Source organism: Anabrus simplex, chromosome 1 (assembly GCF_040414725.1).
Source record: "Anabrus simplex isolate iqAnaSimp1 chromosome 1, ASM4041472v1, whole genome shotgun sequence".
Lineage (NCBI taxonomy): Eukaryota > Metazoa > Arthropoda > Insecta > Orthoptera > Tettigoniidae > Anabrus > Anabrus simplex.
In genome coordinates, this window is record NC_090265.1 from 660,162,048 (window position 1) to 660,450,405 (window position 288,358).

General features: G+C 39.3%; 2 protein-coding genes across 4 annotated transcripts in view; both read left to right on the forward strand.

Moving 5' to 3' along the window:
- Window positions 1-3,473: 3,473 nt before the first annotated feature.
- On the forward strand, window positions 3,474-205,249 carry Sec24AB (Protein transport protein Sec24AB). Of its 3 annotated transcripts, none has more exons than XM_067135817.2 (20): window positions 3,474-3,542; window positions 4,108-4,191; window positions 25,199-25,384; window positions 38,289-40,003; window positions 44,905-45,000; window positions 53,689-53,804; window positions 55,562-55,664; window positions 61,506-61,632; window positions 75,042-75,151; window positions 86,271-86,502; window positions 90,943-91,100; window positions 99,921-100,146; window positions 106,241-106,394; window positions 109,367-109,542; window positions 143,238-143,348; window positions 152,782-152,957; window positions 166,061-166,198; window positions 173,398-173,595; window positions 187,359-187,462; window positions 203,500-205,249. In XM_067135817.2, exons 2-20 carry the CDS (start codon window positions 4,146-4,148, stop codon window positions 203,609-203,611), a joined length of 4,284 nt encoding a protein of 1,427 aa, XP_066991918.2. In that variant the 5' UTR covers window positions 3,474-3,542; window positions 4,108-4,145; the 3' UTR covers window positions 203,612-205,249. The 3 variants fall into 3 exon arrangements, with proteins under 3 accessions (XP_066991918.2, XP_066991919.2, XP_066991920.2); XM_067135818.2 differs by having other exon boundaries at window positions 3,477-3,546; XM_067135819.2 differs by having other exon boundaries at window positions 3,527-3,542; window positions 4,080-4,191.
- A 53,785-nt stretch (window positions 205,250-259,034) lies between these two features.
- Window positions 259,035-288,358, forward strand: part of LOC136857286 (protein qui-1) — a 2,256,165-nt gene continuing 2,226,841 nt past the window's right edge. Inside the window, exon 1 of the mRNA XM_068225125.1 lies at window positions 259,035-259,132. The gene's annotated coding sequence lies outside the window, so the exon portion shown is untranslated. The remainder of the gene's footprint in view (window positions 259,133-288,358) is intronic.

Sequence of the window (288,358 nt, forward strand, 5' to 3'; positions counted from 1 at the left end):
GAGCAGCAATGGTTTTCCTATTGACTTCTCCCTTATGAGGCTCTTCCTCGCTACCAGCATTCATCGTGGCGGGTTGATCAGTTTTGGGAGGAACTTCCCCAGTTAACAATTGAGTGACCTTGCTAGATAATTCAGACATATTTTCAAGGAGCGTACTAGCTTCCTTCTTCTGGACATCATTCAACTTTAGAGACAACAGATCGTTAACTCTATTTGAAAAATGAAACAGCCTAGCTTGCACACGCTTAATTTGATTAGGAGAAGGATCATTTTCATCAAAAAAACTAACTACAGAAGCTAGCCCAGTAATATTCTCCGTGATCGTGGAAAGAGAGTCGTCAATTTCTTTCTCTCCCAAATTGGGGATGGAAATAGGCAAATCTAGGGACTCTCTAAGCTTGTTTGTGTCTACTGCAACCGTGCCTCCAGACTGTACATTTCTGATAGTTAACTCATAGATCAGCTCCTCCTTGCGCAAATAGTTAAGATGGAGAACATCGCGAGGTCCGGGCATGATGACAGAACAATTTTGAAAAACTCAAAAAAAATTCCAGCAACTGAGAAAATGGTTAGAGTTCGGAATAAAACAATGTTTAACCGTCAAAAAGGGCTAAATTGAGACCCATTCAACCACGCTCTGCTACCACTTGTTACCGTGTTTTAGTGGTAGGTAGAGGTGAAAGAAGGTGCGGGCGTGAACGGGTCTCAAACTACGGAATCAAAGTTAATGTAAAATTTAACAAGGTTATATTTTCTTTTCAAAAACAAAGAAATAACGAGCATGGCAGGTACAAAGTAGCAAGTCCAAAGGGTAGTTACAATATTTACAGGATTTGGGCTTCGCGCCCTGACTTCACAATGCTTGGGCAATCAGCTCAGTTTTACCCCAAACACAAGTTTCAACAGAGGGGCAGAAAACCCCATTCATGCCTAGGAGTCCTTGTTCCAAATTACACTGAAAAGCCTCCACGAGGCATACAACACTCAATTTTCAAAAGAGCCACACGCTCTCACTTTAAGCCTCTCAAAGGCCACACCAAACTCCACCTTCAAGTTGTCCTCACTGGACATAGACACAGGGGTAAAATACCCAACCTACTGAGGTCTATTAAATGAAAAGGGGCAATTACATGACCTCTAAAATAACAATTTGAGAGGAGGCGACCTGCACTCCTAATACACTTGTTTTTAAAACCTAATCTGGCTCTAGGCCACTAATGCAAGGGCTAATCCCATACTACAGGGGTAACTTTAGAAAAGAGCAATTTGTTTTACGTTAACGAAGAATAGGTTGAGAAAATAAGTTCACCTCAAAACAATGTGAGTGGGAGCTCGAGAGGGTTAGCACTCTCTATCCCAATATGCAGCTTTAAAAGAGAATAGATGAAAAGATTGGTTACATTTTAGGAAAAGGTTACATGGTGGAAACGCTTCGAACCCGCTCCGAGAGTTAAACTGCCAACCTAGCAAGAAAAGAAGTTATTAAGAGGCCATTACCTGGTGTTGAACAGCTGGAGAAGAAAGAGGCGCTTCCCGCCCCCTGCTATGTACTTTACACACTGAAAGATGGAACAGAAGTGGCCCGGAGACCCAAAAATCAGCAGTTTAAATACTCTCGCGGAAGGTTCTAGGCGTTTTAGAGAAGAGAACACCCGCCCACAATCACTTTATTGGCTAGGGTACAGAAACATATCCAAGTTGGGGGAAGATACATCGGATTGGTCGGAAATTACTCAAAGAAATTCGGGATTGGATAAATCTAAAACAAGGGGAAAAAGAGGGGTATACAGCCAACTTAAACAATAACAGAAAGAAATTTAACAAGAAACAAACTTTTGAAATAAGAACTTCTCCAAAAAAATAGTTCAACAGTTCAAAAACTCCAAAATTTACAGGTAGAGACATCTTCTGAGAAACTTGAAAATTAATACTGTCCATAAAGTTCAGACTTCCTCCAGCAGAGGAGTTTCAACAGGCGCACATTTTAAATTAGCGGTGTGGAGGTGTACCGCCCGGTACAATAATAATAATAATAATAATAATAATAATAATAATAATAATAATAATAATAATAATAATAATAATAATAATAATAATAATAAACCAAGGGAATTACCATTCACAACTAAAATCCTTCAACCCAGCCGGGAATCAAACCGGTTCTGAATGTATATATTTAGTTGTTTTAGATATATCCGTGAACATCTGCAGATAATTTGTAAACAAAATTATTTTTAACGTACCTGCGATGATGATGATAATGATGACGATTGTTGTTTTAAGGTGCCTAATATTCAGATCATCGGGCCGTCAGTGTATCTATAACTTCCTTTAACCCTAGGAGATGATCCCGTAGGCCTATCTTAAGTACTTTGGCAAGGGAGTCTCCTATTTAAGCATCCTGAAATGACGAATGGTTGTAGCATTCATTACTGTGTCATTGGGATTTACAAACTGGGTGTATCAGTCGGCAGTATGGATGCATGTACTGTGATTATCGATCTGAATAAATTGAGAATAATATACTGTAGGTTAACGGTGCCTCGGGCAAGTGAGGTTCTGCTGTAGACCTACTTAAGGATATTTAGCTGCCCTATGGTAAACACTGTCTGTTTTGTTCCTTCGATGCCCTTTTATGCATTACATTAACGATAAGGCACAGGTGGTTTAAAATAGCAACATTGATGTTAAACGGAATACTGTCAGAGGTCTAGACAAGCAAAAACTTAATGTTCAATTTTGAGACTGACTTTTCTGCAAAGAGCAGTCAGTGAGGTCAGTAATATCTCGCATGTTACAGCATGTAGAATAGAGCGATATTTGCCTATTATGAAGGAACCGTACAGTACTGGATCGTTCCTGTGACGATAGTTATTTACTACTATTAACATTTCAGGAAACATTTATGGCAGGTCTTAGCTTCACTTTGTTTCGTGTCTATTGTTTCTTCTCTTCACTAGAATATCTACGCTGTGCGAAGTATGGTGTTTCTTCTCTTCACTAGAACATCTACGCTGTGCGAAGTATGGCGATTTACGGGAATTCAAGTAAAATAACTGTAGGATTTAAGAAAACTGGAGTAAAATAAATAGACATTTATTTCCAATTATTTTAATCCCAAATCTCTTGTGGAAAAATGCAGTGGATCAAGAACCTTCCCTTCAAGGGAGATCAGTCCTGCGAATTTGAACATGGTCTCCTCTAATAAATTCTAGTTCGGCATCAAGTTTGTAGGTTTATTTTTGGCTGAAAAATAATAGAAACACTTCTCTTATATGCCATATTGTACTGGTATCTCTAGAATGTCCAATAAAAGTCATTCAGTATTATTTACAGAGCCGGCGCTTCTTAGTTGGCATTTGTCGGCATTTGTATAGGCGCCCAATTGCTTCCTAATGCACTATGGGAGCTGCGCCACGTAATGTGTGACGTGTATCGACTTCCGCCGATAACAAGTCAGAATCATATGTGTCGTGATGAGTGGAAACGTGAATTGTGAACTGTACAAAATTTAATTCTACGCCTTGGAATAGAGTTCTTTGGTGTGTACGTAATTTTAAAGAAGTGATACTTTCCTTGTGCATTTTCGGAATCAAGCTACGGAAAAATTATAATGTGAAACTAATAATTAGCCGGTTAATGTGTGAATTGATGTTGGTTTTTGCGAGTTGCTGAAGTTCGGTGTCGCGTAGACCTTTTAAATATTGCTCTAAGTTACTTTAAAACAAACATTCCATATCTGTTGGTTAATTACTATTTCAATGATGTTTATCGTCATTGAGACATAGTGCATCTGAATTCGGGTCAACATATAGGTGACACATTTTACAAGGTCCTTTTATCATTTAGGAGAAATATTGTGTTGTTTTAGGGACAAGAAGTAATTGCAATTACTTAAAAGTAGGCCGATTATAAACATGTGGATGAAAACATCTGTATCACTTTTCTTTTATCGGTTAAATTAATAATTTTTTCTTAATTATTGAAGCTGAAGTAGTAGTCTGACGTTTCTGACATGTTCTCTTATCTTACGTGTTCATTTCAAGTTTTTGTGCTTGTTCATCTTGACCTTCCTTTAGTCATTTCATTGACGTGATTACGTTGCAGTTAACGGAGAAGCATTCCTTCGAAACAATACGAAAAAAATGGCTCAGCCTGCGGGATATTCAAATGACACTCCTCGTACTCCAGGTAAGACAATGATTAACATGGATTGTGGACAGCTAAGTAATTAGTTTCTGTAACACTGTTGCCATATATATTTTCTTTTGACAAAAACATGTTTTTAAATGCCTTTTGCAGCAGAGATTTAGTTCATTTATGACATGCCCCCTTAGGTATGTTCATTTTTAATACATAAGTTAATAGTTACTGCAGAAATTTAGATTTTGGCTGCACATATTTACGAGTTAATTGTGCAGTAGTTGATGAGACTCTTTGCTTATAATTAATGAAAACGTATATCATCATTGTAAAAATCAAGTTTTCTTTTTGTATCAAACCTCTTTTCATTCTGTTGGTTGGTCACCCTACATCGAAATATTATGTAGTGAAGACTGCATATATTATTTAGCCTATAACTTATATGTGAGGCTTGTAAAGTGATTTATGTTGGGTAAAATAAGAATCTTTACTGCAGAATTTGATGATTACCGGTAGTCTGCTAAAAGTTTGACTTGTGTACTTAGTTTTATTATTTTTTAATGTATGGAAATTTTTAAAAATAAAACCATGACAGTGGAACTCGTGTAGGCTGAGAAGAATCACTGTATGACAGGTACAGATGTACTAGATGAAAACTGAGTGATAATAGTTGTACACATATGAGTCTGTGGTGACAATAACCTCAGGGATGGTATAGATCTGCTCCATTTAGGCTACAGTTCTTCCTTTGACAAGACAAGATACTGCATAATACCAGTGTTGAATGTTTTAAGTAGATTAAGTTGGTTCTCGTGTATTTGCATTTGGTTTGCAAGCCCTTTAAATCTAGTGAAGATATCAATATGGAATAGCCCAGAATTGTTTACTTGTTGGCTTCTGTGGTGTTGAGGAAAACTGGTATTTTAAGTCCAAGCTCATTATCAAAGAAGAGTTCATCTGATGAGCCAGAAGCTGGAACTGTTTAGCTTTTTTTTTATTTCTGTCAACAGTATTGTCCAACTTAATTTTCATTTTCATTCAAGGACTCCTTGGAAATAATTCGAAGCAATAGACGGTTATGGAGGCGATTTGTTTTTTCCGAGAGTCTTCAACAGATAGCTGAAAAGCATTATAGGCTAGTGTGTATGTTAAGTTGGGTAGCATCTAGGCCTCTATTGTATATCACAGATGTGCAGTAGGGCATATGAAAATCTACAGCCTGTTTCCAGTCATTCGACCGGGTCAGGATTGGAATGAATAAAGCCCCTGTCTAGTGGCGAGGATAGACATTGTGCCAGCTGCCGAAGCCTGTTGCACTCCTCTGGGGTAATGATTAGTAAATGAAATGAAATGATATTGGAGAGTGTTGCTGGAATGAAATATGACAGGGAAAACCTGAGTATCCGGAGAAAAACCTGTCCCGCCTCTGCTTTTTCCAGCACGAATCTCACATGGAATGACTGGGATTTGAACCACGGAACCCAGCAGTGAGAGGCCAACATGCAGCCACGGAGGCTCTCAGTAGGGCATATAGGGAAATTAAAAGAATAGTAGCGAGTGGTAAATGTTACAGATAGTCCTGAACAAATTACTGTTTATGGACTGCTTTAAGATATCTTCAGCCCTGGAATTTGAAATCTTCGATCAGAAAAAAGGTCATATAAAATATAATGATGTCAAGTCATTATCTTCATTGAAGTCCGGTGAGGTAATAATTCAGGACTTTGTTATTGGCCATGTATGGCAGCAAGTGTTCAGTCACTATTAAAAAGAAATCTCTATGACGAAGCTAGGTCTATTTGGTTTCATAGTATCGTACAGAAGGTTTTATCCATAATCATAAGTTGTTAAATAAAAATACGATAGTTTACAGATTAAAGTGGATAATTAAGTTACGTAGATTTATAAGGAATTGTGTCCACAAGTCATTGTAGAGGCCGTCAGGGCCAGCAGCTTTCGCGATTTTAGCTTTGCATATCGCGTGCTTCACCTCGCACGTTATTGGGTTTGGTTGCAGGTTTGGCTGACTTCCCCTGTGTGTAGTTACACTGGTTGATGGAGTAACAGATTTCTGGTTGAGGATGCTTGTAAAATGATTCTCCTAAGTGTCCATTTGTATTGATCAAACTCTCAAATCAAATCAAACTCTCTTTATTTGCAAATGAGGTGTCTACCTCGGTGGCAAATGGTACACTAAAATACATTATTGTCAAGCACTAAATATTAAATTAACAAGAGAAGAAAATTTTTCCTATAATACAATATTATACAATTTACGCTAACAATGTTTTCTATTAAACACACAGCTCATCCTTAATAAATTTATATTGTTTACAAAATTCTAATTATAATATCTCCTGTACTACTTACAAATATAGTCAACTGATATACAGTATGTGGAATTGCTTCAAATGATACTAATAACCCAAATAACCCAAATTTGTATAGAGGCATTGACTTAGAGAATGTCTTCAAGCTGTTCATGAGAATAATTAGGCAAACTAGGGAGGGAAACTGACCATTTCCTACTGGAACAACAGTATGGATTCAGAAAACGTTGCTTCATACTGCAGAAATTAACAAATTTATTAAGTGAAGTAGAACAGGTGTAAGATTCCGTAGAGAGAATATTATGCAGTATTCATTGATTTCACCAAAGCTTTTGACCTCCTGAACTGAAGAATAGTGATTGAGAAATTGACTCAAATGACTGGAGAAACGAATAACATTACAATCCTGCTGGAAAACATTCTTGCCTATATCATCATTAACATAAATGATGGTATCTCACTAATCACGAGATATGTCAGTTTAGTGGAGTAATGCAGGGAGACCCAATTAGTCTATTACTCTTCAATGTTGCATCAGCAGATGTAGGCCTAACCCAAGTACAGTGAAGCAGTATCACAACACATGTACACCAACGACATGGTACTTTGTTCAACTAGCCTGAGAAACCTACAGGAAGCCGTCAACTAGTTGCAAGTGCGGGCATAAGAAAATAAGCTGCAAAGAAATTAATCCAAAATGGTATTGATCATTTTCAGGAAAGGTAGAAGAACTGCAACAAACTGAGAGAATCTAGTGTGAGAACAAAGATCTAAAACCAAACCCCATGGCAGTACAGCCCTTGAAGGGCCTTGGCCTACCAAGCGACCGCTGCTCAGCCGGAAGGCCTGCAGATTACGAGGTGTCGTGTGGTCAGCACAACAAATTCTCTTGGCCGTTATTCTTGGCTTTCGAGACCGTGGCCGATATCTCACCGTCAGATAGCTCCTCAATTCTAATCACGTAGGCTGAGTAGACCTCGAACCAGCCCTCAGGTCCAGGTAAAAATCCCTGACCGGGCCGGGAATCAAGCCCGGGGCCTCCGGGTAAGAGGCAGGCACGCTACTTCTACACAACGGGACCGCCCGAACAAAGATTGAGGATTAGCTAATTCCTTCAATTACCTTGGGATCACAATGCAAACTGCAGTAAATACCTTCAGAATACACTTGGGGAGAGAGCAGCAGTATGCCAGAGCAATAAGTTATATAAAATTAAAGACCTTCATAGACTCTCTACAAGAGCAGCACTAAAGCAGTTCCTCACTGCAGTCAGCCTTGTTGCTACCTATGGTATTTAAGTTATTTGTGATCTAAGTACTTCAGAGAAAATAAAGCACATGTTATGCGTACCTTTGAATGTGCAATCAAGATTAGTGTATGAGTTTTGTAAAGAGCCATTTTATATTGAGAAGTTAAGACTCTGCCTACTGCTGCCATTTGCTAGGCAAAGTATTCATCTACTTGTAGAAAGGAGGATGAAACGGGAGCATATATGAAGCAAACTATGAGCAACGTCATGTAGCCACAAGGATGGAAGTCAGTGGATTCCATCATAAATGCTGTACGACACAACTATTTCACGAACTGTGTGTGCTCTTTGTGTGAGGAAAAGTTTGATCAAAAAGAAAAAAAGTCAATTAGTACAGCAGAGACTTGTAAACTTTAATATCTTTGCATTTTTGTGCGCATTCCCTTTATTATTCTTGTTGTTGTTGTTGTTGTTATTAGAAGGAATTGTGATAAATGTAAAGAAAGACCACAATCACTTCCTTCCTACTTGTGGTACTGTCCTAGACACAAAGTACAGTAACTGAAAATTTAGGCCTTTCTACCATATATCGAGAAAGTAACTGACAGAATAGGGAGGCTACAGGAGTCCCATGGGTTAAAACCATATACAGGCCGACGAAGAAAATCCAGGAACTGCTTAGGTCTGCCAAAGATAAGTGCCATCCTCTCTCCACAGCAGGTGTCTACAAGATCCTGTGCAGCTGCGGCCAGATATACATAGGCACTACCAAACGCAGCATCGCCACACGACTGAAGGAGCATAACAGACATAGCCGGCTGGGACAGACAGATAGATCATCAGTCGCCGAACACTCGCTGCTAGCAGGCCATGACGTACAGTACAGCAACACCGAAATACTGTCAACTACTGTGTCTTATCACGCCCGGCTTCAGAGGGAAGCCATTGAAATCTTAAAGCACACCAACAGCTTCAAGCATAAGGAGGAATCTGAACAGGTAAACAAAGCCTGGTTTCCAGTCTTGAAAGCTCTAAATCCTGATGGATATGATAGCCGCGGCAGACCAGAAGAAAGCAGCTGCCTGTCTCCGCCAAGGCAGGTCAATGTACATCGGGCTCCCTAACGCTTCAACCATTGGCCGAAGAACAGCCAGTCAGCGACCGCCCCCCACCATGGCGGTCAATAGGCGAGCAGCGTACCGTATCCTGCACTATATAAATAGGTGGAATTACAACAGCTCTTCATTCCACTGAGAGCTTCGCTGCTATCGAGGTCAGTCGGAACACTTGACGATGCCGAGTGCAGTCTTCGGTGAAACGTCGGGACATTTACTCGCTCCTGGACCACGGCCTACAAGCCCGGAAAACGCTGACATGATTTGTAACGCCAGCCGTGAAAGCCTCAATTGCTACATAGATGTGTTAGGGCGTTAATAAACCACAAACAAAAAGGAAATCGCTTATAAAGGAAGTGTTTAATACTTTCTTAAGGATATATGATGATTAAAATTAGTTTTCTCCTGATGAAGGATTTCGGCCCAAACCATTATACATAGGCCTATACCGTAATTTTCCTTGATATGACTCTACCTTGTATGTATTGACTTGAGTTTGGCGAGTTAAATCAAAGTGTTAGTTGATTGTTGACAGCTTTGCCCATCATGATTCTATTTTTTTCCCTTCTGGAATACCATCTGCTCTGCTTTTTGGCAATTCATCTTCATGTTCTGCCTGACTTTCAGATATAGGTCTAATTTACAATGCTTTCTGTTACACTAGATTTTAGGGTTATGTTGCCCTTATACTTACAGTACATTCACATTCTGTGAGGTAGGCTGGCTTCCCTCTGAAGCTGGGCGTGATAAGACACAGTAGTTGACAGTACTTCGGTGTTGCTGTACTGTATGTCATGCCCTGCTAGCAGCAAGTGTTCGGCGACTGATGATCTGTCTGTCTGTCCCAGCCGGCTATGTCTGGCTCACTAAATTGAGTGCAAGATAGCTCAGAAGTTCAGCTTGGAGGACCCTATTTATCTGTTACAGCAGGCTTAATCATTTTCCTGGTTATCTTCGATTTATATGAGAAGCATTTGTAAATAGGCCTACCTTTGTTCGGGTGGAAAAGTAGTTAACTTATTCATGTCAGAACATCTTTATAAATACTGTACTTCTCATGAAATTGTTACATAACAGTACACACATAATTTGGACATTACCGGTAGACCTACAGATGTGGAAGAATGCAATATGAAGTTGTCCGTTTTAAACACAGCGGTTACTAATGTGTGAAATTGGTTACTTTATGGAGTAGGCCTAGGCATATCTTAATCCACTTACACTCTCTGAATGAAGCTCAGCAAGCAACAGTAATCTGGCAGCTAGACTATTCTTGTGGTCTCTTAATTACCTGGCCAGGAATTGAACCTGGGACCCTCTGAACCGAAGGCCTCAGCGCTAACCATTCAACCAAGGAGTCGGACAAGTAAACCTAAATTCTATTATCATCCATTCTGAGAGAGTTACTGATTGGAAGATAGTAAAGTGATCTAGAATGTTGAAAGGATATTCTGGGCAAAATTTCTGGAAAAAGCCTTCTGAAGGGCCAAACTCATTGGTGTTTGAATGAAGTAGTTCAGGAAAAGCTGAGGAATAAGAAGAATGTCTAATCCTTGATAATACAGCTCAGGAAGAAGATAGGAAAATATTTAACATGATTAAGACAGAGGAAAACCGTGCTGAGGCAATGGTAAAGGCAAGAGTTACTGGAGAACTTTACAAAGAGTCTGGAAACAGAGGAAGGATTAAATAGCCTCTAAAGCTAGATACAGAGCATCAGAAGATTTTATGCATGTGAGTCAAGTGAAAGACTCTGAAGGGAGGGAGGGTCTATGGTGCATAGAAGAGATCAATAGATGATGGTCAAGCTATTTCAAGGGGCTCTTAAACAAATATGTTACTCTAGGCCATGGGAATGGAACACAGAACATCAGGAATCAGCAAAGGTGAAGTGGCTGCATGAAAATACTTTGGAGTTTTCTAGCTATATAGAGAGGAGATGATGCCAGATGCCTTGGAGTAGTATACTTGTGCTCATCTATAAGGGGAAAGGTGTCATTCAATAGTGCGGGAAGCACAAAGGGATTAAACTTTTGTCTCATGCTTTGAAAATATAGGAGAATGTGATGGACAAGAGAATCAGAAATCTGTTTCAGTAAAACAGTTTGGTTTCATGTCTGTGAAAGGGCAGCTGATGAAGTAGTGCAGTGAGAAGAACAAATATTTTCACTTGATGTTTATTGACCTCAAGAAAGACGTACATTACTACAATTCCATGACAGGTTTGGAGATGTATGGGGAAGAAAGGAGTGTCTGAGAAGTATGTAAAGATTGTTGAAGACATGTATGAAGGGAGGCCCTCTCAGGTTCAGTCTGGTATGGGAGTTATAAACAGTTATGCTGTCACAGTTGGCCTTCACTAAGGTTCATCATTATGTCCTTACCTCTTTTACTAAGGTTCATCATTAAGGCCGTACCTGTTTAGTACTGTTACACTGCTTTAGAACATGAAGGATCTACCCCCATACTCTTTGACTTTTACTGTCAACTTATATGGAACGGTTGGAGGGACTTGAGCAATGGAGAGGGACTGTGGAAACAGGAGGGCTGAAGATTACCAGGCAGGAAACAGAATACCTTTTGTTTGGAGAAAAGGAAAGGCTTATAAGGTATAACTGCAACGTCAAAAATTGAAATGAGTTAGGGAATTACAGTACCTCAGCTCCTCTATTACGGAGAATGGTAGGCCGAACAGAGAGGTGAACAAAATTCAGGCAGGTTGGAGGAACTGAAGGGCTTTAGGAGTGTAGAACAACAAACCAGTAAGCAGGAGAACAAAAAAAAAAGTTTACAGATCAATGGTACAGCCTACCATAATATATGGTTGTGAAACGTTCTCTATGAAGGAACTTAAAGAAGAAATTTGAGGAGGTGGAGATGAGGATACTATGGTGAGAAGGTACAAGCGGTAGGGTTGTAAATAAAAGGATAAGAATGATTATAGGAGTGACAGAAATAACCAAGAAGGTGCATCGAAGAAGATTGGAGTGTTATGGCCATGTTATGAAGAGAGGGAATGGGAACATAGCCAGGAAAATCCTTCACTTTTTAGTTGAAGAGAGAAGACAATGCAAAAGCTGAATAAGTGGTGGTGAGACTGTCGAGGAGCTTGTTAAAAAGCAAATTTCAATTCTCCCCGTGTTCTGCCTCCTTCCTTAAAAATGAGTTGTGTCGTAGGCCATTTGTAAAATTGGAAGAGAACTTATCTATGGCCTCGGGGGGAGATTTTAAACAGGGTTAATAAATTTATTTTGTACACACCATTCACTATTGGAGTCACCTTGAGTGTGTTGAGTTTGTTTGGAGTTGAAGACTAGTGGTGGTTCAATATGTCTGTGTGAGATTGGAAGAGAAACTGTCATAGTGAAACTTCTAGGTTGGGGGTTCTTGTTACGGAGAGAGGAGGATCTTAGGATGTGGAGTCTATGGTATGACAGACTCTCCCTCCCCCTCTCTCTCCCTCTCTCTCTTGTTCAACCATGAATGACCATACTCACTAATTGCCGTCTGTTTACAAGTCCCGGTTCGTTGGAATTAGCTGAGAGGTCTATAATCCTATTCACAGGCTCGCCTTACTTTCATTTCTCCAAGTCCAGTCACCCTACACACCAGTTGCATGCAAGCAGTTAGATTTGAACACAGGGTTACTTGCCACGCAACACACGATGACTGTCCCTTGGTTCGACTCCAGTAATTCACAGAATCACATGCAGGGAACACCTAAATAGCAACAGTTCAGCAGTGCTAAACAGCAGGACTGTACTCACAAAACGATCATTAGTACTGTTCCAATTACACTTAACGATAACTACTCTGGTCGTCAACTCTGCGATGATCCTCAGTCCACAGAAGTACACAAACACATAGTACTCTCAGGTAGCACACATCCGTACGCTGTTTTCATTCGCTACTCATTCGTCTCTCCGACGCAACAACCACCACCACAATTCCTCATTCAGACCTCAGTGGGACACTAGCGACAGCCAGTACCTCTGTCTCCGTCAGCCCAGCCACCGAACCAACTCAGATTCCAACACCGACTGTAACACTGAGTTCCACAGTGACTCTAATACCGACTCCTTCACGGTTTCCATCACTAACTGTCCGTGGTTAGTCATCCTCGGGTGATGTGTACCAGAATATTCGCGATGTGGCCAGAAATAGAACATTCTTGTTGTGTCTCCCAGAAACTCACAGGTAAGCCAGCCGATGAGAACAATGCAAGGAGAGGCCGGCCCCACCCCACAGATCAGCTGAGAGATCGCCGGTCACCTGACTTGCTAGCCTCTTCCAGGAACTACCAAAAGGGGCTACTACAGGGCTGGCACGTAACATTATATATATTTCATCTCTTCAAAATTACTTTACATATTAACTACCATATCTTAGATCTTCCTCTACTTCAGTTACCTTCTTGACTAAAACCATTAGTGTTGCTTTATACATTACAACTAGAGGATGGATCAACGGGCACTATAAATGGAAAACCGGCATGCAAAAAGGCCCTTAAAAAGTTTAACAGGTGCTTTTATAGGCATTTAAACTGAAAAAGGCACCTGTAAAGACAGTGGAAAAGCCATTAATAGAAAAGTTTATTATTATTATTATAACCCATTTTATCACCTACAATATACAGAAATTTAAACAGTTATTATAAAGTGACTAACAACTTCTGAAAATGTTTGGCACTATAAAATTCTCACAATAGTTTAATAGTACTATTTTACAGTTTATGAATTCTGCAGAAATTGAAAATTTACAATTAGTCAAATCAATCATCATTGATCTGCATTTCACCGAGCTCGATAGCTGCAGTCACTTAAGTGCGGTCAGTATCCAGTATTCAGGAGATAGTAGGTTCGAACCCCACTGTCGGCAGCCCTGAAGATGGTTTTCCGTGGTTTCCCATTTTCACACCAGGCAAATGCTGGGGCTGTACCTTAATTAAGGCCACGGCCGCTTCCTTCCCACTCCTAGCCCCTTCCTATCCCATCGTCGCCATAAGACCTAAAGCAAGACCTAAAGCAACTTGCAAAAAAAAAAAAAAAAAAAAAATTGATCTGCATTTAGGACTGTCACCCAACTGGCAGTTTACCAAGTTTTTCCTTAAATGATTTAAAAAAACTTGGAAATTTATCAAACATTTCCATTGAAAAGTATTCCATTCCCTCTTTTTTCTTCCTGTAAATGAATATTTGCCCCAATTTGTACTCTTGAGTTCCAACTTTATCTTCATACTAGCTGTAATACCCATTGTTGACAGGACACTCACTTAGCATGTGTCCGGCTCCATGGCTAAATGGTTAGCGTGCTGGCCTTTGGTCACAGGGGTCCCGGGTTAGATTCCCTCCAGGGGGGGGGGTATTTTAACCAACATTGGTTAATTTTGCTGGCATGGGGGCTGGATGTCTGTCATCTTCATCATCATTTCATCCTCGTCACGACGCAATAATACGTCGCCTACGGGCGTCAAATCAAAAGACCTGCACCTGGTGAGCCGAACATGTCCTTGGACACTCCCGGCACCAGAAGCCATACGACATTCCATTTTCAATCAGTCATGTGCATAATGACATTTTTACCTCCTCTTTGTATTCCCCAGATTCCGAGGCACATAAGTGGCTATGGCTCTCCCTGCCCGTGGCTTGTAATGTACTCCCTTCCTTACTTTCTGGCCTTTTGGAGTTTCATATTTATTTTGTGTTATTGCTTATCTTGACTTCATCTCTTCCTTCGGATAGGAAAGAAAGCCGTGTGTCTGGTTAATATACTTAAAAAAAAATAATACTGACAGGTATTTCAAATGTTGCCGGAACAGTCTCCATAGCAACTCTCTCTTTATAGTCTATAGAGCTAGTTGCCGGCTCTTGGACGCGTCACTTTCACAGCACTGCCACGGATATTTTTCTTATTTTTTACCTCATTGGAAAAAGATATAGAACAAAAATTCACCAAGTGCTGTTTTCATGTAAAACCAAGCATAAAAGAGATACAAAGTTTTATGCCTTAGGCCCCTTCTAAAGGACACCTTCCTGGTGAAATTTCTTTGCAGTGCTATAGGTAAGATCCTACTCGACCTTATTCTAAAAAAAAATATCACACACACCCCCTTCATCATTCCGTGATGCTGTAACAGACACAGACAGATAAATATTAAATTGAACTCAACATAGGTCATAATAATGTCAGTATTCTTGTCAGAATACAATGTTAACTGACTGGAACGTTGTGGTTAGAAGCAATGGTATCATATGAAATGCGTGATCAAATGCAAAAGACACAATTTCAAATTTTCTTTGAACATTACTATGCTGGCGGTCTAACAATGCCAAGTTGGAGCTGGAATGACCCGGCTACAGACAGTGGGTTCCTATCAATGTCTCATAGTAGGGATCTAGGGATTGAATAGCTGGAATACTATGATGAACCAGTAGTTACTTGAAAATGTATGAACCAGAGGGATGAATGGCAGGGGAGGAGACAAAGCGCATCACAATGTACTATAATCAATTTAATGTTACTGTATATCATTTTTATGGGTTTTTGTTATTGTAGGCCTTCACATTTAGTTTTCTTTCTCTGTGATATTAGGGCATCCAGTATAAAAAGAGTCCTTCCTCCTCTCAGGACTCCTTTTAGTCTAGTGAAATTCGCAGACATCTTAATGGACACTTCATAGACAGAGTGTTCCTTGTATCTTGTTCTGCGCATTTGGTAACTGAAAGTTATACTTCCCTTTGGTCATTTTGATTCATTAATTTCGATTTTTGTTACTAAGTCCATATCAGCGCCGAGTCACGAGAAAGTGGGTAAACAGAATTTAATGAACATCGGTATGTAAAGTCAGAGAATAAAGACCTACAGTCTACGCTATAAATAATTTTACAAATCACAGAATCGAAAGAAAACTAAATGTGAAGGCCTACAGTATAGAAAGCTCATAACATTGATCAACAATAACATTACATTGAGAATTGTTTGTTGTAATGTGCTTTGTGTCTTCTGTTGCCACTCATCTCTGGTAGATAGGATTACTGTTGATTCCGAGTATATTTTTATTTGCTTTACGTCGCACCGACATATATAGGTCTTAAGGCGACGATGGGATAGAACTGTGGAGGGATAGGACTGTGAAGGAAGCGGCCTTGGCCTTAATTAAGGTACATTTCCAGCATTTGCCTGGTGGGAAAGTGAGAAACCTCGGAATACCATCTTCAGCGCTGCCGACTGTGGGGTTCGAATCCACTATCTCCCGGATGTAAGCTCAGAGCTGCGCACCCCTAACCACACGGCCAACTCACCCGGTCATACAGAGTGTAACAGCCTGCCTGAATATTGACGGGAAGTAGCTGGGGAGTTAGATAACTTTCTTCTTTAGGATGCCATTCCTTTGGTTCGTAACTTTTCTGATACTACTGGTATTTAATACACTGGTTCATCATAGCATTCGAACTATTCAATCCCTACTCTGAGGTACTGATTGGAATGAACAGTGTTCATATTTAATGGAATAATGGCAGAGGAGTGTTCACGGCAGTCTGCGGCCTGGTCATTCCAGCTCTGGAACTTTGGACTGTTAGGTTGGCACTGTAGTACTGTTCGTTAAAAGTGATAAAATGTGTTTTTTTTTAAATTTGATTATTTTATTTGATTAAATTGCTTTTAATGGCTACATTCCTACTGACTTTTTTTGTAATGACCTATGTAGACTTCTGTTAGGAAAACCACAAAGTTAGTCTTTCTGAGAATCCCGTTGCAAAGCACGGGTACATCAGCTAGTATTATATATTGCTTAGTTATAATTAGTAGTAGTAGTAGTAGTAAGTGCTGTTAATATTGTTATTATTTGAATGTATTATATCACCTGTAATTGGAGAATCAATAACTCTGTTGATGATAAATAAACAAATCAAATCAAATCTTATTCAAGTTATCTTTCCTTCATGATATTTTTCTCATTTTGATAATACACTCACTGGAGGAAAAAAGCGAAACTACGTATTTCAGACAAAATTTAATGTTAGTCCATTTGAAACCTGGTAAAAATAAAATGTTATGACATTACAATAATATGGCAGTACATTTAAAATTAAATAGCCCATTTTAAAAGTTTCAGCTCAATAATTGAGAAACATTATTGATCATAACAATCACTGCAGTCCATGAACACAGAATTAGAAATGTTGAAACCTGGAGCTCTGTTCAGTTTCATATGCAGTCCATTTGTCTACACGTTTTCAAAACGTTTCTATTGCCTCAGTAACGGGTATTACCACTTCTGGCCACAGTTACAGCTGTGATTCAATCAGACATGTTCAGGATGCAATCTAGAATATTCTCTTATGGTATGAGCTCCCGTTCTGTCTGGAGTGCAGCCTGAAGTTGAGCCACTGTGTCGGGGGGATGACTCTTAGCACGTCTCGTAAGCATATCCCAGACGTGCTCTGTCGGATTTAGGTCAGGACTACGAGCAGGCTGCACCATGCGCTCAATTCCGACTTCATCCAGGTATTCGTGTACACAAACGGCAACGTATAGGAGAGCATTGTCATGCATAAGGCTAAGGGAAGTACATGTTTTTCCAGAATTTCTTCGGTGTAGCAATGGGCCATATGTGACCCACCTTCCTGCTCTGTTCAGGCAGCCAAGGAAATGCCTGCTCAAACCATTACAGAACTGCTACTGAAAGCTATTAAAAAAAAAAAAAAAGGTGGAGAATACCTTTCTCCACATCTCCTCCACACCTTTTTTTGTCCATCTAGGGATCTGTAGCTAAACAGATTAATTTGCAAAATGTAAGTAACTCCGATGATGCGGATGCATCAGATCTGGACCAGTAGCAGGTCTTCTGGAGTAGTGTCCAGCATCATGTAACCTCCTACTCACCGTCCCCTCATTGATATTCACACTTCGTACTTGTTCAAGGTGATTTCTGGCTTGAATCACAGTACTGTGCCAGTCATGCAGAATTTGAAGGTGCAAGAATTGGTCATCCCTTTCAGAAGTTGACCTCTTTGTACCAGATCCTGACCTGTATTATGAGTATGGACTCAGTTCCTGATGATATCTCTGCACGTGAAATTGTTGATGGAACACAGTAAACTCAGCCATATAATGCAAGCTGCGTCCATCCTCTACCATCGCTACTGCTCTGGCAGCATCCTCTGAGCTTAACAGCATCTTCACTTCCGTAAGTGCTGTTTAATACTGAGTAGGTCAGAGAATTCCCTGGAGGTAACAATTATTGTATGGAAACAAAGATTTGTTTTCTTGTTACAGACTGTAATTTTTCAGCTGTGTAACCCTTGGAATGATCTGTTGTCTGTTATTATTGCCTGTTGTCGAGTTCATTCCATTTTGCAATCTATGAGAACATTTCCTAAGATTCAGTACGTAGTAAAAGTTTCATAGGAGAGTATAAGAAGTATTAATTCAAATTTTATCTCAGTTTCTCAAATATCTTGAGGTGTTCATTTTTTTGCTTGTTAGTATAGCATGAAAGTATTGTAAAGTTAAAATATTGGTACATATCTCTTTAGGCTACAACAGGCTTGACAAAATATAACAATGGTCTGTCGAGAAATTGGTTTCATGATTTATCCACTGCTTGTATGTAAGAGAATTACCAGTTTAGTTTTTTTAGCATATTCAGGTATGTGTGAATCATCTGGCTGACACAGAATCTGATATAAAATTAAGAGTTTTTTGCAACACAAGACCATGACAGCAGCTCGGTCCACACAGCGGCCAGGATGTGTATATTGAGCCATTCAAGTCTTTTAATTTATACCTGCTCAGGACTTTTTCAGAGGATGGTGATGTTTTCTTCTTGAAAAAGATAGTATGGTCATCTTTCCCTATTTCTAGGGATTGGTTTTTACACCCTGTCATGGCCTCACCCATGATGTGTCCAATCTTCCCCCGTACAAGGATGTCTTAATATACAGGGTTAAGCGTAATTCGCGCACTCGGGCGTCGCAGCGCGACTCCTCACATGCCAACAATAAAAAAATGTCTCTTACAAAATTTCGTCTTGCAAGTATATCCGGTAGAAAACGGACTTTAAAGAGTAGCAATCTGGCAACACTGTAACCATATGTAGGGTAACTACCGCTGTCAGCACGTCGCCGTCGTGCTGTACAGTTGGTGCAGTGGGTAGAGTTTTTGGTTGGCATGCAGGAGGTCGATGGTTCGATCCTGGGTTGAGGCTCATCTTTTATTTGCTAATTTCCATCTGACATTACCTACTGTGATACAGTAAGACACTGTTTCTAAGGTCACATGTATCCTACATTTACAACATAATAATAATAATAATAATAATACATTGAGATACGTACTAAACAGCATGCGGTTACCAGACTCAACACGCAATGTTGAAAGGCAGAATTATTGGGACCATGGTGATAACACATACAAATTGTAACCCAGTTTGGGCATTATTCGCAGAGCACGTTGCTAGGCCTACGGAAACGTAAGGCCCTAACGAAATGTAATGGACCTGAACGAGGCAAGAATAATAGTTGGTACTAATCTATGGGACCATTGGAGGAGGGTACAAAGAAAACAGGTTTCACATCTAGTAGATGAAGTGGTGCGAATAAATTCACGCCCACGACGTGGAAAGGGCGCCTTTCAAAGCTGACCAATGAAAACGATTGTTCGTCCATTTCTAGGATCGTAGTATGTAAGTGCAAATGGTTTCTAGAGGACCCACTGCATTCGCTGTTGACGATTAAGATGCCAGATACCATACCACCTGGACTACATTTACGAAATAAAAAACATACGCCTCAACCCAGGATCGACCACTCGACCTCCTGCATGCTAACCCAAAACTCTATCCATTGCACCAACTGTACAATACAAGTTATGCCTGCTGACAGAGGTAGTTACCCTACATGTGGTTACAGTGTTGCCAGATTGCTAATCTGCAACGTCGTTTTTCTGCCGGATATACTCGCAAGATGAAATTTTGTAAGAGACATTTTTTTATTGCTGGCATGTGAGGAGTCGCGCTGCGACGCCCGAGTGCGCGAATTACGCTTCACCCTGTATATTTGAGTTATCTTCCTTCAGGCTAGCAACCCGTCGGAAGGACATTTGATTGCTTTCAAGTCTTGCAAAAAGTAAAATGCAAGACCGTAACGGGTCACATGGCCCAATACTTGGAAGGAAGATGATGATGATATTGAGGTTCCACTGACAAACTCTCCACATACAGAAATGGAATAATTGGTATGGCATTGTGATTGTATTTGACAATGTGTAGGATTATATTGGAAAATTCAAAACATTCATTTAAAAGAAAGGCTAAATAGAAAGGTTTCCAAAAAATCAGATGCCATAATAAGGCATTTAGAGGCTTATATTTTAGAAATGGGCTCTTGTAATCTAAAGAGGGGGTTCTAGTCACTTAGAAAGTTACATAAATTGAGTTTGTAATGGACTTCCTGGCTCCTCTTTTCAACCAGGTCATATCTGAGAATAAGCCTTCCCATGTATGGATGACCAGTATGACCATATCAATTTGGAAAAATAAGGGAGTTGTCTGCGACTGTAACAACTATCGCCTATTCGACTTCTATGCCATACTCTGAAGATATTGAAGCAAGCATTGGGACAGTAGGTTCAGAGGTATTGTTACCATATGTGGCTTTATTAGAGGAGAATGTAGTACAATAGATGCAATTCATGCCATACGCTTGATGATGGAAAGGCACCGATGAAAGCAGGAGACTATGCATTTGGCATTTTGGGATCCGGAAAATGCTTAGAGTTCCACTTCAACTCAACTGGCTTTGCCATCTGTTGCCATGGAGTTCCAGAAGTGTTTATGAACCGGGTCCAATTATTCTACCTCAACGTCATAAACATGGTGTGAAGTCCAACCAGGATTTCACCACCTTTCAAACATTACATTCAGCATCCACCGTGGATCAGCACTGTTGCATCTGTACGGATATGGTGACTAATGACATACAGGTACTAACTCTCTGGTCTCTGCAATATGTGGATGATGTGGTGCTCTTGCAGCAGACCCACCTTCACTAGATGCAGAATTGGAAGGACAGGCTGGCTGAAAACGGACTAAGGATCAACAATCAAAAAAGCGATTATTTGGAGTGTGACCCCTAAACCAAGGGCAGCATCAGCATCAACAACCAGGACTTGAAGAAGACCTCACAGTTTAAAAACCTTGGGTCACTGGTAACATCTGACAGTGATGCCACCAACAATATCAAGTAAATGCAGCATAGCTCGAGAAGACGAGAGTTACTGGCGTCCTGTGAGAAGCACATGCCCGAATATCTCAAGGCAAAAGTATATAAGACAGTAGTGTGACTAGCTCTCTACAGATCAGAATGTTGCCCCGTGATGATGAAACAAGGCCAAATCACCTATACCCTGCTCCGATGTACCCTTGGCCTAATATCTTACGATCATGTGACAAAGATTAAGTGTAGGCCTGATTGTAGGGAAAGTGAGAGAGGCAAGGCTCCGATGATATGGTAGTGTTTTGTATCGAAAGTGGGGCTTCATTTCGAACCTGGAGAATGTCGTCCATGTGGAAGACCAATGAAACAGTGGAAGGACTCAATTTCTGTAGTGTACTGGAATTGCACGTTGCTTTTGAACCCATTAATGCACATTAATAAAATATTTGTTTTCTTTTTAAGTACTACATGCTCATCTTGTAAATTGGATTAGTTGAATAAAGTTTTCCACAAAAGCAATTTCGAAGTTCAATCTCATACAAATATTAAGGCTAAATATTTTGTATGTATTGTATCTTTGTGATACAGGAGCAGATGTGTACTCTGACCGCAACGTATTGGTCATGGAATGCCATCTGAAGTTGAAGAAATTGAAGAAAGAAAAGAACGCAAAACGATGGGATCTAGACAAGTTGAAAGAAAAGAGTGTGAGGGATTGTTTCAAGGAACATGTTGCATAAGGGCTAAATGTAAAGGCTGAAGAAAATACAATAGAGGAAGAGTGGATAGTCTTGAAAAATTCAGTAGGGCTGCTGAAGAAATGTTAGGAAGGAAGAAAAGATCAACTAAGAATCAGTGGATAACTCAGCAGATACTAGACCTGATTGATGAACGACGAAAATACAAGAATGCTAGAAATGAAGAGGGCAGAAAAGAATACAGGCGATTAAAGAATGAAGTGGATAGAAAGTGCAAGGTAGCTAAGGAAGAATGGCTGAAGGAGAAGTGCAAGGATGTCGAAGGTTGTATGGTCCTAGGAAAGGTAGATGCTGCATACAGGAAAATTAAGGAAACCTTTGGAGAAAGAAAATCTAGGTGTATGAATATTAAGAGCTCAGATGGAAAGCCACTTTTAGGGAAAGAAGACAAAGTAGGAAGATGGCAGGAACCTATCCAACAGTTGTATCAAGGTAAAGATGTAGATAATTTAGTTCTGGAACATGAAGAGGCTGTTGATGCTGATGAAATGGGAGACCCAATTTTGAGGTCAGAGTTTGACAGAGCTGTGAGTGACCTAAATCGGAACAAGGCACCTGGAATTGATGACATTCCCTCTGAATTACTGACTGCCTTAGGATAAACCAGCATGGCAAGGTTATTCCATTTAGTGTGTAAGATGTACGAGACAGGAGAAGTCCCATCCGATTTTCGGCAGAATGTTGTTATACCTATTTCCAAGAAAGCTGGTGCTGACAGGTGTGGAAACTACCGCACCATTAGTTTAGTATCTCATGCTTGCAAAATTTTAACACGTATTATTTACAGAGGAATGGAAAAACAAGTCGAAGTTGAGTTGGGAGAAGATCAGTTTGGCTTCAGAAGAAATGTAGGAACACGTGAAGCAATCCTGACTTTACGTCTGATCTTAGAGGATCGAATCAAGAAGGACAAGCCCACGTACGTGGCATTCGTAGATCTAGAAAAGGCATTCAATAATGTTGACTCGACCAAGCTATTTAAGATTCTGAAGGTGATTGGGTTCAGATACCGAGAACGAAGAATTATCTACAATCTGTATAAAAATCAGTCTGCAGTGATAAGAATCGAGGGCTTTGAAAAGAAGCAGCAATCCAGAAAGGAGTGAGGCAAGGCTGCAGTTTGTCCCCCCTCCTTTTCAATGTTTACATAGAACAGGCAGTAAAGGAAATCAAAGAGGAATTTGGAAAGGGAATCACAATCCAAGGAGAGGAAATCAAAACCTTGAGATTTGCCGATGATATTGTTATTTTATCTGAGATTGCAGAAGATCTTGAGAAGCTGCTGAATGGTATGGACAAAGTCTTGGGTAAGGAGTAGGCCTACAAGATGAAAATAAGTAAGTCCAAAACAAAAGTAATGGAGTGCAGTCCAACGAAGGCAGGTGATGCACGAAATATTAGATTAGGAAGTCTTAAAGGAAGTGGATGGATATTGTTACTTGGGCAGTAAAATAACTAACGATGGCAGAAGTAAGGAGGTCATAAGATGCAGACTAGCACAAGGAAGGAAGAGCTTTCTTAAAATAAATTTGCTCACTTCAAACATTGATATAGGAATTAGAAAAAGATGTTTTTGAAGACTTTCGTGTGGAGCGTGGCATTGTATGGATGTGAAACATGGACGATAACCAGCTCAGAAAGAATGAGAATAGAAGCTTTTGAAATGTGGTGTTACAGAAGAATGCTGAAGGTGAGATGGATAGATCGAATCATGAATGAAGAGATACTGAGTTGAATTGGTGAGAGGAGATCGATTTGGCTAAATTTGACGAGAAGAAGTGATAGAATGATAGGACACATCTTAAGACGTCCAGGACTTGTTCAGTTGGTTTTTGAAGGAAGTGTAGGTGGTAAGAATGGTAGGGGTAGACCAAGATATGAATATGACAAGCAGATGTAGGGTGCAGTATTTACGTAGAAAGGAAAAGGTTAGCACAGGATAGGGTGGCATGGATAGCTGCATCAAACCAGTCTATGGACTGATGACTCAAACATCATCATCTTTGTGATGCAATCTTCAAACTCATTTTCAAAGACATAAACAGCTACTACTAAATCTATACGTACCTTGTAACCACTATTTTTCAACAGTTGAATTTAGTATTATACGTCTTCATGAATCATTGATCCAATTATAGCCCTCTGAATTACTCTTTAGGAATTCATAGATAAAAGTCCTTGTTATTTTTATCATCTTATTGGACTATTTAAGAATGTAGTTCCTCCACTGTAGATGTTGATTTTTCTCATGCTTACACTCTTGATATTCCAGTAACATAATCTGCTTCTACTTTTTGGAACAGCCTTGCTGCTTTGTTTAGTTATTAACTCTTCATTACTTACTGGTATTTACTCAGGATTAAGAACAAATTCTGTACCGTAAAACATATTTAAAAAATGTTGGTACAGTAAAAGTTATTCCTGGCCATGGTTCTGAAGTTAAACTCATGTTACTTACTGTATTTATTATTTGCTAATGATTTCAGTAAATTTTAGACCCTGTAAGGTCTATGAATGTTAAAGTGGTAGGCTGACTTTGCAGCTTCTTCTTTGAATCTTGGAATTTATGCAGTCAGTATAAAAAACAAAGTTGCTCTGGCAGGATATACCATAGTTTTAACAACAGTAGAGAGATATAGCAATCAGGGTAATGTGAAAGGAATCTGGACAAAGAATTAATCCAGATTCTGAAAGCAGACTTCTTTTGTTGTACTTCTTTAATTTTGGGACCTTCTGCTATTCATGGGATTCAAGAATCCATGGATGTGTTAAAAAGTGCTATCAGATTTGCATGAGTGCTGCCATTATATGTAAGAAAAAACAAAAGATTGAAAACTATCTTCTTTTCTTCCCTAGATTATATTTTTACAATTTGTTTTACGTTGCACTGACACAGATAGATCTTATGGCGACGATGAGTTAGGAAAGGCTTAGGAGTGGGAAGGAAGCAGCCGTGGCCTTAATTAAGGTACAACTCCAGCATTTGCCTGGTGTGAAAATGGGAAACCACAGAAAACCATCTTCAGGGCTGCTGACAGTGAGGTTCGAACCCACTATCTCTCAGATGTAAGTTCACAGCTGCGTGCCCCTAACAGCACAGCCAACTTGCCTGGTATCTTAGATTTATAACTAGGTCTTAGGTATGCAGTTTTCTCATCCAGTATTTAACGAACCTGTTATGGCAAACTTTAATTTTAAAAATTGATTATATTATTTGATTATTATTAAATCATTGTGTGTGATTTTGTTGTTGTGAGATGTGCATGTGTTATTGTATGATGGTGAGGACAACATGAAACCAAGATGATGTATATTTTTATTTGAGCTGCTCTAGCCATGAATTGTATAACATAATTTTAAATTAGTGACTTGCTTGTGATTCTAGGCCTAGAAGATCGTTTAGATAATTCAAGATTGGTTGTAAATGGCCAGCCACCACAGCTGGGCAAGCCTCCCATGTTCACACCTTCAAAGACTGCTAGAGGATCGCTGATTGGTCAACAAATGACTAATTCTACTGGACCAGCAGCATCTAATGGGCCTCCTATGATGCATAATTATAGTACTCCTGGTAAGTGCAGTGCAGTATGGGATATTGCTTTAAAGATCTTGTGGAACTGTACCTATAAAATATGGTAAAACTTTAATGTGAAGTATCCAACATGGCAGCACATGTGTATTTGTGACACGTACTAAATTGTCTAGCAGTGACTGATCCTGTAAGCAAAGATTCATGACAATAATGGGAGGTATATAATAAAGAGCTTCTCACAGGGAGTACACTGGGACTGTTTTAACATGTTAGCTGTGTCTGGAAGGAGACAGATAATTGTATAATTCTAACCCCTTATGCTGTTAAGCAGACTGTTGATTTACTAATCACTCGCACATGCACGCGCGCGCACACAAACACACACACACCCACCCTTGTGTCAAGGACAGTAGAGTACATTCACGGTATCCCCTGCCTGTTGCAAGGGGGCGGGTGCCGTACCTGAGTCTGATAGGCTCCTGCTTTTATCTTTTCTATCTGACCTCCCTTGATCAACTCTTGTTATTTGACAACCCTGATGATAAGTGTGCAAGGCCTAGGGAGTCTTTCATTTTCACACCTTTTGTGGCCCTTTTCTTTTTCTGATACCTTCTTTGAAGAGTCAGATTTCTTCCTTTGTTCCTTCTGATTGATGTTCATAAAAGATGAGTGCCCATTTTTAGATCTTAAAACAGTAATCACTACCACTTCTGCCTCACTTTGCTTGGCACATACATTGAGAAACAGACTTAAATTAATTCTAACCACTTAAGTCTCACACGATTGCACTGGCATCCTATAGATCCTTGTCAAACTTACATCATAAGACACTGTTTATAAAGCCAGCATAATTAAGTATGCCACTGACATTTAACTGATCATTATGCTCAGATATAGAATATGGCCATAATCTTACGGAGGGTTGAATCTAAGATCAGCATCCATTGAAGATCAGTTTTGTTTTAGGAGGGGAAGAGACATGAGGGACACAATACTCTTGTTACGGTTAGTGATGGAGAAATGTCTAAGGAAGGGCAAGGACACTTACATTGCTTTTCTTGCTCTAGAGAAAGCATTTGACAAGGTTGAGTGGTGCTAGTTGTTACAAAAGCTAAATGAAGCACGAGTCAAAGTATGACAGGCAAGTTATCTGGAGCCTCTACCAAGAAGGACTGGCTGTGATAAGGTGTGGCAGACGTGGTCATGAAGCAATCACCAGACAAGTTGTAAGACAGGCATCTGTGCCCTCTCATCACTACTCTTCAATGGCTACATCCAGAAAGCTCTAGATGAGATGAGAGAGAAATTAAGGCAAAGGAGAGGGATTAAAATCCTAGGAGAGAAAATAGATGTGTTCAGGTTTGCAGATGGCATTACTGCAATAGCAGAGAGCGTGGTAGAGTTGAAGACATTGTTGGAAATAATGGACAGGACCTTCTAACTGTATACATGAAAATTAATACGGACAAGAGAAGGATACTCGTAAGTAGGCACCATACCTAAGCTGAAATAACTCTGTATGGGAAACATGTCCTCCTCTGCGAACCATGTGACCCTGCCGCGGTGGGGAGGCTTGCGTGTCCCAATGATGCAGATAGCCGAGCCGCAGGTGCAACCATATCGGATGGGTATCTGTTGAGAGACCAGACTAACGAATGGTTCATCGAAAGGGGGGTAGCAGCCTTTCGGTAGTTGCAAGAGCGGCAGTCTAGATGATTGACTGATACGGCCTTGTAATAATACTCAACATGGCTTAGCTGTGTTGATACTGCTACACGGCTGAAAGCAACGGGAAACTACAGCCGTAACTAACTCCCGAGGACATGCAGCTCTCTCTGTATGAATGATGTACTGATGATGGCTTCTTCCCTGGTAAAATATTCCGGAGGTAAACTAGTCCCCCGTTAAGGATCTCCGGGTGGGGACTACACGAGAGGGGGCGATCATCAGGAAGATGGATACTGACATTCTGCGAGTCGGAGCGTGGAATGTTAGAAGTTTGAATCGTTGTGGTAGGTTAGAGAATCTGAAAAGGGAGATGGATAGGCTAAAGTTAGATGTAGTTGGTATAAGTGAAGTATGTTGGCAGGAAGAACAAGATTTTTGTTCAGGCGACTACCGAATTATCAACACAAAAGCAAACAGGGGAAATGCAGGAGTTGGTTTAATAATGAATAAGAAAATAGGGCAGCGGGTAAGCTACTACGACCAGCATAGTGAAAGAATTATTGTCGTCAAGATAGACACCAAACCAATGCCCACCACAGTAGTGCAGGTCTATCTGCTTACTAGTTCAGCAAATGATGAAATTGAAAGAATATATGAGGAGATAGAAGATTTAATACAATATGTAAAAGGTGACTAGAATCTAATTGTGATGGGAGACTGGAATGCAGTGGTAGGCCAAGGAAGAAAAGGTAGTACAGTAGGAGAATTTGGATTGGGACAAAGAAACGAAAGAGAAAGTCGGCTGGTTGAATTCTGCACTGATCATAATTTAGTCCTTGCCAGTACTTGGTTCAAACACCACAAACGATGGCTGTATACGTGGACGAGACCTGGAGACACTGGAAGGTATCAAATAGACTTCATTATGATTAGGCAGAGATTCAGAAACCAGGTGTTGGATTGCAAAACTTTCCCAGGAGCAGACGTGGACTCTGACCACAACTTGTTGGTCATGAAATGCCATCTGAAGTTGAAGAAATTGAAGAAAGGAAAGAATGCAAAAAGATGGGATCTAGACAAGTTGAAAGAAAAGAGTGTGAGGGATTGTTTCACGGAACATGTTGCACAAGGACTAAATGAAAAGGCTGAAGGAAACACTATAGAGGAAGAGTGGAGAGCCATGAAAAATGAAGTCAGTAGGGCTGCTGAAGAAATGTTAGGAAGGAAGAAAAGATCAACTAAGAATCAGTGGATAACTCAGGAGATACTAGACCTAATTGATGAAAGACGAAAATACAAGAATGCTAGAAATGAAGAGCGCAGAAAAGAATACAGGCGATTAAAGAATGAAGTGGATAGAAAGTGCAAGATAGCTAAGGAAGAATGGCTGAAGGAGAAGTGCAAGGATGTCGAAGGCTGTATGGTCCTGGGAAAGGTAGATGCTGCATAGAGGAAAATCAAGGAAACCTTTGGAGAAAGGAAATCTAGGTGTATAAATATTAAGAGCTCAGATGGAAAGCCACTTCTAGGGAAAGAAGACAAAGCAGAAAGATGGCAGGAGCATATCCAACAGTTGTATCAAGGTAAAGATGTAGATAATTTAGTTCTGGAACATGAAGAGGCTGTTGATGCTGATGAAATGGGAGACCCAATTTTGAGGTCAGAGTTTGACAGAGGTGTGAGTGACCTAAATAGGAACAAGGCATCTGGAATTGATGATATTCCCTCTGAATTACTGACTGCCTTAGGAGAAACCAGCATGGCAAGGTTATTTCATTTAGTGTGCAAGATGTATGAGACAGGAGAAGTCCCATCCGATTTTCAGCAGAATGTTGTTATACCTATTCCCAAGAAAGCCAGTGCTGACAGGTGTGAAAACTACTGCACCATTAGTTTAGTATCTCATGCCTGCAAAATTTTAACGCACATTATTTACAGTAGAACGGAAAAACAAGTCGAAGTTGAGTTGGGAGAAGATCAATTTGGCTTCAGAAGAAATGTAGGAACACGTGAAGCAATCCTGACTTTACGTCTGATCTTAGAGGATCGAATCAAGAAGGACAAGCCCACGTACATGGCATTCGTAGATCTAGAAAAGGCATTCGATAATGTTGATTGGACCAAGCTATTTATGATTCTGAAGATGATAGGGATCAGATACCGAGAACGAAGAATTATCTACAATCTGTATAAAAATCAGTCTGCGGTGATAAGAATCGAGGGCTTTGAAAAAGAAGCAGCAATCCAGAAAGGAGTGAGGCAAGGCTGCAGTTTGTCCCCCCTCCTTTTCAATGTTTACATAGAACAGGCAGTAAAGAAAATCAAAGATAAATTTGAAAGGGGAATCACAGTCCAAGGAGAGGAAATCAAAACCTTGAGATTTGCCGATGATATTGTCATTTTATCTGAGACTGCAGAAGATCTCAAGAAGTTGCTGAATGGTATGAACGAGTCTTGGGTAAGGAGTACAAGATGAAAGTAAATAAGTCCAAAACAAAAGTAATGGAGTGCAGTCGAACGAAGGCAGGTGATGTAGGAAATATTAGATTAGGAAACGAAGTCTTAAAGGAATTAGATGAATATTGTTACTTGGGTAGTAAAATAACTAACGATGGCAGAAGTAAGGAGGACATAAAATGCAGACTAGCACAAGCAAGGAAGAGCTTTCTTAAGAAAATAAATATGCTCACTTCAAACATTGATATCGGAATTAGAAAGATATTTTTGAAGACTTTCATGTAGAGCGTGGCATTGTATAGAAGTGAAACATGGACGATAACTAGCTCAGAAAGAAAGATAATAGAAGCTTTTGAAATGTGGTGTTACAGAAGAATGCTGAAGGTGAGATGGATAGATCGAATCACGAATGAAGAGATACTGAATCGAATTGGTGAGAGAAGATCGATTTGGCTAAATTTGACGAGAAGAAGAGATGGAATGATAGGACACATCTTAAGACACCCAGGACTTGTTCAGTTGGTTTTTGAAGGAAGTGTAGGTGGTAAGAACAGTAGGGGTAGACCAAGGTATGAATATGACAAGCAGATTAGAGCAGATGTAGGATGCAATAGTTACGTAGAAATGAAAAGGTTAGCACATGATAGGTTGGCATGGATAGCTGCATCAAACCATTCTGTGGACTGATGACTCAAACAACAAGAACAACGGGAAACATGTCGTTAATGTTGAAGAATTTACTTAGGAAGCAAAATAACAGCTGATAATAGAAATAAACGATCCAGTTAGCAGAATTAACCGAGCAAGGACAGTCTTCAATAAGCAAGTAAAGCTCTTCATATCTCACATCATCAACTTGAGACTGAGAAAACAACTGATCAAGACATAAGTGTGTGGAGCTTGTTCTGCTACGGAAGTGAGACCTAGGTACCAGGTGTGACAGACAGAAGAAGAATCAAAGCATTGAAGTAATGGTGTTACAGGAGAATGCTGAATATATCCTGGACAGACAGAGTTAGCAACCAAGAAGTACTGAGAAGAATAGGAGAGATACCATGCTTGACACAGTCAAGCAAAAGAAGAAACTTCTGGATTGTACACATAATGAGGCATGGGACTCTACTGGCCACGATCTTGGAGGGTTTTGTAGAGGGAAGAAGTTTTAGAGGTTGATTAGGCTGAATTGCATTGGGCAACTAACTAATAGAGGAGCTGGGCTGCCAATCTTATGTGGAGCTTAAGAGAGTGGTGCGAGTTTGGAGAACTGTTACCAACCTCAGAGTTGACAACCTTAGAAGATATACTATATACACATGTGCAACACATATCTTTCATACTATATACACATGTGCAACACATATCTTTCCAGCCATAATTTTAAGGAGTTTAAGATCGACACTTTAATCACCGAAGATCAGTTTTGTTTTAGGAGGGGGGAAGCATGGTTGACATAATACTGTCGTCGTGGCTAGTGCTGAAGAAACTTTAGTCATATAATGGTGGCTATCATTGCAGGCTGGATTTTTTTTTTAAAAGAAAATGTAAAAGAAGGTTTGAGCGGGAGCCCAGATGACTTTTCTGACTATCCAAGGACTCGAACCAGATAAGGTTTTGTCATATTAATTGTGCCAGTAGCACCAGAATTACATTTGTATTTCAGCATAGAAAAAAGCTTTTAGAAAGGTAAAAGGTTTGTGATAGGTGAGTGACATCATCACTAGCGTCTTCATGAGGCAACCATGATGTGGCGATAATATGCAAGCTTCTTACCCAGAGTTCCAGGGTTTGATTCTTAGCCATCCAAGGACTTTAATTCTGAAGGGAGGGCTGGAATAGAATTCACTGAGTCTCATGAGACCATATCATCGTTGCACCTAGAAAAAACACTGTGATAATGTTTCATAATAATAATAATGTTATTTGCTTTACGTCCCACTAACTACTTTTATGGTTTTTGGAGACGCCGAGCTGCCAGAATTTAGTCCCGCAGGAGTTCTTTTACGTGCCAATAAATCTACCGACACGAGGCTGACGTATTTGAGCACCTTCAAATACCACCGGACTGAGCCAGGATCGAACCTGCCAAGTTGGGCTCAGAAGGTGAGCACCTCAAGTGTCTGAGCCACTCAGTCTGGCGATAATGTTTCAGCTTAGAACTCTAACCAGAAAGGGTCTGTCATCTAAGGTTCAGTATTGCATGAGTTATTTCAAATTTTCGTTGTAAGCGATACATGTGCTACGAATCAGTATTTCTCACCTCAACATCGTTGTATAACGGTATTTCGAGGTGCAACAACAATATGAATGGCACAGGACCCAGTTGCAATAGTCAAGCAATGCAGTCAAGAATATTGCCATGCTAACCCTGTTGCACTTAATTATCTGTAGGCCAATTGGCTAGGCAACAAGTTGTCTTGGCACACCAAGGCCTTTAGATGGTTGTTGTACAAAAGGTTTGTTTTTGGTCATTGGACTTATCAAAAGAAATGAAGAGTGTTGTGCTGTCAAAGCTTAAGTGGCAGAAAGAGAAGCTTTGAGACCTAGGCTGTTGAAGTTCCTGGTATGATGTTATCCTTCTGGCATATTTTGTAACGTATTGGTGGTTCCTTAGTTCTTGTAACTTTTTAACATTTTTTATTGCTAGTGAATTCATACATAGGACTGGTTGTTACTGACAGCAGATGCCGCAGCAGCAGTAGTAGTATTATCGTTGGCTGAAGTGAATGCCTTGTCATTACAGAATATGTCTAGATCTTGGCTCCAATAGCGGTCATTCAAAATAATATTGTGTAGGCCTACATTAAAATAATTTAAAATCACAGGTAAGCTTAATTTTGGCAATACAGTTAAATATGGATGTACCTTCCTTATTTTCTCATTAATTACTACTGATGGTCATGTTGCCAGATCCATGGACTAGGGGTTGTCAGCCTATTTCTGGGGACTGATTTGAGTTCCACTCAGTGTATGTGAGAATGAGAACAATTGAGTAGTTACCTGATGGTGAGATAGTGGCCCTGGTGTAGGAAGATAATGGTTAAAAGAATTCTTCATGCCGACTATGTGTCACCTCGTAATCTCCAGGCCTTTGGGCTGAGCAGCAGTTGCTTGGTAGATAAAGATCCATCAGGGCTGTATTGCCATAGGGCTGTTTGTCTTTTTGGTAGTGATATTCTTTGAAATAGCTTCATAATATAGATGAATGTGAGTGTCTTGTATTTCAATCACCATTATCTGCGTTTGGGGCTGTTGCCCAGGTAGCAGATTCCTTAAGAGTCCTTTACCTAGTCTGTTCTTAAATGATTTCAGAGAAGTAAAATAATCAAACATCTCCCTTCTTTAAATTATTCATATCACTAATTCCTCTTCATCATCATCATCATCATCATCATTATTTCCCATTATCCAGCTGTAGGAGGTTAGGGGCAAATATAGTTTCTCTCCACTTCGGTCTTCCCACCACTCCTTCTTCAACAGTGTGTCCCTGTCTAGGTTTCTTTCTCTAATACTGCGTTGGATTGTTTCCTTCCATCTCAATCTTGGTCATCTGCGGCCTCTCCTTCCTTGAATTTGCATTTCCATCACCTTTTATTGGCATTCATCACTCATTTGCTTTATGTACCCAAACCATTTTAGTCGGCTCTTCTCTATTCTATAATCCATTTTTTCCACTCCATTTTCTTCCCATATTTTCTCATTCCTTATTTTCTCTCTTCTACTCTTCTGTATCATACTCCTCAAGAACTTCATTTCAGTTGCCTGTATTCGATTCTCATCCTTCTTTGTCATTGACCAAGTTTCTGCTCCGTAACTTGTTATGGGTACGTAATACATCTTGTACATAGTATCCTTTGCTTCCATTGGCACATCTTTGTCCCATAACATGTTTCTTACACTATGATAGAACAGCTTCCTGCTTGAATCCTCTTACTAATTTCAGCATCTTGTCGAGCATTCTCCATTAATTCCTCTCCCTCTAAAGGAATATTTGCTGCAATTTGTCCTTTTGAATCCCAACTTTATCTTCATTTTATTATCTTTTCTACTCTTAAAAACCTCTCTCAAGCCTATTCATCTTCTAATGTCATTCCAAGCCATCTCCGTTTCATCACTGACAGCTCGGAATATTCTGCTTAGTTGAGTAGTTTTTCTCCTTACTTCCAAGTCTTCCCAGCCCAAAGTTTGTAGCATTAACACTATTCATTTGTCAGAAATTACCCAGAACAAATCGTGCTGCTTTCTTTTGTATTTTTTCCAGTTCTTGTATCAAGTAATCCTGGTGAGGATCCCTTACACTAGAACCGTACTCTGATTGGGGGTCTTACCAGTGACTTTACATCCTTACTACAACCTCTAAATACCCTCATACTATATGAGCCCTTATTTACAATTTCATTTATGTAATTACCTCAATGAAGATCTTTCCTTATATTAACAACTAGATACTTTCAGTAATCCTCATGAGTTACTGCCATCCCATCAATACAGTAATTAAGACTTGTGAAGACTTCTCCTCTTTGTGAAACTTACAACCTGACCCTGTTAACCATCATACCATTGCTTGTTGTCCATCTCACAACTTTGTCAAGATCTTTGCTCACAATCTTGTAAATTATTTATTACTCCATACAGTATAACATTATCCATAAATAGCCTTATCTGTGATTCCAGTTCCTTACTCGTATCATTTCTATAGGCTATATGTGTGCGTGCATAAGAAAAGGGACCACTTCTTGGTCAACAGTTCACGAAATGGAAGAAACCACTCAAGAGAGTAAAATGTTGAATTTTCGTTTTTGATACCTATGTATTGCTTAGACCGTCATCTACTCACTGCATGAATTTAAAAGCCCTCTGACAATAATCACTGCTAAAACATGAGGTTTATTTAATACTAAGAAAAGGGACCATTTTTCACATCGTAAGTGGGGCTCTACACACTTGCTCACGCTCATAGGTGCGCAAGCGTAAAATATGAGGAGCCGGATATCTCATGATAAATAAACCCTAGCTGGGCACTTTTAATAATAAAGGTAATAGGTTTCATGAACATCCTGTCTGCTTCAAACATTTCCAATACCAGTGCAGTCTTTCAGTGTATTTCATACTGTAGAGAAGTGTGCGATGAATGTGTTAGTACGAAACCCGCCAATGACGACAGCTGCTAAGAGAAAAAATTATGACAGGAAAGAAACTTACACAATTTATTAAATTTATTAAAGACTTCTCAGATAAAATCTATTCCTTTTGATGATCGTAAACATGCAGTCGACTTTATGAATAATTTCAGTGAACAAAATGCACTTGTCATGCCAGGCCGGATCACTACAAAACGAAAAAGTGATCTCATGCTTCTCCCAACCAGCATGTCTAAGAAATAGGTTCATACATTATACTCTGACAGTTGTAAATCATTAGAGTGAATTCCTGTATCACTCTCGTCCTGGTATCCCATCTGGCGTACATTTTGCAGTTACATAGTAGTTCAGAAACCTAAGACTGATCTTTGTATGACTTGTAGAAACAATTAAACTGTAATAGGGAAACTGTCAATTATGGAGGAGGAGGAAAAAAGAAATCTGATGGAGAAGGCTATACAACATCTTAATCATGTCCAAGCAGAGCGGACTGCTTATAAAAACACCATAGACAGTTGTAGACAACTGGAAACTCCATTGTCTCTTGAGCCACATAGCCGTAACACATACAAAGGCACAATACATTATAGTTTTAATTTTGCCCAGCAGGTGCACTTACCATACGATCTGCAACAAGTAGGACCTATTTTCTTTCTTAACGGCTACAAAGTGGGTCTCTTTGGTGTTGCGTGTGAACCACTTAACAAATCTGTTTTGTACATTATTCCAGAAGCTTGTATTGCGGGTAAAGGAATAAATACTGTCTTATCTCTTATACATCACTTCTTGGAAAATTTTTCAGTAGGTGAGGAGCATCTAAAATTCCATGCTGATAACTGTGTTGGGCAAAATAAAAGTATCTTAATGAGATACCTTATGTGGAGATTTATGACAAGAAAGAGCAGCAGTTGGAAAAATTTCATTTTTGTCAGTGGGACACACGAAATTTCAACCTGATTTGTATTTTGGTTGTTTCAAAGAGAGCATTCCGGAAAAATGAAAGTTAAGTTATTGAAGATGTAATTAATGTTGCCCGTAAAAGTTGTCAGGTTTCTAGCTCTATTATTCCTGTCGCTGTTGGCACAGAATCCGGAAATGTAACAATTCCTACTTATGACTGGCAAAACAAGTTCTGTGCTGGAATGAAAAACATTCCACAAATAGCCCAGATACATCACTTTGTGTATATGAAAGAGCACCCTGGTGTAGTGTTGACAAAGAAATCCCTAGTTTCTGACGAAGTACCCTACGCCATCCTTCCAGAAGATCCGCTGCCTTGATTTCAGTGACCTACAAGTCATCAAACCTCAAGGAATTAGCATCGATAGAAAAAAATTAGACCCTTCGTATCAGAAGATAAGAAAGATATACTATGTCCTGCTGTAACACCAATAATTACACCATCATCACCTTCAAAAAGTGTAACGCCTAAGAAAACAAGTAAGGCTCAGAAGAGAAAATAACCAACTCTGAGAAAATTCTCCCCAAGGTCTCGATCCACCTGCAGCTACTGTGGAGAGGCAGGACATCGGACCCAGACGATGAAAGGGCATATAATATGCCCAAAATGCAGGGTTCAGCATGAATAACTGATATTCCTGTCTTATGCTGGCTGTGATTAACAATCATTAAGGTATGTGATAATTTTTGTAAAGTGCAGTAGTGTTGCAATTAGTTGTCTTCAGTGACCTTCTGCAAGTCAGATCTCCACGAAAAAATTAGACCGTAAATAATATCTGTTGGTAATTTTCATTAAAAAATTCTATGTCAGAATACCGGTGAACATGAAAATGTAAATGCCAGCATAACTTTCAAATAGTTTAGAAGTTATTTGTGTCATAGAGCAACCAAATTTTTAAACAGCTTTACTGAAAAGTAATGAAATCTTTTGCCGTAACATTACATGCTAATTTAAGGCCTTAATTTCTTTTGGAGGCATTCGATTCAATTACTTGATATTAGTTACATATTATGGAACACGACAGTACCTTTATCTCAATACCCAACATGTGGTGCCTTTTCATATGCACGCACACATATAAGAAAACAGAGGTGTAGGCTTAATACAAAATACAGAAGGCAGTGATTTAAGAAAAGAAAGGGAACCAACATCTGTCTCTAACTAGTTCACGTGCTAGTAGTAGTCAGCTATATTTGCCTATCTGCCGATAGGCAGCTTAAGAATGCAACTGGAAGTACAAACACACATTTTACTATGCCATGTGTGAAACAGCGTTAGGTTCCATGGTATGTATTACTACGTTTTTGTACAACAGTATTTTTATAAACGTTTGCATTTTTAGGATGCTAGTTAATAAGACTTTTTTTTCAGGGGATAACGTGCATTTAAGTATGGACGGAAGATGGTTAATAGCCTAGTGTTCTTAGAGATCTTTAGCTGAAACCTGAATGGGCAACATATAAGAACTGCCAAATATTTTCTCTGTAACCCAATTTTCTTTTAGATTTACATAGTTGGTGTATTAGAATGGTTTAAACATTTTATGCCAATTTGAATAAATCATTTAACTTCAAGTGCATTGGTTAAATTAATTTTTTCCTATTTTATAACTAATTTCATAGAGTTGAGTAAATGAAGCAAAGTAAGGGCTGGAAATAGTCTACCAGCATTTTAAAATGCAAGATTGATTGATTACAATTTTTGTTAATACATTAAAAAAAATATTTCTTTCACACTTTTGAAGAGAACAGTGTGTCATATAATAACATTTTAGATATTAATCATTATTAAAGTGTTTCTGACTTATATAAATTTCTCTTGACGTATGAATTCTTTTTCCTTTGGTTATACACATTGATATTGGAAATCAAGAAATCTATATTTACTTCTTTTATTCTCTATTTTTTTTTTTTTTTTTTTGCATGGGGAATATAAATTACATAGAACGTCCCTAGGTGTCTTGCTTAGAGATATCATTTTCCTGGTGCTTTTTCCCGCACACTAGCAGCGTCCGCTTCTCATGGCGTGCATTTATAGACCTTGTATCTTTTGGGGTTTTGCTGTGAGAAAGAGGACGCTGAGCAAATTTTTCATAAAACAAAGATTTCATGTATGGCTTTTAGTGCCGGGAGTATCCGAGGATGTGTTCGGCTTGCCTGGTGCAGGTCTTTCTTTTTCTATTTGTCACTCGTGGGCAACCTGTGCATCTGGATGTGGGGGGATGATGATGATGATGTTAGGAGAGGGTGAAACCTTGTTTCTGCACATAGTGTACTCCTATTGAATTACATTGAGCGATCTGCTCGAGGCTTAATGTCCTCATCCAACAGATGAATCAGCTGCGTCATATGCCCTCTCTTCATATGAACATTGTGGAGAGGTTTGGAATTGAATCCAGCCTTTTGGCATGGAATGTTGTGATTATAAATTGTATACCACCACCTCTCTTACCCTGCCGGGCTATGTTCTGATGGTGAAAATGTTTTTCACCAACCAGCTAATCACGCATTAATGATTGTGGCCACCAGGCAGGCTGTTTCCTACAGTTTACCTCTTTTACATGGCAAAAACTCAAAAGATATGTCTGTAGGAGGCATTGTTTATTAATAGTGTAGATGTATTGTGGTTGATCATTGTCTCCTGATTTTTTTGTTTTTTTGCTCAGTGCAACAACTTTCCTTTCCTTATCTCAGCACATAATTAATTTTTTTTTTTGCAGGCAGCTTATCATCTCATTCTTCAAGGAATGCTTCGCCTACTCCACCTGGCCGCCATGGTGGAGTCAGCCAGTCAATGGAGAACTTATCACTTTCAAATCCTGTTTCAAATAATCACTCTTCACAACATGGAAATGCTATGGATATGCCGTTAACTGCTCAGCAACAATCGTCTAACGATGTGTTAGCCAGAAGGACATTATCTCCTCTGTCACCAATGGGAGGTAGTCAAACCCTTTCACAAACTGGTTCTGTTGGCATGAATTCTCAGACTCCATCTAGTTATCAGGGAACTGTTGGCAATCAGTACCTGCATGGAAACAAAAGCAGTGCTGCAATATTAACAAACAGCACAGAACCTTCGAAGCCTGGATCATTTCCTATTAATTCTCACAACCTTCATGAAAACATTCCATCTCAAGGCAGTGGCATCAGTCAACATGACCACAGAGGAGTTCTGCCAACTGTAGATTCTAGAAATAGTGCATCTACTGATAAAACTTCTCTCAACTCAGTTCAGCATTCCCCTTTAAGTTTATCATCTAATATGAGTCAAACATCTCAAGTACACACACAACCATTAGCATCATCTCAGACGTCTGTGAATGGCCCTGCTTCTTCGTATATGCCACACAAAAGCATGTATCCATCTCCACAGCCTGGTGTTTTGCCTCCAGTATCACGAACTAATACTCAGGGAACATTGCCATTAACTCCTGTAAGTCAACAGGGACATTTTACGAATTTAAGAACTTCAGTTCTTCCTCCAAACACTCCAGCTAACACAAAACCCTCACTACCACCAGGAAGCCAATTCGGGCAAAATTCTGGTGTACTTTTGAATTCTGGTAGTGGTAATCCTTCACTGAAGAACCCTGCTGTTCCATTCAGTGGAGCAAACCCAGGTGTAATGAAAGCACCTATTCCATCAATGAGCCAACCACATCAGTTTCGTGGCTCACCTGCAGGAAATGCATGGGGTGTTGGACAACCACCTGTTTCTCAAGCTATGCAGTATCCTGGTATGCCTCCTGGAAGTAGTTCACCTTCAGGGTCAGTTCAGCAGGCTTCATTTGTTGGTTCTGGCTCTACACCGGGTAATTCTTTGGCACAATATCCAGGAATGTCACCTGCAAGTCATTCAGGACAATCTCTTCCAGCACAGTATCCACCAAGTGCCTCAGGACATCCCTCCTCAACCAACAACATACCAGCCCACCCTGGTATGCCACCAACAAGTATAGGTGGATTTAATCAGATTCCAGGTAACCAACAGGTCCATTACCCTGGCCTGCCTACGTCAAGTGCCTCAGGACTTAAACAACCTCCCATCAGCCAGCAAGCCATTGGTCCTAGTCAGCATTCAAGGAGTCAGTTATCTCAGTATCCCAGTATGCCACCATCCAGTTTGGGACAGACTCCGCCTAACAGTCAACCTGCACGATATCCGGGTATGCCACCTCCTCCTGTTGCCACGACTTCTGGGCCTAGTCAGCTACCGCCTTCTAGTCACTCATCACAGATTCCTGGAACATCACAACCAAGTGTTCCATCATCAAGCCAGTCTGCAACAAGTGTAATGGCACCTGTTAGTCAATATCCTGGTATGCCACCTATGCCGGGTCAGGGATATTCACAATCTGGAATGCCACCTGTTTCAAGTTCTGGCTATCAAAGTGGGGATGCTTATTCCTCATCCAGAAGATACCCTCAGCAGGTAAGATTCTCAGTTGTTACTGCATTAGTTTAAATTAAGTCACTCTTATGTTATTATTGTTTATAAATGCTGCCTGATGAAGAAAATGTCTAGGATGCATATCTGGGCAATTCATTGGGACTAGGAACTGGGAAGAGTATCCTGAAAGTTGAAATATCAGGTAGCATTCCATCATTCTGTTGGTGAAGGTTCATGCGTATAATTATCAAATCATCATGACCTCTCAGCTTTCGGTTTCTAACTCAAGACTCGTGGATGCTAAGTCTTCAGAGATAAATTTTTTTTTGATAGTTCTGAAACAAAAACAAAAGAACAAAAATATTGAATATCAACAAATTAAAAATGTCAAATATCCTGTAGAATTGGAAATGTGTATACCGTACTGTTACAATGAGAATGATCAAGATATTGGCATTAAAGAGTGGAGGATCCTTCTGTATATCATTGCTCATGGTAATTAAAGTTGCTGCCTCTGTGAATCATAGAAATTGTGACCAAACTTTGATCCCAGGGGAGGAGTTACTTTTGAAGGGTTAACAAGAATATTGGCTCTCCACTTTGTAATATTGTTGGTATGTTAAAGGTGTTTGATGTGCAATCTACATTCACCTGATAATATTAACTTAACCCCAAAAATCATCCAGTAGATCTTATCAGAAGTGTTTAGACACCTATTTGAAACTGTCCTCTTAACTTTTCCTTCGATATGCTTCTCGGTAATGGTCATGAATATGGGGCCTTTATTGCAGCTCAAACATTGCAGAGGAGACTTACCTACCATGCGAATGTATCTCGGGTAATGGCAGACCATTCTTCCTGCAGTGCTGGAACAGGTATAGTTAATGATGTGAGTAGTTGGGGTCTGGAGCAATGTCTCTGTTCTAGTTCATTCTAGAGGTGTTCTAAGGATTGAGTTCGAAGCTCGATATCTGGAACCTTATTGTTCTCACGAACAGACCCTGCTTTGTGGCAAGAATCACTATCATGTTGTTGAAAAACACAAGTGATCATCTGCAGACAGGTCTTCTTCCATAGGCAACATGTAACTGGTCAAAATTGTCCATATATCTTTCTTCCTTTAATATGCTGTGTAGTGTTACGGAGGACCAAGATCCTTCAGTGTTAAACAGCCCAATATTTTCACCGCAGCTCTCCAAATATCACTGTGGGCACTATACAGTAGAGATGAGCACAAGCTGAGCTCAAGCCCAGGCTAAGTTATTTAGAACATATGTTACAAATTTTTGTTTCACGGTTTTGAGGTGGTTACAAACTCTTCCAAGAATTGACAGAAATATCATTTTCCAATAAGAATGATTCCAGTGTTGGATAAAGCAGAAATTTCTTGTCTTTTATCAAATCCATAACACCATTTTTTTCTCAAATGCCTTTATTTTGTTGTAGCCATCAAGATCAGTTAAATATTTTCCTAACACAGAGATTTAGTTCATTTAATTTAGAAAAAATGTCTGAAAGGTAGGATAATTTTTTTTACTATGTGCTTTACGTCACATTGACACAGATAGGTCTTTTGGTGATGATGGGATAGGAACGAGCTAAGAAGCATCCATGGCGTTAATAAAGGTACAACCCTGGCATTTGCCTGGTGTGAATATGGAAAACCATCTTCAGGGCTGCTGACAGTGGGGTTCGAACCCACTATCTCCCGAATGCAAGCTTACAGCTGCGCGCCCCTAACCACATGGCCAGCTCGCTTGGTAGATAGGATAATGCTAGTCAACAGTGAGTGATGTAAAATCAGAATTATGTTCACTTGAAAATATTAAAACTTATCTGAGAGGGCCAGTACACTGAGCACGGTGCTTGAGGCCTCTTCGTTCAGGAACACTCGGACTCCATTCCTTGTGCTGCTGGTCATTACTACCTGCATAGTCCAGTGCCTGGCCATCTCACCTCACTGATTCCGTCACGCTGATGTTGAGGCATTTCATCTCCTGAATTATGTTATAGATTTCTCCTCCTTGAAACATACTATGGACATTCCAAGTACATATCTTCCTGGCTGATCACAGGATTCTTAGCACTCCTGCCCCATTTAAGGGGCGTCCCTTGTTGGTTCCATGGTTAAAATTTGCAGCCGTGATGATTATCCTGGTAAATATAAAGCATTGGTTTTCCATGGCCTTCTGCATCGCAGCGAAACTTCCTTTCCTCTGCTCCAGCTGTGTGTGTCGCTGTCTGATCCTGGACTCCTTCGGTGCGTGAGGTTCTTTTCGGTCCCGAGCCAGTTCTATTGGAGCTGCTGTCCACCAACAAGGTGGGTTTCATAGGCATTTCTTCCACTGAGGGACTGCCACCTGACACTCAGTGTGGAGTCGCTATCTGCATTTTCTACTCCATTACCATGACTGGATAACCTGTTCCTTCTGCATTATGTGCCTTTGACCAAATCATTGCTGGTTCATCTGCCTTTAGGGGCAATTTCTTACCCCACATACAAGAGTGCCCTGTTCTACTGCAGGGATGGAGTTGGAAGCTTATCCTGGCTTTCTCTCAGCCCCCTCCTTTTCAACTGGCCAACAAACATTGGAGAATAGTTCTCACAAGAGAAAGTAGAGTTAGGGATTTTCCCTTCATTGAGCCTGAGACCAAGTGGCATTACTCAGTGCTCTTGGCCAGAAGATAGGATACATAAAATTTCTCATTGTAAAAATTAAAATTGAGTAAAGTATAATTGGCACAGTCGGTGAATAGAGACAATTCTCGAAGAATGATGGTGACCCCCCCCCACACACACACATCTTCCAACTCCTTGAAGAATGAGGGTGGTGAGAGTGTAAAAGAAAATTCAAGAACACTTCTCTACTCCTCAAAGAATGAAGGTGGTGAGGGGGCCGGGCTGAGTGGCTCTGACGGTTAAGGCGCTGGCCTTCTAACCTCAACTTCGCAGGTTCGATCCTGGCTCAGTCTGGTGGTATTCGAAGGTGCTCAAATACGACAGCCTCGAGTCAGTAGATTTACTGGCACATAAAAGAACTCCTGCGGGACTAAATTCCGGCACCTCGGTGTCTACGAAGACCGTAAAAGTAGTTAGTGGGACGTAAAGCAAATAACATTATTATTATTAAAGAATCAGGGTGGTGAAGAGGTCAAAAATTAAAATATCTTGCTATTGCTCAAAGAGTAAGGGTGATAAGGAGCAAAAACACACACACAAAAAACACATTAAAGAAAACTAGTGACTGAAATGTAGATTTCCTCTAGAAGATTAGAGAGAGAGAGAGAGAGAGTTGACTTCGGGTTAGGAAATTAATCCATAGGATGGCAGTCAAAGTGTTCCAAAGGTGTAGAACATGCTGTTGTTCCTATCAGAAGTCATGTTTACACAAATAAACAGTGTCTTTCTCTTGATCCTATCCTCCCAAGGGTTGACAAAGTTTTTGAAAGCAACACCTGACAGAAAACATTGTTAAGGTAATGTTAGAAACTCCTGAGGCACTCAGTACATGCTTTGAATTTTTTCGTAATTTTCTCTCTGTCGTCATGAAACAGAGACTCCGTTTTCAATTAACATTCATTCAGTCATAGCATAATTTATTTCTCTCCCTTGTTCATATAATTGAAGACATTTCTGTAATGAATGAATGAATGAATGAATGAATGAATGAAAACTATAACCTGTTTTCCAGTCATTGACTGGGTCGGGGATGTAATGAATGAATCATATATAGGCTATTAGTATGATGGGGTCGCCACTGCTAAAGTGATTTAGTAATGACTGATAGATGCGATGAAATGAGAATGGAGAGTGTTGCTGGAATGAAAGATGACAGTGAAAACCAGAGTACCCAGAGAAATCCTGTCCCTCCTCCACTTTGTCCAGCACAAATCTCACATGGAGTGACCGGGATTTGAACCACGGTTTCCAGGGGTGAGAGGCCGACGCGCTGCCGTCTGAGCCACGGAGGCACCCAAGTCTGTAATAATTATAATTTTTAGTTATAGCTTTAAAAATTCTTTAACTGGATGTTTATATTGGTATTTCTACAATCATTTGAAGTAGTTACAAAAATGCAGCATGAAACTGATTTAAGAAATAAGTTTAAAGACCAATTCTACTTATACTTGCCTATATGTCAACTTTGGGAAATGGCTTTTGCAAGAACTAGCAATTCACTGTACATAGATACACAGACCAGTCTAGTGAAGAATCTTTGTGAAAATATTGTATACAGATTTTACTATCGAACCTACCTGTGTCCCATAAGTAGTCCATTAACTGTAGAAGAGTTAATAGTTCGTGAAAAAATTTGAATCAGTGCATGTGCAGTGCATGTACAGTTTCACTGAAAGTAATATCATTCCTTCCTCTTATTGTTACATTATGGAAAGTGATTCAGTAAAGTTTATTAGCAGTTAAATAGCATTAAAAAACTGGTTTCCTTTTTAAGTTTTCTAAGATACTGATATTGGACATGGTTTCATTTTGAAACTTATTTTCTAGTAATGCAAGCTTTCGTGTGTTGTTTACTAACTTAAATGAGGATATTTTGTATTTTTGGACTACTTCTATTATTATTATTATTATTATTATTATTATTATTTATGATTTTAAGTTATGCAGATGTATACTCTTCTAGTGGTTAAGTGTAAGAGAGGACCTTGAGCCCTAACTTTCCACTTCTTGATTTTACATTCTACAGTTCGTTTATTTCCTACCCAGACTTCGCAAGCATATTCTTTGTTGTTCCATTGCATGGGCTAACCTATTGTATTGTTGTGGGTTCAGAACCCACTGGTGTCCGGTTGGCCATTTTTGTTCTGTACTTAACATTTCTTCTACACGCACTAATTGTACATAACACGACCTAATAGGTTGAAAGTCTGTTTCGATGATTTTATGCATGTTTTCCTGGCATGATGTATGAATTCTTTTTCAGCCAGGATATATGATGCAGAGTCAGCCTAGTGTTGATGGATTGTCTGCTCAGATGTCTAACCTGTCTGTGGCTCAGGCTGGATTTAATAAACTGTGGGTAAGTGAAAGTAAAAGATTCTTTACATTGTTGTTGAACTAATGTTTAGGATTTTATTTTCTGGATAATAAAGAATGTTGTAAGTATTGTACCCATGCGGGATGAGCCATCTCGTCATCATGATTTGATATGATTGATAGGATATTGGAATACTGAAATACATATTGGGAAGCGGGTGCTCACTTGAAAAATATTGCCACACCTGCAAGAACATTCAGACGGATCTTGAGCCAGGAAGATTATATGGAAAATAGAAATGAACATTTCCAAACGTGGAAAGCACGGTGAGTTAAGCTGTTTATCTCGGCAGAAATCACTCAAAGTGCCTGCTTCCTTAAATACCAGAGTGGAAAGGGGAGAGAAGTAACTATGTCGCTAATTGTTACGAGGAAAAGAATGCTGATATTCCGGCTCAGTACGAAATGGCACAATGCCACATGTTCTTAGAAATGAGGAAACAAGATTCCCCAGCCTACGGTCATATGTTCTTAAGGTTGGCTACGGGTATATTTAAAAAGTCCGCTTTACTTCTAGGCCAGTGACAAAATTCTGGTGACTTCTCGACCATATCCAGGTGAATCAACTTTGAATTTGTAAATATGAAATCCTCTTATCTTTCCACTTAATAATACATAAAATATTTGAATCACAGAATTTCAGCAGTGCGGATTTTAGAAGATCTTCATCATGATTATTAGCATTAACTTTAATAATTTAAGGTATCAATTTCTAGGAATTGACCGCAGTTGGATTGCTGTTTGCCAGAGCTACACCACGACAATAGCGATGCTAGAAGCCCGCGAAACGTGGAAGACTGAAATCTAGTGATATCTTATCAATACACAATTGATTCTTAATGAAATTACGACGTGTCGGATTAAATGATCAGACCGTTCTGTGGTGAAAATTTGAACATCCAGGTCGGCCTCCATATACATATTTAAGACACCCTCCCCCCCCATCTCGGGGTTGACCTCTGGTGAACCAGAAGAAGAGGGCAGGAAAGTATAAATAAGACGGACCCGACACGTGAACTGAACTGAGCAGAGGGCGGAAGCTATGCCGCTCGGTGCAAAATTATCCGCACTACACTTAAGCTAGTTGCGGTGTATAGCCCGAGTACTTTCAGTTTGTATTGGTTGAAGCAACAGTAATAAGTTCAGTTTGACTGCCATTATGGTTCTCGTAACATAGAAAGATATTGATTAATATCAATTACTGGCAGACACCGGAAGCACTTGTAAAGAAGGCAAGGTGCCTAGCCTGCATTTATAATATTTCAGACCGTGAGACTTCGTAATCTGTGGGGGAAACCGAGTCAGCGTAGTGAACACTAGACGGCCTAGACAATAACAATGTCCGGGAGTGCCGTGTTCGATACTCGCAAAGCACGTCAGGTCGCATTTATGATACTTCGTCGCTTAATATCAATGGTTCCTAGTTCGGGCAGGAACGATAACAAATCAGTTAATGTTTAGATGGTCTTAGGCACCTAGGAGTCAGAGTATGTATATTAGTGAATGAAAATCCACAGCATGTTTCCAGTCATTCGACCGAGTCAGGAATGGAATGAACGAAGCCCCCATCTAGCGGCGAGGATAGGAATTGTGCTGGTTGCCAAAGCCTGTTGCACTCCTCTAGGGCAGTGCTTAATGAGTGACAAACAAAATGAAATAGTAACGGAGAGTGTTGCTGGAATGAAAGATGTCAGGGAAAACCGGAGTACCCGGAGAAAAACTTGTCCCGCCTCCGCTTTGTCCAGCACAAATCTCACATGGAGTGATCGGTATATGAACCACAGAACCCAGTGGTGAGAGGCCGGCGTGCTGCCGCGTCAGCCACGCATTTAAATAGGACCCATAATAATAATAATAATAATATTGTACATCGGTAATAGTAATCATAATATTGATGTTCTGACAATTGTAAACATAATAATACCAACAATAATATTGTACACCAGTAATAGTAATCAGAATGCTGAGGTTTTGCCAATCGTAAAGAAATAATAATGATGATAATAATATTAATAATAATTGTAGCTGCTGTGAATATGATTGGTTTTGACCAACAAGTTAGGCTTTCCTTGTATATATTTAGTTTAACAATAGTGTGATGTATAAGTGCATAGAATTAATTCAGCTCTATGTCCTGAAGGTCAACACCATGTCAGAAGGCGGATGGGAGCCTGAGCCTTTTATCCGTCCAACGCCAAGAAGCTTACAAAACGATGATTACCATAATTTGATTAATTATGTGGGAATGTTATTGCCATAAAATGGGGTAATAGAAATATTAATATGGTTGCTTAACATAACACATGGACCGCTTCTCGAAAAAATATAATCCACGAAATCACTCGTAACAGTGGATATTCCAAAAGAAAAATGAACCAAAAACAACTTTAATTAAAGAGCGAAAAGAGAAAAAGAAATATGCAGTTCTAACTTTTCGAAATAAGCACTTACCAACTGGCTAAAATTTTCAAGAAAAGAACATCAATGTCGCATACAAAACGGATAATAATACTAATAAGATAATTTTCAATTCAGATAATATAGAGAATAAATATATATTTAATAAATCAGGAATTTACAAATTAACATGTAAACAACGATACATAGGACAGTCTGGAAGAAGTTTGGCTATAAGGTACAAAGAACATGTTAATGCAGTCAAACATAAAAGATATTCGGCAATGGGAGAACATATGGTTAAAAGGAATCATAAATTCACAGACATTTCTAATGACATGACATTATTACATTCGGCCAAAAAGGGAAAATTAATAACTATTTTGGAAAGATTAGAAATTTATCTTACACAAAAAAAAAAAAAAATTTTGAATCAAGTTTAAATGAGAGAAGTGCAGAAGATAACCCAATGTATAGACTAGCATATGATCATTTAAGGAACAAAAAGAGGAAAAAAAAAAAAAAAAAAAGAAGAAAACTTGAAGATCTCAAATTTATATAGTATTCTCATTCAGTTCAACAAAATTTTATGTATTGATAATTTTTATAATATTTCATAAGTTTTCTTTACTCATCGATATGGTGTATTAAGACACAATACTACTTTGAATTGTAAAAACAAAAGATTGTTTGTTTTATTCTTTGATCTGACCACTGATGAAGGGAATGGTTGAATTCTTGAAACATGTTTGGTTGAATAAATAATTTTCTTCCATTAACAAGTGTGTTGACAAGGCTGTATCAAATATAACTATTTTAAATATTTCTATACTACATTCAAACTAGTCAATACAGATCATACAATCATTTTAACCAATCATGGTTAAGATTATCTACACTTGATAGCTGCAGACGCTTAAGTGCGGCCAGTGTATTCGGGAGATAGTGGGTTCGAACCCCACTGTCGGCAGTCCTGAAGATGGTTTTCCATGGTTTCCCATTTTCACACCAGGCAAATGCTGGGGCTGTACCTTAATTAAGGCCACGGCCGCTTCCTTCCCACTCCTAGCCCTTTCCTGTCCCATCGTCGCCATAGTACGTATCTGTGTCGGTGCGATGTAAAGCAACTAGCAAAAAAAATATTTACTTATGTATTTATTTATCTATTTATCAATTTATTTACACTGTTTATGCCCACAATGGAGCACCAAAATCAACCTTATATTATTATTATTATTATTATTATTATTATTATTGCCTTTTTGCTGATGACTTTGCGCTGCTATCTAGGAATACTGACACAGCAATAGAACAGCTGAATGTACTAAATCTACAAGCAGAAAAAGCAGGACTACAGATATCTTTAAAAAAAAAAAAAGAACTAAATGTTTAACAAACATCAAGATAGCCCCTCAGTACCTGAAGACAGAACACGGTAAAGTAGAAAGACTTGATAGCTTTAAGTATTTGGGTGAAATAGTGCAATTGAAAACTAATGAAAGAGAAGCAAACAACAGCAGACGGGAAAAGATGGCTGCGGCTTTTTGCAGGACATATCCTGTATACCAGAAGAAAACCATCTTCAGGTGAGCTAAACTAAGGCACTACAATACAGTGATTAAAACAGAATGTTTGTACGCTAGTGAATGCTTCCAAATGACGGAAAGCTGGACTGAGGGAAGCTGAGAAATTCGAAAGATGGATCCTTTGCAAAATAATGGGTCCGAAGATTGTAGACGGACAGTATAGGTTGCGAGGAAGGGAGTTACTTTATCGTGACATTAAAAGGCTAACTGAATCCATGAGAAAACGGAGACTTTAAATTCTATGGGCATTTATTTAGAATGGATGAGAAGATACTAACAAAGGATTTTCACAATACTAGACAGCAGACCTAAAGTGTCGGACAAATGGGGTTCAGGGAGGTAAGAAAGGATCTCAAACATGTGGGACTAAATTCAGAAGACATCTCAAACCAAACAAAGTTTAGGTCAATGATCGACAAATTCCAGGGATTCCATGACAAACCAAAACTTAACCGTGGGTGGACGGAAGAAAGAATACATTCTGCCAGAGAAAGGATGCTAAAGTATGGGTTGTGAAGAACGCTTCCAGAAACACGTAACTGTTACCTGACGTGGTCTCTAATGCTTATTATTATTATTATTATTATTATTATTATTATTATTATTATTATTATTATTATTATTCTCACTGATACAGATAGGTCTTACTGTGACAATGGGATATTAAAGGGCTAGGGGTGGGAAGGAAGTGACCATGGCCTTACATTTGCCTGGTGTGAAAATGGGAACCACAGAAAACAATCTTCAGGGCTGCCGACAGTGGGGTTTGAACCTACTATCTCCTGAAAGCAATCTGACAGCTACATGACCCAAATCATGCAGCCATTTGTTCAGTGTATTATTATCATCTTCATAGTGGTTTAACATGACACTAACTTGGGATTGGTTTTCGGTGGCAATGGGATAGAAAAGGGCTTGGACTGGAAATTTACAGCACCAATATTTGAAAATGTGAAAGTACAGAAAATCATTTTCAGACTGTCATTGGTGGCTTTATTATATCTTATTGAACTTAATTATATGGAAGTGAAAGAATGAAGCTCTGATGTATTGCTCTCTGCTATGAAATTAACATATCATTTTAAATAGAAAAATAGATTCTATTTGTCCAGTTGCAAATTTTACCAAAGGGTGGTGAGATACAAGCTAGGAAATGCATTTTGATAAATTTTGGATTGGTTAGAGCCTTTCCATTGTGTTTTGATAGGGGCATGTTGTGTTATGTTAAAATATAACCATTTGCAAAATAACATTTTACTTTGTGTTTCAATAAAGTTTGATTGTAATCAGTGGAACTTTTATGAATGTATGGTACATTTATGACATATTTTGCTGTTTTAATAAGAAGTGGATAAAGCTACACAGATATACATATAAACATTTGAAGTACGATACATGAATTCATTCACTGCTTTATGGTGGCTTGCAATGCGCATAGAAGGTTTCAATCTGATTGAAAATTTAAAACACGCACTGTCTTGTTGGATTTAAGACATTCTCTACTGTGTACTAATACTGCACTGCAGCCTGTTAAAGAAATTACTGCATAATATCCATCAACAGAAAAGGCTAGAACTTGCACACAGAATCTGTATTGTTCCATTAAAACGGTGCAACCCTTATGTTCATAGCCCATTCATGCACAAACAGGACTCAGCAGAAACAGAACAACCTGCTGATGTACTAGGAGTACGGAAGTTGTTGCAGTGACATAGGTAAGAGGGGTAATGAGCTCATGTTGGCTGCAGAAGGTTAGGAGAAGGAAGAGCAATTAAGTCATGTACTTCTAATATCATATTGGAGAATTGATACTTCTTTGTGGCATCTGAAGACAAATGCTCATTGTCTTAGGGCCGGTTGTACCACCTACTGGTAAAGTAGCACGTAACTTGCACTCCACGTTAAAGGATGTTTCCGTTCGACCACCCCCAGGTAGCGCCATCGGCAGCATAAATCATATTCACCCGGCGCGTAATTTATCGGCCACTTTGAGGGCCCAATAAGACTTTACCTGCCTGGCAAGTTTTGAGAGCTGAACATTATTAGCTGTATTCCTGGTGACATATAACTCAAATTAGCTTAGTATACTGAAAAAAGCATTATACTGTAATAGTAATTGATATTGTATTGCAGGATTTTGAACATTAATGCTTCCTTTGAGTTGCAACAGTCACACCAGCCTCTTGCATTGGTAGCGTGGGGAACACATTTTATACGTCAAGCTTTCGCAAAGAAACTCTAAAAGGATATAAAATCAAAACCTGTTTGGAAATAATTTCAAATGGGATTTAATTTTCTACTTTTTCAGTTTTCAGATACCAGGTTAACTTAAGTGTATGTATCCCAATTACCCCAAACTTCCCCGTAGAGTAATGGCTAACGCGCTCATTTCATAATGCGAGGTTTGCAGGTTTGAGTCTTCATTATGACTAATCTTTTTTATTTTCATTGTTAGCGTTGTATTAATCTGTATGCCTCTTTTCATACGTTCTTTTGTTAATATATTTCGTTGAAATGTTTAATCAATATTATGTCTACTAGGAAAATGCTTTATGTGTGCTACTTACAGAAAGTGATGTTACGATTAATATAGCATACAGGACTGTTGCCCAGGTAGCAGATTCCCTATCAGTTGTTTACGTAGTCGTCTTGTAAATGATTTTGAAGAAATTAGAAACTATTCCATTCCCGAATTCCTTCCTATGAATGGATATTTACCCCGATTAGTTCTTTAACAGTACCTTCCAACTCTATCTTCATAAAGTTAAACATTAGAATAAAATGCGTTATCAATAAATGAAAGCATGTGGAACTAAACGAGGTCACAGAGGTAGTTGCAAATAGAGCATCGTGGAAATACTTAATCAATTCACAGAAGCCTGCAGATAGAATGCTCAAAGGCAATAAGTCCATAAGGAAGATGTGGATGTATACGTATATGGAAGTGTGTAAAAAAGAGTTAAGAACAACGGCAAAGAACGAAAATAAATTTTTAAATGTAAATTAGAAAGACGACGAAAACCTGCATACCTTCTATTACGGAGCGAGCGACTTGACCAATCTACTACAAGAATACGTTCCAAACACGCTGCCTTACATGACAGGTTATAACTGGCGTAAGAAAATGTAATCTCAAGATTTTAATCCCAGTTAGGTATTGATTTTGAAACTCGTAGATTAAAATCCCGGAAGCTTGACATAAATCGTTGTCCATAACTCTTAAGACTCCCTTTATTAGGCTTTTTGGTGATAATCAACAGATGCAAGCACAGGAAAATAAGACAATCGAAATGAGCTTCATACATCTGATGATAGATAGCACCACACTCGAAAGTGAGAAGTCGCTGAAAATCAGTCTGGCCAACTTTGTATATCGGTGTCTAGCTCGGGGTAGCTACCCAGCACTTGCGCGGAGGTGGTTGCACGCAAGGCAAAGTACCAGCTGATTTACACCCCCAGGTAGTTTACCTCCCGGGCAGCTGCCAGTCACTTTACCAGCAGATGGTAGAACCGGCCCTTACATGCCACACATTCTTAAGGGAAGAAATATAATATGTTACTATGAGTCTACGTATAAGAATATGTATGATAGTTGACAAAGATGGTAATAAAAGAATGGAGGAATTAAAGATTAGCTTTGTACCCTGTGGTAGATGGGAGTTAATTATTTGTTAATGTATGACAATTTTTCTAGGTAAGTTTGTATCCAATACAGAGATGCTAATTTAAAAATTAAATGGAAAGATGTTTCCTTTCAATCAGTTAAGGAAAAGTAACCAATCCTGAATGCTGAATGAGGCTATGCTTTGTGCAAATCATTAATTTGCATATGAGATTGCAACATTCAGGAAGTCATTCACAAAATAGATTTCATCAAAGAGTGTGATGAATCCTAGTTTAGTTCATCAAAGCCATTTCATATTCACATACTAAAGTGGCTTGTCACATCAGAGAAATGGTATGGGATGTTCCAGAGCAACTATGGTAATAAAAAAGGCAACACTTTTCAAGGGTTGTTCTTTGGAACTTGTCAAGTCAACATGTTTGTGTGATATGGTCCAGCTTGCCATATTTATTTGCAGGATTGATGTTAGGCTCTACATTACTGAATAACTGGTGGATTTAGTGTTCTTAAAAAACACTATTATGGGGGAGGATATTTTACCAGAGCGGTATTCAGGGACTTTGTCCAAGTGCTGAAGAACATTAAGAAAGAATTTAATTCTGAGCTTGAAGGCATTAAGATAATTGAAAAGAAGTTTCAGATTCTTGTGGTCCCTTGCTAAATAAAAGTTGAAACAATGTGCAAAGCTGTGCAGTTTGAACTTACTAGTCTTCAGTATGACATAAAACTACTAGTATATAAATAATTGTACTCACCTGGCTGCATTTTATAAAAAAAAGTTAAAAAAAATCCTAGCAACACTATCCACAACTGCATAGACAGGCTGTGAAGATAATATGAACCTAGTCTAATTCTGCCTTTAAGTATTTGTATTTACAAATGCCATTTTAATGTCAAGCGTTTGTTTTTATTTGGTATATAAAATGTAATTGCGATGGTTAATTAGACTGTTGAGATGTAGTAATTCTCAACCTGTTTGATTTAAACCATAAGTAAATATGATATTGTTTCAGAGCTGTTCTGGTTGTTGATACTATCACATATGCATTTGTTTTCATTTCAGGGTTTGGAATACTATGATCTCCTTCAGACTCGTAATATTTTACCACCCGAGAAAGTAGACCCACCAAAGGTTACATTGCATCAAGAATTCTTAGATAATGTCAACTGTAGTCCTGAGTAAGTCTCTTATGTATACTGTTCATCATTATCATCATCATCATCATCATCATCATCATCATCATCATCATCATCATCATCATCATCATTCACTACCACTACTTAGCTAGCCAACTGGATGGTGTTAACATATTGGCGCACCTTGTATGGAAACACGATGGTATGCAAAAATAAAAGAATGGATTCTATAGAGTGATAGGTTAGTAAGGAATTCAAAGTAAGACTGCAAAGTTCTTAAGAGCGAGAGAAAAAAAAAAGAATACATGTACTCTGCAAACCTTAGTGGGTTTCTATGCTGAATAAGTACTTTAATAATTACAACTCGCAAATTCATGCTGTACAGTACCGTTCACCGTTACAAGTGCTTTGCTTTTATCTTCTGAGCGTAACGTGATTGTCTGCAACATGGAATGCAGCTAACAATTTTCAGTTCTCAGTTCAAGTAATTGAGATTGATGCTGCTCATAGCATTACCATGCAGTCAAGTAATCAAACAGAAGTAACTTTTTCCTAACATGTGTATTACCTGCTCCTTTACTGGTAGGTTATAAAACCACCCCTTAGTTATTCTGACTTTGTATTAGTCTTAGTATAGTCTTTGGAACTATGGAAAGATTATCCCTACACATCACATTGTACTGTATTCTCTTGGCAGTCAGCCATGAGTCACCAAATTTGTTTCATCAAGTTTTGTTAGTTTTCAGAGGAATTACATCTGATTACCTTGGATATTTGTAGAGAACTGTCTGTACTGAAAAAAATGACCAACTACAGAATATCTGTACATGCATTGGTTAGAGTTGAAGAATCTTCAAAGCCAGTACAAATCTCTCAAGCAGGACCTCGTGCCTTTTGTCAGTCTTTGTTTGAATGTTTGAAGATGTTTGTGATGATCTTATTCCTTTATATTTAGTTACATCACAAAGAGAGAAAATGTGCTCTGTGGTCACTATATATACACTCAGCAGGAGTTTGTGGGGTTCAAAAAAGATGGGGCACAATGTTTTAGGTCTTCTAACAAAATAGTTAATTGAAAACACATCCAATCCCATTTTCATATATATATATATATATATATATATATTTATCTGAAAACACCTTTGTTGTAAAACGTTTGGTTTGTGGCAGATCTTATTCCTTTGTAAGTAATCGTTTCTTATCATTTAGAGTTCTAGTTTTTAAATATCTCAGCTGTTTCATTTTGCTTACTATAACTGACAAATCACACACAAATAACAGGTGAATGTTCACAAAAACCTTTTCTAAAATGCATTGAATAGTGACATGCACCATAACCGCATACTATTGGACATGTCCAATGATGGACCATTATGTTGGTATTATAGATTTGCTCATTCAGGACAGATATTCGGATTCCCTGCGGGAATCAACATCTATGTCAACTAGAATGCGACCATTGCAATGTTGCCAAGTTTCTACCAATATACAAGAAAGGAGCGTAATGCATAAACAATACAAAAAGCATCTTTTAAAGAAAAATAACTTCATAAATACATGTTCTCTTAAATGCTTCATCGATGTTAGGGCACGTGACCATGTGATCTAAGGGTAGAATCATGCCTGCATAGACTTCAGTAAATTTACCCGAGTGACAGAGTGATTTTCACAGTGTAATTCGGCGAGTATGCTCTTAGGCAACCGTCAGAATGTGACTGATGATGAGTAGCTGAATATAACTTTTATATTTAATGTCAAAGTGAGTTTAATTTTATTATAATTGTTGTTTTTTTTTACAGGATTTTTAGATGTACGTTAACAAAAATTCCTGAGAGTAATTCACTACTTCAGAAAGCTCGTCTACCATTAGGAATTCTAATTCATCCCTTCAAGGACCTCAATGTAAGTTCTCGTTAAATTTAAATATTGTTCAGTATTTAAATTTTATAGTAAATATTCATCATTTGTGTGTCATAATGAAAAATATATATCCTCTTGAGTTCTTTTTAGTTAAACCTCTTTAAATCATAAAAAGAGGTAGTATTAGGCAATAAATTTAGCGCACTTATAAGTTAGGAAATTTGTTTGGAAGGGTAATAGGGAGGCACATTCAGGGAAACGGGATGGCCTAGGGAGCGGTGATAAGGGAACAGGGAACTGGAAATCAAGTAGGGATGACATAAAATTGTTAGTGTTGAACTGTAGAAGTATTGTAAGGAAAGGAATTGAATTAAGTAATTTAATAGATAAATATTTACCAGATATTGTAATAGGAGTTGAATCATGGCTGAGAAATGATATAATGGATGCAGAAATTTTCTCATGGCACTGGAGTGTGTATCGTAGAGATAGGATAGGAAGGGTGGGAGGGGGAGTGTTCATTCTGGTGAAAGAAGAATTTGTAAGCTACGAAAAAGTTAAAGATGAGACACATGAAATTCTAGGTGTAAGGCTCATTTCTAAAAATAATAGGCAACTTGATATATTTGGAGTGTACAGATCGGGAAAGGGTAGCACTGACGCGGATTCGGAATTATTTGATAGGATAGTCAGCTACGTAGGAAATGACATGGAAAGAAATGTGATTGTAGCGGGAGATCTGAATTTGCCAGATGTCAATTGGGAAGGAAATGCGAACGACAGGAAGCATGACCAACAAATGGCAAATAAGTTAATATGGGAAGGACAGCTGATTCAGAAAGTGATGGAACCAACCAGAGGGAAAAATATCCTGGATGTGGTGCTGATAAAACCAGATGAGCTCTATAGGGAAACTGAAGTAATAGATGGTATCAGTGATCATGAAGCGGTTTTTGTGGTAGTTAAAAATAAATGTGATAGAAAGGAAGGTCTTAAAAGTAGGACTGTTAGGCAGTACCATATGGCTGATAAAGCAGGCATGAGGCGGTTTCTAAAAAGTAACTATGATCGGTGGAAAACGGTAAATAAAAATGTAAACAGACTCTGTTTGCATTTCAGAGCACAGAGAGAAGGAAATTATTAGGCCTTCTACCACTACTCATATTGTAATATGCATATTTTTTATTTATAGGTACAGTAAAACCTCGTTAATTCGAAGTCGTTGGGACTCAAAAATCGGACTTCGAATTACGTGATTTCGAATTAACCGCTAATTCGCAATTCAGAAGTACCAACCCTTGCCGCGTTACAAAATATTCTAAGGCCCGTTACTGCATGCATTTTACCTTGATTCACAGTTTATACTTTTCAAATGCCATGAAAAAAGAACCATTTCCAAAATGTATCCAAGAAGGTGCATTTACAGTATTCAAATATTACACTCGGATATCTCACTGGTAAACATAACCTCACGCAACGAAAGAAAGAAAAAAAAAAAGCACGATTCAAAGACGAGGAGAAATCTATGCTCGCTCCCATGTGCAAGTTTTTTTAAAAATTGGTTTACTATACTGTATGCATTTTAGATGCCTTGTATTTACACAGAAAGTACCCGATGCCCTTAAAATCGAACTTTCCTATGACTCTATCCTTATACGATTTCCCGCCATAGCACTTCTCTCGTACTTCAGAAATGTAAACACTTGCCGCGTCACGAAGTATTCTAAAGACCCATTAATACGTGCAATCACCTCGATTCACAGTTTAAACCTTTCAAATGCTATGGAAAAAACTATTTCCGAAATGTATCCAACAAGGTGCATTTACAATGTTCAAATAATGCACTTGGATAAATCACTGACAAACATAACCTCACGCAACGAAAGAAAAAAATCGCACAATTTAAAGACGAGGATAAATTATGCCGCTTCCCCTCTGCAAATGCATTATTTTTTGGATTTCTTTACTGTTTGCATTTTTATTATAGATGTTTTGTACTGGCATGGAAAGTGCCGGACGCTCTTAAAACATCGCGTCTTATCAAAGTTTCCTATGACAAGGGAATAAAGTATCTCGCTTCCATGTGCATTGCAACGCACTACTATGACCCCCATCCCTCTATCAATCAATCAATCAATCAATCAATCAATACTGATCTGCATTTAGGGCAGTCGCCCAGGTGGCAGATTCCCTATCTGTTGCTTTCATAGCCTTTTCCGAGATGATTTCAAAGAGATTGGAAATTTATTGAACATCTCCCTTGGCGAGTTATTCCAATCCCTAACTCCCCTTCGTACGATTTCCAGGCTGGCAATTTCTCCTTTAAAACAATAAGACCGTTTGGGCTCGCATTAAAATAAAACAATGCAGTTTCACCTGCAATGTCAATATTGTTCAATGCCTACGAATTTAATATATAAGTAATAATAATTTATTATATTTGCCACGTTTTTTCGTCAACTGTCGGCATCGCAAGTGTTCGCGGATTCTGTTTTCTCGCACACTGCATGTTGCGTGATATTACGGCGTTCCTTAAAAGGTTGAACAAACAAGAATTCCGATTTCATTCAACTTAGCAATCATGAAGCGCACTGTTGACCCACCGAAGTGATTGTAAGTGCGGAAAGCTACCCCTCCACGTTCTGGAACGCGCGTTCTATTATGACGAGGAGCGGATAAATTTCGAGTTGAAATTACTCTGTAACATACTATTGTTTTAAAATGTAAAGGCAGTTTCGAATTAAAAGTCTGAATTTCGGTAATGGGGCCGACATTGTACTTCGAATTACGAATTATCCGTATTTCGAATTAAACGATTGAAATAACATGCAAAACTGTATCTCATGTTTCCGGGAACCAGAGCTTCTTCGAATTAGGCGGGATTATGAATTAACCGATTTCGAATTATCGAGGTTCTACTGTATATCCGAAACCTTAAATTCTTGGCCCGCAGCATGATTACCTTGTTTCTCTGTATTTTGAATTACTTGAATGTTAAAATTTGCCATAAAACTTGGACGCCTATTCATAACTCGCATGTAAGTGAAGTCACGTTTGAAAGCAAATTACGGTATCGTAATATATCTCAGTTGAATGTATACCTTACGTCTCACACTTACCATAAACTGGTATACCGTAATAGCAGCTAGTATCACATTCTTGGATGTAACACTTTCACGGTCTGTTGAATTACTATTTTTCCAAGTTGAACTGTGTTTCATCTAGCTCATTTGGCCATGGAATATCCTTAAGATCCTGAATTACCTATCTGCCTTTCACCAGTCAAGGGGAGCGAGCTACTGAAACTAAGATAAGGAGAGGATTATGGGAGAGGAGGCATGCATGCCGCAGAGTGTACCTTGTAGTATTTATACCGACGTGTAGAAAAACTGATGCAAGATATAATTGGAGATTATTTTTCTCCTTTAGTTCCATATAAAAAATTAGGGTGTGTGCTATTTGCGCTGGTGATATATATGAGAATAAATTTGGTACTACATTTGTCCGACTCACTGGCTGAATGATCATTATTGAGGCATTCGGTTCAGAGGGTCCTGGGTTCGATCTGTGCCTGGGTTGGGGATTTTAATCGCGTGTGATTGATTCATCTGGCTCAGGAACTCGATGTTTGTGTTTGTCCTAACACTTTCATCTTCATATTCAGACAATGCGCTACACTACCAACCACCACAGAAACACGCAATACTAATTACATCCCCCCATATAGGGTTGGTGCCAGGAAGGGCTACCGGCCGGAAAACAGGACGAAATCCATATGTGCAACACAGTTTGCACCTGCGACCCCACAAATGTCCGAAAAGCAGTAGAAGAAGAAGAAATTTGATACTACATTTGTTTCAAATTGCCCTAAATGCTGGTTGTCAGTTTCCTAATACAACATAATAGAACTAATCGTGTTCATCAGCAGTTGTCCCGCCTGATGTCAAGTGCTATGTGGTTCTGTCACGGACCATTTCAGGGTGTAGATTTACACTTTTCATGTCTTTGTGTTGTGTATCAGTCCATTATTACTTAGGTTGTCTCTGGGGTCTCTTTCCAATTATTTCCAGCTTGTAGAGCTCACCTTTGTAATGGTACGGTGCTTCTGCTTACAGCACATGTCCAAATAATTGTAATTGACTTTCACTTTTCTTCTCCTGCATCATTGCACCATTTATGTCTGTCTACATTGGAAACGTAATTCAATCTAGTGATGCCGGCTGAAATTCCCGGAATCTTGATTTCCATGATGCTTACCAGATACTCTGCCTTTTTCATTGTTGGCCTACATTCAGATAGAACATAATTGGATGGACAGTGGCATAATACATTTTCGATTTCAAGTGGTCATTGGGCTGGCGATCACAAGGTACACCTGTCGTCATTTGCCACTTCATCCAGACTGCATTAATCCTGATATTCACCTCTTCAATAAGTTGGCCTTAGTTTTTAAGGATAGATACTTCATTTTTATCACTCTTGGCAGGTCATGTGCTATCAACTTGGATTGTTTTGATTTCTTGTGAGCCTGATGTCATACATTCAGTTAGCTTATTGTTGAGCCATAGCCTACTGTATATTGTGTCAATCATTTCATTATTGTGTTTGGTGTTGGAGGTCAGAGTTGTTTTCATTGGCTTGCATAAAATTGTCATTGTGAAGAAAGGGCCAGGGTATTGGTTCATGATTCGTATACTGTACCTTTGCATCTTGTTGCCAGATTTTTATTTGGATGTTACCTAACATCTTCAGTTAGGACATACAGATCTGCTTCCTCAAAAATTCTGTTATTGGTTAAATCACAGTAAAAAAAAAAATGAAACACCTACTTCATTTCAGCCTGAGAAAGATATTTCTGTAATAATTCAGTCTCCTTTACAGTTGTTACTTTGTAAAATGTCCTCTGCTCCTTGATCTGTAATAGCTTCATGAATTTGAGTTATTTAGAGATCAGATATCTTTAAGTACAAGGGGTATTGTCCAAAATAAAACTGTTATTTTATGACGTTCAGCTCCGTGATATTTTGTATGTCTCACAATGCAAGATAGCAAGTACCCAGTTTTACTCCTAATTGAATTCACACCCCGATATTGTTTACAGATATGTCCAACCCTTGTCCTGTTTCTCTACGGAGTCAGGTATGAAGTGAGATGAATCTTGTATAGAGAGTTTTTATGACTGGGCGTCCTTCCTGATATCTTCATCCTCATCAGTGGAGTTAATGGGATGAAATGAAGTGATATACAGTATGATAGTAGAAAGGGAAAGGGTGGGACCCGGTGCCGGCACATAGCCTACTGCTTTTGAATGGCACCAAGGGGTCTGTTCAAATTTTAACGTCCCCATTCAAAGGACGAATCCTCATCAACACCATGATATGCCCTCACTCCATATGAACACTGTGGAGAGGTTTGGAATTGAATCCAGGCCTTTGGCATGCAATCCAGTGATTAGAAATACCCTGCCGGCCAGCATTCTGATGGTGAACATTTTTTCGATCAACGGGACTCGAATTGGCTAACCACGGTGTCAGACCATCCTAGACTTGATGCCCTAATAATTGAAGCCACCAGGCAAGCATTATATAAAGACAATTATTCTTTACAAATCAATTTCCTGTAGCAATTCACTCTCTTATCACTTGGGTTTTTATTAATATTGCATTAGCATGTGATCAATGTGTACTCCAGTAGTATTAATTACAAGTACAGTATGCAAGGATAAAAACACTCCTGGTGATGTAAACCTTGTACATTTTTGTAGAACTTCATAGATCAAGCAGTTTGTCTTGAAGACTGACTTTAAAAAATCCTGTTGTATATGTCTTCTATATTCTTGCTATATGGCAGGTGTTAAACAAATGTCTGAATATTTATTTTCAGCATTTACCTGTAATCCAGTGCAGTTCCATTGTGCGCTGTCGGGCTTGCCGGACATATATAAATCCTTTTATATATTTTGTGGACCAAAAGCGATGGAAATGCAACCTTTGCTTCAGAGTTAATGAACGTAAGTAAATAGGCTAATTTTAAGGGTGTGAATGCTGGTAAATGAATAAATGCTGTTACTGTTATTGTTTCTTTGTTATTTGAGTTCATTGAATTTTAAATAGAAAATGATTCATCTTCTTTGTTATAAAGAAGATTGGTTTTGAGTGATCATTGATTTAAATGGACACTAAGTATAGCAATGTATGAAAAGCAATTTTTTGTATAATTCTTCGGTTTTTAAATTGATGTTTTTTGCTATATTGCTTTACGTCGCACCGATACAGATAGGTCTTGCGGCGACGATAGGATAGGGAAGGCCTAGGAGTGGGAAGGAAGTGGCCGTGGCCTTAATTAAGGTACAGCCCCAGCATTTGCCTGGTGTGAAAATGGGAAACCACAGAAAACCATCTTCAGGGCTGCCGACAGTGGGATTCGAACCCACTATCTCCCGAATGCAAGCTAACAGCTGCGCGACTCTAACCACACGGCCAACTCGCCCGCTAATTGATGTTTTCACGGCCTAGAATATGTTGCGCTTGTGTCATGTGAAAAAGAGAGAATGCAGGGGAACTTCATTTTTGTTATAATAATAATAATAATAATAATAATAATAATAATAATAATAATAATAATAATAATTGTGGAATATTAGCTGTTCTGATAGGTACTTAGTTTCCTTTGTAATCCAAATATTCTGTCTAAGAAAGATTATACCACTCCTTCCTATGGTAAGTCTGGATTGTTAATGCAGAGATTAAGAATGAATACCAGATAGCTGCTATTTGGAAACAGTGAATCAATTGCATAAATCTAAAAATGTTGCCATAAGTAAGGTTAACTTTCATCAGTTAAAATGGAAACCATTTCAGGTGCTGTACTGGCTTGCATTTTTCTACTTCTCCATCAAGTATTCTAGTAAATACTCTCGAGTAAATACTTCTGGATATTTCTTTGCAGTACAGTATTGCACAAACCTAGAAGACAAGTTATACTTGCTTAGAGAGAACGAGAGAGATAGACAAGAACATGTATGATTGAGTACAAAGGGAAAATATATTAGCTGTTATGGGAGGGATTATAGAATTAGGGTAGGTTATTTCAGGTAGTCAAAGGCATATATGTTGACATTTGGGCTACAGTGAGAATTTATGGTAGACTGAATTCTCAGTTCAGGGTTCAACAATTTGGTAATCTTCGACCTTTGTTGTTCATAATATACGTGGATTATTTGCTAGAAGGTATACCGTATTTACTCGTGTATGAGACCCCGTTGTGTATTAGACTCCTTTTGGCTTTTCGAGACGAAGAAAATGAAAAAAATATATCTCACATACCAGACCCCCAACCTAATTTGTCAGAGAAGAACGATTCACCTTTGAGAGCAGATACAAGCCGTATGCAGCTCTGATGACATCACACAAATTTGTAAATAGTTTCGTCCTACGATCCACGCAATAAAAACGCACGTTGAAGTCATGCGATACATCTGTGTTTCGTAGTTTGAGGTTATCGCACATTGAACCCCACTTTACTTTTTTTTGGCTGTAAAAGTGGGGGGAAAAGGGGATCTAATACGCGAGTAAATACGGTAAAATGGCTGGGAGGAATTCAGTTACATGGAAATCTGAAGCCACATAAAATCAGAAGGAATCTTTAATACTGATGAATACTATATATTCTTGTATTCTATTCTATTGGTGTATTTAATGGCAGATTTTATATTCTGTAATTGTGGGATCCCATATTACGGCCTTGGTACTTCCTCTTGTAAAAGGTACGTTTGGAGATAATCATTATTCTCTGTTGTTGGAAATAATTTCCCTTTTAATACAGCCTTCTTTTTGGTACTATATATATGCATTTCCTATCAAAAGCGTTGTAAGGCAAGTCTATAAATACCATTTATTTGTTTATTTATTCATTATTATTTGTGTCTGTATAAAGTGACAAAGTTAGAGTTCTTGGCCCTCTCTTACACTTGACCACATACAATTTTTAGATTAATGTTGATGTTACCGGGCCAGTTGGCCGTGCAGTTAGGGCTGCGCAGCTGAGAGTTCGTATCTGGGAGATGGTGTGTTCGAACTCAACTGTCAGCAGCCCTGAAATAATTTTCCATGGTTTCCCATTTTCACAGCAGGCAGATGCTGGGGCTGTACCTTAATTAAGGCCACAGCTGTTTTCTTCCTATTCCTGTCCCATCGTCGCCATAAGAGCTATCTGTGTCGGTGTGACGTAAAGCACAAAAAGAATATATATAATGATGCTTTCACGGTCTGTATTTGTGGACATGATATAGACTTTTGGGCTTAATGCTGTGTGAAGAAAACATGGTGCTCCACGTCTTCAGAAGAAAATCTCAACTGTTCACGAGGAAGACTTCTCCAGTAATGAACGTTGAATTTTACTGTTGGTAAAAGAAAGTGGACCAGGCGAGTTGGCCTTGTGGTTAGGGGCACGCAGCTGTGAGCTTGCATCTGGGAGATGGTCTGTTTGAAGCTCACAGTTGGCATCCTGAAGATGGTTTTTGTGTTTTCCTATTTTCACACCAGGCAAATGCTGAGGCTGTACCTTAAGGCCACAGCCGCTTTCTTCCCATTCCTAGGCCTTTCCTATCCCATTGTCACCATAAGACCTATCCGTATTGGTGCAACATAAAGCAAATTGTAAAAAAAAAAAAGAGAGAGAAGTAGTGGTACATTCATTTGTCACCAAATGGCTCACCGTATGCTGGCACAGCTCTGCCATTTCAAGCAGGAGCTGACAGCACTACGAGAAGCTGTAGAAACGTAAAAATCCTACCCTGACGGTGCCAACGGCTCCCGTTTGAAATGCTAGTGCTGTACCAGCGTACGGTGAGCCATGTGATGCCGAATGAACATACCACTATCTTTTACGAATGGTAAAATTCAAGCCTTCATTATTGGGGAAGTCTTCCTTGTGAACAGTCGAGATTTTTTTTTCTGATGACGTGGAGCAAGGTTCTCTGTGAATTGGAGAAAGTTTCACCTTGTTTTCTTGACATAGCATAAGCTCAAAAGTCTATTATAGTAGAACACCCATTTAATTTTTTTATAGGGACCTGATATTTTTAACCTTAAATGGGGGTTTATCTTAAATCAAGGTTTCAGTAGAAAGCACACTTTTTCCAGAGATCTTTGCCTGTATTAACATAAATTGTACTATCATACATTATTTACACAGTGACAGTAATAAAACGAGGAGATATTTATCCTACACACTGTATAATAGTTACAACTTTGTACGGTTTGTGTTGAAGATTACTCTTGTGTTAAACTTTTTCCTTAGAGAATTCAGTAATTTGTTAATTTTGCTGGTCAGTGTAGTTGCACAACTTCTGAAACTTTGTCTCCCTCTACATCTCTTGGTAGGTTAAGAAATTGTTTTCATTGTTATTAAGGAATATGTTCGCTATTATTCCTGATAATGGTGAGCCTTCCTTTGAGAAATTTTTGTCGGTGAATGCTAAAGAGCTTCGGTTTAAGGTTTTTCTTATTACATTATACATGATTTTCTATGAAAGTTGGGAAAAATACCAACCTCTCACAAAAACATTTTCAAATCAGTATTGCCCCCATTTTACCGGGCAACTCAGCCGGTGAGCGAGAGTCCCAGAGGCGGAACGTTCGCTTACAGGCAGTGCAAAAGTTTTTAAGGTCAAGGATAACCTAAGGACTGGCGACAAATGAAAAACACTAAAAATGGGTTTTAACATTTATTTAAAAATAAGCACTTTCCATAAGATATCAAAAATTTCCAAAATCTTGAAATAAAATAATATGTTTCTTCCCAGTCGGTTCCTAGTTCAACGGGATTTCTTCCTCAAAAATTACGTTCTGTAAATATATGAAATAAAATTAGCTTGATTGTTTTAAGAAATTAATCATTTCGTTATTTGAGATAACCCTATCTCAAATTTTTAAAATCTGATTTTTAAATCAATTAATTGAGTCAACAGTAATTTATCATTTACACTTGATTCATTGAATTTCCCTCTTCAATAAAAAAAAAAAAAAAAAAAAAAAAAAAAATATTTCTTCTGATGAAATATTTCTACAATTAATTTAAACTCTAAATTATTTAGCTGAAATAGTTAAGACTCTCATTTAACTTATCATATTTTTAAACTTTGCGTAAATCAACGCAATGTTGTGCACAACTCACAATTCAATATCTTAAATTTTTTGACACGTAAGGTTATTCATTTACATTCAGTGAAATCAATCCATGGACGTGGCCCTTGCCTATCTATTTTTATTTGAAGCAATAGACCCAAATCTATCTTATTTCACTGTAAAAATGCTTAAAGGTTCATAACCGAGTCAAATATACTCGTCTCAAACAACATGGAATCGAAGAAAATTTACGCGCATAGCGTACAAAACAACATGACGAAAAAATCACCATGAAAAATCATAGTCATCAAATATTATCCAATCATCCATCTCACATTCATGCTTAGGCCCACGGCAACATTAATAAATAATTTTAACGAAATCTAGTCCTTGATTTTTATTTTTAAGGCTTATTCGAAATTGGAGAAATTTTCCCGATTACAGTATCAGCTAATGACTACCATTGCGATCATTTGATATGTGATGGTATCAGGATTATCACTTTCACAATGAAATAAAATTCACAACGATGTTCCAGGGAAATTTTAAAATAAAATTCATCACACATAATTCCATAAAATTGCCTACAGCATCGGATAAATAAACATTCGCGTATGCGGTCTATGAGTCACGTCGTCTTTATTATTATTCTCCTACTATCTCAAAAATCTCAATTAATATGTGCTCCGCATGAAGAAACTATGTTCAGAAACATACTCTCTTCCAAAATTGACTCAAATAATGGACTCACAAATAAATACCTATCATCCGATCCATTTCCAAGTCTAAAATATCCAATAACACAGTAAATGCAAATAAGTGAACATTCAAAACACGACCATATCCCAGGCCTACATTTACTCAAATTTGAGCACACATTAACCTCTTATAAGCTCAATATTAATTATACTCATGACCATAAGTTATCCTTTAGACCAGAGTGATGTTAAATTATATTATTATTATTATTATTATTATTATTATTATTATTATTATTAATATGCGCGCGATCACGTCCTCGTAGGCTATAGCTTAATAAATCATAGATGACTCTATCATATCCCGAATCCATAACAGACCACAAAATCATCTGGGATAAATCCTAAAATAATAGAACACGCCAATATTCTGTCCCATTCAACTCAAAAATTATTTTAAATTATTTAATTAATAATTATCGCATGGGTCAAATAATTTTAGCAATCTCCTATGCTTATTCTGGGACAGTGAGAACCTGTCTCGAAGATATTCACTCAAGTAGAACAAATTAATAGGTCCCAAGTACACTCTCATACTCATCTCAAATTCTACCAACACCAAGGAAAGAAGAATGAAATTTCTAACTACGAAGACTAGTAGAAATTATCGCAAATAAATAAACAAGGACTACGATTACAATAATTTTACAAAAGAATGATAGAAAATAATTTAAAATCTTATCTGAAGTGGACATGGTTCTGGACTTGGCGGATGATCAAGGAAATTGGATCAGTCATCCATCTCGAATAATATTCTCCCCTCGGCTGAAGTACGCCTTACATTTTAATAATTCATGGCTGCAGTGAGGGTAGACATGGAACAGCTGCTGACTCCTGTATACTGTTGAGGTTTCATCCTTGGAAAATTTTCTGGGCTGCTTGCAATCTTCCGTCTTCCGTCTTCTGATAAATAGCTGAAACTAATAAATCAGTCTTAATAATAGTTCCAAACACACACACACGATGAGTTAGGATGGAAAAGATTACGTACTTTCTGTTTCTTTATTTCGTAGAATAAATGAAATCTGAACTGCTGTATTTCAGAAATTTTTGCAAACTAAAATTTCCTCAGAAGCAGAAATATTGCCGTACGGTATCAGATAAGTGCTTATAGCTGCTAAAGTCAAGTAGATCGCCTCCAAATGAAATCAAGGAATGACGGCGAATGCAATCAGGGAATACGACGGCGAGAATGTAACAAATTTCCCCAGATGCACAAGTATTTAATATTCTTGAGATGTAGGTGTGTCTTTAAGTCGTATGCTATTGGTTGAAATCTTGCGATCAGGCGAACCTTCCAATTCTATTGGTGAAACATTTTGACATACAAGTCCAGGAAGTATTGATCGCCCTATAGGTGAGCCAGCGTAAGGTTGCACATGACAGCTGCGCACTATGTTGGTCACTCTGCAATGGCGCACGAAGCGATGTTGCCGCCGCAACAACAGCTGATTGCACGACACGTGAGTTTCAAAAACATGGGAGAAATACTTTTAATGTCATCGCAATGATACACAACACACATACAAATGAAATCGGCCGACAAAATCGACCTTTTAACACACCGATTAAATTTACAATAAAATACTTCATCACACGAAATAATACGAGATAAATATACTACGGAGTTCTTATTAACGCGTCGTTAGAAAATACAGAAGAAATCGGCCGACGATAATCTCATTTCAAATACACCAATAAATGTTAGAATAATAGTCTACAGGTACACCAGTGCTAACACAAAAGTAAAATACAGTACATACAATTTACGAAAATTCAGAAATCTTATTTTCATACCTAATTCACACAGGTAGAGGCTCTATACCCTCCAGATCACTGCCATCACTACCGTCGCCTTCGTTGTCGTCTAGACAGATCATCAATTCCTTACAGTCCCTGATGATGCCATGTATTGCCATTGCCGAGTTAATGAATGTTGCGACATAGCTTTCTTCCTCCACAAAGCCGCATCCATTCGAGCAATACCCTTCTGGAGCAGTCCTTCCACTTCAGTAATTGTGAATGACCTGTTATTAGTGCGTACGTAATGTTTTACTTCACCCCATACCGTACCAACTCAATGAGGTTGAAGTGACAGTGGTAGGGCGGCAACCTAATAACCTCGTGCCCTTGGTCCTTCGCTACCTTGTCGGCTAATTTAGTCATACAAATATGCGCTGGGATATTTCTTTACTGCAGCCATTCCACTAACAGCTCTTTACGGGCGCTCGAAGTAGGTGTCTTGTTCATTATTACAGAGTGGTAAGGTGCAATGTCCGTAACAATGACAGAAGGGATTTTTTTGATCTGTAATAATCGTGAACGTGTCTTCGTATTTCATAAGCATGGAAAGAATTATATCCTGTTTCAGGAGTTGGCTTAATTCGTTTTTTTCTCAGAGTGCTGTGAAACAAGTCCCTACTATCAGGCCCGTTTCCGCTACTTCTATGTTCCACAGTCCCTTTTTCCTTCTGTTCTTGGAGACGAACACCTGTTTGAATAACAGTACGCTTTGAAAGCCCTTAATGTTTGACATATGCGTTCCACAACTTGATCAGCTGGAACAGAGAGATGGCTACACAAGCGTACGAATTTCCCCTGCCTCTCGTAAAACTCACTAGTTCTCCGCACTAATTCTAATGCCTGACCATTAAGAGTAACTCCGCGGCGCAAAGGGTTATCACTTCGCGGTTCATGACTATGTTGTCGTTTACGTCACATCGCACTGCATTCGTTAAAATAAAATTTCACGATTATCTCACAAAAAAAAAAAAACTTTCATAAACAAGCGAATCACACCTGACCACGTGCTAGCGGCGACAGACAAAACGGCAACACTTCAATATGGTAGTCAAGCTAGTTATAGATAGCACCACCGTACTACATACATTGCCAACAACAATCAACTGAAAATAGTTCGTATTTATTTTGTGGCTCGCTTAAACGTCATAATATTTTTAAATGGTCATTTTTGTATAAGGAAATAAAATATTATAAGCACTATACGGAATTAAATACGAAGTAACATGAATAAAATGCGTAACTGTATCTCCCATAAAAAGTAGTAGATTGGTGATTCTGACTGACGGGTGACGTTCTTCATTTCATTTCTGTAGTGTTGCCAACATGACTTACAACTGTCAAGTGCAACCTTGTGCCGGCCCACCTATAGACCTGGTAATTCCGTGGTCACGTGTTACACAGCTGGAGTCGAGGACACGGCACAAAAAACCCAAGGGCACTGCTTGCTTGTCGGAAAAAACCCATTTCTGCTGCACGCTCGCGGAGATACTGTAGAGTTGAAATCTCCGTTCTGACTGGCAATTTAATGCACTAGTCCACCCTGATAATAAAATATTCTTCTCAAATAAACCAATTACCAATTTTCAATGGTACAGTATGAAACAGCAATAGTTTTGTTTAAAATTTTTTGCGGATGTTTTCCAATTAGCGACTTACTCATTTGCACATATTTTCTAATTCCAATAGGCTGAACACGCATACTCAGTTTCATTCTTAAAAACAGTAATAGCATTACTCCAGAGGCTTGTGGCAAACATTTCAATTTTCATACTTCATACGTCGTCACCTAACCTAGGTTTACTGCACACGTGTTATGGAAACATATGTCAAGCTCCCTGTAGAATAATGACAACCTTTTCACTCTAAATTTACATGAAATTGTACAAGACGAGAAAGTACATAACCTAACCTCTGAAATTAGTTATGCACACTGCTGTATCTTAAGGAGAAGTATCACATTCTTATTTTATTTCAGTACATAATATTAAAATTAGGCAATCATTTACTTCAGCCTTTATTTCTAAGGAGGTAACAACTGCTGTCATTGCAGTTATTGCAAAAACATGTTCTCTCGATGTGTGTTTACACCAGTCTGAATAGTGAGGAGAGCTCTGGCTCGCTCAAGATTGACTTTCTCACGCGTAGCTAGGAATCGATAGGGAAGATGATCAGTCGCATTCAATATAAATGCTGGAGTACAGTGTATAAATATTGATAACGGATAAAACTTAACTTGCTCGAATATGTCCGTGATAACGTATGAATCAGTAAAAGGGTTCTCATTGTAATAGAAGAATATTGAACAGATTAACCCTTTGAAGGTCACGGCGCAATATATTGCGTGTCGCAATTTGAAGTGATATATCTTCGTAACTGTATGTCTTTGGACAACGATTGAAAAATGGATAACTTCCTACATCTGTTGGCTATATTTTGAAGTCATTAGGTTATTGTTATCACCATGGGGAGCGCTGGAAATGAAATGTTTTTAAGCGGATGTTTTCAGCTGTAGCGAGTCAATTGCAAACAGTTGAACATGGCTGCGCGAAGTTGAGCTGACTTGCTTACAAGCGATGATAGAATTCGTGAAATTCTTATGAATACTGAAAGTAACTGTTCAGTATTTGAAGATAGTGATGAAGACGATGTAGGAGGTATATCTGGAAATAATTCAAGTGGCGAAGACGTAAATGAAAGTGAGGTTGAGGTCTTACAGCCACCACGTCCGAAGCGAACGAACATAAATAAAGCACCTAGTAATCACAGAGTTTGAGAAGACGAGACTATAACTAACCAGTTCACGCCAACCGCTTTAGCTTCAATGGCAGTAAGTCAGGAATTCAGAATGTTTCACTCACGAAAAATTCTTCAGAAATTGATATTTTCAAAAAATTGTTGTCCGCCTCTGTGGTGTAGTAGTTAGTGTGATTAGCTGCCACCCCTAGAGGCCCGGGTTCGATTCCCGGCTCTGCCACTAAATTTGAAAAGTGGTACGAGGGCTGGAACAGGGTCCACTCAGCCTCGGTAGGTCAACTGAGTAGAGGTGGGTTCGATTCCCACCTCAGCCATCCTGGAAGTGGTTTTCCGCGGTTTCCCACTTCTCCTCCAGGCAAATGCCGGGATGGTACCTAACTTAAGACCATGGCGGCTTCCTTTCTTCTTCCCTGCCTATCCTTTCTAATCTTCCCATCCCCCACCAAGGCCCCTGTTCAGCATAGCAGGCGAGGCCTCCTGGGTGAGGTACTGGTCATTCTCCCTAGTTTCATCCCCCGACCCAATGTCTCACGCTCCAGGACACTGCCCTTGAGGTGGTAGAGATGGGTCCGAGGGGAAAATCAACCCTGGAGGGTAAGCAGATTAAGTAAGCAAGTAAAAAATTGTTCCCTGTACCTTGTTTTGAGGATTATCATACTAAAAAACATTACTAAAAATGATGTTTCACAATTTTTGTACTCAAACTAGTTGTTTGATGTCTTGTTAACATACTATGTTAAATTCATTTGTTTCATTAAAATATAATGCCTCCTGAGGGTTGTTTTGCAAACATGTGCAATAACCTAAATTTTGGGGTGTGCAGTGGACTAAGAAACCTGACTCTCAAAGGGTTAATATAGGAATTTTCGAAGGGCATAATAACATGGTAATTAAAAGGGGGGAGTTCTCTTCTACTACACCACAGCGACCGCAGTCGGATATTAATCCGAGTCCAACATCTCACTTTAGCCATAAGTGACTGCGCTCTAAATTCTTCTTCTGCCTTGAATCATACTTAGCAAGCTTATGACGTCTTTTTCATAGCTTCTTCATATCCCATAACCAAAACAAATATAAATAATTATTTGAGGATTTTAAAATTTCCTTAATGCTAAATGCGGGTTTTGCTATATTGTGAATTACGTTAAATCAAATATAAAATTGCTTTGCTCTTATGGAATAATTTTTGGGACTTGAAATTTCTTCCGTTAAATGCAGTTTCATGTTAAATCGAGGTTTCGCAAAATTAGGGTTATCTATACTAATATTATAAAGAGGAAAAATTTGTTTGTAACGAATAGACTCAAAAACTACTAAACTGATTTTAAAAATTACTTCACCTATAGAAAGCTACATTGCCAGTGAGTAACATGGGCTGTATTTTATTTTCAAAACAATTTAAGGTGGGGGGCACGGGTGGGGAGATGTAAAAATAATAGGCTAATATAGGCAAAATATTGAATCTGTCGTATAAGGACGAGACAAAGCTCAATTTAATCCTCTTGACGCAAAGAACAAAACTCGGTAAGCCCTATGGGCCCGAAAACCATGTTTTAAGGCCTTAAAACCAACCGTTCCGGAGATGTTGGCACCACACTACCCCTGCTCTAGGAATCTGATGAAGTAATGAACTCCCGTAACCATGGCAACGTCAGCTCCAGGATTCTACAATAAATTCTACAATAAAGAAATAAATTGTACAATAAATTACAAAAACCTAACATGTTACAGATATGAAAACTGATATTTAGAATCCCCTTTAAAAATTAAAGAACACAAATATTCGTTTTCAGAAAATCCACTTAGGGGGAGGGGGGGTGAAAAGAAGTGAGGAAGGAGTTGAATTATTTATATGAGGATGCATATATCTCAAAAAGTGAAGGTTTTACAGACTTTAAAATTGGTACTTGGAATCTCCTTTAAAAATGAACACAATTTTTTAAAAAAAAATCCACTTAAGCGGGTGAAAAGAGAAAAAAACGGGTGAATTTTTAAAATGAGTATCTTCTTCTTCTATCGCTTTACCCACACCTGTGGGGTTGTGGGTGCGAACTGTGTCGCACATGTGGATTTGATCCTGTTTTATGGCTGGATGCCCTTCCTAACGGCAACCGTATGTGTAGGGATGTAATATTATAAAGACGAAAAATTTGTATATTTGTTTGTAACGGATAGACTCAAAAACTACTGAACCGATTTTAAAAATGACTTCACCTATAGAAAGCTACATTGCCAGTGAGTATTTTATTTTATTTTCAAAACAATCCAGGGGGGGGGGGGGGCGACGGGGAGAGATATAAAAATATTAAAATAATAGGCTTATATAGGCGAAATTGAATTTGTCATACAAGGAAGAGACAAAGCTCATTTTAAGCCCCTTGACGCGAAGAACAAAACTCGGTAAACCCTACAGCAGCTAGATTATGCATGTACGTTTGGGCATAGCTGCCAACCAAAATTGATACACATATGACTTACTATCTGGAAAAAATGAACTGTTGTGTAAGATGCTCGTAGCACTCCTTTGGGTGGGGATGGAAATGGAGTGAAGTATAAAAATAATAGCCCCGGAGATCTCCATAGTACTGCGACCAGCGGTTGCCGACGGGCCTCTGTTTCTTACGTACTGGCTTAGGTTTCAGCATTTTGTGGAGTCTGTTACCTATAGTTTAAACTATTTTCTATCAAATCATGGAGTAGTAGTATCACTGATGTTATTAGTGCCAATACTTTGGTCCACTTTTACGATCATTGTAACCATGAAAACAACCTATATACTGTACACAATTGTCATGATGGTGCGCCCGTGACTTGAAAAAATTTCTCAACATTCATACTTGGATTCATTATATGATGTGCGACATGAGTGAAAAGCCCTGAGAATTATAATTATCGATAATTATAGCAGTTCCTTTTGTTCATCGCGTATTTCCTTGATCATTTGTAATAAAACGAAATGTCGGATCAAACAAATACGTTCAATAATATTTATTTTTGTGGTACTATCTAGCGGAAGTATACTTACACTAAACCTGCAGCTCTGTGAAGGGAGCAGGTATATCTAGGTGGGAATGAAGGAAAAACATGGTAGCAAAAGATCTTAGAGGTCGACGCTAATTAGGAACTAATATTTAGAGGCCCCATGAAGAAAAGAAGAAGAAGAAACATGACAAATCATTTCTACGTAGTTAAGTAAATACACCAGTGATATAAATATCTAATGAAGTCAGTCACACTGATAGTATGAGTAACTAAAGCCAGTTTTTGATAACCCGTACGAAGAACGGGTACTTCTGCTAGTTATTAATAACTTTATTGGCCACATTGGACGACATGATATTGTACACTTTTTCTTTGAAAATTGTACTGTTTGCTTCTTCTTTTCTGCCCAGTACTTCTTCATTCATTCTGATCGCAGTGTTCTTATTTAGTTTGAAATCTCTACAGGCCTTCTATGCATCATTTCAGTTGAAAATTTGTGATTCTTAAGAAGGGTGGTCATTTTATTCTTGTTCTCTGTATATGTAATTTCAAGTCCAACTATTTTGAGATCCTCTTGAATTTCTTTGATCCAATGCCCTCCTGTCTTCTTTTCCAGATTTCTCATCACTAGTTGTCTTAAAATCCTGTTTTATGGTAATCGTAAAATGTGAAAGAAATAAGAGATTCAATTGGGATCATACTGTATATCATGTCTACAATTTTAAGATTTTTGCAGCATTAAAAATTTAAAATATATCACATACAGTTAATAAGATGAGTAAATTAGATTAGGAGTGAAATTACCATTTAACAGTTAGAATGAAATATCAGACATCATTTTTTTCCTCTCTTTAATGTGAATTCTCTCCTTTCCTTTATTGCAGATAACTTGCTGTTCAGTGGCAGATCTTTGGATCTATTCTTCCTTTCTGTATGTTCAGTGTTAATATGATATTAGTAATTGCCATTTGGTAATTGTGCACATTTGATTTCAGTTCCAGAGGAATTTCAATATGATCCTGTGACTAAAACATACGGTGATCCAACTCGGCGGCCAGAAATTAAATCTTCAACGATAGAGTTTATTGCACCTTCAGAATACATGGTATGTTGAGAAATTATCATAAACATTTTATTAGTATGTTACTTCTATTTGTTATGACTATGTTCTTCACATGTGCTGCACCCTAAAATACAGCGAAACTTTGTTAGTGCATTCCTCATTAACACGTTTTCCCTCTTTGCACGTAAATTCAAAGTTGGGATTCTCATCGCATTGAATCTATATAAAAATAATTCACTTATTGCATCACGAATTTTCACTCTTTGTTTTAGTACGATCACATTTTTCCTAGCCCTGAAAATATTATTTGTCATCCCTTGTGAAAGAAACTTGATTTCCAACTCGGGTAATAGCCATAGCCACAATTGCGTGCTTACGGGAAAAGGCTTTGAATTCCTTCACAGGATAAGTTGCACTTTCGGGAAGCAATCCGTTAGCCTCAGGAATGTTCAGTTTTGCTTGCTGGTTAGCTGCGAGATTGCTGAAAAACAGTGAGCCAGTTTGTGCTGTATTTTGCATTCCATTCAGAAGTTAAAAATTTATTTCGTGTTGAGTGGTACAGTGAAGTGTAGCTAACATTTTGTTTTAGAAAGAGTCTGCAATAATACTTCTGAATAATACGTAAAATTTGCATTAGACTATTGAAACAAGACAACTGGCATACTTACTCTATTCATTGTCACTGCCTTCAGTCTCTGGCTATTTTCGGATGCATCATTTTGGTCACCATCCCATACTGCATCATCCTGACTTCTGTCCAACACATTTGCGATGCTTGTCTTCAAGAAACTTTTCACAAGAATGCCTGTTGACAACATAACCCATGCTCGCATAACCTAATCACACATTAGTTCATCTGATGGCCTCTTTATTTTGCCTAATGGCGTCAGGTCATGCTCCCTCCTGCCATCCATTTGGCGTACAGTTTACGTATGTTGTTCTTAAGGGCTTGTGGACGGAAACATCTAAGGGCTGTAGACAATGTGCGAGTCCACCAGGAATTAAGAGATCAGTTTTCATTTCCTGAAAACATTTCTTGTGTCTTCCACTAAGTGTCCGCAGAAACTGTCCCATACTAGCATTGCTGGGCATCGAAGCAATGCCCCTGGCCGTGCTCCCCACACGTACGGACCCTGTCCTGGACAAAAGGTGTATCCATCCATCCTTTCTTTTGAACCCGTACATGAATGCCTTTGGAAAACTTTAGGCACTGTTTTTCTTTTGAAAATAATGTATTGTGGCAATTTTCTTCCGTCTGCGGTTATTGCTAGCATGACAGTGCAATGCTGTTTTTCACACCCAGTTGTATGTACAAGCACGCTAGATTCTCCCTTCTTGTTGATGGTGGTGTTGCATGGCATGTTGAAGTTTATCAGGTTTGATCTGCATTGCCAATTTAAGGTAAGAGCTAATTGTTTTTCTTTCACATTGCTGTCACATGGTGATGAAAATCTATGATTTTGTTGCTGAAATCGCTTGGCATTCTCTGGCAGAGAGATATTCGCCTTCACAGACACAATCCCTCTCGTGTCATGAATCTACTGATCCTACCCCGGCTCACTTTCAGATCCGAATAGCTAATTCCTCCTTTGATTGTTAGGTAGCACACTTTGAAATGTAGCATCTCAGGTGAGATACTAAAGCTATCATTTCACAACTCTGTAATATAATAAAGCAACTCATTTTCCAGTTCAGGAAACTTACCAGTTTTTGGCCCTCTGAATGCCTTATGTATTCATTTGGTGGTTTCTAGCGCAACTTTCAGTTTAAGCCAATAGCAAACATTAAACTCATCACACCGAATTCTCGACCAGCAGCTCTGTTACTATGTTCTTCAGCATATTTTATCACTTTGAGTTTAAACCCGGCCCACGTTTCTCCATAACTTAAAGATCGACCCACACAAGAAAACTTAAATGAGAAACAAGAATGAAAAGTGAAGACAATATTGGTACAATACAACAGATGGATGATACCTAATACCGTGATCACTTGACTGCCTGGACAGGGAAACACTCCCAGTTCATGTGATCAGCTCTGCGGACAGGTAGCAATAAGCATGTTGACAAAGTGATAGGGATGGCCGAGTTTGACTGACTGGCTAGGAATGCGACTTTGGGGAGGGGGTTTGCGAGTTAGGTATTTTTGTTACAACAGCTAGCCCCAACTGTTCTGCAGGTAGAAAGAAGTGCAGCTTCTTCTTGTACTGTCACGTACAAAGTACTGTAACAGCAATTGGTACAGTCCCGATATTTGCAGTAAAACCTCGATGCATCGTTTTTCGAGGGGAAGGGAAAAATGACTATTTATAATCATTATAAAATATCAAAGCCATTTTGACAGTGCTGATATAATTATTTTATTATTATTATTGATATATACAGTCGTATCAGCACACACGTTTTTAAAACATAACCGGTTTTCGGACACTAAGGTCCATCATCAGTGTTAATATTTAAATTTAATTTCACATAAGTGTGTCGTCAAAATGAGTTAAAAATGAGTTTAAATTTGTAGCCCTGTTGACATCAACTGTAAAATGAGAAAAAAGAAACCAAGTGTTAAAATTATGAAATCAATACATGTAAACTTACAATGTTGTTGTAAAAATTATGGACATACCATGTTAAGGCTGGCTTTCCTTCGTGCTCAGGCTGTTGGTCGAGTACTAACAAGCGTTCAGCTTTAACTACGGAACCGCACTGCAAGCACATGATGTTACGTCACCTCAAGGTTTAAATGGAGACCTCATTACTCCCGAAACATTTCTGGGTTGTTTGAATTTGCTTGACAGCAACATTAAATTCACTATGGAGAAAGAAATCGATAAAAAGTTAAATTTCTTGGACCTCACATTAACAAAAACCAACAATAGGATAGATTTCGATATTTTTAGGAAACCCACACAGGCCATCACTACCATCAATAAAGATTCCAACCACCCAGGAACCCACAAACAATCAGCTTACAACAGCTACATTAGTAGATTACTAAAACTTCCCTTGAGTAATGAAAACAAACTGAAAGAAATTAGAATAATAAAACAAATTGCTAAAGCAAATGGCTACAACCCAGAAATGATAGACAATATTATACGTAAGAAAGAAAATGGAGAAAAAAAGAAAAACCATGAGAAAAGAAAGAAAATCCATGAACATAATAAATTTGTGACATTTACATATTTTGGAAGTCAAGTTTTTAAAATCGCGAATATATTTAAGAAATTTCAACTAAAAACAGCTTTCCGAACCAGAAATAAAATATCAGAACATATATATAATGCACACAGTGTCAATAAAAATGATATATATACTAATTCGGGAGTATACAGGCTCACTTGTAACGACTGTAAAAAGTTTTATATAGGTAGAACCGGGCGAACCTTAAATCAAAGATATCAAGAACATTTTAAGGCAATAAAGTACAACAAGTATTCAGCTTTTGCGGAACACATTTATAACAATAACCATAGCTTTTTAGGGATCGAAAAGGACATGAAGTTAATTTTTAAAGGTAATTATGGATTTGAATTAAATACACGTGAAAACATTGAGATATTTTTAGCGCAGACTAGGGAACCAGATAAAATTTTAAATGAAACAGCCGCAAGCAACATCTTGTTTACAATCTTGAGTTGACGTAAACATCAGGTGCTCACTACGTAACCTTGAGGTGACGTAACATCATGTGCTTGCAGTGCGGTTCCGTAGTTAAAGCTGAACGCTTGTTAGTACTCGACCAACAGCCTGAGCACGAAGGAAAGCCAGCCTTAACATGGTATGTCCATAATTTTTACAACAACATTGTAAGTTTACATGTATTGATTTCATAATTTTAACACTTGGTTTCTTTTTTCTCATTTTACAGTTGATGTCAACAGGGCTACAAATTTAAACTCATTTTTAACTCATTTTGACGACACACTTATGTGAAATTAAATTTAAATATTAACACTGATGATGGACCTTAGTGTCCGAAAACCGGTTATGTTTTAAAAACGTGTGTGCTGATACGACTGTATATATCAATAATAATAATAAAAAAAAAAAAAAAAAAAAAAAAAAAAAATGACTATGGATGCTGGAAAACTATAAATTCGGGTGACATATAAAATAGGGGGAAAACAAATTAAGAAAATATGGGTATTGTATTTGGGCATTTTTCATGTAAGTTAAATATAATGATAATGATGATGGAAATGCTCCAGAGAAAAGGAACACATGGAATAATTCAGGCAACAGAAGGAAGAAACATCCAGGATATTTCGAAGGACTAAACGATCATTTGAAAGAGCTTACCTGGAAGAGATCCATACCGACTTTGTCAAGAACAATTCCCGAGACTTTTATCAGACCTTCAAGAGCAAACTCAAAGGATACCAAGTGCCAAGTTTGAGCTTCAGAAACGAACAGGGTAAAATCGGACTGAACAACCAACAAAACTGAGATATTAGCCAGATACTTCCACACTCTCTTGAATTGTCCTTCCCCAACCTCCAAACTAGAATTTCCAGACATACCAGAGAACTCGGAAGATGACAAACCACCAACAAAGGAAGAAGTCATGGAAGCCTTTGAAACCCTCAAAAACAACAGGGAAAGTGAAGAGGACTCGATAACGGCAGAAATGTTGAAATGGGCAGAACCAGAAATCTTAGATGATCTTCACCAAATCATCAAGGAAATCTGGGAGAAGGAGACAATCCCTGAAGAATGGAAAACAGCTCTTCTCCATCCGCTGCATAAGAAAGGGGACAAACAGGATGTCAACAACTATAGGGATGTGTCCTTCCTCCCGATAGCCTATAAAATCGTCTCAAAACTGCTTCTTAATAGAATAGAGGCGAATTTGGGCCAACAACTAGGGGAATACAAAGCGGGTTTTAGGAAAGGCCGCTCCTGTATCGAACAAATGTCAACCTGAAGTCAATACTCCGCCACAGAATGTTGAGTGGTAAGAAAATTGTGGTGTCGTTTATAGACTTCAAAAAAGTCTTCAATTAAGTGGACAGAGAGACTTTGGGTAAGATCATTAGGGATTTTGGAGTCAAAACCAAACTGGCAAATATAATCAAAGAGACACTAATGGGCACAATCTCCAAGGGAAAATTCTTCGGGCATCTCTCACAATAATTTGAAATCAAGACAGGCATGAGGCAAGGGGATGGACTATCACCACTCCTATTCAACTGTGTCTTAGAAAAGATAGTGAGAATATGGAACTCAAAACTTGAACATCAAGGGATAATCCCGATCTGTCTCGGGAGAAAATCAGTAGGGATTAAAGTTAACTGCTTGGCTTTCGCTGATGACTTTGCTATACTATCAGAAAGTCCAGAGGTCACAACCATCTAGATTAACCTCTTGGAAAGAATCGCCAGCCAAACAGGACTGAGGATCTCAGCAGAAAAGTTTACCAAGAGGTGGAAAGAATCTCAGAGACCATGAAGAAAAGGAGGCTGGTGTTTCTTGGACATCTGTACAGAATGAACGCAAACAGATTTACCAAACAGATATTTGATTACCTGAAGAAAAAGGAACACTGCAGCATGGATTGAGGAAATGGAGGATATATAAAGGTTAAGTATCTCTGAAGTCCAGCTGTTACAAAGGAATACGTTTAAGAACACAGTGAAGAATTTGGAAGGTGTTCAAGCCACAGGAAGAACTAAGAAGACCGAAAGAGCCGCGTGTACCGAATTTGCGTAAATCGTGAGTCATTTTATATGTAAAATGTAGGGTTAGGTTTCCATTTACTCACATATTAAATTTAAAATAGCAGAGATTCTTAGTATTTTTACAAAAAAAAAAAAATAGCCATTATTTTCCTGAAACGCATTATAATGCAAACTTTATACAGTTAAAAAATGTAACACTGGCTTTAGCTTGAATAGCAGCTCGAGGGAGAGGCATGTGTTGTTGGTTGTGATGCTCAATCCAATCATTTCTTTCCATCGCTTCCAAGCGAGATTTGGTCATGCTAGTCACACTTAAGTTAGTAGAAGATTGAACAGTTTTTCGAATTGATTCTGACTTGTCACAAATAGTTCTCACAGTGGATTCAGTAAGTCCCAAAGCACGCTGAATGTCAACAGTACTCTCATCTTTCTCATAGCGATCGAAAACTTCTTTGTTTCTAACGAATACGACTTTGGTACATGCTTCTTTCCTTCGACAGGCACGCTTTATTTTCTTTTACCCGGTGTTTTAAATATGAAAGCTGTCAAGTGCAACTTCACAGCTCTACTACCGAGACTGACGATTCACGTCTTGACAAACACAACAGAAGATGCGTGTAGAGATGCGCTTGCCCCCGTTTAATCTTGGTGCGCGACGCAGTGTACGTTACAGATTTCGGCAATCATGTCAGTACCTGCTTCCACGTATTGTTAACAGATGGCAACACTAGACGTAAAACGAAAATCGCTTGTATGCAAACTCGCGGATAACGAATCTGCGTATACCGGGGTTTAACTGTATTTCAAAATTTTGTGACCCTCTGTGCCACAAACAGCCTGATACACTTTCAATGTGTTTTGCTTTTATAATTCTTATCAAGAATTCTTATCAATTCAGAATCAAGAATTCTCTTCTTGTGATATCCTTTGGATCCACTTTCTTCAACTCTAGGTATTTTTTTTTTTTTTTTTTGCTACTTGCTTTATGTCGCACCGACACAGATAGGTTTTATGGCGACGATGGGATAGGAAGGGCCTAGGAATGGGAAGGAAGTGGCCGTGGCCGTAATTAAGGTACAGCCCCAGCATTTGCCTGGTGTGAAAATGGGAAACCACGGAAAACCATTTTCAGGGCCGCCGACAGTGGGGTTCGAACCCACTGTCTCCCGGATGCGAGCTCACAGCTGCGCACTCCTAACCGCACGGCCAACTTGTCCGGTCTAGGTATTCTGAAAGATGTCAAGATTGTGAAAATGTTTTGGGTACATAATATTTCTTCCTCCTTGAAGAAAGAAGCGGATCCCGCTGGTCCAGTAATCTGTCCAAACATCTGCCTAAAAAGATAACCGTGTAGTACATACATGCTTCAAAATTGGCTCTTTATCGTTCAAGTTTTGAAATTTCCAACGGCGTTCTTTTCTTTTGACACTTTCTCTAAGAAATAAAAATATATCAGCAAGGATTTCATCCACTTTAAGTGGTAATCTTCCAGCACGTTTTTCAGCTGCTAGATTAATCAGGTGGCAAATGCAACATACGATGGCAATACCTGGTTAAACTTTCTTCAGAACTGCTGAGACCCTATTTTTGTGTCCTATCATAACAGAAGCATTGTCGGAGCAGAAAGCCATACAGTTTTCAATTGGTATATTATGAGAATTCAGCTGTGTTACATCAGGTTACCTATGTTTCGCCCTGTTGAGTCCCCGTCTTAACGCTGGTATGGATAGCACAGTGCTCACTACTTTTTCCCTTGAAATATCATAGAATGTAACAATAGGATACAACTTGGCATTCGTATCATTGATTCCATCCGTTGTCAAAGAAAATGGTCTGTTCTGAAGCATGTAACAATTTCAGATGATGCATTTTTATTTTATTTCCAATACATGTCGTTTTCGTGTGACCACAGCTATATTTCTTTGCAACCGCTGATGTGGGAAACATCATCTTAAATAACCAGCATGATCAGCCGCACTTGAGGGCACATTGTGTTCCACCAAAAAGGAAGTAAACAGGCACTTGACCCTAATTATGTCACTGTCAAAGTTTCCAGACTTGGCAAAAGAGGTGTTGATAACTTACATGTTTACCACCTGGCCTAGAAAACCAAGAATAACGGCCATGTGCTGACCACATGACACCTCGTAATCTGCCGTTCTTCGGGCTGAGCAGTGGTCGCTCGGTAGGCCAAGGCCCTTCAGGTCTGTAGTGCCATGGGTTTGGTTAGTTTAGTTAGTTAACGTGTTTACCGCACTTCACATGATTAGTTAAATCGTTTCTTCCACCATGTGCAATATTAATATCACACCCACATATTGTGCATAAAGCAAATTTTCCTCCCTTGATTTTAGTATGCACGGAAAATCAACAGAATATGATTCTTTAAATGTCTGGAAGTACTGTTTCTTGTAGGATTTATTCATGAATCCTACAATAGGAATATAGAATATGAAAGTGTCCGAGAACAAATGTCTCGATATCTACCAAAACATCGAAAGGAACCTGGATCACTGAACGTCATATAAAATTATAACAAAAACACTCAAGGGAGTTAAACACTTCATTATACATGTCAAAGCACAAAAGTCCTAAACCATTAAATGAACACGACGCCAACTTCGTGAACAAGGAATATGCACATGGTAAAAAGCACGCAAACATGGAACGAATGTAATTAGTCCAGGGAATACAAGAAACTGCGAAGCACAAAGTTATAACACAAAAAGTCAAACACATCATTAAAACATGTCAACCTTAAAAGGCCAAAACATTCAAGGAACGCAAACTTCATGAACAAAGAACAACACTCACGTGGTCAAAGAATATGGGTTAAATTACAACAAGTGAACAGAGCATTTGTGGAGCAAAGCCTGTCGACCCCTAAGATCAACATTGAAGAACTGTTATACCGAACCGAAGGCTAGTATGCTGTCCATTCAGCCAAAGAGATTGACAGTACTTGACACATTATAAAGTTCAATAATTTTTGATAATATAATTCTGTATGGTATATTCTAGGTAGCACTTATTATGAAATCATTAGTCTCCATTCTTTATCTTGCTCCATTCTTGCTGTGGGTTGTGATCTTTGTTATGTTCTCTCTAGTGTTCTTCCAGACATTCTGTTATCCATTCTCATCACCAACATATCCCTAACTGACAGCTCATTATTTTTCTAATAAGTCAGCATTCATTGTCTACCTAATGACCCTATTTCTTATCCTGTTCCATCATCATCATCATCTGCAGTTTGCAGCTATTGGCCGGGTCTGCTTATCCTGTACCATCTTGTAGTATTTTCAGTTCTTTTCAGAAATATGAGCAATTGCCCATCATCCTAATCCTCTTCCTAACGTAAAGCAACTTACTGAAGTTGCTATCCAAGACCGAGATAAAGATACAGACTAATGATTTGGAGAGACTTGCACACATGGAGAAAGATGCGATGGATAACATACAGCAGAAATTCAAATAATCACAATTAATATGTGGAGGACATTATGAAAACACAATGTAAATGAAAGATTTTCAAAAAAACAACCTAGATACGAGAGCCATAATACATTGATCAAACGTAGTATTGTACACTGACTGACAGAGCAAATGCAACACCAAGGAGGAGTGGTTCGAAAGGGATGCAAGTTGGGGAAAAAACAGAGACGGCACGGACGAATAATTGATGTTTATTTCAAACCGATATGCAGGTTACACAATGCGCACGGCATCGATTCAGTAGGATGTAGGACCACCGCGAGCGGCGATGCACGCAGAAACACGTCGAGGTACAGAGTCAATAAGAGTGCGGATGGTGTCTTGAGGGATGGTTCTCCATTCTCTGTCAACCATTTGCCACAGTTGGTCATCCGTACGAGGCTGGGGCAGAGTTTGCAAACGGCGTCCAATGAGATCCCACACGTGTTCGATTGGTGAGAGATCCGGAGAGTACGCTGGCCACGGAAGCATCTGTACACCTCGTAGAGCCTGTTGGGAGATGCGAGTAGTGTGTGGGCGGGCATTATCCTGCTGAAACAGAGCATTGGGCAGCCCCTGAAGGTACGGGAGTGCCACCGGCCGCAGCACATGCTGCACATAGCGGTGGGCATTTAACGTGCCTTGAATACGCACTAGAGGTGACGTGGAATCATACGCAATAGCGCCCCAAACCATGATGCCGCGTTGTCTAGCGGTAGGGCGCTCCACAGTTACTGCCGGATTTGACCTTTCTCCACGCCGACGCCACACTGGTCTGCGGTGACTATCACTGACAGAACAGAAGCGTGACTCATCGGAAAACACGACGTTCCGCCATTCCCTCATCCAAGTCGCTCTAGCACGGCCGGCACCATGCCAGGCGTGCACGTCTATGCTGTGGAGTCAATGGTAGTCTTCTGAGCGGACGCCGGGAGTGCAGGCCTCCTTCAACCAATCGACGGGAAATTGTTCTGGTCGATATTGGAACAGCCAGGGTGTCTTGCACATGCTGAAGAATGGCGGTTGACGTGGCGTGCGGGGCTGCCACCGCTTGGCGGCGGATGCGCCGATCCTCGCGTGCTGACGTCACTCGGGCTGCGCCTGGACCCCTCGCACGTGCCACATGTCCCTGCGCCAACCATCTTCGCCACAGGCGCTGCACCGTGGACACATCCCTATGGGTATCGGCTGCGATTTGACGAAGCGACCAACCTGCCCTTCTCAGCCCGATCACCATACCCCTCGTAAAGTCGTCTGTCTGCTGGAAATGCCTCCGTTGACGGCGGCCTGGCATTCTTAGCTATACACGTGTCCTGTGGCACACGACAGCACGTTCTACAATGACTGTCGGCTGAGAAATCACGGTACGAAGTGGGCCATTCGCTAACGCCGTGTCCCATTTATCGTTCGCTACGTGCGCAGCGCAGCGGCGCATTTCACATCATGAGCATACCTCAGTGACGTCAGTCTACCCTGCAATTGGCATAAAGTTCTGACCACTCCTTCTTGGTGTTGCATTTGCTCTGTCAGTCAGTGTATATTGTGGTTTAGCGCACTTTTCACTTGTTTCATGCATTCAATTCAGAGCAGCTCTGATTCCATGATTTAGATTTAGTTTGAAGTTAATGTACTTAAAGTAATGATGATTATATCCACTGATTTTGAGAAGCCTTACTATAAAGGATTTATAATAAAGAAGTGAGTGAAAAATTACAACTTAACACAATATATGGTGCTTTTTTAGAGTTAGCTTGCGGGATTTGCCATGTGATTTGAGTCCCAGGTAGGCATAAAGTACGATGGCTAGATTCGTCATGTTCCTTCCTAGAGACTTCAGTATATTGTTGAGATCAGATTGTTTGAATAAAAATAATTGGGAAAAAGGAACATACAAGCTGTTGGTTTATTCATAGCTAATTCCAGTCTGTGTAGTATACCAGTATTATGTTTTGTATGTGTACTGTATATAGGTGCAGCTTCATGAACAATTTTTTTCGTCTTGTTTTACAGCTTCGTCCACCTCAACCTGCTGTGTACCTCTTCGTACTGGATGTGTCTCAGTTGGGTGTTGAAAGTGGTTATCTGCAGCTAGTTTGCAATATTTTGATGGATGAGTTGGAGAGGTTGCCTGGAGATGGGCGAACACAGATAGGTTTCATAACCTTTGACAGCAGTGTCCACTTCTATAATCTTGCTGAGGGTCTTAGCCAACCTCAGCAGATGGTTGTAGTTGATACTGATGGTAAGAATTCTTAGATTCACATAAAGGTAATGAATGTAGTTTTCATCTCTCATTATACATGTCAGTTTAATGATATCCTTTGTTATGGAGAGAAACAAGTTTATTCAGAAATAAATTGAGTTTGTTCCATTCAATCAATGCAATGGTGCACAACTTATGGATCAGTTAAAAATCTAACAATAAAGTGAAAACTAAATTAAATTTACATGTGTTAGTGTCTTGTACATATAAATAATGTATTACTGACTTAAGTACTTGAAGATGCTTGAATTTAGATTCCGTGATTGGAATTTGTGATGTGTACAGTGGTTGAACCCTGGTGTGATGGCATTCTTTACGTCTGTGAGGCAGCAGTTTCCACTTTTCGAAGTATGCTACTTTGTAAGATATTTTTCCAAATGGACTGTATTTTAACATCCTTAGATCATGGACAGTGGGATCCCCAGTCTTCTTACCAGGTCTCAGGGGGGGCAGGATGCAATTCAAGCCTTCAAAATTTCCATATAGGGTTGGCGTCAGGAACGGCATCCAGCCTTAAAACATGGCCAAATTCACATGTGCAACACAGTTTTGCACCCAGACCCCAGAAAAGAGGAGGAGGAAGGAGAAGGAGGAGGAGAAGAAGAAGAAGAAGAAGAAGAAGAAGAAGAAGAAGAGGAGGAAGAAGAAGAAGAAGAAGAAGAAGAAGAAGATTCTTCCTCTTCATATGTGCCTAATAATCTTCCACATTGATCATTTTAGTAAAACCTCAGTATGCCACATTGGCCTTCCCTTGGAGAATGTATGGCTGTATTTTCTTCATAATTTAGGAAAAGAACCTCCTTCCTATATGCTGTACAGTATTATTCTTGCATCATGTCATATAGACTTCATACATGTGAAGGATCGAACGGAATGAGGAATCTACGTGCGTCTTCTTGGAACTGGACCTGCAGTAGTGACTGGGAACTTCAGGCGGATGATCCAGCCGCTCTTTCACTTTGCCACACTCCCTAACCCGTTTTCCCTTTGCAACTGCGTGCCCACTGTCATTGAAATGAGAACAATTGTCGTTGCTTATCCAATTTTTAAACATATCTTCGCCAATCGCTAGAGTGTTTATAAATAAAGTTCTGCATACTTGAACCTTTTCACCTGATGGTTATCTTAAAAATATATCATGGTCTGTGTTCTTCGTAGTTTCTTCCTCTGTTGATTTCCTCTTCCTCTAAACATTTCTTTTTGTTACCCAGCTACGAACGAATGTTTTGTTTTCACTCCAAGAATTTGAGTTCCAGAATGTGCTAAATACTTTTTCTCTCTTCATCTGTTATTTCAGCGCACGCTCAAATTTCTTAGTAGTGGTTGTTCGTTTGCATCTACACAAAACTTGCTTGGATTCCCTTAAACTATTTTGAACCACCTTATCCTCATTCTTCTGAAATCCTACATATTCCAGCCCCTTGATTTTTATTTATCTTCCTCTTCGAACCACATTCTGAATGTCTGTCTGTTAGGTCATCAGCCCAGAGGCTGGTTATATCCTCAAATAGCACCACCAAAGGCTATGCAGTTATAGAGAAACTGCAAAAACCAATGGCAGAGCCCAAATGAGGCATACTAGGCAAGATGAGGAGTGAGGTAGTTTGCCATTGCTTTCCTCACTGGACCAGAAGGTGCCACTGCAGCATGACTGATCCTATGAGCAACACCTTTCATAACACTCAGACACTAGTTGTGCCCCAAATGTCATTACTCAGCACCACCCATACCCCAGCAGCTTCCATATTGTCACAGCCATGGATGAGACTGGGACTTCGGTGGAAGCTACACTTTGTTCTGGCCTGTGCCAAGAGACGACATTCTGAATAATGCTTGGATTGTCAACGTCCTCGCAGCTCTCCCTTTCCGCTTTTTCCACATCACAGCTTCTTTCTCCTCTCTATAGCATCTTTTGTATTTCTTTCTTCTATGCCACACCATTTAGATGTCCATTTTCCAGAAAATCTTCCACACACAGTTCATCAATAACTTGCACACCAAGTTCATTATTGACAGATATTTGAATAGTTCGCTCCCTGTCACGGCTACCAGTTGCATTGTTGTTTTCCTCACCTACATCCCCTTCTGTACTAACATTTTGAATGGCAATATTTAATAATTCAGCAAGCACAGGACCCAGTTCAAACATTACTGTTTCATTGGAACAATGCTGCAAGTCATAGCCTGTCACTGTGTTGCTGGTATTTCGTTTATTCTGTTCATGGACCATCTGCACCATCAACATCCCTCGTGAAAGCATTCTGGGAGAGAGAAAAGTCACAGTTTAGACTGAATCGTTTGGCTATCCATCACTTTTGAACAGTAATTGATTTTTAATGTTGTTGTACAATGCTCCAAAAACTTGAATTCTCTTCATATTCTTACTTGAGAAGCCTCTTCATCATATACAGTGAATCTAAATCGATATAATACTTGCTTGGTAATATGATATATGGCAGTTTTGCTTACAATGATCATGCACTCATGCTAATGGAAGGTACTGAGGTTTGATATTGCACGCAAACAGCAACTCAAGCCACAGAGTAAAGCAGAATCTCCTATGTGACACTCAGACGTAGAATGTTGTCCTTGCAAAATCATCTACAGTATGTGCACGCCTTGTCACATAGGAGCTATTACAAACCTAATCTTTGACACGAGTACATCGGAGATATTGTTTTAGTTAAATTTGATTCATAAAATATTTATTTTCGTATAGGAGGTTTTTGCATATGATGCGTCATGGCTCCTACTATTTAACAAAGCAATAACCTGAAAATGGACAAAAATGTCACATAGATTTTGCAGAAACAACGACGAAGTGCAATTATTTCAGAATGAATGAATGAATGATTGCTCTATGATGTTCATTGTAATATTTACAATATTTTTTATTAACTATAGTTTAGTTATTATGAGTTTCGACTTGACGTTTGAGCGCTGCCTTTTGGCGGAGGGTAAGTGAATTAATCAACAGCCAATCATGGGCAGCCGATCACTCCGATAGAGCGCGTTAGACCCCAGTTCCAGTTAGCGGTGTTGTCGATTTGTTGTTTACTGTAACCACGTGCTATCAGCTGTGTGTTGTATTGTGCTCAGTTCTTTTCGCGGTCTTTGTGCTAGGTTGTTGTTCGTTTATATTTCGTAGTGTAGAGTTTATAAATGATTTGTTTAGTATTTTTAATAGTATAGCGCGTTATATTGTAGTGAATAGTGTGTAACAGGTGATCTAGTTTATAAAGTAGCTTAGTTTAATATTTCGTTCAATTGTAATATAGTAGGTTAATTTTAGGCCCGTGTGTGAATTTGATATTCTGTCATGTCGACGCCTACGTCTAAGGATGAAGCTCCAAAGAGAAGAAAGCTCTTCGGACGCGGTACTCCACTAAAGAGGGCCCGGGAAATTGTTTGTAATGTTAGGGAGTCATTCTTAACAAAGCACCAACAATGGCGGCTAGAAAGAATGAGCTGATTAAGTGGGAGAAAGAGCACAATATTTCGGTTCGCGATGACATGGGGAAGGTGGATCTTATGCATGTCTTGAAACAAAACAAGCCCCAGTGCCTAGTTTATGTGGTGGATGAAATAGCCAGAAGGAACGGGCATAAAGTAGTTCACCTTCCATGCCATTTTAACACCTTATAATTGATTTGGGCCCAACTGACGAATTATATAGCTGAGAATAACCGACTCTTCACAGTTTCGGAAGTTGAAAGACTTATTTTCGAAGCCGTAGGCCGCGTAAGTGCGGAGGACTGGAGCAACGTTGTGAAACACACAAAATCCGAGATGAATAAAGCTCGCAGACGATTATGTTGAATACTTTATTATCTCTGTAGGATCAAGCGAGAGTGAAACCTCAACATACGATGACAATGCCGATAGTGACTCAGAAATGAGTGGTATATTCGCTTTGTAGGATTATTTCCTTCGTTACGGGAAATTGAATCTAAAAGCAACGCGAGATCTTCTACATGGTGAGTAGAAATTTAATTTAATTTTATCACTTTTTATCTGTTCGAGCAATGACATTTTTATCTTGTAGCCTTATCCTAAAAGTGTTGTCTGTTATTGTTCATCTTATGTGAATCATGTATATTGCTACAGCGAATAACTGATTATGGACTTATATTCCAGTATTTGCATTTCTGTATCGTAAATCAGCTGTTTGTATTCGTAGCAGTTTGGCACCACACTCTGACTTCCGGCTAACTGTCAAGTCGAAACTCATAAAAACGGGACTATAACCTGTTTAAAAATAATACCACCAACCATTAAAATATTTTCTAATTAAAAGTAATACAATTTAGCCAAGAAACAGTGTTTTTAAAGTTCTTAGAAAATAACATCCACTTGAATTTACCTACTATGTTACCTGATGTGTTATATTTTTGTAAATTTTTTTTTTTATCTCAACAGATATTTTCCTGCCTTGTCCAGACAACTTGCTTGTGAATCTAAGTGAGAATAAAGAATTGATAAAGGATCTATTGACTCAGCTGCCCATCAAATTCCGTACATCACATGATATTTACTCTGCCCTGGGGCCCGCTCTGCAGGCAGCATATAAGCTCATGGTAAGAGACTATGAATGACTATTGTGTCTATACTCATTGTTGTTGTTTGAGTCATCAGTCCATAGACTGGTGTGATGTGGCTCTCCACGCCATCCAATCCTGTGCTAACCTTTTCATTTCTACGTAACGGCTGCATCCTTACATCTGCTCTAATCTGCTTGTCATATTCATACCTTGGTCTACGCCTACTGTTCTTACCGCCTGCACTTCCCTCAAAAACCTATTTCACAATTCCTGGGTGTCTTAAAGATGTCTCCTTTCATTCTATCTCCTCTTCTCGTCGAATTTAGCCGAATCAATCTCACCAATTCGATTCATTATCTCTTCATTCGTGATTCGATCTGTCCATCTCACTTTCAGCATTCTTCTGCAATACCACATTTCAAAAGCTTCTATCCTCTTTCTTTCTGAGCTAGTTATCATCCATGTTTCACATCCATACAATGCCATGCTCCAGACAATAGTCTTCAAAAACATCTACTTCCTGTATTAGTGTTCGAAGAGCAAATTCTTTTCTTAAGGAAGGCCTTCTTTGCTTGTGCGAGTCTGCATTTTATGTCTTCCTTACTTCTGCCATCATTAGTTATTTTACTACTCAGGTAACAATATTCATTTCATACACCATGTGTATCTGGAAGAACATCACCTCTGCTTATTCCTCTTCAAGACATAAAATTTCAGTCAGTAACTACCCTCTTGAGTATAGTTCTATGATTTATATAACAGTATTATTGCTAAAAATGTTTCTATGATTAATATAACAGGTATTATTGCTAAAAATGTTTTGTGAACAATCAGACATAATATGGTCAAAATTATTTTATATCAATTGCATTCCTAAATTGTTACTCTTTTTTCCCCCTTCTTTTTCTGCCACTTATGTCACCACATCTTAAGTCCTGAAAGATATATTCAGAAAAGCATGCCACCTACTAAAAGGAAATGTAGAATGCAAACTGTACATCTCCGGGAAACTATGCCTTGCTGTCAAGAGGCTGAGGGTGGATTCATAACTTGTTTTAGCACTGACTTTGAAATACTGTAGTTCCCTGAAAACTGTGTTTGTTCACCATTTGACCATCTGAAACATCAACAGGCACTTTTCAATCATTTACATCCATTTTCTGGGTAAATGAATGGACAAAAGTTGAAGTAAATATTGAAAAGCTTATATAGTGTGTGTTGTTAAAAAACAGATGAACGTTGTCAGAGTTATGTATTGCTCCATCCACGATAAATTTCATTATATCAAAAGTAACAGAACTAAAAAAACAACTGCATGGAGTCTCCTATTGCAAACACAATATCGTCCCTGGAAAGGCAAAGCGACAAATTACGAATTTTACAGAAGTTGATAAAAACGATTAATGAGTCGAATACTTAAGAGTTTAGGCAGTTTCTGTTTTTATTACACTCCAGAAATGTTTTCACCTTATTGTCATGCATTAGATTACGTATTTATTCAATAGTAGCAAGTAGGAACTTATTTTAAAGTTATGAATATCGCTTACGATTGTTTGCCGGTCATTGTCAAGTTCATTGTTTAACGAAGTGGTCCTCTTACGATAGCTTTTGTAGCGCTTACGATATTTTGGAGGCATGAGAATAAGTTTTCTTAAATGATTGTATTAAGAAATATAGATGGAAAACAATAAGAGAATGAAAGTTGAAATTACACTATTACAGTACAGTATATAGAAAAGAACATTTTTATCAGTCCTCCTCATCTGTTTGTGGTAATAGATCACTGTGTTTGGAGTTGTAAGTAATGCTTCCTATACGTGAACCTTTTCTTGATACCAAGTTTTACGGGGGTGAGGAGTAAGGTGGGAGCTCTTCCTGTTCCGGTTATACTGCCAACTGAATGGAAATGAAATCTGAATTGAATCAATAATATAATCGATCGATATGAATTTTCTAAACTTCTATTATTATTATTAATTTTTTTTTTTTTGCTAGGGGCTTTACGTCGCACCGACACAGATAGGTCTTTTGGCGACGATGGGATAGGAAAGGCCTAGGAGTTGGAAGGAAGCGGCCGTAGCCTTAAGGTACAGCCCCAGCATTTGCCTGGTTTGAAAATGGGAAACCATGGAAAACCATCTTCAGGGCTGCCGATAGTGGGATTCGAACCTACTATCTCCCGGATGCAAGCTCACAGCCGCGCGCCTCTATGCGCACGGCCTACTTGCCCGGTTTCTATTATCTTAAGCCAACAACTGTGTCACACATTTATTATCTTAAGTTAACAACAGACACACACACACACACACACACACACACACACACACACACACACACACACACACACACACACTCTCTCTCTCTCTCTCTCTCTCTCTGTGTGTGTGTGTCGAAATCTTTAATATCCGTTACACGTTTTTGCCCTTTCCATGATTTACCTGGTGTACTACATGAAATTTCGTGCTGTCTCTGTTCTACTAATTTTTTTTTTTTTTTTTCTTTGCTACTTGTTTAACGTCTCACTAACACATTGAAGGCTTTTGGCAACAGAGGGATGGAAAATGGCCAAGATTGGGAAGGTAGTGGCTGTGGCCTCAATTTAACTACAGCCCCAGCATTTGCCTGGTGTGAAAATGGGAAACCACGGAAAACCATCTTCAGGGTTGCTGATGGTGTTATTCAAATCCACTACTTCCCAAATGCAAGCTCACAGCAGCACAACTATAACCGCATGGCCAGCTTGCTCTGTTAAAATTCTCTTGACCGTCCTCTACAACACTTTTGTTGCATCTGCTATTTTTTGTTGTACTTTCAACAATTCCCTTCTATACTGTTCTTGTGTTATATTCTTTCTATCCTCAGCTTCCTTATTCATAAAACTATGAACACTGAACAATCTCTCGCATTTTTTCTTATGTTGTCGCAAATTTCAATTTAGAATTTTCAGCAGCATAATTCAATTCGGGCATGAACGGTAGGAATATGTACTGACACTGAAGCGATTTGTTTAGCTACTGGCCGTACTTGCTCAGTCAAGTCTGTCACCAGAAGCAGCTCCTTCTCTTCTCTTTCCACCCCTCTTCTGTATTCGATTAATAGGCCTATACTGCCTGTCTGTCAGCATGCGATAGGTCTGCCAGCAGGCTTTGTGTTACTGTATGTTTCAAGTGCCAAATTGATTTGAGGGAGTTATAAAACGTGTACTACAGCAATGACTGACAGTAGTCACGAACAATGAAACTGACACATCTCACTTTTCCTCCAGAATTAAAACTTGTCGCATAAGACAATCTGTACTCAAATGACAAGATTCTAACTCAAGTGCTTAAGATCTAATGACTGACACGATAACTTGGTGTTCTGTATATTACTGATGTGGTTATGATAATTTCTTTTTTTAAGTTGTTTTTACTCTCCAGATTCATTTGACACTTACAATACTTTGCAGTGGAGTCCGATTGACGTATAAACATCGTAACCTCAATTTTGACAAAAAGAAATGTCGCTTACGATACTTCACCTTTCCAGGGGCGATATGGATTCAAGGTAGAAAATATGAATGTTTGGAAGGTTGTGAATTATGCCAGGTCCCAATGTATGGAGCTAGAAGTATTCCTATTAGTGATGTTATGGTCCTTGAAAATACAAGTGAAAAAGTGTCTTGGTTCAGCATTTAACATTTTCGTATCTCCCTAGTCTGGCTGCATTGATGTAAAACCGGCCATGGGATCATTAGCAAGATCTTGTCATGTAATATGAAGGCAATGTTATTGATATTGATTCTGTTCAGATTTGAAATAAGGTCTGTTGAAGGAATTCAAATTGGAGTAGGACTGTAAGTTAATAATAATTACTGCCAGGCTGAGTGAGTCAGATGGTTGAGGCGCTGGCCTTCTGTCACCAACTTGGCAGGTTCAATCCTAGTTCAGTCCGGTGTTATTTGAAGGTGCTCAAATACGTCAGCCTCATGTTGGTAGATTTACTGGCACGTAAAAGAACTCCTGTGGGACTAAATTTTGGCATCTCCGTAAACTGTAAAAAAGTACTGTAAGTTATTTTTACAAGTTGTTTTACGTCGCACCAACAACAGATAGTAGGTCTTACGGGAAAAAATGTAGTTAGTGGGACATAAAGCAAATAACTATTATTATTCTTCTTCTTTCGAATGGGCCACCAGAGGACCACGTGCCAATTTCAATTCCTTCTTCTTTGTTCTTTCCTTTTCTTCCAGTACGCTTTCATGTGTTCACTATGTTTCTTCTTTCTGCCTTCAGACCACTTTGAACCAGTCTTTTTTACTTTCCTACCTTGGAATCCTTCTATTTTCAATACTTTTTCCCGAAAGCCTTCTGTATTATTTATTTCTTCTGTTATATTGTTTTTTTCTAAATCCTTTCTTACTTCATTAACCCGGCTTGTCGTTGATTTCTTACCCCATAAATATCTGAAAATCTTACTGGTTAATCTACTATCTTGCATTCGATATAAATGTCCAAAAAACATAAGTCTCCTTTTCCTCATTACATCTGATATATTTTCTATTTTTTGATATATTTCAGCATTACTTCATAATTTCCAACCTTCTGCTGTGTTTTGTGGGCCTAATATTTTCCACATGATTCGCCTTTCTAGTATTTCTAGATTATCTAAATTATAGTTTAATGCCAGACATTCGCTTGCATATAGTCATTCTGGCTTCACTACTGTGTTGTAATGCCTTATTTTTGCATTTTTGGATAGGCATCTTTTATTGTAGATATCTTTGGTGACACCATAAGCTCTCTCCAATTTATGTACCCTCTCCTCTACTGCAGATTTTTCTAAACCATTTTCTTGGATTATTTCCCCTAGATATTTGAATTTTTTTACCCTCTCTATTTGGCCAATATCTGTTTTCAGAAATTTTGGTGCATCCCAAATATTTGTTAAAAATTTTGTTTTTTCTGCAGAAATTAAGCCAGTTCTGCTGGCGATTCTTTCCAAGACATTTACTTGGGTTATAGCAGATGTCACATTTTCAGAAAGTATTGCAAAGTCATCTGCAAATGCAAGACAATTTATTTCGATCCTTTTGTTTCCTCTTCGTAACCTTATCGGTGAAATGTTGAGTTCAATAAGTTTTTCGTTCCAAATTCTCACTATTTTCTCTTGGACACAATTAAAAAGACTTGGGGATAGTCTGTCGTCTTGTCGTACACCAGTTTTTATTTTGGAAGGCTGTGATATCTCTCCCAGAAATTTCACTTTAGAGACTGTGTCTGTAAGTGTTTCACGGATTAGATTTGCCAGTTTAGACTTTATGCCAAATTCTCGAATTATTTTATATATAGTTTCTCTGTCAACAGAATCAAAAGCCTTTTTGAAATCTACAAACATGACTACAATGTCCTTTGAATTAAGTAACCTGTGGCGAATTATTGACTTAAGATTAAATATTTGTTCTGAGCATGATCTTCCTTTCCTGAAATAACTATTATTATTATTATTATAATTATTATTATTTTAATTAATTTATAATAATAATAAAAATAATAATAATAATAATAACTTCAAAACAGATGGAAGAGTATGTGTGGATTTGGTAGAGTTCATCTGTGACAGGGAAATGAAAATGAAAATTAGATAGAATGAGGAATGAAATGAAGGACTTCATACAAGTCTTGGATAAACTAGAAAAGGAGATAACTGATGTGGAAGTGATTATCATGTCCAACTTAAGTGCACAGGTGGGAAACGAAACACAAGGAAGGGAATAATAATAACAATAATAATAATAATAATAATAATAATAATAATAATAATAATTACTGCCAATAAAACATGTCCTAAAGTTACTCCTGGCAGTAGGTATAAAAATGCCTGGGTGTGGTGACCCTACCGTAATAATAGCCTGTATGTGATATGGTACTTCAGAAATTGCCTCGGAAAAGGTTGCTGCAAGCAACACGCATTTCCTTAGGCACTGGGGGAACTGTAAAAAATAGGCGACCAATAGCCAATGTCATGAAGGTGGGCATAATCCACCTTATGACCCTGACAGGAATAGCAGAAGTAGTGGTGGATTTTATGGAGAAAGAGAGTGTAGAAATGATAGAGTATAACAAATTTAAATGGAAGATGAAAGGAAATAAGAGAATGAGGAAAGGATATGTACTACACTGCAGTGGTGTCAGAGTGGCGATAAAAGGTGTGGGCCTGATAATTTCAAAACAGATGGAAAAGTATGTGTGGATATGGTAGAGTTCATCTGTGACAGGGAAATGAAAATTTAACAGAATGAGGAATGAAGTGAAGGACTTCATACAAGTCTTGGATAAACTAGAAAAGGAGATAACTGATGTGGAAGTGATTATCATGTGCAACTTAAGTGCACAGGTGAGAAGCGAAACACAAGGAAGGGAAGAATTAATCGGATCACATAGGTATGGGAAAAAGAATGAAGAAGGGGAGAAAATAGTTGAGTTTTGTGAGAAGAAAGGAATGATTGTGGGCAACACATGGTTCCAGAAGAAAAACAGCAAGAAAATTACAAGATATGACTGGGGTGACAGAAGAATAAAATCAGTAATTGATTACTTTTTAGTGGAAAGGACAAATCACAGACAGCTGGTGGATGTAACAGCTTTATCAGGAGAAGCATTCAGTGGAGATCATAAGAGTTGTGATAGCAAAAATGAGAGTGGGGGAAAATGGAAAAATTAAAGGAGATAAGTGATAATAAAGTAAAAGTATGGAAATTTAAAGATAAGAATGTGCAGGAAGAATTTCTTGAGAGATTGGAACAACAAATTCCAGTTACTGAAGTAGGAAATGTGGAAGATGATGGTTCAATTTCAAAGGGGCATTTGTAAGTGGTCAGAGAGTTCCTGTGGTAGAACATTGGTGAGAGTGAAAGAAAAGGAGACACTGTGGTGGAATGAGAAAGTGAGAGAAGCAGTGACAGAAAAGAACATATGGCACAAATGGAATTGAGATAAAAAATAAAGCAAAAGGAAGTATTGCCTTTTATATTTTTGATTGATGAAAAATCTATTTCTATTCACCCTAACCATGGCTAATTTCACCAGTTTTCTTTCTCTATTTCCCCCTTTTATTTCTTCATATGCCTAACTTTAAGGCCACAGTCCTTTTCTGCCATTTTGTGTGTACTCTTATAAGCTTCCTTGTCATGTCCTTCACGAATCTGGTTCTGTCCATTCTTTTCTGAGCTATCTTGACTTTTATTTCTCTTTGGACATCTCATTCCACCACCATGTCTCCTTTTCTTGTGGTGCTCCCTTACTGGAAGTTCTCTCTAGCTCTTATCGTCTTGCTATTTTCCTGCCACCATTCTTCAGCATTATATGGTAATTTAATTTCTTTCAGCACATTCTCTGTGAATGCTTCCTTAGAGTTGTCTCCTTTCAGTTTATGCCATTTTATCCTCTACTCCCTGTTAACACTGTTTCCTTTTCCTCATCCTTGTGATCTCCCAATCAGTTGCTACTAATCTGTGATGTGCAGCACCGGGCGAGTTGGCCGCGCGCGTAGAGGCACGCGGCTGTGAGCTTGCATCCGGGAGATAGTAGGTTCGAATCCCACTATCAGCAGCCCTGAAAATGGTTTTCCGTGGTTTCCCATTTTCACACCAGGCAAATGCTGGGGCTGTACCTTAATTAAGGCCACGCCCGCTTCCTTCCAACTCCTAGGCCTTTCCTATCCCATCGTCGCCATAAGACCTTTCTGTGTCGATGCGACGTAAAGTCCATAGCAAAAAAAAAAAGTGATGTGCAGCCGCACTTTCTCTATTAATGATTTTGTTTTTTTCACTTTCTTCAGATGTTTCTTCCTACACATGATACAGTCAGTATGATCACCTTCTTCTGTTTACCTCACACACACATTGGTTCCACTTAATTCCTTTCTTCCCTTACCATGTTCCCTTTCTACCCTGTTTCTTGTACACATAAGACCTTTATTCTCCTTTCTGTCCAATCTACCACCTCTCTGTCTTTTTCATTCATGGTCCTAATATTAATTGTTCCAGTTCATATGTAATGCATTTTCACATTCTGCTTCTAGACTATCATCTTCAGTTGTACCTGGCCTCATTATGATAGCCCTTAAACATTTTTTGCTGTTTATGGGTGACATAACTGTATGTCGCTTAAGAGGGACACCCTAGCCCTGACAGATACTTCATTCATTCCATGGGTTTTACCAGGTGTTTTATAGCTGGATGCCCTTCCTGATGCCTGGCACTTTATCCCTACTGTCAGGCTTCCAGAAACAGCCGCCCAGTCTGGATATACCTATGTTGCTTACAAACTACCCAATCCAGGTATAGACACTTGCAGTTATAGATTCTAGATTCCACTGAGGGTCTGTCACCCTCCCATAGGCAGTTCCTCCACTCTCAGCCATCAGCCTCCTGTGGTTTGCCAGTTTAATTACCGCCAACCAACACTCGCATTGCGTTACTGCCTGTATATTCTACCCCTTACCATAGCAGGATTTCTCCTGGTCAGAGTAATTAATATGAGTAATGTGAACTTGTATTCTTCATGTTCTGTCATTTCATTGCCTATAACGTTAGCCGTACATCAGAACTGTTTCCAGAAACATGTGAACTATACTCGATGCACTCCTGCATGTGCAGATGTACCTGCAAAGAACTACAATGCCATGTGCTCATTTTTTTTTTGAGTGATTGGACATTATTTGTTCTGTTGAAAGTAATGAAATGACAGTTCAGTATTTGTGAAGAAGAAAAGTTCTCCAGAAATGTCTGGTAGGAATCTTGAAGTTTATGAGTGTTGTTAATTGCAATTTGGAGTTATTTTAATGTGATTATTTTTTATCATTTTCTTTTTATAGTCCCCTACGGGAGGACGTGTGACAGTATTTCAGTCATGTCTGCCAACAAAAGGACCTGGTGCTTTAACACCTCGAGAAGATCCTAGTCAACGTGCTGGCAAAGAAGCTCCTCACTTAAATCCTGCCATAGACTTCTATAAACGGCTGGCATTGGATTGTTCTGGGCAGCAGGTGGCTGTGGACCTATTTGTTGTCAATAGCCAGTATTGTGACTTGGCTACAATATGTAAGTTATATTAAAAGCATAGTTTAAAGGTCAGTTGTTTTCACAGCAGAACTACAGGAATTGTGATACTTCTCTCTGTTGGAGGGCTCAGAATGGTTTATTTTTTATGAAATGAAGACGGGGGTAGAAGTAATTTTTAAGGAATACATTACCTGAAGTATATTCTTGAATCATTCGTAAGAGAATATAATATTTCACTTGGAATCCAGTTGAATAGGTTGGTGGAGAAAGGAACTAAGTCACTTTTTTTAGTTTTCAGGAGAGACATAAAACTGTCTTACTATTAATCTATTCAGCAGAATGTATTAATTTTCCAAATTTATTGTATGCTAAATTATACACTCTGGAAATGGAATAATTTTCATATATTCCAGGAAGTGTCTTAGGGGTATAATAATAAAAAAAAATAAAAAAAAACTGAGTATCTTCTTCTTCTTCCCAATAGGTTTCTGCTTATGCAAGTCATTAAATATGAATATCATTGTTGATAATCGTCAACCAGCTCAATTTTAGTACCATATACAAAATTTTTACAGGATATTGGACATAACATGAATGAGATTCATGTTTGAACTTTTGATGTTGTTAGTGCATTGTTGTTTTTATCTAGTTTTTAAAGGTTATGTTGAACTTGAGAATAGGGCTTCGTATGTAAGTATCGATTCTCAAAAGTTCTTGAATGCATTATATTCAATTCTGCCCATCGCTAATCACAATCAAATTGGAATGCAAAAAAGTATCATCAATACTTCAGAAATGACTTATTTGTCACCTTGAACTCAGCTGGAAAGTGTGTTCGCTGCATAAGTCGGTACTAGTTGGAAATGATACAAACTTTTTAAATGCAACGTTGCTCAAATAAAATGACTGCAGTTTTAATGACATTTTAACACAAAAACATAAAATGCCCAGTCTTAATATTAGGTCCAAAACAGTAGTAGGCAATCCCAAGACCTCCCATGTCTTTATGTTTTAAAATTGCAAGATCTCTTATGGTCTCGATTACATAATCATATGCGATAATATTAAAATATTAGATTAGTGTTAAGAAGGAGCAGTTTCGATTCTGTCTGAAAGCCCAGTGACTATACATTGCCCAGAGGGAAGTGCCAAAAACCTGCTGGGCAATACAATAAAAAAAATTCTAAAAAATGAAAAAATAAACATCTAACCCTGGACATAATGTAGACGTTTTACAAGTAGGCTACGAACGTTTGATGAAACTCGTTCCTTCTTCAAGTTGAGTTGTCAAAATGCGCTCTGCCTCCTTCCAATTGTTGTGGCCACTTTCTGCTTTGTGATTTCCAAGGATTCTCTAAACAATACCACCTGAATGTGATACTAAATGGTCCCTTATGCAAGTTCACCACCGATTGCTTTTCCAGTACATTACTTGCTCTAATTATCACAATGACGGGACATTAACGCCAAGATCCATAGGTAGGCCGTAACCGTCCTTTCGTGAGATACAGTTTCTTTAAAAACACTTTTTTGAGTTTTTAGCATTGATGGGACTGAAATTTCTGGACGGTTGTTGATCCGGGAAATAATTTCTTCGAGGAACGGATAATGCAGGATTTTTATGTGATTTAATTAGGAGCTTGTGGGACCTCATAACCTGAACGAATAATCCGGGAAAACATAGTTCCCGGGAACGGATAATGGAGGTTTCACTGTAGTCAAAAGCTAGTCCTACAATGACATCTCTGCCCATACATTCTTGCTCAGTTATTTTAATGAATTTATGTAACTTACTGTTGCACTGTTTGTCAATATCCAGCTCAAGTTATTCAGCTCTTTTTCTACTGTCGCTTATATGTGGACTTTTTAGCTTAGCCTCAGGTTCCTCACACTTGCCACATGCATTGATTTGGGGACGACTGGAAGAAAAATTAAAATTTTCATGAAAATGTTTCCTAAACAAGTTGCATTTCACACTTACTTCTGGATAATTCATGAGGAACATTTCCTGCTTAGTTTTCAGATCCAAACATGCATCTAAGTATTTAATTTTCTTTCCAATATAGTAAGTTTCTTTGAGTGGGTAAGATTTGATGTATTTATCTATCAAATTAATTACATTTTCAGAAATTTTAGTAGCGCATGGATTTGTTTCACGCATGTCCTTTGGAATTTGACTTTTATCTAGTAATTGGCAAATATGGAAAACACGTTTCTGTGATATGGCATGAACACTGAGAAAAACATGTTTGCAGACACTAACTAGTCTACCACTTGAAATAGCATAGTAAGCAAAGGAATGTTGTTTCTTGAACTTTTCTTCGCCTCCGCTTCGCAATGTCACGTGCCACAATTAACTCATTTAGATATACATCTGGACTGTTTTTGTTGCTAATGTTTAAAAAGTTCAAAAGTATCTCGATGTGATCGTCTTCACTGATACATTCAAAACACATTCAAAACATTCCATTCAGCATCTGAAATGCAGATTGCAAAACATGTAACCTGTGCTGTGGATTTTATATCACATTAAACTTTTTAAGTGGGTAAAGGACAGTACTGTTAACTTACCTGCAATCAACATTAAAAACTTCATATCTGGTCCGTATTCAAAGGAGATAACATACAATAGAGGGAAATTTGAATTGAAAAAAAAGGGTGGATCAATCAAACTTCTCTCTATTGTATGTTACCTGCAATCAGTACCAATTGATTTATTGGAAACTGCTTTCCCACTATAGTCACTACATGGCAACCCGTGAACTCTTGTCTCCTCTTATGCTCACTGTCATTTTGCTTTTGTTTGGAGACATTTTGAAATACTGCATTCATTAACTTACAGCAACCATCAACAATAACGGTGACACATCACGAAGTTGGTACAAAGTTAAGTTACTGGTGTGTGACGCTTGTTGCATGTTGCAAGCTGTTGGTGGTCTGTTGGCAGGATGTGACGCATGGTGGAGAAAGGAACTACGTCAGTGACTTTATTCCTTTCTTCTCATTATGTAAAAGTCAACCTCATGTTTCTCCCACAGGCAGCAGCCAAACCTAATTCATTTCACGATACTAAGGTGCATCTTGTTCTGTTTAATACATTTACATTTTTTTAAATTGGACAAAAAGTGACTTAGTTCCTTTCTCCACCAACCGATTCAATTGTATGCTACAAAAATAATAGTTTAGGAGAATCCTCTTTGAAATATACATCCTTGTATTGGTTCTTTTGTGTGTAACTCACAATTATAAACATTTTTCAGTTTTGATGAATTCAGTTGTTTAACCCAAAGGTTGGTCATCAAAAGATGCACACTTCATCATGCCTGCATTATTTCTGAGACATCATCCTATGTAGCTCCAAGTAGATGGTAACAGCGACTAACCAATCCTATGAGCAACATCTTCACACCATTCATAGTAGGGACTGGCTGCAGAAGGAATGACATTAATAGCATTGCTCATACCTCAGTCACTTTCATATTGTCAAAGCCTAGGATAAGACAGAGACAGATCATTGAAAGTAACAAAATTGCTCTAGCCCATACTAGAAGACATAGTGCACTGTAAACACTAGGTCCTGCCAGCAAAGGCGGATTAATATTCTCAAATAAGAAGACCCCTTAATTAGGCCATGCTCTATGAGGTAGAATGTACAGGCTTCTATGCCTCATATTACAAGAAAAGATAGAAGGCAAGCGAGGGGCTTCAAAACCAACAACACCGAACAACTCTTCAAATTAGCCAAAGAAAGGGTTGGTTTCTCCAGGGTGATCGCCAACGTCTGATAGTGATACAATTCCTTTAGTTTTGCCAATTGCCACCTTTTCAATACAATAAAAATATATTACAAACTTACATATTTATTATGATGTTTACATGGTACATGTTTCGCTCCTTTTCGTGAGCATCATCAGCCAAACTATCATTAATCTAAGATTGTGTAAGATCATAAAACAATTCTTTTGGTTCAAGATTACTCCTATAAAACTAATTTACAATCTTAAAACATTTTAAAAGTCACACAACAATATAATTATGTCTTCAGTTAACACTTTTTGTCTAAAATCTTCTTCAGTCCAAACATTTTATCGCCAAAACTCATCCAGTGAACATCTTTTAAAATTGTTTAAAAATAAGAATAAAATAAAAAACTTTGAAATCTGGCTAGTTGTGTTGATTCCCGTTGCTTAACTTGTATAATTGTCATTAGAATTTCATAACAGTATTGAATATTTTCTGCAGTTGATAATTGTCATTATGGTCGATAGACTTGTTCTCATTGCTGGAGTAACATTTATAAAATGTATTGGTATTAATTTATATTATCAATGGGGTAAAATTGTTCGTGAACAAATTTGTTGATGAAACACTTTTTGATGTGATATTGGATTTAAAATGTTCTCGAACGTTCCATAATGGCTCGTTGGTGTATTTTCCTTTCTGCTGCTTAATTGTTTGATGTTACTCCTAGCCTCTTGAGAACTACTTGTTATCTTGTTTGTACTTTGAAGTTTGAACACAAGAAGTAGAATATTCAATACTGTTATGAAATTCTAATGACAATTATACAAGTTAAGCAACGGGAATCAACACAACTAGCCAGATTTCAAAGTTTTTTATTTTATTCTTATTTTTAAACAATTTTAAAAGATGTTCACCGGATGAGTTTCGGCGATAAAATGCTTGGACTGAAGAAGATTTTAGACAAAAAGTGTTAACTTTAGTCATAATTTAATTGTTGTGTGACTTTTAAAATGTTTTAAGATTGTCAATTAGTTTTATAGGAGTAATCTTGAACCAAAAGAATTGTTTTATGATCTTACACAATCTTAGATTAATGATAGTTTGGCTGATGATTCTCACGAAAAGGAGCGAAACATGTACCATGTAAACATCATAATAAATATGTAAGTTTGTAATATATTTTTATTGTATTGAAAAGGTGGCAATTGGCAAAACTAAAGGAATTGTATCAAAAGTAGATCTTCAATACGGACAAGGAAAATGAAGTTTATAACCTGCAACGTCTGATAGGCCGGATATGGCAGAAGAAGAAGAGGAAAAATGAATGCGTGTATATATGACAAAATATGCAGATTGGTTCTATATGAATTGTTTTTCCCTGTGGTTGGTAACTATGCTGTTTTCCTCACATCCTCCTTATTGCAAATATTAACTAAGATTCACAAGGTACTATGGTCGCCTGACGAGAAGTCACGTGGATGCGGGATGAGAGGTGCAAAGGGTAAGCATGGCTGCCGCATATGCGCCTGTCTCAAGGCCTGGCAATAACATCTGTTCTGTCCACAATGACTTCCAAATTGAAGTGCTGTCGTGAAGTTTCAGAGTGGTAGTGCAACTGTGCTTTAGTTACACATTTACTGTATGGCTGCATATTGAGCAGTTAGTTAATGAATATGCATTTATTCAGAGGGCTCGCATTGGCTGTCATGACGGATGTTTGTAGCTAAGAGTGTAGTATCTGTTACTCTTACCATACCTACAAGCTGCCACAACTTCTCATCAGACGCAGATATTATATAACAGGAAAAGATCTTGTAATTTCATTTTCATTTTTCATGAGCGCTAAGAATCAAAGGTCACTTTTGGAGGATCGGAACTCTTTCATTTTTTCTTCTGATTACTGTAGTGTTTAGAATGGGCTGTTCGCTAGTTGTTCTTAAAACAGTGAACCTTATCAACTCCTAATAATGCAGGAGGTAATGAGGATGTGCAAAGATAGAGGGTCATAGGTTCAAGTCGTCCAATTCACTTCAGGCTGAAAATTACGATTGGAACGAATGAAAAAGTACAGGGCAGATCACAGAACCAAACAGTACAACTTTGAAAGGGAATGTGAAAGTGGAAGGACTCAAGTGGTCCAGTGTGGCCAGTAGAGTTTATGGAGTTCTTCTTCTTTTTGTCAGCCCAATACTGTTTCATCCTTTCTGAACATAATTTTCTTTCTGCTTCTGGAATAACAACAACAACAACAACAACAACAATAATAATAATAATAATAATAATAATAATAATAATAATAATAATAATAATAATAATAATAACCACTATTGATGATTTTTTAAAATGAGAATGATTTAGTGTGATAACTATTTTTTTCGATCATTTCCAGCTGGCGTGTCTCGATTCTCTGGTGGTTGCATCCATCACTTTCCATTGTTCAAGTCGTCCAATTCACTTCAGGCTGAGAATTTTGAACGAGTATTTAGACGCTATTTAGAACGGAAAATCGGCTTTGAAGCTGTTATGAGGATACGCTGTAGCAGGTTTGTTTACATGGTTTTCAATTTTAAAAGCATTATTTATGTTGATACAATGTTTGTTATAATAGAATTTAAATAATAATGCATCCTGTAAAGTGATATTTTCAGAATTTTACTATAGTATTTTTCCTCTGTTTATTCCATTTTCACAGGACTTTTCATGATACTTCTGAATGTAGCCTAGCTCAGAATTGACTGTCTCTAATAAAGTGATTCTCATTGTTATTGGACTGATCTAAACAGCAAATTTGCACAGTTCATTTGTTTGTGGCCTTTTTACTTCTTTTAGTTTGTACTTTTCATTTTTATATTACTGACTATTATTTTAGAATCATCGTGTTAATGGTCTCCTCTCCAGACATCAATTCTCCATACAATACTTATGAGAGAAAATTTAAACAAAGATGTTTTACTACAGCATTGAAATGAATGTTATTTTAATTAATAGTCATTGCTTAGTGGATAAGTCATGTCCCTCAATTGAACTGGGAAGCTGTAATGTTTGCTGGTCCTAGGTCTGAATCCTGGCATTCATGAATGCAGGTTTTCTCCCCATTTGTCTACCCTTGCTCCAGAAAAATGCTGCACTTTCACTACACTGATTTACCCAGAATTCACTCCAAGAGGGAAGAAGCAGTAGCGCATCAGGAAGATTGCCATCTTGAGTGTCGTCCTGTGAATATTTTACGTTTTGTTCATTTGTAGCTTCGCTTTCATTGTTTGTCAACCTTTTAAGTTTAAACACGAAGTAGTGGTTCATTAATCGGGATGTTCACGTCTCTCTCTTCTAAAACCACTTTAACATTGCAACATCGAAGTATCTGAACATTATACTTATAGTGTCCATGTGTTTTCTGTCAGATTCATAATTTTCTCAGTTTTCTATTTTCTTTAGAATCATTGCCACTGTCGACTGCAAAACTTTGTACTCTTTACCTACTTCAGTTTGTTTATTTTTGTACCTTCCATTACTGATAATACCTCTTCTAGATAAAAGAATAAAAAAATTAAAGATGGACTTCTCGAGAAATAAACCCTCTGACCACTTTAAGAAGTTCAACATTACCCAACACTTCTTTTTCATTATTTGGAACATGTGGTAAGATAAGATCTAAGATAAAGAATAATTTTATGTTTTGTAATGATAATTCTGCTTTTGTAGTGTACTGTATATCAGAATTCAATGTTAATAGTACTTTCGACTTACAGGCAGGATTTACTTAAAATTTGGTTGTCCGAACTGTTATCTAACTCCCATGGTTGCGCAGTAAAAAGTATCTCACTGTGAAGGCAGTGGCTACTTGTATTCAAAGCATGGGCAAAATCAGAGATTGAATCTGCTCTTCAGTTGAGATGGAAATGCCTTCATGACTCTTTCATGGTTGTCAGCATTGTAGTATCTGAAGGTAGCACGTCAGATGCATTTGATAAAATAACTACAATAGAGAGTTTTATTACTGTTATGCGTACAGTTGAATCAAGAGAACTTTCACATTGAGATTATGTTAAGATAATTAATGCAATATTGTATTAGTAATCATTGTACCTATGTGAAATTCACTGCATTGAAATGTAAGAAGTATCTTCAAATTCTTTTTGGTTCTAGGTATTGAGTAAAGTCTTAAAAAAATGACAGTTCCCATTCAGATTAATTTTTAAATAGTAGAAATATTACAGCAAATATTGGTCATCACAATATCTGAATCCTTTTCAATGAACATGAGAGGCATCGTTGCAGAGTTAGCAATCTCCATAAAAGCAAGTTTTTCAGAAAAGGCCAAAAGAACGTTTCAGTATCTGAGCAGTATTTTATGAAATAAACAAGTGTACAAGTGAAGTTTCAGTATGTTGATCTTCAAAGGAAGCTACCAGTTTTCTGAAGGGCATCATTATGTTGATATTTATAATAAATTCTGGTGTGCCAATGACTGGTTTATACAAATCTGATTGTCCAGTTAGATGTTCAATATTGAAAACTGTATTATTTCTTTGAAATACATTCTTTTTAAATACTCACCTCTTTGCCAAATGTTTTACTATCAAATTTTGTATATCTGTGACTTTTGGGTAGAATGTCTCTAAATTTATGTTGTCTTTTTGTTATTAATTTGTGTGAATTCAACTCTTGTCTACAAACAGGTTCTCCTCTGACAAGATTATTATTCTTTGTAGGCCTACTACTTTTCTGAAAAAATTGCTTGTACTTGGTAATTTTGAAGTGCCAGGAGCTGGTACTTTTTATGACCTCTGCAGCAGTTTTAAAGTCTGCTATATCACAGCCTATTTCCACTTTTGTGTGTGTGTGTTTCATATACTGTAGGTATGTATGTATGTATGTTTCTGCATACATTCTGTTTGTTATTGCCAAACATCCTATCGTTTGGTAAGAAGGAGTGCCCTGTCACATGGAAAACTAGTTTGACACACTTAGTAGTACAAGGAGCATCTTTAAGTAACCATACTGAGCGAGCTGAAAGGGCAGCTGTGTTCAAAGTATGGTCATAGCATCCATCAGCAAGTCAAAAAAAAAGGAAGAGTTTGTTCCATGATTATTTGGTAAACAATAAAAGATATATTTAATGTAGCAGATTAAGCACAGGTCACCCAACATCAGCAACGCAGTAACAGAAAGTTACGACGCTGATTCGGCTTGCTATTGGCTGAAGTGGAGATTGTCTTTGCTCCGCCTGTTTTGATTGGTGTTTGTTGGTATTGACACAAACTTTTCATACTTGGAAAGATAGGCTTCTGTAGAGCAATGAGCTTATGTAATTGTAAAACTTTTCTGATGTTGAGATTGCTGACTTTGCTACAACACCCTTCACATACTGATTTCTTCATTCAACATTATGATGTAAACTTTATATGTTTTGGGGAGAGATAAGGGTGCAAGCTCTTTTGTTTCTACATTCATCTTATGTCAAGTGTTTTAAACTATTCGAAAATTCATATTCTTGTCATCTTTTTTGTTACAGAGGACTTGCTATCCATACATTTCATGGCAACTTCTTCGTCAGGTCAACAGATTTGTTGTCTTTACCCAATGTTAACCCAGATGCTGGATTTGGCATGCAGGTATCCATTGAAGAAAGTCTATCTGAACTTCAGAATGTATGTTTCCAGGCTGCTTTATTGTACACTACTAGTAAAGGTGAGTACTGGTTGTGGTGAATGTAATTTGAGTGAAGTAGATGATAAGACAAAGTTTACCCTGTGCCTTTTTATTTCACATTTAGTTGGCATTAGTCCTCGGTACTTACCATATTGACTCATGCATAATACACTGCTTCCTCTTTTTAATGTCCTGAAATATGGATGGGTACTGTACTCGGTGATCCATTTGCCTCGTAATTTGGAAGGTAAGCAGTACTCGTAAAAAATAAAAATGATATAACGATCAATGTCTGTCTGCTTGCTTTAAATGCACAAGGGGAACTGTTGTCTTTGTTTTATAGGAATGAGACTGTTCTATAAACAGGGCATTCTCCTAGGTAGCCAATTATTTTGTTGTATGATAGAGATGGAAGGTGGTACACAATACTATTGGATAACATAACTTCTTCACAACAAATCTGAATACTGATTACTGAGCTCGATAGCTGCAGTCGCTTAAGTGCGGCAAGTATCCAGTATTTGGGCGATAGTGGGTTCGAACCCCACTGTCGGCAGCCCTGAAGATGGTTTTCCGTGGTTTTTCATTTTCACACCAGGCAAATTCTGGATCTGTACCTTAATTAAGGCCACGGCCGCTTCCTTCCTACTCCTAGTCCTTTCCTGTCCTATCATCGCCATAAGACCTATATGTGTCGGTGCGACTTACAGCAAATTGTATTTAAAAAAAAAAAGAGAGAATACTGATTAGTGCAGTTTTTTAATGCTAAATTCAAATATTTAATCAGAATTGTTTTATCAGGCATAGTTTTTGATGGCAGTCATTTTTGCGTATGCTTTCTAAGTTATAAAAAGTGGAAACTTCTGGTCAAATGTGAGAAATTTTGCTCAGACATGTGATAATTTTATTCATAATGGGTGGGCATCACTGTGTAGACTTATTTATGTATCACATCTCCACTTGGTGGGCAAGGTGTCCGTATGGTCTGATACCATGGTTAGCCAGTCCTGCCTCAACAAAGACACAAGGATATGGATAAATTTGATCATAGTCGTGATAGTGATTTCAAAGTTCCATGCTGCTACTATTGTCTATCACCGAACAAATCCGCGCGGTTCGAGTCATGTAGCTATCAGCTTGCATTTGGGAGATAGTGGGTTTGAATCCCGAAGATGGTTTGTTCAGTAATAAAAGGTCTTCAATATCAATACCAGGGCATAGACTCATAAAACGTGAGTTTGAAGGCTGTACTGCATAATGCCAATGAATTTCTGTCAATACCTCTGGTGCATGCCTCTGATATGCAAGATACATATGGAAATATGAAAATACTGTTACAAACAACTCAGTCTGCAAAAATACAGGGTGGCACACAAATAGTTGACATATTTGAAAAGCAAATATAAAATGCAACTTATGTACTATATTGTTCAAATTTCGCGCACACCTTCCCTGTTTCATGGAAATAACTGCAGAGGTGACACTGCTGCTTTGTCTCCAAATGCCTGCATTCCAGTGAGCTTTCTGCCATGGCCGACAACGGCCGACTCTCCTTTTAGCAGCGCACCAAAACAGTTATATTTCATTGCGAATCAAAATGTGTTACGGCGACACAAAGGGAATTTCGAGCTGTATTTCATACTAGATGGGCACCAGCAAAGAACACCATCCTTAGCTTATACAAAAATTTGAAAACAAGGCAGTATAAAGGAAGAAAAGCGACCACATACACCAACAGTTCGGCCTCCTGAAAACATCGCTGCGCTGAGGGTCGCCATGCAGCGCAGCCCACGGAAGTCAACATGGGGAGCTTCAAGAAAAAGTGGAATATCATGCTGTTCAGTTAAAAGAACATTACATGGTGACCTTCTGTCGTACCCGTACAAAATGACTGTACTACACAAGCTAACAGATCTTCAGAGGCAGAAGAGATTGCAGTACGCCTTATGGACTCAAAGATGAAGTACTGTTTAACACTTGGTTCTCTGATGAAGCCTATTCTTATCTCAACGGGACAGTTAATAAACAAAAGGTGCATTTTTAGGCTACAGAAAAACCAGACATTATTAATGAAAAACCTTATATGGGTGTGTGTGAGTGTGTGCGTAGCTCTGTCAAGTCATGGGTTAAATTGGCCTTTTTTCTTCAGTCAGACAGTTAATGCACAGCGATACAAGGACATGCTGGAGAATGAATCCATGCCTCAACTTCTTGCTACAGAACTCCCTATTCATATGCAGTGGTTTGTGCAAGATGGTGCAGTACCTCACACAGCTAACGATGTTCTTGAGGGGAGTACAGTAGAATTCCGTTATAGCGAGACTTCATAATGGCGAAAAATTTACTCGCTATAGCGGATTGTCGTTATATCCGATTTTTTGTAAAAAGTCTGTAAAAACCCCATACACATTAAATTCAGTATGAAATGGCAATCAGTTTATTCAAAATTTGAGTTTTCACGGATAATATTCACACTGCGGCTTACTTGTTTGTTGTTTTTCGAAATCCGATACTACGTGAAAGTGTGTGTTTAATTTCATTCTGAAAAATAAATATTACTGTATTTCTCCAAATCCAAGACGATTACAACTTTTTCCTTCAGAATATTTAATCAGGCTTAAAAAGTGCTTTGTAAAATCATATGAATGTCTTTTCTTATACAGTACGCATTTTTAGACTGTAGACGCCGAACACTGGCTTTAGTTATGCCGTATTTTTTGCGGCTGTAAATAATGCTTTATTTCATTGCGTTTAATAACCATTAACTTAAAATAGGCATCATAATATCGAAGGGAACTCGTTGAAAATTTGCCGGCAATACACATTCCACGCGTCTCTACAATACGACAATCCACCAGGAAAATATTCTTGCTTACTATAAAACTGTTACTTTTACTCAGCGTCAGATATAACTGGCTGCCGCTACGCGCACGTCTTACTTGCCAGATTCGGCCAACTTCAGCGGCTAGCGATGTATAGATCTTAATCGCGGAATTTGAAAGTCAACGAACGAGTTTATTGCGCCGAGGCATGGCAATTCTGTCCTTGCATTTTTGTGCACATACCTTACAATTTCATCTTCAACTTCTTTAAAGTGTCCTTGTTGCGGACCACTGAATGCATTTTTTTGTGCAGTGCTCATTTTTAAGCTATCTTTGTCTTCACGGTAACGCCGAATATGGGCTTTAATTAGGCCTATGCCTTATTTTCTTGCGTCTGCACAATTATTATACATTTCCGAGTGTTTGATAGCCATTAACTTAAAATTGGCATCATCACATCGACGAGAACCCGTTGAAATTTTTCCGGCAATACCTGTTCCACATATCTTTACAATACGACGATCCATCACGAAAATATTCCTGCTGTCTATAAAACTTAATTTTACTAGTCAGGTACAGCAGACACGTTGTAACTCTGCTACTGATAGCCGTGGCCTTTCTAAGAATTCGAAGGCTCGCATGTTTTGATGCCATTCTGCAGATTTGAGAAAAGTTTTTGTAGAGGATAATAGAATGTCGTTCTCTCTTCACTATTTTCCGAGATCCAGTGACGTTACACATAGGCACTGTACGACCGGTCGCTGTGGCTAGCGATGTAGGCCTATGATAAAGAGGCGGTCGTTTATTGTAAAGGAGTTTTGTGTGTGTGTGTGTGTGTGTGTGTGTGTGTGTGTGTGTGTGTATGTGTGTGTGTGTGCGGGGGGAGAGATGAAAGGAAACAGCGTGGTTACTGCAGTAGTTGCCAGTGGTGTTCATTACTATCTGGCCGCAAAACGACCCTTGATTTTTCACACGAGATTATGAAAAAGGTCGTCTTGGATTCGAAGAAATACGGTATCACTCCAGAGGCTTCTGTGGCAAACATTTCAGTTTTCTTTTTCAAACGGCATCACCTAACCTAACCGTATATGTGTCATGGAAACCTATTTGGAACGTATGTAGAGAAATGATGACCTCCTCGGTAACAACTGACATGGGAATAGCTTTCCGAAATGTAATTAGACGCGAGAAAATATAAACAATCCTCGGAAATCAGTGATAGTACCCTGCCATATCTTGAGGTGTATCACTTTCTTACTTAATTTCAGTATACGGTATACTATTAAAATTAAGAGATCGTTTACTTCAGCCTTTATTTTTAACGAGTTAACAACTGCTATCGGCCACGTTATTTACGCATTTATTACGAAAACGTCTTATCCTCTTTCATTTCGAATTTTCTTTTGAGAACAACAGTCGATGGGTATTACTAATTGACTCCAATATCGCCTTCGAATGTTGACGAGAGAGCTCGCAAATGCACATAGCGCAAAAACTGTACTGTACTGAAGATGGTCGATCGCATTTTGTGGCAAACGTTTCAGTTTTGTTATTCAAATAGCGTCACATATCCTAACTTATCTGTACTATATGTATGATGAAAACATACTTCAAGAGGAAGTAGAGAAATTATAACCTTCTCGCTATAACTTTACATGATAATAGCCTTTCCGTAATTTAACGGACACGAGAAAATATAAACGAACCTCGTAATCAATGACGCACTTTGCCATATCTTGAGGTGTAGGCCTATCTCATTTTTACTTATTTGCGGTATTTAGCATTAAAATTAAGCGATCGTTTATTCAGCGTTTATCTTTAACGAGTTAACAACGGCTTACATAAAATCAGCTTCATGGTCCGTATCGCACTTCAATAGATTCACAATGAAGTATTTATTTATTTTCCACCTAGTCGATACAATGATTGCCTAAGGCAATTTTTATTGGTCAAAAGTGGTACATGTTTCGTATATTATCAACATCTTCAGCCACATAACACAGTTTAGATGAAAAAAATAAAATTGACAAAGTAATGCTTTAGAGGAAGTGTCCTTGAAATTAACATAAGATTGACAAGATTAAAACAAACAAATAACTCAAGAGAAAATATATAAATTATTTCTACAATAGAAAGCAGTCGTCAAGGAAACACTTGTACAATATTCCATAGAGAAATTGTCCTAATAAATATTCTTTTCTTAATAATCCATGAAAAAAGATCAATTTATAAATTAAAAATTATACATTTTATAAGTAATTATCGAAATGAAGAAATCCTGATATCACAGTGCGGCTCTTATTATTAATGTAGATGAAAATATAACTAATTCCTAGTTGTCAAATCTTATTAAGCCTGCTTTTGACCAATAAAAATTGCCTTAGGCAATCATTGTATCGACTAGGTGGAAAATAAATAAATACTTCATTGTGAATTTAACAACGGCTATCGGACACGTTATTTACGCATTTATTACGAAAATATGTTCTCCCCTTTCATTTTCCTCGCGGAAGAGCAGTCGACGTATATTACTAATCGACTCCGACATTGCCTTCGAAGGTTGTAGGTGGGCATAGCGAGAAAACGATACGGTACTGAAGACGATCGATCGCGTGCAGTATAATGACTGGGTGCATAAATATCGGCAACGGAAAAAATTGAGCGCGCATAATCGTTCGTAACAACGGATGCGTCAGTGATAGGGTTCTCGCTGTAACCGAAGGATAATACACAGTTTAATATAGGAATTTCGAAGGGACTGACATAATCTATCGATATAACGGGGTTCTCGTTATATACCGTACTCGCTATAGCGAACTTCTACTGTATTTGGTGATCGTGTACTGTCTCATCGTTACCCACAGTACAACAATAATAGAGTTTTTTTGGTCCTCCTTTAACCCCAAATTTAAATCCTTATTTTTTTTATGGGGCTATTTGAAAGAAAAACTCTTCGCTTCAAGACCTCAAGGCCACATGGAAATGTGTGCTGGGATTGTGCAGTTTTGCAGTGAAATTCGTGAAGACCTGTGCCGCAAAGTCCTCAGAAACACGCGTACTCGTCTCGAAGAGGTTGTCCGCCGTAGTGGAGGCCACATTCAGCACGTGATATAGTGAAATGTATTTCCAGGGTCCAAGCTACCTATGTCTAAAATGTCATTAGTGTTCTGTGAAGAATGAAGTTGTTATTCTAAAAGTCAATGTGTCAACTATTCGTGCGCCACCCTGTATAACTAATATCTGTGGAGATTTGGAGGCCATAGCTTTATTACTGGGTTTTGAACTTTGGTGCACTATGTATGTTCTGTTGGGGTAGGAAGTCTCACTCTTTGAGTGTGACAGGCTTCGGCAGCCGGCACAATTCCTGTCCTGGCCGCTAGATGGGGGCTTCATTCATTCATTCAATTCCTGACCTGGTCTAATGACTGGAAACAGGCTATGAGTTATCATCATCCCTACATTAAGAAACAGGGGACTAAACATTAATCTCTTATTCCAGTAAAAAAAAAAAAAAAAGTGTTAAATACCCCTTCGCTTAATTCCGAGAAACACTATTTACCTCTCCTGCATATAAAACTGGGACTAATGAAAAATTGTGTAAAAGCAAGTGATAAAAATTTTGCTACATTTATGTATTTGAAATCTGTATTTCCCAAAGTTAATTTTGCAAAACTGAAAGAAGGCATGTTTATAGGGCCACAAATAAGATAAAAAATCAATGATGAAAAACTTCAGAAACTGTTAAATCCACTGGTAAATGCAGCCTGAAAATCATTCATAAATCTGTTCTGATTTTCTTGGATATCATAAAGCAGAAAACTATCATGGAATACGGAGTGACCTTCTGAAATCATACCAAGTTGTGGGATACAACATGTCTTTAAAACATAACTTTGTGGACTCCCATGTAGAATTCTTGCCAGAAATTCTGGAGGCTGTCAATGATGAACATGGCAAGCATTTTCATCAGCAGATTTCTATTATGGGAAAGAGATACCAAGGCAAATCGAGTTCCAGTATGCTGGCCAGCTACTTCTGGGCCCTGAAAAGGCATACCCCAAATGCAAAATATGGCCAAAATTCATCATTTGCAACTTTTTTTTTCTTTGATAACCGCAAATGAGGTGTGTATTTATCTAATGTTATGTTAATACTAAATCTACATTATGTTAAACCTGTGTCGCAAAGAAAACCCTGCCGGATGGGGAAAACCTGAAAGTATATTTGAGCTCAGAATGAATAATGCACTTTGATTCAGTTAATTTTGCTCATGCAAAAAAAGAGGGGGAGTTCTATTGTGTAGATCACTGTGATCAGATAGTTGCTATGCAGTTAATACTGCACATATTTATTGAATTATTCAAAAAACACAAGATGAACATTTTGAATTTACCTTTTTTTTCTTCCAAAGGCAAGAAATATGTTTTAGTTAGAAGTAAAGTGAAAGTGAGACAAAATCAATATTAGACTTGATTTTTCTGTGTCAAAGATTAATATGGCAAAGTCTTAAAAGATATGGCTGTGAAAGCATTAATCTAAAACTCTGTATTCTTACCATGAATAATAATAATAATAATAATAATAATAATAATAATAATAATAATAATAATCATCATCATCTTTTGTACAACCTGTCCCATTAAATCCTATAAATACTGTTCATCTTGCGGTTGAAAATCGCAAAATTTTGTCCCTCAAAACAACCACCACCACCACCACCACCACCACCAGACACCATTCTAATCTTAGGGACATATGGAGCCATTATTGGAAGTACCAGTCTTCATATTCAGTTTATTCCATTTTGAACAGTCTACAGGTGTAAAACCTGTGATCTACTAAAGCAGACTACCTACGGTATAATAACTTCTTGCTTGGAAGGTGACTGTGGCTACTGTTGTCTATCACCGAGCAAGTGTCTGCGCGGTTCAAGTCACGTAGCTCTCAGCTTGCATTTGGGGGATAGTGGGTTTGAATCCCGAAGATGGTTTTCTGTGGTGTCCCATTTTCACACCAGGCATATGCTGGGGCTGTACCTTAATTAAGGCCACAGTCGCTTCCTTCACACTCCTAGCCCTTTCCTATCCCATCGTCACCATAAGACCTATCTGTGTTCGTGCGACGTAAAGCAGAATATATATTGTCTATCATCCAGGGTATTAGAACTGCATTCCTTTCTGCACTGGTAGCCACTCCAGATCCCTCACTGCCTAGAAAATACCAACACATTTGCTTCCCTGTTCTCATTTGGCGTCGGTTTCCAAACTGTTGTGTGTAAGTATGATTTGTGCTACAAACATCTGCACCTTTTCCCACTTTCATGGTATACAAGTTAACACATCAATAGAAACTTTCTAAAGGGGATAAGTGCCCCCCCCCCCCAAAAAAGAAGTTTTTGAGATGCTGTGAACCCCGTTAATGTGTTCCTCATTTACATGTTTTCTCTCTTAACAGGCCATAAATTCGGAGTCCGAATTCCCCTCATATTAAATCTATATGAAAATACCTTGCTTATCCTGTCCGAAGTTTTGTTATTACTGCTTAGTACCATCACACATTTCCTAAAAATGTTCTTTGTCATCTGTTGGGAAATGGACGTGATTTCCGATGCAGATAAGAGCCCTCGCCACGGGAGGTAAGTCGGGGAGAGTTGCGCAATAACGGGAAAGGGTCTTTAATTCCTGAACTTCACAGGGTAAGTTGCACCAAATATCTTATACTAGTACAAGGTATTGGTATAAAGCCTGTGGTTACACCTTTGGGAGCAAGCTGTTAGCCTCAGGAATGTTCGGTTTTGCTTGCTGGTTAGCAGTGAGATTGCTGAATAACCTAGTAAGCAATTTTGTGCTTGTATTTTGCATTGTATTGAGAAGTTAGAAATTTATTCTGTGTTGAGTGGTACAATGAAGGGTAGCGAATATTTGTCGCGTGATAGCCGACCTACTAATTAGGAATGTAATCGTGTGAGTTGTCTAGCGTGGTGCATATTTGTCATGCAGTAGCCTAGTTACAGGTATTTAGAAAAAAAAATGTGATTTTGCTTACTAATGAAGACAAAACTAAAATCAGTAAGTGGACTGGTATTGGCATCTCTAAATGCATAGAGGTAGTGTAAATGTTGAAACTCACACCATCGAGTTACAACTTGAGATGTTTGAAGTTTTCCTGTGTTCAGAATAGTGGCCAAAGTCTTTCTCTCGCACAAGTTAACATGAGTTAATCTTTCCTCCCTCCCGAATTCAGTTTCATGCTCCCTCAGCATAACGTGTCGTACTCGGTCTTGATGCTGTCTTTTCTCCCTCTCAACCTCACTTTCTCGTTTTCTTAACTCTGTGATACGTGCATGATTCTGAGACAGCCTCTCCTGTGTATGGGACTCTTGTCTCTGCTTGTCTTGACTGTGAATTATTCTTCCTCAGTCCCATCAAACGTTGAGATCTTTGCTCTTGGGATTCACGCGAGCGAATCATTCGCAAGCGCTTAGCCTCCCTAGATGCAGCGCTGATATTACTCCTCTTTCGAGAAGGCATAATTGAAAAGAAATAAGACAATTATAGAGTCAAGAGAAGCGAAGAAGAGAAAAAATGGATGATACTCCTAGGCTGATTCCAACTACTGTATAGTAGTTAGTGGGACGTAAAAATAATTATTATCCAACTACAGTCAGACAGTTACGTCAATTAAAAGCAATAATGCTGCCATATGAAATATTGGATCAAATGAAGAGCGGAACAGGTTCTCACTTTTCACGAACAGAAATACGTTGGTGTAAGGCAATAAGTATAGTGTCAACAGAATTGGAGAAGAGAATGAAAGAAGTCATACCTAGGCTAATTCCAACTAAAATAAGACAATGTCATCAGTATTCTTGTCGGAATTCAAAATTCAATGACTGGAAAGTCGCGGTTGAAAGCAGTGCTCTCATATGATCATATGAAATGCTTTATAAAATTAAAATTGGCTTAGTTCTTCACTTTTAATGACAGTACTCTGCTAGCGTTCAAAGCGTGTCAAGTTTCAGAGCTGGAATGACCCAGGCACAAACAGTGCTGAACAATGCTGTGCTGTTGTCCATTAGGTCAGCAACCTCCCCATTCCCGTAAGTATAAGATATAACATAGCAGGGATGGAATAGATTGACTACTGTGATGAACCAGCGTGACACATACAAATGACTATCAGACCATGTATGAACCAGAGGAATGACATGCTGAAAAATGACAGTTATTTAACTCCTCAATAACCTCCCGCCAATATTTAGGCAGGCTGTCAGGCTGTTCTAGTCAGGTAGTTAACTCCCTTAGTTCGAGCGATACGCAGTAGCAATGCTATCGGCGATGAGTGGCAGCAGAAGAGAAAGCACATCACAACAAATAATAGCCAATGTATTGTTATTGTTGATCAGTGTTAAGAGCTTTCGGATATTGTAGGCCTTCACATTTAGTTTTCTTCCTACTCCATGATGTCAGGGCATCCATTGTAAAGGGAATCCTTCATCCATTTATGACTACCCCTCCTCTTAATCTTCAAGCAATCATTCCTTTATGATTTTTTTTTCTCATTTTGGTAGTCATCTTAATTTTCTTGATGACCACGCAGCTTTTAACCTTAACACAATACTGACAGAATCCACCCCAATCACCAGTTAACAGGATTGAACAATATTTCCATGTTAACTGTTCGGTTTCGATGTGGAGTAAGCAACAAAAGTGTAAAGTCATCAGAGTATTAAATGTTAGGCCTTCCCCTAAGCTACCATTTCACCCATTTATAGCATAGATTGTAATACCTTATTCATGACTGAACATATCGATTTTCATTAAATACTCTCGAGCCATTTCATTTGGATTACGCAACAAAAGTGTAAATCATGAATATCTAGGTTATTATAGCTGGTGCGGCAAAACTGTAGAAGACATAAATTATCGAAAATTGTATTTCCTATAACTTTGGTTATGTAATATTTATCTATAAAACCACTAATAACGTATATATTTGAGTATTCCATGTTAAATTCCACCTAAAGTCCTTTTTCGATAGGATTAATAACATAGGTATTTAAACATTAAATTTTAGATGCCTTTCCCTAAACTACCATTTCATCCAGCGTGAATAAAATTATTTTTAGCGTAGGCTGTAGTGCCTTATTCCCTTACTTTACCTTACCGATTTTCATTAAATTCTGTTCACTTATTTTCTTGTGGTTCGGCATTGACCTGGACTTAGCAGCAAGAATTGAAATTCATAAATATCTCTGTTATCTTAGCTGGTACGGTAAAAATGTATGAGACTTAAATGATTGGAAATTGAATTCTATATAAATTCAGTTAGTATGTAATATTTATTGACAGGACCGCCAATAACGTTAATATTTGAGAATTAAATTTTAGGCCTTCTTCTAAACTACCATTTCATAAAATTATTTATAGCCTAGATTGTAATGCCCCATTCCCTGACTTTACATACCGATTTTCATTAAATTCTCTTCAGCCATTTTCTCGTGATGCGTGTACAGACAGACAGACAGACAGACAGACAGACGACAGAAAATTAAAAAGTGCATTTTATTGTTACTGTGGATAGAAATATCATCCCTTTCAAATTCTGAGCGATGTACAGACAAAATTCTTATTTTATATATATATTGATACGGTTCCCAGAAGGAAACCGTAATTAAATTTCATTGATTGCAAATGTTGAACATTTAAGCTCTTTAGGCTTTTTCAATCGTGAAAATACCAGCATTTCGCCCCAGTGCAGCAGTGGGCTCATCAGTTGGATTGCTACACCTTTCCAAGATGCTGGCAGCTAGTGCGCCATTGAGACACCACCACAAGCCTCTTGTGTAGGACATTGCAGTGACGGTGCACTAGGGGAAGCATGTGCCTCTACTTACATAAATGCCTGCTTTTTGCTTTTGTATCAAAAGTGAGGTTTCCTAAAAGGAAACCATAATTTAAGTGGAGGCACATGCTTCCCCTAGTGCACCGTCACTGCAATGTCCTACACAAGAGGCTTGTGGTGGTGTCTCAACAGTGCACTAGCGGCAGCATCTTGGAAAGGTGTAGCAATCCAACTGGTGAGCCCACTGCTACACTGGGGTGAAACGCTGGTAATTTCATGATTGAAAAAGTCGTAAGAGCTTAAAGGTTTTTAACATATGCAATCAATGAAATTAAATTATGGTTTTCTTCTAGGAACGTTATTTTTGAATAATTTCTTGTTGCTTTACTCTACCAGATGAGTGCTAGGGGTGAGGATGTAATATACACGAGTACATGTGGTATTTTAAGGAATTGCTTAATGCTAATCACCACCTGCTCTGCTGTTCATCCTTTACCTGTATGAGTTTTTACTTTGTTGTATATAAGTGATGGAAAGATTTCCCATCTTGTAACTACTGCAGTTAGATGATTTAATTAAGATACATTTCTTTTTGGAATTTAATTTATCACTTATACGGAAACAAAATTCAGGAGTATAAATACAGTAGAAGTCCGTTATAGCGAGAATTCATAACAGCGAAAAATTTACTCGCTATAACGGATTGTCGTTATATCCGATTTTTGTATAAAAGTCGGAAAACCCTTCATGCACTTTAAAATCGGTATGAAACTGCAATCAGTTTGTTCAAAACTTGCATTTCCGCAGATGATATCCACACTATGGCTTACTTGTTTGTTATTTTTCGTAATCCGGTACTACGTGAAAGTGAATTATTAATTTCATTCTGAAAAAAATATAGTACTGTATTTCTCAGAATCCAAGATGAACCCCACTTTTTCCTTTAAAAATTTTAAATCAGGCTCAAAAAGAAGTTTGTAAAATCATATGAATGCCTTGTTGTACAGTAGGCCTACGCATTTTTAGATTATTTTTAGACGCCGAACATTGACTTTCATCACGCCGTAATTTTTTTTTTTTTTCCGGCTGCACAAATATTCTTTATTTCTGCGGGTTTAAGGACCACTAACTTAACATTGGCATCATAATACCGAAGAGAACTCGTTGAAAATTTTCCGGCAATACCTATTCCATGCGTCTCTACAATACAACGATCCATCAGGAAATTATTCTTGCTGTTTATAAAACTGTTACTTTTATGCAGCGTCAGATATAACTGGCTGCCGCTACACGCACGTCTTGCTTGTCGGGTTCGGCCAAATTCAGCGGCTAGCGATGTATAGGCCTAATCGCATACGTTGAAAGTCAACGAAGGAGCCACAGTATGGTCATTACGCCCTTGCGTTTTTCGTGCACATACCTCACAATTTCATCTTCAACTTTTTTAAAGCGTCCTAGTTGCGGACCACTGAATGCATTTTTTGTACAGTACGGTACGCATTTAGCTCTTTGTCTTAACGCTAACGCCAAATACTGGCTTTAGTTAGGCCTATGCCGTATTTCCTTGCGGCTGCAAAATTATTCTACATCTCCGAGTGTTTAATAAACATTTTACAATGCTTAGTAAAGCTAAAGGTTTCACCTATTCAATACGTTATCGTAATGGTCTATTTAGAACATCACATATTTATTTAACTTATCATAAAATACATCTTTGGGACCGGTTTCGGCAATCCACTATGCCATCATCAGCCATTGAGGGTTTTTTTTAAAAATTATTATTTTAACTTAAAATTGGCATCATAATATCGACTAGAACCCGTTAAAAATTTGCCGGCAATAACTTTTCCACGTATCTTTACAATACGACTATCCATCACGAAAATATTCCTGCTGTCTATAAACCTTAATTTTACTAAGCATCAAGTAGAATATACGCGTTATGACTCTGCACTGAGTAGCCATGGCTTTTCTAAGAATTCGAAGGGTCGCATGCTTTGATGCCATTCTACAGATTTGAGAAACACACAGGCTCTGTACAATCGGTTGTCGCGGCTAGCAATGTGTAGTAAAGAGGCGGTCGTTTATTGTCAACGACTTCTGTGCGCTTTTGAAAAGGAGCAGCGTGGTTACTGTGGTAGTTGCCAGTGGTATCCATTAACTTACTGTTCGGCCGCAAATGCAACAACCCTTGAGTTTTCGCATGAGATTCTGAGAAAAAAAAAGACTTGGATTCGGAGAAATACGGTATAACTCCAGAGATTTCTGTGGCAAACACCTCAGCTTACTTCTTCAAACAGCGTCACCTAACCTAACTGTATATGTAGCCTATCATGAAAACATATTTGAAACGCAAGTAGAGAAATAACCTCCCCGCGAAAACTTTAAATGTAAATAGCCGTAACTAGACGTGAGAAGATATGAAATATCCTCTGAAATCGGTAATGTACTCTGCCATATCTTGAGGTGTATCACATTCTTACTTAAATTCTGTATATAACATTAAAATTAAGATATCGTTTACTTCAGTCTTTATTTTTAACGAGTTAACAACTGCTGTCGACCACGTTATTTATGCATTTATTACGAAAACATGTTATCCTCTTTCATTTCGAATTTTCACTAATCAACTCCAACATCGCCTTTGAATGTCAACGAGAGAGCTCGCAAATGCACAAAGTGAGAAAACTGTACCATACCGAAGATGATGGATCTCATTTTGTTGCAAGCGTATCAGTTTTCTTATTCAAACAGCGTCATGTATCATAACTTAACCATACTATACGTATGATGAAAACACACTTCAAGCGCCAGTAGAGAAATTATACCTTTCTTGCTATAAATTTTCATAACAGCCTTTCCGTAATTTAACCAGATGCGACAAAATATAAACTAACCTCTCAAATCAATTAAGCACTCTGGCATATCTCGAGGTGTATGTATCCCATTCTTACTTAATTGCAGTATTTAGCCTCAAAATTAAGCGGTCGTTTAGTCAGCCTTAATTTTTAACGAGTTAACAACCGTTATCGGACATGTTATTTACGCATTTATTACGAAAATATGTTCTCCTTCATTTTGAATTTTCTTTACGGAACAGCTGTCGACGGCTATTACTAAACGACTCAGACATCGCCTTCGAATGTCGACGAAAGAAATCGCTAATGCACGTAGGGAGGAAACGATGCCGAAGGTAATCGATCGCATGCAATATCATCGCTGGGGTGCATAAATATCGGTAACGGAAAAAATCGCGCCCGCTTAATCGCTCGTAATAACGGATGCGCCAGTGATAGGGTTCTCGCTGTAACCGAAGGAAGATACACAGTTTAATATAGGAATTTTGGAAGGACAGAAAGAACTCGTAGCTATAACGGAGTTCTCATTATATGCCGTACTCGCTATAGCGGGCTTCTACTGTATGTTGAATTTTTTTCTAAAAGTTTGTGTATTGCATAAGAGGAAATTTTGGTTTATCTACATCTGGGCTGCAGTTTTCCCAAGGGCCTGAAATGTTTCTCTTAATTCTTTTCTTCTGCTTTCAGGAAAGTGTGGTAAGTATTTGAATTCTTAATTTATTTTAGTTACATGGCCTAACTGAAGACACTATTATTATTTGCATGGTGCAGTATTCTCATAAAATTATGAACGAAATGTGCCACTTGCGTGGCTTATGGCAAGCTTTTTGATAGGTTTCGAGATTTCTAAATAATCCATAACTATCTTACTTAAAATTAATCTGTAGGACAAAAAATTGCCATTTAAAATGACAAACCTCAAGAAAGTATAAAGGTGCATGTTTTCTTACCTCTTTCTTTCTTTCTTTCTTTCTTTCTTTCTTTCTTTCTTTCTTTCTTTCTTTCTTTCTTCTGCCTCTTCTTCTTTTATGCCTTTTTACCTTAATGTACTGTAAGTGTGTAGTGTATATCCTGAAATATTTTTTGTCTTCCAGGGGCACACTATTTTTGTTTTTCAGTGCTAAAAAGGAAGTTTGCTTATTACAATTTCACATGGTGTACATCATGGTACCTCAAACATGCTCACATTATGCACAGTAAACCAGTGTCTGAGAGACATAGTGACATTAAACCCAGATGAGGTTCGATACTTGCCTGATAGGAGAAATTTGTTGTGATGGTCAGTTTAACAGCACTTCTAAGGTTGGAGGTACGTAGACAGCCACTAGGACTGAGGTAAACATGGCACGAATATTCATTTCTGCTACTGACCGCATTCGAATGGTGACATTGATACAAGAATGATGGCAACAATTATATGTGTCTGTGTTGGAGTTGGTTGGAGTGATATTTCCATAGTTTGGAAAAATTTTAGGGAGTCTCCAATGATTGCTGATCGACAATGGATAGGATACCCATGCAAAACAGCTCTCAGGCAGGATCAGTATTTGTTACCCATTGGGCCATTTCTACTGTCACCTTGTTCTGCCAGGATTTTCAGAGGGCCACCAGAGTGAATATGTCAGATCAGACAGTGCAGAATTGGCTACACAATGGAGGACTGATATCAAGGAGGCCTGTGCTAAATGCTCCTGTTAAACTGCACCATAGAGCAGGTCGTGTGAGGTGGGCAACAACTCATAGCCCACGGTATCAGGAACAGTGGAAATATAAACTCTTTTCTGATGATTTCACCATAAGCTTTCACCCATACAACAGGAGCGTTAGTGAAAGATGGAACAAGTCTCATCCCAGAGCGCCATCAGCAGCAAGGGGGTTCTGTTACATTTGGGGTGGGATCATGTTTGATTGACATATGCCTCTGATTCCTCTTCAGAGTAACATGACTGGTCTGTTACAGAGACAACTTCCTACATTATGTAGTTACAGGATTTGCTGCCACTGTGGGCAATGCTTTACACTAGCGGATGATAATGCTTGTGACCATTAAGCTAGAATGGTCAAACAGTTCCTCGAGATGCATGGCACATTGTGAATAGTGCGGTCGGCATATTCTGTGGACACTAATTCTGTTGAACATGCATAGTGTGAACTGAATAGAGCAGTTGTCCACTGTCCTAATCCTCTTGCTAACATTCAGCAACTGACTGAAGCTGCTATCCAAGAGAAGTATTATCTGCCCCAAAACAAGTTCTTTGGTGCTGAGTATGCCTTGTGTTAAAGCACGCTTCAGGGCCTTATGTGACTATATAGTACAGTAGAAGTCTGTTATAGCGAGAATTCATAATGGCGAAAAATTCACTTGCTGTAACGGATTGTTGTTATATCCGACTTTGTAGCAGTCGGGAAGAACCCCATACACATTAAAATTGGTATGAAACGGCAATCAGTTTGTTCAAAACTTGCGTTTTCAAAGATGATATCTACACTACGGCTTGCTAGTTTGTTATTTTTCAAAATCGAATGCTACGTGAAAGTGTGTATTTAATTTCATTCTGAAAAAATATATATTATCACTCCAGAGACCTCTGTGGCAAACGTTCCAGTTTGCTTCTTCAAACAGTGTCACCTAACCTAACCGTATATCTATCAAAAACGTATTTCAAGTGCATGTAGAGAAATGATAACCTTCTCACTACAAAATTGCATGGGAACAGCCTTTCCGAAATTTAACTAGACACGAGAAAATATCTTTCCTCTGAATCCATGATGTGCTCTGCCATATCTTGAGGTGTATCACATTCTTTCTTAATTGCAGTATTTAGCATTAAAATTAAGTGATCGTTTACTTCAGCGTTTACTTTTTTAAGAGTTAACAAGTGCTATCAAGCATGTATTTACGCTTTTATTACAAAAACATGTTCCCCTCTTTCATTTCCATTTTTCTTTACGGAACAGCATTCGACGGGTATTACTAATTAACTGCGACATTGCCTTCGAAGTTTGACGAGAGAGCTCGCTAGTGGACAAGTGAGGAAACTATACTGGAGATGATCGATCGCATGCAATATAATAGCTGGGTGCATAAATGTCAGTTACTGAAAAAATTGTGCACGTTTAATCGCTTGTAATAACGGATGCGTCAGTGATACGGCTCTGGCTGTAACCGAAATACATAGTTTAATATTGGAATTTTGAAGGGACAGACAAAAACTGTCGTTATAATAGGGTTATCGTTATATGTCGTACTTGTTACAGTGGACTTCTACTGTACATTGTGTTGAACTGCCACACAACAAATGATAAATTTGTGTTCAGAATTCCACATTACCTACTTGGTTATTTTTTTCCATTTCTGTTGCTTTAGCCCAGCTGATTGCATGTTATTTTTCTTTGTATATACCCTTTGTTGTGTATAATTTGTAAGGAAAGCAGTGGCAAACTACCTCACTCCTCATCCTGCCTAGAACGCCTCATTTTGGCACAGCTATCAGTTTTTGTGCATAAGCTTTGGTGATGCTATTTTAGGATCCAACCAGCCTTTGAACTAATGATCTAACAAACAACAGACTGCATAATGTATGTACATGCTGAAACAGATGATATTCTATACAGAGTAATAAGTAAGTTACAAGATTGTGAGCAAGTGCAAATGAGCTTGATAATGTTGTGAGATGGACGATAATCAATGGTATGATGATACATGGGGTTAAAAGTCAGGTTGTGAGTTTCATAAATAGCGAAAGTTCTCTCTGTTTTAATTACTGCATTGATGGGGTGAAAGTTCCTTTTGGGGATTATTGTAAGTACCAAGGTGTTAATATAAGGAAAGATCTTCATTGGGGTGATCACATTAATAGAGGTGCCAACTGTTACAGATTATCCGTAATTATTACGGATTTCCCCTCACAATTACGGCATTATGGTCAAAGGGTAAATTATTACCGAAATGCAACATTATAACGAAAATATAATTTCTACGGAAAAAAATAGGGAAACAAGGAAAAATTTCATCGTCACTTCCTTTTGCTACCCGTGAGCGATGTGAAATTCATTGTGAATGAAGGAACTCTACTCTGCTATTCTTCATCGATAAATGTAATCTTGTATTATTGCAGTATTAAGTGTACCTGACAGTAAGTCTCCCACGGAAAGAGTTTTCAGTGTTAATAGAAAGAAAAAGAAAAACAGAAGCACTTCAGGCCTACAAAAATGGCATCTGAACTGGAATCGCTTATTCTTCATAAGATGAAAATGTCCTCACAGTGGGAAGGATGCTCCGAGAAAAGTCCCACACAAAAGCACCTGCTGCATGGAAAACAAGTTACAAAGAATATTTTATGACAGAGCTACCTGGTAATGTGCAAATTTATTGTGTAATAGGATATATTTTAGAATGGATTTGTCGGGAAGGGCAAAGAGGGTGCCATTATCCAGAAGGGATGAGTGTGCTTTGGATTTGACTCCAAAATTTTTTGGAGGGCAGGGGAGAGGGATTACGGAAAAGCCATTTCAAAGATTGGCACCTCTGCATAAATATGATTGTTAATAAAGGGTACAGATATCTGCACATGTTTATGAGGATATTTAGGGGTTGTAGTAAGGATTTAAAGGAGAGGGCATATAAGTCTCTGGTAAGACTCCAACTACAGTATGGTTCTAGTGTATGGGACCTTCACCAGGATTACTTGATTCAAGAACTGGAAAAAATCCGAAGGAAAGCAGCTCGATTTGTTCAGGGTGATTTCCGACAAAAGAGTAGCGTTACAAAAATGTTGCAAAGTTTGGGCTGGGAATACTTGGGAGAAAGGGGACCAGCTGCTCGACTAAGTGGTGTGTTGCAAGAGATTATCCTCATTTTTCCGTATTGAAAGTCTGTTAAAGGAGTACAATAAAACTTTGATTTCCACCTATTCAATACATTAAAAGCAATTATAAAATTAGGATCTCATCTTTATTTTATTGCTTAATTGTTAAAACATAGGACATGTTTTGTTCATATTTTGAACATCTTCAGCTATAAATATTCTTACAAGGTTAAACCGGTAACATTATTCTAGAATTTACACTTATGGTTTGCCGTTAACAAACTTATCCATAATAAACTTTTAAAAACCTGTTAAATATAAAGCGTTTATATATTACGTCGTCTTATTAAAAACAGTATGACTATTTGTTGAGTTTGAAACTTTAAAACCTTATTCTAATATTTAAAATACAATGCCATTAGTGAGTCTCTGTATAAATACATTTACAGTCTGTTAAAATTGCTGAATGTCTTAAAATTGTTTGTTGAAATACACATTAAAACATTTTGTTACATTTGGCGTGAGCTTTTCCACACGTTGTACCATATGGAAATGAAATCTTAATACACTCTCAAAACAGCTGAGTTTAGGCGTGAATATTATTCATTTCGTCTGTAAAATGACAAAACTGATGCACGCTGTTGATTATAGGTTATGAATTTTGTCGTACTTTAAATATTTAACGTCCAGTTTTTCAAATTCATGAATTGCTTGTAGACGTTACCTGTGTAGGGCAATCCTACAGACATAAGCAAGGAGTCAGTCTAATGGTGACATCAAGTTTTGGTGATAAGCAAGTGGTAACGTCATCAAATTTTATGTAAGTCTGTTGACATCTCTCTTCTACTCCTGCCTGCATTTACGCTATTGCACTCAGCTGTTTGACGACTGCTTGCGCTGTGGGCTTTGATTAAGGTATTTTTCATTGCAATGAGGGGAAGGTAGTGCTATTTGATGAATGTCATAGGTCATACCCTTGGACTGTTCATCGCTAAAGGAACTATGTCCTTGACTTTCAAAAGGCATGGTATTCAATGATAAAGGCAGCAAGAGAGATGGTTTTGTGCTAAGAGCAGAATAAGAGACTATGATACTCTTTTGATCAAATGTAAATAATAATAATAATAATAATAATAATAATAATAATAATAATAATAATAATAATAATAATAATAATAATAATAATAATAATAATAATAATCCAGTAGCAGGAGTACTTTGAACATAAGCAAATATTGGAGCATTTTCTATGATGTTCACGTACAAGTCCTCTTAAGACCATTAGCAGTTACAAAGAATGTTATTAACTACTACCACTATTACTACTACTGCTGCTGCTGCCACATCATCCAAATTAATCGGAACAAGGCATTTTTGCAAAACTTTCCGAATGGTTGGAAACGGTGTTGTTACACATTTCTTATTCTTAGATCCCATGTTCGCTATGCATTCTTCGCATTGTTATTCATTATTAATTAATCTGGGTGTTGATTGTTTTAAGTTAAAAGAGTATTTATTTTTGTGTGTGTCACATTTGAGGAATCTTGAAGTTTCCTTGTGAGATTAGTAATACCTCTGTCTTCAGTGGATACAACTTCCAGAAAGTCTAGTATGATTCTAGAATTGTTTTGCAATACTTCTGTGACATAAAGAAAGTTAGCTACTGCATTTGTGTCTGTATGGGCACTATAAATATTCAGTGGCACAGAGAGACTGGTTCATTTTCACTAAAGGAAAAGGTAAACTGTAGGAGGAAGAAGAAAACGATGCCAACTGATGAACATTTTCCTCTCAGCAAAATCAAATCAAACCACAGGCTCACTGCTGTGAACTTGGCCCCCAAATTGGAGGAGGGGAGTGAATCTGCATATTTCTAATGTTCGTTGTAGACTTCTGGCAGCTGGAAGAAAAGCCTGCACACATTCTATCGGGAGAAATGTACAGGAAACGTCTCTTGTGGGCATGTATTCATCAAGATTGGACAATGAATGCTGGAAGAAAGTTATTTTCTCTGATAAGTCTGTTTGAACTGCATGGCAGAGGGTTCAATATGTGTACTGAGTAAGAATGAGCCAACGACGTCAGAACATTTGCAACAGACCCAAGGTAGGTGATGATTTGGAGATGTTCCATGTGTGAAGGATTGAGACCTCTAGTACCAGTTGATGGTATGATGAAATCTGACCAGTACCTCTAAATACTGGAAAGGAGAGATTTCCAGATGGTGATAGAATTTTTCAACAAGATTTGGCTCCTTGTCATACTTCAAAGAAAGTGAAGAAATTCTTCAGTAAAAGCAATATACATGTCTTCGAATGGCTGGGGAACTTCCCTGACAATAATTCAATAGAAACTTGTGGGCTATTTGCAAAGCAAGATTCACAAAACTTGACATTTCCCCAAAAATATGCATGATAGTCTCTGGTTACAATGTGGTTTAGATTAACTTAAAAAAATATGTACTTAAGGCTTCTGGAATCTATACCAAATCATATAAAGCAACTTATGACAGAGAAAGGAGAACTTATTAGCTATTAGCAAAGATTGAGGTATGTATTAGGTGAATAAATGCAAAGAAAAGAAAAAAGGAAAAGTGTTATTGTTCTGTTTAATTCACATGGGACTGTACTACTGCTATTACTCTCTGCAACAAAACAACGCTGAAATTATTACTCAACTGCTGTCCACATTTCCCTAGCAATGAAATATTTCTTTCTTTCTTTCTTTCTTTCTTTCTTTCTTTCTTTCTTTCTTTCTTTCTTTCTTTCTTTCTTTCTTTCTTTCTTTAAGTTATTATTTGTAGTAGTTCAACATTTTGTGAATTCGGTGTAGTGTTGATTTCTGCAGTTATGGTTCTCCCAGCAGAGAAGAAGATCTTGAACATTGAATATCATTTCTGGTCATTCCGAGTGGGACGTCAGGATGGGCCGTTTGTTACGCTTTAAAGAGCAGTACGAGGAGCGATTTATTAAGGAGACGTTAAATAAGAGAATGATGTTAGCTGTTGTTGACAAGTTCTGTCATACAAAATCAGTACTAGATGACAATGAAAGGGGCATGGATGACTTTTCAAACAGGTGTTCATACTTCCCGAAGCATAGTCTCTGACAAGGGATTCAGCAGGATAGAGCTACAGCTCACGCTGCGCGGGAGTTACCCTATGGGCTATATTAAAAGAATTAGTTTTCAGACAAATGACCCACCTACTACAAATGGCTCCGAATTACATTAGAAAATGTCATTGTGTTCTTAAAGCTCATCAACGTGTTCAATAATCTTCAGGCCAGGCTGAGTGGCTCAGGCGGTAGAGGCGCTGGCCTTCTGACCCCAACTTGGCAGGTTCGATCCTGGCTCAGTCTGGTGGTATTTGAAGGTGCTCAAATATGCCAGCCTCGTATCGGTAGATTTACAGGCTTGTGAAAGAAACCCTGCGGGACTAAATTCCGGCACCTTGGCATCTTCAAAAATCATGAAAGTAGTTAGTGGGATGTAAAGCCAATAACATTGTAATTCATAATATTCATGCTTAAGCATTATATATATATATATATATATATATATATATATATATATATATTGAATAGGTGGACCCTTAAATACAATATTTAAGTTTATTCTTAAAAATTCACTACCTGATTTTAAAGTGAAAACGGGTTCTGAACACAAATGTAGCTGTTAAAGCTTGTTACTTGTAATAAATAATGTCACAAACATTCGGCTTGGACTATAGAGCTGCTTCTCCAGCAAGTACACAACTGTTGCATTGAAGGTTAGTCCTGACCTGTGTGTGTTCAACAATGAAAGAGGAGTGGATCTTCTTTGCTTAAGCATGAGGTGGGGAGAATATGAAAACAGGGTAGCTGTAAATGCCTTGCACAAGGTTGGAAAGTCACCAGCTGAGATTTTCCAAACCGTGAAACAGCTGACATTCAGCAAAAGGTTCATCTACTGGACAATCCATACCAAGACAGGCAGTGTAAAAGATAATGTGAGGGTTGGTTGGTTGCCCTCACAGTGTGAGAATAGTGGGGGCTGTTAAAGTAGTGGTGACCCATATCCAGCAAAATTCTGGTTGGAAGCAGAAGATAACATGGGAGCTCAACACTTTACCACGATCAATATCTAGGGCACTTTCTGAAGATCTTGGGGTTAAAGCTTACTGGCAGAGAACTGGACATTTTGTGAAAAATGAGTGCCAGAGTGTATGTGGAAACTGTTCTGGACCTTCTCATCCAAGATTTGAGTAACAGCATGTTCAGCAATGAGCCCTGAATGTTTCAGCAAGATTCTGCGCTAGCTCATAAGGCAAGGATTACTGAACAGTGGTTGCAGACCAATGAACCAAACTTCATCTCCACTACTGACTGGGCTTCTGGTAGCACTGATCTTAACCTCCTGGACTTCAAACCGCAGTCTGGGGAAAAAGAAAAAAGAGAAAAAGAAAAGGACTCTCTTCAGTGGAAAATTTGTAGTAGGACTGTTAATATATGAAGCTTTGAAGTCTAAGAAAGCTTTGAAGCTTGAAAAAAAAAAAAAAAGTTAAAGCTTTGAAGCTTCTATACTTCTATAAATGTGTTTAGAAGCTTCTGAGCATGGATGCTTCATAATGAACTTGCATCGGCGCTTTGAATTGGTGTGACACGTTAATGTTGCAGATTTTGAGCTTTCGTAAGTCTTTTCTGTCAGCAAACTGTATGTTTTCTGTGAAGAACTTTCTTTGCACAAAATTATTGCCTTGACAGGGTGAAATGTAATTGGGAAACACATTTCAAGGGGAATTGGGGCGCTAGCAGTAAAGCGATACTGTAAAGAAAACCGTGGAGAAGTGGTCTTACTGAGCATCAGAAAGTTTGAAAGCAAAAGAAAGTAGGCTGAACAACTGTGCAGAACCAAAGAGAAATGTTTGGTTTTCAAAGTGAGATGTTTTACAATTACTGTTAATGGAAAGCATACTTCAGAGAGATTGCAGTTGGCAGTGATACCGTCAGTTGATTTTGTACAATGTCGCCAAACCCAGCTCTTCCTCATTGTAGGACTGTGTTATCAGGAATTTATCTACCCTGCCGATCTTCTCTGCTCCCATCATGTGGCAAGGCAGACAGACAGACTGATGATTTGACATGCGACGTATAGTCAGCATAAAAAGATTTGCAGCTCTTTGTAACTAAGTAACGTGTTGTGGTAGCCAGTCATCGAATGGGACCATGCTGCTGGCAGCCTGCATAGACCGTACTCAGGTGATGTGAAATTGCCATCCAATGAAATGAAACCACACTTAAACTGAAGAAAAAAGATGTTGATATAGAATGGGGAAGGTTAGGAAGTCCTAAGTGTTGTGAAAGGCAGTTCATTAGGCCTTTTCCTATTGGTAGGTGTTCAAATAAACACACACTGAGTACCTTCCGGTGACTTACAACACTTGAAGCATTTCCACAGCAAATCAAAAGCTGTTTAGAACACTTCTGTAGCCTAATTATTGCTATTTTGCTTTTTATATTTTCTTTTTTGTTTAGACATTGTAAAATATCAGAGTTTTAAGCCAACTATTTCTTTTACCTGGAGTAAGAAACGAGAGCACAAAACTGTAAATTCCTGTTTTTGTTACCATTATTTTCAAGTGAATTTTGGAACCCCGCAGCACTTCTTGGCTTTAACACATATGACACTGGAAGTGTGTGTCTTCACTGCGATGATATCTTCAGTATGGAACAATAGTTAAATACAGTATTGCACCTGTGGGAATCAAAGTGTAATTAAGGCATAAGCTCAGGGTTGTCCTTGATGTTTGCCCTTCAGAAAATGGTTTTCTTAGCTGGTAAAACATTCTTTCTTGCAATTTTCAGCCTTTTTAAACAGTGTATTACAGGAAAATTAAATTAATTTATTTCATAGGTGATTTACTGTTTCAGTTAGAGTAAAAAACAGTTTTTTAAATTATTTGTTTATCACGGTTTTGGATATTTTACTTAGAATACCATGTACAATCCCCAGCCAAATTAATAGAGCGTCACATTTTCTTTCATTTATGCAGTTTGAAGCACTGTGGAAGCCTAGTATATGCTCAAAAAGGAGTAATTTTGACCCCACACGTATTTACAGTTGGTAATATGACTTTATGTGTGCGTTATGTTAGTGAGTTTTTTCTTGGGCTGCTGATGTGCAACTGTTGACAGCTGGGTAATATTTGGCACCAAATAGGTAACTCCTTACAAGTGTTTCCATGGTGTTGTACCATCACAGTAGCTGAGAGGTAAGTTGTACTGCTCTGTTTATTTTCTTCTTTATATAAGAGTTAATGATTTAGGAATATTAAAACATTAAAAACCGGAGAAACCTTGATAATACGATGACATTTTGAACTTTTTAGATTAAGATGTCTGGAGACATAACCCCTTGAAAAAGGGCACAGATAGAAATACTCATTGAGACAGAATCATATTTCCGTTGTGGGATTGGTAACAAAGTTGGTGTTTCACAATCCACAGTGAAATGCATTGCTGAGAAACTGGCTTTTGGTGAGGACTTGAATGTGAAACAAAAAGCTCATTGTGACAGGAAAACTCTCTTTACCGGGCGTAGTGAATGATGCCTCACAAACATTTGCAAAAGAAACGGATTTTCTGCAGTGAAAATGGTAAAAACTGAACTAGAAGCATCTGTGGTATATGTTTCAGAAAGAACAACATAGCGGAAACTGAAGAAATTGGACTTCATGGCTCGTAGGCACGTAAAAAACCAAGGCTTAATCCTTGTGTGATGGCTAAGAGATTGAAATGGGCCAGGGAATACATGGGTCATGGTAGAAATTAAGGGAAATCAGTAGGTATTATAATAACGTATAATATTTATCAAAGTGTATTGAAGAGGATTTTGAGGTTAGGTGAAGTATTTACACTTTTCTTTATTTATTTTCACATTTGATGAGTCAACTTTTGAAGTTCTTTCCCAGAAGGCAGCATTTGTTCGTCGCAGGTCAGATGAGAAAAACCATCCAAACTGTCTTTCTCTGACAGTCAAACATCCAGATAAGATAATGGTGTGGTCAGTAATTAACGGGGAATTACTAGGATCTCTTTATTTTGTCGATGGCATAATGCGCCAGGACCAGTATAAGGAAGTTTTGCTAACTCAGCTGCTGCCACAGATATGCAAATGGTTCGCTGATGGGGGAAAAAAAAAAGTGTGACTTTTATGCAGGACGGAGTACCCTGCCACTCCACTAAATTTGTTAAAGAGTTCCTCAAGAAAGAAAATATACCTTTATTGTCATGGCCAAAGAATTCTCCAGATATGAATCTGGCTGAAAATGTATGGAAGGTGGTCAAGAGAGAAGTAGCAAATGAAGCCATCACAACAAAAGCCAGACTCAGTGAAAAGCTAAAAGAAGTGTGATATCATAATCCACTAATAAAGCTGTAATGAAAACATGCCCAGGAGGATTAAAGCACTAATAGATGCAAAAGGTGGACCTACAAAATATTGAAATTGTGTAAATTTGAAGAAAAGTGTACTTAACACCCAAAATTTTGTAAAAGAAAGGTAAAAGTATGTCTGTACCTAATCAGTAAACATCCATTCTGTAAATAACTGCAATAAATAAGTTGTAATTCTTAGAAATTTGGTAACTAAAGAAAGAAGAATCGTGAAAAGGTAGTACCGAGTCTATTAATTTGGCCGGAGACTGCAATACCAACCTTCGAAACTTCATATCTTCGAAGTGGGAATGTGTTCAAAGCAGCTTCGAAACATCTGCATGTTTCATTCTTTGAAGTTTCGAATCCGGCACTTTGATCAAAAGATGATGTAGATGCTTATTCCCATAGGGAACTTGAAATATTTGTCCCGAATGAGTACATTTATAATACTAATATAGCTGGTTCGTTATTGGACATTATTAATTTTCCAGCTAACTCATTCCTGGTTGCCAGCGTTTATCCCAGTATGCTAAATTGGGCTCATCAGTTGGTAAATAACACCTATCACGATGCATGGCTAGTGCATACTGTGGAGGCCATTGCGCTACTCGGAGCCACCGGCAGTAAAAAATGTCAAAAACATATCAGATGTAAGGCTTTTCCGGTGTTTGCTCTATTAACCAGCGTTTCGTCTTAGGTCTGACACCAGACTCATCAGAGTGGGATGTGTCAGACCCTACCCACTGACGCTGGGGTATATGCAGGTGAACAGTGCCAATGCACCATGAGAGACTTTTCTCATTTTCAGATTGATGTCTGCCTGGCCATCAGATGATATAGATGTTGATTCCCATAGGGAACCTGAAATATTGGTATTATATCAACAGCCCTAGTTTATAGCATACCTTGGCGACAGTTGTGTCAGATTTCCCAGTTGATACCATCTGTTCTGCGATAGATGGCTGGCTAAAGAGATTTCATGCCTGTGTGTGTGCTAACAGTGGTCATTTTGAAGTCTGATTGGTACCAACTGTGAGTAATGTATGTGTGTATAACATATTAAAACAAAATTGAAACATCTCAAACAATATCTCACTTATTCACAAAGTACATTGTATATTATTTTTATATTATTATTCATTTTCTGGTCATCTTTGTTTAGGTTTTCTTTCTAAATTGCCCAGTAGCTTTTCATTCATTCTGATCTTTTCTGTTGTTCTTCATCTGTAAATACCCTTTTCATTGAACGTCATTTGTCTGTTTTTGGTTTAAATCTTATTTTTATGCTTTTCAGTTTCTTTAAATTTTTTCTTTTGTTTTGCAAATCATCCAGCGTTATTTCTACTTCTTCCATATCCTCTCTAATTTCCTTAATCTGTCTTACTTGTTGCTTTAGATTCCAGAGTTTCTCTATTATTTTTCTTAGTAATCTGGTTTCTGGTGTCCTCAGAATGTGACCCAAAAAAAAAAAAAAACTTCTGTACAGTATCTGTGCTAGGTTCCAGTTCCTTGTACACCACTTCATTTGGCACTATACACCATTGTCCATCTTTTTGGTATTTTTATTAATGCATGTCCTTGCTTTTCTTCTCTTCTTTTAGGATTATATCGATTCTGTTTCTCTGAGTGACTTTATTATTATTCATTTTTTTACAACTTGCTTTACGTCGCACCGACACAGATAGGTCTTATGGCAACAATGGGATAGGAAAGGCCTAGGAGTGGGAAGGAAGCAGCCGTGGCCTTTGTTAAGGTACAGCCCCAGCATTTGCCTGGTGTGAAAATAGAAAACCGCAGAAAACCATCTTCAGGGCTGCCGACAGTGTGGTTTGAACCCACTATCTCCCGGATGCAAGCTCACAGTTGCGCGCCCCTAACTGCATGGCCAACTGCCCGGTCTGAGTGACTTTAAAAAGAGTATATATATGCACCTTAAGGAAAATTCCCCTTGTGACATAAGGTATTGTACCAGGAAATAATTATGGGGCCAGAGCATGGGAAGGATCTCGGGTAGTATTCGGTTTCTTATTGGAGCAGGTACAAAGATGGATAGTATCGCAGGGCGAATAATAGATGGTAGAATCTTTTGATAATATTTATTGAAAATTTTCATGAAAATCACCCTGCAGTTGAAACTTCAAACTCAAATTATCAGTTAATATTTCCAGAAATGCAAAATATTGATGCTGTTGTATTCAGAGACATCCACTTAATTAAAAATGTCCAAAATAAATATCACTCTTTTAGAGATTATAAACATCCTAACAGTTCATCTAATATCTTTGCAATGGATTTAAATACCAAAATAACACTTTGCACATTTGAAATTCATTAAGTCCATCACTTGTGATGCAAACCTACAGTTTTCCTAATATTTTTGAAAATAATATTAACACACACTTTCATGAATAAGTTGATGGTTCAAATAAAAATGTTTGATCACTTGCTGTATACTTCTACAGTTCATCTAAGTTGAAAAATAAAAATAGTGCACTTGCAAATCCTTGAGTTCATCTATGTGAAGTTACTTCAAATTATAAATGATTTTGAAAAGGAATTTACAGTTTGAAAAGAAAATATGAAACTTCCCTGAATTATTTTAAATAGTAAGCTGAAATTCACACGAAGCACTTGACTGTTGTTGGAGCACTATGATTACCTGAGTGCTTTGTTAAAAGTCAGTCATTGGGATTACTCACTTGAACTCAGCACTGGCCGCGCGACAAGTCCGTTCAGTGAAGATACTACATTAATATCCCTCGTCGACGTCCCTTGATGGGTACCGTGATCGAAGAAACCACGTTAATCCCACGTTGGAAATGATGTTCGATGCAGCAGAATCTCTCAACACTTTGCCAAGATTTCCGTTGTTCTTTTAGAGATACTGTCGGAACACAGAAAATTCAATTGGCATTATAGAGCTTTCAATTATCACCAAGATTGATATTGTACACCGACACAAGTTTCACTGCACAGTTCGTATTCTTACATTGGTTTTGTGGTGTTGAATATGTGACTTAGAATATCACAGTCTATACTACAGTATGATTTGTAAGTCAGGTTAATGGAGTGAAGACTTACAATTGTTTTCAACACGGAAAACACAGTTTTTACACACACAGTTTTGGGAATTATTATTTAACAGTGTCACAGTTCATAAGTCACTGATTATATCTGAGGTTCAACCGTAGAATAATCATCACAGTCCATAAAACACTGGAAAAAATGTCATTAACAACAGTCTCTGCAACAGTCTCTGGAGCACTCAGGTAATCATAGTGCTCCAACAACAGTAAAGTGCTTCATGTGAATTTCAGCTTACTATTTAAAATAATTCACCTTTCCAATGTGGGATTAACGTGGTTTCTTCGATCATGGTACCCATCGAGGGACGTCGGCGAGGGATATTAACGTCGTATCTTCACTGAACGGACTTGTCGTGTGGCCAGTGCTGAGTTTGAGCCTTGGCTGCACGCTGCAGAATGTTCCAGACACCAATAGATTAAGAAGATTTTATGACTGAATTTGCACAACACAAGTCCGTACGACTTAATATTGTCATAAAAAGTTCTTAATATTCTGTTAGTTTCTCGTAGTAGTGATCGAAATTTCGAGTAAATGCACAAAAAAGTAGTCACTTTTAGCCTAGCTATTTGTAGAATGTTTAGTGGAAAAGTATTCCACACAGTTCACAATTGTGGGAGAAATGTGTCTCAGAATTATTAAAATGGTCACAAATTAGGAGTTTAGTTTATCACATGCAATGTCTTAGAATACTATCACAGTCAATGATAAAGTTCAGAATTACGTGAAAATGACAAAGTCCACAATATCGTTTACTGATGAATGAAATACTTGACACTTCAATTCACAATTTCTATTATACTTCACTCAGTTAACACACTCCTAAATATCATATAACGACAATTTAGTCGGAGAAAATCTTAGATTTCCTTCGTCGCGACGTGGCAGAAACTTTACTTGCGACGGAGCATACTGTCCTTCTGTCATAATTGCAGAACACACACTGGCTATACGCTCAGTTCATTGGCCTATTTATACCTGGCTGCGAGCAGCGCTCGGAATCGGGCGATGAAGGGGTGATAATACCTTCCAAACTTTAACTTGTTATGTCTTGGAAACCACTGGACGGATTGATCTCAAATTTGCAGGGATTTACTTTCAGAATATTAGCTACAATTTAGTGTTGGTGTCATGTTAGTTGATCCAGGTGTTAAACAGTTCAAAAAATAGTTTCGAGAGAATTCAAAGGGGAGGGAGGCTACAGGCAGTGCTGACGTCACTTGACCTTGCTTCACTCATGTGGTCTCCCGCACACAGCGCAGTAAGAACGAGAACATTCTCTCACACAGCTGTTTGTGTATCGGGACTTAGCCGTTCGCTCATGAATAAAGATTTATAACTCGTATGTGCCAGGGCCTATGCTTTCCTGGTACAGTATGGTTTTGTTAGCATGTGTAACCTGTATCGATGGACGTTTTAGAGACTTTCAGGTGCACTGACAGCTTTGATGATGCTACCATCACATGTACTACCTGATCAAAAGTATCCAGACACCTCTATGTAATGTGGAATTGAACCTTAGATGCCATGAGAGGTGGACACATCAGTATAAAAGGAGTATTGTTTTATCAGTAGAGAAACAGTAACAGCAGAATGGGTTGGTCAGGAGAGCGCCATGACTTCAAATGTGGACCAGTCATTGGATGTCACCTGAGTAACAAATCCGTCAGGGACATTTCAATCCTTTTTAAAGCTGCCCAAGCTGACTGTTGGTGATGTGATTGTGAAGTGGAAACGTGAAGGAACAACCGCAGGCAAACTTCATTTAATGACTGATAAGAACCATCTATCATTGTGGAGGATGGTTAATAAATCTCAGTAAATCAGTGGAAGGAATCACTCGTGGAGTTCCAAAGTACTACCAGCAGTTCAGCCAGCAAAATGACTGTACGTTGGGAGTAAAAGAATGGGATACAATAGTCAAACTGCTGCTCATAAGCCAAACATTTATGTAGTCATTGCTATGCAACGTTCGAAGTGGTCTTAAGAGTGACACCACTGGACAGTGGATGACTGGAAATGAGTAGTTTGGTGTGATGAATCACGATATACCGTGTTACAGTCTGTTGGGAGTGTTTGGGTTTGGCGAATGCCTGGAGAATGTTACCTGCAATCATGTGTAGTGCCAAGAGTGAAGTGCGGAGGAAGTGGTGTTATGCTATGGGGGTGTTTTTTGTGGTTAGAGTCTGGTTCTCTTATTGTGCTTTAGAAAACTGTGGAAGGATATGAACACATTTTAAATGATTGTGTGTTGTGTATAGTAGAGGACAAGTTTGGAGACTATGATTATATCAGCACGACAATGAATCCTTTCATAAAGCTGCATCTGTGAGGCAATGGTTTGTGGACAATACCATTCCTGAAATGAACTGGCCTGCCCATAGTCCCAACCTGAACCCAGTGGAGCATCTTTGGGATGAGTTATAATGTTGACTTCATTCCAGACCCCAGCATCCAACATCACTACCTTCTCTGGTTTTGTCTCTAGAGGAAGAATGGGCTGCCATTCCTCCACAGACTTCAGGCACCTCATTGAAAGTGTCCCCAGCAGAGTTAAAGCAGTTGTAATGGCAGAGGGTGGACCCACCCCCATATTTATGTCCATTGATAGAGAACATGACACGGGTAAAGTCTAAGTGCAGTTTCAGATAGGTGTCTGGATACTTTTGATCAGGTAGTGTAGTTTAAGGATCAGGCTTATACATGGGACTGAAACCAAAAAGTTTGTGTCACATTTTATGCCTGTCCTCTAAAATCTTGTCTCGTGATGAGGTATGGTTTCCTGGAGAATGTCTCATATTGGTTTTCTTAGTTTAGTTCTTGAGATATGGAAATAAGTGCAGAAGTACAGAATCTCCATTAATAACATGAGATACATATAACCATTGTGTGGCAAAAATTTAAATTGTTTGAAATATGATTTGGTGTTTTTTGTCTATAGTTACTGTTACTTTCTTCTATTGTGTTATAGAAGAATTAACATTTACATTCAGTATTATTCTAGCACCTAACAGTTCTTATCTCTCTATTATCTGAACTTAGTTAATTCATTTTCCTTTTCATCATGTATCTTTTGAAAATTTTAACCTGGTGTAAGTGTTTATTGATATATCTGTACAGTAAGTATCAAATGTTGCTCGAGGTAGATTACTATCTGATGGCATAAAACCGGAGATGTGCACAAAATGAGTTTCTTATGCAGGCAGTCCATGTGCGGCAGTATGAGTAAGAGGGGAGGAACGTTCACTTCACTAGTTGCTACACAAGTGCTCACGTTGGTTCCTCGTAATAGCAACTATATTGTGGGTTAAGATCTCAAGTGAGCAGCACAGCAATAGTTACCTCCTCCACTGCATTCTTTACCCTCCCTCTATCCTCCAACCTCATGGCTCCCCATAGGTTTGTGCCATCAGGTAGTAATCTACCTCTAGTCTTCCATTACCACGTGTCCAACAAGGAATATGAGCTTGCAACTTTTTTAATAGTACTATACATGTGCATTTATTCTTTTTTATTTATTTTGATAACTTTTGAAGGAATTGGTGTATAGTTTTACTGGGTTGTGTAAAATCACTTGTTTTTGGTTCTACTTTTGATGTGTGAATTCTGCTCATTTTATTTTCTGAGCTCTTTTGTAATTCAGAATACTTGATCTCCCACACCTTTTTTCTCCTTTCGTTTCACAAGTACAGTAATCTGAGTGTTTACAGTGATGAAATTTGGAAAGTAGGTGAGATAGGTAAAAGGTGCTCATTGTTTGAATTCAGGTTAATATAGATGAGATTTTCAAAATGGAAAGTAATGTCCCAGTGGTACTGATTTTTCATAAGATTTGTAGATCCTATCCTATCCTATCCTATGTACTTAATTGTTTTGGTTGAAATCTGGAAACCATTTTTGCAGGAGAGCGCCGGATACGAGTCCATACTCTTTGCTTACCTGTGGCAACAACTTTGCCTGACATCCTGCACTCTGCTGATCAACAGTGCATTATAGGACTTCTTGCAAAAATGGGTTTGTACATAATGCATATATTGTACACATCTACATGTGTGTATGTTCAATTCATGCATTGCCATTTATGAAATAATGTTCAGTTTTTTATAATGCCTTCTAATTACCTATAAAAAAATTTCAAATTACTGTGTTGGTGGGGTAAAAGTACCTCATGCGGATCATTACAAGTACCCAGGTTTTAATATAAGATCTTATTTGGGCTAAACACATTAACAAGGTTGTGAATAAAGGTTACAGATCTGTTCATGTGGTTATTGAGGGTGTTCAGGGGTTGTAATAAGTATTTAAAGGAGAGGGTGTGTAAGTCTGTAGTAAGATCCCAATTAGAGTTTGGTTCCAGTGTATGGGACCTTCACCAGGATTACTTGATTCGAGAATTGGGAAAGATCCAGAGGAATGTATCACGATTTGTTCTGGGTATGTCCGACAAAAGAGTTGTTTAAAAATAGCAAAGATCAAAGATAAGTTTGGAATTCAAGAGGACAAATTGGAACAAATATTCGTTTAGATGAATTAGAAATTGGAATAATTTACTATAAGTGAAATATTCAATAAATTCCCAACTTCTATGAAATTATTTATGGAAAGACTAGGTAAACAATTGATAGGGTATCTGTCACTTGGACGACAGCCCTAAATGCAGATCAGTGGTGATTGATGTGAGTTTTTTGCAGCTAAATGGTGTAAATACCCCCAATTCATTACTTATAAGATTCTTTCGCTGAAAAGATTTAAAGACTTTTCCAACAACATATTCTAGGATCTCTTTCATTTAGTTCCTTTCCAATAATATTAATCTTATTAATTTTCATATCAATTTTTCTAATTTTTGTGCTGTTATTATCGTTTAAATATTAATTTATTAGTGTTAAAGAACAGGCCCTAGAGCATGTTGTTAATATAAATAAAATACACTATTATTCACCATATGAGGGTGCAGATGAGGATGAAGTTGACAAGTTTTGTGAAGCATTGAGTGACATTGTGGTCAGGGTCGGCAGCAAGGATAGAATAGTGCTAATGGGCGATTTCAATGCAAGAGTTGGGAATAGAACTGAAGGATACGAAAGGGTGATTTATAAATGTGGGGAAGATATGGAAGCTAATGGGAATGGGAAGTGTTTGCTGGACTTCTGTGCTAGTATGGGTTTAGCTGTTACGAATACATTCTTCAAGCATAAGACTATTCACCGCTACACATGGGAGGCTAGGGGTACCAGATCCATAATAGACTATATCATAACCGACTTCAAATTCAGGAAATCTGTTAGGAATGTGAGAGTTTTCCGGGGATTTTTCGAAGGAAAGAATGCAAAAAGATGGGATCTAGACAAGTTGAAAGAAAAGAGTGTGAGGGATTGTTTCAAGGAACATGTTGCACAAGGACTAAATGAAAAGGCTGAAGGAAACACTATAGAGGAAGAGTGGAGAGTCATGAAAAATGAAGTCAGTAGAGCTGCTGAAGAAATGTTAGGAAGGAAAAAAAGATCAACTAACAATCAGTGGATAACTCAGGAGATACTAGACCTGATTGATGAACGACAAAAATACAAGAATGCTAGAAATGAAGAGGGCAGAAAAGAATACAGGCGATTAAAGAATCAAGTGGATAGAAAGTGCAAGGTAGCTAAGGAAGAATGGCTGAAGGAGAAGTGCAAGGATGTCGAAGGCTGTATGGACCTGGGAAAGGTAGATGCTGCATACAGGAAAATCAAGGAAACCTTTGGAGAAAGGAAATCTAGGTGTATGAATATTAAGAACTCAGATGGAAAGCCACTTCTAGGGAAAGAAGACAAAGCAGAAAGATGGCAGGAGCATATTCAACAGTTGTATCAAGGTAAAGATGTAGATAATTTGGTTCTGGAAAAAGAAGTGGCTGTTGATACGATGAAATGGGAGACACAATTTTGCGGTCAGAGTTTGGCAGAGCTGTGAGAGACCTAAATAGGAACAAGGCTCCTGGAATTGATGACATTCCCTCTGAATTACTTACTTACAGCCTTAGGAGAAACCACCATGCCAAGATTATTCCATTTAGTATGTAAGATGTATGAGACAGGAGAAGTCCCATCCGATTTTCGGAAGAATGTTGTTATACCTATTCCCAAGAAAGCCGAGCTCGATAGCGGCAGTCGCTTAAGTGCGGCCAGTATCCAGTATTCGGGAGAGAGTAGGTTCGAACCCCACTGTCGGCAGCCCTGAAAATGGTTTTCCGTGGTTTCCCATTTTCACACCAGGCAAATGCTGGGGCTGTACCTTAATTAAGGCCGCGGCCGCTTCTTTCCAATTCCTAGCCCTTCCCTGTCCCATCGTCGCCATAAGACATATCTGAGTCGGTGCGACGTAAAGCAACTAGCAAAAAAAAAACAAAGCCGGTGCTGACAGGTGTGAAAACTACCGCACCATTAGTTTAGTATCTCATGCCTGCAAAATTTTAACACGTATTATTTACAGAAGAATGGAAAAACAAGTTGAAGCTGAGTTGGGAGAAGATCAATTTGGCTTCAGAAGAAATGTAGGAACACGTGAAGCAATCCTGACTTTATGTTTGATCTTAGAGGATCGAATCAAGAAGGACAAGCCCACGTACATGGCATTCGTAGATCTAGAAAAGGCATTCGATAATGTTGATTGGACCAAGCTATTTACGATTCTGAAGATGATAGGGATCAGATACCGAGAACGAAGAATTATCTACAATCTGTATAAAAATCAGTCTGCAGTGATAAGAATCGAGGGCTTTGAAAAAGAAGCAGCAATCCAGAAAGGAGTGAGGCAAGGCTGCATTTTGTCCCCTCTCCTTTTCAATGTTTACATAGAACAGGCAGTAAAGGAAATCAAAGAGAAATTTGGAAAGGGCATCACAGTCCAAGGAGAGGAAATCAAAACCTTGAGATTTGCCGATGATATTGTTATTTTATCTGAGACTGCAGAAGATCTCGAGAAGTTGCTGAATGGTATGGATGAAGTCTTGGGTAAGGAGTACAAGATGAAAATAAATAAGTCCAAAACAAAAGTAATGGAGTGCAGTCGAACGAAGGCAGGTGATGTAAGAAATATTAGATTAGGAAATGAAGTCTTAAAGTAAGTAGATGAATATTGTTACTTGGGTAGTAAAATAACTAACGATGGCAGAAATAAGGAGGACATAAAATGCAGACTAGCACAAGCAAGGAAGAGCTTTCTTAAGAAAAGAAATTTGCTCACTTCAAATATTGATATTGGAATTAGAAAGATGTTTTTGAAGACTTTCGTGTGGAGCGTGGCATTGTATGGAAGTGAAACATGGACGATAACTAGCTCAGAAAGAAAGAGAATAGAAGCTTTTGAAATGTGGTGTTACAGAAGAATGCTGAAGGTGAGATGGATAGATCGAATCACGAATGAAGAGATACTTATTCGAATTGGTGAGAGGGGATCGATTTGGCTGAATTTGACGAGAAGAAGAGATAGAATGATAGGACACATCTTAAGACACCCAGGACTTGTTCAGTTGGTTTTTGAAGGAAGTGTAGGTGGTAAGAACGGTAGGGGTAGACCAAGGTATGAATATGACAAGCAGATTAGAGCAGATGTAGGATGCAATAGTTACGTAGAAATAAAAAGGTTAGCACATGATAGGGTGGCATGGAGAGCTGCATCAAACCAGTCTATGGACTGATGACTCAAACAACATCATCAACAGACCACTATCTGATCTGTAGTGAACTAAGTATCTCTAGGCCTAGGGTAGAGAAAGTGAAATCTGTCTGCAAACGAATAAGGGTAGAAAATCTCCAGGACGAGGAAATTAGACAGAAGTACATGGATATGATTAGTGAGAAGTTTCGAACAGTAGACAATAAGCAGGTTCAGGATATAGAAAGTGAATGGGTGGCATACAGATATGCTGTATTAGAAACAGCAAGGGAATGCCTAGGAACAACTGTGTGTAAAGATGGGAAAAGGCAAACATCTTGGTGGAATGATGAATTGAGAGCAGCTTGTAAACGTAAAAAGAAGGCTTATCACAAATGGATCCAAACAAGGGCCGAGCCAGACAGGGATTTGTACGTAGATGAAATAAACAGAGCAAAACAAATAGTTGTTGAATCCAAAAAGAAGTCGTAGGAAGATTTTGGTAATAACCTGGAAAGACTAGGTCAAGCAGCAGGAAAACCTTTCTGGACAGTAATAAAGAATCTTAGGAAGGGAGGGAAAAAGGAAATGAACAGTGTTTTGAGTAATACAGGTGAAGTCATAATAGATCTCAGGGAATCACTAAACATCTTCTCACTGTAAAAGGAAATCATCCTGGTGGTGTTGCGAACAGCCAAGCTCATGGGGAGGAGGAAAATGATGTTGGTGAAATTAAGCTTGAGGAAGTGGAAAGGATGGTAAATAAACTCCATTGTCATAAAGCAGCAGAAATAGATGAAATTAGACCTGAATTGGTGAAGTATAGTGGGAAGGCAGGGATGGAATGGCTTCATAGAGTAGTAAAATTAGCGTGGAGTGTTGGTAAGGTACCTTCAGATTGAACAAAAGCAGTAATTGCACCTATCTAAAGGCAAGGGAACAGGAAGGATTGCAACAACTGTCGAGGTATCTCATTGATTAGTATACCAGGCAAAGTATTCACTGGCATCTTGGAAGGGAGGGTGCGCTCAGTCGTTGAGAGGAAGTTGGATGAAAAGCAGTGTGGTTTCAGACCACAGAGGGGCTGTCAGGATCAGATTTTCAGTATGCGCCAGGTAATTGAAAAATGCTACGAGAGGAATAGACAGTTGTGTTTATGTTTCGTAGATCTAGAGAAAGGATATGACAGGGTACCGAGGGAAAAGATGTTCGCTATACTGGGGGACAATGGAATTAAAGATAGATTATTAAAATCAATCGAAGGCATTTATGTTGACAATTGGGCTTCAGTGAGAATTGATGGTAGAATGAGTTCGTAGTTCAGGCTACTTACAGGGGTTAGACAAGGCTGTAATCTTTCACCTTTGCTGTTCGTAGTTTACATGGATCATCTGCTGAAAAATATAAAATGGCAGGGAGGGATTCAGTTAGGTGGAAATGTAGGAAGCAGTCTGGCCTATGCTGACGACTTGGTCTTAATGGCAGATTGTGCGAGAAAGCCTGCAGTCTAATATTTTGGAACTTGAAAATAGGTACAATGAGTATGGTATGAAAATTATCCTCTCAAAGACTAAATTGATGTCAGTAGGTAAGAAATTCAATAGAATTGAATGTCAGATTGGTAATGCAAAGCTAGAGCAGGTTGATAATTTCAAGTATTTAGGTTATGTGTTCTCCCAGAATGGTAATATAGTGAGATTGAATCAAGGTGTCTGTTTTCAGACCAACGTTGCTTTACGGGAGCGAAAGCTGGGTGGACTCAGGTTATCTTATTCATAAGTTAGAAGTAACAGACATGAAAGTAGCAAGAATGATTGCTGGTACAAACAGGTGGGAACAATGGCAGGAGGGTACTTGGAATGAGGAGATAAAGGCTAATTTAGGAATGAACTCGATGGATGAAGCTGTACGCATAAACCGGCTTCGGTGGTGGGGTCATGTGAGGCGAATGGAGGAGGATAGGTTACCTAGGAGAATAATGGACTCTGTTATAGAGGGTAAGAGAAGTAGAGGTAGACCAAGACGACGATGGTTAGACTCAGTTTCTAACGATTTAAAGATAAGGGGTATAGAACTAAATGAGGCCACAGCACTAGTTGCAAATCGAGGATTGTGGCGACGTTTAGTAAATTCACAGAAGCTTGCAGACTGAACGCTGAAAGGTATAACAGTCTATACTGATAATGTATGTATATTATGCAAATATCTTCAATAGTTTTTCAGTTACGACCCCACCTCCATGTGTAAAAATGAAATTTACGGAAAATGAGCAATGAACTATATGACGGTGAGACACAACAAACAACACACACAAACATTTAAATTTATCTCCTGATGTCTAATTGGGGTGACAAATAGGTTTGAATCTCCCTTATACTTAAAGCAAACTTACGTCTCACTAAGTACTTCTATGGTTTTATGGTTTTCAGTGATTCTGAGGTGCCAGAATTTTGTCCCTTAGCAGTTCTTTTACATGATAATAAATCAACTGACACAAGGTTGGCATATTTAAGCCCTATCAAATACCACTGAACTGGGTCAGGATTGTACCTGCTTCGTTGGAGTTAGGCGGCTAGTGCTCTACCGTGTTGTGCTGCCAAACTGCAGTACCTCTGATTTTGCAGGAATGTTTAGATAGTGTGAGTTAGATACGAGGCTTGGGACACAAGTCATGGCAACTATTTTTTTTCCCTGCATGAATGTGGGATCTACCAGGTGATTGGAAATATATACATGGAAGTGGGAAGCAAAAATTTATAATGTCCAATAACGGACCATTATATTGGTATTATAAATTTACTCATTCGGGACAAATATTTTAAATTCCCTATGGGAATCAACATCTGTATTATCTGATGGCCAGGCAGGCATCAATTTTTTGGAAATGAGACATAGCTCTCATAGTGCATTGGCACTGCTGGTGGCTTCAAGTAGCCTATGCAGTGGCCTCCACGGTATGCACTAGCCTTGCGTCTTGGGTGGTGTGCTAAGTCCCAACTGATGAGCCTAACTTAGCACACGAGGGCGAAACGCAGGCAACCAAGAATGAGTTAGCTGGAAAATTTATAATGTCCAATAACGGACCATTATATTGATGCGGGAAATGTCGGAAGTCTCCTCGCTGAGTTTGATAGCTGCAGTCGCTTAAGTGTGGCCAGTATCCAGTATTCGGGAGATAGTGGGTTCGAACCCCACTGTTGTCAGTCCTGAAGATGGTTTTCTGTGGTTTCCCATTTTCACACCAGGCAAATGCTGGGGCTGTACCTTAATTAAGGCCACGGCCGCTTCCGTACCTGTGTTGGTCTCCTCGCCATGTGTGAATTTTTCAATTTCATGTTCCACAGTGTTTGAAATGCCGTCTCATGTCCCATGCAGTGGTTTTTTAATTTTTGGGATGAGGTCAAAATCAGACAGAGATAAGTCCAGTGAGTATGATGGGTGTTCTAGTACTTCCCACCCCCATTGCTGAAGTTGCTTCCATACAGCCTCTGCTGCATGGAGTCTGGCGGTGTCATGGAGAAGGATGACATTGTTGAGAAGGTCTGGGCATTCATTCCTGATGGCATGATGTAAACTGTCTCTGCAGGAATGTTTTATAGTACATTGCTGTCACGATTGTGCCATGTGGAATGAAGTGACACGCAATCATGCCTCTGACATAAGTTTCAGTGATCATCAGCTTCACCGGGGAAGGATTTTGCTGCAACTTCTTTCTTCATGGTGATCCTGCATGTCGTCATTCTGCCGACTGGCATTTGAACTCTGGTTCATACGCCCTGGCCCAAAATTCATCCAATCGCTATTCTCTCCAGTATTTACTTGCCGTCGTGCTGGTAGCGGACCAAGTGATCAGAGCATATGACATACTGTGTCCGATTTGCACCCAGCGTGATGTAATTTTATGCAGATAAAGATCTTCCTCTAAGCACATGACAGATCAGTCCAGACATTAACAGGTCTTCCGAATCATTGTACATTGCTTCTTGTTGAAAGGCTGCTGCCCATCTTGCAACTGTTCAGTATGGAGGGTCGTTATTGTCCACAGCTTCCACAAGCACTTTATGACGTTCTTTGGCACTGCAACCCTGGTGAACAATCAGTTTGATGGATGCACACTCTTCTTACCTTGTCACATCCATGTACGGAGCCTGACTCACTACTGCAGGCCCTACGCCCTGTGCATGGTACTTTTCCAATGCACTGCCGTGTGTTGTGTCCATGTACTGTGAGTGTCATGCTTTCCAGGACATATGATCATTGTATGGTAGAACTGTGCAAATGTGAGGCAGAAAAAAAAAAAAAACATTGCCATGACTTATGCCCCAACCCTCGTATTATCTGTGTTTATATATAAACTTCCTTTATGTTTTGGAGAACAGCCCAGGGCAACTGGAGACGGTTGATGATGTTTTGGAGGAGCCTGCATGGTGCCCATGATCATTAAGGCATAAAGTCTTTATGGTATGACACCATGGTTAGCTGGTTCGAGTCCCATTGGTAAAAAATTGGCTGGTTAGGGTAGGAGAGGCTGCTTATGGTAGAGTGCTGGCCTTCTGAGTTCAAGTTGGCAGGTTCAATTTCGGCTCAGTCCATTGGTATTTGAAGCTGCTCAAATACGGCAATATTGTGTCTGTAGGTTTACTGGGCTGTAAAACAACTCTTGTGGAACAAAATTCACTTACCTCGGTGGCGACTCCAAAAACCGTAAAACTAGTTAGTGGGATGGTAAAACCAATTACATTATAATTAGTGGTTATGGTATACTATTCGTGATCACTAACTTGCATGCCAAGAACCTGGATTGAATTCCAAACCTCTCAGCAGTGGAGTGAGGAATATGATGTGCTGTTGATTATTCATCCATCAGATGTGGGCGTTAAGCCTTCAGCAGACCTCTGCGTTATTTGACAGGAGTAGGCTATGTCCCTGCACTGGGTTTTGCACGCCCCCCCCCCAAACTTCATTATTATCTTAATCACACACTACACAAAACATAGTTTACAGTCATCACACTAGACATGAAAACACATATACACGCATAATGATCTTTGTTTCTGAGGCAAACTCCATGACCAAAGAAGTGTGTACATATAGATGAAGATTGCAATCCATCCATCATCATGGTCAGTATATCATATCCAAGCACCTGGGCATTAAGGCAGGGGGATGGGGGGACCCCACACATTCTGGAGGACAGTTCTTGCTCTGATATAGGAATCATCATCATCATCATCATCATCATCATCATCATCATCATCATTTCACTTTATCCAGCTGTAGCCAGGTAGGGGCGAATATGGTTCCTGTCTAATTTCTTCGGTCTTTCCACCACTCCTCCTCCTCCAACACTGTGTCCCAGTCCAGGTTTCTTTCTATAATACTGCATTGGATTTTGTCCTTCCATCTCAATCGTGGTCGTCCACGGCCTCTCCTTCCTTCCATTTGCATTTCCATCACCTTTTTTTGGCATTCTTTCGTTACTCATTCACTTTATGTGCCGAAACCATCTTAATCGGCTCTTCTCTATTCTATCATTCATTTTTTCCACTCCAATTTCTTCCTGGACTTTTGCATTCCTTATTTTATCTCTTTTACACATCTGTATCATACTCCTCAAGAACTTCATTTTGGCTGCCTGTATTAGACTCTCATCCTTCTTTGTCATTGTCCAAGTTTCTGCTCCTAAGTTGTTATGGGACCATAGAACTGTAATTTCGTTAGTTTTCAATGTTTTGTTCTAAGATTTTTGTAAATATTCTATAATTATGAACCTATTTAGTTGATTCCAGTGTTAATCTTAAATCTTTTTCAGCTGTGGATCGATCTCTTCAGACATCCTTATCTGATGCTCGGGAGGCCTTTATTAATGTGGCAATTGATGTGCTGTCTGCCTACCGTTTGGTTCAGTCAAGTGGAGCTGCAACTGGATTATTGGCACCACACAACTTACGTCTTTTGCCTCTGTACATTCTTGCATTGCTCAAATATGTGAGTTCATACCCCACTCATTAGCCAGATTTCTTGCTTTTAGTAGTTGCTGGATGCATATTTTTATTTTCATGATAGGTATGTAACTGTGTTATGCTGTTCAGCTGTAGCATGCACCACTGATGTTACAAGAATGTCTAGATAGTAAGAGTTATTAAAAAAAACACATCCATCTATATATATAAAATAAGAGTTTTGTCTGTACATTGCTCAGAATTCAAAGAGAATGGTATATCTGTATCGGTCATTTCCACAGTAAGAAGGAAATGCATTTTTTCCTTTTCCATAATTTCTGTCTGTCTGTCTGTCTGTCTGTCTGTCTGTCTGCCTGTCTGTCTGTCTGTCTGTCTGTATGTATGTATGTATGTATGTATGTATGTATGTATGTATGTACATGTGTCACGAGAAAACGGCTGAAGAGAATAATGAAAATCGGCATGTGAAGTTGGGGAATGAGCCACTACAATCTAGGCTATAAATTATTTTATTCACACTGAGCAAAATGGTAGTTTAGGGGAAGGCCTAAAATTTAATTCTCAAATATTGCTGTTATTAGAGGTCCTGTCGATAAATACTGCATAACTAAAGTTATATAGAATTAAATTTCCGTTCATTTATGTCTTATACATTTTTATCCTGCTGGTTATGATAACAGAGATATTCATGAATTTGTATTTTTGTTGCTAAGTCCATATCAACGCCGAGCCACGAGTAAATAGGTGAATAGAATTTAATGAAAATTGGTGTATAGAGTCGGGGTATAAGAAACTACAGTCTAAGCTATAAACAATTGTATTCACCCTGGATGAAATTTAATTCTTAAATATATGTGTTATCGGTCCTACCGAAAAGTAATACATAATATAATTTATAGAGAACACAATTTCCGATCATTTATGTTTTATACTGTTTTACCGTACAATATCAAAAGCTCATTAAATTGATCAACAATAACATTACGTTGACCATTGATTGTTGTGAATTTGTAATGTTCTTTGTCTCTAATATTGCCACTGATCTCTGATAGGATTACTTCTGCGTACCGAGTACAACAGCCTGCCCGACTCTTGGAGGGAAATAGCAGGGCAGTTAGATAACGTGCTTCTCTAGCATACCATACCATTCCTCTAGTTCATACATTTTCTAATACTGCTGATACTTAACCAGAACGGAATAATGGCAGAGGTTCACTCCCCAGTCTTCACAAACAAAAGACGTTTTGTCACTTCCCCATTGCGTTTTCAGGGTAACGTTAAGAGCTATGCAGTTTATTACAATCTTACTCGCAACCTGTACACTACCTAACCTAGAATTCTGAATACAATGTAGAATTCCATAGCGAAGCATAGGTACATCAGCTAGTGTATACTAAAATGTACTCTCAGTGCAATTGGCTTAGTGCATACCTGCCAACCCTTCCGATTTACCCGGAAACTTTCCGGTTTTTAACTCTTCTTCCAATTTTCCGATTTATTTTCACGTCTTCCTATTTTGATCAATATAACCTCTAGTACGGCCAATACTCTTCCCCTAGGATAAAATATAAATTCTGATGTGCTTGTTTAATTTACGAAACCTCATTTTTAAGCGTATTTATTTGATGCTTTATTTCGTGAGTGTTTCCCGCTCACCACAGCAGCGTGTGGACTTAATACAGCTGGGGATTCGGGGCGGCAATCGTCCTGCAAGCAAGAGAGGCTTGCGCGCTGGCGACTCAGTTGATTGGGACGAAAGAAAGAGTTTGTTATTGTGCTGTTCGCACGCTGTAAACTTCGTTTCTGTGCGTAGTTTCGTCGGAGTTGTAGGCCACGTGTTTTTTCTTGCATCTCTATGCTTTCCCCCTCTGTCAAAGTTGTATGTTAATACTGTATGGGACATATTGAATTGTTTTGTATGTGGTAGTTTAGCGTATTTAAGTGCATAATTTCAATGAGTTGAATGTTTTAAGGGTGTTGTGTCGGTGACAGTTTCTGGTATTTTCTTTTCTCGTAATGGCGAAAAAATATAACAAACGTTATTTCCAAGTGTTCAGAGATACCTATAAATTTCCGTTCATGTTACCGTGTGATAAAGGAAACTACCGTATTTTCTCAAGTAATTAACGCCCTTTCACAATTTACGCATCCCAATATTTTTGGGTCCAAAGTGGAGAAAAAGAAATGGTCACTTATTTGACGCACCCACAACTTCGGACATCCATCACGCAGCTCCGGATGCTTTTCGAAATAAATATGTCAACTACTCAAGTAGCAGGCTTCCTATTGCAAAAGCGGGCATTCCGAATACAGGGCAACGTGCTGTTATTAGTCGTTAGGAAATCCCACTGCCCTAGTTTTAGGAGTGTTTCGGGTACGGGACATTCTGTGATCTCAAACTTGTTTGTCAGTCCACAGTATTCGAGTAATACTGGATCATCCAAACTCGCGGTGATCAGTTATGCCGAAACATACGGGAATAGGGCAGCGGGCTGCAAGTCTTCAGTGTCCAAATGAAACGTGCGTTACCACGGTAACAGAAGTGCACTTCAAGCGGCCAACAACTCTCGCAAAGCATTTCGCGGACCAAAAAGCGGCAAGTTTCAGTATGTAGAGGAGGATCTGTTTAATTATATGATTTTGTTACGCAACGTTGGATAAGCCGTTTCTCACGTAATGCTGTACTGTACCGGTATTTTAAAGAATGAGAAATAGCCGCTGCACATGGAATCAGTGTCTCTGATATGAAGGTTAGCCGAGGCTTGATTAATTTTATGAAGAGATATGGACTTTCTCTTCGACGAAGAACAACATTGTGCCAAAAAATGACGAATGATTTTAATCATTTTCATCGCTTTGTGATTGAGAAGCGTAAAGTGAAGGAATATTTGATCTCCCGTATAAGAACCGCAGGTCAGACGCCAGTCAGTTTCCATATGTGACAAAGTCGAACAATCGATAAGAAAGGAACATATCGTCGCTGCCGGGACAAAACCTCCTATGTGAAATATTTTAGCTTAGAACTTTGGCCGGTACGGTTCTGTCATCTAAGGTGCAATATTGTATGAATATTGTCAAGGCATTCTCGCTCTTCATAACGTATGTGCTGCGGGTCAGTATATCTCCAAAAATATTATCACATAGGAGGTTTTGTCCCGGCAACGACGATATAGTGTTATCGTACGCACTACTGTAAGCAAAAAAACAACGATGTACTGCAATGCTTGCTGTAACAGCTGATGGCAGAAATCTTACAACTTACATTGTTCTAAAACGAAAAACAATGCCTAAAGCAAAATTTCCGAGAGTGATCCACATTCGTATTCAAGAAAAAGGGTGGATGGTCACATCACTCGTACAAGATTGGATACGAACGGTTTGGGGTAATGTAGCAGGGTCCCTCCTTCGTTGACCATATTTTATGTAGCCTATCTTTAAAATGTAAATGAATTGTTAATAATTTGTAAATATCTGAATTCCTTGAATAATTTACGCATTCAAATTTCGCCTGTATTTTTTCGTCAAAAAAAGAAACAGCGTTAATTACGCGAGAAAACACTGTATTATGCATTTTGTTGTGTGTGTCGGTGTGACAAATATTTTTCGTATGCAAGTGTCATAAATGAGAATGATTAGGTACATTTTCTTGTAACCATTTTTATGTTTTCTTCGTTTAAGATTTAAAATTTAATGGTCAATTCGCATTGCAACTGTAGGATATGTATGCCTTTTATCCTGACCGTTTTTCACCTAGACCGTGGTGGATTATATGTGATGAAATCCAAGAATTTAAAAAATCTTCCTATTTTTGGTTTCTAAAAGTTGGCAGGTATGCTTAGTGGTATAATTGGTTAGTTGTTCACATCTCATGCACTAGGGTGTTGGATAATTCTCAGCACAGTAGTACATTATTTAAGGGAAATTTGTCATTGTTAGGTTCTTCAGTCTCTCAAAACTTGTTTATGAATAAATTTAGGAACTACCTGAAAAGAAAACATAACAGAATTATACTTAAAAAAAGAAGTAACTTAATCAGAGGTACCAACTATTACGGATTGTCCATAATGATTGCGGATTTCACTTCGAATTACGGCATTACAGTCGAAGGGAAAATTTTACGGAAAAGCAACTTTGTCACGATAAAAATTAACTTTTACCAAAAAAAAAAAGTAAAAAATGTTCAGTTCCTTAGAGCATTACTGGTCAACCCTCCTCGTTTCAATGTTTGTAAGTTACATAGATATATGCTGATCTCTTAGCTAGAATGACGCATAAAGTTGGCCGTGAAATAGGCTGTACTCCTTGCTACTCCTTCCCTCTGCTGTTCTCCAATGCGCGCATTCTGCTTTCTCTCTGTTGTGTGCGTAGAACGAGTGGTATATTTAGCGCGTTTCAATTCTAATTATCCTAGTCATTGATTCGAAAAGAAGTGATTGGTTTTGTAAAATGAAGCGGAGCAATTGTCAAATTGCATTTTCTAAGAAGACAGTAGTGTTGTAGAAGTATCAAGACAGTTACACGAAGGAATGGCCATGCCTACTTGCTTCACATGTTAGTGAAAAACACGTGTTCTGCAGTTCGTGTGATTTCTCTGTGGCTCACGGTGGACGAGATGATTGCAAAAGACACACAGAATCAAAGAATCATCACACATATGGTGAATCAAAATTATGAAACCAGTCTGTTTCGTCGTTCTTCAATGAAACTGCAGTGTTAAGTGCTGAGTTGCTGTTCGCATAATCTCTTTTGAAGCATAATATTCCGTTATTAGTTTCAGATCATGCTGGAAATTTATTTAGATCAATGTTCCCAGACTATAAAATATCTTGGAAATATGGTTGTGCAAGAACTAAAACCTCTGCTTTAGTTCAATACACGACATCTGAGGCAAAAAAAGGAAATAAGTGAACTTTTGCAAATAACGCCTTTTTCTTTGGCTACTGATGGTAGTACGGATTGAAATGCAGTTAAACTTTATCCTATAGTTGTCTCCTTCTTTAATGCTGAGAGAGGCCAAATATCAACTCTTCTATTGTCATTGTTAGAGAGAACCAACAATACAAGTGAGGGAATTTTCTCTGTTATTAATAGTGAATTGTCTTCTTTAGCCATTCCATGGGAAAATTGAATTTCTTTTTCAACTGGTAATGCATACACAGTGATAGGGGCAAATAAAGGTGTTGCCAAATTTGTGAAGGACAGGCATTCTTCTGTTTATGTCTCACGTTGTTCATGTCATCTCATACACATCTGTGCACAAAAAGCAGCAGCCCAATTACCAACCAATGTAGAGAACTTTCTGGTTCAGTTATATTACTATCTTGATAAGAATTCTAAAAGGCGAAACATGTTGAAAGTATATCAGGCTGTTTGTGGCACAGAGGGTCACAAAATTTTGAAATATGTCAGTACCCATTGGCTCTTGCTTCTTCAGTCTATTAATAGAGTTTTTGAGCGGTGGGAAGCTTTGACACTTATGTTTTGTAGTGAGACCCACCATACAAAAGAAAGCACCAAGCAGTTTGAAACTGTAAAATCTTTCATACAAGACCCACACACAAAACTGTTCTGCTACTTTCTTCAGAGTACACTTCCTGTTTTTAACTCGGTGAATATATTTCTGCAACTAGATGCTCCAGCCATACATCTTCTTACAAGGAAACTTACTGGTCTTTTAATTGACCTATTGGTCAGATTTGTTCAGCCATGTTCTATTCATTCAGAATCTACCTCCCTTTTGAATGTTGAATTCAAGAGGAGGAAATACCAGAAACCCAATAAGAACTTGGTAATTGGAGCAAAAGCTAGGGCATACTTGAAAGTTAATGGCTGTGATGAAGAGTTGTTTTATAATTCTCTAAGAGAGTTTTATATGGCAGCGTGCAGTTACGTTATCAGGAAATTTCCCCTTGATGATTAATTTCTTCATCATGCCGAAGTCGTAGACGTGTCTATCAGAATGAAGGTTTCCTATTCATCTCTTAATTTTAGACATGATATAGGCTTTTGGGCTTATGCCGTGTCAAGAAAATTTGGTGAAATTATTTACGTTTCGCAGAGAACTTTGCTCTGCATCATCAGAAGAAAATCTCGACTATCCACAAGGAAGGCTTATCAAACAACGAGCTTTGAATTTAGACGTTATAATAGAAGTGGAAATACTACGTTAATTCGTCACGAGATGGCTCCCCGGACACGATACAGTGTGCTAGCGTTTGAAGCAGAAGCTGACGCAATAATCATAATCAGTCTGAGAGGGTCATATAACATAACAGGTGTACACAACATATGACAGACAGGTGTATGACATTGACATTGTAATAATCAGCAGTAATTGAACTAACAGTTCTATGAATATTAATACAAGAAAGAGTCTAGGTGATGAGCATGCCCCAGATGCTAAGAATTTAGAGCCTAATTTATTTTTCAAATTTTACACATAGTTCATCCCAGATTTTAATGTCAATTGTGTGTTTGTACATTTGTTTTTATGTCAATTATGTGTTTATACATTTGTTTAGTTATTAGATGTATTACATTAAGGCTGAAGGTGGCCAGCCAAGGCCGAAACTAGTCCCTAGTTATGTAATTCAATAATATTGCATATTATAGTATTGAAAAAGGTAGACCATTATGACTTCAATTTAATAATTATTGACACAAGCCTGGAATGAAACATCTAGCGATGAGGAACGTATATATTCATCAAATGGGGGGTAGCAGTCATCAAATGGGGGGTAGCAGCCTTTCGGAACTTGCAAGGGTGGCAGTCTAGATAATTGACTGATATGGCCGTGTAATAATACTCAACATGGCTTAGCTGTGTTGATACTGCTACACGGCTGAGAGCAACAGGAAAATACAGCCGGTAACTAACTCCTGAGGACATGCAGCTCTCTCTGTATGAATGATGTACTGATGATGGCTTCCTCTTGGGTAAAATATTCCGGAGGTAAACTAGTTCCCCATTCAGATCTCTCGGTGGAGACTACATGAGAGGGGGCGATCATCAGGAAGATGGATACCGACATTCTGCGAGTCGGAGCATGGAATGTTAGAAGGTTGAATTGTTGTGGTAGGTTAGAGAATCTGAAAAGGGAGATGGATAGACTAAAGTTCGATGTAGTTGGTGTAAGTGAAGTACGTTGGCAGGAAGAACAGGATTTTTGGTCAGGCGACTACAGACTTATCAACACAAAATCAAACAGAGGAAACACAGGCGTTGGTTTAATAATGAATAAGAAAATAGGGCAGGGGGTAAGCTACTACAACCAGCATAGTGAAATAATTATTGTCGTCAAGATAGACACCAAACCAATGCCCACCACAATAGTGCAGGTCTATATGGCTACTACTTCAGGGGATGATGAGGAAATCGAAAGAATATATGAAGAGATAGAAGATTTAATACAGGTGATGAGAATCTAATTGTGATGGGAGACTGGAATGCAGTGGTAAGTCAAGGAAGAGAAGGTAATACAGTAGAAGAATTTAGATTGGGACAAAGGAACGAAAAAGGAAGTTAGCTGGTTGAATTCTGCACTGATCATCATGTAGTCCTTGATGATACCCGGTTCAAGCACCACAAACAACGGCTGTATACGTGGACGAGACCTGAAGACACTGGAAGGTATCAAATAGACTTCATTATGATTAGGCAGAGATTCAGAAACCAGTTGTTGGATTGCACAACTTTCCCAGGAGCAGACGTGGACTCTGACCATAACTTGTAAGTCATGAAATGCCATCTGAAGTTGAAGAAATTGAAGAAAGGAAAGAATGCATGGAGATGGGATCTAGACAAGTTGAAAGAAAAGAGTTTGAGGGATTGTTTCAAGCAATATGTTGCACAAGGAATAAATGAAAACACTGAAGGAAACACAATAGGGGAAGAATGGATAGTCATGAAAAATGAAGTTGGTAGGGCTGCTGAGGAAATGTTAGGAAGGAAGAAAAGATCAACTAAGAGTCAGTGGATAATTCAGGAGATACTAGACCAGATTGATGAACGACAAAAATACAAGAATGCTTTATATGAATAGTGTAGAAAAGAATACAGATGATTAAAGAATGAAGTGGATAGAAAGTGCAAGGTAGCTAAGGAAGAATGGCTGAAGGAGAAGTGCAAGGATGTCGAAGGTTGTATGGTCCTAGGAAAGGTAGATTTGGCATACAGGAAAATCAAGGAAACCGTTGGAGAAAGGAAATTTAGGTGTATGAATGTTCAGAGCTCAGATGGAAAGCCACTTCTAGGGAAAGAAGACAAAGTAGAAAGAAGGCAGGAACATATCCGACAATTGTATCAAGTTAAAGATGTAGATGATTTGGTTCTGGAACAAGAGGCTGATAAAATGGGAGACCCAATTTAGGGGTCAGAGTTTGACAGAGCTTTGAAAGACCTAAATAGGGACAAGGCACCTGGAATTGATGAAATACCCTCTGATTTACTGACTGCCTTAGGAGAAACTAGCATGGCAAGGTTATTCCATTTAGGGCCGGTTCGACCATCTGCTGGTAAAGTGGCTGGCAGCTGCCCAGGAGGTAAACTACCTGGGGGTGTAAATCTGCTGGTACTTTGGCTTGTGTGCACCCACCTCCGTGCAAGCGCTAGGTAGCTACCCGGAGCTAGACACCGATATACGGAGTTGGCTAGACTGATTTTCAGCGACTTATCGCTTTGGACTGTGGTGCTATCTATCGTCAGATGTATGAAGCTCATTCTGATTGTCTTATTTTCCTGTGCTTAGATCTGCTGATTATCACCAAAAAGCCTAATAAAGGGAGTCTTAATCGTTATGGACGATGATTTATGTCAGGTTTTCGTGATTTTAATCTATGAGCTTCAAAATCAATACATAATTGGGATTAAAATCTCGAGAAAACATTTTCTTACGCCAGGTATAACCTGTCATGTAAGGCAGCGTTTTTGGAAAGTATTCTCATAGTAGACTGGTCAAGTCGCTCGTTCCATAATAGAAAGTACGCAGGTTTTTGTCGTCTTTCTAATTTACATTAAAAAATTTTTTCGTTCCCTGCAGTTGTTCTTAACTCTCTTTCACGCACTTCCATATACGTATATACACACACATCCTCCTTACAGACTTATTGCCCTTGAGCATTCTATCTGCAAGCTTCTGTGAATTGATTAAGTATTTCCACGATGCTCTATTTGCAACTATCACTGTGACCTCGTTTAGTTCCACATGCTTCCATTTATTGATATAGCATTTCATTTTAATCTTTAACTTCATGAAGATAAAGTTGGAAGGTACTGTAAATGTAAAGAACTAATCGGGGTAAATATCCATTCATAGGAAGAGGAATTTGGGACAAATATTACAGATTCCCTATGGGAGTCAACATCTGTATCAAATGGAATAGTTTCCAATTTCTTCAAAATCATTTACAAGAAGACCATGTAAACAAGTGATAGGGAATCTGCTACCTGGGCCACAGTCCTATATGATATACTTACTAATCATAACATCACTATCTATAAGTAGCACACATATAAAGTATTTTCCTAGTAGTCATAATATTGTGATTAAATATTTCAGTGAAATATATTATTAACAAAAGAACATATGAAAAGAGGCATACAGATTAATACAACGCTAATAATGAAAATAAAAAAGATTCATCATAATAAAGACTCGAACCTGCAAACCTCGTATTATGAAGCGAGCGGGTTACCCATTGCGCTATGAGAACACTTGGGGTAACTAGAATACATACACTAAGTATACGTAGTGTCTGAAAACTGAAAAAGTAGAAAATTAAAGCCCATTTGAAATTATTTCCAAATAGGTTTTGATTTTATATCCTTTTAGAGTTTCTTCACAAAAGCTTGATGTACGCTACCGATGCAAGAGGCTGGTATGACCGTTGCAACTCAAGGGAAGCATTTATGTTCAAAATCCTGCAGTACAATATTGATCACTATTACAGTATCACGCTTTTTATCAGTATACTAAGCTAATTTTTTAAGTTGTATATCACCAGAAATACAGCTAATAATGTTCAGCTCTCAAAATTTGCCCGGCAGGTAAAGTCTTATCGGGCTCTTGAAGTGGCCGATAAATCACGCGCCGGGTAACTACGATTTATGCTGCCGATAGCGCTACCTGGGAGTGGTCGAACAGAAACTTCCTTTTACGCGGAGGGCAAGTTACGCGCTACTTTACCAGCAGGTGGTAGAACCGGTCCTTAGTGTGTAAGGTGTATGAAACAGGAGAAGTGCCATCCAATTTTTGGCAGAATGTTGTTATACCTATTCCCAAGAAAGCCGGTTCTCATAAGTGTGAAAACTACTGCACCATTAGTTTAGTAGCTCATGCCTGCAAAGTTTTATCACGTATTATTTACAGAAGAATGGAAAGACAAGTTGAAGCTGTGTTGGGAGAAGATCAATTTGTCTTAGAAGAAAAGTAGGAACACGTGAAGCAGTCCTCATTTTATACGTATGATCTTAGAGGATCAAATTAAGGACAAGCCCACGTACATGGTGTTCATAGATCTAGAAAAGGCATTTGATAATGTTGATTGGACCAAGCTATTTAAGATTGTGAAGGTTGTTGGGATCAGATACCGAGAACGAAGAATTATCTACAATCTGTATAAAAATCAGTCTGCATTGATAAGAATTGAGGGCTTTGAAATAGAAGCAGCAATCCAGAAAGGGGTGAGGCAAGGCTGCAGTTTGGAATCACAATCCAAGGAGAGGAAATCAAAACCCTAAGATTTGCCGATGATATTGTCATTTTATCTGAGACTGCAGAAGATCTCGGAAGTTGCTGAATGTTATGGACGAAATCTTGGGTAAGGAGTACAAGATGAAAATAAATAAGTCCAGAACAAAAGTAATGGAGTGCAGTCGAACGAAGGCAGGTGATGTAAGAAACATTAGATTAGGAAATGAAGTCTTAAAGGAAGTAGAAGAATATTGTTACTTGGGTAGTAAAATAACTAACGATGGCAGAAGTAAGGAGGATATAAAATGCAGACTAGCACAAGCAAGGAGGAGCTTTCTTAAGAAAATAAATTTGCTAGCTTCAAACATTGATATACGAATTAGAAAGATGTTTTTGAAGACTTTTGTGTGGAGCGTGACATTGTATGTAAGTGAAACATGGACGATAACTAGCTCAGAAAGAAAGAGAATAGAAGCTTTTGAAATGTGGTGTTACAGAAGAATGCAGAAGGTGAGATGGATAGATCGAATCATGAATGAAGAGATACTGAATCAAATTAGTGAGAGGAGATCGATTTGGATAAATTTGACAAGAAGAAGAGAGAGAATGATAGGACACATCTTAAGACATCCAGGACTTGTTCAGTTGGTTTTTGAAGGTACTGTAGGCAGTAAGAATGGTAGGGGTGGACCAAGGTATGAATATGACAAGCAGATTAGAACAGATGAAAGACGCAATAGTTACGTAGACATGAGAAAATTAGCACAGGATGGGGTGGCATGGAGAGCTGCATCAAGTCTATGGACTGATGATTCAAACAACAACAACATCAACAACAACAACAGGAAAAATCAGACAGAATTCAGGCCTACTTTAAGTACATTTACACTGGAATCGTGTATGGTTCTGAAGACGGAAATGTCATCTCAGGGGGAAGTATGTTTCAAGAAAACCTACAGTGAAAAGCAGCTGCTGGGTGCGAAACAAGCTACAAAGAATTTTTTATCGCAGAACTAACAGGTAATGAGCAAATTTTATTGTGTAATACGATATATTTTATAATAGATTGCTGTAGGAAAGGGCAAACCGGGTGCTTTGGATTTGACTCTTAAACAAATGTTTTGACTAGTGGGGGGGTGCGCAAGTTAAAAATGGGATTACTGGTAACCCACTTCAAAGGTTGGCCCCTGCTTAATTCACCTATAAATTTTATATCCAACCAAGCTCGATAGCTGCAGTCGCTTAAGTGCGTCCAGTATCCAGTATTTGGGAGATAGTGGGTTCGAGCCCCACTGTCGGCAGTTCTGAAGATGTTTTTCTGTGGTTTCCCATTTTCACACCAGGCGAATGATGCGGCTGTACCTTAACTAGGGCCAGGATGCTTCCTTCCCATTCCTAGGCCTTTCCCGTCCTATCGTCGCCATAAGGCATATCTGTGTCGGTGCGACGTAAAACAAATAGAAAAAAAAAACCATTATATCCAATCTTCACAAAAGTTTGTATATATGATTTTGATGGTCTGATCTTTCAATGCACCACATCAAACACTACTTCTGTATAACAGTTGTTTGCAAATTCTTAATAATTTCTAGTTTCATCTGATGATTATATTTCTAATTGACTGTATTTCTTTCAAAATGCATGAAAATGGAGTACAAAACATCTTGCCAGGATTTCCTCCTTAGTGTGTAGCCAGGTTGTATGAATGCATGGATGAATGTGAGAATGAGTGACGTAGTACTTATTTACATAAATTCATAAGTTACTAGTATTAAAATGAATTGTTTCATAGAGCATTAGTTTCCTAACTTTAGAACCAGTGGTATATATTATGTATTAACTTGTCTGTTTTTAAATATTGTTAGAATCATCATTATTACCCACTGTCATCTAGTTACACACAAAATGTTGTCAATATGTTATATACCCCCTCCTTCTTTTCCACATCAGATTGCAAAAGTTGCTCTCCCTCATTACATTCATCATCAATTTTGTCCTAATAATAATAATAATTTTATTAATTTGTTAAGAAAAGGCAATTTAACCTTTAACATAGAATGTGATTAAGTGTAAAGGAGGGCCAAGAGCCTAAACTTCACCACTTATAAAGGCATAAATAAATAAATGAAATAAATATATTCTTGTAAATTGGTTGAATACTCTCGGAGAAAAGATACAATGTATCAGTAAAAATGGCATTTATGGTAAACAGCAAAAAAGCACTGGAGGAACATAAATTGTGGACATGAATGCTCTACTTGAGGAAATAATAAAACTACTGAGTCATTATCAGTTAATTTTTTTTCTTTATTGTAGTAATTTGTTGTGTAGAGTATGTTGTGATCTTGTAACTTGCTTCCTTTTAAGTTTCCTTTTTTTCTTTCTCTTTTTTGCCATCATATACATTAAAAGTGATTAAAAGGATTTTTTTTTACAGGTGGCATTCCGTTCTGGGCAGAGCACCCGTTTAGATGATCGTGTGTTTGCAATGTGCCAGATGAAAACATTGCCACTTATCAATCTCATTCAAATGATTTATCCTGACATGTACCCATTGCATAATCTGGAGGAGCAGGTAAAGAACCAAGTTTATAATTTTTATATGAAAGAATTTCATTTTCTTTTGATTATGGTGGTTTAAAAAATATACATATCAATAGAGTTTTTGACTTTCTGATGTATACTTCATTTAAACTGTTGTATATTGTAACATGTACATGAACTCCATCTTTAATTATTATTATTATTATTATTATTATTATTATTATTATTATTAATAATGATAATAATAATAATAATAATAATAATAATAATAATAATAATAATAATAATAATAATAATCATAATCATAATAATAATGATAATAATAATAATAATAATAATAGTAACTTTTATATTATGATAAGAGGAACAGACCTTGATAATGTCAGTGATAGAAGCCCCTGAGGCAGCGCTCTCTAGTTCGGTTGATATGAATAGAGTATAGCAGCCATCTTGCATAGCAGCCCTTGCCTAAGTTCTGCAATGTTAGGGTGTTTAAACTAATAGGTCATAAGTTACAAGTTGTGAGTCCCTGAGGTAGCTCTGTAGAGTTAGGCCCATAAGAACAATGTATCACCATTATCCCTTGGCCCAGCTCCTTAAAGTTAGTCTCATATAACCAATGTGTAGTGGCCCTCTTGCCTCAGGAGCCCTAGCACTAAGTAGTTGTGCGCAGCTGCCATCTTGCGAATTAGCCTCTGGGGTAGAAGCCTGCTGGGGGTAATGCTAAATTTACTTGATAATCTGTACTCTCATACTGGTGCAGGCTTTCACAGCTGATGTCAGTCAACAAGCTGAGATTACGTTTCGGGATATAGACCATGTAGACTATTTTAAAATGTTGACGTTTCAGTTACACCGCGGTAGCCCTTGTCAAGTCAGAGGTGGCACCACCCCCTGGCCTTCAGATACTTTATAAACATATGGGCGCATACCTTTTTGTGTCCAGTGTTGCCAACCCAATTTTCATTTAATAAGCTAGATCACCACCTATTATAAGCCAGGAAAAGCTAAATAAGTTTAGCTTTAGCTTTACTTTTTAGCTAAATAAGTAGAAAAGTTTAAAAAGTAAGCCAAATATTTATAGCACTGCTCACCGGGTAGGCAGTGAAATTACTCTTTGTTCTGCTAAATTTGTAAACTACTATAACCACAAACCATGGACATTTAATTAGTCTTCATAGATGGAGGTCGTGGTGATTATTGTTTTAAGAGGAAGTACAACTGGTCAACCATACTCTGTTAACACTAAACTGAGGGAAAGGTGGAAGGGGGGGGGTCTAACACTTTGAAAAATGAAGGTATCGCGAAAGAAAGACATGGGCTACGAAGAGCACCAAAGTGAAAGACTCCTTAGGCCTCGTGACCTAATATTGGTGGGTTCGGAAAAGAACGAGTTGACCAAGGGAGGTGGGATATGATAGACGAAAGTGAGGAGCCTGGCACAAGTAAGGAAATTTTGTGAGGTCATCGGACGATAGTAAAACTGAGGGATGAAAAGGGATGTCATAATCTTACATCATAAAGGCACATTCCATGCTACCGCTGGACCAGTGATGAGTCGGGTACCATAACTAGTCTATCATAGCTAGTTTCGCTGTTGCTCCCAAATAATACAAGAAGGGAACATAGTGTGGGGGAGAGAGAGAGAGAGTGTCTGTCTTTGTTCGTACTATGGGAACCACAACGCTACATCACACGAGGCACGTCGGATGAAATAAGCTAGATTTAGCGGGGGTAAGCTACCTCGGGAATTTTTTTTTTCTTTTCCGCTAAACGTTGGATTAAATAAACTAGAGTTAGCGGGAAAAATGCTAAGTTGGCAACACTATCTGGGTCATATCCCAAAAGGCAATTTGTGCTTGTTGGTTAATGTGGACTCTATTTACATGCTGCATCTCTGGTTGTAGTTATGATTAATTTTACCTGGTTTTATGTAATACAGTATTTAGTGAAATAAAAATTCTTGTGCTCTTATGAAATGAAGCAGTATCATTTAGAATTTAACTTCAGGGTTACTTAGAATGCAGATATTGTCTTAGCTCTTCATAGGCAATAAGAATAGTAAAGTATAAAGAACACCTTTACCTTTAAATACCCTGTGTCATCTTGTTTACAGAAAGAGAAAGTAACAGAGTACCCTCTCTTCTTCAGGTTTGGTATACTTACTTAGTAAGTTAATGTTTGTATGTTTTAGAAATAAAAATACTAAGGCCCGGTTTCATCAGCACATGTTAGTACTTAACAAGGTGTTAAATCATTGTAACATACAATTTAAGAAAATTTGCATTTCATCAAGAACTGTTAACATTAACATATGTTAAACTGCATATTAAAGTTAACATCAGCCATTTGCCATGCTAAATGGCTAACATTAGCATTTAGCAACCTGTTCCAAAATGTCTGCTGTGAATCTCCCTTTAGATGTGGAATTGCTCTATTTAGATCTTTTACACAATAATCCTGATCAAAGAAGAGTTCAGCGACGTAATGATTTTGAAAATTTGATGGATGCAGAATTTCTCCATAGATACAGGTTATCGAAAATAGTCGTTGCTGAGATTGTTGACGACGTTCGAGTGAGGTTGGAATATCCAACGAAGAGAAACCTCTTACCACAATGTTGCAGATACAGATAACATTACGATTTTTTGCTATTGGTTCTCTTCACATAATGGTCGGAGACAATGCTGGAATTTCTAAAGCGACTGTTAGTAGTGTAGTTTGTCTAGTGTCTGCAGCAATAGCATCCATGAGAAGGAGGTATGTAACATTCCCTTCAGTAAAAGAGCGTCAGCAAATTATCCGCGACTTCTATGAAATAAGCCGTTCCCCTGGTGTTCTAGATGCAGTAGACTGTACACATGTAAGAATCCAATCACCTCGAGGCAATAGGGCCGAAATGTATCGTAATCGGAAGGGATATTTCTCTGTTAATGTTAATGTTCAGGTGTTTAGTGATCCTAACCTCAAAATCAGGGATATAGTTGCTATGTGGCCTGGTTCTGTACACGACAGTACAATATTTAATAACTCCCATATCAGAGCACAGTTTGAAGTGGGGACAACTAACAAAGTGATTTTGTTAATTGATAGTGGATACCCGCTAAGAAAGTATCTGTTAAGCCCATTGAAATCCTTGCGAACTTTATCCCATGCCTCGTCCTTCTCTTTTATCGTCAAGCCATCTGTGCGCTTGCACTCGATAACTTCTATATATTTACTAACTAATTCAATTAATAACTCTTTTCCGAAGGAGGAAAAATTAGAACTATGACTCCGTTTCACTTCATGCGCCATATTTAACAGCTGTACTCAAAAGCGCATCGGAGCGCGCTGTAAAACAGCATGTTCGTACCACAGCCTCCTTGATTCGCACCATTTCACAATGTTGGGTGAGTTAACATTTCACAAGAAAAGTTTGATGAAACGCAAGAAACCTAACAAGATGTTAAATTTTTAACTCTGTATTAACTAACTACTTGTTGGTATATATTTAACATGTATTGATGAAACCGGGCCTAAAGGATGAATACCCAGATGTGAAAATTCCTCTGATTTGAGCGGGAGACTCCCAATTTTTCATCCTGCGCCCCCGACCCCCTTCCCCCCCCCCGATCACAGAGCCCAGTCTCCAAATTTTGAGGCAGATTTATTATTCTTATATTTAAAAATGCCCAACTTTTCCTTGATTCTTATCAATTGCTGGAGAGCATTTGATGTTCAGTTGGCATGGATAAAGCAGATGAAATGAGCTGATAAGAGTTATTAAATATGACAGACTCTGGAGGTCTAAGGTAAAGCTAACCATTTTACCAATTCCACGTAGGAATGCCGAGTTTGAGAGAATTTACAGCACATTTACGAAGATTTAAAAAAAATAGTTCAGATTAGTGCTTTGTGAAATTTTTTCGAACACTTTAAACCTCAAAATCTGTTCATCAAGGCAAGTACCATGATCAAAAATTTAGATGTGAGTTTCTGAAGAAGGTTACCTCTTACAGGGTTACTGCCTGTTGTGTAGTGTTCAGCAGATTGAAAGACGAGGCGTGTTCTAAAGCTTGGATGCTAGTAGTACATTGGTATTTATAAATATATATTGAAAAATGTACGTAATAGAGTACTGGTAGTACAGGATCTTTCATGAAGAATGAACCAATTTTGAAGGCTTATTGCGCCGCACTCAAGCCACGCAGCAGAACGAGTCGCATATCATTACAAAGGGCCTGGCCTCACTTTTCTATTAGTAGTCAGTAGAGTGCTCCGCGTTTTTCTGCCCTCCCCTCCCCTCCCCTCCTCTCCCCTCCCCCGACTCCATTCAACCTGCACAGCAATGAGCTAACTCAATTGTTGCATGAGTCTAACAATGGCAACACCTCAGCACAAAGCATACTGTGTTGTTGCTTTCGCACGGACCGGGTCTGTGGTCACGGTGCAACGCAGATCCGTAAGAGATTTGATGACACGTACAGGCCCTCTCCCAAGAACATCTGACGGTGGTTCCAACGGTTCCAGGAAACAGGATGTTTTTGTAAAGGGAAAAGTCCTGGTTGACCGCGAACTGCATGGTAAGAAAATGTGAAGACAATCCAAGAGGCGTTTACTCGGAGCCCCTGGAAATCCATATCTCAAGGTCACCATCAGCTCCAGGTGAGTAGTACCAGTATCCGGCGTGTCCTGAAAAGAAGACATACACATGAAACCGTACAGACCTCAGCTGGTTCAGGCACTGAGACATGTTGACAAGCGACAATGGATGGAATTCTGTGCTGCGATACTGAACATGGAAAATGATGATGAAGACACTTTTTCATGCCTCATTTTTAGTGACAAAGCAAACCTTCCATGTCAGTGGCTGTATCAATCGTCCCAATGTTCGGATTTGGGGAATCGAACACCTACATGCTGCAATCGAGCATGAACGGAATTCTCCCAAGGTAAATGTTTTCTGTGCAGTCAGTAATGTCAGGGTTTATGGCCCTTTCTTCTTCAACACCAACACTGTCACAGGACAAAGCTATCTTGCAATGTTACGGACCTGGCTCTTTCCTTTACTGCAAACGCACTCAAGCAACTTCATTTTCCAACAAGATGGAGCCCCGGCCCATTGGAGCTTACCAGTGCGAGCATATCTGAATGAAGGTGCCTCAACGGTGGATTGGTCGACACACTGCTACGGATCGTGCTCTACTCGCATGGCCTCCCAGATCCCCAGACCTCACTCCTTGCGACTTTTTTCTCCTTTGGGGATACGTCAAGGGCAAAGTTTATGTTCTGCCACTACCTTCTAGTCTGGATGACCTTCAAGAGCGGATAACACGTGTGATCAACTCAGTGGATCGTGATATGCTGAAACGCATTTGGGAAGAATTATCCTATTGCCTTGATGTGGTCCGTGCTGCAGGTGGTGGTCATATTGAACACTTGTAAGACTAAACTTGAACATCAGTCAAACACATGTGTCTTTGGTTTAATCTTGTACTACCGACTGTTGGGAAAATATAGCTTGATGAAATCGGTTTATTCTTTATGAAAGACCTTGTATAATGCATTTCTAGATTTTGGACTTTTGAAAGTTGGCACGTCTGAATACTGTGTACGCGAATAATCCCCGCGCATTTGTTTTCGAGTTCTCATTATAGTTAATGGTTATGAATTTCATGTTTTTGGTCCATATTGAACTGAGAATAATATATAAGTAATAATAATAACAACGTAAACGTTTCCACCTTTTCAATACTAAAATATATTCACAAAATTATAAATTACACGGTACTAGTTTCGACCCATCTAGGGGTCATCGTCAGCCGTATTGAAGCAAAGATCACTTTTCTTAGGATTTCGCCAAAAGTGATCTTTGCTTCAATACGGCTGATGATGACCCCTAGATGGGTCGAAACTAGTACCGTGTAATTTATAATTTTGTGAATATATTTTAGTATTGAAAAGGTGGAAACGTTTACGTTGTTATTATTATTACTTATATATTATTCTCATTATAGGTCATGCTGAACTAAAGAAAAGTTCCACGTTTTGAGGAAGCAGACTAAATTGGTGATTGTGCTGCAGGAAGAAAGAACGATGTGACAAGAGTTGCATGTGTGATTGCAGGAAGAAAAAAAGCTTGCCTTGAAGAAACAAATTCTAACTGCAGTGCATTTTCAGACAAAGGTGAAGTTTTTGGAAATCAAAAACTAGGGTGGGCAAATATGTGACTGGAAAGAGACAGTTTGGATGTGCGGTCATGAATGAAATGTGTCAATTGAAAGCTCTAGCAATAACAAGAGTTAAAAAGTACAGGTTTTAAGGCTAGCTGTGGATGGCTCATGTGTTTTTGAACAAAATAACTTCAGTTTTCATAGGAAAACTAGCATAATATGCAAAATTCCTTTGAAAAAGTAAAAAATTAAAAAATCCCCCTTAGTCAATACAGTTCAAGATAGCCTGTATTAAAACACACTTAAAAGGTAATTCGTAATTTTTCCCTTTTTCAGAGGAATTTTGTATGTTATATATCATCAGTGCTGGTCATTGCCTCTGTTGCGTAACAGTTAGTGTTGTTAGCTGCCATCCTCGGGGGGCCTGGGTTTGATTCCCCGTACTGCCAGACATTTTAAGAATGGGAGGAGGGCTGGTATGTGGTTGAAATGGTACATGCAGATCACCTCCAATGGGGGTGTGCCTGAAAAGAGCTGCACAACCTCGGGATGAGGACATGAGTTTACTTATTGTGAACATGAGATTCATGAACTGTAGGAAAATTAGCATTGTGAAATGTCTCCCAGGCAGTTATGAAGAAACGATAGTGAATTTCCACTGATATGTTATCAGTTTGACTAGAGAAATTCATATTTACTCTCACAAATTGGCATACCAGAACCAATATATTTTGAAATGCCACTGGACTGTACTAATGAAGATTACAATGTAGTGAGTTGCTTCATTTTATAATTGACTGTACTGTAGTATTTATATTAACATATAACAAAGCAATAGAAATACCCCCCCAAACTTTCCTTTATAAAATTGGTTGCAGGGATTATTCGTGTACATTCTATACTTACAAATTTAAAGGCAGTGTATGAATGTAATTGGTCTACTGATTTTGTAATCTTGTCCGCCTTACTGGAAACCAAGCAAGGCCTTTGATCTTATTTGTGAATAGATCTTTGCTGTGTAGGCTGATGTTCTTAATTTTTTCTGACTGGCTTTGTTTCTATAAATGTGTTGCAGATGGTTGCATTGGAAGATGGCAGTTCACTGCCTCAACCTCCCCACCTTCATTTGTCTGCTGAGAAGCTAGATCAACGTGGTGTTTTCCTGTTGGACACAGGCGAACATATGATGATATACGTGGGCCGAAGTGTGTCACCAGAGTACTGTACAGAAGTGTTAGGTGTTCCATCCTTCAGTCAAATACCAGAAGAAATGGTATATAGTTAATTTCCTTACTTAGGTTTAATGTAACTACAGTGGAACCTCGATTTTCCCTTTTTGGAGGGACCACGGGAAAGAAACGTACAACATGGGAAAACGGAAAATCCGGGAACAAATGAACCATCAACAATTTGGCTAAATGTTACAAAAATGAAATATGTATTATTATAATCTTACAAACACTCCTAAACCAAACCAAACTACCTTCCCAATAGACCTTCCTATTACCAAGGGACCGCTGCTCATCCCGAAAGCCTGCAGATTACGAGGTGACACATGGTCAGTGTGACCAATCCTCTCGGCCGTTATTCCTGGCTCTCTAGACCGAGGTCACCATCTCAAAATTCGATAGTTCCTCAATTAAAGGTAATCATAGAATGAGTGAATCTGGAACCAGCCCTCATATGCAGGTAAAAATGTGTGACCTGGTCGGGAATCGACCCCGGGCCTTCCAGGTGAGAGGCGGGCCAGTTAGACCGCAGGGCCAGCTTCAAACATTAATTACCGGTACGCGACTTAAACATCTCAAAAGTTTACATTCAGTTTTACCGGGGAAATTTTGTCAGTTTCCCGTGAAAACTTCTTTCAGTTCAGCTACTTTGATCAGCCAAACTCTTCAAAAAATCGTTAGTACGCCAAGACAAACAACAATTGACTACAAGTAGTTTTTAATTCTCTAAGCTAATAAAATAAAGCACATTAGATACAAAAGTGCCCAACATGATGGTGAAATCCCTTCGTTTTTAATCTTCCATTGTAATTTGGTCACTGGTATACTGTTTGTAATCAGTTTTTGGAAATCTTTTACCGCGTAAATTAGGCCTTCATCGACTTTCAAAGGTTATGTTGAACTCAAGAATATGGTTTTGAATGTAAGTATCGATTCTCAAAAGTTTTCGAATGCATTATATTCTATTCTGCCCATCACCAATCACAATCAAATTGGAGAGAGAGAAAGTATCATCAAAACTTCAGAAATGACGGTTATTTGTCACCTTGAACTCGTCTGGAAAGTGCATTCACTGCACAAGTTGGTACTAGTTAGAAATTTTTAAATACAACGTAGCTCAAATAAAATGACTGCAGTTTTTTTTGACGTTTAAAAACAAAAATGTAAAATTCCCAGTCTTAATATTAGGACCAAAAACAGTAGTAGGCAATCCCAAGACCTCCCATGCCTTTATGTATGAAAATAGCAAGATCTCTTCTGGTCTCATAATAATCATATACGATAATATACGATAATATTAAAATATTAGATTAGTGTTAAGGAAGAAAGCCCAGTGACTATACAGTGCCCTGAGGGAAGTGCCAAAAACCTGTTGGGCGATACAGTCGAAAAAAATAAAAAAATAAACATCTAAACCTGGACATAATGTAGACGTTTTAAAAGTAGGCTATGAAGATTTGACAAAACTCGTTCCGTCTTCAAGTAGGGCTGTCGAAATGTGCTCTGTCTCTTTCCAGTTGTTTTGGCCACTCTCTGCGTTATGATTTCCGAGGATTTTCTAAACAAAACCACCCGACTGAGATGCTAAGATGTCCCTTATGCAAGTTCACTGCCGATTGCTTCTCCAGTATTGTACTTCCTCTAATTATCACAGTGACGGTACATTAACACCAAGATCTGTAAGTATGCCATAGCTGTCCTTCGTGAGATACAGTTTCTTGAAAAACGCGTGATAGAGAATTTAGCGTTCATGGGACTGAAATTTCTTGATGTTTGATCCGGGAAATAATTTCTTCAAGAAATGGATAATGTGGGATTTTTACAACGTGATTTAATTGGGATGATCGTGGGACCATGTAATTTGAACTAATAATATGGGAAAACATAGTTTCTGGGAACATATAATCGAGGTTCTACTGTATTTTAATCCTGAAAAATACTGCTTTATTGTAAATGTAATCCCGTATTTACTCGCATAATTTTCCCCTCTTTTTCTTTACTTTTTCTTCAACCTAAAAAACCATGAGAAGAAATGATGTGAATCTAATTTAAAAATGGAAAAGAAAAATTTGAACATAATTACCTTATTTAAGTTATGACATTTATTCAGGCCTAAAATAGTACAAAATAATCAAAAATATGTCTAATGCAATTTATTTTAATAAAAAATCGATGGCAATAATACCTTCCCTAGTATTAATTATACGGAAACTGTTGTCTTTTAATGTCACACGAGAATTCACTGAAGATAGGAGCCAGATACCTGAACTAAATTAGAATGCTGTATTAGGGTAAAATCTGTAAAATTGCCTGCCCTAATATGTATTTCATTTCAAAGAAATAGACTTACCCTGTCATTCGTCGCTTTCTTCCGTTGTTTGCGATGAATCACTCCCATTCTCTTCCATTTCATAGATGCAGTTGCCTTCAGTTCCTTCTAGTTCGTTGGAAATGCAAGTTTTCTTGAAACTTCTCACAATGTCTTGTGAAATCAGTCCTCATGCACGAACAATCCACTCACATATTAATTCTAGTTAAGGCCTTTTGATCTTCGCGGTAGGCATAAGAGTATGAGAACCTGCTCCATTCAAAATATACCCGCTGCACGTTGTCTTTGATTGGCTTGTTGACGCTTACATCAAGTGGCTGTAAGGCTGACGTCAAGCCACCAAGAATTTTTGCAGCATCAGTCTTCTGGTTGACTATTTCTTGGTGAATATCATCAACAAGATGTACACGGAAACTGTCCAAAACCAGGAGGGACCTCTGGTTTAAGGGATGACCAGGCTGTCTTCCCCACACAGTATGCAACCAATCCTTCATGAGGTCCGCCACAATCCATCCTTTCTCCTGGACGTAAATGTGCACACTGGAAGGAAATTTCCCTCTAGGAATTTTTTTTTTGCTTGAAAATTTAATAGGAAGGAAGTTTTGGCCCATCCGCAGTAACAGTCAGCATAACTGTGCAGCGAAGCTTTTCTGCCCCAGTAGTCCTCATGGCTACGCTCCCTTTTCGGTAATTGTAGTGTTTCTCGGCATACCAAAGAAAATCGGAGTTTGATCTGAATTTCCGATTTGTGAAAGCAGGTAATTGTACTTGTGCCACTTCGTAGTTACAAACCTATGAAACTGCACTATTTTTTCACTGTGGTCCTTCGGAAGTCACTGGCATAGAGATGTCCTTCAAAGAGAAAGATTGTTCCTTTTCATGAACCGACAAAGCTGCTTGCTTTAAAATTAGAAATTTTCAAAGTTTTTTCTACTTCTACAGCCTTTAACTGGAGTATCTCGTGGGAAATGGAAAAGCCATCATTTCTCAATTGATTTATGTAAGAAGCAACTTCCTTTTCAATTTCTGGATGCTTCCCTGTTTTTGGTCCCTGAAATGATAAAGTAGTTTTCTTGGTACACCGTAATTCTTCTTTCTGCTTCCGCCAGTAACACACGTGTGATGGTGCTACGGAAAATTCACGAGATGCAGTACGATTGCCGTTATTTTTGGCAAATTCTATTACAGACAATTTAAATTGTGCATCGTAAGTACTGTTTTTCTTCGCCATCATGTCCCTGACAAACACTTTGCACAACAATTCACACATAAGAACACTGTTGAAAGCGTATGCGTGCGAGTCACAGCTGATAACAAGGTGTGTTCTGGCCCTGGGTGCTGGAATGTTAAATAATCAGCCACTTCTTCCTCTCCTGGCGTGGTAAACATGAATTGGAATATCAAAACGAGCTCCCGATTTCTGTACATTGGCGTGAATCATGAATACGAGGTAAGTCCATGGTTCGCAAGTAGTGGAAACCGTAGATAAAACTGGGGGATGGGGGGGATATGCAATTATATTTTCCCCCAAAATTTTCATTCTAAAAATCAGGGAGGGGAAATTACGCGAGGGGGAAAATTATGGGAGTAAATACGGTAATCTGTTTAGTACAGTTTTGCATCTGCCTGTTGCATACGCATACTATCTACCCCCTATTTTCAGTTGGTACAGTAAAACATCTATTTTAATCATTTCAAGGAAATGCAGCAAAATGATGTAAATTGACAGAAAATTTTAATTGAGGGAAATTGATTTTACTCGTCTACAAGCACCTAAAATGACCTGGAATCAGGAGCACTGTTGAAGGCAAACTATTAAGCAGCAGATTAGTTCTTTCAAAAAAATTAGCACTATGAAGGATGGTTTCCTGTTTCATCAAGCACGATACAAATAAGAAGCCTTTGATTTCTTAAACCTTCCAATTTATTTTCTCAGCAATAATATAAATTTAAATTGAATCATGTTAACCCTATCTAAATGGAAAACGATAAAATAAACCCAGCACCAACACAATCTAATGTAAATGACAAAAATGAGAGAACCGGGCGAGTTGGCCGTGCGCGTAGAGGCGCGCGGCTGTGAGCTTGCATCCGGGAGATAGTAGGTTCGAATCCCACTATCGGCAGCCCTGAAAATGGTTTTCCGTGGTTTCCCATTTTCACACCAGGCAAATGCTGGGGCTGTACCTTAATTAAGGCCACGGCCGCTTCCTTCCAACTCCCAAGCCTTTCCTATCCCATCGTCGCCATAAGACCTATTTGTGTCGGTGCGACGTAAAGCCCCTAGCAAAAAAAAATAAATAAAAAAATGAGAGAAATGATGGCAACAAACACTTAAATACCTGAGTAAAGTGGTCGTTGTAAATACACTTAACTTATGTACGCAGTAAAATGTAGCATTCACAACAATCATCAAATAAATGTATGTAACCTTCAGTACAAAAATTAACAGAATGTCTGCAAGGGAATACAAAATGCTCACAACAATAATAAATTACAATCAAACTGTCACAATAAAAATCGGCAGATATCAAACAGTCTGGAGGAGGAGTTGTTGAAAAGATCTGGGTATATTCACGCTCTATCAGCAGTGAAAGAAATCCACCTCATACTTTTATACCTTCGAAAATGAGTGTGATATTTTATATTGTTTGTACTACTTTTGTCATATTTTTTCAGCTTAGTTTCTCTAGTTCATAAAGGTGATTAAATGTTGCATCACGACCAAATGAAATTGAGAGGAACTTCATCAGTGATCCCAGAGCTGAAAGAGCATCTCCTATTGAATGAGCACTATTGCTTCACTGTTTTGGAATCCATATTGTGAACTTCCTGCATATGGTTTGCAATGATGTCCTCAACGGCAAGCTGTTTCACAGTGACAGTGTTTTCATCAACCGTAGTGAAGTGTGCAAATGAAGTCTTGAGGTGGAAGCATTCCCACTCGGTATTCTGCACCATTATCTTCTTCTTTGACACTCTGGCAACACTGTAGAGCATTACCTTCATATTTGTTGGCTCCTTTCCTCTCTCTGTTACACTAAGAGCTTTCCTACCTAAACTTTTCCACCATAGGCTCTTAAAGACTCAAATCTAGGGTTTGCAGTTGCCTGGAAAGAATACATACTCCACATTTTGCAACATCAAGTTACGACGAGTCAGTCATGGGTCTTCCTAGATTGTGCCCACATTTTAGCACTGGGGGCATACATCTGCTGCTGAAACAATCCACGCCTTTTGATTGGCATTGTAAGTAGTCGGGAAAGTCCTGATGTGGAGAAGCATCAATGTTTCCTTGATTTTCCAGTTACAAAGAGGGCACAATGTGTTGGAACCATCCACATTCATTCCCAGGATGGCAGTGAGCCACATTTCTTCAGTACTTGCCACCATGACAGGCTTCCCATTTGTAAGTGAATGTCTGGTTTGGCAGGAGGCTGTAAAACAGACGTGTTTCATCCGCATTGAAATATTGCGTTGTTCACAAGCTTTCATCAACTTCGGAAGCTTCTATTTCCAGGTCTGAACAGTTTTTTTACTTACACTGTTCGATTCCCCAGATATATAGTAAAAGTCTGTTAAGTTTTTCAAGGGACCCTGCTAAAAAACAAAACCAAACCTTATTAAGCAGTAAACTACTTAAAACATTTATCATAACATGTTTTTTAGAGGTAATGTAAAATAATTGGACATACTGTGTTATAAAAATATTTCATAAGAAAATATAAGTACTTGTACAAGAGATAAGAAAGAATTTTAAGAACATTAAAAGGCTAGATAGCAATTGTACATTATTTATTTTAATTTCTTAGCCAATATAGGACTACTTTAGTCAGGTTTGTGGAGGTTTTTCTTCTTTTTGTCATCCCAGTACTGTTTCATCCTTTCTGAACGTAATTTTCTTTCTGTTTCTGGAATCAATTCTACATTATATAAAAGCTTTTTCTCTTTTTTGTAATGTCTGAAGCTATCGCTTTTCAATTTCGACTCAATTTATAACAGTTTTGTTCTTCAGTCTGCAGAAACTAATTTTGAGTAATCAATTTGTAAACTATCTGAAAAAGAAAACACATGGTAACAGTTTTATACAGTAGAACCTAGATGTATTGTTCCCGGAACTGTTGTTTTCACAGACTCTTCATTCAATTTATTTGGTCCCACAAATGTTCCAATGTTAAATTTTCCCACATCTATCATTCCTCAAACTATCGTTTTATTGCATCGATCATCGAAAAATTATTTGTCCTCAGCCACAATTTTCCCACGATTGATCAATCGTACGTAAGAAATACGCTAAAGTTTTTTGAATTTAGAGAGACTGCTCAGTGCTCTTAGCATATAAAAGTGGCAACCTGTTACGCAAAAATGTACGAACAATTCAGAGTTGCTTTTCTTGAGCAAGGATCTTGTAGGCTGGATTGCTGCGCTCAGGTTTTTCACACACTACCTCACAACGAGCCTCTTGACACCAACGCTTCTCCTCGACCCGCTAACCGATCCCTAGAAGTATTGTTATTTACAAGAATTAAAACTTAGCCACTGTAGAACACAAATTTGCCACCATTTTGTGTGTTGCTATAGGCTGGCTATGGCTACCAACTTCGTTGAAAATGAGAAAATCGCATAGTTTAAAAGTCACGGCGTGCGCTGGCTATGTTTTAAGGTCAGTAGATGCAGAGTGAGTCTCTGCCCTTACGTTGTCACAGCTTGTCCGTGGTCCAACAGTTCTGCACTCTGACTGGCCAACAGAGCAGAGGAGGGGTGGCCACGTCCTTACCGTGACTCTACACCTCTGCATTCGGGAGATAGGACTGGTTTGGACTTTACGGCTTGCCCCAGCCGTCAGCTGTCCTTGGAATGGTTTTCCGTGGTTTTCCATTCTCCTGTACTAAGGCGAATGCCAGGACAGTTCCTCATATAGGTCACGGCTTCCAACCCCCTCACCTTCTCCAAAAATCTCCTTCACCGAACAAATCTCCCGGCCTGAGAGACAGCATCACCGTCTATGAGGCCCGCCTCCCCCTTCAGGGGAGGAATGGAAACATGTTAGTAGTAGTAGTAGTAGTAGTACGTTTTAATTAGTCCGAGAGTGATTAATCGCATCGTATCTTGTGGAGTGTGTGGGATGCTAGAGGCCTGTTGACTTCTTTGTTGCCCTGTGCCCAATTGTTTTGTAACTAGTTCGTAAGTTGGCAGCCTCATATAGGCCACTGTGACGACGTCCAAGCAAGACCAACTACAGCCTATCAGACCTTAATGCAGAAACCAACATTGCAGAAACATTGGGCCACTGTCTGCTGTGGGACGCTGCTGGGCATTAATTCCTAATAATATCCTATTTACGCGAATAATCCCTGCGTATTAAAAAAAAATTTGTGGCACGAATTCTGGGTGCAGGTTTTATTTGGGTCAAGGTTGGCAACATGCTCCTGGTTCACGTAGTTTTCGATGTTGGGTGAACAGTTATGCTTTGTGTAACTGCAGATGGAAGAAAACTGCCCTCATATGTCATGTTTAAACAGAAAACAATTCACTTTTAATTCAAAACTTTCTTTACATTTTTAGGAAGTAGTACTTTACTGAGTAATTCAAATTCATATTTTCTTGGCATCACGTTAGAACGTGTCTTCCGGAATGTGCAGGGGTAGCTTTCTGCACTTTCACACGCTCCGGTGTGTCTACAGTGTGTTCCATAGTTGCTAAGTTTGAGTCAAATTGTAATTCATTTATATTCAGCGTTTTAAGAAATACCACATCATCACGTAGCAGGCAGTATGCGGAGAAGCAGAATCCTTGAACACTGGCGATGCCGACAGTTGGTGAAAAAGCTTGGCTCTTAATTATAATCATTTCGTACGCACCGAACAGTAATGCCAGTGAAACTGCACTCTTCGTTAATGCCGAGATCAACGGACTTACGGTTTTAAAGGAGATGGGGTATCTGTATTGTGTTGCAATGCAGACAGAAGCGAAAGCCTTCCTCGCGTCGTCATAGGAAAGTTCAATAAGCCAAGATGTTTCGTGCAAGTACAAGGCATCTAAAAACTGCAAACATTACAGTATTCCAAAAAATGAGGTACTTGTACAGGAGAGCCAGCATGATTTGCCCTCGTCTTAGAATTTTTTTTTTTTCCCCCTTCCCTTTCGTTGCATGAGGTTATGCTTGCCAGTGACTCATCCAAGTTCTTTATTTAAATAATGTAAATTCACTGTGTAGGATACATTTTGGAAATAGGCCTAGTCTTTTTCCGTGGCATTTGAAAGGTTTAAACTGTTAATAAAGTTATTGCATGCCTTAATGGATCTTAGAATACTTTGTGACATGGCAAGGTTTGGCATTACTGAATTAAGAGAGAAATGCCATGACAGGAAATCGTGCAAGGATAGAGTCTTAGTCCTGTGTTGCAATGCAGATGGAAGCGAGAGATTTCCTATTTCCTTCCCTCATCATAGGAATGTTAGATAAGCCTCAATGTTTTAAGGGCATCGAGTACTTTCCGTGCAAGTACAAAGCATCTAAAAAAATGCATGTGTACAATAATCCATTGAATAAGGCACTTGCACAGGGGAGCCAGCATAGATTTCTCCTTGTCTTTGAATAATTTTTTTCTTTCATTGTGTTAGGTTATGTTGGCTAGCGAGTTATCCAGTGGCATTATTTGATTACTGTAAATGCGCCTTGTTGGATACACTTTGGAAATAGCCTTTTCCATGGCATTTGAAAGCTTTAAACTGTGAATCAATGTTAATTACTTGCAGTAACGGGTCTTAGAATATTTTGTGATGCGGCGAGAGTTTCTAAATTACAAGTTGGCGGTTAATTCGCAATCATGTAATTTGAAGTAACATTTTTGCATCTCTTTGACTTCAAATGAACGTTTTACTGTATCGCCAGACAAATGCTGGGGCTGTACCTTAATTAAGACCATGGCTGCTTCTCATTCCTAGGCCTTTCCTATCCCATCATCGCCATAAGACCTATCTGTGTTGGTGCGACGTAAAACAAATAGCAAAAAATAAAATAAAAAATACTGTATCGCAAAATTAACAAACTAGTTCACAGGTATGTCTGTTTCAAGCGTTTATATTGCACGAAAAGAATTATCCACCCACTGGTCGTGTTACTATCCTAGTAAAATGAGACCGTGTGTGAGAAGTGCTTTTAGATGTGTAGTATGATGAATTTGTAAGTACTTAGGGAGAGGATTCTAGTGATGCAAGAGACAATGAATCTTCTGATATACAGCAAATCAAGCCTATTGCAAGTTCAGATTAATGAAATATCTGTCACGTAAGAAGGCCTACTTGCTAATTTTCATGGCAAATATATTTTATAGCTGTGATAATGCATTTTTATCATCTCATAATATGTTCAAGCAAAGTAGCTATATCCGTCACATTCATATTTCCGTAAATACTACATGGAACTCGAGGAGTGATATGAAATGTTTGTTTATTCCTGCGTTACTCTTTCGATGGAAGGAATTTTAGTTCATTTCATTTTTTCAAAATGACCCTTCCTAAAATTATTTATTTATTCATTTATTTGTGTTTGTATTAAGTGGCAAAGTTAGGGCTCTTGACCCTCTCTTACACTTAATCAACTACAATATTTTTATTTTTACAGTATTATTCATGTAAATATGGTATAACTAATGCCAGTAATGTTCATAATCTTCTTAAAGAAGAATTAATATATGAAATATAAATCATGTTTCCATAGTTAGAAAACATGAAACAGTTTAAAATAATATACCAAAATCGAAACAAGTATTCGACCAACTTACATAACCCTACACCAGTACATTTGACAATGACAAAATGTAAGTAATTAATATTCGTTAAAACAACACAGGACACTTTACAAGAAAAACTCAAATCATCCATAATAGTGAAATGACTTATCGTACCCAGTAAATAAGATATTCAGCAACCAAGACTACTTTAAATGTGCACATGACTTGCTAACATAACCCTACACTTGAAAATGACAAAATTAAATCAACATTTCTTGGTAAATCACATCATTGTACAACATATTACAAGAAAAACACAAATTACACAGGGCAGTGAAATATCATTCTCAACAAACACGCATTCACCAGCCTAGTCCTAATTGAAATATACAATTAAAGGTGTATTTACACGAAAATCATAATTATTTATGAAAACATTTGCTAACACCTTAATGTACTTTTTAATCATCATTTTCAACTTCTTACCGCACTGACACACTACGCGCAATTAACTGAAATTCTAACACTACCAGTGCCTTTCTTTGATTCTGTAACTTAAGAAATTCTGGTTTGTAACTGTCACTAATTAACATTTGGAAAAGTCTGAACATGTTACAACACAAGGACATGGTCATCGATGATGGGCACTTTAAAAACCACCTGTCTTCACTAGATTAAAATACATTTCCCTGTCACTATCCACAAGCAGTTCATTTTCAGCCTGCAACATTTTAATGCAGACATCACACCTACATAATATTTCAATCACTTGCAAACTGGTGTAGCTGGCAATGGAAACCAAAATCCACAGTGTTTCGAGGGGAACTGTGATGTGAACTACTTCTTCTAATGCAGGCTCTAACGCATCTAAATTATCAATAATTCAATCATGGCTATTGTTATAGACATTATGAACAAAGTCTTTCAAAGAAAATCACCAAGTTTCGTAGACCTTATCTTCAATACACCTAACACTTTGAACGTTCTTTCAGACTCAAGAATTTGTTCCACAGAAACATTATAAGGGCAACCACTCAATCATCTGTAGACACCAAATCTTCCCTCTAAACGGTCTGTCTGCAATTTGGCAGCAAGCACATAAGACCAGTGGTACTTATTGAAAATATATTTACTTCGTTCTATTACTGTGGTAAGTGTATGTGTCAAAGCAGTGTATGTTTCACTTGTCAATTTTCCTTCTTTTTATGACGTGTGCCAAAGTCTATGTATGTTTTTAGACATGTAAGGTGAAAGTTTCATGTCATCAGGACCAGTAATTGGACTAGCATCTTCATTTCTGCAATATATACCTTTCATGGGATGCTGTATATTACATACTGACCATACTTTTGAATTCATTTTAGATACTGGATTGTGCCATCAAGGTTACATACACTACTCTAACTTTTATCCTTCACTATTACAGTGAATGGTTTAATGCATTTCTTCTGAACTTCACAGATGAATGAGATAAAATCTGTAATTTTGTCACTTTCAGACCACTTACTGAAATAACCTCTAAATACTAAAAACATCACTAACGCATTAAAAACATCGAGATAACCAATAAAAGGATACTGCATATCCTTTTACTAACTTTTAAGCAATTCCAAACCAGCAACATTCTTACAGTCAAAGATTTTACTGGTAGTGATACATTCTGTTTCTATTGTTGTTAGATACAGAGCCTTCCTAGATACATTTGGAGCTGTTTTTAGCAACCATTTCTTCTCTGAATGAAACAAATCGTGAAGGTCTGGAAACTTGGCCTGAGTAGTTTTAAATTTACAGACTGACTCTGTACCAACATCAACATTGACTAATTCACTTAAAACAGCAAATGTCTTATCAACATCAACGTTAGGTATAAGAGAATTTTGCAGCCCATATCAGTAGTTCTGGAGAGTATCTTATTCGATTAATTATAGAAAACTCTATCTGTTCCAGGAAAAATTTTATTCTACTAGTTCTTTCTGCATTAAACTCACAGTCTAACTCAAATGCATTTTTTCTAAAGGTTCATCAAAAGAGAAAGTTTATTAGTGAGACCAAAGTTCATCCTTCTGCCACATTTCTGGTGTTCACAAGCATCAGATTCCAATATAAACCAAAAATGCTCTGTAGGCAAACTGACATTTTCGTGAAACACTTGAACTGCAAATGAACTTGAAACTTTAAAACCTATTTATTAATAAATGTCTCATCATTTACCTTCACAAACAACACATAACCTTCCTTCACTATTACAGTGAATGGTTTAACGCATTTCTTCTGAACTTACAAATGAATGAGGTAAAATCTGTAATTCAGTCTCTTTTACACCAGTCACTGAAATAACCTCGAAATACTAAAAACATCACTAACGCATTAAAAACATCTAGATAACCAATAAAAGGACTGATGAAAGTATACTGCCACTCTATTTAACACACAAAAATGTTTGGTGGATAATTACATTGCAAATTCCAGTAGCAAGATAACCTCAACCAACCGCACACATATGTGGTATAAACCAAACTGAATGTAAACATGGCCCCACACGCCGGGTATACGTGGCCCAATGTGCAGGCCATTTTGTCACATATCAATATGTGCAGTCAGGTCTGATAAGATTGTAGTTGGTCTTGGTCCAAGGTGCTCCATGTTGAATTTCTTAACCTCTGTGACATCGTTGGTGCCAAGTTGCAGGAGCTGTGCTGTGTTACGTATCTAACCTATCGTTCGCGAAGGGTCTACGAGAATAATGGAAGGGTCTACAGAAGGTTATCACCATACTATCCATGTACATTCTTAATTTGCAATAAGATAACTGAACGTAAAGGTTTTCAATTATTACGAAATGTGTAAAGAAGAGTGAAACGAAACGGCATAAAAGTAATTCCTTTTATTTTCATCGCGTATATCATGGCTGTAATATTTTGATACCGTTATGTATAGTACGAACTAAATGATTAGCGCATGTTTGCCTTTGCTTCAAGGAGTCTCGATCGGGTCGAGAATTTTAACTTTCCTTTGTTAATTCCGACGGTTCGGGGGCTGTATGTGTGATAAAGATGTTGATTCCCAGAGGGAACCTGGAATATTTGTTCCGAATCAGTAAATTTTTAAATACCAGTATAGTTGGTCTGTTATTGGACATTATAAATTTTCCAGCTAATTCATTCCGGGTTGCCAGCGTTTCGCCCCACTTTGCTAAGATGGGCTCATCAGTTGTGCTATTTCCCAACTATTTACATAATGAAAAATGTCCAAATGCAGTGCCCATATGTTATTATTTTGCTTCCCCCCTATTTTTTATGTTGGCCCCATTTAACGTTTACCGGGCGAATTGGCCGTGCGGTTAGGGGCGCGCAGCTGTGAGCTTGCATCCGGGAGATAGTGGGTTTGAATCCCACTGTCGGCAGCCCTGAAGGTGGTTTTCCATGGTTTCCGATTTTCACACCAGCTGGGGCTGTACCTTAAATGAGGCCATGGCCGCTTCCTTCCCACTCCTAGCCCTTTCCTATCCCATCGTCGCCACAAGACCTGTCTGTGTCAGTGCGATGTAAAGCCATTAGCCCATTAGCATTTAACGTTTTCCTGCATCCGTCATCATTTTCCCCCTCCCCCTTGTAAAATGATGCATTGAGATTTTAGTGTACTTGAAAAGGTAACAACGTAATTAAGTTGTATTTTTTAAATTTGGATTAGTCTGTCTGAAGTGAAATTTGACTAATAGTCCTGTATTTTTCTTCTCTTTCAGTATGAACTTCCTGTTCTAGAAACTCAAAGGTCAGAAAATCTGAGAAATTTCCTTAATTATCTTCAGTCTGAGAGACCTTACTGTGCCACTCTTCAAATTATCAAGTAAGTTTGAGTGTATATTTCTGATATTTGAAGGTTAATAGAAAATATATGACGGATGGGTGTGTAAAGTGCGTTATGTCACAGTTTACTAGTTTTGAGAAAATTAACTTCTGAAGTTCAATTTGAAACCCAAAATCGACTTTTGGTATGTAGGTAATTTGAATTATATCTTCAGGAACCTAATACTGTTTACAACAATGGGGTAACTTGTCATAATGAATTCCATGTAAATTCATGTAATTAGGGAACCAAACAACACAACTTGTCGAATAGGTTATGACTTAAAACACTTTGCACATCCACATTTAGTGATATAATGCAATGCTGCACAGTAATATGGATATTAATCAGCTTTACTATTAATAAACCATCATCATCATGATCATTTTGCATTATCCAGCTGTAGCTGGGTAGGGGCAAATATGGTTCCTCTCCACTTTCTTCGGTCTTTCTACCACCCCTCCAACACTGTGTCCCAGTCCAGGTTTCTTTCTCTAATACTGCCTTGGATTGTGTCCTTCCATCTCAATCGTGGTTGTCCGCGGCCTGTCCTTCCTTGCATTTGCATTTCCATCTCTTTTTTTTTTTTGGCATTCTTTCATCACTCATTCGCTTTATGTGCCCAGTCCATCTTAATCGGGTTATCTCTACTCTATCATTCATTTTTTCCTCTCCTATTTCTTCCCTGATTTTCTCATTCCTTATTTTGTCTCATGGTTCATGTTTGTGGATTACTGTAGTCACGTCCTAGTTCGTGAACCATGGGCAACGGCTGAGTGGCCTAGTAAGTGGTCCTGAGAGTCGGGATACCAGTTGCTATGGAATGGGAGTGGGCATCTCGGACATATTCTGAGTCGTGGTCCTCCTTGTGCTCAGGCGGCTAGGACTATACAATTCACCGGTGGTCCATAACCCGTTAGAGGAGAGACCCTCACTTGGACTATGTGCAAGTAGGGCAGCATCCTGCTTCATGAATTTACCGAGCTCAGAACACTTTAAGCAAGCCTCGGACCTATAGGAGTAATGGAGTCCCACTCCCATTTGACAGGCGAGGGACTCCTTGGAAACAACTTGGCGAACGAAATGGAATTCGATGGGGAGCTATCAATATTAATGGGGCTTATGGAAGAAAGAAGGTAGAACTGGCTGAGTCAGCAAAGAGGATGCATCTGGATGTGCTAGGAGTAAGTGATATTCGGGTAAGGGGAGATAAGGAGGAAGAGATAGGAGATTATAAAGTGTACTTGACGGGTGTTAGAAAGGGAAGGGCGGAGTCTGGGGTAGGGCTCTTTATCAGGAATACCATTGCACGCAACATAGTTTCGGTTAGGCACGTAAATGAGCGAATGATGTGGGTAGATTTGTCAGTTGGAGGAATGAGGACAAGAATTGTGTCCGTGTATTCACCATGTGAGGGTGCAGATGAGGATGAAGTTGACAAGTTTTATGAAGCATTGAGTGACATCGTGGTCAGGGTCAACAGCAAGGATAGAATAGTGCTAATGGGCGATTTCAATGCGAGAGTTGGGAATAGAACTGAAGGATACGAAAGGGTGATTGGTAAATGTGGGGAAGATATGGAAGCTAATGGGAATGGGAAGCGTTTGCTGGACTTCTGTGCTAGTATGGGTTTAGCTGTTACGAATACATTCTTCAAGCATAAGGCTATTCACCGCTACACATGGGAGGCTAGGGGTACCAGATCCATAATAGACTATATCTTAACAGACTTTGAATTCAGGAAATCTTTTAGGAATGTACGAGTTTTTCGGGGATTTTTCGATGATACAGACCACTATCTGATCTGTAGTGAACTAAGTATCTCTAGGCCTAGGGTAGAGAAAGTGAAATCTGTCTGCAAACGAATATGGGTAGAAAATCTGCAGGATGAGGAAATTAGACAGTAGCACATGGATATGATTAGTGAGAAATTTCGAACAGTGGACAGTAAGCAGGTTCAGGATATAGAAAGTGAATGGGTGGCATACAGGGATGCTGTAGTAGAAACAGCAAGGGAATGCCTAGGAACAACTGTGTGTAAAGATCGCAAAAGGCGAACATCTTGGTGGAATGATGAAGTGAGAGCAGCCTGTAAACGTAAAAAGAAGGCTTATCAGAAATGGCTCCAAACAAGGGCCGAGGCAGACAGGGATTGGTACGTAGATGAAAGAAACAGAGCGAAACAAATAGTTGTTGAATCCAAAAAGAAGTCATGGGAAGATTTTGGTAATAACCTGGAAAGGCTAGGTCAAACACCAGGGAAACCTTTCTGGACAGTAATAAAGAATCTTAGGAAGGGAGGGAAAAAGGAAATGAACAGTGTTTTGAGTAATTCAGGTGAACTCATAATAGATCCCAGTGAATCACTGGAGAGGTGGAGGGAATATTTTGAACATCTTCTCAATGTAAAAGGAAATTATCATGGTGGTGTTGTAAACAGCCAAGCTCATGGGGAGGAGGAAAGTGATGTTGGTGAAATTATGCTTGAGGAAGTGGAAAGGATGGTAAATAAACTCCATTGTCATAAGGCAGCAGGAATAGATGAAATTAGACCTGAAATGGTGAAGTATAGTGGGAAGGCAGGGATGAAATGGCTTCATAGAGTAGTAAAATTAGCGTGGAGTGTTGGTAAGGTACCTTCAGATTGGACAAAAGCAGTAATTGCACCTATCTATAAGCAAGGGAACAGGAAGGATTGCAATAACTATAGAGGTATCTCATTGATTAGTATACCAGGCAAAGTATTCACTGGCATCTTGGAAGGGAGGGTGCGATCAGTCGTTGAGAGGAAGTTGGATGAAAACCAGTGTGGTTTCAGACCCCAGAGAGGCTGTCAGGATCAGATTTTCAGTATGCGCCAGGTAATTGAAAAATGCTACGAGAGGAATAGGCAGTTGTGTTTATGTTTCGTAGATCTAGAGAAAGCATATGACAGGGTACCGAGGGAAAAGATGTTCGCTATACTGGGGGACTATGGAATTAAAGGTAGATTATTAAAATCAATCAAAGGCATTTATGTTGACAATTGGGCTTCAGTGAGAATTGATGGTAGAATGAGTTCTTGGTTCAGGGTACTTACAGGAGTTAGACAAGGCTGTAATCTTTCACCTTTGCTGTTTGTAGTTTACATGGATCATATGCTGAAAGGTATAAAATGGCAGGGAGGGATTCAGTTAGGTGGAAATGTAGTAAGCAGTCTGGCCTATGCTGACGACTTGGTCTTAATGGCAGACTGTGCCGGAAGCCTGCAGTCTAACATATTGGAATTTGAAAATAGGTGCAATGAGTATGGTATGAAAATTAGCCTCTCGAAGACTAAATTGATGTCAGTAGGTAAGAAATTCAACAGAATTGAATGTCAGATTGGTGATACAAAGCTAGAACAGGTGGATAATTTCAAGTATTTAGGTTGTGTGTTTTCCCAGGATGGTAATATAGTAAGTGAGATTGAATCAAGGTGTAGTAAAGCTAATGCAGTGAGCTCGCAGTTGCGATCAGCAGTATTCTGTAAGAAGGAAGTCAGCTCCCAGACGAAACTATCTTTACATCGGTCTGTTTTCAGACCAACTTCGGTTTACGGGAGCGAAAGCTGGGTGGACTCAGGATATCTTATTCATAAGTTAGAAGTAACAGACATGAAAGTAGCAAGAATGATTGCTGGTACAAACACGTGGGAACAATGGCAGGAGGGAACTCGGAATGAGGAGATAAAGGCTAATTTAGGAATGAACTCTATGGATGAAGCTGTACACATAAACCGGCTTCGGTGGTGGGGTCATGTGAGGCGAATGGAGGAGGATAGGTTACCTAGGAGAATAATGGACTCTGTTATGGGGGGTAAGAGAAGTAGAGGGAGACCAAGACGACGATGGTTAGACTCTGTTTCTAACGATTTAAAGATAAGAGGTATAGAACTAAATGAGGCCACAACACTAGTTGCAAATCGAGGATTGTGGCGACGTTTAGTAAATTCTCAGAGGCTTGCAGACTGAACGCTGAAAGGCATAACAGTCTATAATGATAATGTATGTATGTATGTATGTATGTATGTTATTTTGTCTCTTCTATTCTCCTGTATCATACTCCTCAAGAACTTAATTTCGGCTGCTTGTATTAGACTCTCATTCTTCTTTGTCATTGTCCAAGTTTCTGCTCCGTAAGTTGTTACGGGTACTAATACATCTTGTACGTAGTTTCCTTTGCTTCCATTGGCACATCTTTGTCCCATAACATGTTTCCTACACTGTGATAAAAACAGCTTCCAACTAGAATCCTCTTACTAATCTCAGCATCCAGTCGAGCATTCTCTATTAATTCACTCCCCAGGTATTTGAATGTCTCTACTACTTCCAGGGGCTTGTCTGCAAGTCTAATCTGACCTTTCCCTTCTTTCTCCCCTCTAGTCATAAAAAGAGTTTTGCTCTTTTGTACACTTATTTTCAGTCCACATTTTTTGATCTTCCCATTCACCACATCCAACTGTTCTTGAACCTTCATGTCCTCTTCTACCCAAATCACAATATCATCTGCAAGTAACGTAATGTTCATTTCTCTTCCTCCATATGTTGCTGTTGCTGTTCTCATGATGTCATCCATTACTATTGGAAAGAGAATTGGTGATAGAACACTTCCCTGTCTCAGCCCACTAGTGATTTTGAACCAACTTGTCCTGCCAACTTGTGTTTGCATGCAACTACAACATTCCTTGTACATTGCGTTGCTCATTTTTATCAATCCCTGTCCAATTCCTTTTTGCACCAGACTGTCCCAAACTTTAGTCCTGGGGACACTGTCATATGACTTTTCAATGTCAATGAATGTCATCACCATATCATTCCCATACTCCCATTGCTTTTCCATTAGTTGTCTCGTAATGAAAATGGGCTCTATTGTTGACCTTCCACTTCTGAAACCAAACTGATTTTCCTGTAAATGATTTTCATCCTTCAACCTTATCCTACATTGCAGTATCCTCTCCATTATCTTAGCAACATGGCATATCAGAGTAATTCCCCTGTAGTTCTTCAATACTTTCTGTACCGTGCTTTCTGGATAGAGGAGGAAAGAAGTGTACGGGCTGGGTTCTGGACAGAGAGAGCACAGCATAGGGATAGTACATTAACTTTATTTCAAGCTACTTCCCCTTTGGGGCCCTCCCTTTTCTTTCAAAATAGTATGTAAGTGCAACATTGAGGAAAAATATTTAACACATTTTTTAATAAGCTTTCAGCTATATCTATGTAACATAGGACTGGGAGTAAACCCAAATAGATTCATGAAGCTTGCGGCTTCTGTATAAAACTCTTTAACAGATGAAAATTGCTATTAATAACATGAGATCTGTCTCTGACATGTACATAATTTGTTTAGAACCAGCTAATTCTGGAAAACTCGTAATGTATCTCAAATAAGTTAGGTAATATGAATTTACACTTACAATATTTTAAAGCACAAGAAAAATATAAAAGAGGAAAATGATCGAAAGCACAGAGCTCCCAAACGCGCAAGGCTAGCTAAGAAAATGAGCAAAAGGGGATCCAGAATGCACTGGTTCTTTACATCAGTGAGGCTGGTCATGACCAGAGATAATACATTTTGATTTTTACAAGTTCGCTTGCCGACTCTAAGCGGCCTAGAATCAAACACAGTTATATAACCCAACTATTGATAAAAGCCCGGATACCGCCACAACGCGGCTATCCAATAAAATTTGGCAGAGTGTGACCTATGAGGCTGGGGGCATGACGAACTTCCCTCAGCAGATACCACCATAGCCTCTAATTCGACGAAATTACGGGACTGAACCACGAAACACAAACAGGAGTAATAAAGTGGAGAAATGCCTTATACCATAGTAGACACCATCTGCTCCTCGGTATAACATAGAGCATAAACACGGGCGTAGAACTTAATATCAGAAATAAAATCCGACAAGCCTTCATCTAGGCGCTGTACTCTAAAATAAAATTTATGAATTAAGGAATTGAAGTCATGAGCGGGGATAAAATAAGTCAAAAATTAGCATGAAAATCGTGTAAGGAAGTTTGTCCAGCTATAGCGCTATCTTATCAGAAAGTCTATAGTGCTAACTATCTTATCAGAAAGCACACCAGTAGCGTAAGAATGGTTAATTCACAAAATCTGAACATGTGACAACCCAAAAACTAAAGCGTGATCCTGAAATTTGACTAGGAAATGGAGAAATGCATCAACTTCACTCGCTAAATTTACTGGGTAATGAGGACCCTCTTTCAACATTAAACTTAGTGGGTGTGGCAAATTAGAAAAACCAGGATTATGAAGCGCTAGACTAGGCTGTTGATCCTTTCGCTGAGCCCCCTCCCATCCCTGGAGGTCATTTAATGGAAGAAAAGCCTGAGGGGCTAGCTTCCCATTTAACTCCACACTATCGGTCAACTTATTTAACTCGAGTTCAACTTGGGTAGTTGGAGGGAGCTCCTGCTTAGATCTAATTGTAACCCTAGCCAACCATGAATCAATTTTTTCCGATCTTAAGGCCTCGACTTGATTCTTAATAATAATAATAATAATAATAATAATAATAATAATAATAATAATAATAATAATGTTACTTGTTTTACGTCCCACTAAGTACTTTTACGGTCTTCGGAGACGCGACTTGATTCTTAAAGTAACATAGAGCATAAACACGGGTGTAGAACTTAATATCAGAAATAAAATCTGACAAGCCTTCATCTAGGCGCTGTACTCTAAAATAAAATTTATGAATTAAGGAATTGAAGTCACGAGCGAGGATAAAATAAGTCAAAAATCTTCAGTTCGGTGTAAGTAATGGTTCAAGTGACCTTGAACCCTCTTCAACTTGTGAATAGAAGCTATATCGCTTTCTAAAAAATCCATCACTGACACAATCTCCGTTAATTGGCCTGAATCAGGGACACCGCACCACCAACCTCGCCGTCTGTATAATGGGGCACAGAAATAGGTTTACCTAAATTAGCTCTAAGTAGGTTCTCATCGCTTTAACTGCCCCGTTTGATTCTAAATTTGTATTGAGCAACTCTTTCACTAGCTCCTCCTTCCGTAAGGAGCCTGGATATGGCATGTCTTGAGTTGCCATGATGTTGACTAAGAAAACTAATTTTCAACAGCACAGAAAGAAAGAATTTCCAGAGTGCAGACAGAGAGTTAATTTAAAAACAAGGAAAAGTGCTCAGTCCAGACCGATTCAACCACGCTCCTACTACCACTTTGTACCGTGCTATCTGGATAGAGGTGGAAAGAAGCGCGCGGGCAGGAAGAGCACAACACAGGGATAGTACATTAACTTTATTTCAAGCTACTTCCCCTTTGGGGCCTTCCCTTTTGTTTCAAAATAGTATGAAAGTGCAACATTGAGGAAAAATATTTAACACATTTTTAAAGAGTAGCTTTCAGCTATATCTATAACATACGACATAGAATAAACCCAAATAGATTCTTGAAGCTTACTGCTTCTGTTTAAAAGTCTTAACAGATGAAACTTGCTATTAATAATATGAGACGTGTCTCTGACATACAGGGTGAACTTTAATAAAACCGACAAACTGCAGGGACTGATTCCTGACTGGAAATGGAGGAAAAAATGTCCCATGAACATGTGTCCGGAAATGGATGGTGTGCGTGCAACGACAACAAATAGTCCTAGAACACAATACATAGCTGAATCGCATCCACGCCACAGCAGATGTTCAAAGTGGCCTCCACGGGCTGCAGTGCACGCATTCAGATGTTATCATGGATTGCCTCACTCTTTCGCACATTCCAGCCTCTCGTTGAATAGTGTCACAGGCGTCTTGAACACGCTGTTGAAGGGTCTGCACATCAGGAACTGGTTTGGCATACACAACACTTTACAGATGTCCCCAGAGGTAAAAATCCAGGGGGTTTAAGTCCGGTGATCTAGGAGGCCATGCAACAGGGCCTCTGCGTCCTATCCAGTGCCTGGAGAAGATGATGTTGAGGTGTTGGCAAACTGTAATGCGGAAATGGGGTGGTGCTCCTCATGCAGAAACCACATAACCTGTCTTATTGCCAAAGGCACATTCTCAAGCAATCCAGGCAGAGTATTCTGCAGGAAGTCCAGGTACGTTCCTCCGTTGAGGCGTTATGGAATAATAACTGGTCCAAGTATGTGGTCGCCAAGAATCCCTGCCCTAACATTGATGCTGAACCGATGCTGGTGAGATGCTTCAAACATTCCCCGGGGATTTTCTGTAGCCCACAGATGAAGATTATGCAGATTGATGATGCCATTTCTGGTAAAGGTTGCTTCATCGGTAAAGAGGACTGACGACAGAAATCCTATAACTGTGATGGCCTGGTGCAAAAACCATCGACAAATTCCTTTCCGTAGAGGGAAATCCGCTGCTGATAATCCTTGCACTCATTGCAGGTGAATAGGAATAATAGCGATTGTCATGCAGGATACACATAATCGTAGTCTGGCTTACACCATGTTTCTTGATTTATGAGTTTCATTTCCGTATTGACAGATTACCCATGCATAGATAAGAAAGTGTTTCCACCTTATCAATACTGTTTATTGTAAGAATTAGCTTACAGTACAGGTTTCGACCCTAATTGGTCATCATCAGCTCAACATACATACCTTTACATGTATATCAAGCAATAATTGACATTACCCTGTCTAAAGGGAGATGCCGTAAGGAAACATGTTATCTGAGTGTGTCCAAATTGGGCATGTTAAGTGTGAGTTGGTTATGTGTTATGATTTTGACTTTCAGGTACATGGGTATAAAGCTATCTTCTTCAGGACTAGAAATTTGTCTGTAAAATCTATCCTAAGCTTAAATCTAAGTTGTATGTGCAAATATAATAAACACATTAAAATACACAGAACACGTTAAAATAATGAGTATAAAACACTTCATGGATTTGAATGTGCATTTATTGTATTTGTACATACAACTTAGATTTAAGCTTAGGATAGATTTTACAGACAAATTTCTAGTACTGAAGAAGATAGCTTTATACCCATGTACCTGAAAGTCAAAATCATAACACATAACCAACTCACACTTAACATGCCCAATTTGGACACACTCAGATGTGGTGTTTCCTTACGGCATCTCCCTTTAGACAGGGTAATGTCAATTATTGCTTGATATATATGTAAAGGTATTTATGTTGAGCTGATGATGACCAATAAGGGTAGAAACTGGTACTGTAAACTAATTCTTACAATAAACAGTATTGATAAGGTGGAAACCCTTTCTTATCTATACATTACACCATGTTGGCAGGCCACTTGCCTGGAGCTTGTACTAAGGTTCGTCTCAATGTTCTGTATAACCTGTTCCTCCAGATCTGGTGTACGCACAGTCCGCCACCTCCCTACACGTTCGTCTGTCTGAAAGGACCCAAGATCACACAAACGCCCAAAAATGGCTTGAAACGTTGTGTCATGTGGTTGATATCTGTGAGGGTTCTTGTTTTGGTATAGCCGTGCTGCCTCTCGACCATTTCCATTGGCGTGGCCATACACAAACACCATCTCGGCTTGTTCTCAGACATGAATACCAGACCATTCTGCTTCCGACAGTATGCTGCTTCAATCACACTATCTGCAACAGAAGACACACACTGCAAGTAGTCAGAGAAAAATTCATTCGTCAGTGCCATCTACCGTCGCAACGATGCATTTCCGGACACATGTTCATAGGACATTTTTTCCTCCATTTCCAGTCAGGAATAAGTCCCTGCAGTTTGTTGGTTTTACTAAAGTTCACCCTGTATACATAATTTGTTTAGCACCAGCTAATTCTGGAAAACTCGTAACATGTATCTCAAATAAGCTAGATAATAGGAATTTACACTTACATTATTTTAAAGCACAAGAAAAATATAAAAGAGGAAAATGATCGAAAGCACAAAATGCGCAAAGCCAGCTAAGAAAATGAGCAAAGGGGGATCCAGAATGCACTGGGTCTTTACATTAATGAGGCTGGTCGTGACCAGAGATAATACATTTTGATTTTTACAAGTTCGCTTGCCGACTCTAAGCGGCCTAGAATCAAACACAGTTATATAACCCAACTATTGATAAAAGCCCAGATACCGCCACAACGCGGCTATCCAATAAAATTTGGCAGAGTATGACCTATGCGGCCGAGGGCCAACTAAAGAGTGACTATGCCATGCTACGAGTTAATAAAGTTAACTTGGCGAGAGGGCGACATCCAGTTTGAAAGATAGTGACTACGTAAGCAACAAGGTGTTTACCAAGGGTATTTGTGTACCGCAATTACATACTTTAAGAACTTCACATAAGTCAGAGTAATCCTCCCTTCGTCCCCTTGTTATCAGAGAGGTTGACTTTCAAAACCTTACCTCCATGCCCTGGCGGTGAGGAGTTCGAGCCTTAGGTGGGTAAGCCCACAGTAGATCAGAGCGAAATGCTACAAGTAAGTACCGGTGATCCAAAGATTCTGCCGAGGCGAAAGGCACAACATACAACATATATAAGAGGGGAGGCTGGCCCTGATTGGTCAGCAAGGAAGGTGGGGCACGTCGCCATGGAGACAGGCAGCGTGTGCGTCACGAAGGCCGAGCTTTGCGATACACGACTCACATTTGAAAACATACATATGAACATATTATGCCATATACAAATTCCATCTCTTGGGGACGGCGGGAGAGAGGAACATACAATTCTAAATTTAAATTTCACACCAAATAAGACATCAATTAAGAGGCATTACCTCAATATATTACAGATAGCAGTAGCAATGATAATTTACCAGGATGCTACAAATCTCACAGCAACATTATAAAGGGGGGGATAGAAACTCATGGTACACTTTCTTATCGCCTTTCTTTCCTTTTTGCCATTCTTCAGGGACCTTCTTATTCTCCCAGACAATCCTGAGAACTCGATGTGTCCACTGCAGGCCTACAGCTCCACGTGCCTTTATCTCCACTGAAGTTTCATCTATTCCAGCAGTTTTTCCATTCTTCTTCTTTCTTACTGCCATTTCAATTTCATTCATTGTAATTTCTTTATCCATTTCTTGATCAAATAATTGCCGTTCCTTGTTGTCCGTTGAATGACTGTCATTGGTTCTCATGTTCAGCAACTTATGAAAATACTCTCTCCATCTATTTCTTATTTCTTCTGGCTTTGTTAATGTTATGCTGCCTTCATCCTTCACAAATCGGGTGTTTACTTGATCTCTTTTTTTGTTTCTTAAGATACCATGCAATAATTTCTTGCTGCTCTGCATATCATCTCTGAATTTCTGTGTGAATAAGGCCCAGCTTTTCCTCTTTTCTTCTTCCACGACTTCCTTGGCCAAATTCTCTGCCTCCACATATTTTCTTCTGCTTTCTTCAGTCTTAGATGTTTTCCATGCTTTCCATGCCATTTTCCTTTCCTTCACTTTACTCTTTACCCTATCATTCCACTAGTGTGTCTCTGGCTTAAGTATTAAGAATGACAATTGAACAATATCACATCCAGTATTAATACAGATATTATTTGCATAATCTACTCATAATTTGTTTGTGAGTGACAGTTCACCTCACAAAAAGTTACATTTCGTTGACAGAAACATTATGTTCATACAACATTGAGTTGTTCGTCGCCATCATTGAGGGTATCTGGTTGCAAGTCTCTTACTGTGCTTACTGAGTGAATCTCCTTGTACCGGGTGAGTTGGCCGTGCAGTTAGGAGCGTGCAGCTATGAGCTTGCATCCGGGAGATAGTGGGTTTGAATCCCACTGTCGGCAGCCCTGAAGATGGTTTTCCGTGGTTTCCCATTTTCACACCGGGCAAATGCTGGGGCTGTACCTTAATTAAGGCCACGGCTGCTTCCTTCCCATTCCTAGGCCTTTCCTATCCCATCGTCAATGTAAGACCTATCTGTGTCTGTGCGACATAAAGCAAATAGTGAAAATTCTCCTTGTAGAAGTTGTGGAAAACTGGCGAGATAAATTGGAGGAGGTCCATTAAATCTTTTTGTTAGAGATGGGAACTGGACCATTGTAAGCTGCGGGTGGGTTTAGGGTGGTGCGCTTACCCCACCTCAGAAAACGAGGCCTCTTCAAATTCACTGGCATCAAGTTTTGTTTTGTAATGAATGGTTACACTTCCTCCGGTTGAGACGACCTCTGTTTTTTTTTTACTTTTTCAGAGGACCTTGCAAAAGCACTGAGAAATCCAAAAGTTCTTCCCGGTTCATTTCCGTTACGATAAAAGGCTTATTCTTGGTGGACTGCCTAATCAGTTGGGCCCAGTTGTGAGGATGATCAGTGTTTCTATTGAACCTCTTCTTTGCCTTTTCTATCATACTATGGTCACAATCACATTCCATATGGGTATGTCCAGGGACTAGGATGGTCTGCAGTGTTTCAGAATCTTGTAAAGCCACACATCGCTGTGACATAACTATTTTTGTTTTGCCCACTGACACTTTTCCACTTGTCTTACGGACAGATCCAGTTTCTTCAAATCATGAGAACTGTGTAGAATTTTTCAATTAATGCATTGTCACTGACTTTTCTCTCAGTACTAGGTACTCTGTTAAGGATTTTAAAAAGAACTACTCGCACCTTCCTTGTGTGACGTCCTCTTGATTTTTTCTGGGGTGTACTTTCAATAACATAAGAACAAGATGAATCGGACGAGAAGTCAATAATACTGAAGTCTGGGTCCTTCTGGGAATCGTCGAAGTTCAAAATGTACTGAAGTTCTTCAGGAATAGGAGGTGCAGAACTAGAATCTATAAATTAGAGAGAACTACATCGTCGTTAGTTTTACAGCATGCTATAAGAATCACTGCATCTACTGTATTGCCCAATTATAATATTCAATAGTTTTAAGTTTTAAAACAATGATGTTAGCACATTCTAATTTTGTGCTTTTCGTCTTTAGCTCGAAGACAGAATTATTTTATTAGAACAGATCAAGAAACAGGAACCTAACTCGAGAGCATTCTCTGATAACAACACAACTTGTAATAATTCTGGCTTAAGTATTAAGAATGACAATTGAAGCACTTTTACTTACTGGATTCTCCTCATTGCTTTCGGTTGATTGATCCTTGCCTTGCTTTAATGCTGATAAAAATATATTCTGGTCTGGAAGACATAATGCTCTTTAAATAAGTTCACATAATATACACTGTGAAAATTGAGCTTCTGTAGGCAAAGCAACAGGTACCACAACAAGGCCTGTGACTAGCCAACAAGCAGAACAGCTGGGAAATGACGATTGACAATGGACTACGTGACCATCCAGGTGGCAGGAATTTAATTCTGTACTCACTTAGTAATTTATATTGTTGGGCAACTTTGCGAACAGAGCAAATAAAATGTGCTTAGTCACTACCAAACCGACATAATGCACTTTGCACGCACAGAATAGTGTTAAATAGTGCTCAGTGTGGTAAGTCATGAAGGGCAGGACATAACGCACTTTGCACACCCGAAGTCTGGTTGAAGTCAATTTAACACATAGTACACAACTCAATAACTTCTTAACCATCCACAATATGACATAACGCACTATACACGTGCAAGCAGCTTGCTCTCCTCTCTTCAGTGCCACAATTAACTCATTGCACACCATTTCTTGGCTTAATGCACTTTACACACCCACCTGCCATATATTATTAAAATTTGATTTTGTATTATACAATCAGGGAGTCAATAAAACAAGAATCCTTCCTTCAGTAGAGGCAGCAGACTCCTAATAAACTTTTCTATCTTTATAAAGGCATAGTTGATAAGAGAATGTTGAGATTCTGGTCGTTGAGTGAGCATATACAGTACAACTTCGTTAAGACGTTTTTGTAGGAGACAACAAAAAGGAACGTGTTATGTGAGAAAATGTAATACTGAATATACGAATAAAAACTATCGAACAGAGATATGGGAACACTAAATACGATTTTTCAGACATGAGGGCATTTTACATCTTGTATCTGCAGGTACAGTGTAAACTATATCTACCATATCTAAAGACGAGAGGAAAGTATTATTAAAAGATGTGAAAAACACAAGAGAACAAATATGAAAACCTTTTCGGCTGGGGCTTATAAAATAACAAGTGTACTGAAAGTTGTGAAAAACACCAAACAACAAATGTGAAAACATATGCACGGGGGCCAGTGAAAATATCAAAGTATAAATGCAGACCACACTCTTTCTAAAACAAATGTTAGTAGAAGCCTTTTATTTCAGAGCAGTGGGTTATTAAACATTATTCTCTGGTCACACTCCTTGACATTGAATTTAAGGTTACGCTCGACCAAGTGCGACTGGCAGGAATGATTTCGGTCGCCATTTTGAATCAAAGAAAACTTTGATCAGCTTGAGTGATCGAGTCGAAACTTGAAGGTGCAAGTTCAACAGTTGTGACCTCTGTGTGTTTCAAGATGCGGACGCCAGTCCACTTTCTGACAGATTTTAATTTTGTTTTTATTAGTGAGGAATTTCATGACCTTTTCCATAAGAGAAGTACCGGTATGTACCGCCCTAGTCAGTTTCACATGATTATGTTCCTAATCCAGATGTAGGCTACCTTATCATGCAACAAATACTCGGTACACTTCACTGTACCACTCAGCACAAAATAAATTTCTAACTTAATGGAATGCAAAATAAAAGTACAAATAAGCTCACTGTGTTATTCAGCAATCTTGTTGCTAACTGGCAAGCAAAACTGAACATTCCTGAGGCTAATGGCTTGCTCCCCAAAGGTGCAACTTATCCTGTGAAGTTCAGGAATTAAAGGCCTTTTCCCGTAATCGCGGAGCTGTGGCAACGGCTCTTACCCGAGAAATTACGTTTCTTTCACAAGGGATGACAGATAACATTTTCAGGGCTAGAAAAAAATGTGATCGTACTAAGCGGTGATAGCAAAAAGTCACGACTCGATAAGTGAGGTATTTTTATATAGATTTAATACAATGAAAATTGGGACTTCAAATTTACGACGTGTTAAGCGGAAAAACGTATTAATGAGGAACGCACTAACAAAGTTTCATTGTACAGTATATTGTAAAATTCCTGTAGGGTTTCTTCTTCCTTCCTTCTCCCCCCTTTGTTTTTTCTACATGCATCCGTTGCAGGGTCAGTAGAACCCCAATTATCAGAGCCTCGATTAACTAAGGCTAATCTGTTCAATTTATGTAATACACTACTTTTCTTATAATCCATAAAAGATTTTCCATTTATTTATTTGTACTTCCTACAATGATAGATAAATACTGAGCGCATAAATAAAGATCTTTAAAAAATTGCGGAGGTTTTGTTCGACGAGTGTACAAAACACAATGTTGGTAGTACCTGTATAGTATTATGGGAATGGTAGTTGTGAAATAGTTTCAAATAGTTTCCACATATGTGTTAACTATGAAGAAATGGCGTACTTACATAGTTATCTAATGCAGTTTATGAAAAAATAAAGGTACAAGATACAACGGCTACTTTAAAGTCTGTCAGCTAAACTCCAACATTTGCTATTCATTCTCAGAGATTGTTACTGAGATAGGAAGTGAATATGACATGCCCGTCTTTTCACCACCTGCACCCCTTTTCTGTTATCAGTGTGCTTCCAACATTGACATTGCACATGTTCTTGTATTGTTCACATGGCATTTTAGTGAGTAATACGAATGAATGGAAAAAGGAAGTGTGTTGTGGTATCGTTAGAAGTGAAAGTGGAAGCAATTAAATGGTTGGACCCGGGAGAAACAATTAGAAAGATGTCTAGTGACTTAGGTGTTGGTGCAGTGACTGTGGTGTAATTTCTGTTTGCGGCCATCTGTATTATACAAGTTTTCAGTTACCCGAGGTGCCATTCGTCCATAATTGGGGTTCTGCTGTACTATGCAGTTGTTAATAATTATGCAATCATTATTATTCTAGTGAAACAGGATTTATGGTTCTGTATCTGCTTGTGAAACTGTGTTTTTATTTTCTTGTTTAAAAATATTATTTTCATTCACAAGATTTCAAATACTAAATGAATATTGTATGTGAATTTCAGGGACGATGGTCACCACCGTACAAAGTTTACTGAAAGGCTAATAGAAGATAGAACAGAATCGACTTTCTCATATTATGAATTTTTGCAACACCTGAAGACAAATGTAAAGTGAATTAGTGAAGTGTAACTGTTACAAAAACTATAAAGTGGTTGTTATTGGGTGTGTAACTTTGAGAAAGGTTGTTGTACATTCATTGATAGGGAATGAAACTTGGCCATGAAAGTGCAGTTATGAGTGTTATTTTTGTTAGACTGTTTCTTCAACATGAGCTTATATTATACAGCCCATGGTATATTCTCATCTGTCTGTTGTATATAATAAACATTGCCATTTTAGGCCTAGTGCAAAGCATGGTCTTCATGAGCTCAAGAATTGAATGTTTATGGAATTTTCTCTTCTTTTGTGGTATATATGAAATAATTTTTCTTGTCTTACTTTGTAGCCAAGAACGATTCAAGTAAATATATAAAATATATGATGAACAAGTAAGGAATTGCCAAATATGTGCAGTACAAGCATGCTGTAAGTCATAGTTGATATTATTTGTATAAACTGCTTGTTGCCGATTTACAAGTAGTGTGTTTTGCTATGGCTCTGTGAGTATCTTTTATATCTCTCTACTTCCACCATTTTATTTCTGTCGAATTTTATTGACATTGAAGCCCTGTATGCTAGTGTTCCCTCTCATGTTAAAACACATATCATTGTTTTAATACTGTATACTTTGTTTTGAAGAAAACCTGAAAATTCTGTTTTTCTGAGCTGGTGTTAGAGATTTGATGGGTTTGATCAGATTATGGGATTGTTTTAGATTATGCTAAATAATGTTCCTTTCATTATACCTCTACAGACTGACTTAAGAATGAGTGTGAAATCAGAGAATTGTTGTATTCGAGCTTTGTTATTCATGCAGGTTCATGAAGAGGGTTATCAGATACTTTGCATATCTAGCCCATTGTAGTGAAACCATTAGAAAAAAATCCCTGAATTTAAATGTAAATGGTACAGAAAGTATTGCACAGAAAATTTGAGTGTGAAAAACTTCATTTTCCTCATTCATCATCCATTTTAAGTATTTTCAGAATGGGAACAAAGGGTTTTACACAGTTTATGACATTACATGTGTTAACTTAAAATATTATTTATTTGCTATTTGACTAGTCATAAGTATGTTGTACATATGTATTGAGCACATACATTTGGCTAGTCATAAACTTCATTCACAGTACAACTTTAAACCTGGTGCAAATAGTGCTATGGTGAAGTTTCCGTGATCCTGTGTTCCTATCCTGAAATTGTACAGTGCATTGCACCTCTCAAATTCTCTGTATGTCTTTCTGCATTCTGTATCAAAATCACAGTAACATTCAGGTAACTTCAGTAGGATTGAAGGAATATGAAGGAACTGTTAAGTGTGGATTAGAATCACAAATACTAGATAGGGTTTGAACCTGTCATCCTACTGTTTGATCCAAAATAATGCAGATGGTAGAGCACCTGAATGTGAAAGCTTCAGGTTTGAGTCTCAGTTAAGGAGTGTTGTTTTAATTCAAGCTTAATGTTACCTGTCATGTTCTTGTACTTCTTTACTCCTATATCAGTTAATCATCCTTGTCGGTTCATTACTTCTGTTTCGTGTTTTGTTAAGATTGATTGACCATTTTTGTGGTTGGTTTGAGGGCCGTGAATTATATTTTTTATTATAATGTATATAGAATAAAAAGATATGCTGTTTGTTTCGATTTGTAATTGCTTTCTTTGTGTAACCTTCCCTTCCATCAGACTTCTTGACACTGGTAACAGTTCAATAAAATTATTCCTAGTGAGTTGATCATTTACATTTTTATATGTTCCATTTCTCAAGAGATAAATAAAGAGCTAAATTCTTTTCATCCTTTGGAAGACTGAATATGGAAGATTTAAAAACATATTCCTACAAAATTACTTATACATGTTACATGGCAAGCTAGACTAGGATGATACGGTTTCATGCCTTGCCTTCATCTCCATTCTATGCCCCTTCAGTGATGCCTAGGCTGTCTGGTACAACTATAGTGAAGCTGCTAGGAATTCAATCAGCCTTTGGGCTGAAAACTCAACATGCACATATGTTCCATAGTGTGTCAGTTCTTTGTTCTTTCAGGGATTCCAACAGGTTGGTCCTTCAGAAATGGACATCTGAGGAATACAATGTTAAAAAGTAAGAGAGAGAAGTGCAAGAACAGTTTGATATAAGAAGTAGGAAGATTGGAGAATGAGAGAAGGATTTTTTATTTATTTTTTGAACGTCACTCAGACAGGTCTTACGGTGAGGATAGAGTTGGAAAGGAAGCGATTGTGGTCTTAATTAAAATACAGCCGCAGCATCTGTCTAGTGTTGAAATGGGAAACCATGGAAAATCATCTTCAAGGCTACCGACAGTGGGGTTCGAACCCACCATCTCCTGAATTCAAGCTCACAGCTTTGCAACCCAAACTGCACAGATAACTTGTCCAGTGGTAAAGAAATAGCATTACAAATTAAGAGAGGTGTGTAGAATTTTAAATACTTAGGAAATGAATTAATGGATAATTCAAGGCTGGGTAAGGAAGTCAGCAGGAGGATAAAACTTGGAGTCTGGAATCTACTATGAATCAAAAATATATTAACAAAAGCTAAATAAATAATGTGCAAGGCATATTACATACCTACGAGTCCTGACAAATGACAAAAAAAAAATGAAAATCAAATACAAACAGAGAAGTAAAATTTCTGTAAAAGGACACTGTAAAAGGACAAAAGAAGAAATGGACTGAGAAATGACAAGCAGACAGAAAAATATGGCAAAGGGAAATGACAAAATGGAGAAAAATAAAGATTATGTGGACATATTTAACAGATGAATGAAGAAAGAGCTCTTCTCCCTGGCTCTATACATATCTACTCTGTGGTCATTCCACAGTATTACTCAGGGTCAGCTCTTTCAATCCAACCAAAGAGAACATTCCCTCTGCTTCTGTACTGTTGTCTGTAAGAGAAGCACCAGCTAAGTCACTTGCCTGTCACACTCTCCTGTTGGGAGGATATCATTGATAGTACTAATGTTGTATAAGTTGTGTATCTGCCATTGCTTAGAATTTTTATTTTTATCCATTATTTTTACATGTGATTAAAATAATATTAAACTGTTCTTTACTTATAATTCATATTTCACTGCATTTATTTTAAAACTGTCCTGTAAAAAGGATGGGACATTGAAAGGACTAACCAGGAAGCTAGATTGTGAAATTAAAAGGAAATGTTTTGTGGTTATATATTGAATTATAGAAACAATTTAATTGTACACATAGATATTTCATAGGTTGGTCTGCGTAGGTTGAATATCTCCCATATACAATTTTCATCATTGAATTTCTCACTGTTTTGAACTTAACAATTAAGTGCTCAATTGTTTTGTGGAGTTTTAGTCTGTAAACATCTGAGGGATACTCTGTTGTAGATGAAACTTCACGTCTTACATGTCAAACTTTTGCCATTTTGTAGCAAAAGTGTATTCTTCAATAACATTTCTATATATATCTTGCAGATCGATTCGTCTGTCAGGACATACAAAAAACAGATGCTGTACTGTAAATCAGTTTCAGGCATCTTCAATAAGATTCATGTTTAGTGATATCGCCATTGTAATGTGAACAGTTGATAGAGAAAAATCATTCAACTTACTCTGAACATACGTGAATTGTGGGCACCCCCCCCTAGGTGCTTCACATCTTTCTCTTCGCCAGCACCTCTATAATCTCTTGAGTTTGCAACAGCTAGCTGAGCAACAGACTGCTAATGAATGTACTGTATCCGTACTGATAAGTGGCCCTCCACTTGGATCCAGCTGTTTTATATCTTTGGATCACTTCAGAAATATAATTCAGCTTCTATCAATATTTCTGGTGTGACTCACCTCGTGAATGGAAAGTATGCATATGATTTATTTCTGAAACATGGATTTCACTGTCAAAACGTACACACTTTTAGGAATTACTGTGTACCACACAAGCTGACTGTCCTGATGGTAGAGAAGGGGCTGCCATACTTGTTCACCCCTCTATTGATTGTCAGATTCAACTATTATTCTATAACCTCCCACCTTCAATGCAAGTGGCTGCTGCCCATGTAGGTATGCCACCCGAGTACAAAATTTGCATCTTTGTACTGTGCACCACGCACAGGTGTCCCACCAGAAGTATGGAGCAACATTGTGAATGCGCTGACTCCATCTGTGGAGACATTAATACCTACAGATCATCATGTGAATGTCAATTTACAGACAATTACAGAACTGATTTATGGGACTGGAAATAGAAGAAGACAATAAATCCACCATTTTGAATGTCCAGTCTCCCACTCTAGTTCTCTCACACAGAAAAGACCTTCCACTCTCGATGCATGCAAGCACCATCAATAGCTTTCATTCCAAATTGGACAAGGACTCCATGAGTTCCAACCATTTTCCAATACTCTTCAGCATACTTGTACCCATTGGCAATAACTGTTATGATATCCTTGTATATAAATGGAAGATCAAGAAAGCCAAGTGGACTTTTTTCTCTGTTTTATGTAGACGCTGGACCATGCTGCTAGCTGTTTTATTCTCGAAACAAAACCTGGTCAAAGAGATTCATACTAGCCGTGTAATGGAACACCAAATGCTCTTATGCTATTACATCGCAGTGAACTGAACTTGGTGTTCATTGTCGTGGTTTAATTATTGGACACTGTATGGCTACCAGCATTTATGGGAATCAGCACTGGTGGGTTTGGTCCAGGCTTCATTCACTGTTTATTTTAATGGTTTTATCTATGTTAGAATTGTGTTAATTTTTCATGACTTTCTTCTTTCCTTCTTTTTCATTATTACCTTTGTGGGACCATGGGCAGCTTTGTCATGGTTTTGGTTTTCTTCTTCTCTTCCCAGAATCTCTTCGTTCTCTCTTGTCTTCCCCACTGGTGCTTCTCTATTATATTCCTGTACATTTCTCTGTCATTGAGCTCTGGCATATTGGTTGGTGTATTTCTCCAGTTCTCTGTCCCATCTTGATCCCAATCTCAGTCCAGTCCTTCCAGAGTTCGACAGCCCACTTAGTTTCCGTCTTTCCTGTCGTCCTACCGAATGTCTCTCATACTCTTCTAGTCATTCTCTCCATGTCCATCCTGTTTACAGGTACAGCAAATCTTGCTCTTTTGAGTCTTATGTCTTTGGAGATCGTCCTCATGTTAAGCTACCGTTCATCCTTGATCTTTGTTCCCATCTTTCACCTCCTCTTTTTGGTCCCAGTATCTTTCTCAGAATTTTTCATTCTTTCTCCAGTTGCTCTAGCCCATGCCTTCCTAGGGCAATCGTCTCGGCCACGTAGTACAGCATTCGTCACTGTTGCCTTGTAAGGCCTGCACTTTGCACCTGTTGATGTGTTTCTTTTGTTGTGCACTTCTCTGGTCATAAGGTAGATAGTCCTCATCTTTTTCACCCTCTCTTTTATCCCATTGCTGCTCCTGTTCCTTTATGTTACATATCCTCCAAGGTACTTAAACTTTTCTATACCGGGCGAGTTGGCCGTGCGGTTAGGGGGCGCGGCTGTGAGCTTGCATCCGGGAGATAGTGGGTTCGAATCTCACTGTCGGCAGGCCTGAAGATGGTTTTCCGTAGTTTCCCATTTTCATACCAGGAAAATGCTGGGGCTGTACCTTAAGGCCACGGCCGCTTCCTTCCAACTCCTAGACCTTTCCCTTCCCATTGTCGCCATAAGACCCATGTGTGTCGGTGCGACGTAAAGCCACTAGCAAAAAAAAAAAAAAAAAAAAAAAAAAACTTTTCTATTTTCTGCATAGTACTTTCTGGTGTTTTCCAATTACCGGTGGTGTTCAGAGTCTTAGTCTACTAGTAGGCGATCCGTAGCTTTACCTATGTTAGATTTAATGTATTTAGCTATGTTTAATTCATAATGATTAACGATAGATATCTGTTGACCATCTTCCTGATCTTGACAGATAAAGACATGAAATTAAATACCCTTGGTGTATTATGCCAACACTTTCAGACTTGACTCGTATTTGAACGATATCATTACGCTCGTGTCTTCGTTAACGACACTTCATTCTACAACACTTTTTAAATCCCACAGGTAGAAATTTCCACGCTTCGAAATGAGCGCAGGTTAGGTTGGAGTCGCGAGGCTTTATGCGAACCGACCCAGGTGTTCGGAGTCAATGGTGTCGACTCTCTCGCTTCCGGGCTTCAGCCGAGCATATCCCTAATGTATGTCTACCCGTTAATCCCGTTTCCTGATACGAGGTCGGAGATGAGGCGAGATTAAATTATATAGCATGTTTTACGGCCGGATGCCCTTCCTGACTCCAACCTCAGTTGAGGAGCTAAGGAAGATGAGGTGAATTAAATTGGGTAAAGAGGTAGAAGAAATCAGCTGCGGTCCCTGAATAGGAACTGCCCTGGTATTTGTCTGGAGGTGAAAATGGGAAACATTGCTATTTGTTGTTTAGATCCTGTACTGATGATGCTAGGCCAAAAGCTAGTAAATATTTGAAAGGAAGCAGTCGGTTCACAGAAGGTGTTGGAGATTCATAGAAAAGGACTCGTACACACTCTAACGGCGTTATGTGATTTGGATATGTCTCCCTGTACATAGTTTAGTATTTCAAGTATGAGCTCCTGCTATCTAGCGGAGCTACTGGGAACTGCCATTTCGCTTGTATTTATGCTTTTGTTTTGTACTGGTTTGTAGTAAGCACCGCCGTCTTGATCCTCTTATACTGCCTGCTCTATGCCACTAGTTTAACACAGGAAGGCGCGACTACCAATATTTCTCCAAGTCGCCGTAAGAGTGCAGCAGTAGACGCACAATCTTCGCTGTCAGTGTGGGTGTAGCACTGTGTTATTGGTGTATGAAAGTGTGTGAAAACCTGAGTAAACGTGTCAGGTCACTTCCGTTCGTACAATAGATATTTTGTATAGAACTGTGAAATGAATTAATCATGTTATGCTTATAGATATTTCAAAAGTGATTTTAAGGTGTTGGTACTTGTTTCTTTCCGTTCGTGCAAGGTATATTTTTCGTAGAACTAAAACTTCAGATTCTTTCCCCGAAATATTCAACTGTTGTGTACTATTTTGCCAATCTCGGCAAGGTGGTTCGCAGCCAGAAAAGATACGACTCCATGAAATACCGTCTAGAAGGGAATTAAGAGAAAAGCGGCTGACGGCTTTATCTAGTCAAGGACCTAATAAAGGAAGTAATTGGATATCCTCAGATTACTCCCGCATCTGTTCCTTTTCACTTTATTTCAGGAGGTGATGGAGCCTCCGCGGCTCAGGCGGCAGGGCTCCGGCCTCTCACCGCTGAGTTCTGTGGTTCAAATCCCGGTCACTCCATTGAGATTGTGCTGGACAAAGCGGAGGCGAGACAAGTTTTTCTTCGAATACTCCGGTTTTTCTTGTCATATTTCATTCCAGCAACACTCTCGAATATCATTTCATTTCATCTGTCATTCCTTAATCATTGCCCCAGAGGAGTGCGACAGACTTCGGCAGCCGACACAATTCATATCCTCGCTCCTAGATGGGAGCTTCAATTATTCCATTCCTGACCCGGTCGAATGACTGGAAACAGGCTGAGGATTTTTTTTTTCCAGAAGGTGATTAAAGCCGTGGAGGATAGTGGATTCCTTGTGATAAGAATTGTGACGGACAATCACATTTTGGACAACCTCAGATATCCAGACTATAATATTCCAGTCAAACTAGAAACAGGAAATCAGATCCTAATTTGCGGGTACTAGGTTCGTGTTGTTGAAGAGAGGATGGAGTGTGACATTTGTGTCAGCAACCATCTCACTGCATAGACACCGCTAAATGGAACTGATTATGCATCAAAACCCGGGAGGAGTTTGATACCCGAAACCTTGTTTTGTTGCTCTGGTGAAGCATCTGCAGGAGTTCGCTTAAGCTGCTGTGCTCTATTGTCGAAGTCTTTCGAACGTACGAGTGTAATGCGAGGACTTGCGACGTCTTCCCTTTCAGAATACCGGGCGAGTTGGCCATGCGGTTAGGAGCGTGCAGCTGTGAGCTTCCATCCGGGAGATAGTGGGTTCGAACCCCACTGTCGGCAGCCCTAAAGATGGTTTTCCGTGGTTTCTCATTTTCACACCTGGCAAATGCTGGGGCTGTACCTTAATTAAGGCCACGGCTGCTTCCTTCCCATTCCTAGGCCTTTCCTATCCCATCGTCGCCATAAGACCTGTCTGTGTCAGTGCGACGTAAAACAAATAGCAAAAAAAAAAACACCCTTTCCGAATGTGTTTTGTTACAGTGTGAGGTCAAAGAACATAAGCAAACTGTTAGTTATATTATCCTGACCAAGTTCGTAAGACCTCTATTACGGTATTTGATATTGCGTTGGCAAGAACACAAAAAGTACGGTACCACTCCAAGCCTTAGTCCGGAAAAATCTTTAAATTGTGCATGAAGATGCCTACTGCGACTTCATACAGGTAATGTTGCCGATATTGAATATTACTTATGTAATTTACCAGCTTCAGTGAAAATATGACCATACTGCATGATGTTTTGTAGACTGTCATCATTAGAATAAGTTCAGAACATTGTGCGTCTATGTCTGCCATCTAGCGGAGAAATTTTGTCGCAGCGTAGTCGCAAAAAGGCTCGCATAGAGCAGGCAGTATAGGAGGATCGAGACGGCGGTGGTAGTAAGCAACGAGTTAGAAAGACTAGCTCGTTGGTAGTAAGTAAGAATAAAGATGGCAGCCATGACGAAGTAAAGTGATTCAGTGTTTTATTTATTAGTGATATCCCCAACATTTATGGTGGCGAAATAACCCATCTGTTCAAGTTACGATACGTTTCATCACGAACTTTGGAGAACTTTCACGCCAAGTAACCACGGATCTCCTGTAAAGGGAATGTTTCATCACGCCACTCGACCCAGGATCACGATGAGTAGAACAGTTATTTCTTCTGAGATACAATGTACTGAATCACTAACGTAGCATGCTATACGGGGATTGTACGGCATTATTACATTGGTGTTGATATTATTTCTGCATGCTTCAAGAATATCGTTATTTCTAAAACAAATCTACGCCGGTCTGTGTGACTAGTGCTGCCACCTACTGGAAACAAGGCGTACTATTACCGGCCCAACTACCTACTGTCACGGGAACAAAGCCCTGCCCGCAGCACGTTCATCTGCACCCTCTCCTTAGCTGTCATAAATCGCCCGTTTGTCACACCGTCAGCGATGTCTATACAAGACCTGTCCCTTCTGAAAAGAAAGCGAACTACTCTGCGAGCAAATTTAACGCGCTTTGTCAATCTTTTAAAAGACAAAACAAGTGCACCAGACTATGACGAAATAGAATATCTTCGTGATAGACTTCAGAACACTTTGCAATTATTAGTTTCCTCAGACGATGTTATACACGACCAGTTACCCGACACAGATTATGAAACAGATGTACAGGCATGTGAAAACTATGTCGACAGTGCAACAAGAGCTATACAGCATGCCAACAAAATTCTTACACGGAAACCAGCAGAGACAAATGCGTCAGCATGCATTCCCAGTTCTAGCTGTTATGTTCCACCCCCAGTTTGTTCCAGAATTTAAACTCCCGACAATACACATTGAGTCATTCTCAGGTGACATAGAGTCCTGGTCTCGTTTCTGGGAACAGTTCGAGACAGCAGTTGACAACAACACCACGATTCCAGACATTAGCAAGCACGTGTTATTACGAGGATATCTACGTGGGGAACCCAAGCAACTCGTCGATGGTATAGCACTTAGTTCAGAAACGTACGCCCAGGTCAAGACTTTACTTACTGAACGTTATGGCGACAAGGATAAAATAATTCAGGCTCATCTGAACTACCTGGAGAATTTACCACCCACATTATCAGAGAATCCTGATGATCTCAACGTGACATACCTGGAGTGCCACCGTAGAGTTTAAGCCCTCAAGGCGCTCGGCGAAGACATTAATGTTTACGGACGCGTGATTGCCCCTAAGATTTTACGAGCTTTTCCAGCGCCAATCTGCACGCGTTGGCTAATTCACGCAAAGCGGAACAAAATCTCCGAAGGTCATATGATGTCTCTGATAGAATTTCTTCGTGAGGAGGTAGAAGCGGCCCTTAGCACTCAGAAACTCAGGGGAGAGACCAGCATCGCACTTCCATCACTTTACCAACCTACAGCACCTGCTCTCCAAGTCAGTACTAGGCCACACAAGTTAAGAAGGGAGCAGAACAAGCCCGCAATAACACCATTCTGTGCCTTCTGCGAAAGCAGAGGTCACTGGGCACAGGGATGCACACAAGTAGTCCTACCCCAAGCTAGGGTGGAGAGGCTGAAACTCTCCAAAAGATGCTTTCTGTGCCTCAATCGAGGTCACAGCGTCCAGAACTGCAACAAGAAGGGAAGAGTGTCATGTTCTAAATGCAAACAACACCACGTATCCATCTGCAACCAGAGCCAATCCCAGTCAACTTCTGTCGGGAAGATCGAAGCAGGGCCACCCAGTTTTTCATTTCTGCAGACAGCCCGTGTTCAGATACAAGGACCAACAGGGACACACAAAATCACACGATGCCTCCTAGACGCTGGAAGTCAATCAAGTTTTATTGCCACGTCATTATTGGACACACTACAGCTACCAGTAATCTGTACTCGAGACCTAGCAGTCATAGCCTTCGAAACAACTAGCAATAGCTTTCAGCCACGTCGACTCACCCAATTTGAAATTATCGGATTTTCGGCAAAAACCGCCGTCACTATCACAGCTTTCGAAAGTGCCAACACTTATTCATCTCACCCAGCAGTCATTCTTAACCACAGCAATCTGCCACTCGCTGATCCAAAAACCAACGACGCAGATGACTTGCCGATTGAAATCCTTATTGGTGCAGACAATTATTGGAAAGTCGTGAAACTAGATCCACCACAGCCCATCACACCCTCCTTAGTCCTACTTCCAACAATCTTCGGTTGGGTCCTCACAGGCAACCGTTCTGGTACCACTGTCAATCATGTCATAACGAACCACGTCTCAGTCAACAATGACGAGATATCTGACGACTCCATGCGACGTTTTTGGGACCTCGAGACAATCGGCATTCGAGAGACGAAACACAGACGACTAGACGACACGGATGCTGCTATTCTTCAAGAGTTCCACGACAATTACCGCATCCATGACGGACGAAGAGTCGTATCCCTTCCTCGCAAACGGGACATAGTCTTATCCGATAATTTGGCAACAACCGAGGCAAGGTTTCGAACTCTACAGAGACGGCTACATCAAGACGCAACTTTCAAGAACATGTATCAGACGCTAATGTTGGACTACGTGCTTCGAGAGCAAGTGGAACTAGCCCCCGATACCGCAATCCCTGGAAATATGTTTTATCTGCCACACCATGCCGTTAAGAAGGAGAAACGAGATGCCACTAGATGGAGGATAGTGTACGACGCTTCCTCTCACGAACCAGGATTCCCATCCCTCAACGATACCCTCCACATGGGTCCAAATCTCCTACCCGAAATTTTTGCCACCCTCTTAAGGTTTCGATTGCATCGAAAGGCCATCGCATGTGACGGTACCCAGGCGTTCCTCCAGCTAGCCCTCGACGAAAAAGATAGAGATCTCACCAGATTTCTTTGGTACCGCATCGACACTACTACAGACGGAATCTACACGACAACAGAGGACGTCGTAACGTACCGATTCACCCGCCTACCCTTTGGCCTCACCTGTAGCCCGTTCCTCCTCTCAGCCACTCTCCGTGAACTAGCTACCCTACACTACAACACTTATCCCACGGCCGCACCTCTCCTAGATGCTTGCACATTTATGGATGACTTCACTGCCAGCGTAGAAGACGACAATACGGCCGTTACTGTTTATTATGAACTGACAGCCCTCCTGCGCCACATTCGACTCCCACTCTCCAAATGGGTCACGAATTCCTTGCCATTAATGAACATTTGGAAAGCAGAAACTCGAGAAGTCGTACTGCAGACACGAGTATTAGGTATCGACTGGAATGCGGAATCAGACCAACTCTTTACAACCCCAGGTGACGTCACTGCAAAACTATCCACACAGCCAGCAACCAAACGACAGTTACTGAAAGCCACCGCACGCTTCTACGACCCACTTGGACTATTTTCACCCGTGTCAATCACTGCCAAAATCCTTTTCCAAGATACTTGGTGCCAAGGACTGGCATGGGAAGAAATTTTACCGCCTAATCTCGCCCATCGATGGAACGATTGGCTCTCACACCTACAGTACCTCTCTCCAATCCGAATATCACGATGGATTGCCATTTCAAATTCCGGTACAGACATATCACTGCACGTGTTTTGCGACGCCTCCGAAAGAGCATACGGCGCCGCATTGTACGTCCGGTCACTTGTCAACGACGCTTACACTGTTCGCTTAGTTTGCAGCAAGGCCAGACTGTCCCCTGTGAAGAAAGTGACTCTTCCCAGGCTCGAATTGTTAACAGCCTTGGTCGGATCCCGACTTCTACATTATTTTTACGAAGCCACTGGAGTAACGTCCATCCCTGCCACGTTATGGAGCGATTCTACAGTCACACTGGGGTGGATAAGAAGTAATCCCAACCGTTGGAAGACATTTGTCTGTAACCGGGTGACTGAAATTTTGACTCATACCACGTCCAGTCAGTGGAGACACTGTCCCGGAATCAACAACCCAGCTGACCACCTTTCTAGAGGACTTCAAGCACACCAACTGGAGTCCTTGGACTCATGGTGGCACGGACCTTCGTTCAGCCAGCCGAGTTACGCGTTAAACCAAAACTTAGGAGACATTATTCCTGTCATAAATTAAGAATTAAACTAATTTAAAAATAACTCCCATATCCGAATACCATTTGCCTCACTTGACTCCCCATGTAGTGTCAATAACAAAGACGTTGGCCAGCCCCTGATATTTTCATGCCTACACATAAAAATCTCTGAACATGACTGGAAAGAAAGATACATTCTGTATTTTTCTATCATTCAAATTTAAAATCACACATATCTACGTTGATCTGAAATGTTCCTTTACCAACAGTGGAAAAATTACGAACATAATGAATATAAAATAGGAGTTTCGGCATGATAAGTTCCACGCAATGAAGATTTTGCATTTGGCGCAACTTTCCCTTATATTAACATTTTCTCACTCAATTTTTTTATATCATTTTTGTTAACGGCATCGGAAGCGGCTCGAAATTCTGTAACAAAGGACGAGCTGACTGTTGTATCGGAAGGACGTACGTGCCTGTCGCTCTGCTGTCCTCCCTCCTTACCAGGCGCTCTGTACTTTCTAAGTGCTAGTCAGGCAGCTTTACTTATTAGTACAACTTCGAAAGAGCTTTTGTCAGAGCTGAGCACTTCTCAGACCGAGCTCGATAGCTGCAGGCGCTTAAGTGCGGCCAGTATCCAGTATTCGGGAGATAGTAGGTTCGAACCCCACTATCGGCAGCCCTGAAGATGGTTTTCCGTGGTTTCCCATTTTCACACCAGGCGAATGCTGGGGCTGTACCTTAAGGCCACGGCCGCTTCCTTCCCACTCCTAGCCTTTTCCTGTCCTATCGTCGCCATAAGACCTATCTGTGTCGGTGCGACGTAAAGCAACTAGCGAAAAGCACTTCTCAGTGCTCGCTTTCTATTCTCTTTCAGGATTTCTTTACAGGAGGACCAGGATGGAGAAGCTGTCAGTTCCAGCGACACCGGCCGATTACTACTGCAAGAAAGCCGTAGCGAGACTACAAGCGGCGCTCATCGCTGCGGAAGCCTCCGATCTTCGACGCCCGGCGCTGTTGGTGTACAACCGGTGGGGGAAGCACACCTACGAGGAGACGATTTATATAATCGATCTTAGAGCGATCGCGGAGTTCATCGGAGAGTCGCTCTTCGATATCATCGGCGAGATGATCCCTGGCTGCGCGGTCATCATCCGCCCTAGGGATGCAACCAGCCTCAGGAGCTACGAGGAGCTGGCGTCCTAGCAGCACCAAGTGGTCCGACTACCGCGACTCAGGGAGCACCTGAACGGCTCAGGCTACCAGGAGGCAGCCACCCAGACGAAGCCGAGGACCGAGGACGACGGCGGCGCTCCCGAGCACCGCGACGGCCAACCCCAGTTGGACCGCTGTACTTTACGAAGTACACACAGATCAACAAGGCCGCCAACCAGGAACATAGACCACCTGCCAGGGCGAAGTGGACGCAGACGCAGGCCTACCAGGAAGGGCCTGTTACCCGGGCGCAATCCAGGAAAGCGCCCACGACGATGGACGGCACCACAGCAATGGAGGACGACGCCCCCTGGCGTTCAGAGGCTGCTGTCCAGGCTCAGCCTGCTAGTGCGACTGTCGAGCTGCAGACATCGATGTGCGCCCCACAGGACAGGGAGCGCAGTCGAGTGTTAGTAACGACCGACCCCACCGCCGCCAGCCAGGAGGAGGAAGAAGACGGCGACGCAGCGGAGCCACCCGCTACCCCGGGATCACCAGGCCGGGAGGAGGGCCACCAGGAAGAGGCCTCTTCCCCTGCCGAGAAGAGATTCCCGGGAAGAAACGCCGGACCAGGAGGAAGAAGAAGACGCTGGCCCACCAAGAGAGGGCCGCCCAGCCGCAACCCAGGACTGCTCCCAGGACAGCAGCCGAGAGGGGAACCAATCAGGAGAGGACCTCAGCGGGTAGTGGCTATCAAGTGAGATCGAAACGTCCTCCTCAACAGCTCTTGCAGTGTTTCCGCTGTTTGAGGTGGGGCCACAGGCAGGAGAGGCGTGGGCTCCAAATGAAGTGCAACCGTTGTGGGGGTGATCACCACTACACGGCCTGCACAATACTTAAGGAGGTAAGGAGTCTCCCATCGCATTGTATGCACTGGTAGGTACACGAATGCATAGGCTAATTACAGAAACTGACGGCTACTGTAGGTACACGTACCTGGATACTAGAGGCATACATTATTCGAACTCGAGACGAGGCATGATGTGTTTTGCTGCACATGCAACCACCATTATGCATGAGTGGAATGTATAATCGAAAATGCTTGAGTTTGTTCCAAATTCTTTCGACAGGTAGGTGTACATCGTTAACTGACCCTACATTCAATATCATATGACCACTGCTTGTGTTTACCGATATTTTGGTGACGAAGGAAATAATTCCTTACAATGTTATAGAGTGTTCACGTCATAATTAGGTACTTCGATATTATGACGGTGCAATGTGTAATTGTGTCTAGTTGTACGCGACAACTTGAAGACGATGTCCGAAACGCAACGTAAGTCGTGGATGTCGGTTATTTTGAAGAGACGTCACATAGCACAGGCCGCTGTGTTGCTTGTTCAAAAGAAGTAAAATACGTCGGCAGAAATACTTCTGGGATGATCCGGCACTTAAAAACGCATAATATCAATGAAGAGGAATCGTCATAGAACACCTCCGGCCCGGTCTGCATCACAAGAAGCTACCTTGTCGACAACGATTGTGAGTTTTCCAAGTAGATGTACATCCTATCTACAGTTATTAACAAATTATACGGGTTATTCAGCTAAGAAGTCTACCTGAAATAACTCGTGAACAGTTTAAGATAGGTACTGACATTCTGTTTTCACTTTCGTTAATGGTACTGTATTAAGGAGCTCATAGTTGAACATTCAGTGCTTTACTAGGCTTTTGACAAAATTTATCGTCACACACGTTTCCATATGAGAACTTCTGATGATATGCTATGAAGCTTACGTTCGTAATTTCTGGGACATCGCACAGCTCGCAGCACACGAGAATCGGTCTCGAGAGCGCTGCCCATCACCCGTGACGAAAGAATTGGAGCAAACTCGGGCATTTTAGATTACACGTTCAACTCATGTGTAATGGTGGTTGCATATGTAGCAAAGCACATCTTTCTCCGTCTCAAGTTCGAATAATGAACACCTATAGTATCCAAGTAGGTGTATATCCTACAAGGGCGGTGCGTGGTATTGTTGCAGGGTTGCACAACTTCCAATAATTTTACGCTTCATTGGTCGTCTTTTCTTCCTATTTTGCAGTTTAATAAACCTAACATGTACTCTAAAATGTATTAAAACCAACCATCTTTTGTCGTTCGATGTACTAATGCTTCGTAACGGACCATTAAACTCCGCCGTCTTCATATCAAACTCAGGGGGTTGACTTTCCTACGCCAAACTCCCTAGCGCACAGCGCGCCGCTATTTAGTTTCATCAGGGACGAGCCTAAGCCTGTATACGATGTATAGCATCAGGTAGCAAGCCCGCCAGTATCGGTCCTAGGGAATTGCACGAGAACATCAAGTCCCCTAACGAAAAACAATTTCATATGTCCCCGTTAGATTGCACCACTCTGCAGAGATGACTTCATCCGTGCTTTCTCTCCTCTCGCAACGGTAATTTCTTTTCCACGCCACTAGGGTAAGCTGTACCGCACCATTCACAATGTTACCAACATATGTATTTCATGGGAAATCATGACAATTTTTTAAATCGCAAAATTTGTTTTGAGGATATACTTTCGGAGGAAACGTTTTCTCATCAGCATAACTTCATGTTATACTTTTTGTACCGGGCGGTACACCCTTATGCCGCAATTTTAAATCTTGCGCCAATAAATCCTCTACAGGAGAAACCCTGAACTTAAAAACTGGATCCATTCATTAGTTTTCTTAGAAGATGTTACTACCGTAAATTTTGTGATCACAAAGTTGTCAGTACTGTGTGAATTTCATCTGTTTTGTTTTCTATTGATCAAGAAGTGTGGACATTCTCTTATAGATGTCTCTACTAAAAAACTATGACCATGCACCCTGGTGCGAAGTGGAAGAACTTTATTTGAAGAAATTTTGTATTCATAAGATTGTTCTTTACTAAATTTCGTTCTTTCATTCGTGGGTTGGCAATATTAATCTTTTCTTTCCTCCAGTTTTGAAGGTAACCAATCAATAATTTCTGTATTTAATTTTCAGCCAATCCTGTGTTTCTTCTTCGATTTTGTTGTAACTGTGAAGATTCAATAAAATCCTGTGGGTGTTTCTTCATTATTCATGAAAGGTCTCGAAACTTCCGCGAGGGTATAAAAACTGCTGATTTTCTTGCCTCTCGGCCACTCGAACAACATCTAGCCTAGTGTATGGAAGTGTATCAGGAAGCGGGAAACGCCTCTTTCATCCGGCAGCAGCTCTTCAATAAGGTAATGGCCGCTTAACATCTTTACTTCTTGCTAGCTCAGCAGTTTAACCCGCGGGGAAGGTCCGAAACCTTTACCATGTAACCTATCTCTTAAACATGTAGGATTCTGTAAAAAATTCATATATCTTTAACTGTAAATCGGGGATAGAGAGTGCTTTACCCTCTCGAGCTCCCCTTCATTTTGGATTTGAGGTGACTACGTTTTCGTAACCGTTTTTTTTTACTCTTCCTTAATGTGTTAAATTTATTCTGTATACGAGTCACCTCCATAGCTTGGGAATAGCCCCTGTTTCATCGGCCTAGTGCCTTTTAGGTTTTAAAATTTATATTTAGAGTGCTAGTACTCGCTTCCATTCATTTTGTATTTAGGGCCATTTACTTAACCTATTCTTTTTCTTCTAAGGCCCAGTAGATTGGGTACAAGATACCCCTGTTTCTTTGTAAGTGTGCCTTGAGGGCTGTTAATGGTAAAGTCCGTTGTGGCCTTTGGTAGGCTCAGAATATCGAGAGCGGGTCAGCTCTTTTATTTGTGGTAAATGTGCCTCTAGGAGGCTTGGCATTGCTAGGTGGGAGCAAGTGCTCCATGTAATTAGGGGATTTCTGCCCTTTGGTAATAGGTGTTTGTGAGCTGAGAACTCAGAAATTGTAAAAATTAGGGCTTGTGGCCCAGATTGTTAAATTGTCTTTAAATCTTGGCTTTCCTGGTCTTGTACCTGATTTGATTTGTTGTTATTTGTTAAAGTCTGAAGTTTTATGTGAAAATTATTAAGTTTTGCTATTTTCGAAAATATAACATTTAATGCAATTTTAATCCATATCTCAGCTTTGTAGTTAGACCAATTCCAGCCCGCACCTTCTTTCACCTCTGCATTCTACGGGTATCCCCGTAACACTTTTGTCAACCGTAAAACGAGTTTTGTGACAACATTGTCACATGTTGATTGTTGATAAACGGCTGGACTATTGCTATTTGCGACATGGAGTTGTTGGTGTTACGGTAGACGTTATGTTTACATTTATTACGTGTAGGTCTTGGTGTGTTTTCAGGTGATTGAGTGTTTTGGTTGTAGATAGTTTTTCTGTGCGTTATTATTATAACTGATGGATTCTAGATTGTGAGTAAGAGTTCGTCACAAAGCTGCCGGTGTTAGTGTAGTTTAGTTTGACTATTTGTTGGTGTCGTATCATGGCATTATCGGTCAAATCTATCACCTGTGGATGTATTAGTATTTTGTTTTAACTGAATGTTTGGTTTGAAATATTAACTTTTCAAGGTGTAATCGCATGTGTAGCGGAGTGTGAGTAAAAATGAATACTGTAAGTAATTTACAAGTTAGATAGTTTTTCCAGCTTTCTGATGAGGAGAAACTTACCGTAAAGACACTCGGAAGACCATTACCGGATTTAAATATTGTGCAGAATATTAATACTGGAAATCGACAGTTTAGGAGGGTGTTTAAAAGGGATATTTATAGAAATAGTGATTGTTCATGTGGTTACGAGATTAAAAATGCGTTATTCTGCTTCCCGTGCTTGTTGTTTGGTGGGGAACCCGCGTGGACCAAAGTAGGAGTTACGGACATAAACCATTTAAGAACCAAAGTAAAGAAACATGAATCTTCAGCTGTTCACATTCAAAACTGTTTAAGACTGACACTTTTTGGAACTGTCAACGTAGCTGCACAACTCGATAGTGCGTATAGAAAGAAAATTGCGGAGTATAACGAAGAAGTTAGGCATAACAGATATGTGTTAAATATTTTAATACACTGTACTCGTTTCTGCGGTTCTTTTGAACTGGCCTTAAGGGGGCACGATGAAACGGAATCATCATCAAACCCAGGTGTTTTCAGAGTTATTAATTTTAGCGCTGAATTGGATGCGGTGCTAAAAGGTCATTTGGAAAAGGCAACTGTTTTCAAAGGAACATCCAAAACAATTCAAAATGAACTTTTGAACATTATGTTGGAGGTATTCCAGGAAGAAATATCAAAACAAATAAGGAAAACAGAATTTTTAGCTATTATAGCAGATGAAACCAGTGACATTTCCAATATATTTCAGATGGCTGTTGTGTACCGTTACGTGTAAGAGGCAAACCAATAGAAAGGTTCTGGAGTTTCCTGTCTCCTGCAAAACATGACGCACAGACATTAGCTGCGTGTTTATCGGAAGAATTAAAGAAGCACAAAGTAAATGAAACTCCCCAAAAGTTAATTGCACAGACATATGACGGGGCATCCGTTATGGCTGGTTCCTCTGGTGGGGCACAAGCTATTGTAAAAAAATCCTATCCCAACGCAAAATATGTGCATTGCTATGCCCATCAAGTTAATCTGGTAATGAGCAAGGCGGCATCAATCAACCGCAATGTAAAAATATTTTGTTTTCAAGTTCGCAAGGAATTTGTGCATTCTTCTCCAACAGCCCACAGCGGACCGCGATACTTGACGAGGTAGTAAGGAAACGTTTGCCACGGGCTTTGCCCTACTAGGTGGAATTTTCAATCACGATGCGTAAATACAGTTTATGACTGCAAGGAAGATCTTATTGAGCGTATGAACCAGATGTTGGAAGGTGACTCTGTAATGAGTGAAACTACAATTTGTCAGGCTCTTGGTCATAAAAAACTTTCCAGCTGTAGTTTCAATTTTTGGCTGGAATTCTTCCGTAAAGTTATGCCACTAGTCAAGTTCTCTTCGGTCAGCTACAACACGGAGACACTGATGTGGGTTCTGTACATAAGGCCGTTTCAGCATTTGAAGTAAACATCTCCAAGATCCGAAAAGAAATTGACCTCACGAGCGGTAATGAACCTACCGATTACTCATTGAAGAAAAAGAAATTGTACAAGACTGAATGGAAAAGAGAAGCAAAGGAAGTGTGTCATTCTGCTGTATCTTTATTGTTAACTATTAAATTAACTATATATTGTAGTTGTTTCTATTTGTATTCGTTTTTAATTGTTATGGAGTGGTCTAAAGTCGCGATAGATGTCCTGATTGAGGCCTACAGCAGAGAATCGTGTGTATACAACAAGAAGTCGCCTTCGTACCACAATAAACAAGCGAGATACATGTATCTTCAGTCCGTCAGCGATGCCGCTTGTAGGATCCTCAACAGCTCTGCCATCAGCTGTCATAGATGGCCTAGGCATCACTGAAGAGGCGTACTAGGGAAATGAGGAGTGAAGTAGTTTCCCGTTGCTTTCCTTACCGAGCCAGAGTTGCTATTACATATCAGTCTGCCAAGCTCACTGAAATGCATACACCAACCGACCCTATGAGCAACATTTTCACACCATTCATAGTAGGGACTGGCTGCGTAAGAATTGGTATTACTAGCATCGCTCATACCTCAGTCACTTTCATATTGTCAAAGCCAAGGATAAGACAGAGACAGATCTATGAAAGTAACAAAATTGCTCTAGCCTATACCAGAAGACATAGTACACTGAAAACTCTAGGTCCTGCCAACAAAGGCATGCGAGACACATGTCTATGGAAAATGTGCGCGAGGCTTTAAAAGAAATTAGACCATCGACAACAAATGGTGACAATTAATAAAACGAAAAGTTTACGTACCGTACCGTACCACGTTTGTGGCAGAACTAAATAAAGTTAATAAATTAATAATTCGAAGAAAAGTGGTGCTGGGATGGACGAAGTATACAAACCTTCAATTTGGTACTTCGAAAACTTATGTTTTTGAAGGACTATGTCCAGCCCAGAAAAGGGACCAGCAGTGCAGCTCTCTGCAGAACACGGTGCTTTATAAGGAACAGCCAATACAGTAAGTACGGTAATTTGTAAGAATTACGTAATAATAGGATATTATCATCATCATTATTATTATCTGATATAAGATTATACCAGTATCTATGCTGACGTTTTACGATACAGTAGGCTTAGTAACATTTGAATTCGACTGGAAACCATTATAATTTTCATAAAATTAATACTAACATTCTATTGCCTATATCCTAGTATTATATTATGATAAATTATGAAAACTGAAACATGAATCCAACATTTAACAGTTATTCATTTCAGGTTGAATTTACATGTGAAGCTGTTCCATCCCTGTAGTTGGAGACTGGGAAGTGATGACGCCAGTTCCATCAACATCTAGTGATATACCATCACTGTTAATTGCTTCCCCTTCACCATCATTACCATGCGAAAGGAGCATATCAAGAGGCCAGAAAAGGAAACTAATTGTGGAAGAGGAAGACAAACTCCTTCAACAAGCCACTTCAGTTCTGGACTCTGTGACAAGGGAAAAACAGCAGCTGTCTGATCTGGATGCATTTGGTTTGTTTGTTTCTAGTTCATTAAAACAACTAAAGTTCAAAGGCCTTGTCTTTCAAGGGAAGAGAAAAATATTTCATATTATACTGAATCTGCAAGAAGATGACCTCAGGCTGAGTGAGTAATGAAGAAAGACTGGTTTAGATGCTTTTAATACGGCAAGATTTTTCTTTATTTTCTTACTTTCTTGTAATTTTACACTGATACGATATTTCAGATATAACACAGTAACATTAAAATACTATCACATACATGTTGATTGACAGAAGCTTAGATTGAATTATAGTGCATTTTTCAGCCTTGTATTCTTTCCTATTTATTATGTTAATATTTTATAATTCACACTGGTATTTTTTTCAGATACAGCATAACATAGTAAAAGCTAATTTAAAAAAATAAAATACTAGCACTTACATATGGAATGGCAGAAGCATAACTTAGATTAAAATATGAATTATGATACATTTTACACTTCCAGCTTAATTAATGTAAGAAATTAAACATTATGAACTTCAATCAAATTTCTAGGAACACCACATTCCATATAGTTTAAATTTAATTTATTTTATTCACATTTATTGTAAGTTATATTTCAAAATATACTTCTGAAATGTTAATAATTACAAATCTTTATCGACTCCCACTGCTATGGCACAAAACCAGTAGTATTAAAATATTCCTGGTAAGTCTCTCTTTTCCTAGCATCCTCTGCAGACCTCTGCCTTCCTACTCTCTGTAATCCTACAAGATTCTCCTTCCTCCATCCACCATGAACAACTACACACTGTTCTGTATCTTCCCTCTCTTCTAGATGCCCTACATATCTTTTATTACCTGTAGCTAATAACAAATTGTGAAGTGCACAGGCAGATAATGTTATTATTTCAACTGTCTCCACAGGAAGCTCAATTTTTTTCAATAAAATTCTAAATTTGTTGCACAATATGCCAAATGCATTTTCTGATGTATGCCTAGTCCTGCTCAAGTGATAATGAAATATTTTCTGCTGCTGAGTGAGATTCCCTTTGTAAGGCATCGTGAGGTTTTCTTGTAAAGAACTACCACATAGGGAATTTTGGCAGTGCTCCCTGGTAATTGTTTTGACAAAGGGAAGTTGGCTAAATTTTTTACCGTTATTGTATGTAATGTACTATTTCTCAACACACCCCCATCACTTATTTGTCCATTACATCCTACATCTACAAACAGAAATTTATATCCTGCATCAAACTAGAGCAAGTAACACTATACCATTTCCTCCTTTGTAATTAAAATAGCATGAACCTATGCACCTTGGTGGCCTACATTCAACATGTTTTCCATCAAGAGCACCAAGGCAGTTGGGAAGGTTCCATATTTCTTCATACTGCATGGATATTTCAAGCCACTCATTTTCTGTTGATGGCATCTGCAAAACAAAATGTGCCCTGTGTAAGTTCCATTGCAGAGTATAAATATAATAAGGGAGCCTACAAACTCAACAAATAATGCTAACAACCTGTAGCATGAAACATTTATTTATATCACTGTTTAAATAAAACAGAATTTGTTTTGAAAAATATTGGTTTACATGTTGCAGAAATTAGGTCTTCTGTAGAGTAGGCTATAGTTGCCATAAGCTGATGACAAATATAGATACAATAGCACATATCCCTGGTACTTACTAAGCATGCTAACCTCTACCAACATAACATGAGAATAATTAAATCTGTAGGCCTACCTTCAATTACTGATCCTTCAGGCTTTCATATATAGCTTTACATGTTTCTGGAATTATTGCTGAGATAGCACTTGCAGAAATCCTAAAAGAATACATCAAACTTTTGTAGCTTTCTCCAGTTGCCATGAACCTCAAGGTCAGCACTAATCTGTTGAAAGGGGAAATAGTGTTAATATTTCGGTTTTATATTATGCAGGCCTACAATATATAGTGTGTTTTAAATAGGAACCATGTAACATTCATATACTTACCGGTACCTCCTTGATGCTGAAATGCTTTCTCGCATGTTGGTGTTCATCTTTATGATTCGGGGTTCTACCAAATTTAAGAACTTTGTGAACTGTACTTCATCCATTCTCAAGAAATTTTTGTAGGATTCTGAATCTTCAAGTCGTAGCTCGTTATTTAATAAGCTGTGCAATTCTCTACCATCTTTACCACGCCTTTGAATCCATGGTCGAGTCCATCACCTTCTATTGTACCATCGTAAATTTCTTCTCCTGCGACGTCGAGAAATCATGGCAATAATATATATAATAACTATACCTCGGATTTGTAGGTGGTAATAGGTTAGAATGCAAATTAATTTGGTTTGTAGGAAGTATTATGCAACCCGTTGTTCCATAATGTAGGAAGAGTAGCATAAATTCAAGGAGTTCTATATGCCGTACCCCTAATTTCTATGCAAATCTCATAGCATAACCGTTGCACAGTGTAGGGTATGCTTGTTACTGGCTAAAGTAAGTTTGCATTCTAACGTATTAGCACCTAATAATCCGGACTCTAATAATAACAGCGCCCGAATGTGCATGAAGTTTTAGGTAGTTAGATCTCCTTACTGTACTCGTTAAATGATCTAGTTCAATTTTTGCAGTACGTGAAGTGATATCTTTTACACAGTTTGTCACATAAGTTGCATATGCACCACATGCACTAACTGTTTGGTTCATGGAAGTGTTTTGTTTTACACAGTTTGTGGTGGAATTCGTGAATGGCGAGTCTTGTGATGGCGCTTCGCATACTCTGGTTGGGTTTGGTCCAGCCTCTGTCAATCATTGCATCTGTACTATAGAACTCGATCCAGATTTCTTCTCTTTTGCGTTTTCTCTCATTGAGCACGTCTTCTGCTGGTCTAGTGGATGGGAGTAGGGGTGTCTTTAGGTCTTTGATGAGGAAAGTATCGTTGGTTAGTTAGTTAGTTAGTTAGTTAGTTAGTTAGTTAGTTAGTTAGTTAGTTAGTTAGTTAGTTAGTTAGTTGGTTAGTTGGCTAGTTCGTATATTAGTCTTGATGGTGCATATTTTGAAGTCCCTAATGCTGCTTTCAGGAATCTCGCTTTCACTGATTCCATTAATTTTATGTCCTCCTTTGTTAGTTGCTGCCAGGTGATTAATATTCCATATGTCAGTATTGGTATGATTTTTGCCTTGAATATTTTTTTAGCCGTTTCCAATGAGAGGTTTGTTAGGTTTCTAATTTCGTGGTTGGCTTTGATTGCTGCTACTGCTCTGACTTTGGTGTGTGCATTGAAATTGCATCCTGAAGGTGGCAGTGCAATGCCTAGGTACTTGAAATGGTTTATTACTTCTAGTTCTTTGTTGTTTAGAACTATGTAGTCCTTTCCGGTAATCCTCCCTCCTTCCCGAAATATCATTTGCACAGTTTTCGTTTCATATATATGAAATTCATTCTCTTTTGACCAGTTCTCTAGTTCGGTGATTGCTCCCTGTAGTGTTCTTGAGTCTGTTGCTCCAACTACCATATCGTCTCCGTACATATACATATACATAGAGATATTTGGGTTTTGTACTGTTCTCAGTATGTCCGATGTCATAACGTTAAAGAGTAGATGGCTCATTGGTTCGCCTTGGAGCACTCCATTGGATTGTCATATGGTTTTGGAGACTGTGGTCGAGTCATCTATCTGAATTTCGTTATATACTAGTATGTTCTTGCTGAGAGCAATAATAACTGCAGCTGCAGCGGCTATCGTCCTCGTATCTTCGGCGTCAGCCATTTTCTAGCAATAACTAGCAATAAACAGTGCTGCTAGGAAGCCTGCAAAGACCGGGCTGTCACTCAGGTGGAAGAAATCGAGTGGTATTTCAAGGTGCTCCAATACGCCAGTCTCGTGTCGGTAGATCCACCAGCAAGTAAAATAATTCCTGCGTCTGCAAAAACCGTAAAAGTAATTAGTGGGACGTAAAATCAATAATGGCATTTTTATTAAACCCGTAGCATTTTCACATACTCTACAACATTTACATTTTTCTATAAAATAAATTTCGAAGATAGAAGATAATATTGATAATAATGATTTCATACAGGAAATAACATTCGTTTTGTTTAAGATACATGTTGACATTGAAGGGCTTGTAACGTATTCTGTCTTTGTTTGGAATTATTTCAGTTAATAATTCCTATGGATAATATACTGCGAAATCTTGATACAACGATATCGGGCGAACCAGAGAGAAATATTGTTATAGAGGGAATTATCGTAATATCTAGGTTCTTACCATAATTCATTCTCATTTCGACCATTCGAAATGTCATGTTTATAACACCTAAGTATGACAAAAATAACAAGGGGCTCTAATTATTGGAGACTCATACATTTGCTACTCCTAATATGAGAAGGAGATCCTTATTTTTCTACACCAGTGCATTTTTCTGTTGTTCAAGCTGTTTAATATTTTTGGAAACATGATTCTTCGTTTAAAGTCTGTTCAGAGGTTGAAGTACCGGGTTGCACAATGTCTGTCGAATCGGATACATCTACCTCATTGGCGAATCGTCAAACTTACACACGAGACTGTCCACTTCTTCCTTTGTAACTCTCTTTATTAGTCTCTGACTTCTTACGCTGTTATAATCATAATCCTTACCTTCAGCACGCGGCAATTTCAAAATGTGGAGCAGAGTGATTTCACCTTCCTTCTGGAGATTAACTGAAGTAACTCTGACTTCAAATCACGTTGAAAAACTTCATCTCCAAAATGTTCTGAACAAATCCTAGCATTATTTGTTAAAGACGGAGCACGTCTTGTACAAAAATGGACCCACCGTCAGTGACTTTGGTAAAGTTTACATTCCATACCAGGACAAGGTACGGCGGGCCTCTTAGACGGTTGCGCCGTCCCTCAGGCCATGCGGATTTGTGTTGGTGATGTAATTTACAGAGAAGGTGAGCTGGGTGCGACCTGGGTCTATAAAGGAACTGTTCCGGCATTCGCCTTAGTGTAGGAGAATGGAAAAACCACGACTTTATGGAATGAATTAAACTGTATGTTTCGTTCTTTTGCGGGCCTGCAATGGCGTAACAACACTGAAATGTGTACACTATCACTGCTTTTTACGTTTTATCCCATAAAATAAATACTCACTTTGTTTTTACTCCACAGATATGCTGCTGTCGTGTATTATTAGATCCTTGCTTCTGCGTTCACAGCGACTTTTATTCGAACTACCTTTATCTCGTTCAGGGCAGCTGCAGCTTGAGGGTTCCGTGCGACGTCACAGCTCGGCTTTGTTACTTATAGGGCTCTCTACTGCGCATCTCTCTCGTGATACCTCCCTTATAGTCTTCGTACCTTGACTACAGTCATACCGCACATAAATGTTGGCGATGCAAGTGGTGACCCATGGTACTAGCGTTGCGTGAACGCGACTGGAGTATTAATACAACACCTCTGATTAATGACGTATTCAGCGCAACAGTGTTGGAAATGTCGGATTGCATTAACGTTACTAAAGGTCGAATAAATCTCTAATTATGCACTTCCGGACCCATATGTCATACCTATTTTTCTTCTCCATATATGAGGAATTTATTTCTAAAGTTTTACCTTTGAGTTATAATACATCCTGTAGGCCTATACGATTTCCCATGAACCTCAAGAGGGAGTCTATGGAATGTACAATAGGTACCGGTACTAGAAATATGAAGAATCAACTCCTAAAGTTTTGCCATTGTGTTCTGATACACCCTGGATACTATTCCCTATGAACTTCAAGAGGAGATTTACGACATGCACAGTAGGTACCAGAAATATGAGGAATTAACTCCTAAAGTTTTGCCATTGTGTTCTGATACACCCTGGATACTATTCCCTATGAACTTCAAGAGGAGATCTACGACATGCACAGTAGGTACCAGAAATATGAGGAATTAACTCCTAAAGTTTTGCCATTGTGTTCTGATACACCCTGGATACTATTTCCTATGAATCTCAAGAGGAGATCTACAGCATGCGAAGTAGTTTTGCAATTGAGTTCTGATACAGCCTGGATACTATTCCCTTTGAACCTTAAGAGGAGATCTACGACATGCACAGTGTGTTGTTGTTGTTGTTGTGTGTTTGAGTCATCAGTCCATAGACTGGTTTAATGCAGCTCTCCATGCCACCCTATCCTGTGCTAACCTTTTCATTTCTACATTACTGCTGCATCCCACATCTGCTCTAATATGCTTGTCATATTCATACCTTGGTCTACCCCTACCGTTCTTACCGCCTACACTTCCTTCAAAAACCTACTGAACAAGTCCTGGGTGTCTTAACCCTCTTGGAGCCAGGAGCCGATCTGATCGGCCGCTCACCATCAGCTGGAAGAGGCCAGAGCTCCGCCTCCACTTTGCTACTGTACAGTCGTTTTTAGTGGAAATACATGTATTTTGAAATTCGCGTATATCTACAGGTGTATGACAAATACCGGCAAGGAATTTTCTACATGTCGACTACATAGAATAAACAACTGGTTTAGAGTGATATGAAGATTCAAAAATATTTCATTGTTGATATTATAGTTGTCGATAACGTTTACTTTTCGCATTTTCTCTCTCAATATCGACTTTGAAAAAATCATTTACGATACAAAAGTATATACGTAATTTTATACAATATATTTATAAATGTAATTCTATAAAATAATTACTTTGAACGAGAAAAATAAAAACATAACAAATAAAAATTCAAACATATGTCCTAGTTAAAGCAAGACAATTTTACTCATCGATAAAATTCGCGTATATTTATCGATGTATGGCAAATACTGGCAATAAATTTTCTACGTGCGGACTACATAGTATAAAAGTAATTCTAAATGATTAAAAAATAAGAACATAATAGTTGATATCACAGTTTTTGTTTTCAGGATATTCTTTTTCACTTTTTCTGTTCCAAAAACGATTTCAAAAAATAACATTTTACAATACAACAGAATATACGTAATTTAAAAATCCATGGCGCTAAAGCCCTGATGGGATTTGGCTTATTAAGCGACCGCTGCTCAGTTCGAAGACCTGCAGTTTACGAGGTGACGCATGGTCAGTGACACGAATCCTCTCGGTCATTATGCTTGGTTTTCTAGAGTGGGGTCGCCCTTTCACTCTCAGATATCCCCTCAATCGCAATCACTTTGGGTCACCTAGATTGAGTGCACCTCGAGCCAACCTTCAGGCCCAGGTAAAAATCCTTGACCTGGCCAGGAATCGAACCCATGACCTTCGTGTGAGAGCCAGGCACGCTACACTTGGCCCGTGGGGACCGGCATTTACGTAATGATAGAGGACTCTAAGGTTTAGGAGAGAGCAAGTGAAAAATAAACTGAAGTATAGTATGGCCGAAGAATCAGGCGGTTGAGTCATGTTTAGGTCCAGGAAGTTCCATGAAGGAGATACAAGGTTGAGGCATGTTGTTGGGTTCAATAGTAAAAATTTTCACAAAATGTTCTCCAGAGACATTAACATCCTCATCATCTTCGTCATCACTAGTTTCATTTGCCACCATTTTCGCAGTAGGTTTAGTGCCGTTAGAAACAAATAAACGTCTCTTCTTTAGCTGCGGTAATCCCGGAGGCGTGTCCGGTATAATTTCGTCGCTACTCTCTGAACTAAATTTACTATCGCTATCCGATAAATCAGCCGCGTTAACTTCGCATTGTTCCAAATACTGCATTAATTTATCGTAATCAATACCTGCTGAAAAAACTATCGCGTGAACCATTTGCCATTTTGCTATCACAAATCCACTCACGGCAAGGAGCAATCTCTTAATGATCGGTTAGCGGTATTTCTAAACGCAGGAAACGAATCTTGTGAAAGCTAGAAGACCCTCTTAGAACTGTCAAAGCAAGGCCAGGTACACAATAACTTATAGCCCCTTTACTATAGGTAGGCGCAAAAGTATGCATGTCACTATAGGTTGCCACAAAATTATGTATGTCACAGAATTTTAAGCCGGCCGATGTAATCAGCTCTGGCAATTTCTGACTGGATTTTTTAAGGCCGACATGATCGGCTTTGGCAACTAAAAGGGCGGTTGCTTGCACTACCACCTGGCTCCAGGAGGGTTAAGATGTGTCTTATCAGAATACACTTCCAGGACCTAAACATGACCCAACCGCCTGATTCTTCGCCCATACTACACTTCAATTCTCGTCAAATTTAGCCAAATCGATCTTGTCTCACCAATTCGATTCAGTATCTCTTCATTCGTGCTTCGATCTGTCCATCTCACCTTCAGTATTCTTCTGTAACATCACATTTCAAAAGCTTCTATTCTATTTCTTTCTGAGCTACTTATCGTCCATGTTCCACTTCCATACAATGCCACGCTTCAGACGAAAGTCTTCAAAAACATGTTTCTAATTCCTATATCAATGTTTGAAGTGAGCAAATTTCTTTCGCAAGAAAGGCCTTCCTTGCTTGTGTTAGTCTGCATTTTATGGCTTCCTTACTTCTGCCATCGTTAGTTATTTTACTACCCAAGTAACAATATTCATCTACTTCCTGTAAGACTTAATTTCCTAATCTAATATTTCCTGCATCACCTGCCTTCGTTCGACTGCACTCCATTACTTTTGTTTTGGACTTATTTATTTTCATCTTGTACTCCTTACACAAGACTTCGTCCCTACCATTCAGCAACTTCTCGAGATCTTCTGCAGTCTCAGATAAAATAACAAGATCATCGGCAAATCTCACGGTTTTGATTTCCGCTCCTTGGATTGTGATTCCCTTTCCAAATTCCTCTTTGATTTCCTTTAGTTCTATGTAAACATTGAAAAGGAGGGGGACAGACTGCAGCCTTGCCTCACTCCTTTCTGGATTGCTGCTTCTTTTTCAAAGCCCTCAACTCTTATGCGAACGGCCGTAGCCGTGTTGAAACACCGGATCCCGTGAGATCCCCGAAGTTAAGCAACATTGGGCGTGGTCAGGAGTTGGATGGGTTGCCACGCGCTGTTGGTGGGGGTAAGGGAATGGAGGAGCGGAAAGGAACTGGCCACCCTACCACACGTAAACTCCGGCTCAGGAACACCTCTGCGGAGGTTCGGACCTGCTTTCGGGCAGAATAACCCTTACCTTACCTCAACTCTTATCAATGCGGACTGATTTTTATACAGATTGTAGATAATTCTTTGTTCTCGGTATCTGATCCCAGTCACCGTCAGAATCTGAAATAACTTGGTCCAATCAACATTATCGAATGCTTTTTCTAGATCTACGAACGCCATGTACGTTGGCTTGTCCTTCTTAATCCGATCCTCTAAGATCATACGTAAAGTCAGGATTGCTTCACGTGTTCCTACATTTCTTCTGAAGCCAAATTGTTCTTCTCCCAACTCAGCTTCAACTTGTCTTTCCATTATTCTGTAAATAATACGTGTTAAAATTTTGCAGACATGAGATACTAAACTAATGGTGCGGTAGTTTTCACACTTGGCAACACCGGCCTTCTCGGGAATAGGTATAACAACATTCTGCCGAAAATTGGATGGCACTTCTCCTGTCTCATACATCTTACACACTAAATGGAATAATCTTGGCATGGTGGTTTCTCCTAAGGCTGTAAGTAATTCAGAGGGAATGTCATCAATTCCAGGAGCCTTGTTCCTATTTAGGTCTCTCACAGCTCTGCCAAACTCTGACCGCAAAATTATGTCTCCCATTTCATCGCATCAACAACCACTTCTTTTTCCAGAACCAAATCATCTACGTCTTTACATTGATACAACTGTTGGATATGATCCCGCCAACTTTCTGACTTGCCTTCTTTCCCTAGAAGTGGCTTTCCATCTGAGCTCTTAATATTCATTCTCCAAAGTTTTCCTTGATTTTCCATTATGCAGCATATACTTTTCCTAGGACCATACAACCTTCGACATCCTTGCCCTTCTTCTTCAGCCATTCTTCCTTAACGACCTCGCACTTTCTATCCACTTCATCCTTTAATCTTCTGTATTCTTTTCTGCCCTATTCATTTATAGCATTCTTGTATTTTCGTCGTTCATCATTTAGGTCTAGTATCTCCTGAGTTATCCACTGATTCTTAGTTGATCTTTCCTTCCTTCCTAACGTTTCTTCAGCAGCCCTCCTGACTTCATTTTTCATGACTATCTACTCTTCATCTATTGTATTTCCTTCGGGCTTTTCAATTAGTCCTTGTGCAACATGTTCCTTGAAACAATCCCTCACACTCTTTTCTTTCAACCTGTCTAGATCCCATCTCCTTGCATTCCTTCCTTTCTTCACTTTCTTCAACTTCAGATGGCAATTCGTGACCGACAAGTTGTGGTCAGAGTCCACGTCTTCTTCTGGAAAAGTTTTGCAAACCAACACCTGGTTTCTGAATCTCTGCATAATCATAATGAAGTCTATTTGATACCTTCCAGTGTCTCCAGGTCTTGTCCACGTATACAGCTGTCGTTTGTGGTGTTTGAACCAACTATTGGCAAGGACTAAATCATGATCAGTGCAGAATTCAACCAGCCAAATTCCTCTTTCGTTCCTTTGTCCCAATTCGGATTTTCCTACTGTATTACCTTCTCTTCCTTGGCCTACCACTGCATTCCAGTCTCCCATCACAGATTGTCATCACCTCTATTAAATCTTCTATCTCTTCATACATTTTTTCGATGTCCTCATCATCCCCTGAACTAGTAGTCATATAGACCTGCACAATTGTGGTGGGCATTGGTTTGGTGTGTATCTTGACGACAATAATTCTTTCACTATGCTGGTCGTAGTAGCTTACCCACTGCCCTATTTTCTTATTCATTATTAAACCAACTCCTGCATTTCCCCTGTTTGATTTTGTATTGATAATTCTGTAATCACCTGACCAAAAATCCTGCTCTTCCTACCAACATACTTAACTTATACTAACTACATCTAAGTTTAGCCTGCCATCTCCCTTTACATATTCTTTAACCTACCACAATATTCCAACTTCTAACATTCCACGCTCCGACTCGCAGAATGTCAGTATCCATCTTCCTGATGATTGCTCTCTCTTGTGTAGTCCTCTCCCGAAGATCCGAATGGGGGCTAGATTACCTCCGAAATATTTTACCGGGAGGAAGCCATCATCAGGACATCATTCATACAGAGAGAGAGCTGCATGTCCTCGGGAGTTAGTTACGGCTGTAGTTTCCCTTTGCTTTCAGCCGTATAGAAGTATCAACACAGCTATGCCATGTTGAGTATTCTTCAAGTCCATATCAGTCAATCATCTAGACTGCTGCCCTTGCAACTTCCGAAAGGCTGGTACGCCCCTTTCGATGAACCATTCATTAGTCTGGTCTCTCAACAGATGCCCATCCGATACGGTTGCAACTGCGGCTCGGCTGTCTGTTTCACTGGGACGCGCAAGCCTTCCCACCGCGGCAAGGTCACCTGGTTCGCAGGGGAGGGCATGCACAGTAGGTACTAGAACTATGAGGAATCCACTCCTAAAGTTTTGCCATTGAGTTTTGATACACACTGTATACCATTCCCTACGAATCTCAAGAGGAGATCTACTACGACATGCACAATAGGTACCAGAAATATGAGGAATCCACTCCTAAGGTTTGCCATTGCGTTCTGGTACACCCTGTGTACTGTTCCCCATGAACCCCACGAGGAAGTCTACGGCATACACAATAGGTACTGGAAATAAGTAATGGCCCATCTCATGAGTCGCAAAAGTTAAAGTCTCATAACGCATGTTATATGACGCATCACAGCCGTCACGTAGAAGTTCAACACTGACACTATGTTCAATTTTCGTATACGTACTATAACATTAAATGAAAAAACGTGTAATACGTGCTACCCGACACCCCAGATTAATATTAGGCTGGACTGAGTACATAAAAGAGGAATATGGTCCTATTCCTCCAGCCTGTTTCCGTAGCTCAAGTGTCTAGAATGCGTTTTTCACGTAGAAGGACGCGAGTTCGAACCACACTCCTTCCTTTAACAATTTTCGTTTTAAATTTTGCTTTTGCGTCGCACCGACATAGATAGGTCCTATGGCGACAATGGGATAGGAAAGGGGTAGGAGTGGGAAGGAAGCGGCCGTAGTGAAGTTCCAGCATTTGCCTGGTGTATAAATGGGCTTTAACAATGTTACTACCATCATAAGCACTGTAGTTGTCGTCTTACGGCCACCCTTTTAACAATGTAGAAAAAGTGGATAATTATTTGTTCTGAATAACCCGTGGGCTTGGTCCATGGCATAGAGAAAAGTAACACGAAAAAACATTAATACAATATTAAGAAGGTAAATCTGCCTTTCTTCCACAAAATAAAGAGGAAAAAACATAAAGCATAACAAACAGGTTTGCGGATAAATGCTTCGTTCACATGCCTTAGGCATCCCGGTTTCTTTGGATTCTCCCCGGCTTGGTGTCCGCTAACAAGGGAACCCTGCAAGTCTCCGATCTGATTGAGATTTGGTACAACGACTTCAGTAGGAATGCGCATTTACAGTCCCGTGTCCCGTGTCCTGTGTCCCGTGTCCCGTGTCCCGTGTGCCGTGTGCCCAGTCGTTTTTTCGCCCCTGTGTTGAGGTGTCAAAGTTCGCTCATTTAAACACCGCATAGACAGGAGTGAGCGGCGGGAAGCAGGTAGAAGCGGCGCGGCCGGCCAGTTCACGTGTCACGCTGTCTCTTTTTCTCTCTCGCACACGCCTTACTTCCCCACCTCTACCTGCTTCCCACCACTCAATCATTTTATTTTATTTCATTTTATTTATTTACTTCTTTCCTCTCGAAATGAACTCCTTTGTTTCTTTAAGTCATTTTACTATGATATTATGTGAATATCCGTTTATGTAGGTTATTACAACTCATCTGTCATTATTCTTTTTTAGATTTCGAGTAATATTCTTCATTTACATGTTTTTTATATGTAAAAGCCGGACTGAGTGACTCAGACAGTTGAGGTGCTGGCCTTCTGACCCCAACTTGGCAGGTTCGATCCTGGCTCAGTCCGGTGGTATTTGAAGGTGTTCAAATACGTCAGCCTCATGTCGGGTAGATTTACTGGCACGTGAAAGAACTCCTGCGGGACTAAATTTCGGTACTTAGACGTCTCCGAAAACCGTGAAAGTAGTTAGTGGGACGTAAAGCAAATAACATTATTATTTTATTGAATGTAAGCATTCAACTCTATGTCATTTTATTCCATTTAATTTTTCTCCCATTTCCCATAATTATATTAAGAAAAAAACATGGTATGATATTTCAGTACAATAGTATGTCTTTAAATGAAACACGAATCACCTTACTAAGTTCTTATTAAATTTCTTGCGTCCAAATTTGATATCTGTGCAAATTTTAGTGCAAAATATATCACTTCCTCTTTTGACAGTGATTGTAAAGTTATTATTGTAGAGTAATTTAATAGGGCCTATATTGACGAAAGTAGGTGTCATTCTTTCTTACAATCAAATGTCGTATGGCTTTTAGTGCCGGGATATCCCAGGACGGGTTGGCTCGCAGGTGCAGGTCTTTCTATTTGACACCCGTAGGCGACCTGCGCGTCGTGATGAGGATGAAATGATGATGACGACCACACATACACCCAGCCCCCGTGCCATTGGAATTAACCAATTAAGGTTAAATTCCCCGACCCGGCCGGAAATCGAACCCGGGTCCATCTGAACCGAAGGCCTGTACGCTGACCGTTCAGCCAACGAGTCGGACCTTTCTTACAATGATCGGGCGCGATGCCATTTGACAAGAAGGTCATGGTCGAGACCGCTAACATTTCAACTAGCCTTTGCGCAAAAGAATTACAGAGAAATAGAAGAATTTGACTCCCCATGAATTGGTATACTAGCCCGTGTGTTTCCTCCCTTCATTCCCATCTCTAGCGCATATTCAAGTTCAAGTATAGGGTGCGGGTGGGGAGAACAATTTCCTTCCCTCTGCACGTGTTTGGCTCATGTTAGATTTCCCGTCATTCGCTCTCTCCACATCCCCTCGCACTGCAGGTGTGAGAATGAGTTACGCATCTAATGGATGTGAGCAATGAGAGAGAATGTGTAACTGCTCTGGGCGGTTCTGAGGGGTGTACTGATTTCTTGCCTGAAATTAATATTTCTGGCCACGACATTTTAATGAATTCTAGTATACAATGTGCGACTGAATTTTCTGTTATAACCAGTTTTACTTTTGCAAGGATTCGGAACCTGTATAATATTTAAATCAGGTTTCGGAGGTCCTAGCCTTTTCAGTTCTAATCTGCTAAAAAATGAAATGCAGTTAAGATTTAAGCACTGTGAGCATAACTCAACAGTTTCAACTCTATAGCACAGTATTATTATTATTATTATTATTATTATTATTATTATTATTATTATTATTATTATTATTATTATTATTATTATTATTATTATTATTTTTAAACAAAGATAGAGAAATCACAAGGATATCACTATCACCACAAGTGGTTCGAAATCACAATCGCACCGGTAAATTAACACGCACTATTTTCAAAGCTTAATAGCGTACAAGAGGGCCTCTCAGTGTGCATGCGCCTGGTGCATGCACTGTGCACGGTGCAAAAGACGACTTCGCTTGGTTGCCCAGAGTGTAGGCCCCCACTCCTCAATTTGGAGCAATAGAGCTATCTCTCTCTTTCCCCACGCCTGTCTCGCTCGCCCCCCTCCCAGTCTCCCTCTTCCTCACTTGCTCCGTAGCGCTCCAAATCCGAGCCGAGTTGAGCCGAGCTTAGCCGAGTAGCCCAGAGTCGAAGCGTTGATCCGAGCCGAGCCGAGTGTAACCGATGCACAGTCACGCAGCTCTTGCGCCTCGATTTGCACGCGTGAGATTTTGGGCATTTGAGAGGCCCTGGCGTACAGAATAATCACCACGAAACACGAACAATAAAGAAAGATTACAACCAAAAAGTATAACTACGGACCCAATACCACCGCACTCATTCAAGTCTTCCGCGCGAAAACAAATTCAGTCAGTGCTGCCAGTTCTCACGAAACGCGGGTGCAAGTCTGTGTTACTTTACATTATTGCAATTTGAATCAACATTCCTGGTCTCAAATGTTACATTTCATTATCATTCATTGTTATTTTTCGTCTTCAAATATAATTAAAAATAGGGCAGTCAAGGCCATGAATTATTAATCAATGTCATTATATGCAGCCATGGATGGCGCATGCTCGTAGAGGGGTTTGTGAAGATTCCTTTACTCCTAATGGACTCTGCCGAGCTTAAAACCTCTTCCCGCATCCTTCGTCCCTCCGAAACCGTCCACCGGCGTGCTTCCCCCTTACATCTCTCTCCCTTCACCCTCAGTATATCCTGAGACGGAAGCTCGAGAGTCCGTGCCTTACCTTCAACCTGAAAACATTTACCAGCTAACTGCGCGCTAAAAGTCACTCATCTAAGTTTGATATTCCTAACATACTTCCTTATTGATGAGAATTTACAGTTTTAGGATGAAATATAATTTTCTTAGCGTTATTCGAGTCCAGTTTGAGATTTCAAATATAAAATAACTTTTCTTTATCTTTTTTTTGCTATTGGCTTTACGTCGCACCGACACAGATATGTCTTAAGGCGACGATGGGACAGAAAAGGGCTGGGAGTGGGAAGGAAGCGGCCGTGGCCTTAATTAAGGTACAGCCCCAGCATTTGCCTGGTGTGAAAATGGGAAACCACGGAAAACCATCTTCAGGGCTGCTGACAGTGGGGTTCGAACCCACTATCTTCCGAATACTGGATACTGGCCGCACTTAAGCGACTGAAGCTATCGAGCTCGGTTTTTTCTTTCTCTAGAAGGACACCGTCCGGGAGTCCTTACGGGCCGGCCGCTACTGCCCCTGTGCCAATGCAATGTGCCCGCTGCCCTTGTAGCAACTCACTGCCAATTTCCCAGCATCTGCACATCCCTGATATACGGTATCCAGAATCTGAGACTTGACAATTCATATGTGCCATTACTTCTTTCTAATACTGTACGTCCTACCTGTTGCAACCCTCACCGTGAAAACAAATCGAATTCGAGTCCCTGGTAGGGAACGATAAAGTTGGCGAGGGTGAGCTTAAGGGGTCGAATCGAGAATGAAGAGGGCAGTAGTCACAGGTGTGGTGGAGCAAGTGGTGCGACTTAAGTTACAGTGGGCGAGTCATGTGGCAAGAAGTGACCTCAAGTAGACCAAAACTCTAATCCAGTGGATAACCTGGGAATTAGAAAGCAGCGTCGGCTGACCCCAAACAAGAATGTAAGTCGGTAAGTGTGGGAGACTAGATAAAGACTACCGAGCAGAGGAGAGCCTGGAAGAAATTCAACCATAGCTCAATTACCACTGATCTGCACGTACGTCAGTCGCCCAGGTGGCAAATTCCCTATCAGTTGTTTAACTAGTCTTTTCTTAAATAATTATAATGAATATGGAAATTTATTGAACATTTCCCTCAGTAAATTATTCCAATCCGTAACTACTCTTCCTATGAATGAATATTTGCCACAATTTTTCCTCTTGAATTCCAACTTTGTCTTCATATTTTGATTCTTCCCACTTTTAAAAACAACACTCAGACTTATTCGCCATATCTTCACTGACAGTTCGGAACATTCCACTTAGTTGAGCAGCTCGTTTCCATTCTCCCTAATCTTCCCAGTCCAAATTTTGCAACATTTTCGTAACACTACTCTTTTGTCGGAAATCACTCAGAACAAATCGAGCTGCTTTTCTTTGGATTTCTTCCAGTTCTCTAATCCAGTAATCCTGGTGAGTGTCCCGTACACTGGAACCATACATCAGTTGGGGTCCTACCAGTGACTTGTCCGACTCGTTGTCTGAATGGTCAGCGTACTGGCCTTCGGTTCAGAGGGTCCCGGGTTCGATTCCCGGCCGGGTCATTGGTTAATTCCAATGGCCCGGGCGCTAGGTGTTTGTGCTGTCCCCAACATCCCTGCAACTCACACACCACGCATAACACTTTCACCACAATAACACGCAGTTACCTACACATGGCAGATGCCGCTCGCCCTCATCGGAGAGTCTGCCTTACAAGGGCTGCACTCGGCTAGAAATAGCCACACGAAATTATTTTACCAGTGACTTACACGCCCTCTCTTTTACATACTTACTGCAGCCCCTAAATACCCTCATAACCATGTACAGAGATCTCTACCCTTTATTTACAATCCCATTTATGTGATAACCCCAAATAAAATCTTTCCTTATTTAACACCTAGGTACTTACAGTGATCCCCATAAAGAACTTTCACCCCATCAATATAGTAATTTAAACTGAGAGGACTTTTCCTATCAGTGAAATCCACAACCTGACTTTTAACCCCGTTTATCATCATATCATTGCCTGCTGTCCATTTCGCAACATTGTCGATTTTTCTTTCAGTCGCTCGCAATTTTGTAACGTATTTATTACTCTATACAGCACAACATCATCTGCAAAAAGCCTTATTTCTGATTCCAGTTCTTATATCATTTAAATATATGTATATAAGAAGAAAACATGAAAGTCCAATATTACTGCCTTGAGGAATTCGGGGGAGACTTACGTTCAAGAGTAGAAGCCTACATACTAAAGAAGAAGAAGAAGAAGAAGAAGAAGAAGAAGAAGAAGAAGAAGAAGAAGAAGAAGAAGAAGAAGAAGTTTGTTCAGTTCCTACATACGTATGTACGTACGTATTTAAGTTAGATATAGTATTGCAAGAAACAATTAGTTAAATTTCATTTTTATTAAGCTTACCAGTATTTTTACTTTTGTATTTCTTTGAGTCGTGTCTTGATATGAGTATTTTTCAAATCTGTATTATGTACGCAGTTCCTTTTTTTCTTTCGTTCTTTCCTTCTTTCTTCTTTGTGCGTGCATTTTTTTGCTAGTGGCTTTACGTCGCACCGACACAGATAGGTCTTATGGCAACGATGAGATAGGAAAGGGCTAGGAGTTGGAAGGAAGCGGCCGTGGCCTTAATTAAGGTACAGTCCCAGTATTTGCCTGGTGTGAAAATGGGAAACCACGGAAAACCATCTTCAGGGCTGCCGAACCCACTATCTCCCGGATGCAAGCTCACAGTTGCACGGCCCTAATCGCACGGTCAACTCGCCCGGTCTTTGTGTGTATTCATATTTGTGTCTTTAAACAGTGGTGTTATTTGTAGTTCTTAGTATTTTAAGTTTATCAATTTCATAGTATTAATAGTACCGGTAGTAATAATATGTGTGTAGTTAAGTGTAAGTAAGGGCCAGGAGTAGTAACTTCGCCACAGATAATAAAATGCGTTATCTATCTATCTATCTATCTATCTATCTATCTATCTATCTATCTATCTATCTATGTGAAAAATAAGTTCAACTTTGAAATATGACGAATCACGATCGCGAGTTAACATTAGTGATGAAAATTTTCGACCCTGTGATTTGCGCCTCTCATAAACATGATAGTTAATTTAAAAAACCATGTAATGGAAGTCGAAAAATCTTTTTTGTAGTTTACTTTCATTGGTTTTCTTTTTAGCCTGGCTGAGTGGCTGAGATGGTTAAGGCCTGGCTTCCTGAACCCCAAATTGGCAGGTTCGATTCTGGTTCAGTCCGGTGATATTTAAAGGTGATCAAGTACATCAGCCCCGTGTCGGTGGATTTACCGGCACGTAAAAGAACTCCTGCGGGACAACATTCTGGCACTTCGGTGGCTCCGAAAATCGTGAAAGTAGTTAGTGGGAAGTAAAAGCCGTTAAGTCTATTATTATTACTTTCTTTTCATGGAACATTACTTTTATTTTTAAAACATTCTATTCTGCCCAGTTCTATTAAGTCACTAGGCCTATCAGTGCATTGAACCACGGCCGGTTATAGTTGCTAGCACTGTAACCGGGTGACACGAGGGTTCGAATCTCCCGTTGGTCATTCTCGAAATGATTTTTCACGGTTTCCCATTTCGGTTCCAGGTAAATACCGGGATGGTACCTTTGCCCGGGGTCAATGACCTCAGGTGCTGACGCCGCAGACAAAGTGCTGACTCAGTGAATTCAGAAGCCCCACTGCCCTACTACTGGGGAGAAAACAGTCTTCAGGGCTGCCGACAGTGGGGTTTGGACACTCTATCTCCCGAATGAAAGCTCACAGCTGCGCGTCCCTAACCGCACGACCAACTCGCTCGGTAATGTCGATACTATCGACCACCTTAATTAAGGCCACGGTTGCTACCTTGCTAGTTCTAGCTTTTTGCCACCCCATCGTCGCGTTGTAGGAGAGGTGGTTGTATACAAGTTCTAATCACTAGATTGCGTGATAAAAACCTGTTTTCAATTCCAAACCTCTCCACAGTTTTCATATGGAGTGAGCGCACATGATACTGTTGATGATGATTCTTCTGTCGGATGGGAACGTAAAGACTCGAGCAGACCGCCTTTATTTTATTCGACAGAAGAACGCTATGTACCGATGCCGGGTTTCCTCTCCCTACACCACCACCACCACCACTACTCATTTAGACGTGCAAGTCGCCCATGGGAATCAAACAGAAAGATCTGCGCCAGGCAAGCCGAACATGTCCTCGGACATTCCCAGCATTAAAAGCCACACGTTAAATAAGTGGAGCTATATGCAGTGCAATGTTTTATATAAGAGATAAAACGTCATAAATACATATTCTCGCTCACAAAATGTAATGTTTAGAAAATCCTATTCGATTACTCGTGACGTTATTTATGAACGAAAAGCAACAGGTCGGTAAATCTTCTTTGTAAGATGTGGGGGAACTTACTGAAGAGTTCTGGGGAAATGAAAGGCCGTACGTGCACAACAGAAGTTATAATAAAATTCACGCTTTCGGGCTCCAATCTTCTTCTTCTTTTTTATGTGGTAAGAGTCTGTTAGAACATCCGGTCTTCGATATTTAACCAAACCAAACCAAACCCCATGGCACTACATCCCTTGAAGGGCCTTGGCCTACCAAGCGACCGCTGCTCAGCACGAAGGCCTGCAGATTACAGGTGTCGTGTGGTCAGCACGACGAATCCCTTCGATATTTACTCTGTGAAATTAATATGACTGAGCGATATAGTTTTACTTCTCCTGGTGGAAAGTGACAGTAATACAGTAATTGAGGTTTTGTTGATGCTAGGTTTCTCTTATTGACACAGGTTGGCGCTGGGATAATGAAGAGATAAGACTGAGAAAGTACCGGGCGAGTTGGCCGTGCGGTTAGGGGCGTGTGGCTGTGAGCTTGCATCCGGGAGATAGTGGGTTCGATTCCCCCTGTCGGCAGCCTTGAAGATGGTTTTCGTCGTTTCCCAATTTCACACCAGGCAAATGCTGGGGCTGTACCTTAATTAAAGTCACGGCCGCTTTCTTCCCATTCCTAGGCCTTTCCTATCCCATCGTCGCCATAAGACCTATCTGTGTCGGAGCGACGTAAAGCCACTAACAAAAAAAAAGAGACTCGGAAAGACTGGGAAAGTAACGACCGGAATCTTAATCGAGGTACAGCTCCGGTTTCCAGCTGTGGAATTCAAATCCACTAGCTCCGAATGCCAGCTTCGACTTGACAAAAGAGTGACTGAATGGGTTGCTATGTTTCTAGAAAATAGATCTCAGAGAATTAGAGTAGGCTAAGCTTTATTTGTCCCTGTAATAATCACAGGAGGGGAATTCCTCAAGACAGTATTATTGGACCTTTAAGTTTTCTTATATCAGTGATGTGTGTAAAGAAGTGGAATCCGAGATAAGCCTTATTGCAAATGATGTTATTCTGTACAGAGTAAGTTACAAGATTGTGAACAACTGCAAAATGACCTCGATAATATTGTGAGATGGACAGTAGGCAATGTTATGATGATAATTGGGGTTAAAAGTCAGGTTGTGAGTTTCACAAATAAGAAGAGTCCTCTCAGTTTTAATTACTGTGTTGATGGGGTGAACGTTCCCTTTGGAGACCATTGTAAGTACCTAGGTGTTAATATAAGGGAAGATCTTCATAAATATGATTGTAAATAAAGGATATAGATCTCTGCACATGGTCATGAGGGCATTTAGGGGTTGTACTAAGGATGTAAGGGAGAGGGCATATAAGTCTCTGGTAAGACCCCAAATAGAGTATGGTTCCAGTGTACGGGACCCTCACCAGGATTACTTGATTCAAGAATTGGTAAAAATGAAAAGAAAAGCAGTTCGATTTGTTCTGGGTGATTCCGACGAAAGAGTAGCGCTACAAAAATGTAAGTTTGGACTGGGAAGGCTTGGGTGAAAGGAAATGAGCTGCTCGATTAAGTGGTATGTTCCGAGCTGTCAGTGGAGGGATGGCGTGGAATGACATCAGTAGACGAATAAGTTTGAGTAGTGTCCTTAAGAGTAGGAAAGATCACAATATGAAGATAAAGTTGGAATTCAAGAGAACAAATTGGGGCAAATATTCGTTTATAGGAAGGGGAGTTAGGGATTGAAATAATTTACCAAAGGGAGATGTTCAATAAATTTCCAATTTCTTTGCAATCATTTAAGAAAAGGCTAGGAAAACAACAGATACGGAATCTGCCACCTGGGCGACCGCCCTAAATGCAGATCAGCACTGATTGATTGATTGATTGATTGATTGATTGATTGATTGATTGAAGCTTACATCTATTCGAACTGCCAACTCGCTTGAAAGGCAAAACAAGCATTTCATTTTACGTGACTGTTGATATCGTGATCAGAGCCACTGCACTTCCAGTTTTACCTACAATCTGAATCACTGGGGCGCGATTTTTAATTCTTTAAAATCCCACAGATATTGACCCGGATGAGAACCGCGGTCGCCTTACTGAAAAGCCAGCGACTCTCGACCGTCGTACCAGTGATGTTATTTGAGAAGAGGTGGATGTTCCTTTTGAGGTCACCTAAGATAATTTGTGTGGACTGTGTTTTTGCTTTTTATTTACATTAGAGGTTTTATCCGGTTCAATGTCCGAATGTTCACCACACTTATCTTCGGTTCATAGGGCTCTGAGCTCGATTCCCGGCTAGCCCGAGGATTTTAACTGCGTGTTGTTCGTTCCTCTGGCTTGGGAATTGGATGTCTGTCTTAATACACTTCTCGACATCTAGATACAACAATCACAAACCGCCATAACATGCAATAATGAACACACCCCTCCATATACGTTTGGTGTCAAGAAGTGCACCTAGCCTAAAAGTAGATAATATCCACTTCAAGTGCCGACCCCAACAAGTTGGGGAAGAAGATTTATAGTTAGAGCCTTGGACAAAATTTATCCATAGTTCTGTGCAGTTGTAACTGAGAAAATCTTATAATTAGGGGGCGGGTGTTGTTGACCTAAAATATTATTGAAAATGAACAATAAAAAGCCCTTAAATTTATGGGAAAATACTATAAAATATGTAGAAAAAGATTTTAAAATATTTTACCAAACTCAATGCTGGTGACTGTGTAACAATGGTTTTACAAGTAATAGGCTATGTCCCCGTTCTGTTCACCGCACAGCTTTTGTTTTTACATAAGGTAATTATTTCCCAATTTATTTGGAAGTGTATATAATATGGACCTAATGATCTGCTGGATGTAGTGCTAGCAGTTTGCTGCCCAAGGACCTGGGAACTCTTGTTGTTCTTCTCACTCGAGGGAGATTTCGGATGTTTTTCTCGTCTAATAAGTTAATGTTGCTGTATAATAAACTTACTTTCCGCACATTCTTTATTACTGCACAATTTACAAAATGAATCACGCCCATCTGTCGCAAACACGTCCATTCCAAATTCATTCACTATTTCATGGGTTCCGAACCTGGGGGTAATTACCCCTACGGGGGGTAAAAACTACCATTCTGCGGGGTTAATAAATCCTGGTAATTTTTGGTATGTAGATAGTACAGTAGAATGACAGATCAGCGATAAGTGGCTTGCGCCCTCTCGCGCTGCATGTACACCAAGAAAAAGCGTGGCGTTGTGTGTATAGATAGGTCGCCTGTCGCTGTGTTTTATCCCTTTCTAACAACTGCCACCGCCGAGCCCGAGGACGACTCGGTTTGAGTTTACTCGAGCACTAACTTGCACGTCTTGTTTGTTTTTCAGTGTACTTAGTATCAAGCTTTTTTTTTTTTGCTATTTGTTTTACGTCGCACCGACACAGATATGTCTTATGGCGACGATGGGATAGGGAAGGCCTAGGAATTGGAAGGAAGCGGCCGTGGCCTTAATTAAGGTACAGCCCCGGCATTTGCCTGGTGTGAAAATGGGAAACCACGGAAAACCATATTCAGGGCTGCCGACAGTAGGGCTCGAACCCACTATCTCCCGATTACAGTATCAAGCTTTACAAGTGTACATACTGTTCTACAAGATCCTACGCCCCGTTCTAAAAAAATCTATGTACGTATTATTTGTAGGTAAGTACTAACAATAATAATTTTCACTTCTTTTTATGTGTTTTTTGTTTACATTGTTATTAGTAAACCAATTATTTCGCGCCATGAGAGGTTATCTTCATGGAACATAGTGAATGATAGAATAAAAGTCGTTAGAGAGTAGTAAGTAGTTCATGTATTTTTCTAATATACGTTCATTTCCTAACAGTGTTCAACTATTGTTTTAGGTGACTTGGCTTCTACATCCGGAAAAAAAGCGCTCGTATAAAGAAGCATTTCTGCAATAGGATTTCACGAATCTTGTCGACAGGAATATAGAAAAGACTCAGTGTGTTATCTATCTATATATATAAAATTGCTTGTCCTGACTGACTGACTGACTGACTGACTGACTGATTCATCATCGCCGAGCCAAAACTACTGGACATAAAGAAATGAAATTTTGGGGATATATTCATATTATGATGTAGGTGCTCGCTAAGAGAGGATTTTTGGATATTCCTTCGGTAAGGGGGTGAAAATGGGGGTGAAATTTTAAAATGAGAGTATCTATATCTCAAAACTTTAAAAGTTTACAGATGTAAAAATTGGTATCTAGAATCTTCTTTAAAAATTAGGAAACACGTATTTTTTTGTTTTCAGAAAATCCAAACATGAGGGATGAAAAAGGGTGAAAATGGGGGAAAATGGGTTGAATGCCTTTAATCAGGATACCGGTACTTATATCTCAGAAACTGAAGATATTACAGACCTGAAAATTGGTACTTTTGATCTCTTTTAAAAATAAAGAAGCACGTATTTTTTTTGTTTTTGTAAAATCCAATTAATGGGAGGATGAAAAGGGGGTGAATTTTTAAAATGAGTGAATCTATATCTACAAACTTTTAAAGTTTTCAGATGTAAAAATTGGTATTTAGAATCTTCATTAAAAATAAAGAAACACGTATTTCTTTGTTTTCGGAAAATCGCAATAGGAGGAGTGAAAAGGGGTGAAAAATGGGTTGAATGCCTTTAATGAGGCTACTTATATCTCAGAAACTGAAGATATTATAGACCTGAAAATTGGTGTTTGGGATCTCCTTTAAAAATAAAGAAACACGTATTTTTCTTTTTGTGGAAAATACAATTAATGGGGGGGGGGGGGGGTGAAAAGGGGGTGATTTTTTAAAATGAGTGTATCTATATCTCAAAACTTTTAAAGTTTATAGATGTAAAAATTGGTATTTAGAATCTCCTTTAAAAATAAAGAAACACGTATTCTTTTGTTTTCGGAAAATCCCAATAGGAAGGGTGTAAAAGGGTGAATAATGGGTTGAATGCCTTTCATGAGGCTACTTATATTTCAGAACCTGAAGATATTACAGACCTGAAAATTGGTATTTTGGATCTACTTTAAAAGTAAAGAAACACGTATTTTTTCGTTTTTGGAAAATCCAAATATTGATGGATGAAAAGGGGGGTGAATTTTTTAAAATGAGTGTGTCTACATCATAAAAATTTAAAATTTACAGATATAAAAATTGGTAGTTAGAATCTCCTCTAAAAATAAAAGAACACGGTTTTTTTTGTTTTCTGTAAATCCTAATAGGAGGGGTGTAAAAGTGTGAAGAATGGGTTGAATGCCTTCATTGAGGATACACATATCTCAGAAACTAAAGATATTGCAGAACTGATAATTTGCATATGGGATCTCCTTTAAAAATTAAGAAACACGTATTTTTTAGTTTTTGGAAAAGCCAGTTAATGGCGGTTAAACAGGAGTGACAAATTGGGGTGAATTTTTTGAAAGACTATATCTACAGAATATCTTGGAAACGTAAAATGTTACAGACGTAAAGAGTGGGTGTAAATCTCCTGTAAATGTAAAGAAATATAGGTGATTTGTTTTTGAAAACTCCGCTTAAGGGGAACTTAAAAGGGGTGAAATTTTAAAATGAGAATATTTACAGAATATCTAAAAAAACTTATCATGTTACAGAAGTGAAAAATGGTATTTTTATCTCTATTAAACATAAAGAAACGTGTACTTTTAGTTTTCGAAAATACCACTTGGGTGGAAGGGGGGGGGGCGGGTAAAAGTGACTGAAAATGGTGATGAATTCTTTTAATTAGGCTACTGATATCTCAAAAATGAAGATGTTACAGACGTGAAATTTGATATTTGCAATCTGCTTTAAAAGTAAAGAAACATGTATTCTCGGAAAATTCATGAAGGGGGGGGGGGGTGAAAGAATTGAAAAATTAATTGACTGAATTGTATGAGAATACATACATCTAATAAAAACTAAAGTTGTTACAGACCTGAAAATTCTTATTTGGACCTCCTTTAAAAACAAAGAAGAACGCGTTTTGGTGGGGAAACCATCTTGGAGGGCGGGAGTGTAAAGGAGTAGAATTCCTTTCATGAGGACACATAAATCGAAAACTGAAGAAGTTAGAGTCGTGATAATTGGTATTTAGAAGATCCTTTATTATTAAAGAAACAAGTATTATTTGCGGGAAAATTCATTAAGGGGGGGGGGGATTATTGTGAAATGAAGTGAAAAAAAGTGAATTATTTTTATGGGGATACTTATATCTCAAAACTGAAGGTAATAGACGTGAACATTGGTGTTTGGAATCTCCCTTAAACATAAGGAAACATGCCTTCTTTTAATTTTATGGGGGGGTTGCGGGGGTGGCGGTAAATAAACTTAACTTCGGTGGGGTGTAGAAGGAGGTGAGACCAATTGATTTTACTGTTATTAATGTACTTATAAGGATCCTCCGTTGCTCAGGCGGCAGCGCGCTGGCCTCTCCCAGCTGGGTTCCGTGGTTCAAATCCCGGTCACTCCATGTGGCATTCATGCTGGACAAAACGGAGGCGGGACAGGTTTTTCTCCGGATACTCCGGTTTTCCCTGTCATCAGCCATTCCAGCAACACATAATAATAATAATAATAATAATAATAATAAAATTTAGGACCGTCGACAAATGTGCGGACCGCGCTGGAAACGGCTCCTGGACGGATAATGACTAAGAATGCAGTCCGGCCGCGGGTTCAGTGCCGCCAAGGCACCCAATATGACACCACGCCGGATCTCCTGAAGGATTTTATCCATATTAAAAATATTATAGGAAAAGATGGCAAAGATTTATGGACCCAACTCACCGGCAGGAGTACCTGAGCCTAGCCCGGGAAGTACGAAATCGATTGCTGGAAAGCAAGATTTAAAAGTGGGAGGAAACGTGCCGTAAAATCATAGAAAACCAGTCAGATCGGGAATTTTGGTGGATTCTCGCAGCAAACGAGTCAGATCGCGAATTTCGGCGGATTATATATCTAATACAATAAGCATTCAATTATACATTTCAGTATAATACCGTAGCGAAGCACGGGTATCTTGCTAGTATGTAATAAAGTTCTTAGTGCAGAGAGCATGAAACCGAACAAACTAAAAAAAAAAAAAAAAAAAAAAATTGAGAAAGTTCACAAGGAGTTTTTAAGAGAAAAGAGTGTGCTTTGAAGTCTTTGCGATTGTATTTCACAGGAAATGTACAAAAGGCAACTGAATCGTGTCTTCTAGCTTCGTATCAAATTGCTTATTGCATTGCTATGAACAAAAAAATCGCACACTATAGGAGAGGAACTCATCAAACCTTGTTTGTATGATGCAGAGTCGCTCGTTATTGGTGAGCAACACGTGGCGAAGATCAATCAAATATCACTCTCCAATCCAACATTTCAATGTCGTATTTTAGAGTTGAGTAACGACATTTTGACAACTGTTATTTCCGAAAAAGAAAAGTGTATTTGTACTGCAATTGGAAGAGTCAACCGATGTAGCTTCTTGTTCGCAATTATTGGTATTTACTCGGTACATTAATGATGACCGTGTGAAAGAGGAATACTTGTTCTGCAAGTCTTTGCCCACCACTGCTCAAGGCGAAGCCGTATTCAAAACGTTGATACATTTTATTCAGGAAAAAGTACTGCTTATTCGTGATACAGCGTTACGCTTTAGCTGTTAAGACGCTTCCTTCAGATTTACTCAGCGTGTTGAGTGACGTAGTAACAATTGGGAATCATATTCGTGGCAGCGTTACGGATTCCAGATTATTCCAAGTTTTGTGCGATGAAGTTGGTGCCAAATTTAATGGTCTTTTGTACTACACAAAAGTACGATGATTTTCGAGAGGTAAGTTTTAAACAGGGTTTGTGAGCTACGTGAAGATAAAGGATTGTTTCTCGAAAATCAGACAACACAAAAGAAATAGAGTTGTACTAAAAATAAGAGATAAAACATTTGTCGAAATGCCGGCGTATCTTGCTGATGTAATCAGTGAAATTAACAGTCTGAATATCTCATTACAAGAAAATACGACGAATATCTTGACAGCACAGATAAAGTTGCAAGTTTTCTGGAAATTTACCAACGTAGAGTTCAAGTTGGCGATATGCCTATGTTCACACAACTGTGTGAGCAATTGGTAAATGACGAATCTGAAAAGTATCAAGTTTGGAAATTCCGTGATTCACCAATATCTGCAGTAATAGACTCAATGAAGCAATATTTCCCAGACATGGACAATCGTCAGTCAAATTCCTGGGTATTAAGACCATTTTCTACAGATGATGACATTTTTAACGACGGAGATGTGCCACCCAAAGTAGAATTTCTCGGACTACGCAAGGGTAGCACTTTTAAAGTGGAATTTCAAAATTATGACCTCGGTATATTTTGGCGAAAGGTAGGTGGTGAATATCTGTTATAGCTGACAGAGCTCTAAGAATGATAATACATTTTGCTACCACTTATAGATGGGAGAGTGTTTCTCAACTTTACTGAGAGTAAAAACAAAGGCCAGAAACCGTCTCAATGTGGAACCTTGGTGGAACATGGCTTAAGATGCGCGTTAAATAAAACTAACCCTAATATAAAAAAATCTTGCGAATGCAAAACAATTCCAACCTTCATATTAACTGTCATTAATGAATTAATTAAGGAAGTACATTCAAAATTGTAGTTACGTTTATTTTTGTGCAATTATATGATTAATAAAGACCATTTGTATACATGTGTTGTTTTCTTCGATCACATTTTAAAACGGTGGGGGGTGGGGGGAATCATTTTCCCTGATAGGTCATAGGGGTAACAAGACTGAAAAGGTTAGGAACCACTGCACTAGCTGATTTAAAAATACAATTTGGGGTGGTTTCACTTTTGGCATTTTCTTGCACAGAACTATAATAGGTATACACTGCGGAGGATAATTCTGTACTGAAGCGGAAAGTTAACTGTTGTTTCCAATCCCATATCTTTTCCGTTTGCTCTTGGTCTTGAAGTAGGGACTGCCTAGGTGTGCTCGGTTCGCCCGGAAGGACGTGGGTTCGAATCTCCTTCAGGAAGTCGTAAAATTTAAGAAACGAGATTTCCACTTCCGGAGGTGCATATGGCCCTGAGGTTCACTCAGCCTACACTAAAAATGAATACCAGGTTAATTCCTGGGGGCAGAAGCGGCCGGGCGTAGAGCTAACCACTCTACCCCATCACGTGCCGAGGTTAACAATGGTGGAAGCCTTTACCTTCCACTCCTCCAAGGGCCTTCATGGCCTATAAGGAGGTGACTTTGCTTTGCTTGATCTTGAAGTACGCGGGGGTGGATGACTGGCTGTAGGGAGCGGGTTCGAAGGGTGGTGCTTGAGACGCGTTAGGAAGTACTTTATCCTAATTATCAGAGTTATGTATTGTGTTTATGCATATATCTCGGATACATTAAGACTTGGCCATGAAAGATGTTTAACAATATGTAAGGAAAATGTATAGTTTTTTAAATTGTCACTCATGGATTTTTCTTAGTCTGACAATAGAGATTACATGCTTAATTAGAAAATATCTAAAATAACCTAAACATTCTTAAAAAATACTACATTGACCTAAAACCTTCTTGAAAGATGAAATAATGACCGATCATCTCAAATCGCCAAAACGTGTAAAAGAATGTAAAATAAAAACGCGTTATTATCCTTCGTTATATCGCAGAATGAGTTTCTATACTACTGAGTAACAGGGGCTTCATGACCGAGGCGGTAAAGGCGTGCTCGGTTCGCCCGGAAGGACGAGGGTTCGAATCCCCGTCAGGAAGTCGTAAAATTTAAGAAATGAGATTTCCACTTCCGGAGGTGCACATGGCCCTGAGGTTCACTCAGCCTACACCAAAAATGAGTATCAGGTTAATTCCTGGGGGCAAAGGCGGCCGGGCCTAGAGCTAACCACTCTACCCCCATCAAGTGCCGAGGTTACGGATAGCGGAAGCCTTTACCTTTCACCCCCTCCAAGGGCCTTCATGGCCTGTCACGGAGATGACTTCGCTTTTTACAACATCTGCCCCCTGTTTATAATTAACAATGGTTTTGTAATGACTACTACAATGCTCACTGCAGCTTGAAATGAAGAAATTTTTTTTAAATGCTTTTTTTTCGGGTCGTCGATCCATGTGGATATTTTGCCCCTATTGTATGCACCTGCGTGTAATTGGAATGGCGGTAGTGAGGAAAGGAGGCCAGGGATATTAATCATTACAATTAGAAACCCTTGACTCGGCCGGGAATCGAACCCGGGGCCGCCGGGTGACAGGCGGACGCGTTGCCCCCTACACTGCGGGGTCGGACGAAATGAAGTACTACTTTGCGTATATGTGAGAATGATCCCTGAGGAAATCTCATCTCACAATAATTGTTATCAACTCCGGATACGAACCTTGGATTTTCGAAGGTGACGTTTTCTAGTTATATTGTGAGATGTACTTGCCTGCATGGCCGAAAATTCTACAAAGATCTCCCCAGTCTTATTCTTTTGCTGGGACAGTTAGGAAATGTTATCCGTGAATTACTACATTGTTATACTCTTACCCATTAGCTCAGATCGATATCTGATAAGATGTGTTCACAGTGCACTCAATCAATCAATCAATCAATCAATCAATCAATCAATCAATCAATCAATCAATCAATCAATCAATCAATCATGGGCTAGAACAGTTTTGTTACTTTTATTGATCTACCTCATTCTCATCTAAATCTAGAATTAATGTTAGTAATACTATTCTTTATGCAGCTCCAGTATTCTCTGTGATGGTTGGTGTAGTGTTGTCGTTCATAACAGAATTTCTTGTTTGAGTTGATAACGAAGAGAAACGATATTAGAAATGATCTTTTACAATCTGCTTTACAGTACGTCGCAACGACACAGATAGTCTTATGGTTACGATGGGATAGGAAAGGGCTAGGAGTGGGAAGGAAGCTGCTATGTTCTTTATTAAGGTACCACCCAGCATTTGCCTAGTGTGAAAATGGAAAAACCACGGAAAACCATATTCAGGGCTGCCGACAGCCGGGTTCGAACCCACTATCTCCCGAGTACAAGCTGATAGCTACGTGACCCAAACCATGCAGCCACTTGCTCGGTGATATTAGAAATTGTAATGACAATGTTCAAATTGTAACACCATCAGGCTGAGACATGTAAGTTTTAGGTGCCTTCTGTTAAAATCCTGGCACCATTTGCGACATTCCTGAACGTTACCTTCCGAGGATTTCATGTTCATTTTCTCCTGTCGCATGCTGAAAATACATACTTTACTTTTTCTAGTGTATCATATGCGATACAGTTCGCACATGATACACCACAGTTGTGGGAAAAGCTGTAGAGAAAGAAGAAGACTTCTAGTGTATGTTTTCATGTTCCTCCTACGAAACAACAACACCAACTACTACTACTACTACTACTACTACTACTACTACTACTTGGAGTAGCGGAGATGTAAATAACAAGAATCATCGCTGATGCAAGAGGTACCGGGCGAGTTGGCCATGCGTTTAGGGGCGCGCAGGTCTGAGCTCGCATCCGGGAGGTAGTGGATTCGAATCCCACTGTCGGCAGCCCTGAATATGGTTTTCCGTGGTTTCCCATTTTCACAGCAGACAAATGCTGGGGTTGTACCTTAATTAAGGCCACGGCCGCTTCCTTCCCATTCCTAGGCCTTTCCTGTCCCATCGTCGCCATAAGACCTATCTGTGTCGGTGCGACGTAAAAGCAAATAGCAATATATACAAAAGGTGGGAACAATAGCAGGGGTTACTCGGAATGAGGAGATAAAGGCTAAGTTGGGAATAAAATCGATAGAAAAAGCTGTACGTATGAATCGGCTTCGATAGTGGGGTCATGTGTAGCGCATGGGGGAGGACCGGTTACCTAGGAGAATAACGGACTGGGTCAGGGAGGGAAAGAGGAGAAGAGGGAGGTCAAGGCGACGATGATTGCACTCAGTTTTTAATGATTTAACGATACATTCTGTGGAACTAAACGAGACTAAAGAGTTGCAAGTAGAGGACTGTGGGGGCGCTTATTTAATTCACAAAAAATGAAATGACGTATGGCTTTTAGTGCCAGGAGTGTCCGAGGACAATTTCGGCTCGCCAGATGCAGGTCTTTTGATTTGACACCCGTAGGTGACCTGCGCGTCGTGATGAGGATGAAATGATGATGAAGACGACACATACACCCAGTCTCCGTGCCAGGGAAATTAACCAATTAAGGTTAAAATTCCCGACCCTGCCGGGAATCGAACCCGGGACCCCTGTGGCCAAAGGCCAGCACGCTAACCATTTAGCCATGGAGCCGGACTTTTAATTCACAGAGACTTGTAGACTGAAAGCTGAAAGGCATAACAGTCTAAATGCAGTATGTACGTAATGATAATAATAATAATAATAATAATAATAATAATAATAATAATAATAATAATAATAATAATAATAATAATAATAATAATAATAATAATACTTTTTCTTGTGTCGGTGCGACGTAAAGCAAAATAGCCAAAAAAAGAGAAAGATACTTTTTCTACTGCTTTTCCCACATCTAAGAGGTCGCGAGTGCGAACTGTGTAGCACATATGAATTTGCCCCTGTTTTACGGCCAGATGCCCTTCCTGATATCAGTCCTATATGGAGGGATATAATCACTATTGCGTGTTTCTGAGGTGGTTGGTGGTATAGTGTGTTGTTTGAATATTAATAGGAAAGTGTTGGGACAAACACGAACACCCAATCCCCGAGCCAGAAGAATTAATCAGATGCGATTAAATTCCCGACCCGTCCGGGAATCAAAGCCAGGAGCCTCTGAACGGAATGCCTCAACGCTGACCATTCAACAAAGGAGTCGGATGATAATGATAATAATAATAATAATAATAATAATAATAATAATAATAATAATAATAATAATAATCTGTACACTGTTGTGCCAAAGTGATAAAAAATCTACGATGTTGATCTCGTGAATGTTTGGATTAAGATTACTCAGACTGTTGCTAAGTAGGCCTAAGTAGTAGAGAGATTCACTCCATCAGTTAATTTCCTTTAGGGGTATAAAGCTCAGTCAAGACGTAGTGCTGACCTAGTATGATAAAGAATTACTTTACTGGATGAAATTCCAACAGTATGGCGCTTGTGGACAAATATCAGTTGAAAAGAAATTATTATTATTATTATTATTATTATTATTATTATTATTATTATTATTATTATTATTATTATTATTATTATTATTATTATTATTATTATTATTATTATTATTATTATTTGCTTAATTTCGCACTAACACATGGAAGGTTTCGGCGACGCTGGGATGAAAAAGGACTAGGACTGGGTAAGACAGCGGCCGTGGTCTCAACATTAGCCTGCTAAAAATAGGAAACCATGAATAAAAATCTTCAGGGCTATCGACAGTGGGATTCAAACCCACTATCTCCCGAATACAAGCTCTGGCTAGAAGTTCCGAGCCGCTTAGCCTGCCCGTTAGATTTCTTCATGTTCTTATTAGTATTACAAGGTTAACTGTTATGCCATAAGACTTCGAGATTCAAAGGAACTTTTTTGAATCGTTGAGCGATTATTCTTTGTGCCTTGTCGTATAAATACCACGATAGCATAAAACTATCCGGTGTAATGAATTCATTCACTTCATGTGCCTAGCAATCTTTCATGCCTGATGAAACAACAACAACAACAATTACCGCTACTCACTTACTTTCCGGAACACCGGGCGAGTTGGCTGTGCGGTTAGGGGCGCGCAGCTGTGAGCTTCCAGACGGGAGATAGTGGGTTCGAATCCCACTGTCAGCAACCCTGAATGTGGTTTTCCGTGGTTTCCCATTTTCACACCAGGCAAATGCTGGGGCTGTACCTTAATTAAGGCCCCTGCCGCTTCCTTCCAACTCCTAGCCCTGTCCTATCCGATCGTCGCCATAAGACCTATCTGTGTCGGTGCGACGTAAAGCCACTAGCAAAAAAAAAAAAAACCTTTCCGGAACAAATACTTGCTTATATTAGAGTTGATCTTATACGGTTACTCTTGAGGTGGATGGTTACAGTATATTCCATCCCTTACAAATTCCACATTAGCAGCCCCAGCGATCAACTCCCCGATTTTACCCTTGCCGTGAGCGTGCAGGTGGCTGCGTGTAGAGGGGTCTAGTACCTGTTGCTCTCACTGCGTGGCGGTACTGTCGGCTTACTAGCCTCAGTTGTGCCAGCATCCGCGGACGGTTTGGACGTGCGTCACCCGCCGCCGTCTCCGTTACGTCTGACTCGCAGCACGAGTGACAGCTAAGCTGTTGGCTGAACGCACGTGTAAGTCTAACACTTCTCACTTCTGTAGTTGTCTCTTGCCTGCAAGGCTAATTCGCTTAAGCATTTGTTAAAAACTCTATTGTGATGGAGTGAACGTATCTGTCCTACTAATTAATTTCCACGCCAACTATGGAATTAGGACATTGGCATTTATCGCCTACGATGTATTGGCTAACAGAGGACGTGATGAATATGCTCGCACCTAATTTTTCAACCCACGGAATTTATTCGATACCAGTTTGTTGACTGCCGATATTTCATTTAGAATTTTTAAACTCATCACCATCAGAATTCATTCGTACACATCTGTAAGAACTGTGTAGAATGGCACCTGTTGCTACACATTTGCACTTCAATTACGAAATAAAGTACTGGTATATCCCGTCTGCGTCTTTGTACTGTGTTCTGTATTGCTGCTTCATTTGAGATTTAATGGGAATTCTTTGTTGTAGTGGTCGATTGTTCTAGTTGTATATTTGTGCTTAGAGATAGCATGATCACCAACTCAGCGAAATTTAAGGTGTAAATATACTCTTAGTTAATATTTACCAGTACTGTATCTGCAGTAATTCACAATTATTTGACACTGAAAAATGCTCTTTGCAGTGTGTACTTGTACATATTTCAACACTTGCTGATAGTGTTTGTAAGAAGTCTTAGGAAGGAATTCCACATTCAGGATGGCCACTGTAAGCACCAGGATTCAAACTGGTGAACGTTCTGTTTCTCAGTTCATGGCTCATTTAGACTGGATTATACTACGCGCTTTGCCCTCCCCCCACCACAAAAAAAGTTTTCCAAGAACAACTCTGGTGTAATTCCAATTCCGAACGAAATAGACGGTGCAAATCGTTGTTCTTAAATATATTTTCAGTGATAAATCATTATGGGTTATACTCGTATGCCAACATTTTTATGCCTCAGAATTATTCACTAAATTGTGCTCGGCAATTTTTTTTTTTTTTTTGCTATTTGCTTTACGTCGCACCGACACAGATATGTCTTATGGCGACGATGGGATTGGAAAGGCCTAGGAATGGGAAGGAAGCGGCCGTGGCCTTAATTAAGATACAGTCCCAGCATTTGCCTGGTGTGAAAATGGGAAACCACAGAAAACCATCTTCAGGACTGCCGGCAGTGGGGTTCGAACCCACTATCTTGGCAAAATTATTGGAGCATTTTTACATGCTCATTAATTTATAAAAGCTAAAATAGGTATGTGATAACCTTTTCCTGTTAAAATATTGCTCTACCCCTGTGGTTCTTAACGATTTTGCCAGAAGAGTTACCTGATTACGAAGACATCACTACGAAGTGTCCCAAGCGATTATCAAAGCGATTATGGTGAGGTATGTTTTATTTCAGTACCATTGATCTTGCGTTATATTTTAGTCCTTCTAATTGATAAACTGTGCCTGTTATTGTCGAGTTTAACTGAAATATACAAAATGACATTGACTATGTATGTTGAATTGCAAAAATGACCTTTTTCGACATTGCCTGCTTGAAGACCAGTTAAATGAGATTTTTAGTATTTCCGACGTAACTGATGATCGAGCAGCTGTATGTATAACGTAGTTGGTTAGGCGTTCACCTTCTGTGTTTAGCTTGTGGAGTCGAACTCTGGCGCAGCTGGTTGTCATCTAAGAATGTTAAAATGCGAGAAAAATACAGTGAGTTAGTAGATTTTCCGGCACGTTAAAGAAAATATTTTGAGGATACAACGTTTGTTCTCCAGCGTCCCTATAAAATAATACAAGAGTATTACCTACTAGTTAATCATTGACGATGCGTTGTCGAGGGTCTATTGTAAGTCTCGAAGGGCAATATTGCTGTAAGCGCGTCAACACACGCACTTTGAGATGAATAGAAAACATAATTTCATTTGGAGGCTTGGCTAAATTCCCCAGCTAATTTTAGAGGTACTCATCACATAGGCTACTCAAATGGTTACACCCACTCCGAAAGTAAACACAATAGTAGACTACAATTTATCTGATGGATTTCGCGCACGCCGCACACATTTGATTGATGACTAACAAGTCCTACTCTTACTTGAAGCTACTACAGTAACAGTTGAATTGCGAACACTTCCCCCACCTCACCAACCATCAGTTCCGGAAGATCACAAAATATTCTGCCAAGTTGACTGATGGAGACAAAAAACTAAAAAAAGAAGAAGATAAAATGGTAACCTTGGATGTAATATTAAATATTATTGCTGTAAACTAGAAAAATTATCTAATTATATGAACGTGCCTTTTAGTGTAACTTCGAATAGTTAAGTGTATAAACTAGATTCGAGAATATCTTTTTTTCTTGCTAGTTGCTTTACGTGGCACCGACACAGATAGGTCTTATGGCGACGATGGCACAGGAAAGGGCTAGGAGTGGGAAGGAAGCCGCCGTGGCCTTAATTAAGGTACAGCCCCAGCATTTGCCTGGTGTGAAAATGGGAAACCACGGAAAACCATTTTCAAGGCTGCCGATAGTGGGGTTCTAACCTACTATCTCCCGAATACTGGATACTGGCCGCACTTACGCGATTGCAGCTATCGAGCTCGGTGGGAATATCTCTTATTATCAAAAATATTTCTACATTCTATTCCTCTTGTCATGATTATTGAAATGAACCAGACGCTTTTGCATTTTTTTTTTTTTTTTTTTTACGATTTGCTTTACGTCACAGCGACACAGATAGGTCTTATGGTGACGATGGGATAGGAAAGATATAGGAGTGGGAAGGAAGCGACCGTGGTCTTAATTAAGGTACAGCCCCAGCATTTGCCTGATGTGAAAATGGAAAACCATCTTCAAGGCTGCCGACAGTGGGGTTCGAACCCACTATCTCCTGAATGCAAGCTCGCAGCTGTGTGGCCTTAACCATACGGCCAACTCACTCGGTCTCTTCTGCATCTCGCAGTCACATTCTTTTTACAACATCCCTTCTTAACACTTTGCCATTGGACTATTTAGATGATGCTTTGTGAAGGTACATATACATTTTTCCCGTCAAATTTTAGTAAATTTGCTTCGTTTATTCACAAAAGTTTGCAGACTGAACGTTGATCAACAGTCTACAGTATAATGATGTACTTACTCATAATTATTGAAAATGAAGCATTATCTCAGGAAGTTCAAATATCTTTATCAAATCAAATTTGTAGTTTTGCATGCGTGTTGATATTTGATGTGGAAGTCGAACGATAGGAACGTGAGTTATAATTTAATTTCAAAAATTACACATGTATTGGTCGGTATTCTAATCGCGGTGCCGTGGTGAGAAGCTAGTGGCGATGTCGCTCGTCTATTTTGCTGACAATATTGCTACCTGGTTATAGGTTTTACTTCTGTTGCAATTCTACATTTTTCACTTATCGTATGTTGAAATAACTCGTAAATTTCTCTCTCCTTGTTCTTTCATGTCAGGGTCAAGACTAACTTTTGACTAGTAAATGCGCATGCCAGAGTGAGCGAATTGGAATTCGCACGTTATGGATTAATACGTATAACATACAATGTCCTTAAAAATATCGTATCATGCCTTGATAGCTATGTTAGCAAGATATCACATTTTAATTACACTACTTTTTACTACGAATCTCCTAGGTACATACATTTTAACAGTCAATCATTGGAATAGCAAAGCGGTTTAATAAAATTTTATCATTGCTTCTCATCAGCACTAGAGATACTTTTTAAATAATAATAATAATAATAATAATAATAATAATAATAATAATAATAATAATAATAATAATAATGATAATAATAATAATAATAATAATAATAATGTTTTATGGAACTAGAGGAATTAAGTAGAAGTGGCTAAATACCTGACCTGGCTGGAAATAGAACCCGCTGCCTCATGGATCGAAGAACACTACGGTGGTGTAGCTACTGGATTATTATTATTATTATTATTATTATTATTATTATTATTATTATTATTATTATTATTATTATACACTTAATACCAAGTCTGATATCGAACTCTTAAGCTAGCCGTGAGCTACGTTTATGAATAGTGTATGTGTATTTGCGGTTCAAATGACAGTGCAAATGTCTTGTACTTCGTTCGAGATACCAGACCGGCATTTAACTGTGGTTAACGAGGAGGGGTCCGACTCGTTGGCTGAATGGTCAGCGTATTGGCCTTCGGTTCAGAGGGTCCCGGGTTCGATTCCCGGCCGGGTCGGGGATTTTAACCTTCATTGGTTAATTCCAATGGCCCGGGGGCTGGGTGTTTGTGCTGTCCCCAACATCCCTGCAACTCACACATAACACACTCCTCCACCACAATAACACGCAGTTACCTACACATGGCAGATGCCGTCCACCCTCATCGGAGAGTCTGCCTTACAAGGGCTGCACTCGGCTAGAAATAGCCACACGAAATTATTATTATTAACGAGGAGGGGAAGTCCGAAGGAATACACGCTAACATTAGCCATCCAGAGTTGATTAGACACAGAATGACACTTTGTTATTCATACATCGCCTAATTCAGTATAGAACTTCCCATTTGTCATTAAGTAACACTACATCGTATAGATGTATAAATGACGAGACGCAAGTATTTAATTATACATTCTAAGCAAAAACATTAAAAGTTCTTCAGCTTATGCACATTCTTTTCTGGGGTCGTTGGAGCTCGTTTTCGTTTTGGCCTGGGGTTTGAGACCGGATGCCCTTCCTGACGTCTCGTGATTTTAGAGATGAAAATCTCAACCCAGGATCGACCGGTATTCAAACTTCAGCCCTCCAGGTGGGTAGCCAGCAGCTAAGCCACTGAGCTAATCACGCTCCGTTTTATTTCACGCTAACCACAGTTCATGGATACTAGTGTATGAATAGCAAAGTCGCTTGCAAGTCGCGGTGAAAATGCTTTCTATTATTTTATTAAGAGAATGTTTTTGCTCTCTCTGCGCGAAGTTAATAATCGGCTACAGAATCACAATTCAAGGAGAGAAAATACACACTTGCCGATGATATTGTTATTTTATCTGAGTCTACAGAAGAGGTGAAGAAACTGCTGAATGGTATGGACAGAGTCTTGGGGAAGGAGTACAAATCCAAAACAAAAGTAATGGAGTGCAGTCGAACGAAGTGAGATGATGCAGGAAATATTTCAAAGGAAATGAAGTGTTAAAGGAAGTGGATGAATATTGTTACTTGGGTAGTAAAATAACTAACGGGCAAGGGAAGTGTTTCTTGAGAAAATAAATTTTCTCACTTCGAATATTGATACTGTATATGATTTAGAAAGACGTTTTTGAAGACTTTCTTTTTTTGCTACGGGCTTTACGTCGCACCGACTCAGATAGGTCTTATAGCGTCGATGGGATAGGAAAGGCCTAGGAATGGGAAGGAAGCGGCCGTGGCCTTAATTAAGGTACAGCCCCAGCATTTGCCTGGTGTGAAAATGGTAAACCACGGAAAACCATCTTCAGGGCTGCCGACAGTGGGATTCGAATCCACGATCTCCCGGATGTTTGAAGACTTTCATCTGAAATGTGGCATTGTATGAAAGTGGAAGTGAATCATGGACGATAACTAGCTTTTGAAATGTGATGTTACAGAAGAAGAATGCTGAAGGTGAGATGAGTAGATCGATTTACGAATGAAGTGATACTGATTCGATTTGGTGATAGGACATCGATTTGGCTAAATTTGACTAGAAGGAGAGATAGTCCATCGTCGCCATAAGACCCATCTGTGTCGGTGCGACGTAAGGCAGATTGAAAAAGAATAGAATGACGGTGCACATCTTAAGGCACTCAGGATTTGTTCAGTTGGTTTTTTGAGGGAAGTGTATGCGGTACAAATGGTAAGGGTGGACCAAGGTATGAATACGAAAAGCAGATTTGAGCGGATCTAGGTTGTAATAGTTGAGTAGAATTGAAAAGATGAGCACAGATAGGGTGACATGGAGCGCTGCATCGAACCGATCTATGGACTGATGACTCCAACGACAATCTTCTTCTTCTTCTTCTTCTTCTTCTTCTTCTTCTTCTTCTTCTTCTTCTTCTTCTTCTTCTTAACAAACCCCCTGCATTTCACGTTTTCTTTACATGCCTCTTAAAGGGCAAGGTACTTATTGCCCAAAATAACACTCACGGCTCACAACTATCAGGTTCGCCAAAATGAGGGTCTTCTTGATTCCAGGAAATTGACCTAGTTTTATTTCATCGTTGAACTTGGAGCGGACCTTGTAACTCAGTGATCTACAAAGAGGCAAGACCAAAGTGTAATGCAGGGGTTGTGAAGGAAAGTTCATAATCATGTTATGAATTTCGTCTCCTTTGTGAACAATTATTGCTGTTACCGGGTTCTCAGTGCAGTGAAACCAGGCAGGAAGTTCTGTAATTCCTATTCAAAACTATACTTTGATAAGTTAGGAGAGAAGTGAATCACGCTTCACGAGTGTTGCTAGTGGCTTTACGTGGCAGTGACACAGATAGGTCTAGTGGCGACGATGGGATAGGAAAGGCCTAGGAATTGGAAGGAAGCGGACGTGGCCTTAAATAAGGTACAGCCCCAGCATTTGCCTGGTGTGAACATGGGAGACCACGGAAGCGACGTAGTGCACTGAATTCGCAACAGAACGTTAGCGGTGAAGAGTATTAGTATTCAAAATTCCCGAGCAAAATGCATGGGGTACGCAGAAATGATCAGAATCTCTTTTAGTGAACCGAGTATAGACATGAACACGTGACTAAGAAATGCAGGGCATCAGCTGTTTACGTGTGCTGTATGGTTGGAAAGCAATACAGGAGTATGCACTCTGTGACTCGAAACATATAGGGGAGGGTTGTGGACAAGTGGGGCATCGAGAAAGATACATTTAAAGCATCATTTCCTGTAATGTTTTTCGTTTATGTCCTGCGCCGTGTGAAACACGTTACGAAAATGAAATAAAAATATTAATGTTCACGGTATGTACGATGAACCGTTATCACTAAACATATCTCCTCAATGACCTAAAGACTATAAAGTCGAGCTGGGAAGTCCTGATCTGTTATTTCAGGAAATCTAAATAACGCAAAGAAGGTATTTGGCATTAATAGTGGTGTACATTTCTGATTAACACCTGTCAAAACATAATAACAACGCATGGATCTACCTTGCATTTAGTTTTATTAGCCTATATCCTAAGATACATTGTTCTGTATAGCCTTTAATACCTATCAATACCACAGGATGTCGGCTCCATGGGTAAATGGTTAGCATGCTGGTCTTTGGTCACAGGGGTCCCGGGTTCGATTTCCGGCAGGGTCGGGAATTTCAACGATCATTAGTTAATTCCGTTGGCACGGGGGCCTGGGTGTATGTGTCCTCATCACGACGTGCAGGTCGCCTACGGGAGTCAAATCAAAAGACCTGCACCTGGCAAGACGAACACGTCCTCGGACACTCCAGGCACTAAAAGCCATACGCCATTTCATTTTTTACCACAGGACGTGCTTGCAACGTTTAATTTTATTTCATAAGTTTCGTTACATTGATATGTGATTTCTGTAGTTATTTTGTAGTGTAGCGAACTTTGACATGCACGAAATGTACTGTGTTTACCGACATGCTTTGTAAAACCAAAGCACTGTGCTCATCCGAAACCGACAGCAGTTTTACTACTAGTGCTCCAGTTTTGTACGCCGGTCAGTTCAGGCGTGATAATAGTAATAAGAATAAAGACGCTACATTATCCGGGCGTGATGATCAGATGTTGCTCAGTGTTTCGCTGCCAGAACTAGCAAGGCTGTATGTGAGCGAGCGACTCGTCAGTATACGACGGTAGCGCCGGCTACACGCTGCATAGGCTGACACAGAAGTTGCTCACTACTGAATCTGTTTTTCTTTGTCGATTTTCCGATGAACTTTCACTAAGAGGAGTTAAAAAGACTGTCCTCTTACAATATCAGTAACTTATTTTCAGACACCTGTATAAATAAAATACTCGTCTCACGCCTGGGCGTTAATTGAATTCTTAATATAATAAAGACAAAATAAATGGAATCATTAGCTGAAGTGTCCGGAACTTATGCACCAGAGTTAACCAACATGGATTCATAGAATTTTGATAGAGCATGAAAATTCTTTCTCCCAGGGCGTGTATATAAAGCTGCGTACTTTTACATCTGCTATGGGCCTTACCTAATCCTCTGAAAACTATTACAACCGGTAGGAACTGAATCTAGGTTCTCCAATAATCGTCCATTAATTCTAAAATTACTACCTATATGCAGACTTGTATCGTTGCATGTGCACTTCATCAGTACACCAAGGTATACGTACACTTCACAATCAAGAAAACTTTAACAACTATTGGAAGACTCCTTAGGTACAATGAATAATTCTGGAACAAAAGTATTGCATTAGGGGGATATTGGGTTGGAACTGCATCGTCGACAGCCCTGAAGATGGATTTCCGTGGTTTCCCATTTTCACACCAGGTAAATGCTGGGTGCTGTTCCCTGATTAAGGCCACGGTCACTTCCTAAACACTCCTAGCCCTTTCCTGTCCCATCGTCGCCATGAGACCTAGAGACCTATCTGTGTCGGTGCGACGTACAGCCAATTGAAAAAAAAAAAAAAAAGAAAGGAAAAGGAAAAACTTCTTGGTTGAGGTTCAGTCTTCACATTCTCTATTTTCTGCGAAGACCCGTAGGAGCTTCACTAGGTTCTATGTAGTATATCGTTATTAATGTGTTTTACTCCTGGATTACCGATGCAGGGTAATCTCTATAACACGAGTAAAGTGATGTTACAAGATCCAATAACCAGGAGATTTATGTTCGGCATAGTGGATTCTAGATTGCAAGTTGTGCTACGATGGATTAAGATCAGTTTACCCGATATCTATATATATAAAATAAGAGTTTTGTCTGTACATTGCTCAGAATTTGAAAAAAATGGTATTTCTATATCGGTCATGTCCATAGTAACAAGGAAATGCACTTTTTACTTTTCCGTAATTTCTGTCTGTCTGTCTGTCTGTCTGTCTGTATGTATGTACACGCATCACTAGAAAACGGCTGAAGAGAATTTAATGAAAATTGATATGTAAAGTCGGGGGATGAGCCGCTACAATCTAGGCTATAAATCATTTTACTCACGCTGAGTGAAATGGTAGTTTAGGGGAAGGCCTAAAATTTAATTCTCAAATATTTATTTTATTAGGGGTCCTATCGATAAATACTACACAACGAAAGTTATATATAAGTAAATTTCCGATCATTTATGTCATACATTGCTACCGTACCGGCTTCGATAATACAGATATTCATCAATTTGTATTTTTGTTGCCAAGTCCACATCAACGCCGAGCCACGAGAAAATGGGTTAACAGAATTTAATGAAAATCGGTATATGGAGTCGGGGAATAAGAAACTACAGTCTAAGTTGTAAACAATTTTATTCACCCTGGATGAAATTGTAGTTTAGGGGAAGGCGCTTAAAATTGAATTTTTAAATACCCATGTTATTGGTCCTACCGAAAAGTACTACATAACATTAGTTATAGAGAATCCAATTTCCAATCATTTATGTTTTATTCAGTTTTACCGTACCGACTAAGATAAGAGTGGTATTTCAGAGTCGGAGGAAAACTAAATGTGGAGGCCTACAATATTGAAAGCGCATAACAATGATCAACAATAACATTACATTGACCATTGTTTGTTGTGATGTTCTTTGTATCTTATGCTGCTGCTCAACTCAAATAGATGGGATTAATGCTGCGTAACGAGTATAACAGCCTGACTGAATATTGGCGGAAAATAGCTAGGGAGTTAGAAAACTTTCTTCTCTAGCATGCCATTCCTCTGGTTCATATTCTGATACTGCCGGTACATTAGAGACTGGTTCATCAGAGTATACCAGCCATTCGATCCCTGCTCTGACGCACTGTTTTGAATGAGCAATGTGCACACTTAAGGCAAACGCTCACTTAGTAGTATTAGTATGACCTGGTCTAGGATTACAATTTAGAACTAATCCAAATTATAGCACCACAATTCACGAAATAACTCAAAATTCAACCATGAAAAGAGCCGTTTCTTAAGGAAAGCTTCTTCCTCTTCACTTTTATTAAATTCTACATGCATTTTATTCCAAATTAGTAGTGAGGTGGGGTTTCTCCTCTGGCTTGGAGGAAAAATTTGTCTCCAAGTCAGTTAGATTTTTCCGCCGCCTGCGTAGTGAACTGAGATTTTCCGACTCAACGGGTACTCCTATTAAACAGATTAGTAAGAGGGCATAGTTTTTGCCCTGGGAGTCTCCACTATTCGACACCCCCACCCGGCCGAAGATAAGACAAAGTTCTGGAATTTTGGGCTGTTAGATCGGCAGAGAAAATGTGTGGTTTTTCATTTGATCGAGTATTTCATATAAAAAGCATTGCTTTTAATCGCGCCATTCATACTTACGTCATTGTAATGACCTATGTTCATTTCAATTGGGGAAACTACTAAGACAGTCTTTCTGAGGATGTAAAGAGGCAGGTGGAGAGTGAGTGTCTTTCATTAAAATGAAAACTCCCCAACCTGATTGTGACTGATGGTAGGCAAGGTGGCCTACCCTTACATTGAAAATTCCCTAACCCAGTCTTCATATGAGAAAAAAACGTTTGTGACTTCCCCGTCGCGTTTCTAGGGTAACGTTAAGTGCTACGCAATTTAATTCAATCTTACTCACAACGTGAACACTACCTAACCTAGAACACTGTATACAATGTAGAATTCCGTAGCGAAGCACGGGTACATCAGCTAGTACAGTATATAATGCAGACCCAGTCCGGCCGTGTTCTTGATTAGTGCTCCAGGGTCCGTTTTACGGTTCTTTGAAGAATGAATACAGATGTCTTGGTATACATTTAGAGTTTCATGTTGACAGTTGGAAATTGGCAGATGCTCTAAAATCAGTTCATGCAGATTAGTGGAATCCAAGGTTCCGTGACAAGGCTATTGAACAAGTTGACAGTATTATTGCTGTCGACGGAGGCACGGAGAAGGACATTCGTTATGAGACTGAATTGGCATCAACAATCAGCCGTATTTCAACGCATGCGTACAATTTGGTCAATACCATCCATTAGCACAAAGACAAGTCAGGCCCCGCGGTAGGGGGCAACGCGTCCGCCTGTCACCCGGCGGCCCCGGGTTCGATTCACGGCCTGGTCAGGGTTTTATAATTGTATTGATTAATATCCCTGGCCTGTGGACTGGGTGTTTGTGATGTCCTTAATCTTCCTTTCCTCACAGACAACATTCCACACTACCACCATCCCAATTACACGCAGGTTCATACAATATGGTGCCAGTAGGGGCAAAAGATCGACATAGGTCGACGCCCCGAACAATAGCGTTAAAAAAACACAAAGACAAACCTGTTCGAGAGCATTGTCTTACCAACTGAAATAATGCTTATGAAACTTGAAAATCTTCACCCAAGGTGGTTAAACAGCTAAATGTTTTTCAACAACGTTGATTTGAGAGAATTCTTGGTGTCTCAGATCAATAATGAAAAATAAAGTGCTATATCGAATTCGCACGGTCTGCGAGTTACTGTGACTAAGAGCGGGAGGCGGGCCTCGTAGATGCTGACGCCGCCTCTCAGGCCAGGAGATTTGTATCAGAGAAGGTGAGAAGGATGAGAGGGTTGGCGGTCGTGGCCTATACTAGGAACTGTCCCGGCATTCGCCTTAGTGCAGGAGAATAGAAAACCACCATTCTCAGGATAGCCGACCAGCCCTTATCTGTCTCTTGAATGCGGAGGTGAAGAGCCAGGGCAGAGCTACGGCCATCCTTCCTCTCCTCGGTTGGTCGGTCGGAGTGCAGAGCTGTCCGACCACGGACTAGACGTGGCCACTTGTGGGGCGAGAACCATTCTACATCCGCCGACCTTACGATGGACATCTCCTGGAGAGGAAAAGAAACAAGGCCGACCCCGAAAAACGTGGCATCAAATATTCAAAGATGATCTCAAAACGATTAATATTTTTTGGGACGATGTGGAAGGCTGACTCCACTCCCTGACCTTTTTCCTAGTTTATTGGAGTCGGCACTTAATATGGATTTGGCTCAGTTTTACGCCAGGATGCCCTTCTTGATGCCAACCCCATGTGGAGAATTGCATACACTGACTGACTGTTCGCGGCTAACCTCCTTTCTATAGCTCGGGTGATGTGTACCGGAATATTCGCGACGTAGCTAGAGACAGGATATTCTCGCTGCATGTCTCAGAAACGCACCGGGAAACCAGACGAAGAGGACAATACACAGATAGGCCAGCCATGCCCTCGAGGCCGGCTGGGAGCTCCCAGATAGGCTGACTCACTAGTTCTTTCCAGCAAATACCGAAAGAGGCCAGGGCAGGGCTGGCATATAACTATATTACTATAATAACTTTCCTTAATTTTGTTGTGAACTTTGGAAATTTAGGCGCGTCAAGTAATGGGGAAAGCTGAGTAAATTTTATTCAAAATAAAATGTAGTGAAAAATAGCAAAAGCTGTGAATCATTTTTCATACTTAATGTGCTGTAATTGACAATCAGTCTTCTTACTGACCTTTTCCCAATTTATTAGGATCGACGCGTAATATGAGTTGGCCCAGTTTAACGTCCTTACGTGTTTCTGTGGCGGTTAGTATAGTAAAAAGTAAACTCGTGTCCTCATCCTGAGGTGGTTCAGCTCTTTTCAGGCACACCCCAAATGGAGGTACCATTTCAAACACATACCAGCCCTCCTGTCATTCTTAAATTTCTGGTAGTACAGGGAATCGAACCCGGGCCTCGAGGACGGCAGCTTATAGTGCTAACCGTTACGCTACGGAAGCGGACGGTTGGTATAGTAATGTGTTGTATGTAGATGAAGAGAAATGTATTAAAAGGGAACAAGAACACCCAGTTGCCGAGCCAAAGGAATTAAGTTAACTATTCGCAGTTAAAATATCAGGTCCGATAGGGGCGAACCTGGGGCCCACTGAACCGAAGCCCAATACGCTGACCATTCAGCCAAGGAGCCGAACTTATCTGATAATTAGTTTAATTTGAAATCTGTAAGAAGTGAGTCTTATACTTCTTTTCTAGTTTCCCTCTTCTTTCCTTACGAGCGTGTCCATTAGTCCTCTAGACAGCTTAATTTTCTCAGCTCGCCTCATATGACTGCACTTCACAACAACTCCATCCAGCATGTCCATTTCTAACTTCGCCTTTAACTCTTCATTTAAAAAACACTCTCCTGTCAGAGTTCCAACTTGGTTAGTACTACCGTTCATTTTCGCTGCGTTTCTCTCTCTCTCTTGTGCTTGCAGCTTATACGCAAGTACAGCAACATCGGACCGAAAATAGAGCAATAATAATAATAATAATAATAATAATAATAATAATAATAATAATAATAATAATAATAATAATAATAATAATAATAATAATAATAATAATCCACAGCCTGTTTCCAGTCAATCGACCGGGTCAGGAATGGAATGAATGAAGCCCCATCTAGCGGCGAGGATAGGAAATGTGCCGGCTGCCGAAGCCTGTCGCAATGATAACTGACTGATAGATGAAATAAAATATTAATGGAGAGTGTTGCTGGAATGAAAGATGACAGAGAAAACCGGAGTATTCGGAGAAAAACATGTCCCGCCTCCGCTTTGTCCAGCACAAATCTTAAATGGAGTGACCAGGATTTGAACTACGGCATCCAGCGGTAAGAGGCCGGCGCGCTGCCGCCTGAGCCACGGAGGCTTTATGATAATAATAATAATAATAATAATAATAATAATAATAATAATAATAATAATAATGAAACAAAGACACTTCCGTACAGGCCATGAAGGCCCTTGGAGGAGTGGAAGGTAAAGGCTTCCACCATTGTTAACCGCGGCACGTGATGGGGTAGAGTGGTTAGCTCTACGCCCGGCCGCCTTTGCCCCCAGGAATTAACCTGGTACTCATTTTTGGTGTAGGCTGAGTGGACTCAAGGCCATGTGCACCTCCGGAAGTGGAAATCTCGCGTCTTAAATTTTATGACTTCCTGACGGGGATTCGAACCCACGTCCTTCCGGGCGAACCGAGCACGCCTTTACCGCCTCAGCCAGGCAGCCCCTCATAATAATAATAATAATAATAATAATAATAATAATAATAATAATAATAACCCGTGTGGGGATTTACCGGTTACCTCCATCGGGCGCGTCCCATTGGAATTGGGGAAGCTCGCTGGCTCTGCCGCCAGCAGAGTCAGAGGGTAGTAGGGAAATAAAATACCACCGTGAAAAAAAACTGGTCCCTTGCCAGGGTTACGGCGAAGACTGGTAAATGACCAGAAGCCAGAAAACATCTTGAGGCAACCTCTAGGGCTAACAACCCTAGTTGTAAAAGGATGGGTACCCGTCCAAAGCAAAGTCAAGTCAAAAAGCATGATGGCACAACATTTCAAGAAACATACCCCTGGGGGTAAATCTTCGGATAAATCCCTCGTCGTGAACGCCACGGCGCACGAGTCTCGTTCGGATTCTGGGGGAGACTCGACATCATGCAAGAGACGAGTCGGAGCGTCTCGGTGTACTCCGAAGAGTCAAAAACTCAGGCCAAAATCTAAAACCTTTCTAGCAACTTTCAACATAAATTCACTTACACAAACTGGCAAGCTGAAAACCCTCACCAAAGCTCTTCACGAAAATCAGATATCCATAGTGGCCCTACAGGAAACAAGGTACCCAGATGAAGAGATTTTTGAATCTGAAGGCTACCGATTTTTCAAGAGCAAAGCGCAAAGAGGAATCCTCAATGGAGCTGTGATGCTTGGAACCGCGTTTGCTGTTAGAACCAAGATCCTTAAATCGGTTGCAAATTTCGAACCTGTGAATGACAGATTGTCTATACTCACAATTAAATGCGCGAACAAAACCTACGCCCTAGTTAACGCACATGCTCCTACAAACGATAAGAACAAATCTGATCCAGACGAAGTTGATAATTTCTGGGACCTACTGGATGAAAAATTGAACAAAATCCCCAAACACCATGTCAAGCTTCTTTTGGGTGACTTCAATGCCCAACTAGGTCGTGAGCAGAAGTACAAGAAAGTTATAGGAAATTACCCTGCTCACAAAAGAACCAATCCCAACGGCAAAAGACTGGTGACCATTTGCGAAAATCACAACCTGCAGGTCATGTCGACCCACTTTCGCCATCTACCCAGAAAGCAAATGACTTGGCGTTCTCCCGTCCAAGCTCTCGGAGAGTTCCAAATTGATCATGTTGCGATCTCCAGGAGAAACAGCCCTGAGATTATGAATGTCAAGGTAAAGAAAGGCATCAATGTGGCCTCAGATCATTATATGTCTCTTATCAAATTCAAAGCAATTCCCGCAAACACAAGGAAGACAACCAAACAGATCACACGCTTCGACAATGATAAACTTCGGCAAAGGGTCGAGGAGTTCCAGGAGAAGGCTAGACCAAATGACTGTGACTTTAACAACGCCGAAAGTCTCCTTGTTGAGGCCGCCAAAGACGTTGCAGAAATCAAGAGAAGCAAAAAGCATGCCTGCGAATCAGTCCTCCAAGAAAGACTCAATGCGTGGAAACAGTACAACTCTACGAAATCAGAAAATGATTGGGAAACCTACAAAACCCAACGTGCCCAAGCAGCTAGGGTGTTCAGAACTGTGAAACGTAAATACGAAAAATCTCTCATTGAAAAGATATAACAAAACTTTAGGAAGAATGAAAGCAGGGAGTACTACAGAGCCTTCAAACGCAAACTCACTGGCTATAAACCACCATCTCTATGCTTTGAGCGAATGGACGGCACACTGGCGATGTCAAATGAAGAAAATTGCAGCATTCTGGCAGATTACTTCAGCAATTTACTTAATTGCTCTAAACCGCAAAGCCCCATTGAGACCAAGGAACCCTTACTCAGGTACCCAGATTCCAGACCACCCGACAGAGATGAAATCAAGCGCCACATTGCCCGTCTCAAAAATAACAAAGCGCCGGAGGAAGACTCAGTAGTAGCAGAACTATGGAAATATGCCCCAGAAGAATCACTTGATATCTTGCAAAAGCAAATAGAAGAAATTTGGAACAAGGAGACCCTACCCGAAGATTGGAAAATAGCTTTGATCCATCCATTACACAAAAAAGGCAGCATGAGGAACCTTAACAACTAACCAAACCAAACCCCATGGCACTACAGCCCTTGAAGGGCCTTGGCCTACCAAGCGACCGCTGCTCAGCCCGAAGGCCTGCAGATTACGAGGTGTCGTGTGGTCAGCACGACGATTCCTCTCGGCCGTTATTCTTGGCTTTCTAGACCGGGGCCGCCATCTCACCGTCAGATAGCTCCTCAATTCTAATCACGTAGGCTGAGTGGACCTCGAACCAGCCCTCAGGTCCAGGTAAAAATCCCTGACCTGGCCGGGAATCGAACCCGGGGCCTCCGGGTAAGAGGCAGGTACGCTACCCCTACACCACGGGGCCGGCTACCTTAACAACTACAGAGGAATATCTTAGCTACCCGTGACTTACAAAATTCTATCACTTGCCATCCTGGAGCGTTTGGAAGTACAAGTCGAACATCAAATAGGTGAATACCAAGGAGGGTTCAGAAAAGGTCGCTCAACAGCTGAACAGATCCAAAATCTCAAAACGATCATCAGATATTGTACACTAAGGTCCAAGCAGTATGTGTCTGTCTTTGTGGACTTTAAGAAAGCGTACGACTCCATTGACCAGGAAGTCCTGCTAAACATCTTAAATGAATTTGGAGTTGATTTGAAACTGCTGGCATTAATTAGAGCCACCCTGACCGATACAAAATCCAAGGTGAAGTTCCACGGATGTCTCTCGCATTCCTTTGACATCAAAACAGGAGTCCGACAAGGTGATGGGCTATCCCCGATACTCTTCAACTGTGTTCTTGAAAAGATCATCAGAACCTGGCGGGTGAGATTACAGAAAACCAACTACAGTCCATTGAGAATAGGAACGAAATCCAAGGGGATCGCAACAGACTGCTTAGCATTTGCCGATGATATTGCTGTTCTCTCAACCGACATAGAAACCGCTAGAGCTCAAGTTGAAATTTTAAAGGAAATTGCCGAACAAACTGGTTTGCAGATATCGTTTGAGAAAACAGAAGTAATGACTAACATCAAAGAGGCTCCACCAAAACTCCATACAAAATACGGGGACATCACCCGAGTAGACAAATTCAAATACCTGGGTGAGATCATCATGAAAAATGGACTGGACAAAGAAGCACTTCAGGAGCGAGTACGCAAACTGGAAATAGCCTACCAAACATCCCGCACAATCTACAACAAAAAATGCCTTTCCCAAAACACCAAGATACGTCACTATGAAACAGTTCTGAAGCCAGTAGTTCTATATGCAGCCGAAACCCTGTCCCTAAATGCCAACAAAGGACTCCTTGAAGAACTGGAGAAAAGAGAACGCAAAATTGTGAGAGGAATCTTGGGATCAAAGTACAGAAATGGAATCCATCAAAAGAGATCCAACAAGGAAGTCTACAGCAACATAGAGAAAATTACCGACACAATCAGAAAAAGACGGGCACGATTTTACGGTCATCTGAAAAGAATGGACGGAAGAAAGTTAACTAAAGAAATCTTTCACTTTTTTGATTCAAACCCCAAAACCACAATTCCCTGGTTTAGAAATACCAAAGAAGACCTGCAAATGCTACATATCTCAGCTGAAGACGCCTCTAACAGAGATCTCTTCCGCAAGAAAATATTGACGAACGGGCTAAACCGAGACGAGCAACCGAAGAGAAAACACGGTGCCCCTTGGACAGAGGAGCGTAAACAGGCCCACTCACAAAGAATGAGGGAAATTTGGGCTCTAAAGAAGGCCAAGTTCAGTGTCAAATGCAACAAGACTTAACGTGGTCCTTGATGGCCCCAGCGAATTATATATATATATATAATAATACGGTAATAATAATAATTTTCAGCTTATCCCAGGTATTTTTGGGGTTGCGGGAGCCACCTGGCTCATTTTTGGGTTTAGCCCCGGGTTAAGATGAGAGAAAAATTTGCATGCAAACACAGGAATATGGCCATTTTTCTATTCCCATTGAAGCATCCATCTATACTGCTGAACTTCTTCACATCCGGAAGGCACTGTATTACTGACAATCAAGAAATAGACATAAATGTGTCTTAAGGCTGGGAGTCATCCGAAAATGTGTGTAACGTGACGTGAAAAAAATGTGTGATGGAACCGTACCGTAGCTACCGCACAGGCAGTGATGTAAGTTATGGATGGATGGTCAGACATTGTTACCTAGGAACCGTGCAGGCTATGTCTTATGGCTGGTTGCCATCTGAAATAAGCAGCCGTTGATGGATGGCCACGACCGGTAGACATATTTATGATCATTTGATTTTAGCAAAGGGAAAAATGGTGTCTTTCTTAAATTCTGTTATAACTTATATCGGAAGAGAAAGGACTGCAGAATTTTTCATTTGTCATTTCAGATCTGAAAGTGATATTAGGAAATTGGGGCACCCTCGAAGAAACATACGAACACACTTCTACATCTATGAAATATTAGAATTATCGTTCCTCATAAAATCGCTCGGAATGACTGTGTCATTTTAATGGGTGAAAGGCCACTCAGGACTTCCACATAATGGCTGGTCGACAGTCTAGCTAAACAAGGAGCACGTAAGCCTCCCCTGGACTGATGTTTATGTCAATAGTGGAAGGAAAACTTACGTTGAATGGACAGATCTGTGGAGCAGGACTACTCAACACACAGGTCATTACTATACCTATTTCAGCCAACTATCCCATACAAACGATGGTATTAAGATCCCAGATGGGCTAAAGGTCAAGTAACCACCATAATCTCGGTGAGATTCAACCTTGCTTCATTCTCCGTTCACCTCAACAGGATTGGAGTCCTCCAATCAGTACAATGCCCGTGCAGTGCAAGAAATACCGGAGAAGTGAACCACTTCTTCTTCTTCGAGTGCAATAGAACTATCTCCTATCGCAGAGAATTGTTCGACGCCCTTGTGCACCTTCGTCTTCCCTTTCCAACATATACCCAGCTGTTACTGGCAACCGAAAATACAGTGCAATAGCAAAGTACTTGAAGAAAACTGATGCAAATATTTTAAATATTTAAAGAAACAACAGTGTTTATTCCAAGTGTGTTTTTCCCCGCTCTGTTCTAGGCCCTTACTGCCATTTTAAGTATATTTTACCTTGTTATCCAATCGTTCTTCTCTTATGCTGTAATGTCTTAGTCATTGTACATTGTCGATGGCCAAATGTTCTAAGGACGAAGGTCATTAAAGAAATAAAAAGAAAGAATCCTGGCTCAGTCCGGTGGTGTTTGAAGGTTCTCAAATACGTCAATCTCGTGTCGGTAGATTTATTCCTGAGGGACGAAATTCCGGTACCTCGGCGTCTCCGAAAAACGTAAAAGTAGTCAGTGGGACGTAAAGCCATTATTATTATTATTATTATTATTATTATTATTATTATTATTATTATTATTATTATTAAAAAGGGCCAGATACCCTTCCTCCGTGATTTTTCAGGTGAAAATTTCAATCCTGGTACGAAACTCGGCCGTACGGGTGACAAATTAGCTGTTGAGGCACTAAGCCAATTAAGCCTACTGCGAAATAACAACATTTGCTTCGTTCAGCGTTCAGTCTACAAGCATCCGTGATGTATTAAACACTTCCAACCTATCTAAAACTAGCACTGTGATCTTTCTTGATTCTGTGTTTCTTACCTTGAAATCATTAAAAACTGAGTTCAACCATCACCTCCTAGGTCTCTCTATGGTTCTTTTAACCCTGAATGACCAAGGAGACAAAGTAGGGATCCCTGTACCATGAAAAACGTAAAATTAAGCAATTTCCTCAATTGTGCCGAAAAAGTTGAAGGGGTAAAGGGCCTAGAAAGGTTTCAAATTGTGAGTCTCGGATAGCTCTATCAAACTAAAAAGAAAAATTCAAAAGTAACTCTGGCCTAAATGCCGTTCCAGAAAAACAGCCTACAATCAGTTGTTTCTTTACTCGTTTTCTTTTTTATTCAATTCCTAGCCAAATTATTTTCATAATTCTTTCTGTAAAGTGTTCCTTGGTTCAATACCCTCTGTCGTTTTTTGATTTTTGAAAAAATCCACACTGAAGGTAGTTATAAGGGCTCAAGTGAAACTCTGCACTGACTCACATTAGCGCTCGCAGTGGTAGAAGAAAAAGGCAAAGTGATAATCTAATCAAACGGATAAAGATGATTACAGGATTGTAATTTTTAGGAATAAATAAAAATATATTCTCAATATATTCTCATACTTTATTATAATTTTATTTACCTAAAATTCTTAGCTCATATCCCTAGGATGTTTTCAACATTGAGTTGCTCGCCTAAAGGGCTAGAACTGTGGAACTTTGCTGTTCAGCCAAGGAGTCAGACATGTAAAAACATTATTTACAATTTGCTTTACGTCACACTGACACAGATAATGGCGACGATGGGCTAGAAGAGGGAAAGCGTAACAGTGGCCTTAATTCTGAACGTCGGAGGGAAGCTACCTTGAGTGACAATTCACTAATTTTACAGGAGAACAGAAAGAAGCTTGCTTGTTATCTTCAAAGCAGGTCGAATCGACAGTGTTCTGACCCTTGTAAACTATCGTAAGAGCCAATACGATAAGGAGTGCGGCGGATGGCACAAGATTGAACTGTTGTGTTATCATTTACCATTGTTTACTGCTGGTTTCTCCTTGAACATACTATAATATCTCATAGCGTATCTTCAATCCTGCGAAACATACAACAGTGTACCCATAAGAAGGCACGACCAAAACAGGTCACGTACGATAAAAACCTCAAAATCGTCGTTTTTGCATTTACGATAGTGTTTACCTCTGATGTACAGAATTAAGATACAGCCCCTAGCATTTGCCTGATGCGAAAATGGGAGACCACGGTAAACCATCTTCAGGGCTGCCGACAATGGGGTTCGAACCCATTATCTTCCGAATGCAAGTTCACAGCTACCGGTACGTGATCCAAACAGAAACAAGTACTGTACACGTATGAGTGATAAATAAATTGATAACACGAAAATGATAAAATTGTGATGATGGACAACTGTAGATGGGTTGAGGCTCCTGATATTCTTAATAATAACAATAACTGCTTTACGTCCCACTAACTACTTTAACGGTTTTCGGAGACGCCGAGGTGCCGGAATTTAGTCCCGAAGGATTTCTTTTACATGCCAGTAAATGTACGGACACGAGGCTGACGTATTCGAGCACCTTCAAATACAGTCGAATCTCGATATCTCGAACTTCCATTACTCGAATTTTCAGTATCTCGAAGTATAACTTAAATATCCCTGCTGTTTGTCCTATTCTTCACGTGTATTTATTTCTCTATTACTCGAAATTCGGTTACACGAATTTCTCGATTTCTCGAAGCAAACATTTCCTCCCTTGAAGCAAAAAATACTCTGTAACTCGTATTTTGTGCAACATTAACTGTGCAATACGGCATTTGTGGTTTGTGAGGAACAGTTAACAAATAAAGAAAGGGTTACAGTGATGCCGGGAGCTAATATGACGGGAAATGAAATACTAAAACTTCTAGTGATCGAAAAATCGGCGAAGCCTCGCTGTTTCTCGGGTGTGAATTGATTACCAGTCACGTACGATAGCAACCCCCAAAGTAACGGATGACAAGCTCCACTTACGGATCTCGGCTGCGTGGTATTGACGAGAAGTTTCAACGGGAAAGGAAGAAAGGTTAACCCTAACAAACAGAAGAGACTAACGGATTTTTTTTCCAAAGGTGTTAACCGAGGTATGTTTCTTGTTTCACTACTGTATGTATTGTATCCTATCTTCTAAAAACTTCGATAATAAGTGTTATAATTAAAGTTATGCCTTAAAATAGAGTTTGTATATTTTTAAGTATTGTTAAAATATTGTATTCAATATAAGCCCGTAGATACATATGATTCAGTTATGTGCTACACAAGCTCAAGAACGTTATTCTCTCTCTCGAAATTTCTATAATTCGAAATAAAATTTAGCTCCCGAGGGTGATTCGAAATATCGAGGTTCCACTGTACCACCGGACTGAGCCAGGATCGAACCTGCCAAGTTGGGGTCAGAAGGCCAGCAGCTCAACCGTCTGAACCACACAGCCCGGCGATATTCTTATACTGGATCAGTCATTGGAACCAGAAGTTAAATAGTCTTAGCTTATCCTCTTCTATTTACCTCACGTGACTCCACCATCGAGGCTGGTTCTTATGTACCACCTAATCCTTAGAGCTCTTTCTTAACTTAGTCTTCACTGTGAATGCCTTCCGGCCATTATTCCCACGTGTTTGTGCCAGCACATATGCTGGCTAATTTCATATCTGTTAATACAAGCTAGTGCATAGTGTACTAGGTCCATCCAGTATTCATTCCTATATAGGTCAATCTATTCGCAAATAGAGGGATGCTATCGTAGCTCCGTCAGCGAAATAACTTCTTTCTTATAAAATACCGTCGGGTCACGTACGTGAACAAACTGAATAATTATTAATAATCAAGGCTGTAGTTTAATGTATACGCGGGTATACGCCGTATGCCCTCTGATTAACTCCAGTCATTAGTGTATGCTTCCTGATTTCATGCGTATACCTTCTACTTTTGTTTTTAATTTCGCCACTCTGTCAGTGAGTTTTTACTATCTCTGGTAATCGTGAACATCGAAAATTCAGCTTGAAGAGTAACATTATCAGCCATGAGTTATTTAAGGTCATCAGTGTTCGTTGCTTGCGTCTCCAGGCTTATCTTCATAAATTCAAATGCCTCACCAGTTGACTGGTTTAAGCCTAAGAAATATATGAAGACGTGGCTGCGAAACCACCGTACCGCAACATACAGCAATACAAGTTTGTTCCAGTGAAAGTGTGATCGCAAAGCAAATAGCTTAAAGTAGGTCCACTAGAACACTACTGTATGCGCAAATTAGATTTTCATACTAGCGCATTAAATATATGGATTTCTTCATTGTTCTCATGCCCGATTAATGCCAAATTGAGGGGTGTTCCTTATAACTAGCCGTAACCCACCAATTTTAAAGGCACCGGGCGAGTTGGCCGTGCGCGTAGAGGCGCGCGGCTGTGAGCTTGCATCCGGGAGATAGTAGGTTCGAATCCCACTATCGGCAGCCCTGAAGATGGTTTTCCGTGGTTTCCCATTTTCACACCAGGCAAATGCTGGGGCTGTACCTTAATTAAGGCCACGGCCGCTTCCTTCCAACTCCTAGGCCTTTCCTATCCCATCGTCGCCATAAGACCTATCTGTGTCGATGCGACGTAAAGCCCCTAGCAAAAAAAAAAAAAATAATTTAAACGCAGGTTTGTCTGGCATCCGGGATATGTCATACGCTGTCTTAGAGCATACCCTGTGATAATTTTCGGACTACAACACTGATAATACTACTGCTACTACTTATAATAATAATAATAATAATAATAATAATAATAATAATAATAATAAATAACGAGCTAGGAAATATAGGGAGAGCTACACAGAGCCAAAAAATGGCATTACGCTGAATAGATTCTTCTCGACTAAGCGATTCTCTATAACACAATACAGACTGGAACAGCTGACCAGGAAGACGTCCGAGTGCGCATGCGTGCTCGCGCCTTCCGTCTCCCTTCTCGCATCGCATCACGCATCAGCGCTCTCACAGTCCAGATTATCTTAAAGTACTGGCGAGCGCACTGGCCAATCAGAATGCTACATTTTAATGATTTAAAAATATGCTGCAAGAAATGGTTATGCTTTTAAAGACTCTCTAAAAATCTACAGACCAAGAGGTTTCGTCAGAATGCTTTACGATATCAATCGGTTCAGCCGTTCTCTCAAATCCGCTGTAACAAAAATCAGCCTAGTGTTTTAAATATATAGATAATCCATCATGGTAGTTGTGTGCAGTAGCACTTGGGGGACGGAGCAATGTACTGTGTAAGAAGAAACCCAGTTGGTAAAACCCGGAGTTGGTTTTTTCCGCCCTCCAAGCTGTTGGGAATACTCTTCTTCCGCCTTAGAGGCCGTTGGCCAGTTACTTTTTATCTCAAAGTTGCGGGGTTGAGGGATGATTCAGAGAAAGAACCTGGTAAACCGCGGAACATTTCGACGGAAGAACGGCTGAAAACGAGCGTGAGGTTGAAAAACCTTTGGTTACAGTGTAAACTGAAAGGTGTAAGCCTAAATATGAGATGTAGGTAGCTTGTATAACCGTAATCCAGAGTTGGCTGTATCGATGTAAGTGAGTATGTTTTTCTCTTCATTTTACGTGGCATCGACACAGACAGGTCTTATGGTGACAGCGAGCCTTAATTAATGCACAGCCCCAACATTTGCCTGATGTGAAAACGGGAAACCACGGAAAGTGCCATCTTCAGGGCCGCCGGAGGTGAGATTCGAATCCACCACATCTCAAATGCAAGCTCACAGATTCATGGCCCAAACCGCGCAGCGAACTCTTTCGGTAATAATAATAATAATAATAATAATAATAATAATAATAATAATAATAATGAGGTACGTATAGTCCATTAAAATCTTTGGTTTGCCAAGATGACTGCTGCCGAGAGAGATGGCCTGCGGGTATTGGAGTGTCACGTGGTCTGCGAAACGGCATCCTTAGTAGTACTGCTTGGATTCTGCGAATGGGACCGTTGTCTCTCGTATCATACTGTTTCTCAGTGGGTCACACAAGGCTGTGTGAACGTCGTTCCAGTCCTCAGTTCAGAATTACAATTCTTGGTCTTGTCGGGAATCGAAGCGGGGGCCTCCGGGTAAGGGGCAGACAAGCTACCCCTACAAAAAATAGCTGGCTTAATAATAATAATAATAATAATAATAATAATAATAATAATAATAATAATAATAATAATAATAATAATAATAATAATAATAATAATCATAATCATAATAATAATAATAACAAAACACAGCTGTGGAGGATGTATCAAGTTTCATCGATGTGACCTAATCTTCTCCATGAAGTTAGTTTGCAGTGCGGCATCTGTCTTATATATATGAGAAGTTTTGGAAGATTTCCAACTTTCACTTGCTGTTGGATTATATGTGAGGCGGCGGAACTCGTGTGTCTGCTTGTGAGTTTGGCGTTGAAGTAACATTTGGAAATTAATCTCGGTAATTCTGTAACCGCTTACATCCCTCTATATAGGGTTGGCATCAGGAAGGGCATCTGGCCGGAAAACAAGGCCAAATCCACATGTGCGACACAGATCACACCCGCGGCCCCTCAGATGTGGGAAAAGCCGCAGAAGAAGAAGACATCTGTAACCGTTTACGCTGCCGTAAGTTTCAAATGAACAGGGAAATTAATTCATTAATTGATTTTTAGTTTTAATAAGAAGGACTTGACCTCAGAAGGGTCCTCGGACACTCTCGGCACTAAAAGCCACACGCCATTTCATCACATCGATTTCTTGCCGGAGATCTCCCTTTACTATCCCATCGTCGCCATCCGACGTGTCCGTGTCGGTGCGACGTAAAGCCACTAGCATATGGCATTATTTACCAAATGTTGAAAGGAGTTTGATGTGAGTCCTAATAAACTTCCAGCCCTTATCATTTACTGTTTGCTTCAGTGCTGTAGTGCATCTTTAACATCCGCCAGTAGCTTGACGTAACCAAATACGACTGGCTCTAATACGACTTCTCTTACGCCCAGTTCAGTTAATTGGGTTGCGGGGATGTGGGGTAAATCACAACCAACGAGATTGTGATGAAAAGCTCCAGTTCCAGCTTCCTGTCAATCCTACGAATTATATGTCAAGCGATTTTCTGCTAAAATATATATTTTAAATTATCTCATACAGATTAGAAAGAGAAATTGATGTACAGAAAATTACTTTTTTTTGCTAGTTGCTTTACGTCGCACCGACACAGATAAGTCTTATGGCGACGATGGGATGGGAAAGGCCTAGGAGTTGGAAGGAAGCGGCCGTGGCCTTAATTAAGGTACAGCCCCAGCATTTGCCTGGTGTGAAAATGGGAAACCACGGAAAACCATCTTCAGGGCTGCCGATAGTGGGATTCGAACCTACTATCTCCCGGATGCAAGCTCACAGCCGCGCGCCTCTACGCGCACGGCCAACTCGCCCGGTCAGAAAATTACTAGTTGAGTTCCTTTACCCTCCAAGTTCAGCGTACCCTTCAGGAAACTTGGGTTATTGTACAATTCAACAGGCAATATAATGAGTAGGGCCAGGATTCATATGCACTAAAAACTCCGAAAATATGCATGCTCATATGCACTAAATGTTGTAAATATGCACGAAAATATGCACTAAACATAAAACAAAATACACTTACCAGACGCATTATTTAATTTTAATTCAGTGTTAAATTGACAAACATGTTTAATTACTTGCAAAATGATGCATGTCAGTAGGTTTCAACAGTTTTTCAATTTTTCCAGGAGTCAATAAATTTCTGTTGTTGGACAGAGTTAATTTATGTAAGTGGGTAATACTTGAATACTGGCACTGACTGCTCGGAACATTCCTCTGACAAAATCTTTAGGCATTTTTCAGTTTAATCTGGTGAAACATTGCAGTAGACGAAGAGCAAGTTAACAGATGAACACACTTGTTTAAGCAAACCTCACGAGGCTACTGTTAGGAGAAGGAAGTAGCTATTGTGAAAAGCGTGATTATCCGTCTACCTGCTTGTATTGCGACACTGAAAGCTTTTTCGTTGATCAGGGAAGGGTTCTTATGTTGCCAAGGGATGTATAACATACATTCATTAGATTTTTCATTTCGTTCAGAAATCTCAGATAATCGACCACACATAAGAGAAAAATATGTCGGTATATGCACTAACGCTCAAAATATGCACTAACGTTCAAAATATGCATTTTCATATGCGCATATGCATAAAAAAATCCGAGCCCTAATAATGAGATAGCTCTTTTTAGTCCAGTCTACGATTGGAAGATGCATAGGTTAAACAAATAATTTCCCTGTTTTATTGCATAGAAATAAAGGAATGGAAATGGCTCAGACATATAGGCTCACAGAGTGCCAGAACTCCACTGACAAACTTTCGGAGGATGTTCATGGATACCTTCTGAGTTTAGTGGTATTGCGACCTGTGGTCTCCGGTGACTCGTTATAGAGTAATTACATTTCGTTTAGTTTGTTGCCTCATTTACTTTTGTACCTATATTGCACTGAAAACAATACTAATGATAATTTGACGTTCTACTAACTACTCTTGCGGTTTCCGGCTACACCGAAGTGTTGGAATTTTGTCGCACAGAAGTTCTCTTACGCGATTTTAAGGTTATCGACACGAGGCTGTATATTTTAACACCTTCAAATACCACCAGACTGATGTGAGTCGGGATCGAACCCACAGGCTATGAAGGCCAGCGCTCTTAAATCTGAGTTACTTAGCCCGGAATAATAATAATAATAATAATAATAATAATAATAATAATAATAATAATAATAATTGTCTTCCCCCCGGAGTGCCCAAGAAAGAATGTATTGATTCTGGTGTGTATGCGCCTCTAAATCAGGCACCCCCAAATTTACTTGTGGTCGACAAAAAATCGTATTATTATGTAGGTGATTAAAATATGACACTTTAGTTCTTTTTTAATAAGTTTAGGGTACTTCAGGGTTTGGATGTTTGAACTCGGTAAATCTGAATATAATTACCGTTCCGTTTAAATCTTCTTGTTCATGGCACCCAATATCGCCCGTCGCAACTTGGTGAACTCTTTTTCCGTCAGCCTTTGCAAAGCCCCTTCGACAGCCTTCTTTCTAGCGCGCCTATATTACTTGGGACTATCTTACCACACTTTCCACTACCCCACAATATGACGGTCACTGGCAGAAGTCGCCGGTGAAATTGAGTTTAGTGTAATTTAGCCTGCTCTGGAAATACCTTCCGGAGAACCCCTTCACTCTTCATTTCTTTTGTAGGCCGTGGAGCGAGATAAAGTGAGACCCAAAACTAGGAGCAGGTTTCAATTTCGGGGTTGGGAACATCGTGATCGGTAGCGCTGTATATTGATCACGCAAGAAATCTATTTGTGGTAATGAAGCCTGCGCTAGTATTAGTTATCCTTACTGGGCAGGAATGACCATGTCATATATGTTAGGTCTGTCTGTCGAATAATCAGTCCATTGGCTGGTTGGATCCTCAAATATCAGCCATGAAGGTTACGCAGTTATAAGCAACCCCTAAAAGCCGATGGCAGTGCAATAACGAGACGTGCCGAGGAAGATGAGGAGTGAGGAAGTTTGCCATTGCTTTTATCAATGAGGCAGAAGATGCTATTGTAGCACGACTCGTCCATAGTATCCAGTCGTGCTTTGACTGCCATTATCCGTTTCGTATTCCCTATGGAAATACAAAAGAGGATCCAAAATTAGGGGACTGCATACCCCCCTGTAAAAAGGTTGCTTGGCCGAGACGGTAGAGGCGTGCTCGGTTCACCCGGAAGGACGTCGGTTCGATTCCTTGTCAGGAAGTCATACAATTTAAGAAACGCGATTTACGCTTCCGGAGGTGCACTTGGCCCTGTGAAGATGGGTACCAGGTTAATTCCCGGGCGCAAAGGACTGGTCTTCTGATCCAAACTTGGCAGACTCGATCCTGGCTCAGTCCGGTGGTGTTTAAAGGTGCTCAAATACGTCAGCTTCGTGTCGGTAGATTTACAGGCACGTAAAAGAACCCCTGTGGGACAAAATTCCAGCATCTAGGCTTCTCCGAAAACTGTCAAAAGTAGTTAGTGGGACGTACAAATAACATTATTATTATTATTATTATTATTATTATTATTATTATTATTATTATTATTATTATTATTATTGTTGTTGTTGTACCGGGCGGTACACCTCTACGCTGCAATTTTAAATCTTCCGCCAATAAAGTTCTTCTCTACCGGAGAAACTCTGAACTTTAACAACTGAATTAATTCAACAGTTCCTCAGAAGATGCCACTGTGTGTATTTTGATTTGTTTTTGTTCTTTTGGTGGATCAAGAAGTGTGGACATTCTCTCATAGATGTCGCTGGCTAAAAAAAACTAGGATCATGCACCCTGGTGCGAAGGAATGAACTTTCTCCAAGAAATTTTGTATTCAAAAGTTTTTGT

Bases quoted from the DNA above. Each gene is read 5' to 3' on its own strand.
- Sec24AB (XM_067135817.2), top strand. From the start codon at position 4,146: ATGGCTCAGCCTGCGGGATATTCAAATGACACTCCTCGTACTCCAG. The intron at 40,004-44,904 runs GTAAGATTCTCA...ATTCTTTTTCAG, and splicing joins CCAGAAGATACCCTCAGCAG to CCAGGATATATGATGCAGAG. The intron at 61,633-75,041 runs GTAAGTAAATAG...ATTTGATTTCAG, and splicing joins TTGCTTCAGAGTTAATGAAC to TTCCAGAGGAATTTCAATAT.